The 288,358-nt window shown below is 45.5% G+C and overlaps 2 protein-coding genes and 3 long non-coding RNA genes across 11 annotated transcripts; 2 read left to right on the top strand and 3 right to left on the bottom strand.

The window, feature by feature from the left end:
* Positions 1-7,805: 7,805 nt before the first annotated feature.
* IGSF3 (immunoglobulin superfamily member 3) lies at positions 7,806-121,842 on the top strand. 5 transcript variants are annotated; one of them, XM_081493857.1, is made up of 14 exons: positions 7,910-7,997; positions 8,647-9,275; positions 21,706-21,794; positions 72,536-72,621; positions 72,751-72,913; positions 75,361-75,771; positions 80,399-80,788; positions 82,179-82,238; positions 84,989-85,390; positions 89,145-89,549; positions 105,870-106,280; positions 109,947-110,354; positions 115,701-116,183; positions 118,716-121,842. In XM_081493857.1, exons 5-14 carry the CDS (start codon positions 72,901-72,903, stop codon positions 118,964-118,966), a joined length of 3,234 nt encoding a protein of 1,077 aa, XP_081349983.1. In that variant the 5' UTR covers positions 7,910-7,997; positions 8,647-9,275; positions 21,706-21,794; positions 72,536-72,621; positions 72,751-72,900; the 3' UTR covers positions 118,967-121,842. The 5 variants fall into 5 exon arrangements, 4 of the variants coding, with proteins under 4 accessions (XP_081349980.1, XP_081349981.1, XP_081349983.1 ...); XR_014054798.1 differs by lacking the exon at positions 21,706-21,794 and having other exon boundaries at positions 7,806-7,997; positions 72,536-72,913; positions 118,716-120,168; positions 121,347-121,842; XM_081493854.1 differs by lacking the exon at positions 21,706-21,794 and having other exon boundaries at positions 7,806-7,997; positions 72,536-72,913.
* On the bottom strand, positions 43,785-57,923 carry LOC145507375 (uncharacterized). The gene is made up of 3 exons (XR_014054802.1): positions 57,754-57,923; positions 55,872-56,055; positions 43,785-48,379 (listed from the first exon to the last, which is right to left on the bottom strand). It is a non-coding gene; the product is annotated as an uncharacterized LOC145507375 (long non-coding RNA).
* Positions 121,843-126,313: 4,471 nt separating the features above from the next.
* On the top strand, positions 126,314-168,540 carry CD58 (CD58 molecule). Of its 3 annotated transcripts, none has more exons than XM_081493858.1 (6): positions 126,314-126,429; positions 147,073-147,369; positions 151,884-152,162; positions 157,804-157,875; positions 160,247-160,287; positions 165,478-168,540. In XM_081493858.1, the coding sequence occupies exons 1-5, from the start codon at positions 126,360-126,362 to the stop codon at positions 160,285-160,287; spliced, it is 759 nt and encodes a 252-aa protein (XP_081349984.1). In that variant the 5' UTR covers positions 126,314-126,359; the 3' UTR covers positions 165,478-168,540. The 3 variants fall into 3 exon arrangements, 2 of the variants coding, with proteins under 2 accessions (XP_081349984.1, XP_081349985.1); XM_081493859.1 differs by having other exon boundaries at positions 157,804-157,819; XR_014054799.1 differs by lacking the exon at positions 157,804-157,875 and having other exon boundaries at positions 151,884-152,181.
* On the bottom strand, positions 140,925-146,326 carry LOC145507373 (uncharacterized). The gene is made up of 3 exons (XR_014054800.1): positions 146,046-146,326; positions 142,459-144,212; positions 140,925-141,463 (listed from the first exon to the last, which is right to left on the bottom strand). It is a non-coding gene; the product is annotated as an uncharacterized LOC145507373 (long non-coding RNA).
* On the bottom strand, positions 161,218-167,313 carry LOC145507374 (uncharacterized). The gene is made up of 3 exons (XR_014054801.1): positions 167,224-167,313; positions 166,668-166,801; positions 161,218-161,367 (listed from the first exon to the last, which is right to left on the bottom strand). It is a non-coding gene; the product is annotated as an uncharacterized LOC145507374 (long non-coding RNA).
* Positions 168,541-288,358: the final 119,818 nt, after the last annotated feature.

Below are 288,358 nucleotides of genomic sequence, written 5' to 3' on the forward strand. Positions count from 1 at the left end.
TGGAAACTGTCAGCTGGGCTCATATATATTTGGGTGAGATTTGCCAATGTCTTTGCACTCTTTTATAGAAACAGGCTACATGCCAGACAGATCAGGCCAAACAGCCTGGGTGATCAGTGGAATAACAGATGTCTCAGAAAGAGCACCCCCACATCCAGAAGGCTCTGTTCAACTCTAAGCTCATGGTCCGTCTCATTCATCGGATCTTAGATCTCTGGTGACACACCTTTTCCCGTAGGAGACAGAGGCTCTATGATCAAACTAACATTGTTTTTTACACCAGAGAGGCCAAGCCAAATTCTTTAGAGTCTTCCACCTGGGCAACAGCATGCTTGAAAGTGGCAGCCAGCCCTGGCAGCCGGCCTGGCTGCCCTGGGACACTGAGAGAGTGAGAGAGAGATTGGGGTCAGACAATCTAGCTCAGAGGAATCACTCCAACACGGGTGCCATGGCATTCAGCCTGAGCTCAGAATCTTTGCCTGCCCACAGGCACTGGGTTATTTCCATTCTTTAGCAAAGGGAGGGAATGCAGAGAGAGAAAAGCACAGGCGGTGAGCCAGAACTGAGTGTAAAAGGCCCATCTAAGGCTGTTGTTGGGTTAAAAAAACAATTAGGATTTGCTGAGATTTTTGGAAAGGAGGAATGAAGAACAATGAAATGCTCAAGGCTTGGGGTGAGAAGGATGCGGGGGGTGCTCTCGAAATGGTCAGGATTAGGTTTAGAACATGGGCTTTTCTGATGGCTCAAAGGGTAAAGAATCCGCCTGCAATGCTGGAGACACAGGAGACGCAGGTTCGATTCCTGTTTGGGAAGATCCCCTGAAGAAGGAAATGGTAACATTCTTGACTGAAAAATTCCATAGTCAGAGAAGCTTGGAAGTCTAAAGTCCAAAGGGTCACAAAGAGTCAGACATGACTGAGCAACTAAGCACACACCTGCAGGTTTAGAATAGAATAGTGGTAGAAATGACGAGCTCTTCTGATTTTTTTGAGCTAGCTGTCATGCTATTGTAGTGGAGAGTCCTCCCAACCAAAATCAGAAATGGACTTAGAGGAGATGGCATCATGAATTTGTGAAAATTTATCATAAAATTTTGAGCTGGAAGAGCCCTTAAAACTCATCTAGTCCAGTTTCACAGCAATACTTGGAGACAGAATTGCCTGGTTGAGGCTGGAAAATCTGCATCTTAATGCTGCTGGAGTAGTGCATGCACAGCATTTTGGGACCTTCTGACTAATCTAACCAATCTCATTTTACAGAAGAAATTTGGGTCCAGAAAGGTCAAAAGACAGCATAAGCAATAGAGTCTGGACTGAAAGCTAGAATTTCTGGCTCCTGGTTCCCGGCTCTTTGGACTGTGTGAGGTTCATGATGACAGACAAGAATAGCTAATGTGTACTGAGAACTAAGTACCAGGCATTTTGCTAAGTTCTTTCTTTAAAAAGTTTTTTTGGCCACATCGTCCATTATGTAGGATCTTAGTTCTCTGACCAGGGATCAAACCTGGGCCCCTCTGCACGGGGAGCACAGAGACTTAGCCACTGGACCACCAAGGAAGTCCCCACTAAGTTCTTTCTATATATCAGCTCGTTTAATCCTAACAAGCTCCTTGTGAAGACAGGTGCTATTGTGATCCCTTTTTACAAACCAAGAACCTAGGGTGAGCGACACGAAGTAACTTGACCAGAGTTGAGTGTCAGTAAGTGTAGATCACACAAACCCAGGCATTCTTCTCCAGACCCACTGTTCTCTGTCAGCTGGAGAATAAGCGAGCACAGCTGTGGGGGTTTGTGGAGGAAGGAGAATGTTCACTGAATAGAATCTTATTTTTTCCCTCTGAAATAAACCAGCCTTTGGAGTTCCATGATAAAAGTAACAAAGTGTTAGTCACTCAGTCTTCTCCGACTCTGCAACTCCACGGACTATAATTCCCCAGGCTCCTCTGTCCATGGAATTCTCCAGGTAAGAATACTGGAGTGGGTAGCCATTTCCTTCTCCAGGGGATCTTCCCAACCCAGGGACTGAACCCAGGTCTCTTGTATTGAAGGCAGATTTTATTTATTTTTTTTTTTACCATCTAAGCCACCAGGGAAGCCCATGGAAAGTGAAAGTCGGTCAGTTGTGTCCAACTCTTTGCGACTCCATGGACTATACGGTTCATGAAATTGCAGGCCAGTATACTGGAGTGGGTAGCCTTTCCCTTCTCCAGGGGATCTTCCCAACCCAGGGATTGAACTGAGGTCTCCCTCATTGCAGGCGGATTCTTTACCAGCTGAGCCACCAGGGAAGCCCAAGAATACTGGAGTGGGTAGCCTCTCCCTTCTCCAGCGGATCTTCCAGACCCAGGAATCGAACCAGGGTTTCCTGCGTTGCAGGAGGATTCTTTACCAGCTAAGCTATCAGGGAAGCCCATGGGACTGGGGGACAAATTCAGACTCTTCTCTATCTAGATGGCACTAGATGGCACCCCTGGGGTTCTGAGCATTTGTGCATGCTCAGTCATGACCGATGCTTTGCAACCCCATGGACTATAGCCTGCCAGGCTCCCTTGTCCATGGGATTTTCCAGACAGGAATACTAGAATGGGTTGCTATTTCCTTCTCCAGGGGATCTTCCCAACCCAGGGGTCGAACCCGCATCTCTTGTATTGGCAGGCAGATTCTTTACCACTGAGCCCCCTAGGAAGCCCCTCTGAGCACCCACCTGTGGAGAAAGTTTTAGGGGCCTACCCCTTCACCAGTCCAATCTCAAGATATTAGAGTCAACTGTATTTTTTAAGGACAGATGGTGCCCTGCATAAGCTATTCCTAGTCTTCAGCTCTGGGGATCCTCACTTGCATAAAAGGGTAATCACCGAGAAGGAAGCTTCTATCAGGAGGGCTGTTTAGTGGCACTTTGAGCCCTGAGTTGGCTGTTCAGTGAGTTGGGAGCAGTGCTGTTTCCACCCAGCATTCCTGACATATTAGGAACAATTAACATCACTGCTTGCAAGCACATAGTATCAGCTATCTTTAAGCAAAATGCCTTGCCCTCAACTTTCTTTCAGTTGACAAAAGACAACTAGGTTAATGCCTCCTTTCTTTTTTCCTTTTTTTTTTAAAGCAGAACTTTCTATCAATTATGGTTTTATATCAGTCTTTTGATTGCAGCCACAATGGGTCTGGAGATGTCAGATAGAACAGATAGAACCACTTGTTCATGTTTTATCCACAAACAAATTTGGTGCTGTTGTGTTCTCCAACGTTTGTTTTTAAACACTAGCTTCCAATGAATACAATCAGGAAGAATTCAACAAAGGTCTGGATTTCCTGCTTTTCCAGAAAAGTAGGAAAATCAGACAACACTGGACCTTTGTTCCTGAGAGCAGCCTTCTTCAGGCTCCAGCAGGGTCTGTCTCCCTGAGGGGGAAGATTACGGTCTTTGGAAACGTTCAAAATATTCACCTGATTGCAGGCCAGTCCAGGAGATGCACGCTGCTCCTGTTTAGCCCAGGAACTAGACAGATTTGCTGACTGGGGACTTCTGTTCTCGCTCCTCCTTGGGTGCTTCTCCTTCCCTTACAACTTGGGCCTTTCTCTATGTGAGGACTATCTCCTGAAAGGGCAGCTCTTCAGTGCTTACTTAACACTTGCTTGTTCCTCTGCCCAAAGGGCAAAGTCATTCTGTTAATTGTACTTTACTCTCCCCACCTTACAGTTGGCACTGTCCTTTGAAGGTCCAAGATGGTCCATTAGTGTGGAAATTGGAAACATACTAGGCTGGGAGCCGGCCAAATCCAAAGTTGACAGATCACCCAGAGGGATGTGATACCATGCAGGGCCCTGGGGGGCTCCTGGGCACAAGACCTTGTGCCCCTATTTCTTTGACTGTAGGAAACAGCCTTCATGCAGCCTCCATGATCTTTCCTGAGTTCCAATGGGCAGATTCAACATATTGTTAATTAGGGAAGGGAGGGGATGCGAGATCAGGGAGAAACAGTCAAGAGCAGCCTTGGGACAATGTCCTGTTTCCCCATCAAAGGATACACATAACAATATCTTTGAGCTATTTTGCAGATACTGAAACCTCTTCCAGGTGGGAGAAGTTATGGTACGCTGCTCTCAAGCATGTAGACCCCAGACCAGTTGGACTTGAAGGTTTATGATGTTGACTCCTACTTACCTCACCACCAACCCTTCAGAAGAATGTACACAAGCTGATCACACCCTCCTTTACTATAAAACTGTCACTATCTTCCCCAAGTTGGGATCTTTGATTTTGAAGGCGTTAGCCTGCTGTCTCCTCCTTTGCTTGGCAAAGCAATAAAGCTATCCTTTTCTACTTCACCCAAAACTCTGTCTACAGGATTTGATTTGGCATTGATCCCAGGGGTCCAGGTGGTAGGAGGTGGGCTAGGTTGAGAAGGGATAATTGAGTACAGGGTTCAAGGATGGAGGAAGTGGCCTGGGCAGAGGCCAGGGGAGAGAGTGCTTAAGAAGTATGGCCTTGGAGAAGGAGTTGGGCAGCCTGGTGGGGTCTGACATCTCCGTAGCAGACTGAGATGGATCTTCTGGAAGATTCCTCGACTCTCCTCTTTCTTGCCCCTCTCTGAAACCATGTAACTCAGATTGGGATCCACAGTCTTTTATCTGAGATCACACACCTAGTTTCAGGACTTAAAGAAGTTGCAGTTATTGATGTCTTATCTCAGAAAGAATTTAGTGAGAGACAAAGTGATAGGTAAGAAGTGGATTTATTTAGAGAGAAACACACTCCATAGATAGAGCATGGGCCTCCTCAGAAGGAGAGAGTGGTCCTGAAATATGATGGGTTTAGTTTTCATGAGCTGGGTAATTTCATAGACTAATGAGTGGGAGGATTATTCCAACTATTTCTAGGGAAGGGGCAGGGATTTCCAGGAACTGGGCCACTGCTCACTTCTTGGCCTTTAATGATTGGCCTCAGAACTGTCGTGATGTTGGTGGGTGGGTCATTTAGCTTGCTGATATGTTACAATGAGAATATGCTGAGGCTCAACGTCTAGTAGACTGACTACCATCTTGAATTAGTGGTTCTACTCAGTTTATGTCATGTCCTGGGCTATGTCATTCTTTTAAACTTTGTACCCTGCCCCTTTCCCTCCTGTTTTACTTCCATATCTAGTACTCCAGAAAATTCCATTGAATTTATTTTCAAAATGCCTTCAGACACCACCCATTCCTCACAACCTGTATCTCTACTCCTTAGTCTGAGCCATAGTCCTCTCTCACCATTTCAGTGTCCATCTTCCACTTCCACCTCCCGACACTAAATTGTCCTAAGCTTGCAAAGTTGAACAGGATTTAGCCTCTGCAACCTCCCTGCTCATATTTCTCCTTCTCCTTCTCTCCCATGCCATTTCAGGCACATGAACACACCTTTTATTATCAAAGCATGTTAAGGAGCCAGTACTTGCTATTCCCTATGCTTGGAATGCTCTTTCTCTAGAAATCTCCAGGGCTTACGCACTCCTTCTAATCAGCGTGCTTGTATGCTAAGTCACTTCAGTTGCGTCAGACTCTTTGTGACCCCATGGACTATAGCCTGCCAGGCTCCTCTGTCCATGGGGTTCTCCAGGCAAGAATACTGGAGTCGGTTTCCATGCCCTTCTCCAGGGGATGTTCCCGATACAGGGATTGAACCCATGTCTCTTACGTCTCCTGCATTGGCAGGCAGGTTCTTTACCACTAGCACCACCTGGGAAGCCATTCTAATCAGATCTCTGCACAAATGTCACTCCCCTTAAGCCCCACACATACACACATAATTCCCTTATCTCACTTTTCCTCAGAACACATATTGTGTCATATATTTGTCCCATTGTCTGTGTTTCCCAAGAGAATGTAAGCACCATGAGAGCGGAGAGTTTTCTTGGCACATAGTAGATGTACAATAAGTAAAAGAAGGTGTCTAGCAGATAAGGAGAAGTGAGAGATGCTGGAGTCACAGTTATCTTGGGGGAAAGAGGTAATATTTAACACAAGAAGAGATTGTCAATACAATACTTGGCAGATGTGATGAAAATTTAATTGAATTCAATTCAGTTGAAGTATTTATAGTGTAATTATTGTATTCAGATCACAATGCCAAGAGTTGTTTGGGATAAATGATAATTAAAGGGCAGATCCTGCCCACAAGAAATTTACAGCCTAAAGAGAAGGGTGAGGGCAAACAAGACCCCTTAGTTATTTTTGCATGTCCATAGCATGTCCTTCATTGCCTGCACCCTGGAGAGGGGAGGGGTAATTAACTTTTTTTTTTTGTATCAGTGAATTATCAGACTATTTCTTCATTAAAAACTTTTACTGTCATACTGTCCAATGAGGTGAAAAATACCTTACAAACCCATATCCGTTTCTCACTTTGGAACTCCACTCTACCATCATCCCATCCCAGTTACTTTTTGGACATCTTCATTGTATGCCTCTTGAGTATTTCTAATGCAGTACATCCACCCTGATCCTATGTATTCTCATCTCAGTTGCTGAGATTGCACTGGTTTTTCTGCCCCGTTCCTCACCCTCCACCTGGTATTCCACAGAACCTAGCTCCTGACCCACTCATTCTTCTGTTTCTATGGTCCTGGCCACCATCATCTCTTGTCTAGAGATGGTTAGCTTCCCGTAGAACTCCCCTTCCCTCCATCCTCCACACCTAGGCCAAAGTGGTCTTTCTAGAATGTACATCTGAGGTCGATACTACCGGACTCAAAATTTTCAGGGGATTTGCTATGGCTCTGGGCTAAAGTCCAAACTTTGTTGAGTCAGCGGCCTGTCAGCCCTCCTCTCCCCACTTTCTTAGCCCCGAGTGCCTCCTTCTGCTCCTTTAGATTCTACTTGGTGTTCATTTCCTCTGAGAAGCCTTCCCTGCACCTGACCTGATCAACCCCCCATCCTCCTCATGCCCTGACCCCCCAACACAAGTTCAGGGACCTTGCATGGGCTTCTTCAACACTCTACTTTTCTTGCCGTACCTGTTCTATGATCTCCTTACTAGACTGCAAGCTCCAGGAGGGCAAGACTGTCCTATTCCACGTTGGTCACCTTTAGTCTATGCTCACCCAGTACCTGAGTATGTATGTTGGACAAGTTTTGAATGAACGAAAATGTATTTGCTTGGAGTGTTCCTCATAAAATAATTATAGCTTACATTTTACTGAGTGCTTAAGATGTAGCAGGCACCATCCTAAGTGTTTTACAAGTGTGCCATCTCATATAACCCTATTAAGCACAGGCCATTTCCTCATATAACAGGTGGGGAAACTGAGGCACAAGGCTGTTAGATAATTCGGCGGAGACCCGCAGCAGGGAAGTGGAGGAGCCGGGGTTAGAATCCAGACTGCTTCCAGAGTCCAATTCGATCGCAACGTGTAGGAAATTCTGTCTCAGCGTGAAGTGCAGTGTAGGGATCCACTACATGAGCAGATTCAAGTCTCCTGTAAAGGGCTTTGTTTATGTTTCCCAGAGAGGGGACGCGCCCCCGGCCGCTCTCCTGCAGGCTCCGGGGTCCTTTGCTGGGCTTTGGGAAGGGCCTGTGCATCCTGTCGGTGGCCGGGTAGTGTGTGCGTGAGCCCCCTGATTAACTTTCAGAGCTGCCCGGCCCCCACGCCAGCTGCGCCCAGGTTCTCGGGTGGCCTTTGCCACCCGCAGGTGCGGGTGAGGCGCCACCAGCGGCGCGCGGAGCCCCCAGGCCGGCCCCCAGAGCGGTAGCCCTTCTCCGGGGGTCGGGGGGGAGGTGGGGAAGGGGCGGTGGGAAGGGGCGGGTCCGGGGGCGGTGCCTCTCGCCGAGGCCACCGCCTTCGCCCCGCGCTCGGCTGGCCCGGGTGCAGCGGGCCGGGTGGAGGGGGCGGGGCCTTGGGAGGGGCCGGAGCGCGGCTGCCGGTGCGGGAGCGGAGGAAGGAGGCGGTGCGTCCCCAGAGGCGTGCGCCGGGACGGAAGGACCGACGGACCCACGAGCTCAGGGAGAGGGCCGGCAGCGAGGTTGGTATCCGGTGGGCGCGCGGGCGGCTCGGGGAGGGGCGGCAGCGAGGGGAGCCGGAGCCCGGGGGAGGGCGGCGGGACGGGCGGCGGCGGGCCCGGCGCCGGCTGCGCTCGGGGGTCGGCGCGAGACCCCTCCCCGGGCCGGTGGGGCGCGCGGCGGCCCCGGCAGCGAAAGCGGAGCCCCGGTATCTCTTCTCCTTCCTCTTTTCTTTCCAGTCAGCGAAAAATAAACACCCGGGAAGGTAAAACAATAGCGGGGCCACCTGGGACGCGGCGCGAGCCGAGCTCCCACGTTTGGGGCGGGTGCTGGGGGTGGAACCGGGAGTGGCGGCCCCACCTCGGAGCCCCTTCCAGATTTGCCCCCGCGGAGGGTGGGGCTACCCGCAGCGCCGGGGCTCGGTGGGAGGCGGAGGGAATTCCCTGGAGTGAAGCATTTGGTGAAAGTATTGCAGGAACAATCGGGCTTCCCACGATTGCTCTACTCTGGGCAGGGAAACTGAGGCGGAGGCGAAGGTAGCGACTTAGCCAAGGTCAGACCGCAAAGGTGGACCGTCCTGATCCCGGATCGGGACCCAGGTGTCGCTCAGTCCCTCTCGGTTGTGCAGCGGCCGTACTTGCCTCGGATGAATCTCTGTTGTGTTTGTTTTAGAAATCTGCTGGCATTGTGGGACCGCTTCAGGGCTGCCGAACGAACGCCAACTTGCTTCGTGTGTTTCGGGCAGGTCTGGGGCAGGTGGCAGCCCCGTCATGGATGGAGATGGACTTTTTTGATGAAGAAACCCAAAGCAGGCGATGTCAGCCAGGGCGATTTGGCTGTCAAAGGTTTTGACAAAACCTGCCCTGTTCCCTTTCGGGGAATCCGAATGAGGGAGATTACAGACACCTTCACCGGGAAGCCAAGGACATTTCTGTATAATCAGTGGATGAAAGGATTTTCTCAGACTCTCTTTTTCCTTTTCCTTGAGGATTAATCCACCGCAATCTACAATTCCAGTGGAAGCCACAAGGCACAGGATGTGGCAGGAGCCTCGAGCGCCTTCCGAATTGTTCTGGACCTTTCCTTTAGCATAGAGGAGTTTAACACTTGCCACCTGCCGCCCCGCCGCCCCTCCCCCACACTCCCTCCTGACCTCCCACCCTGTCCTCTGGAGCTGTAAGTGGGTTGCCAGAAATGAGAGATTAAGAGCTGGGAGAAGAGTAAGCACCCTGTGTTGTGTCTCCTCTTGGCTGCCGACATGAAGTGCTTTTTCCCAGTGCTGAGCTGTCTGGCTGTGCTGGGTAAGTGGTGCTGCTTGTCAGCGCGATCGATGGAAAGTTTAACCTGCTTCTGGTTCCTGTAATTCCTTGTGGTTCTTTCCCATCAACACTCAGCTTTGGGGGACCCCAGGAGACGGCGGTGTGTGTCACAGGTTGGAATGGAGTACACAGAGCCCCGTTTCTGACCGGGAGGCATATTGTTTGTTGTTTTTAAGAAGGACGTTTGCTGTCCTTAGTGTCTGTCCTGGGCCTTGCTGTGGGGTCCACCCCTTCCTGACCCACCTCCCCCGTCTCGGTCAATGTTTAGGGACTTCCATGTGGATTATGGATTGGTTTCTTGTATTTTCTAAACTTGGTTCTTCAGCATCTTACTCTTCACATCTATGTTGCTCCACATCAATTCCTAATCTGAAGTGGCGACGTTATTCCCACTCTTGGGAAGGTTGGTTTGGAAAGTTGACAATGATGGTGGGTTTTTTGAGGGGGGATGTAGGAATGGGTGGAATAAGGGTTGAAGCTTTGCCTCATGTAAGTGATCTGCAGACAAAATGTTTGAGGGTCTAGTTATATGTCCCCTCCCCAAGGAAGTTAAGATCATAGTTCTGGGAGGAAGAGAGACTAGAGGAATGGTGCCTGGTAGGGGCTGTGCTTGGATTGGGTTTTGTGCCCCCGTGGAAGGTCAGGATGCTTAGATTGGATGGAGAAACTCTGGCTTGAGAGGTGAACCCTTGACACCTTTCTGAAGGATTCTCTCCCATTGAAGAGCCCTCCCCACCCCACAACCCTTTGCCCAACATTCTCAGATTCAACAGTGCTTTCCATGCCCTTGAATGCTGTCTTAATCTTGAATATGGTATCTTGGATTGAGGATAAGCTCCCTGGCCAGAATGTGGTACATCCTCTCCCTCCATCTCCTTAGACTTCACAGGTGAGTACACCCTCTCCTCTCTGGGTACAGCTCAGTCCCCTGTATTCAGAAGAGGGCGTCACTGCTGCTTGTGGTGCTTCTATCTCCACATCTTGGTGTCTTGCATTTATGGGACTTGTGACCTGCTACCAGTGGAGATTGCTTTCATGCATTGTCTACACCCTTACAAGAGTTCACAGAAGGGCAGAAAGAGAGTGGACTTTGGAGATGGGAGAACCCGAGGTCAGATCTCAGCCTGACAGTGATTGATGTCTGAATCTCAGTAAAATCGAGTGATACCTCCAAGGACTGTCCTGACAGTTAAAGGTTATAAGGTATTGTAAATGTCTTGACTGCTTTGAAAAATGTCTAGGGCACATAATGTGTGCCTGTGTGTGCTCAATCGTGTTCAACTCTTTGGGGCCCCATGGACTGGAGCCCACAAGGTTACTTTGTCCATGGGATTTCCCAGGCAAGGATACTGGAGTGGGGTGCCATTTCCTCCTCCAGGGGATCATCCCAACTCAGGGATCAAACCCAGATCTCCTGCACTGCAGGCGGATTCTTTACCATCTGAGCCACCTGGGAAGCCCAGAATCGCTGGGAGAACTTTAAAGAAATCTCAGTGTCCAGACAGCAACTCCAGACCAGTTAAACCAGGTTCTTTGGGAGGGCGACCCAGGCATGTATCTTTTAGCTGTCCTAGGTAATTCCAATGTGTAGCCAAGTTAGGGAACCAGCGAGTGAGAGTGAGTCCACCACAGCCAGCTCTGCACTCCCCTCCCCAGCACTCACACAGACACCCAGTCTGGAGGCAAGTTTAGCCAGTCTTCGGCTCAGGGTTGGGTCAGCGTCTCCCTGTCTCTTGTGTGCTCAGGCAGAATTAAGAAGACGGGTAGCTCTCCATTCACGAGTACTAAATATTGTATGGGTATTTGCCATTCACTTAGTGTCTGGGTTTAAAATCAGTAATTAGTGACTCAGGTGGATTCAAGAGACAAGCAGGGAAAGCCCTCCAGGAGGCTGGGGTGTGGGGTGGATGGTGTGGCTAAGGCTGGAAAGAGGGCTGAGTGGGAGGGTGGGGCCCAGGGCAGGAGATGGAACCACCGATGGGAAGACAAGGAAATGTGACATTTGTGCCTTTTGTTTCTCCTGGCTGCTCCAGAAATGTAAGGCTGCCAGCTGGTCCCCCTGCTGTTCCCCTCTGGGCTACTCTGTGGAGTGGAGCTTGGGCCACTTTTGTCTTCTACTCCCAGCCTCAAGTGTGAACAGGTGCCATGAGGAAAATGAGTGTCATGGTGGTGCGGAAGGGGAGTGGTGGCAGAAGACCACACCTGGGTGAGAGTGGCGAGGTTTAGAGCTGTGGAGGGCCCTGGTTTTTTTGATCCCTACTGGTGAAATCTCACCTTGTCTCATCACTTGATGACTGGCAGCATGGCGGGGAAGGGGAGTGACTCCTACTTTTTAACCTTGGAGACCAGCAGGTCTTTGTGGAGGGAACAAAACCCAGGTTGGAGTCTTATATCCCGCTTGCAGCCTGGTGTGGTCTGATTCATGCGTCAGCATTCTTGCTGTGTAATGAAAATTAATATGTAATATGAATTGAAAATAGCAAAGATGCTCAAGGTTTTGTGTCCAGGTGGGTCACATGCTTGGAATAAAATTCTGTTTGTAAAAAGTAGGATTAGGTTAAGTGTTCTGCAAAATGAGACTGATGCAGGTGCTGCCAGCCTCCAGAAGTGGCAGTTTGAGTTAGAAAACCCTGTGACAGTGTGTAAGGGGTAAACAGGGTAAATCCGAGATGCTTGTCTCTCCCTTGCCGTCATCAGACCCATGTTTTCTGCTCCCTTCCTTTGCCACTGTCTAGGATTTAGGTCAAGTTTCTCCTTTTCTGCCTGCCTGGGTACCAATTCCTGCCCTCTTGACCACTGTGTCCTGTTTCTTCCTTTTGCACCTCCGAGTGCCCACCTAACTAGGGAACCATCAGCTGCTATGGCTACCCTTGTCCCAATTCTAAAGCCGTCTTAAGCATGGGCCTGATTGAACCACGAGGATAGTAAAGTTTCCACTACTGAGAATGGGTGGAGCCAGAGGGGAGAAGAGGAGAGAGAGTAGGGGCTGGTGTGGATGTGGTTTGAGTGTGAAAGAGGGAATGAGGAGAGGCTGATTGCAGCTGTGCCCTTGCCTGGGAGCAGCCTGTATGAGTGACAGAGACATGGAAAGGTGACCACAGTGTGGGGGAGACAGACTAGGATTTGTGGCTGTGAGAGCAGGAAGGGAATAATCAGGAAAGATGAATGTAAGCTTTAGGCACACAAAGCACATTTCGATTTTGCATAACCATAAGAGTTATGCCTTCTAGACTAGTGCTGATGTTGCAAACAAGATGAAATAGCTTTGAAAGTGTTCGCAGTGAAAAATGTAGGTGACTGGGACATCCCCGGATGGACACAGAGAACTCGTCGATGGCTCATGGTCATTCTTGCTCTTCTCCAGTGGGAGAAAATTTTCATTTGTATAGTTTGAAAAGCCTCTTGTTTGAATACTATGGGACTGAAGAAGCGATCACTTCTTTCCCAGTTAGGGAAGGCTTCTTAGGGGAGAGGTCAGAGAGTGCTTCCAAAAGAGATTGAAAGGAACTTTGATGTTCTGTTGGGAGTGAGCTCAGAGGCAGGACTGGGGTGATCAAAGGCTGAGGAGAGGGAGGAGGCAGAGGAAAGCAGCAAGGTGGCTGGGGGTAGTTGGGGAAAGGGTTCTGAAGGAAGAAGACGAGGATTGTAATTTATGGATGAGCCAACACCACTGTCCCAACAATTTTCCCAGAGGCAATGCCTTTCCCTTTCCTAGGGACCATTTGACAAGGGTGCCAGAGAAGGGAATTCTTGTCAGAACTAGGCTAGCTAAGATGCCTTTCAACTATATGAGTCATTGAGCCACCCTAGGTACCCAGGGTTGTTAAGATATCCCAATCTCCTACATCTGTCATTGCAGCAAGAGAATAGTAGTATTACCACTGTGAAGCAAGTCCTTTCTCTTTGAGTCCTCAGTCTTGCCAGATAGAGATCTTATATTATCATCTTTTTGTAGTTGGGGATATTGAGGTCCAGGGGGTTAAGGAACTCACCTGGAGGTAGATGACTGTTGATGTTTAGTTGCTAAGTTGTGTCCGACTCTTTGCGACCCCATGAACTGCAGTGAAGGACAACCCCCTTCCTTCAGTGTCTCCCAGAGTTTACTCAAACTCATGTCCATTGAGTCGGTGATGCCATCCAACTATCTCATCCCCTGTTGCCCCCTTCTCTTGCCCTCAATCTTTCCCAGCATCAGAGTCTTTTCCAGTGAGTCAGTTCTTTGCATCAGGTGGCCAAAGTATTGGAACTTCAGCTTCAGTATCAGTCCTTCCAATGAATATTCAGGGTTGATTTCCTTCAGGATTGACTGGTTTGATCTCCTTGTTGTTCAAGGGACTCGCAAGAGCCTTCTCCAGCACACAGTTTGAAAGCATCAATTCTTTAGATGACTGTACCAGCTTGAAATGGTGCTCCACAAGGATAGGGACCCAGGCTCTTTCTGTCTTGTTTCAAGTGCTTGCCTTTATTCCCAAGATCATCTCATGGTCCAAGATGGCTGTGCTAACCCCAGCCATCAAGAAGGAGGAAAAGAATTGGTAAAGGGCATGCCCTCTTAATTTAAGGACATTTCCCAGAAGTGTACCCCTCAATTCTGCTTACATCCCCATTGATTAGAACTTGGTCACGTGACCATACTTTGCTGCAAGGGAGGCTTGGAAATATCCTTAATTCTCAGTGTCCAGCCAAAAACTGGGGTTCTCTTTATTATAGGGGAAGGAGAGAACAGATTTAGCGAGGACAGGTGCTGGTCTCTGGCACAATTACAGAGCTAGGAAGTGGTAGAACAGAGTTTTGAAACCAGGACCACTAGGTTCAAATCCCATGTTCTTTCATCCTACAAGTTGCCTGAGTATGAGGCCCCTCCCCTGGCCTCTTAGAATCCTTATTGGGAAGACAAGAGCTAGATAAACCAGCTGTTACATGAAGCAGCACAAATCAGCATGTAATTGGACACTCAGAGTTGTGGTTTTTGTGGTAGTATCATAGTGTTTATAGAATGCTTAGGTGCCGGTCACTGGTAAACACTTCTATAGCATGACCTTCTGTGTAAAGTACTTAGGGACCATCTCTGTCATGTTCATTACTGTAGCCCCAGAACTCAGCCTTGTGCCTGGAGCAAAGTAGCTGTTCATTTAATTTTTTGATGAATGAATGATTTCACAATGTAGGTGTTGAGGAAATTCAAAACTCAGGGAGTTTGTGACAGAGTCACAAGTCTTGAATATATTACCACGATACTTACCTACATTCATAATCAAAGGAACAGCTATTTACTTTGTTGTTGTTTCGTCGCTAACATGTGTCCGACTCTAACCCACTCCAGTATTCTTGCCTGGAAAATCCCATGGATGGAGGAGCCTGGCGGGCTGCGGTCCATGGGGTTGCACAGAGTCGGACACGACTGAAGCGACTTAGCAGTAGCAGTAGCAGCGTCCTTATGGACTGTAGCCCGCCAGTCTCCTCTGTCCATGGGATTTTTCAGGCAAGAATACTGGAGTGGGTTGCCATTTCCTTCTCCAGGGGATCATCCCGACTCAGGGATCGAACCCGTAATCTCCTGCATTGCAGGCGGATTCTTTACCTCTGAGCCACCAGGGAAGCCCCAACATTCACTTAAGAGATTAGTGAAAATAAGGATGCAGTTTTTTTCTCATTCAAATTCATATATCTCCTGAATTCTGTCCACAGACCCCTGTGAAGTTCAAAGTAAAGTTCAATGTAATCAGTAGTTGTCAGCAAAAACCCTGTGGAAGAAGTCTTGGGCTGGGCTTTCAGAAATGGGTGGGCTTTGAATGGGGAGGATATTCTCTGCCCAGGAGAGTCCTGCTAATGCAGAGGCGTCAGCAGTCATAATGATGGCAGAGTGGCCCTTTAGGGATTGGATAAATGACTGTCAGTGGTTTTAGGGACCAGTTCATGTGGGATGATGCCGGACACAGAGATTTGGTTTGGATTGTAATTGACTTTGGGATTTGGGCTTAGACTGGGTCCCCGGAGCCCAGGCAGACCACTTCTACTGAGCCCTGGCCTAGGAACTGGATGACATGGCTCTACTTAGTGGCCTGTCATGATCCCTGGCCTTGTGCAGTCTGAGCGATGGCACCTTGATTAGTATCTGTAGGTTCCTTTGGGAGTTCCTTGTTCGCCGTGATTGGACACCTGTTTCTTTGCTGCTTCGACGTGAGCACAGCTATTCCTTGTAAAGGCTTGGATTTTAATTTAAGGAAATTTAGGACACCTGTGTGTGAATGCCCCTAATTTTCAGAGAAATGAGTGGTTGCATCAAAATCAAGCTTGTTATTTGTGGAAAATCACATTTTGCCAAATTCCCTTATCAAGACCCCTTTATTAAGTGACTAATCATGGAACCCAGTGGCAGACACTTAACAAAGACCATGGCAGTGGGCCTCCCTTAACTGGAACCCCAATTAAGTGGGATTTTGTTTTTATTTTTGAACTCCACTTTCAGGAAGGTGAAAATCACAAGATGGCAGCAGCAGGGATTGATTCTAAAAACTGACTTCCAGGCCACTGTCAGCCCAGTCTCTCCATCTTCCACAACTATAATTATAGTAGCAGAAGAGAAGGATGAGCCTAGGGGCCCTGCAAGATTCTGAATCAAAGATTAAATTATATTAACTCCACTCAGGCTGGGAAGTGGTCAGATGGATCTTAAAAAGCTTTATAATAGGCTTTATGATAATGAGAGTTGAAGCAAAGTTTCTGCCCAACCCTCTAATGAAATTCATCTGAATACTGTACTTCCCTTCGTCCAGGTGATCCAGGTTTTGCACAACCATGTTCCTGCCCTCGAGGAGGTGGTAATCTAAAGCTGGGGGTAAAAAAAAAAAGGTGGTAAATCACTTTGCAAGTGGACAAGAAGACAGTGATATATACCACAGGCTCTCCGAGGATGGTTATCTTATTGGGGAAGGAGAGGCCAGGCAAGTTTGTTCTTGCTTTCAGCTAAGCAGGAGGAGTGAAGGGAATTCCTTGTCCAGGGAAGGATGCGACTGGAGTAGCCCTCAAATGCTCAATCTGGAAAGGTTTTCTGGATGGGCTGGAATTTTAGGCGCTTTTTTTTTTTAAATAATAAGAGAGTGAGGTCCTGGCAGAATTGTTGGGTGGAGGACACCAGGACACAAGGGGATGCTTTGAGAAGACTTCTTATTTGTTTATTTATTTAGCTACACTGAGTCTTAGGTGTGGCATGTGAACTCTTAGTTGTGTCATATGGGATCTAGTTCCCTGACCAGGGATTGAACCCGGGCCCCCTGCATTGGGAGCATGGAATCTTAGCTTTTGGACCACCAGGAAGTCCCGAGAAGACTTCTGAAGGGGTGGGGAAGCCCTAGTGTCAGTGGACCTGGGTCCTAAAGGTGTTGGTTGGAAGAACTAGAGTTGTCGGTTGGTGTAGGTATTTGGGCCAGAGACAGATGGCAGATACCAGAGAGCTGTAGATGTGTGTAGATGGGAGAAGTGACAGAGAGGGTAGGGGACATTACTGGAGGTGGGGGGTCCTGAGTGGAAATAAAGGGGACCTGTTTCTGTACCAAAGGAAGAGCTTTTGTTCATCAGAACATTATCAGAGCAAAGACATCTTAACAAAACTGAGCTCAAAGAGATCAGTGTCTAGTCTTCCCATCAATTTACAGGTCCCCAGACCTTTCCTTTATTAAAGCAAGGAGGAAATCTGATACCAGCTATGTGTTCTTTCCTGTTATAATTCTTTGACGTAGTGGGATCTGTTCAGGATTGCCTTAAGCTGGTGTTATTTTCATGTATTTGATTGTTTTTGTTTGTAACACCCATTTCCCCTTACTCTGGGGTATGGTCTGCTCTTCCTTTTCCACGGTGACCTCTGCAAACACCTCCTCTGCTCTCAGCTGGGCCTTGGATCCTGCTTGTGTTGTTGATTATGGAGCCATGTCATGAGATGGGCTGCCTATCTTCTCAGGGATCCTTTTTATTAACTCCCCTTACCCTAAGAGCCCCATAAATTTGAAATCTTCTGTCTCCTAGACAGGCAGCATTTATTAAGTAGTATTAATCTGTTTTTTCTACATGATAACCAGTGTGATCCCTCACATTTGGTATAGTAGTCCAGTTTTAAAGCAAAATTAGCTTGGTGCTCACACATAGCCTGGATCCATTAGATACCTTAGACCTGTGTCTGTACCTTAGGGAAGTGGTATCATGGTTAGGTGTTTTTAAAACCTGTAAGGTGGCCAGCTTCTCCACCCTCAAGTGTTACTTTGAGAGCTGTAAGGAGCTTGGGTAACTTAACCAGGATGTGTTTGCTCCTAGGTAAAATTAACTGATTGCATTGGCGACCTTGATTTGACTTTGGTAGGAAGGGCTTTGAGGAGGAGGAGGAATGGGAGACCTTTGTGTGAGTAACTATTTGTTGCTGCAGGGCAAACCACGCCCACCTGTCCTGGCTAGGTACCCTCCCCCCCACCTTTTCTAAAGACCTCCAGAGAAGGAAACTTCGCAACCTCTTAGAGGCAACGCACACATTGGGAAGAAAGTCTTGATTTTCACTGATTTAAGTCATAATTTAAAACAACAAATAAAGTGCTTCACGGTAAAATGTTATATAAAAGAAAGGTGATGCGCTATTGGTTGCAGTTTCACAAGATAGCTTATATTTGCTTGCTTTACTTCTTTAACTTTTCATTTTTGGATGGAGTGCCATATGAATATAGTTCTGTTGTAAAAATCTAAAGAGTACAGACAGAAAGCTTTCCTGGTGGCTCTGATGGTAAAGAATCTGCCTACAAGGTGGAAGACCCAGGTTCCTGGGTTGGGAAGATTGCCTGGAGAAGGAAAGGGAGAACAAACCACTCCAGTATTCTTGCCTGCAGAATCCCCTGGACAGAGGACCCTGGCGGGCTACAATCCATGGGATCGCAAAGAGTCGGACATGACTCAGCGACTAACACTTAGGGGCACAGACAGAAAGTAAAATGTGGAAGTTCCCCTCCCTGCCCCATGTCCCTTGTTGAGTCTGAAATACATTCTTTATAGTTTAATACACTATATTCTCCCAGGCTTTTCCCTACCATTTCTATTCATATACTCTCACAAATATAGATTTTTTTGACATAAATGGACGCACAAGAACGTATTGTTCAACAACTTGATTCTCAAGGGGTGATTTATTCCACTCTTTTTTCAGTCTTAATTTTATACCCATATCAGAACTGATTTTGTTATTTTATAGCTAGTAGAAGCTGTAATTGGTGAAGTCATTAGGGAGCAGCAAGTCTTACTCAATAGCCATATAACAGAATAATTTTGTCTTGTGGTATCAAGAGCAACAGTCATAATGAAAACACTGCCCTTAAGTTTTAACGTACTTAAGAGAAATAATTGACTTGTTTATTCTGAATATTTTCTCTAGAAACACATACATTTAACAAATTAAGCACACACATATTTTATTGACTGTCTTAGTTATAATCTTGAATTAAATAAAGCCCATTTAAAACTTGTTGAGAGGACAATTGTAAATACTGGATTTTGTGTCCAGCTCAATCAACTGCTCTTATTTGTTCATAGACTAGGAAAAAAATAGGAGAAGGCAATGGCATCCCACTCCAGTACTCTTGCCTGGAAAATCCCATGGATAGAGGAGCCTGGTAGGCTGCAGTCCATGGGGTCGCGAGAGTCAGACATGACTGAGCGACTTCACTTTCACTTTTCAGTTTCATGCAGTGGAGAAGGAAATGGCAACCCACTCCAGTGTTCTTGCCTGGAGAATCCCAGGGACGGCGGAGCCTGGGGGGCTGCTGTCTGTGGGGTCGCACAGAGTCGGACACGACTGAAGCGACTTAGCAGCAGCAGCAGCAGGAAAAAAATGAGAAGTTTTCCTGCATTTTCAGCTCCCAAATGATTCTTCCATTTAGAGTGAACTGGACTGGAGTAACCTTTAAGGTTGCTGGCTACCAGACATTCAAGACCTTAACCCAAAGGAAGATAACTTTTTTTCCTTTAGTCCTGCTGGAGCAGCTATTGCTGTAAAAAGATTATCATTTCAAAGTGTTGGGTTACTTCTCAAGTTCACTAGTATGAACTTTCTTTAAAACCTTGGGAGCAAAAGCAGATTTCTTGGATGGTTCACCTTTAGATCTGATTTTTAAAATAGTTGCTATTTGGGGGGATGGTTGTTGGATTCACATATCACAGCCAACCCTTCTTAAACATCAGGGTTTGACCTGCTGCCACCCATCCAGAGAGCTCTGTTGTGTTAGAGTCTCCTTACAGTCCTTTCCTGAAAAGACTTTCATCTATTCCTTCAACAAATACTTGAGTGCCTTCTACAAGCACTCATTGTTCTGTTATCTCAAATACCAAGAACTAAAAGCTAACATCATAATGACCATTTTAAGTAGTCACTTGGTATGTATTTTAATCTTTGATAAATAGAAACATTAACTAAAAACACCTCTGACATTAGGGAACTCTTTTCTGTCCCTAAGGTAAAGTCTTTTTCTTGCTGTTTCTTAAATCTTCTTGTTTTGTTTTCAACTCTTAATAGCAGCCATGAATTACACATACCCTGGGCAGTCCTGGTGAAGAGCCCTTTAGGAGTAAGAGAATACCAATGCTGGTGGGAGACTGGGGCTGGGGAGAGGTAAGGGCAGATTCTTTGTTTTGAAAACATGCAAATATCCAGAGTGCTGGATATATGGAATGTCTTTATTAACTGATGGGAATTTTGTATTGAAATTGGGATTTTCATACTTGGCTCTGAATTCCTGTTGTTGCTGTGCTTGGTCGCTTAGTTGTGTCCGACTCTTTGCCACTCTGTGGATTGTAGGCCCCCCAGGCGCCTGTGTCCATGGAATTTCCCAGGCAAGAATACCAGCGTGGGTAGCCATTCTCTTCTCCAGGGGATCTTCCCGACCCAGGGGTCGAACTGTGTCTCCTGTATTGGCAGGTGGATTCTTAACCACTAGTGCTACCCGGGAAGCCCACCAGAACAGAACACAAGAGAACTAGAATGATCACATACTTTGCCATCAGATAGGAGATAGCATCCATACCAAACTTCCTTCTGAGGACTTTTTGTGTTGAGGGTGTGGTGACGCTAAGATTGGGCCTATCCCTGGTGGCTCAGATGTACAGAATCTGTCTGCCAATGCCAGAGATCTGCATTCTTTCCATCCCTGGGTCACGAAGATCCCCTGGAGAAGGGAGTGTGCCAACCCACTCCACTATTCTTGCCTGGAGAATCCCATGGACAGAGGAGCCTGGCGGGCTACAGTGCACGGGGTCGCAAAAAGTTGGACACGACTGAGCGACTAAGACACACACACCTGGTACTCAGTCCCAGAACCTGGGGCTCTCACCACTGTTGTTTTCTGGAAGCTGCTGGGTCAGCTCAATGGGAGGTGGGTGGGGCAGACTCTTCCAGGTCTGCTCCTTCTCAGAGGCCCTCCTTTGAGCTGGGATGATCCCTGAGCAGCACTGGTCTGCACTTCTTTCTCCTGTCCCTGGTGTTTCTCCCCACTTCATCCCCTAAGTCTGCAGGTCCCAGGCAGGTTGGAAGCTGTGCCTGGTGGCCTTGGCCTGAGCCCCATAGCAGGCAGTACTGCTACTGGGACCCTGGGACCCGGTGTGCTGGGCCAGCCTTCTCTCCACCAGCAGCTCTCCTCAGAATGCTTTCTGGTTTTCCTCAGTGGTTTTGTTCTGCGTTGATTCTGTGTTGGTCTGGATTTGGATGGTCTGTTGGGGGTTCTGCCTCACAGATGGAATATATGTTTATTAGAGGAGTGATTGTGCAGATAGATTTGTTCTCAGCTCATCCCCAAGCTAGACAACCCTCCGTGACACTGTTTAGAGATGATTTGCTGAGCAGTTTCTTAATGTCTTCTGATGTTCCAGTACAGTAAGATAGCTTGCTGACGAGTTTTGCAATCTGTCTGCTGGTATTGCATTACAAGAAAGCCAGATTGCGTTCGGAGCACCGGCCGAGGTTGTTCTCCTTCCCTTCATCAGGATGGGGGATGGCTTTTAGCTGGGTGTCCCTGTACCTCTCAACTGGGAGGAGCGGCAGTCCTTTTCTTTCTCACACTCGAATCTGAATCCTGGTCCGTCCACCCCCCCACCCCAAAAGGGTGGATTTCTAAGAAGGTTGAAACTAGGTAAGAAAATGATAGTGCCTCTAGACTTGGATTCACTTTAGAAAAATCTTAGCAGATCTTATGCATAACCCCCTTATTTTAAAGGGGAATTATTTTGGAGGTGAGCAAGAAACTGATGACCTGTGTGGGGAGAGGGTGGAAGGAGGCCTGGAAAAACTCTCCCAGCAGAAGAGAGAGAGGCTCTGGGGTACGTCACCTTTGTTTTAATTAAAACACTATGCAATACAAACATTTGCCTTCCCCTTCTTACCCTACCACAGAAGAGCTGTAATTTCCCATATTTGGAATCTCTGGAGGGCCAGGCCACGTCTGAGGACAAAGCCAGACTCACTGTATGCTTTGAGGAAAAGTAAGTAACTATAAGCACCAAGAGGGCTGTGGTATTTACGGCACATCTATGGTTAATGTATGTGCTTCCTTGTCATCATTTATTCAGCAGCCCCTGATGTCCTGGAGCTAATGCTGTGCCCATCAGTAATCTGACTCTTGTTTTCTTCTGCATATTTTCCTGTTTTCAAATGTGTAGGCATTCAGCTTTAATCAAGTAGGCTTTGCCTCTGTCATCTGTAACGGGGGATGACTGAAGTCATGTGGAGGATTTTAAGTAACTAATCTCTTAAGACAGTCAGAGCATAATCTCCGCTGGTCCCTGATCATCCTGCCTGCATCCGAGAGATTGGCGGGGTTCTGCAGAGGAGAACGGATAGGGGCCTTGGCATCTTTCGGAGAGACTGGGCTTCCTTCTTGCTGGCAACAGGTTTTGTTTGCCTTTGGCATGGAAACAGGGCCTGCTGATCATTTGCTATGTCAAGAGAGTTCAAGATGTTCCATGAATGTGACTAGTGTTTTACTGAATCTCTGTGCTGGTACAGTGAACAATGACAGGCTGAACTCGTGTGAAGATGCCGTCCAAGCTCACTGATGTCTGTACAGCATGTGCAGGGCTGGCTCTCACGGAAATGCAACAGAATAGACAGGAGGCCTGCTGGTTAGTGTTGTTCACTGACATTTTTTAGTAAATTATATCAGATCAATCAAAAGATCAGGGGTGCAGGGTCTAAAGTTCTCATGTGCTTTGCTTGGAATTTCAGTGTAACTTTATATAGGTGTCGTGTATTAGACTGAATTGGATTACAGCTGCTCTCCCAATTGTCATTTCTTTTTTTCCCCCACCCACTTTCTTTCTTTCTTATTTATTTATGGGTTTATTTAAATTTTTTTTACTTTTTATTCATGTATTTACTTGGCTGTACCAGGTCTTAGTTGCGGCACATGGGATCTTTAAGTTGAGGCATATGAACTCTTAGTTGCAGCATGTGGGATCTAGTTTCCTGACCAGGTATGGAACCTGGGCCCTCTGCATTGGGAGCACGGAGTCTTAGCTTCTGGACCACCTGGGAAGTCCCTCCACCCACTTTCTGAGGTTAGCTCTGGTTCTCACTACCAGAAGTGTCCTGTAGAAGAATTTGGTGAATATTACACCAAGTGCAGTCTTTGCTACTTTCTCTTAATAGGATGGTAAAATCCCTAACAATGTAGACTAATGAGAGAAGATTAATTTGAATTAGGAAAGTGTCTGAGTTACCAAATATTTGTCAAGAACTTCACTGTTGGTACTTTTAAGTAAATACCATAACTCAAACTAGGCTAACAGAACACCTAATAAAGATCCTTGGGGGATGCTGCTTTAGGAGAGAAACAAGAATGATTTGCAATTAACATACCAATTGTTTATGTAAATGGTGTTTCTGAGATACTGGGATTGTGTTTGAAAACAGTTTGTTCTCTTAAGTATTTTAAATAGGCCCATGAAACCCCATGTGTGTATGCTGCTGGCAGTTTACATGTGGTGTAAGGACCTGTTTTTCGAGGACCTAATTCAGAATTATCAGCAATATCAGAAATCCCAAGTTGGTGTAGTCGCTGACCTTTAACTTGCCAAGATTAGTTAGATCACTTAGCCAAATGTTTCCACAGCTCCAGCACTTGTCTCCTGTAACACAAACTAATAAGTTTAACAATGTGTTTGTGTGTTCTATGGAGGAGATGCAGCCATCCTTGGGTGGTTCGTGCGTGTGTGCATGCTAAGTCGCCTCAGTCCTGTCCAACTCTTTGCCACCCCATGGACTGTAGCCTGCCAGGCTCCTCTGTCATGGGATTTCTCAGGCAAGAATACTGGAGTGGATTGCCATGCCCTCCTCCAGGGTGTCTTCCCAACCCAGGGATGGAACCTGGGTCTCCTGCATTGCAGGCAGATTCTTTACTGTCTGAGACACCAGGGATGCACATTACAGCATATAATGTGCGGGAAAATGTATGGCATTCATAATTTGGACAGTGTCAGACTGAACACACATATTGAAACACTTCCTGTAGACAGTATTGAAGAAAGGTGAGCAGATTTACTATAGGAACAGTTTTGTTTTTATTTTATTAATTTTTATTAGAGTATAGTTGATTTACAATGTTGTGGTAGTTTCAAGTGCACAGTAAAGTGAATCAGTTAGACATATACATGTATCCACTCTTTTTTTAGATTCTTTTCCCAGATAGGCCCTAACAGAGTATTAAGTAGAGTTCTCTGTGCTATACAGTAAGTCCTTATTAGTTATCTAAGTTATCTATTATATATATATGGGCTTCCCTGGTGGCTCAGAGGGTAAAGAATCCGCCTGCAATGTGGGAGACCTGGGTTTAGTTCCTGGGTCAGGAAGATCGCCTGGAGAAGGAAATGGCAGCCCACTCCAGTATTCTTGTTTGGAGAATTCCCTGGACAGAGGAGCCTCAAGGGCTACAGCCAATGGTGTTGCAAAGAGTCAGACACGACTGAGCGACTAAGCACACGCATTTTATATATAATAGTATGTGTGTGTGTCAATCTCAATCTTCCAATTTATTGCTTCCCTGCTCTTCACCCCAGGGTAACCATAGTTTGTTTTCTACATCTGAGTCTAGTTCTATCTTGTAAAGAAGTTCATTTGTACCCATTTTTTTAGATTCCACATATCAGTGATATCATTTGATATTTGTCTTTCTGTGTCCGACTTACTTCACTCATTGTGACAGTGTCCGAGATGACTTTTTAATTAATGATTTAGTGCACTAGACTGTAAGTTCCATCAGGACAGGAATTATGGCTCTGTAGTTGGTCCTGGGGTCCCAAGCCCGTCCTTAGCCTATTGCCTGGCATAGTGTAAATATTAGGTTGAACTGTGTAACATTGCCATGTTTAGAGGTCAAAAACAGTCGGATATCGGCAATTAGGTCACTCAGTTCAACCTAATATTGTGCCATCTTTGTGTGTTGAATGTTAAATACGTGTCACAGTTGATGAGTTCTTAGATGCCTGTATTTAACACAGTTTTCTTTCTTTTTAAAAAAAAATTATTTATTTACTTGGCTGTGCCAGATCATAGCTGCAGCATGTGACCTCTTAGTGTTGCAGCGTGAGGGATCTAGTTCCCTGACTAGGGATCAAACCCAGGCCCCCTGCATTGGGAGCACGGAGTCTTAGCCACTGGACCACCAGGGAAGTCCTCAACACAGTTTTCTGTAGCCAATGAAATCCCAGCTATGGTATTTGAGAAGGATCTCTAAAACTTCCAACAGCTAAAAACTTGTGGACTTATGATGCAGAGGTAGGGCATCCATGAGACTTCAGAGCCTTGGATTCGGTAGATTTTCTCTGCAGTTTTTGGTGCATTTTCCAGCCAAAGATGGAGGCATGTGCCTTGGGGTCTGGAGTGCTGTCCATAGCCTGAAGAATCTACGAGAGCATGCTGGAATGCTGGGCTGGAAGGCAAAGATAGAAATAAAGTGGCCCAAAGAAGGCAGAGAGACCCATGAGCCCTGCTGAAGGAGCCGCGTCTGATCCTGAGTGAAGGGTACTCTTGTTTTCACAGCCCAGACTGCCTATGCTCAGGTGTTCCTGGTCCACAGATTTGTGGCGCCCACAGTGTGCTCAGGGACTGGCTAGACACTACAGACCTCATTGGGAGCCTCCTTTGTGCCTGAGCCGCTGCAGGCTGGATGTAGACCCTGGCCCAGTGGAGGTAAGGGCTGAAATGAGGAAAACGCCCAGCTGGGTCCTGCTGGGAGAGGCCCAGCACTCTGGCCTGGGGCCTGCTCCCTGGCTGTGGAACTGGGAGTCAGGCCCAGCCTAGGGTTTGGACTAGGGCTTCCCAACCTCCTCTTCTAAGTAATTTTTTTTTTGCATCTGTTTGGATTTCATGGCTCTCTTTCCAGTTTCTATGCACAAATGTCCAATTGTGCCACACTATTATAATGCTCACTGTTTTCTCACACCCACAGGATAATTCCTCGTTCAGCTCAATTCCACCACTATTTGTTGAGCAGCCATATGGGCCAGCACAGGACGGGGGTGACAGGGGAGGGAAAGCACAGAGATGCATGATGCTGGGTCCTGCCTGTGGCAGACACTGTTGGTTACCTACACGGCAGCCATGTTTTTTTCCTTCTCTCTCTTCTTGTTGGCAGAGCCCTGATTTAGTTTGAATGTCACGCCTCCCTTCTCCACCACCCCCCTCCCCCCACTCAAGGAAAAGTGGCTCTGCTTCCAGCTCTAGGATAAAAGGTGATTGATTCAAGCCAGTCACGGAGGCCCATGGTCTAGATATGGGCATGTGACATCGTTTTAGCCAATGAGATATGAGAAGTCCTCTGGGGAGGGAAGGGAGTGGATTCTGGGAAAGATGTCTTCTCTCTTAAAAGGAAACACAGAAGGGACAACTTCTTCCACTAGATTCTTGGAAATGAGCAGCCATTTTGTCACCATGAGGAAAGCAAATCAGTTGAGGCTGTCAGAGGGATAAAGATGGGAAGAAACAGCGTCCTTAGTGACAGAGCCACTGAAGGCTGAGTTGGCTGATCTTTGCACTTTCTGTTGTCGTTGGTTCAGCCAGAGGAATTATAAGCAGATAGAGTAGGGGCTCCCCAGAGAAAGAGAACCAGGTATGGCTTTCTTGACATAAGAGAAGTCATTTTTGGCCTGAGTTATTTTTGGATTTAAGCCTGGCCACAAAGCTTGTCCTGGAACAGATCTCAGGAGTTAATGATCGTAAGAGAACAAAAGAATGCAAGAACTGTTATCAGGCAAGAGAAGTAAGGATAGCAAAGATAGTATATCAGTTAAAAAGACTCCCAGTTCTCTTTCAGTAGTAAAGATTAGCCTGAAATGCTTAACCTGCAGATCAACTGGAATAATGTTGTTCAATCACCAAGTCATGTCTGACTCTTTGCGACCCCATGGACTACAGCTTGCCAGACTTCCTTATCCTTCACTATCTCCTAGATTTTGCTTAAACTCATGTCCATTGAGTCAGTGACGCCACCCAACCATCTCATCCTCTGTCACCCCCTTCTCCTTCTGCCCTCAATCTTTCCCAACATCAGGGTCTTTTCCAATGAGTCAGTGCAAAGGTAGGCAAAGTATTGGAGCTTCAGCTTCAGCATTAGTCCTATCAATGAATATTCAGGGTTGATTTCCTTTAGGATTGACTATTTTGATCTCCTTGCAGTCCAAGGGACTCTTTAAGAGTCTTCCCCAGCACTGCAATTTGAAAGCATCGATTCTTTGGCACTCAGACTTCTTTATGGTCCAAATTTCATAGAAAAGCTATGACAAACCTAGACAGTGTATTAAAAAGTGGAGACATCACTTTCCCAACAAAAGTCTGTATGGTCAAAGCTATGGTTTTTCCAGTGGTCACGTATAGATGTGAGAGTTGAACCAAAAAGGGATGATGGTGTTGACCTTTTCTAATCCTTGTGATTTCAGTCCACTAAAACTTGGGCTGTCAAGCCTCCATGAATATGTATGTAGTCTTAGCTTAAAACTAGCCTAACTTTGCTGTTCAAGGTGACACTGCCTTGGGAAAGACCCCTGGTGTTCTCCTTACTTGCGGCAATAATAAACTCTTTCTTCTTCTAATCTTTGGTGTGGTTATGTTTTTCTTGGCTCAGCACCCACCAGAAGGTAAACCCAGTTTTTCAGGTAACAGAATTGATGTTTCCCACTGCTTACAGTTGAAGGCAACCTGTATTAGATACTCCCTCAAAGGAGCAGGAAATAGGATTTACTCTTATAAAACAATAAAAGGTTCTTTCTCTCTTATAAAACAAGGTAGGTTCTCATCACAAGGCACAGTGTTCAGAGCCAGTGCTTACCCCTGTGGTAAAGCAGAGGAGAAAGAGGTTGAGTGTGTTAGTAGGAAGGACTTGAGTGGGGAGATTGTATTTGAATGGACCCTGAGGGAGGATTAGGGTTTGTATAGAACGAGTGAGGAGCGGGTGGCTTGACCAGACCTGTGGAAACAGGAGTGGATGAGGCTCTGGCAGAGAACAGGGAGCTTATGTCCTAATTCCACAGGCAGATTCTAGAACACTGCAAATTGCAAGCTTAGAAGGTGACCCTTGATTTATGCAGTGTGGGCACTGTAGGCTTTTGAGCAGAGGAGAAACTAAGAAAGCGGCCGTTGGAAGGAAGGATTTGGCAAGTCGATCAGAGGGAAGAAAATAAAAGCTGAATGACCGGTTTAAGCTCCTGGAATGATTCAGTTGTTTGTGATAAGATGTGAGTTGAAAGCAGGAGGACATGGCAGAAGATGTCAAAGGAAAGTTGTGAAAGAAAGTAACTGTTAAAAGAAGGGAGGATTGGATGAAGGGGTGATGGACTCTTGCATCTAGAAGATGACTGTAAGAGTTTGAGTGAGATGACTTGACATAAAATTGAAGTTTGGAAGAGGGGACCGAATTTAGGAAGATGCTGTGTGGGGTTTGAGGTAATGATGGAAGCTCTAAGTGCCCTCCAGACACAGTGCCCTTCTGTGAGTCTTTGAATTCATATGAAAATAGGGGCTTGGCCTTGGGAATGAGAGGTCAGGACTTCAGATGAGGTGGCGGAGGCAACAGCTCATCAGGTATGCACACCTTCCTTCGCATTTTGGCAGATTTTTTGAGGCCGTATGACTAATGTGAGCCAATAAAATGGGTGAGGCGGTGAGAGGTGTCATCTTCTGGCCAAGGCAGCTAAAAGCGTATATTCCTTCACTTCTTCCTCCTGTGCCACAGCACTCTTGGGGCCAGGGGCCAGGGGCTGGGGATGTGGCCACAAGGGGAAGAGGGCCATCCTTCCATACTTGCATTGCTTCACCTTTAGTCAGGGAATCCTTGTGGAATCCTTCTAGAGCTGTGACACGGTGGCACTCTAACTGCTATTTGTGTGATCTGGGTGATAAGTGATCTTCAGGTTATACTTTTTCCACCTACTGCTGACTTGATTTGCTCAGAGATCTGTGTTGGAGGGGCTAGAGCATGCTGGCTGCCTTTCCTTCTCTCTTTGGGGCTCTTGGTATTTCTGGAGGGTGAGTTTACTTCCCCCCACCCCCTGCCCCAAGGCCCTTTAGCTTTCCAGGGAGGGGGATCCCTGTCCCTGAGCCATGCCAGCGAGATGACTGCTCCGCCCGCCGGTCACCAGGATGTCAGTGGCTTTCAGAGGGGAATGTTTTGGTGACTGGTGTCTAACTGGTGACCAGCTTGAGCATCTCAATCACCTGGCTAAAGGTGATGTTTTGGGAAAAAGTTCCAGACTTCCAGACTAGACTAAGAATGAGGTCTGAAGTCCTTTTCACCTTTGCTAGTCTGAAAAGATTCCAAATGTGTTTTGCTTAAAGGCTCAGGAGTGCCGAGCTGGCCCTGGGAGCACAGGCGCACTTTGTTCGGGGCTGTGTGCACTGGCCTGACTGACACAAGTTGTTTTCCTAAGGGCAGAGGCCCTGGTGCAGAGCTGGGAGGCATTTGGCATCTGGTTTTCGTCAGGCAGTGAGTAAAAGTGCAGATGCTGAATCTGATCTTGCTTTAAACAAAGCACAGTTAGACACAAAGGAAGGGCCTTTGTGCAGGGCCTCTTCTGCTTCGATGTGATCTCTGCTGTGTCCTGTTTCTCCTTTCACTGGAGACTGACTCTACGGATGCTTAGAAGTAAACCCTTCAGACCTGGGGACAGCTGGCCTGGGCCACTGGGGTGTTTCTTTATGACTTGAAAATTTAAAGACAGCGAGGGACTCTTTCTCTGTTTCATGGAGAATTGGTGTTTTTATTTTTCCTCCGCTTTCAGCAGACTAGGGCTGTCATATATGTTTGTGAATGATGCCTTGTTCATGGCTCAGTTTACTCACGGCTCTCCTTGCTCCCTCTGACAGGCCCTGAAGGGCCATGTCTAGTCCCAGGAGGAGCTGTCTGTCAGCCTGGCCTTTCCTTCATCCATTGGTCCATCCAGCCATCCATCCCTCCATCCACCCGACCACCGTTCGATAAGCACTGGTTGTTGAGCCAGCACTGTGGTTTGGAGCAAATTGCTTAACTCTTCTAAATGCCTGTTTCCTTACCTGGGAATAAGGGGAGCCACTTGTTCGGGTTGTTGGGTGAATTTAGTGGAACCATCGGAAGAGAGTCTTTGTGTAGGAAATGCTCTATAAGTTGTAGCGATTGTTCATCATTGTTCAGGACCAGGGTGCCACCCTCATCAGCTGACGGCCGCAGATTGCCTTAGTTAGACATATATGTCATTTGGAGATTGGATTTAGGCCACAGTATATAGTGCCGAGCCACAAAGGCACAGCAACCTTTGGACCACTTTGTTACCTCCCTCAGCATATCTTGCTTTTCTTGTTTCAGCCTTGGCGAGGCCTTTGTAGCTGAAATCTCCAGACCTTTGACCAGATGGCCCCTGGGCGTTCCCCAGCTTTGAGGTTCTTTCATGCTGCAGTGGTTCCAAGGGGTCCTCCCCACATCATCTTGGAGCTACTGCCTGGATCTCTCCTGCCCTGCAGCTTCACCTCTTTTGCTACCTACCACATCCCTGCTTCTGATGTCGCTACAGTGTCTGCCACTGTTCCCTCTTCCCTTCTCCATCTCCTCAGCACCTGTTCCTGTTGGCACTGCTGTCTCTTGCCTGTTCTTCAGGGTCTCCATTTGCGTGCTCTCCTGGTACTTTACTCGGGATTCCCAGGTGGCGCTGTGGTAAACAATCTGCCTTCCCATGCAGGAGACATGGGGTTCAATCCCTGTGTTGGGAAAATCCCCTGGAGTAGGAAGTGGCAACCCACTCCAGTATTCTTGCCTGGGAACTCCAGCGCACAGAGGAACCTGTCTGCTACGGTTCATGGGGTGGAAAAGAGTCAGACATGGCTGAGCAACTGAGCACAAGCACACCTGGTACTTCAGGGAGCAGTGTTGACGTCCTCTGTGTACCGTGCTGGGCTTTGCTCTAGAGCAGGGTTCCCCAGCCTCCAGGATCTAATGCCTGATGATCAGAGGTGGAGCTGATGTAATAATAACAGAAATAAAGTGCGCAATAAATGCAATGCACTTGAATCATCCCAAAACCATTCCCCACCGCCCCCATGGAAAAATCATCTCCCGCAAAACTGGTCCCTGGTGCCAGAAAGTTTAGGGACTGCTGCTCTAGAGAGCCTGCACTGGCCCTGTGAGTGCCAGGCGGAGAGGATGTAATTTGATTGGCCTGGGGAAAGGGCGTTGTTTATCACTGGGTGGCGGGGACGGTTTGGGGAGAGAGGGGCCTTGCCTAACTTGGTGACACCTGAAACGAGGGCATGTAACAGGCAAGAAGACTTGCCAGGCTTTCCTGGGGAGCTGTGGTTTTGTCCCAGTTTCCTTTGGTGCCCAGCTTAGCCGTCTACCCTCTCTGCGTTTCACCTCTGACAGCTCGCTTGATTCTGCCTCTGGCAATCCTAGTTTCCTGTGGATGCTTTTCTACGGCCACTTTCTGCCTCATTCTAGCTGTCTTCAGAGAATTGAGGAAGCTCCCGCCTTCATTACTTAGGAGCCCAAACTAGCCCTGTCTTGGCTGGAAAGTGTATTATGCTTAGAGGAACTTTCTAAGTAAAATTAGACCTGGTAGAGAACCCACACCTTGAATTTCCAAGCTTTTAAAGTTCCTGGAAAGTCCTTTGGATCCATTCTTTTTTTTGACCCCTCCCCTGCCCCAAGCCCCACCCCGCCTTCTAAAGATTCTGACGATGGCATTTAACCAGAAGCCAGGCAGAGGAATGCTCTGTCCTGGCGCCTGTGGGAAGTGACGGGGAGCGGCCAGAGCTTGTGCCCAAGGGTTCAATGGGTGGAAATGAACCGCAGTGTGTCATAAAGGAGACTTTGTCCTGCCCCGGCTTGGCTCTGTGTTTAAGCTGACGGCTGTATAGGGAGGTGATGCAGTTGTGGGAAGGCACTTCTGTGGCCCCTCGTTAAAGCAGAGGAAATGAGAGGCCTGCAGGCCACAGCCAGGCTGGCCTTGAGCAAAATGGTCAAGTGCTGGGCTCCGCCACCAGCCTATGTGCTGTCTTTGGTCTCAGCCCTGCCCCCAGCAGCCACGTCCATGACCTCCCCCTACCCTCCTCCACCCCACCAGACTGTGGCCTTTGTCCCTCACCCTCCTCAGTGTTTCAGTTCCTCACAGGGGCTCCAGTTCATCCCTCTCCGGGGTTGGTTGAAGGCCTATGGATCATCGAGTCGCTCACTCACACTGATGAGGGAAGCAGAAGCTAACCTTATGGAGCCCCACTTCCTGCCAGCTCTGTGCATTGACTCCCATCCTCCAACTTCACCCTTGTAGTTTTCAGCCAGGGGACCGTGATGCACCCCTTGTACAGATGGCACAGTTGAGGCACAGCAAGGCTTTGTGATTTCTCCAAGTCACAACCAGCCCAGGCCACTTCTTTGAACTCTAAAAGGAACCTAGTATTGTTTTAATTCACTTGATGGTGGTATAATTTACATACAACAGAATTCACCAGCTTTACATGTGTACCTCACTAAGTGTTGACAAATGTAAACAGTCATGGAAACCACCATCACAATCACATATAGAGTGTTCCCATCACCTCCAAAAATTCCCTCCCTACACCTCCAGGTCCGCCAACCACTGATCTGATTTCTGTAACTATAGCTCTGCCCTGTCTAGAATGTGGTCCACATGGAATCATGTAGTATGAAGCTTTTAAAAAAATTTTAATAATTTTTTTACTATGAAGCTTTTGGAATCTGGCTTCTCTCATCAAAATGCTTCTGAGGTTCATTCATGTGATTGTGTGTGTCTGGTTCATTCCTATTTATTGCTGAGTAGTATTCCATTATATGGCTGTATCACCATTTGTTTCTCCACTCCCCAGCTGAAGGACATTTGATCTGTTTGCAGTTTGGGGCTATTATGAATAAAGCTGCTTTTCTGTGTGTTATGTCTTTGTGTGGACATAGGTTTTCAGTTCTCTCTAGTAAACACCAGGAGCGGGATTGCTGGGCCATATGGTGAGTATGTGTTTAACTTTATAAGAAGCTGCCAGATTGTCTCCCAAAGTGATGCGCATCTCACATTCCCAGGAGAAGAGTGTGAAGGGGACCTGGTACATTTGATTTTGTACATTGGTATATCTCGGGCCTTTCTGGTTATCCCGTAGGGTCACTTGCTGCTGAGGTATTAGTGCCCCATAGTCACATTAATGAGTCCTGAGCCTGCCCTTGTAAGAGGGGATGTCTGGAGAGGTTTCCAGTTGATGCTGCAGAGGTTTTCCCAAGGTGCCATCCAGCCAGTCAGGGAAGCCTTCTCCTCTGACAGCCCCATGCCTCATGGACATCCTCTGCTCATTTTCCCCTTGGACCTCACCTGGTTAACAACTAAGAGTCACCTGTGGATTCCCCCTACTGTAACTGGGACCCCCTGGCAGTGTGGACACTGGAACATTCCACACCTGAGCTGCTCACTTCCCTGGCCATCATGGCCCGAGGAAGATGGCTCCAGGCCGGTGCTGGAGCAGAAGCCATTGGGAGCTGTGGGCAGGCTCAGCTCTGGTGGGCGGTCTGCTGAGGCCCGGGTGGCTGTGTGGGGGCTGCAACTTCATAGGCATCTCAGGACTGGAACTTGATTAGGACACTCCTGAACAGGTGTCCAATGACTGCAGGGTCCTGGATTGTTTTCTTGTTATGTGCTGAGGTTTTGACCAAGCTGGTAAATAGTAGAGGCGGGTGCAGTTTGTGCTGATGTGACCTCCAGGGGAAATGGAGAGGAGGATTTTGAGGACCTGTGGTTGGGTGTTAGTTTTTTCTTTTATTTGTGGCAACATTTCCTGAACGGTGTTCTTGGTAGGGGTCCATGGAAGGAAGCATGGGTCATCCTTTCTAAAGCAGTGATATCCGGAGTGAGAACGTGTGGCTGTTTGTCCTGTAGCACATGCACTTGTGAATTGGGGTCACAAGTCTGGGGAGATCAGAGCCCACTGGTGAACCTGCCTGCAGGGCCAGAAAGAGCCCTGCCCTCGGAGTGGGAAGCCCTGGCTGTTGCCCTTTCCCTGACTCCTGCTGACTTGATGACCTTGGGTGAATCCTTGACCCCTTAGCCCTCAGCTTCCTCAGGAGTAGGAATAGCATCCCTGTTGCTTGGGGATTTCGATGCCCATGGGGAAGCCTCCTGAGTGTGTGAAGGCCCTTCTTACATCCATGATCTGGCCTCAGCCCCCTCCCCTTCCCCTTTCTTAGATCTGATTGTTTCCTGGCACCTTCAGGAGGAACAGGCATGGATAGGTGCCCCTGGGGCAGGCTGCCACCAGGCAATGTCTGCCGAGAATGGTCAGGGTCCGAGCACCAGGCCTGGGAATTTCCTGCTTGCTCCCTTAGACTGGCAGGAATAGGTGCACAAAAGAGAAGAGAGCTATTGACACTCAGCCTGGAGTTGAGGACACAAAGAACTGCAGGGGAGTGAATCAAGGCCTCTGAAGGTCCTGCCACGAGGGTCCCTCCAGGTGAGAACTCAGTGACCCTGGGTGTGAATAGAACCAACACCAGGATTCCAGCACCAGGAGAATGCTTTTAAAGGGGGAGATGCAGAACTTCCCTGGTGGTCCAGTGGTTAAGACTCCTTGCTTCCATTTCAGGGGGCACCGTTTTGATCCCTGATTAGTAGTGTTAGTCGCTCAGTTGTGTCTAACTCTGTAGCCTACCACGCTGCTTTGTCCGTGGGATTCTCCAGGCAAGAGTACTGGAGTGGGTTGCTATTCCTTTCTCCAGAGGATCTTCCCAACTCAGGGATCGAACTCAGGTCTCCTAGGTTGCAGGCAGATTCTTTACCGTCTGAGCTACAGGGAAGTCCTGGTTGGGGAATTAGATCCCCATGCCACGTGGCCAAAAAAAAAAGAAAGGTGAAGGAGGCGCTGTGGGAGGGATGAGAGCACTGATCTGGGAATCTGGCTTCCCTAAGCCCTGTTGTTGGGAACTGGTCAAGGACCTTGGACAGGTTGACCTCAGCTGCTGCTTCTGTAAAGGAGGGCATGGGACCGGACGGTGGGCTCTGGAGCGCGATGCCTCCGAAGAGGAGCTGGCGCCACAACCTCGGCCCCTCTCACTGTTCACACTGTACTTTCTGGACCCCCAGCCTTGGCTACTGGCTGGCAGATCCCTGTGGTTAGTGAATAATTGCTTCAGGGGCAGAAGTGGGGGAGTGAGGACTGTGAGTGGAGACATGTGGGGGACACAAGTTCCACCAAGGTGAGATGATTTCAGGCAGCAACTTGCAGAGGAGCTTGGAAACGACTTGGCTAAGTGGGTTTTGCCCTGGGCTTGCTGGCAGGTGGCCCTGGGGGCTCCCTGCTGACACCTGCCAACCTGAGCTCCCGAGGCCTGGTTGGTGCTGTGATTGATGACACTACGGTGGAGCCTCTGCCCCCTGCCTGCCGCAGCCACTTCCTGCCATTCAAGATGCTTCAGATACCCTGAGTCCCGGTTCTGAACCACTGGCTGTACCTCTGGTTGAGGCTTTTCCTTTTCCACATTTTCTTAACCCAGTTGAACTAATCTGCCTCTTCCTGTGTGACAAGAATTTTTAGTTCTCTGGTCAAATTTTGCTTTGTCTAGAATCCCACTCTGTGTTTCTTTGGGATTTATCTTTTACATCCTAGGCATCCTGACCAGTTCTCTTAGCTGGATCCCTGGCCCCTTAAGCGTGGGTACTCAGGTCTACCTGCTTGGAGGCATCCAGAGCTCTCATATGATTCATCATGATTGCAGTTTCACTCAAATATATGTAGTATGACCTCTTATCCTTATTGAAGTCATTCTAGACTTAAAAGCCAATTTTTTTTCATCAAACAAATTTTTTTAAAATGATGTAACAGGTCACACCATTTAACTCATTACATCATTTACCCTTTCACATATTAAACAACAAATTTGGGAGTATGAAAACAAATGTTCTGTAGTTCAGAGTAAAATTTCATGAAACAAAAACTTCAGTGATTTTTGAATGGTCCTCATTGTATCAATCGTACATGTAAAATCAGAACATTTTATAGGTATTTCTGACTCCAAAGTCCATACCCTCAATTGTCCTGCCACTTAACCTCTGAGTATCAGAGGGAGGAAATGACATTTCCATGTACCTGAAATAAAGGTTGTTTCCTTCAAAATAAAAAGATGATAACATTTTATTAGGTAATAACATTTTATTATTTGTGAAGGGTCATCAAAAACATTTCATAAATAATGTTCCTGATTTGAGTCACAACACAATTGAAAGCCCCTCTCCAGCTTCCCTTTGTCCTCTGCTCCCTGCAGCTCCAGGCTCTGCCCTTTCTGAAGGCTGCGTATTCCTTCCACTGGCACAGAGGTGCCTCTTCTTCACATTTTCTTTGCTCTGGATGCTGTAACTGCTTTTCTGTATTTTAATTTTTTATTGTGGAAAATTTCAAATATAGACTAAAGTGGAAGAAATAGGATAATGAACCCCTACACACCCATCACTCAGTTCTAACAATTACCAGCTTATGGCTAATCTTGTTTTATTTGTACCCTCTCTCACTTCCCTATGCTTCCTGTATTATTTTCCAGAAAATCCAAGGATCACACATTCTATTCCCACAGGTTGTGGAAAATTCTTGCCTACTAAGCTGCATTTATTAATAATGTTGTTGTTCTTGTTCAGTCTCTGTCATGTCCAACTCTTTGTGACCCCATGAACTGCAGCACGCCAGGCTTCCCTGTCCTTCACTATCTCCTGGAGTTAGCTCAGACTTACATCTGTTGAGTCGGTGATGGCATCTAGCCATCTCATCCCCCTGTTGCCCCCTTTTCCTCTTGCCCTCAATCTTTCCCAGCATCAGAGTCTTTTCCAATGAGTTGGCTCTTTGTATCAGATAGCCAAAGTATTGGAGCTTCAGCTTCAGCATCAATCCTATTATTTTCTCATTTAAAGTTAATTTGCAGAATAGCAAGGAGATAATATTTCATCCCTATCAGATTGGTGATAGTGTAATAGATGAACAATACCAGGAGTTGAGGAAGATATAGAAAGAATACTTAAACACTGACCTTGAGAATATGAAATTGGTGCACCAGTGTTGCAGAGCCATTTGGGCCAAGTCTCCTGTGACTGATGATACCTCCAGACAAACATTTACAAGAACATTTACTGCTGTGAAATGTTGGAAAGCTCTGAAAAGTTCATCAGCAGAAAAATGAATTTAAAATTTGTGATACATATGATGAATATTCTTACAGTGATCTATGATCTGCTGCAATCAGAATGAATTCACTAGAGTGACATATGTCAACAAGGATTACTCTCAAAAATGTTTTGCCGAGTAAGAAAGATGCAAAAGAGTGCTTACAGTGTGATGCTATTTTAAAAAGTTTTAAATCATGCCAAAACTATGTTTTTGGATACATGCATATATAGTAAGAGCATAAAAATGCATGAGAGTAATAAATACCAAGTTCAGGATGTTATTTCTGGAGTTGGTGGGGTCATAGAATTGGGAAGGGAGTGAAATAAGGGACTTGATCAGTGTCTCTAATGCCTTCTTTCTTGAAAGAAAATTCTAAAGCCAGTGAGGCAGAATATGAGGATTTGACAGTCTTGGATGTGTACAGGTATTTATTATTCTCTATATTTTCTATACGTTTTAAATACTTCCTCATTCAAAAATTGAATTTAATTGTTTTTCATTTGATGAGCCTGAGATGGTCATTGTGTCACCTGATGTTGTCAGCATCTAAACTGAAGCTAAACACACTTGTCCAGTCCTGAGAAAATGCTTATTTCCTTTGTCATTTAGTGATACTAGATCACAAATTGCCCCCTAAATTTAATGTATTTCTAGAAGTCCATGACTCCATGTATTTTCCAGATGCTTCTATTGATAGTTAGAAAAAGCCAAGCAATGAAGCCCTAAGGATTTGACTTAACAAGCTTACAGAAGAAGCAGTTGCATTGTATTTTCTTTTTCCTGTTGGAGAAGGTGAGGAGGGCATCCTGCCTTGCCTGTATGTGGACTGGTCCTACAAAACCTGAACTTGGTTAACACCTGTCTCTACACCTGGTTTGCACTGGAGTAGGGCTCACAGGCCTTGGGAGAGGGAGGGTTTAGATAATGAGAAGAGAAGTGGTTGATCTGATGTGTCACAGGATTAAGGGCCCATCTGTACCGAGACAAGGGGCTTCCTGGGTGGCTCAGTGGTAAAGAATATGCCTGCCATGCAGGAGCAGGGTTTGATCCCTGGGTCAGGAAGATCCCCTGGAGAAGGAAATGGCAACCCACTGTAGTATTCTTGCCTGGGAAATGCCGTGAACAGAGGAGCCTGGCGGGCTACAGTCCATGAGGTTGCAAAAGAGTCGGATGTGACTGAGCATGCACCCACTATAGCTAGACAGACCTCTTAAGATCTAGTCCCTTCACCTCATCTTCATCTCTGCTCACTAGCCACCTCCGTTCAGCCCTGCTTCCAGCCAGAGTCCTCACCAGCCCTCTCGGTGAACTCACCCTTTGTTCTCTGGCTTTGCACGTGCCCTGGCTTCTCACATGGCATAAGTACCTCCCCGTATCTGTTCCTGGGCTGCCTGCCCGACTCCTGCTTCCCAAGACTCAGATCAAGGTGACCTCCGTGTGACACCCTCCCTGACTCTCTAGACTGACCCCGCCTCCCCCAGTACCTTCACAGTTGGCTCCTTGTCTGGGTGGTGCTTAATCCCACGCTTATCTCCCACACTTATCATGCATGTGGAGTGGTTCCAAATACAGACTCCATGTCTGCCCTGGGCAGATTACTTAACCTCTCAGTGCCACTCTCATCTGCAGATGAGGATGAGGATGGCAGCTGGCCTCCTGTTGTTGTCAAGGCTCAGTGTTGTCCTGTGTGCTAGGCATTTATAGCAGGGCCTGGCAGGGAGATGCTGTCATCGTTTTTCTGCTTTCTTCTTTTCTTCTCTTTCTTTTCACTCTTCCTCTTCTCTCTTCCCTTCTTCCTCTTTCTCTTTTCCTTATTCTTTAGCTCTTCAACACTGGAGGATGGAAAACACTGGAAGCAAGACCAAATGACTAATAGCAGACAGATGTAAATGACTAATAGCAGACTTGGGGTAAAAAGGCAAATTTTGGAAGGGCTGGTGGGAGTCAGATTAGATAGGTGGGGGAGAGGGGCTAGAATTTGGAAGCCTTGAGGACCAAAAGGAGGAGTTTGGGCTTGAAGGGATGGGCCAAGTGGTGGGCCATTATGCGTATGGCGGAAAACTGCTGCCGGGGACTTAAGTGGCAGTGAGTTACTGGGTGGACTGACTGGGGCAGAGGGGGAGAGTGGCAGTAAGGAGACAAGTTTTAAAATTTGCTAAACAGCTTTAAGATTGCAGAGAAGACAGGTGGATCAGGTTGGTAATGGTGGCAGAGGAACTGGAGAGGTTCTGGCGAGGAAGGGACAGGGCTCCGGTGAAGGGGTGGAGGAGGGCAGGGCGAGCTGCAGCCTATCGCTGAGATTTCTCACCAGTTGCTCTGCAGGAAGCCACAAAAAGAGGGAAGATAGCAATGAGAACATTTTTTAAACTTTTTACTTTTAATATGTGTAGAAGTGTGAGAGCGTTAGTCGCTCAGTCGTGTCTGACTCTTTGCAACCTCATTGACTGTAGCCCGCCAGGCTCCTCTGTCCATGGAATTCTCCAGGCAAGAATACTAGAGTGGGTTGCCATTTCTCTTTCCAGGGGATCTTCCTGACCAAGGGATCAAACCCGGATCTCCTGCATTGCAGCCAGATTCTTTACTGTCTGAGCCACCAGGTGTGAAATGGCTTAGAATTTGGCATCAAATTGGTGTATTTATTAATAATACCTACTGTGGATGCCAGCAAGAGGCACTGTGATCTCACATACTTACAGGCAAGACAAAAGCGGGGAAATAATATTCCCAAGCATCATCGTCAGAGTTCTCTGGCTGAGTTAGGTGTTGTAGGATTCCGTCCTCTACCTTTCTGCATTGTTCTAGTCTGTTTTGATGAAGGTAGAGGTCATACTCTTCCAAATGACTTAAAGTTATGTACATGACTTTAAAACAAGAAAGGACAGCAAGTATGTGTCTTGATCATGAAGGAGTAGACGGGCTGATGGGCTGGATCCCAGTAGGATGGACAAAAATACTTGCAAGGTTTTGAATCCAGCAGCCCAAATGTGGGAATGAGAGGCTGTGGGAAGGATGGAGGGTTGATGCTTTCAGGCATCAACCAGGTGATGTGGCCACCAAACAAAGCTGTCTTGTCTGCAACTAAAGGAAATGTGGTGTCTGGAACTGGGGTATGGTAGTCTACATACTCTGTGCTGGCCAGACCACGTGTCAGAAATGGCATGAAGTTCTGCGCTACACCCTTGGTGGGACAGAGGTGAACTGGAGCCTGTTTGTAAGAAACAGTGAAAGAGACCGAATCCATGTCATGCACAGCTACAAAGGATCTCCAGCTAGTCAGCCTGGGATTCAAGAAGCTTGAGTTTCTAGGTGGCAAGCTCCTTGAGGGTCAGGATTATTCTGTGTGTCTCTTTGTAGCCTCAGTGCCTGCTTCAGTGTCCGGTGCCTAGAATGTGCTCAGTTATTACCCATTGAATGGATGAGTGATAGACTGGGCTTGTCCAGCATCCCGGAGCCCACTTTCAGTTCAAAGTAAAGAACTTTCCAGTAGAACTTTCCCACCTGGGCTGCTATCAGTGGTGACGTGTCTCTGCCAGGAGAGGGTCGGCAGACACAAGGAATCAAGTTTAGGTGGGTGGTTAGACCAGTGGACCCCAAAAATCTATCATTGTTTACATGAGTCAGGACTTTTTGGTGGAGGAGAGTAAGGGGGAGTGGGGAAAAAATCTGTGATCACTGAGGGTGGCCAGGAGCAACTAGATTTGTAAACGAATCTGCTGGCAAATTTATTTACAAGTACATCCCCCTCTCAAAGTGCTTTTTATAATTTCTAGATAAAATGCCCTAATTTGAAATTAGCATCAAGTGGAATTTAAGTTAATAGTGTGAATTGCAGTCCCATCTGCTTGGCTTCATGGCCCAGTAGATCTGTAGAGCCATTTGTCACAATTTGTTTTAAAGCCAGGAAGAAAAATATTCCTGGATACCATCCAGAACTTCTTGTGGAGACGCTGTCTTTGGAATGTGGAAGGGGTAGGTGGTGAGGACGCTACCCACTTGGGCAGAAAGGAGGGCCATGTACTGGGAGCCAAGAGATGGGGGTTCCCGTTTCCCTCAGTGGCTTGCTCGTTACCTTAGGGGAGCTGTACAGCCTCTCAGGTTTCAGTGCCTGGTGTGGAGGGGCCTGGCAGACCAGAGCTTCTTCATGTCAGGGCTGAGCCGGTTGACTGGTCATTTCTTTCGTTCATTCAGCTAATAATGTTGAGCTCCTGTTAAGTGTCAGGCATCATTCTCGAAGGGCTTCCCAGGTAGCTCAGATGGTAAAGAATCTGCCTGCAACGCTGGAGACCTGGGTTCAATCCCTGGGTCAGGGAGATCCCCTGGAGAAGAGAATGGCAACCGACTCCAGTATTCTTGCCTGCGAAATCCCATGGACAGAGGAGCGTGGCAGGCTATAGTCCATGGGGACGCAGAGAGTCAAACATGACTGAGCAACTAACACACATCATTCTCGAACTGGGGATTCAGCAGTATTAATGCTTTTTCTAGTGTAAGACCTAGGATGCTAAGAACATCACCATCCATTTCACTAATGTTACTGGAGAGCAGCGTTTCCTCCAGGCATAAGAACCATATTCGGGGAAAACTGTTCTGAGCTGGGGAAAGTTGTGACCAGCCCTCCCGCTAATGTGCTTGATGCCTAAAGAGGAACTAGGGCTGACTGAGAAGTGTGTGAAGATCAAGCTGCGAAGGCTTGGCCAGCTGAACAGATGCTTCTAGAGGCGCCTTTGAGCATGGGAGGAATCGTAAACCTGGGATGGGGCATTCTTCCCAGGGCAGGTGGCTATGGAGTGGGGCTTTCAGCTGCACGAGGGGTCCTGCTTTGTTCAAGGAGAGGCTGAGGGAGGCCTCAGAGTGGGTGTGGGGTGATGTCAGCTCCTGTGAGGAGGGGAGCTGCACAGAGAGAATGTTCCTGGAGAAGAACCAATAGATTTATCCCACAAGCAGTAACCGGGGGATGGGTTCAGGTGAGGCCCTGATTTAAGGTGCTCTGAGTCTGCGAGGTGGGTGAGTGCAGAGATAAACGTTGGTGCTGGGCAGGCACCACACGGGGAGAAGGTGACTGACAGACCAAGGGGGTGAGGAGGGATTCCCAGCAGAGGTGACAAATGAGCTGGGCCTCCAAATGTGACCAGGAGTTGGTAGGGTGTGGGGGAGAGAAAAGGTCATTCCAGAGGAAGAGCCTTGGTATCTTTCCGAGTTCAGCTCCGTGTGGTGGGTGGAGGCCAGGGACCCATAACCAGAGGGTGTTCATTTGATTCTTGGAACGCTGGGGGTAGACTACTTCAGTTCCCCGCATAGGGAATGGTTATCCCTGTGTTTGAGGATGAGAATTCTTGGTGCTCAAGCTGCCTGGAGTCTTTTCTGGAAGATCATGGGTGTAAAACAAACAAAATAGTCCTTCCTGCCCTGTGTGTGGGGAGGTGGGAAGGATGAGGGGTCGGGAGGTGGCTGATGCAGCCCCGGGTAAGGGCCTGGGAAAGTGGACTTAGACGTGGGTGCAGAGAGGCGAGGAAGGATTGGGTCTAAGAGCTCCTGTGGATACAGAGTTTAGGGACAGTTCCATGAGTGGGGGTGAAAATAAACAAGGAGAGGAGGAGAGCCTGGACTCCTCAATGCCAGGAAGAGAACTTAGGAAGGAAGACATCAGTGGGACAGTTTTGGAGGAATAGATGTTATGGGCAGACACAATGAATTTATTTAAACAAATTTCGGGAACTGGAAGCTCAAGGGCTCAGTCAAGCTCAGTACCTTAGAATCAGTGAGAAGTGGGAACCTAAAGTGAGTTTGAGATGGGTCTTTGGGATTCTGCTGTTAGAGGTAGGTTATCAGTTATCTAGTGCTTTGTAATCAGTCATCCCAAATCTCACTCTCTTATAAGTTATTTTTTTCTCTTTCAGGAATTGTCTGTAGCTCAGGACTCCAGGAAGGGCTTGGCTGGTGGGGTGGCGGTTCTTTCATGGGGTGGCGGTCAGCCAGTAGCTGGGACTGGGCCAGTATTGACCTGGAATGGCAGGGCTACCATCTAATTGTTTTTATGGAGTCACTCCTGGGCGCTAGCTTGGGATCCTCAAGACAGAGTGCTCAGCAGTCAGGCTGCTTATGTGGCTCTCAGAGCTCCAGATGAAGTCACAGAGGGTCACTACTGCCACAGACATGCGTGCGTGTGTACATGCTCAGTCGTGTCTGACTCTTTGGGACCCCTTGGACTGGAGCCTGTCAGGCCCCCCTGTCCATGAAATTTTCTAGGCAAGAATACGGGAGTGGGTAGCCATTTCCTTCTCCAGGGGGTGCAGTCATAAGGCACAGTCATAAGCACAGCCAGATTCAAGGGGAAGAAACACAGATCCCATCTCTTTATGGGATCGAAGCCACGACGAACGGTGTCGAAGTCACGTAAGCAGAGCTGGTGGGATGGGAGATCGTGTTGCAGACAACTTTGGGAAATAGCACCTGAGCTCAAGCACTTCCAGAACAGATGAACTCACTAATACTGTCATCACAAGCAGAGGGGAGTGGGGGGCACAACCCGGATGGGCAGCCTGAGTCTCTGGGCAGGGGGCAGGAGGGGATGTAGCCAATGACAGAGGAGAGTTGGGAAGGGGTGGAGGAGAACCAGATGTTCTGGGCGCACAGCTGGGCTTGCTGTGGGGACTCCGAGGCAGATATGAACAGTGAGGACAGGAGAGTGGTGGTTTGGCCAGGACATATGGCTCTTGCTTATCAGTTGTTTTCTTCACTAGCTCCAGCCCTCTGCATCCCCCTCCCCTTGCCCCATTTCCCCCTTAGCTTTCGAAATGACATTTCATTAGGACAAGTTTTAAATTATCGTTGTCTTTTTTTAAAAATGGTTTTCCTATTTTATTTTGGTATGGCGTGCATTTTTGTTCATTTATTTTTGAATAGGTAACACAACCACCCAATTAATTAAAAAGGATGGCTTAGGAGGTAGACTGTGAAAATAGTCTGCTTCTCATCCCATCCCTGCTGAGGTCACTGATGTTAGGTTTCACATTGTTGTTCAGTCGCTCAGTCGTGTCTGACTCTTTGCAACCCCATGGACTGCAGCATGCCAGGCTTCCCTGTCCTTCACCACCTCCCTGAGTTTGCTCAAACTCATGTGCATTAAGTTGTTGGTGCCATCCAACCGCCTCGTCCTCTGTCGTCCCCTTCTCCTCCTGCCTTCAATCGTTCCCAGCATCAGGGTCTTTTCCAATGAGTTGGCTCTTCGCATCAGGTGGCCGAAGTATTGGAGCTTCAGCTTCAGCATCAGTCCTTCCAATGAATATTCAGGACTGATTTCCTTTAGGATAGACTGGTTTGATCTCCTTGCAGTCCAAGGGACTCTCAAGAATCTTCTACAGCACCACAATTCAAAAACATAAATTCTTCGACACTCAGCCTTCTTTGTGGTCCAGCTCTCACATCTGTACATGACTAGTGGAAAAACCATAGCTGTGACTGGTTTCATAGGTATTCTTCAGAAACTATTGTCTCTGAGTTGCTGCTGTGATGCTGACTGCAGACTTCTGCTCCCTGGCGTCCATTTCAGCCTCCATAGCAAGGGATGGGGTAGAGAGGGCGGCGCTTCACGAGCTGGCACCTCCTCTCCAGACCAATCCCCCCACCTTTACAAGAAGTCAGTGCCTGCAGACTCAGGGCTGACCTCAGCCCTGAATTTTGTTCAGGCTTTTCTAAACCTATAATTTTAAATGTTGCTTCTAATTTAAGTCAGATTCCTTTCATGGTGGCTTCATTTCTGCTTTGTGTGGTTTCTAAGTGTTCTTTTACTCCTAAGATAGTGATTCAGATATTTCTTTCTGTTCTATCATCTACATGTAAAATTTCTTGAAAGGGGGAAAATATATAATTAGGGGAGGGGTCCTGGGGCTTTGGATTTTTGTATCACAAAATTATACGGTCTGAAAAGGGACTTTTGGGATTGGCTAGGTGTTTTCCCATTTGTGTTTGTTTCGGCTTAAAATAAAAAAAAATTTTTTTCCTGCATATAGGGAATTTAGCACTAGAGAGGAAACTAAAATATTATCTAAAGTTGCTCCCCTTGCCCCACAAAACAAACGAAAAAACCCAGACCAACTCTGCTGTACTTCCTGGTGGGGGTGGTCACTTACTGAGACCTCTCAGTTCCTTGGAGCAGGCAGTGGGGAGTTCCTGGCCCAGCTCTGGACAAAAATGCTTGAACCTGGGATATTCCAGATGATTCAAGTGTGGAGATGTTTGGTGCTGTGTGCAGGCCTAGGGCTGACTTCTCCTTAGTCTAGTTTCAAAGGAACAGATTGCCACTGAACTCTGCACAGGGCCGAGATGCAGCTGATAGAAGCCCAAGGCTGTCTCTCTGCAGTGCGCAGCATCGATCCGGAGTGTTTGAGGCTATTTTTTCTCTCTGAGTGTCCACAGAATTCATTACTTTACAATGAGCCTGTCAAGGAGAGCTACAGTGAAGAAACGCTCCCCTCTGCTCCCAGGGCCTCATACTTCTGGAATTTTGCCTTAACAAGTGAATCAAATATTCTGTAAACACACTAATGGCACAGTCCCTACCCACCAGGAGTTAGAACTTTCTCAAAGCCCCTTTCTATCTGTTGCCTCACCTGTTACTCACTGTAACCCTTTATTTTTTCTGGATTTGCTTGGAGGTTCTATGAAAACAGGATTTATGTAGGTCCTTTGCTCTCCAAATGTACCCCCCACCCCCGCCGCCCTCATGCATTGGGGCCTGTTCTCTGGGCTTTGCAGGTCTGGTGAGTTAATCGTGTCAGACAAGGATGGCTCTGCATTAATGAGTACCATCTCTCTTCCCTCCCTGGAGGATGGATTTTCTTTAAAGTCCTTCCTAACTTTGGGAAAACAGAAATATATGGCTGTAAAAGGATTGCTGGGCAGGATTAAAAACTAATCCTTCAGCATCCACATGCCCATTTGTTGCCTTCTGGGTTTGTTCTCCTCTCCACCTGCAAGAGTTTCTCACTTGTCACATTGTGTGGTTAGTTATTCCACAGTGATCTTGAAAGTGGTTTCTGAGACCCTGTTTCAGTCCTGGGGGATATGTCACTGTGCAATGGCAGTCTGCTGTGCTAAGAGATGCTGACAGCCCCTGCCCACCACCACACCAGATCTTTGTCTCATCTGGCCACCGCAAAAAAGCAACTGCTTACTCCAGTTATCAGCACCAGGTGGGCTGGAGACCTTTGGGGATGATCAACATTTTCTGATTTTCTCCATGTGCAGCTCTAGCCAAGTGGTAACCTTCACAGCTGTATCATCAGAGCCTATGTTACTGGGATTCCTTTCTATTTTGAATGTTGGTTGTCTTTCCTCTCCTCGTCAATCATTCCTTCCTTGATTAGGTTGTGTGAGTCTAGAGTCCTTGACTGCTTTCCAGAAACAGGCTCTGCCTTTGTTGACTTCTGATACATCTTGACCTTTGTGGTGATGATGCCCCCTTTGGGAGCTGTGGGGTCTGCAGCCGATGGAGACGTTGAGGATGGAATGCCAAGTATTTGGGAGCAGCCCGGAATTCACTGTCTTCTGGCAACTTTCTCCAATTGATCGTTGGTTTATTATGGCATAATAGGCCCCTCCCGTCTGAGTGCTCGCCATCCATCAGCTATGTGACTGGTCTCCGCTCCCTCTGTCCTGCCAGGGGCTGGCTGGAGGAGATGATTTCTAGCTGTACATGATGGGGTGGTCTGGAGAGCTGGATGGGCCCAGGGATAAATTGTCTGTCCAACGATGACATCATCCACTTCCCTCCTAAGCCTACCCCTCCTCTGTCCCCATTCTGCATGCCCACCCAGTTGCCTAAGATTACAGGGGTTGTTCTGGACGGCTCCCTAGACATCCTCATGCACTCTTGACTCCTGACGTCATTTCCTTAGAATTTTTCCTGCCAGACCACCCTCCTCCACTCCCTGTGCTTTGCTCTAGCTGGGACCTCAGCAGCTCTCATCTGGATCACTGCTGGAATCTTCACCAGGACCATCTTCCTGAGATATGATTCAGAAGATAGATTGATTGATTTTCTCTTATTTACACCCCTCCCCATTGCCTATGATCCATGGGCCAAAGTCTCTTTAGCATGGCATCCAGCCCTACCCTGATCCACCCCTTTCTGCTGCTTCCTCTTGGGCTTCCTTTGCCCCTCAGTTTCCTCCTCACCTGTCAGCGACCAACTGCTACATCACTCTGGCCCCTCCGGCACTCTCCTGAAGGTCTGCGCACTACGTGGGCTGGTCTGTGCTGAGGTCCTGCGATATGTCCTCCTGCCCTCCAACCCAGCAGGGATGCCCACTCCTCTTAATTAAAACCTGGCTCAAGGAAACTCCTTCTCTGAAGCCTTTCCTGACTTCCCCTGGTTAGAAGGGACTCTTACCCCTTGTCCTCCAAGCGTCCTTGACAGCTCCTCGAGCATACTGCAGCCTGTGTGTTACGCATCTGTCTCCCCCTCCTAGACTGAGGGTTTGGGTCTGCACAGTTCCTGGCAAAAACGAGCACCATCCACATTTGTGAAATGAATAAGAAAGCTGGCTCTGCATCCACTGACACCAAATTTCTCTGAGCCTCAGTTTGCTCGTCTCATCTATGAAATGAGGACAGTACACTTCTCTCATGAGATGGCTGTGAAGTTGAAATGAGCTGATACCTGGAAAAAAGTTGGTGTGGTGCACATTGGTTAGTGCCTGGAGCTGAGCAGGAACTCAATCCTTCTTGTCCACTTCTGTTGACAGCGGGGAAGAAGCCTCAGTTTCAGAATGAGTCTCATCCTTACCTTGTGTTTCTGTTTGCTCTCAGAGCAGGCTTCTCATCTTGTCCCTATTTGGAGAGTGTGCCCAGGGCTCCTTATAGAAAGAGGGCTGGGTTTGCCACCATAGGGCAAAGGTGTGTGAGCCCTCCTCGCTTTGTGGGGGCCTCAGCAAGTGTTTGGGCTTCCCTCGTGGCTCAGACAGTAAAGAAATCTGTCTGCAGTGCTGGAGACTCAGGTTCAGTCCCTGGGTCGGGAATATCCCCTGGAGGAGGAAATGGCTACCCACTCCAGTATTCTTGCCTGGAGAATTCCATGGACAGAGAAGTCTGGCAGGCTACAGTCCACAGGGTTGCAAAGAGTCAGAAACGACTGAGTGACTAACATGTTCACTTCACTTTCAGCAAATCTTGAGAACCCAGATCTTGTTCCTCCCAAGGTTCTCCAGGGCCTTGGATGGTGCACCTGCCGCGTTCAGTAGGGATTAAGAAACAGTCCTGTGTAACAGTGGCTGCCTGCATGTTAATGCCTGAACTTCTTTCTCAGGATTTCTCCAACTACCCGTCACTCAGGTACCTTCTTTGTACCCTGAAAGGATAAATTTGTCATCAAGGCTCAAGGTATCTGTTATTGCTGCACAGAGGCGTCTAGCTGGAAGAAGCAGAAGAGATAACGTTAGAGAGATCAACCTGAAATGGAAAGTTTAATAACTTGGAAAATAAGGAGTTTTAGGGAAGTGACTAAACAGCTTTAGAAAAAAAGAGATGAGGTAAAACCTGTTCAACCAGGCCCTTGAGCAGAATGTAGCTCAAATAGAAGGCAACTGATTAACCACGTGACACATCACACACCTGCCAGGCCACTTGGCCAGTCTGGCCCCAGCTGATTTTGACATTAGTTTCTGTCTCAACCCTTTCTCTATTGTACAGCAACCCCAAGCCCTACCCACCGCCCCCCACCCCAACTTACACAATTTCTGGCCCATCTGCATTAAAATGTTCACCCCTCTTGACTGCTTTCTTGGACAATGAGGAGGAAGGTGATATGAGAAATGACTTAGGACCATTTGTCCTCATTATAAGCGTAATCCATGCAGAACACAGAATGGTTAGAAAACCCCACTAAGTGCAGAGAAAACAGTCATTTGTTACCCTCTTGCCTTCTAGCATTTTCCTGTGTGTCAGCTCAGAACTTTCCCCGCCCATGTGTGTGGGAGTGTGGGGGTGTTTTTCTTTACAAAAATACTTTCAAACCTTTTTAGAGCCTTTTCCTCCTGTAAGTTAGTAATGAGCCTTCAACAGTGTTGACATCCATTATTATTTTTCTCTGTGATTTTTAATGGGTGCATAATATTTTACCACATGGGGAAGTGCTGTAATTAACCCAGTCTCTAGGTGGGCCTGTCCCAGCTTCTGGGAATGCCCCAGCGTGTGTTGCTCCGTTCATCTACCTCCTTCTGGAAGGGTCTTGCACTCTGCCTGCACAGCCCTCCGCATTCCAGTACTGTATCTAGGTTCCTTCTTCTCAGTTCTCTGTACAGGGCTGTTACAGAATTAATCTCCACTGTCATGGTTCTGTCTAATGCATCTGTGCCCCCATTAAGAACAAGTAGGGCTCACTGCCCACCACCTGTTCACAGTTTTGCTCAAATCATGTTCCTCTAATTGAATTGGGAACAATATGCAACCCCACGGCTGCCCACAGAGGAGGGCAAAGAGCTAGTGACTGAACCACCAACAAGGAAAGTTAAAGCTGAGATAGGAGGCGGGGCCACAAATTGATATTCTATGTAACAGGTGCGGGGGGTGGGCGGGTGGAGAGGGAATCCCCAGAAGCCATGTCAGTGCACTTAACTATGAATTTTTAGTTGAGTGTAGATTTCAATGCTTTATTAGTGTGCTAGATGCATTTCAGGGTGCCTGGCTATCCACACTTAAAGCAGAGGGCGTTTCCTTCCCTGCATGGACCTTGCTGCTCTGAGCAGTTATATGCCAGGTTATGGAGTGCAGATTGTATCTGGTCAAGCCTAGTGGACCTGGGTGGGATGAAAGTGTGTGTCATGCGCACGTGTATGTGTGCAAAGTTGCTTCAGTTGTGTCCAGCTCTTTACGACTCCGTGGACCATAGCCTGCCAAGCTCTTCTGTCCATGGGATTCTCCAGGCAAGAATACTGGAATGGGTTGTCATGCCCTCTTCCAGGGGATCTTCCTGACCCAGGGATCAAACCCGCATCTCTTGCATCTCCTGTATTGGCAGGCGGGTTCTTTACCACTGGTGCCACCTGGGAAGCCTGTGTGTGTCATGATTAATGCTCAAATCTACAGTTTGGGAGGGCTGGTTAAGAGTGCATCAGCTATTGAGGTTGCTGCTGGGGAATTTGCATCAAGAGGCATAGTGGGGAGCTGCCGGTGAGTGCAGCAGCAACAGTAGGTACCTGTAGGCTGTGTTTTTGGAGCCCAGAAACCGAGGCCAAGGATAGGAAGCACCTCCTTGAAGCGTGGAGTGGAGCTGTCCTGAGGACGGGGCCTGGGTCTCACAAGTTTTTCAGTCCTGGGCCCTCCAAGGCTTAGCTGTGCTGTGATCATACTCTCGGGGTGCTCTGAACCTCCACTCTGTGTGGTACACCCGCTCCACTTTCCTCCCCTGATACACTTGAGCTAGTTGAATGGGCTCAGTTTCCTGTGATTATCCTAACAGGGCGGCCCACATGTATTGGAGGTGTTTGTGGTCCAGGAGGATGGTCATCTCTGCTGCCCATCCAGCCGCTGCCCTTCCTATCCTGTGCAGAGAGCCCAGCTCCCAAAGCTGCCCACCCTTTTTCATGGGACGCTGCCTGGGAATCTCTGGAACCAACTGTTCAGGGCTTTTCCTAATCTTGGAGAAGTGGATATTGGGAACCAGTGCCCTGCTGGAGTCATTGACTCACACATCCATAATGTTTACAGAAATCTCTCATGGCTGAGTGCCATCCAGCACAGATAGTGACGCAGTCACTCACTGTTTAGGGACTCCAGCCTGGAGAGGCCAGGGGACCTGGAGGAGGAGAAGGCTTGGGGCAGGGGCCTTGGGTGGACTTGAGAAGAGTGTTCATATATCGCATGAGGAGGGTTACAGGGGCAGATTGCTCCAGGAGTGGGAAACTGGTGTGAGGTCCCCTGCAGACCACCGGTTCACACCTGGGTGCCCCTTGGCAGTGAGACAGCCCCTACTTTCTAGTCCGGGGCACTGGGAGGCAGAAGGCGGGGCATGTGTCAAGGAACATGGCAGACTGACCCCCTTGTAAGCTTACTGGCGGTGTGGCCATCCCTTCACATCACGTCTTATTTCTGATGCCAACAGGGAAGCCCTCTGGGAAGGTCCTCTGCTTCCCTCTGCTGCCCCGGCAAGCAGGCATCCTGATGCTACCCAAAGAAGCCCATCGAGATGGTTCAGGAAGGACCTGGGCTCAGTGCTCCTCTTCCTGATGGGACCTGCCGGCTTCAAGGAGGAAGGGCAGGAAGACTGAATGTGAGGGCAGCTGAGGAGAAATTGTTCTGCTCTGTGTGAGGGGAGGGTGTGGTGAAGAGTAACGAGACTGTTGTGAAGCCTAGCAGACACCTCTTGATCAGACTCAGAATCTAGAGCAGCTGAAACACCTTTGGTCCAGAAATGCAGCCTAAAATAGCAGCAGTGGCAACAGTTCTGAGATGTAGGCTTGTGAGAAGGACCAAGGCATTCACTGATTCTGAATGATGCTCCTTTACTAGCACTCATGGTAAGCTTATGGCTTCTGGGCCCCTGGACTTGGCAGGGGCTGTTGTGCCATGAGGCCACCTTGTTATTAAAAAGAATCAGCCTGACACTCAGCCCACTTATGTTATCTTTGAGACCGGATGGAGGGAAACAGTGGTCAGTAGATCTAGGGTAATTACAGGGAGAGCATTTACAGGCAAGTAATATGATTCCATTTTTTTCCCCTCTGGAAAGCAGAAGGCAAATGCTGGTACTCAATTATATATATTTATGCTGGTACTCAATTATATATATATGCTGATACTCAATTATATATATATATATATGTATATATATATATATATGCTGGTACTCAATTTTATATATATATATTTATGCTGGTATTCAATTATAACCATTTTCCATTGGGTTTGAACCTGCTTTGAACCCTGATGGAACTGGGAGAGGATCTGTCTCATAGCCATGGGCATGGTTGGCAGGGTTACAGGGCTACCCCTTGGCTGCCTGTCCTTCCAGATGTTGTTTCCATGCCATCCTTAGGTTGGGGTGAGGGGTGATACAGGTGAAGAATATTATGGGGTGGGTAAGACTCTGGAGCATTATCCTTGCTTTTTAGGGAAAGGAGTGGAGGGTATTGACAAGAGGTGAGTGACGGGAGAGGAGAGGCCCAGGTGGAAGAGCAGGGAGGTGTGGTCTTTTGGGGTTGTCCTCATGCCAACCACCTGGTGGGATGAAAGAGCCATCCTGGAAGTACCCATGTCTTCCCTGTTGTTTAAACAGTCAAGGATAGAGGAGCTGGAGGATGTCATAAATTCAGGTGAGGAAAGGACAAGAAATTGAAGGCATGTGAAAAAAAGAAGGGTTTGCTGGTTATAGCCAAAACAAAAAAACACAAAAGAACCCCCCCCAAAAAAGCACCCTAAATATCCACCAATATGAGGATAAATAAAATCTGGTGTAGGCCTGTGATGGAATACTATATACAGCTATATAAAAGAAGACCCGGAATTACATTCAATCTCAAAAATGCTGAAGCAAACTAAGGAACATTTCTGTATGGAGTGATGAGGTTTATGTAAAACACTGAACAATAGTGCATATTTTCAATGGTTTTATGTATATTTTTAGTAAGTATGTTTTAAAAAGTTAGAAGTGATCCATTTCTAATTCTTAGCAATACCAACCTCTGGGAAAAGGAGGGGAAAACAGGGTTAGATCTGGGAATCAGAAGAAATTAAAGGCTTGTTATATTGTAACTAAAATTTTTTAAAGTTTTGTCTAAATCAAGTAAGTATTAGAATGTTTAAAAAACTTCTGAAGTCATAGTTTAGCAGTCCTGTAAGGTGGCAGCTTCAACATTTAGCAATGAGTGAATTAGGCAACAGTTCAAACTACCAGGGGCTTGTTAGCTAAATGTCCTGGGATGTGAGGCAGCCTAGTGGCTCAGCCGTGCAGATGTCACGGAGATCAAAGTTGGTTTGGGATGAAGTGATTCATTGCATTTGCAGCCCTCTTTGTTCTGGAGCTGGTAGTCATACTTTAGAAGTGGCATCAATAATTTAACATGTATTCATCATTGTCTCTAGAACATCTCTTTTAGGTACCACTGGGGATTTCAATTAAAAAAGGAACTAAGAAATAAATGAGTGATATTTTTGTCCTTGAACTTAACACCAGGTCAGGCCCTCATCTTGTCTCACCTGATTCTTAATTTGGTCTCCCTGCTTCCACTCTTGCCCTCTGCTCTGTCCTCTACCTGCCACTTGGCTGATGATTCAGAAACACAAATCTGATCTGTGTCCTACTTCCCTCTTCTCAGCTTCCACTGTCCCAGAGGAGGGGTTTGACTTTATGACTGTGCCTTTAGTGTCTTTTCCTGCCTGGCTCTGATGTGCCCCCCAGTCACATGACACAAGAGACCTTGGCATACCTCTTGCTGATTCTGGGACATATTGCAATGTTTTCACATAACGTGTACCTCTCCTTGCTCCCTTCAAGACCCATGTTACTACTTCTGTAAAACCTTTTTGGCCTTACTTTCTCTCCTTTTGAGAGGTCTTAACCTTGTACTTTGCACCTCACTGTCATCACAGCCTGTTGAAGTATTAACTAGTTATGTGTATTTCTTGGAGGAGTTCTGTTTTTTGTTTGTTTTTAAAGTGTTTATTTATTTTCTTTTGGGATTGTCATAAAACTATGTCTTATTCATCTCTCCTTCACAGTCTCCATGCTAGTCCCCTTCTGGTAATAGGTATTCAGAAAGTGTCAGCTGAAAGTGTAGCAGAGTTCTAGTTATCTTTGCCATGTAACACATTGTTCCAAAACTCAGTGACTTAAAATAATCATTTTATCATGCTCACAGAGTCTGTGGGTTGAAAATTTGGGCAGACACAGCAGGAGTGGCTTTTCTCTGCTCTACAGAGTCTAGGGCCTCAGCTGAGAGGATCTCAAGGATGGGATCACAGTGGCTCACAGCTCAGGCCTGCACCTTGAGGTGATGTTCCTGCACTTGCCTGGCTGGTGGTGCTGGCTGTTGATTGTGAGCTCTGCTGGGACTCTGGACTGGAGTACCCTCCCCATGGCCTCTTCATGGGCCTTGGACTCCCTCACAGCATGGCAGCCACAGGACTTCTTCCATGATGGCCTCAGGTTACAGAGTGGAAGCCACATCGCTTTTTATGACCTAGCCTTGAAAGTCACACCATGTCACAAACCTGCCCAGATTCAAAGGGAAAGGGATAAACTTCATCTGTCGGTCTTGTTGCAGAAGAGCATGTGGGACAGGAGATATTGTTACTGCTGTGTTTGGATAGGGCTTCCCAGGTGGTGCTAGTGGTAAAGAATCTGCCTGCCAATGCAGGAGAAATAAGAGAAGTGGATTCCATCTCTGGGTTGGGAAGATCCCCTGGAAGAGGCACGGCAACCCACTCCAGTATTCTTGCCTGGAGAATCCCATGGACAGAGGAGCCTGGCAGGCTATGGTCCATGGGGCCGCAAAGAGTCGGAGACTACTGAAGCGACTTTGCACGCATGCACGTGTTTGGATAATATAACCTGTGGTGGTGATGTGGGAGAGATTAGTTCACAGCAAGAGCTAATATCACTGACTGCTGTTGCTACTGGGGCTTCCCAGGTGGCGCTAGTGGTAAAGAACCAGCCTGCCAATGCAGGAGATGTAAGAGACACTGTTTTGATCTCTGGGTTGGGATGTTCCCCTGGAAGAGGGCATGGCAACCCATTCCAGGATTCTTGCCTGGAGAATCCCCACGGACAGAGGAGCCTGGCGGGCTACAGTCCATAGCATCGCACAGAGTCTGACACGACTGAAGTGACTTAACGCACACTACTGCTACTACTACAGTTGCAGGTTGAATGCATATTGAGCATTTACAATGGGGCAGGCACTAAGGGTCTTAAATGGACTAAATAATTTATTCCTTCAGCAACATTATGAAGAATATATTACTTTAGAGGTGAGGGTGCTGAGGCACAGAGAGGTTAAGTAACCAGCCGGGGTCTCACAGCTCCTGCCTGGGCTGGAGAGGTCAGGGACAGAGAAGAGTCCAGAAGTAGCTCCATTCTTCAGGTCTGCTGCTGGATTGTGCCACTGCACATATCATGTGGGTGTTGATGGCTGCTTCAAGGGATGTTTTGGTGAAAGTAAGGACCCGTATGCAGGTCTTTATGTTGGTGGATTAGGGAAGCTCAACTGTGAGCCATCCAGGCTCTGTGGCTCCGCTATGTTTGGACCTTGGTCAGGCCGCCCTTGGAGGGCAGTGACATTGACCATCCTTGTTAAGGTGTTTTCCATAGTGTGGGTGTCTGCAGCCTGGCTTCATTAACCCCTTACCCACCGCAACTCCTGCCTCAGGTTCTGATTCTATATGGTGAGTCCCTAAGAGGATGTACCTATAGGGTTGCTGTGAGCATTAAAATTAATACATACAGCTCACTGTCCATAATAAGGGCCCAGCAAGTGCTGGCTCTTGTTGGTAAGGGCCAGGCTCTGTGTCTATCTGTGCCCTGTCCAGAAAGGGATCAAATGAAGATTCTCTTTAGCTCGTGCCCCTTCTTATCCTTGCTTGGCTGAAGGCCGGAAAGTGGGAATCCCGAGCCTTGTCATTGGAGTGGCCTTCCTCACTGCTGTCTTGGGAGCCTTTCTGTTCTGTGAGGCCCTTGGGAGGCTTGGTCTCCACTCCTTGGTCTGTTTGACAGTTTTAACCTGAGACCCTGCAGATACCCCATCATAGTCTTCAGGACCGAGTTGGCAAGGAAGCTCAGTGGGTGGTTTGTCATCACTTATCACTGATATTCACTAGGCATGTTCAGTATGAACCACAGACTCAGAAAACCATTAATCATGTTCTTTGTCATGGAGAAAGTGATTTAACCTGGAAGACCATTTCCTCACCTGGTAAATGTGGCTGTAATGAAATCCCCCTTGGAGGACTTCACTGATAGTCTAGTGGTTAAGAATCTGCCTTCCAATACAGGGGATGCAGATTCGATCCCTGGTCGGGGAACTAATATCCCACATTGCTGCTGGGTGAGTGAGCCCGCCTGCTCTGAAGCCCATACTCTGCGGTAAGAGAAGCCTATTGAAAAAGATAAAAAATAAAAAATAGATAAATAAGGCCAAGAGACATTGAGTAGATTAGCAAAGTTAAATGAAATCATTTATTTGTTGTAAGGATCAAATAAGATGATGTATGCAGAGAAGTTAGGATACTGCCTGACACACGAGAGTGCTTATCATCTTTGTTATTAACCTTCATTTTAAAACACTTACTTGCTTATTTTTAAAAAATGGTAAAATTGAAGAAAGGAAAAGAGAGGGGGAAAAATCATTCACCACTCAGATTCAGTCCAGTATCAATGTGTTGCTTGGTCATTTTTCTAAGTACACTATTTTTTTTTTTAACATAAATTTACTGCCTGTGCAGTTTTGCGTTTTTAACTGAAATTCAAACATTAATGTTCTCTTGAATGGTTTTGTACTTAGAAAAACTTTTCCTGTTTTTGGATTGGTACCTATCCCATGTTGATAGCTGCTGCTGCTGCTGCTAAGTCGCTTCAGTCGTGTCCGACTCTGTGCGACCCCATAGACAGCAGCCTACCAGGCTCCCCCGTCCTGGGATTCTCCAGGCAAGAACACTGGAGTGGGTTGCCATTTCCTTCTCCAGTGCATGAAAGTGAAAAGCGAAAGTGAAGTCGCTCAGTTGTGTCTGACTCTTAGCGACCCCATGGACTGCAGCCCCCCAGGCTCCTCCGTCCATGGGATTTTCCAGGCAAGAGTACTGGAGTGGGGTGCCATTGCCTTCTCCGTCATGTTGATAGAACCAAGAAGAAATTTTTAAATATTCATTTGGTGACTTTCACAGTAGTATTTGATCTCTAGGATTACCTCTGAGATGGATATATGTTGTATTACATTATTCCCATTTTACAGATATAGAAATATACTTATGTGGCCGAATCACATGTAGAGTTTGTAAAAGCTGTGTGCTGATTGAGCTCTGAGGATTATAGAGGTCACAACTGGAATAGATGTGGGATGGTGAGCTAGATCTTTCTGACACTTTGACACGCTCACTTACGTGTCTTGAACTTAGACATTAGATCCTGTGCTTAAAGATGCGAGTCTCTCAGCCCAGGCATGTTCCAGAAATGCATGAGAAGCTGACTTTCACAGGCACAGCAGCTGCCCCTCCCTGCTCACTAACTCCTGAATCATACTGCCCTTATCCAGGTTGTCTAGGACTCAGCACAAAGGAAAAAGTGGGAGCAAACATGAATGAGCAGTATCTTGAAAAACTAGTTAAGCTATATCATGTGTTTATGTGACTAGAAACTGTCCAAACTAATCTGAAAGGACATAGCCTTTCCAACTGACTTTTTATTGTCTAAAGCAATGATTCTTAATCTTTTTCTTTTTTTCTGGATCTTGAATCCTTTCGAGAATCTCTTGAAGTTTATGGAACTCTTTTCTAGAAGAACAGACATAAGTTCATGTAATATAATTTTTCATTTCATTTTAAGACCCATTGGTGTCTTTATCATTCATATGTTGGTACAAAAAAAATTACCTCAAAACTTAAAGGAACAGTAAATTTTTCTCACTTTTATTGTAAATGTAAAACTGCTCTAAAAAATTGTCCTAAAATAAAAATCTTGATTGGAGAAACTGTGTTCTGCTGAACCAGTAGTTACTGCAATTGTGAATATAATTCTTAAAGCAAAAACAAACAGAAAACCCAAAGTATAAAACAATAGTAAGCATTATTCTCTCATACAGTTTCTGTGGATCAGGAATTCAGGAGCATCTTAGCTTTAGCTCTGGTGCTGGGGCTCCCAGGGAGGGTGTAGTCAAGATGTCTTCTGAAGCTGCAGTCATTGAAATCTTGCCTGGGGCTGGAGGAGGCGGTTCCGAGGTGGCTTCCTTACATGGCTGGTTGTTGGCACTAGGCTTCATGTGGACCTGGTCATAGGCCTGCTTTGGTGTCTTTGTGACATGGCTTTCCTCGGGATATGTGAGCCCATAGAGCGAGGCAGAAACCCCAATGTCTTTTTATGACCTAGCTTTGGAAGTCACACTCCATTGTTTCTGCATTTCCTGTTGGTCACATGTGTCAGCTCTGTTAAGTGCAAAGGGCAGGTCTTAGGGAGTAGCTCTCCAGGTGTGCCACCTCCCAGCACTTTGACCTGGAAGTTCTCCTAGTCCTGTCATTTAGGATTTTTATGCAGAACAGTGGGGGCAGTGTGTGGTGTTACTACATAGGCATGATTGATTAAATCTTTGGCCACTGGTGATTCAACTCTACTTCCAACCCCTTTGTCCTCCTTTGACTTCAGAGGGTGGGGCTGAAAAGTCCACCCCTCTAAGCATGACCAGTCCCTCTGAAACTAAGGACTCACCTTGAATTACCTCATTAGCATAAACTTCTGTTTGTTCCAAGAGGCTCCTTGTGAATGACAAAAGACACTACAACTCAGGAAATTCCAAGAGTTTTAGGAGTTCTGGGTCAGGAACCAGTGACAAAAACCAAATACCTAGTTTTTATTGTTACTGAACTTGAGTTTGGCTGCTTGCTGCTTGAAAGCCGCGTAAGAGATGAGTGTGGTTGGAAAGGAAAGTTTACTCTATTCAGGAGGATAGACATTCATGCCCAACTCCCAACTCTGAAGATTCTGCTTGACCATGAAAGGGAAAGTCATTTGGGGAGGGGGTCAGAGTCTTCTTTATCTTCTGCTATGTGCAGACTTTCTTCTCATTGATTAGAAAGAAAAAAGAAAGTGAATTCACTCAGTCGTGTCCGACTCTGATTGGTTGGTGGTGAGGTAATAGGGTGGTGCTCCAGGAATCTCCAGCATAACCTGAAGTTACCATCCTCTACCTGGGTGGGGGCCTTAGTACCTGTGCTGTGTGCTGTGCTTAGTCGCTCAGTCATGTCCGATTCTTTGAGGACCCCAGGGACTGCAGCCCTCCAGGCTGCTCTGTCCATGGGATTCTCCAGGCAAGAATACTGGAGTGGGTTGCTATGCCTTCCTCCAGGGGATCTTCTCAACCCAGGGGTCGAACCCAGTTCTCCCACATTGCAGACGGATTCTTTACCATCTGAGCCACCAGGGAAGCAGGATGGGGGCTTAGTACCTGCAGAATTCAAAAGTATTGATGGTTTTTTGGGTGTGTTTGAGTTTGTTTGGTTTTGCCACGTGGCATGGGCTTCCCTGGTGTCTCAGATGGTAAAGAATCTGCCTGCAATGCAGGAGACAGAGGAGATGCAGGTTTGATCCCTAGGTCGGGAAGATCCCCTGGAGAATGGACTGGCTACCCACTCCAGTATTCTTGCTTGGAGAATTTGCTGGACAGAGGAGCCTGGTGGGCTATAGTCCATGGGGTTGCAAAGAGTCAGACACAACTGAGGGACTAACAAACAAAAGACAACAACAGAAGTATGGGGGAATCTCAGTTCCCTGACCAGGGACCGAACCTGTGCCCCGTGCCCCCTGTAGTGGGAGTGTAGAGTCTTAACCACTGGACCTTCAGGGGAAGGCCCTCAAAGATATTGTTTTTGCGTAATCCTTAAGGAAGAATCCAGACCCTGTCCCATGGTGGTACTATTGTTTCTTGACTGTTCCTTCTCAATTTCTACATTTCTCTCCCTTCTCTGATTGTTGTTTAGTCTTTGCAACCCCATGGACTATATAGCTCGCCAGGATCCTCTTATCCTCCACTGTCTCCTGGAGTTTGCTCAAATTGGTCATTAAATTTTCTGATTAGCAACTCTTTGCATCTGCCCTTGGGAATTCAGAGAAGGTCAAGGAGGCTGGATAAAACCTATTTCCTATGAATGAGAAACAGGGGACCTGAAAAGGATTTGTATCCAGGAGGGCCCCACAGAATCCTGCTCTGTTTCATTATTATTCATATATCACATAAGTCAAAACAGAATAAATTTTGTAATCATGCATTGTTTTTATTTTGGTTAAATGTTTTTTCCTAATTATACTGTTTGCAGAGGTCTGAGGGAAGAAGTGAAAAAAGAAGAAAATAAAAATCATTTACCACTTTTTTCACCCAATATTTTCTTTCTAGTCCTTTTATTTGTTTGTGAGTTTCTTTTCTCTATAAAAATTTGTTTCTTCAGATATAATTAACATATAACATTGTATTAGTTTCAAGTGTACAACATAATGATTCAATATTGTATATGTGGTGAAAGTGTTACCAAACCAAACTCTGGTCTCCTGCCCAGATACGTGCTACAAAGCCAGTCTACTGACTGGTTGTGGTCAGGAAAGCACAGTGTTTATTGCAGGCACCAAGCAAGGCCACTAATGCTCAAAAGATCCAAACGCCCCAGTGGCTTTCAGAGAAGAGTTTTCAAAGGCAACATTAGAGGTGAGGGTTGCAGAATGTGAGATCAGCTCGCAACATTTCTTCTCAATGGTTGGTGGTGAGGTAATGGGGTATTGTTTTGGGAGCCTTAACCATCAGCCTTCTGGTTCTGACCAGTTTGGGGTCTAGTGCTTGTCAGCGTGTAGTCTCCACCCTCCACCTTAGGTGGGAAGGGTCTTAGTTCCTGCAGAACAACTCAAAGATATGCATCAGATTGTTTCTGTGTCTCTCTTGAGGAGAAAGTAGGAGTCCAGTGTCTCTGTTTTGTCTCTCCACTGTTGTTTAAGCTATCATTACTCTTCTTGCTAGACTGCTTTTCCTTTGTTTCCACATTTCCTCACTTCTCTAACTAGTTACTGCTTGAGTCTGCTCTTTGGAACTTGGGGAAGGCCTAGGGAGACTTATAAGCCTCTTTCTATAGTCAAGAAATGGGGGACAGAGAGGGGCTTTTGTACCCAGGAAGGCCTGGCAGGATCCTGCTTGGTTTCAGAGTGATTACCTCCACAAATCTCGTTAATTAATGTTAATTAGTTAACTATATTGCCATACGTAGTTACAGAACTTTTAAGATTTATTCTCCTAGAAATGTCAAATATACAGTACAGTACTATTAACTGTAGTCACCATGCTATAGATTATATCCCTAGGACTTGTTCATTTTGTAACTGAAAGTTTGTACCCTTTGACCACCTTCACCCACTTCCCACCTCTCCACCCCTTAGCATAACAGCCCCCAAGGTCTATCATATTGTTGAAAATGGTAGGATTTCCTCCCTTTTTGTGATTGAATGATATTCCATTGTATTTATATACCATATGCTGTTTATTCATTCATCAGTTGATGGGCACTTAGGTTACTTCCATGTCTTGCCTGTTATAAATAACGCTGCAGTGAACATAGATGTTCACGTATGTTTTTGAGTTAGTATTTTTGTTTCCTTCAAGTAAATACCCAAAAGTGGAATTGCTGAGTCATATAGTAGTACTGTTTTTAGTTTTTTTGCACAACCTCTATATTATTTTCCATAGTTCAGTTCAGTTGCTCAGTCATGTCTGACTCTTTGTGACCCCATGGACTGCAGCACGCCAGGCTTCCCTGTCCATCACCAACTCCTGGAGCTTTCTCGAACTCACGTCCATTGAGTCAGTGATGCCATCCAACCATCTCATCTTCTCTCGTCCCCTTCTCCTCCCACATTTCAATCTTTCCCAGCATCAGGGCCTTTTTCAATGAGTCAATTCTTTGCATCAGGTGGCCAAAGTATTGGAGCTTCAGCTTTAGCATCAGTCCTTCCAATGAATATTCAGGACAGATTTCCTTTAGGATGGACTGGTTGGATCTCCTTGCAGTCCAAGGGACTCTCAAGAGTCTTCTCCAACACCACAGTTCAAAAGCATCAATTCTTTGGCACTCAGCTTTCTTTATAGTCCAACTCTCACATCCATACGTGACTACTGGAGAAACCAAAGCTTTGACTAGACAGACCTTTGTTGGCAAAATAATGTGTCTGCTTTTTAATATGCTGTCTAGGTTGGTCATAGCTTTTTTTGAGCAAACGTCTGAATTTCATGGCTGCTGTCACCTTCTGCAGTGATTTTGGAGCCCCCCAAAATAAAGTCTATCACTGTTTCCATTGTTTCCCCCTCTATTTGCCATGGAGAGAATGAGACCAGATGCCATGAACTTAGTTTTCTGAATATTGAGTTTTAAGCCAACTTTTTCGCTCTCCTCTCTCTCCTTTTTCATTTTCATCAAGAAGCTCTTTAGTTCTTCTTCGCTTTCTGCCATAAGGGTGGTGTCATCTGTGTATCTGAAGTTATTGATATTTCTCCCAGCAATCTTGATTCCAGCTTGTTCTTCATCCAGCCCGGCATTTCACATCTAAGTTAAATAAGCAGGGTGACAGTATACAGCCTTGACATACTCTTTTCCCGATTTGGAACCACGCTATTGTTCCATGGCCAGTTCTAACTGTTGCTTCTTTGACCTGTATACAGATTTTTTAGGAGGCAGGTAAGGTTGTCTGGTTTTCTCATCTCTTTAAGAATTTTCCACAATTTGTTGTGATCTAAATGGCAACCCACTCCAGTACTCTTGCCTGGAAACTCCCATGGACAGAGGAGCCTGGTAGGCTGCAGTCCATGGGGTCGCTAAGGGTCAGATGTGACTGGCGACTTCACTTTCACTTTTCACTTTCATGCATTGGAGAAGGAAATGGCAACCCACTCCAGTGTTCTTGCCTGGAGAATCCCGGGGACGGGGGAGCCTGGTGGGCTGCCGTCTATGGGGTCGCACAGAGTCGGACATGACTGAATTGACTTAGCAGCAGCAGCAGCATACAGTCAAAGGCTTTGGCATAATCAATAAAGCAGAAGTAGATATTTTTCTGGAACTCTCTTGCTTTTTTATGATCCATCAGATGTTGGCAATGTGATCTCTGGTTCCTCTGCCTTTTCTAAATCCAGCTTGAACATCTGGAAGTTCATGGTTCACGTACTGTTGAAGCGTGGCTTGGAGAATTTTGAGCATTACTTTGCTAGTGTGTGAGATGAGTGCAATTGTGTGGTAGTTTGTACGTTCTTTGGTATTGCTCTTCTTTGGGATTGGAATGAAAACTGACCTTTTCTAGTCCTGTGGCCACTCCTGAGTTTTCCACATTTGCTGGCATATTGAGTGCAGCACTTTAACAGTATCATCTTTTTGGGTTTGAAATAGCCCAACTGGAATTCCATCACCTCCACTAACTTTGTTCATAGTGATGCTTCCTAAGGCCTGCTTAACTTTGGACTCCAGGATGTCTGGCTCTACATGAGTGATCACACCATCATGGTTATCTGGGTCATGAGGATTTTTTTGGTATAGTTCTTCTGTGTATTCTTGCCACCTCTTAATATATTCTACTTCTGTTAGGTTCATACCATTTATGTCCTTTATTGTGCCCATATTTGCATGAAATCTTCCCTTGGTATTTCTAAATTTCTTTAAGAGATCTCTAATGTATCCCATTCTATTGTTTTCCTCTATTTTTTTGCATTGATGATTTATCCCTCCTTGCTGTTCTTTGAAACTCCAAATTCAAATGGGTATATCTTTCCTTTTCTCCTTTGCCTTTAGCTTCTCTTCTTTTTTTTTTCTTCTTTCATTTTTTCCATAGTGTCTGCACCAATTAAATTACCACCAACAGGACACAAAGATTCCCTTTTTCCACATCCTTGTCAGCACTTGTTATTTCTTGTCTTTTTGATAGTAGCCATTCTAATAGGTGTGAGATGATTCCTCATTGTGATTTTAATTTGTATTTCCCTGATGATTAGTGATGTTGAGCATCTTTTCAGGTATCTGATGGCCGTTTATGTGTCCTCTTTAAAAAACATAATCTGTTCAGATCCTCTGCCCATTTTCTCATCAGTGTTTCTTTGCTGCTGAGTTGTATGAGTTCTTTATAAGGACTTTGTTTTCTTTAGACAAGTTTTGGGTTTATAGTAAGATTAAGAGGCTGAGGCAGAGATTGTCTATATACCCCTAGTCCCCATGCGTGCAGAACTTGCCCCATTGTCACCATCACTCATCAGAGTGGTAAATTTTTAAACCAGGAACATGTTAACATACCATAATCATCCAAAGTCCATAGTTTATCTCAGGGTTCACTACTGGTGTTATACATTCTGTGGGTTTGGACAAATGCATAATGATATGTGTCCATCATTGTAGTATCATACAGAATATTTTCACTGCCCTAAAAATATCTGTGCTCTGCCTGTTCATATGCCTGCCCTCCATTGTCAGTGATCTTTATGAAGACTGATCTGTCTCCATGGTTTTGCTTTTTGCAGAATGTCATTTACTTGGAATCATACAATGTGTAGCACTTTCTGATTGGCTTCTTTCCCTTAATAATATGTATTTTCAAGTTCCTCCATATCTTTTCATGGCTTGATTGCCCATTTCTTTTTACTGTTGAACAATACTTGGTTGTCTGCATGTATCAGTTTATCCTTTCACCTACTGCAGGACATCTCATTTACTTCCAAGTTTCAGCAAATATGAAGAGACCTGCTGTAAATATCCATGTGTAGGTTTTTGTGTAGATAGAAGCTTTCAGTTTCATTGTGTAAATGCCAAGGGGCACAAGTGCTGAATTGTATGGTAAGAATATGGTTGGTTTTACAAGATACCACGAAACTGTCTTCCAAAGTGTCAGTACCATTTTGCATTTCTACCAACAATGAATGAGTGTTCCTCTTGCTGTACATCGTCACCAGCATTTGGTGTTGTCAGTGTTCCGAATTTTGGCCATTCTAATAGGTGTTTGGTAGTATCTTGTTTGTTGTTTTAATTTGCATTTCCTTGATGATGTATGGTGTGGAGCATCCTTTCATATGCTCACTTTCAATCTGTGTATCTATTTTGGTGGGGTGTCCGTTAAAGATCTTTGGCTCATTTTTTAATCGGGTTTTTTTTTCTTATTGTTTTAAGAGTTGGTTTTATATTTTGCATAACAGTTCTTTATCAAATATGTCTTTTACAAATACTTTCTCCCAGTCTTTGACTTGTCTTTTAATTCTCTTGATAATGGCGTTCACAGAGGAGAAATTTTAAATGTTAGTGAAAGCCAATTCATCAATTATTTCTTTCATGGATCATGCCTTTGGTGTTGTGGCTGAAAAGACATCACCATAGCCAAGGTTATCTGGACTTCCTCCTGTGTTATCTTCTAGGGGTTTTATAGTTTTCCATCTTACACTTAGGTCTGTAATCTGTTTTGAGTTAATTTTTGTCAAGTGTGTAAAGTCTGTGTCTAGATTCTTTTTTTTTTTGCATGTACCTAGTTGTTTGAACACTGTTTGTTGAAGAGACTATCTTTACTCCATTGTTTTGCCTTTGCCTTGTGTCAGATCAGTTGACTAAATTTATGATGCCAACATAAGTGATTTTTATGCTTTTAACTTTAAATTCTCATTTGTTAATTATTGGTTTATAGAAAAGCAGTTGACTTCTGTATTAACCTTTTGTATCCCGCAATCTTGCTATAATTACTTATTAGTTCAGTAGTATTTTGGCAATAAAATTTTTTTTTAAATTTTTACACAAGCAATCATGGCACCTGCAAGCAGAGAGTTTTATGTCTTCCTTCCCAATATGTATACCTTTTAATTCTTTTTTCTTGCCTTATTGTAAAGGAATGGCAAGAAGGGACATTTTGCATTGTTCTTGATCTTAGTGGGAAGGCTTTGAGCTTCTCACTGTTCAATGTGATGTTAGCTAAAGGTTTTTTGTAGGTAGTCTTTGTCAAGTTGAGAAAGTCTCTATTCCTAGTTTACTGCGAGTTTGTAGTGAATGAGTGTTGAATTTTGTCAAATGCTTTTTCTGCATCTGTTAATATGACCATGTGATTTTTCTTTTTAAAGTTTGATATGATGTATTACATTAGTTGATTTTCCAATGTTGAATAAGTATACCTGGGATGAATCTCACTGGTTCTAGTATATGTCTTTTTATACTTTTTGGATTTGATTTGCTACTCTTTTCTTGGGAATTTTTGCACCTGTGTTCTTGAGAAATATTGGTCTGTAGTTTTCTTTTCTTATAATGCCATTGTTGATTTTGGTATTAGGGTAATGCTGGCCTGATATTAATAGAATGAGTTAGGAAGAGGTATTCCCTTTGTTTCTGCCCAAAAAAGAGACTGTAGAGAATTGGTATAATTTCTTCCTTAAACGTTGGGTAGAATTCACCAGTGACCCCATCCGGACCTGGCGCTTTCTGTTTTGGAAGCTTTTAATTATTGATGCAATGTCTTTAATAGGTATAGTGAAAGTCGCTCAGTCATGTCTGACTCTTTGCGACCCAATAGACTGCAGCCTGCCAGGCTCCTCTGTCCATAGAATTCTCCAAGCCGGAATACTGGAGTGGATAGCCTTTCCCTTCTCCAAGGGATCTTCCCAACCCAAGGATCAAACCCGGGTCTCCCTCGTTGCACGTGAGGGTGCTAAGCCAGCTTTACCAGCTGAGCCACCAGGGAAGCCCATACTATTAAGCCTATCCTTAATAGGTATAGACCTATTCAGATCATCTTTGCTTCTTATGTGAGTTTTACAGATTGTTTATTTCAAGGAGTTGGTCTGTTTCATCTAGGTTATCAAATTTGTGGTCACAGAGTTGTTCATGCTGCTGTTGCTAAGTCACTTCAGACGTGTCCGACTCTTTGCGACCCTGTGGATCGTAGCCCACCAGGTTCCTCTGTCCATGGGATTCGCCAGGCAAGAATACTGGAGTGGATTGCCATGCCCTCCTCTAGGGGATCTTCCCAATCCAGGGACTGAACCTGCATTGCTTATGTCTCCTACATTGGCGAGCAGGTTCTTTTACCACTAGCACCGCCTGGGAAGCCCAGAGTTGTTCATAGGTTTCCTTTACTATTCTTTTAATCTCCATGGAATCTTATAAGTCCTTCTCTTTCATTTTGGATACTAATAACTTATATTTTCTTTTCCTTTGTTAACCTAGCTAGAGGGTTATTGATTTTATTGATCTTTTAAAAACACCAGCCTTTGGTTTCATTGACTTTCTCTATTGATTTTCTGTTTTTAATTTCATTGATTTTGGCCCTAATTCTTTTTTTTTTTTTTCTGCTCTAATTCTGCTTACTTTGGATTTACTTTACTCTTCCTTTCCTAGGTTCCTAAGGTGGAAACTTACTGATTTATTGTTTTTCTTCTTTTCTAATTTAATGCTATAAATTTTCCTCTAAGCACTGCTTTCCCTGAATATCATAGCTTTTGATAAGTTGTATTTTAATTTTTATTTAGTTAAAAAATTTATTTCTCTTGAGATTGTGTGTGTGTGTGTTATTTAGAAGTGTGTTGTTTAATCTCTGTATATTTTGCTGTTTTCCAGTTATCTGTTATTGATTTCCAGGTTAATTCCATTTTGGTTTGCCAGCAGATATTATGTCATTCTATTTTTTTAAATTTGTTAAGGATGGACTTCCCTGGTGGTTAAGAATCTGCCTTACAATGCAGGGAACATGGGTTCCATCCCTGGTTAGGGAACTAAGATCTCGCATGCCTCGGGACAACTAAGCCCTTGCACCACATCTAGAGAGCCTACATACCACAACTCCTGAGGCCAGGCAGCACAACTACAGAGTCTGTGTGCTGCAGTGAAAGATCCCACGTGCCACAGCTAAGACCCAATGCAGCCAAATAAATAAATAAACAAATGAAAAGAAGTTATTAAACAATTTTTGTTAAGGGGTGTTTTATGGCCCAGAATGTGGTCTGTGTTGGTGAATGTTCTATGTGAGCATGAGAAGAATGTGTATTCTGCTGTTGTTGGATGAATTCTGTAGATGTCTGTTGTATCCAGTTGATTGAAGGTATTGTTGAGTTCAGCTTTGTTCCTTATGGATTTTCTGCTTGCTGATTCTGTCCATTTCTGAGAGAAGGGTGTTGAAGTCATCAACTATGATAGTGGATTTGTCTATTTTCCTTACAGTTGTCTCACTTTTTGCCTCATGTAGTTTGAGGCTCTGTTGTTACATGCATACACAGTAAGAACTGTTATATCTTCTTGGAAAATGAACTCTTTTAATCACTATGTAATGTCCTTCTTCATTCCTGATAATTTTCCTTACTTTGAAGTCTGTCTAAAATTAATATAGCCACTCCGGCTCTTTTGATTAGTATTAACATGGTATATTTTTCTCCACTCATTGACATTTCTTATTTTTGGTTGCACTGGGTTTCATTGCTGAGTGCAGCCTTTCTCGAGTTGCGGTGAGTGGGGCTTCTCATTACAGTGGTTTTTTTTTGTTGCAGGGCACAGGCTTTAGGTGCAGATTTAGTAGTTGTGGTGCACAGGTTTAGTTGCCCTGAGGCACATGGACCAGGGATTGAACCTGTGTCCCCTGAATTGGCAGGCGGATTCTTACCCACTGTACCACCAGGGGAGTCCCACCCATTTATTGTTAATCTTTGTGTCTGTATGTTTAAAGTGGTTTCTTGTAGGCAAGATATTGTTGGGTCGTGTTTTTAATCCACGCTGACAATCTCAGCCTTTTAATTGGTACATTTATATTGTTGACCTTTAAAGTGATTATTGATATAGTTGAATTAATATCTACCATTTTCATTAATATTTTTTGTTGCCCTTGTTTTTCGTTCCTATTTTTGTTTCCCACTCTACTGTCTTTTGTGTCTGTCTAGTCCTTTTTATACAGTTATATATAATACTTGGATTGTTTTAATTTAGAAAGTGATACTTGCTTATTGCAAAATAATTCAGAGAATACAGAAATGTCTAAAGAAGAAATATTACTTAAAAAAAAGGTGATCCCAGCCCGGAGGAACCTTCTGTTTTGGGCTGAGGGAAGATGAAAGGTGCAGTGGAGTCAGGGGATGCCTTGGCCAGGGTTGGGGACCTTGGTCTTTTTGAAGGTAGCAGCGTTTAGGAAGGGCTTCCCAGGTGGTGCTAGTGGTAAAGAACCTGCCTAGCAATGCAGGGGACATAACAGACACAGGTTCAATCCCTGTGTTGGGAAGATCCCCTGGTGGAGGGCAGCATGGCAACCCGCTCTAGTATTCTTGCCTAGAGAATCTCATGGACAGAGGAGGCTGGTGGGCTACAGGCCATAGGGTTGCAAAGAGTCAAACATGACTGAAGTGATTTAGCCCAGCACAGCTTTAGGGAAATGAGATTTGGATAGCAGGGGCAGTGCCCAGAGAAGGAAATGGGGAAGGTGGGGAGTATGGAAGGGGAATTAGACCGCTGAGAAGAAAAAGTTCATTTCTATTTCTATGCTAAGGTCCACTTCCTAAGAATAGCATTGTTTTCAGGGTTCAAAGGCCCTTTGTGCGGTGGGAAGGAAATTAAGGAGATATTTAATAAGCAGGTGCAGCTGAATGTGTGTGGTTAAAGTACAGTCTACTATCTGTTTATTTATTTGTCAGGACTGTTTATAACCACCTTCCGACAGGAGACAAGTTGTTTTGACCCTGGTGCCCTGGCTCATTCAGGCCACTTAACACTGTTTACCTTTCTGGGGAATATTGTGTATGATCCCCTGATCTAGTGCTTCTGTAAGGTCTGTAACTAGAATGCATGCTGGATGAGCTCAGCATTGCATCACCACAGCCAGTATCTGATGGGCCTCAGCTGCTTTCTCTTGCCCATTCACTGGAGGAGAATAAAACTTTCTTGACCCAGATCAGCGAAGGCAGGAGTTCAAAGCTATTGAGAGCCTTAAATCAGGATCTGGTCTTTCGTTTGAGCCCCTGGCTGACACTCTTTCGATAGAGACATCTTGACACTGCTCTGTGTTGAGTTTTTTAAAAATAAAAAAAACAAAACCCTAATGCCCAGGTTTCTGCATACCAGATCAGTTACATGGGGTGGGGTCCAGGCCCTGTTATTTTTTTAAAGCTCTCTGGGTGATTCCAGTGCAGGTCTAAGGTTAAGTCCTGTCTTAAAGAAAGATGCTGGCTCATCCTGACCTGCCTCCAGTCCTCTTTGTAGCAGGTGGGGACTGGTTGTGGCTATTTTGTCGTAGAACACTAAAATGCAGGGAGACCTAAATGTTATGAATGTAGTTATATTGTTTTAAAAGTTCTGCATTTCCAGAGTACTTCAAACATTTGGCTCAAGTGTCACTATATATATATATATATATATATATATATATGTATATATATATATATAGTGCTTAGTCACGCAGTCATGTCCGACTCTTTGCAACCCCATGGACTGTAGCCCGCCAGGCTCCTCTGTCCATGGGGATTCTCCAGGCAAGAATACTGGAGTGGGTTGCCATGCCCTTCTCCTGGGGATCTTCCCAAGCAGGCCTCAAACCCAGGTCTCCTGCCTCACAGGTGGATTCTTTACCGTCTGAGTCACCAGGGAAGCCTATATATATATATATATACACACACACACACATATATATAGTTTGTTTGTTTTTTAAATTGTCAGAGAAAGAGTACACATAGTAAAAATGCAACACACTACATGTTAACATACTGAAAATAACTAATGAGCTGTTTGTCAACGATCTTGAATGTAGTCGTAAATGCTGTCAACCAGAATATATCAAGTGAATCCACAGACCACTTTGATTTGATTTGCCACCCTCATACCCCCTTTTTCATTTTCCTTGCTTCTATTGCTTAAGCCAAGATGGGATTCCGTGTAAGATTTTGTTTGGGAGAAAAGGTTCTGCACAAATAAAAGTTTATAAAGCCACAGGCCTTTCATTGTAAAGTCTGTTTTAGATTAGATCAGTTTGCTTTAAGGCCCAAGCATCCCCCAGGCTGGGCTTAGAGCTGCTTCCCACTAGGATTTGAGCCGTCCCAGCTGTTCCCCAGCTGGATCCACTTCAGATACATTTACACTGGGGCAGCCATGATTGCCTTTCAGAGGGGGAGTGGGGGAAGTTTTCATGGAAGTGGGAATGGGCTGCAGCTGTGGGTGGAAGTGGGTGGCCCAGAGACGGTGTCACTGTCAAGAGGCCATTGGCCTGACCTTGAGGGATCACTGACCAAAATCCCGTTCCCTGTGGATCCAGAGCCATAGAACGTTCCAGCCAGGAGTGGACCGCGTTAGCAGCTCTTCCTTTGTTGTTGTTGAGTTGCTATGTCATGTCTGACTCTTTGCAGCCCCATGGACTGCAGCACACCGGGCTTCCCTGTCCATCACCAACTCCCGGAGCTTGCTCAAACTCATGTCCATCAAGTCAGTGATGCCATTCAACTATCTCATCCTCTGTCGTCCCCTTCACCTCCTGCCTTCAGTCTTTCCCAGCATCAGGGTCTTTTCTGATAAGTTGGCTCTTCACATCAGGTGGCCCTAGTATTGGAGTTTTAGCTTCAGCATCAGTCCTTCCAATGAATATTCAGGGTTGATTTCCTTTAGGATGGACTGATTTGATCAAGCAGCTCTTCTTTAAGGACTAATTATGGGCTAGGCCTTATGCTAGGGGTGTTATAGATCTTGTCTTATTCAGTCTTTTTGATAACTCTGTGAGGCACACATGATTATCCCCATTTTATGGATGAGGAAACAGGCTTCAAGAGATTAAGTCACTTATCCAAGGTTACAGGTAATAAGTGACAAAGCTAATCACACATGCTAGTCCCCTCCAAAGCCTTCCTAGAAATCATCTTGTGAATGAAGAGATCAAGGTCCAGAGAGGAAAAGCCGCTTGTCCAAGATGGCACCACCAGCTCCAGTTCCTGGCAAAGCTGCAACTAGCCCTTACCTGCCACAGGGCCATGTCCCCTACCGCCTTCTCAGTGGTTCAGGCAGAGTCAGTTGTGCTGGCATGGAATGAGAGAGCAAACTCACTCTCTTTCTTGCCCCCAAGTCTGCGAGAGGAGACCATGTTAAGAGCATAGAGAAGGCAGGCAGAGGCCACTAGGAGAAGCAGATCCCAGCTAGGAGGTGGGGCAGCCAGTGGTGAATCAGAGTCCAGTTTCCAGGGCAGCCTGGAAACTTCTTTGACTTGGGACGGCACTGACAGTTGCCCCCATTGGCGGTGTGTGGGCATCTGGGCGGCAGGGTTCTGCGTCAGCCCTTCCCATTCCTATTCATGTGAACAGCAGCCTTTATGAGCTCAGTTCCACCTCCACGTGTGTGGAGGGAAGAGGGTGTAAGGAATGTGTTCATGGTGGCCTGGGAGTAGCTACCTTTGCAAATAAGGGTGTGGAACCAAAGAAAGGACCCAGGACTCCCTCCTTCCAGCTCTCTAATCAAGAAAGGAGCATTTAATTTCAGCCAGATTGCAAGGTGGTTACTTTTGTTTTCCTCTGAATTTATGCCGAGGATGCAACTTTCCCTGCTCATTTTATTAAAAACTTTATAAAGAACATTAATAAATAGATACAAAACTGCCGCCTAAATGACAGAAAGACTAAATGAAATTCCCAAGGGTCAGCCATTGAATAAATAACAGGATCATGTCCTTGCACGATCACATTCCCATATATGCAAATTAGGGACAGTGCCTTACCACGGAATGTTTTAATTAATATTTATAAATCACAGAGTGCCTCAGAAGGGGCCGCTGAGTTATTTATATTATTATCATATCACTTGAATAACAGATCCTTTTTAGGTTGCTGCCTGCTTTGCATTTTGGTCTGAGAAGTGAGAGAGCCCATTGTGTGTGTCTCCCCCACAGGTGTCGTGTCAGCACAGCGCCAAGTCACCATCCAGGAAGGACCCTTGTACCGCACGGAGGGCTCTCACATCACCATCTGGTGCAACGTGAGCGGCTACCAGGGGCCCTTTGAGCAGAATTTCCAGTGGTCCATTTATATGCCCACGAACCCTGAACGCGAGATGCAGATTGTCAGCACCATAGACCCCTCCTTCACTTATGCCATCTTCACACAGCGTGTCCGCAGCAGGCAGATCTACGTGGAGAGGGTCTGGGGGAACTCGTCCTTATTACACATCACTGATCTCCAGCCCCGGGATGTCGGGGAGTATGAGTGCCACACGCCCAGCACCGATGAGCGGTACTTCGGGAGTTACAGCGCCAAGATGAACCTTGTGGGTAAGGAGATAACTATGTTCATGTGGCTGGTGTTCTGCCTGAGTGTCATAGTGAGTTTGAGCTGTTAAAATAAATTATCATAGACTGGACTGGGTGCCTAAACAACAAGCAGTTATTTCTCACTGTTCTGGAGGCTGGAAGTCTGGGTAATCAGGGTGCCAGTGTGGTCAGTTCTGGGGAGGGCCCTCATGGGGATTGCTGAGTACTAACTTTCTCTTGTCTCCTTATGTGGCAGAAGGGGAAAGAGAGAGCTGTCTGGGGTCCCTTTATAAGGGCACTGATCCCTGAATCTTTTTCCCTGGCAGTCTGTGCTTTCAATGCAGGGTATGCAGGTTAGATCCTTGGTTGGGGAACTAGGAATCTAGTTGGGGAACTGCCACATGCCAGGCAGTGCAGCCAAAAATTTTTTTTAAGGAGCCCTAATCCCGTTTATGAGAACTTCATCCTCATGACCTAATCACCTCCCAAAGACCTCATTTCCAGATACCAACACAGTGGGGATTGGGTTTTAACACAGGAATTTAGGGGACAGGGGAGAGCATAAACATTCACTCCATAACACTAAGTCACTTCTTTTATAGTACAGTTTTATTTGACTCTTTAGGGCTTCCCAGGTGGCGCTAGTGGTAAAGAATCCACCTAACAATGCAGGAGACACAAGAGACGTAGGTTCAATCCCTGGGTTGGGAAGATCCCCTGGAGTAGGAAATGGCAACATGCTCCAGTACTCAGGCCTGGAAAAATGCATTGGCAGAGGAGCCTGCAGGCTACAGTCCGCAGGGCTGCAAAGAGTCAGGTACGACTGAGCAGCTGAGCACATAACATAGCATTTGACTTTAAAGGAAGAATCCAAAGCTCCCCAAATATTTTAGAGGTCACCAAGTAGCATAGGTGAAGCAAGTTTCGTGTGTTCACTTGTAAATAGAAGGTTGAAGCTGCAACTTAAAGAAGATCTAATGCAGATGTTAAGAATTTAAGAGGAGGTTAACTGACCCTCTCTAACTGATGAAAGGGGATATGAAAATATAAGGCAAGGACATTTGTGGTTGATAAGCTGAAGAACTGATGAGGAAGATGAAGCATGTGTCATCTGCAGGAAGAGGCCGAACCTCCAGGAAATGATGGGCCTTTAGATGGCGCCTCTGAGCCACCCGGGGTGCTGCTGTGTCAGAAAGCAAGTGTGGTTACAGGACTCTGCTCAGACCTGGAGTGGGTCTCTGTGTCCTTTGGCGTCAGAGTAAGGAATTGTGCACCAGTCTCCTTTTACCCCTGTACCCCTCAGATGATGGAGGGAGCTGGAGGAGGGAGGGAGAGGAGAGGGAGATTTCCATGTGGATGGCTCTGGGCTACAATGTTTCCCAGTGTGAAGGGTCAAAAATATCAAGGCCATTCTGTTTTTCTGTCCAAGTCATAACTTCCAGGCTTAATTAAGATAATAAAAACTGGAAATCAAAATTTCCACCCTTCAAATCAGAGAAGGGGATGGTGTTTAGTCTCCAGAGTAAAATGCTGACCAAGTGACCACAGAGGTAATCTGATCGCTTGCCTGACTCATCCCCATTCCATGGCTTCCTTCTAGCCCATGAACACATGTTGACACATGAGTTTTATGAAAATTAAACCTAATAAAAAATTGAGGACCCTGCTGTTGCTCTCTACCACAACCCCCTTTTTTAAAAAAAAAAAAAAAAGAAGAAATAGCTTTTCTAGAGCACTGCATTGCTGACGTGAGTTGGGGGAACATGGGCGTAGAGTGGCTAGAAAGGAGAAAATGAGCAAGTTGTATAGAAAATGTGACACTCCAGCTTCCAGGAACTCCTTTTGTTTGAAGATGAGTCAGTAGCCAAGTTAAAGTTTCTGAAAGCAACTTCACCTTGAACAACAAAATCTTATTTCACCTGACATAAGATTTCTTTGATGTGTTATTTTCAGTGAGTTCATTTATTGTGTAAAATGAAATGCAATGTCTACAAACATTATTTTATCAATTTTTTAATTGAAGTGTAGCTGATTTACAACATTTCAGGTGTACAGTAGAGTGATTCAGTTACACAGACACACACATAAATATATGTATACTTTTTCAGATTGCTTTCTGTTATAGGTTATTATAAGATATTGAATATAGTTCCCTGTGCTATACAGTAAGCCCTTGTTGTTTTCTATTTTATATATAGTGGTGTGTCTTTGTTAATCCAAAATTCCCAGTTTATCCCTCTGCTCCCAACCCACTTTTTATCCGAGTGTTATTGAAATACCAAACAGGAAGCATAAGTGCCAAACAGTTGCAGTCCAAATCCAGACAGAAGTCTCGTTCCGTTTCTCTGCTGCCCAGGGTCCTCTGTGGCCCCACAGAACTGTGGAAGCCCGGGTGGGTTGGCACTCAGCCCCGCGAGTGTAAGATCTGTAGCCTAGTGACCGTGCTTGGGGCGGTTCCTGTGTTGCAGTGATCCCGGACTCCCTGCAGGCCACCGCTGTGCCCCAGACTTTGCACAAAGTGGAGCAGGACCTGCTGGAGCTCACATGTGACGTAGCCACGGAGACGCTGCAGCACACCCACCTGTCGGTGGCCTGGCTCCGGCAGCGGGGTGGCGAGAAGCCGGTGGAGGTCATCACCCTGAGCCGGGACTTTGTGCTGCAGTCGAGCAGCGACTACGCGCAGAGGCGGAGCCTGGGGGAGGTGCACCTGGACAAGCTGGGGAGCACCACCTTCCGCCTCACCATCTTCCACCTGCAGCCCTCCGACCAGGGCGAGTTCTACTGCGAGGCCACTGAGTGGATCCAGGACCCGGATGGCTCGTGGTTCCCCATGACCCGAAAGCGTTCCGAGGGGACCGTGGTCAACGTCCAGCCCACCGGTGAGTCCGTCTGCTGGGATGGAGGATCAGACACCGGGAGGTGGTGCAGACTCCTTTGACGACTCTGCAAGATCTCTGGCTCCCTAGGGGCCAGGTATCCCAAGCCCTGACCCTCTCTGACTACACTCTCCCAGCCCCTGAGTCCAGCTGGGCTCCAGATTAGAGCTGACAGCTGTTGGTGGCTGCTTCAGCTGGGCTGGGGGCAGGCGTACTGTGGGCGCTCGGTCCACTGGTTGGAGGGTATGGTTGTGCCGGCACGGAGATGCAGGAAGTGCCCAAGGGTCCTTGCGTTGCTGCTCACCTCTAATGAGGGCCTGCCACTGTTCTGACAGTCAGAGGTGTGGTTTGTGGGAGATGAGCTGGGGTGCCTGAAGTACAAGCTGTTGGGGGGACTTCTCTTCAGGACCTGTCTCTTGACTCTCCTGCCCCACTTGCTCCAGTTAAATGGTGGTGGTCTTGGTCTCTGCATAGCTCTCTTGCATAGCTCTCTCTCATTCTGGGGCTGTGCTTCTGATTTACCTAATAGCATGGATGCCCAGGCTTGGGCAATACAGATTACTGAGTCAGGCTTCCGGGGTGGAATCTGGGAAGCTGAGTTTTCAGTACACTCCACTATAGACAGTCTATGCTTTGTCAAGCATAGCTCTAGAGCCAACAGGGCAGAAGCGATTCTCTAGGTGCCTAATGGATGTGAGAACTTTACAAGGAGGGTTAGGCTCCTGGACTGGGAGCATTTTATCTGTTCTGTAGGATCCAGAGTATTTAGCGGCTTCTGAAACTTCCGGTACTAAGAAACCCACAGAAGGCGCTTTATTTCATATTTATCCCTTCCCTTCCTGGCTGGTTTTAAGAGCAGCTTCAAAAGTCTGGGCCACATTTTGAGTCTTAATGCTTTTAAATTAGGTTGCATCAGTTAATCTTCTTTATTTTAGTCTTGCCAATTTGGAATGAGGATTTTTTTTTAATTTGCCCAGCAAATGTATCCAGACTAAGCAAAAGGAAAACTAGGTGGAAAAAAAATAGTCGATGACTTCACTCCCTGTCCCAGTGATGTTCTGGTTCAGTGGTTGTAGCCCCAGTGTTGCCCTTCTCTTACTTCATTTCAGTCAACATTTAGTAAGCCTCTGCAGCATTGCAGGTGTGGTGATAGGCACTGGGGACTCAGAGATGAAGAACGCTTGGTCCCTGCCTTAGGGAACTGCAGATATGAAAGCCAGTGGCTGAGTGGAGGACGCTGACTGTGATGATGGTGTGGTGGATGGGGTGCTCTGGGGACACAGCGAATATAACTCTTCTGACAACAGTGTTTTCCCTGGATGGGGTCGTTAAAGCAGATTCAGGAAAACCAACACATTTGGTGACTTTGAGTTGAGGCTTGAAGCTTGAGCAGGCATCAGGAGGAGAAGCATAAAGGTACAGAATTGTTTATCATGTTTGGCAAGCACAGAGAAATCAAGGGTAGGCAGATGTTGAGTTCCAGATATGAGTGGGTAGAGATAAGAGATAGGAGATAGGAAAGATGGCCTGAAGCCCCATCTGCTGGAATGTGAGCTTGGCTTTGACTCTGTGGTCCAAGCAGCTCTCAAGCTGTTCTCCTTGGACTCTTAGGAGCCCCATAGAGGTGCCTGAGCAGTCGCTTTGTGGGTGGACGTGTGTGCATGGGTGGATGTCGTGGTGGGAGATGCTGGAGGAAGGCATGTGAGGCCTACAGAGTTCCCTCCTTGCCTCAACCAAATGTTTTCTATATCGGGCAATAAAAGACTTTGCATGCGGAAAGGAAGACACCCTCTCCTCTGCCCGAGCAAAGTCTGAAAACCACTGCTGTAAACACTAGGAGCAGGGAATAGAGATTTGTAAACAAATCAGTGACACAATCAGACTGGGTTTTAGAAAGGAAAAACCATGGAGGCCACCTAGGGTTGACCTGACAGGTTGGATCTGAAGTCAGGAGATCAGGGAGGGAAGGGCTGATGAGGCCATAGCTGGGTCAGTGGCACTGACCTGGGAAGTGAGCAGTGGGTGCTAAGGGCAACAGAATGGAGAGCACTAGGGAAGGAGGAACCCAAACATTGGGAGCCCTGAGGCTGGGGCGCAGGGTGATTCCTTGAACTGTGATAAGGAGGGATGAGGTAATGTGCCAAGTCATACTTGAAAGCCTCTGCTTCCCCTTTAGTGGCAGCACTGGTTGGCTTTTCTTTTTGTTCTTGTCAGTTTTGGTCAAGGAGTCCATTCTGCAAACAGACTCTCATGGAGATGCTCCGTGTGTGAAGCAGCCAGCATGTCATCAGACATGGAGCTCAGTTTGAGGTTGAACTTGGGACTAATGAGGCCCCAGGAAAAGTCCATGGGATGAAATTGGGAAAGGACCCAGGAGAACTGTAGCAGTGAGAGGTGGTCAAGGGAGCAAGTCCCAGTGACAAAGAAACAGAGTGGTCAGGCCAATAGGCAAGAAGCAGGAAGGAAGGTGTTATGGACACAAGCTAGGAGAGCTGGTCCAGAGGCTAAAACCTATGTGACAAAAGCCTTCAGTTGTGATGGGTGGGGGTGGGGTGGGGAGGTGCCACTGGAGACATTTGCTCAGTCAGTGAAGTGTGGGAGAAAGTCAGAAGCAAAATTTCAGTGAGCTGAGGAGGGAGAGGGGATTGGAAAAAGCATAAATCAGTGTATGGAGGTTTAATTGACTAGGGAAGAACAAGGGCAAATTGCTGGGCAGAAAGGAGGAATCTCGTCTTAACCTGGCAATGTGAAGGCGTCATCATGCCAGGAGGGGGAATCCCATGAGATCAGAAGAATCTAAGGAAGACTGCCACAGTTGCAACCAGCCTCACTCTGAGGAAGTGGTAAGTCTGAGGTCTGGGGCACCTGTTTGTAAGTCTTTGGTGGCATTTATGTGGAAGGGGTGCTTTTTTTTGTTTAAATCACTGACGTTGAGTTATAAGTTACTGCAGTGTGGTTGACCAGAAAGCCAGTGCTGGCAGCTGACGTGGGTTCAGTCCCATGTGGGTGTGTGTGTCTAGACAGAGGCTGGCAGAGTGAAACCCACATCTCTCAGGTTGGTCTTTTGGGAGGGGAAGTGGAGGCAACAGGTGTCACTTTGGAAGTGAGACCCTACAGTCACTGAGTCTAGTTCACTTTGTCAGGAAGTTTGGGTAATAAAAGGAAGAGGCTGATTCGCTGGAGAAAATAGGTATTTGGGGCAAGAGACTGGCTCCAGTGGGAAGGGAGGAGATGGAGAGCCTGAGGAATGGGTGGGTATAAAACGAGAAGGGGAATGTGGGAGCAAGTACTCTTGTGATTCCTGTGTTTTTAGGGAAATGGGATTCTCATCTGCTTGAATAGTGCATGGGATGGGGGATAAGAACAAGGCAAGGTGGGATTTCCCTGGTAGTCCAGTGATTAAGACTCTGTGCTTCCAACACAGGAGGCGAGGGTTTGATCCCTGGTCATGGTAACTAAGATCCCCCATGCAACACAGGGTGGCCAAAAAAAAAAAAAAAAAAGGATGAGGCAAAGGCCCTAACAATAGAGGTAAAGACTTACGAATGCCAGTGTAAGGAAGACAGTTGAGATTGGAGCTTATGATTCTACAAGGGATCCAAACATCCCTGTGATGAGATTCTCCCTTCCTTGTTCTCTGTAGAGGAACAGAGATGGAACTAGGAAGAGAAGGACTTGGGCAGTGGTTGAAGCTACAGCCTCCCCTACCTAAGGCTCTGTGACTCTGTTTCCAGAAGCTTCTCCAGCCCTTCACTCCTTTGTGCCCTGCCACCACTGCCCATGAGACACGATAATTGTCTTATGGCATTGACAGACACACCATTGTGCAGGGCAGGCAGTGAGCCCTTCTTTGATCATTGCCCTGCCCCCTCCCCCCATTCCTGATTAAGCTTCTGGTTCTTTGAAGGGTGCTTGGGTTCACTGACTGTTTTAGAGGTCATGTGGCTGTCAGCGGAACTAGGTACTTGCCCCCTCCATCTTTCTAGAGGTGGACTAGTGAGAAGACATTCGTTTTCACTTTTCCTATGCTATTTTGTTAGGGATTGTCTTTTTATTTCCAGTATTCACAGGGTGGAAGACATTTTTCTCTCTCTCCATAAATAGACTGAGAAAAATAGACATTTTTTCTCTCTCCAAATAGATAAATAGACTGAGAGAAAGAATATTTATTAGGATTGGGGTCAGCACCTGGGCCACTGGGTAATTTTGTCTCACAAGTCTAGCAGGGTAATGTCTATAATATCTACTGAAAATATTTGTACTGCTGACGCTTTGACGGAGTTCTGGGCATATAGATCAAGGTTGGACCTTTGTCATCTGCCGTGCAAGTGAAATTAGGAGTGATATTGCTTGCTGATCTCTGGGAGTGTAATCTAAGGCATTATAAGCTGCAGACAGAGCTTCGTCATCTTGATTGGGATAACAAGACCCTTAAACTTTCTGGGTCTGGCTACCTTGGAGTTTCCTCTGAGATATTCGAGAGTTTTTCTCTTAAGACAGGTGTGGCAGTGCCTTCCCAGTAGTCAGCTTGACGAGAAGGTGGCGACGGTGGGGAATTTGCTGATGCAGCTTGGAGCGCTGGGGCCCTTGGTCACCCAGAATGCATCCACCTTGTTATTTGTTTTCTCAGACAAAGAGTTCACCGTTCGGCTGGAGACGGAGAAGCGGCTGTACACGGTGGGAGAGCCAGTGGAGTTCAGATGCATCCTGGAGGCGCAGAACATTCCCGACCGTTACTTCGCTGTCTCCTGGGCCTTCAACAGCTCCCTCATCGCCAGCATGGGGCCGAACGCCGTGCCAGTCCTCAACAGTGAGTTCGCCCATCGGGAGGCCAGGGGCCAGCTCAAAGTGGCCAAGGAGAGCGACAGTGTCTTCGTGCTGAAGATCTACCACCTCCGCCAGGAGGACAGTGGCAAATACAACTGTCGTGTGACGGAGAGGGAGAAAACGGTAACTGGGGAATTCATCGACAAGGAGAGCAAGCGTCCCAAGAACATCCCCATCATCGTCCTCCCCATCAGTAAGTGCAGGGAGGGGCCGCTTCCTTTCCCTCCTCCCACTGGTCTGGTCCAGGAGCTAGCATCATCTCAGGGAAGTCTGGGGAGAAGAGAAGAGCTGTGGAGAGGGCCCGGCAGGTTCAATCAGCTGGCAGAGAAAACCAGTTACCCCTCTCCTTTCTCCAGCTCACCTGCCCACACTTAGCACCCTGCCCCCTCCCCCCTCCAGTAGGCAGAGCATGAGGTGTGTGTTTGCAGGCTGCTGAGAGGCCTGGCAGATCCAAATGCTAGCAGCTCTGTATAAATGCCAACAGTGCCAGCTCAGCTTGGAGACCAACCAGGACTCCAGCACAGCTGTTCGCTCCCATGTGGGAATAAAATCCCAGAAGAAATGGGTAGGTGCCTGTCTTGAAACCTCACTTAAGAGGGTTGGTCTTTTATGGGAGGATTTTAAATCCTAAAGCACATTATTAGGAAAGATTTGCTCTCTGGGTTTGAGGGTGTAGGGATTGGCATTTCCCTAATTGTCTCTTCCCTTCTGGAAGTGGGTTTTTAAAAGTCAGTGGATGGCACCTCTCACATCATCCTGGAGCATAGGCTTTTAAAGCTTAGCTCATTTCCAGGGTTGCTTAGGTGGGCTCCCAGCCTGCTTGTAACTGGCATTGTCTGAGTGGGTATCTGTCAGGACTGGGGGATTAGGGGACTGCCTATGTTTGCTTATCTTGGATTTAATCATTCATAGTATCAGCATGTCCTTATTAATATCTCATTTCTCTCATTATTTTTAGTAAAAAGAGAAAGCTTAAAATGCTCTGATTTTAAACAAGCTGGTGAAGTTTTTAAACTAACCTTTAACCTTTTTCTCCACTGCTCAAACTGTTCTTTCTCTTAGGCTTGTAATGATTCCCTTTATATTTTTATTTACACTTTGACATTTTTAATACAGTTTCAAGTGTGAAGAAAAAAAATAGACAGCAGGGGTCTTGCAGCTCTTTTCTTTTCTCACCAAAAAGATGGCTTTCTTTTGTGCTTTTTTTTTTTTTTTTAATTGCTCTCTGACACACATCTCATTGTCTTGAAATTCTTTTCTTTCTTATTCCCCCCTGCAATGCCTAGCATGGTGCTTTGCATAGGGTAGATGCTTGCTGAATATTTGTAGAATGGAATTTGTTGAATTGGATGGGATTTGTTGAATTGGATGCCCCTTCTTTACTATTTTCCTGTCGGTCTGTGCTTGCCTTAACCACGGACTCTCTACTTTTAAATCTGCAACTAATTCCTCATTGTTCTGTAAGGATCCAGTGAAGGGCAGCCACACTGTGTCCTTCCTCTGTGTTTTGTACTAAGCGATTTCCCCCACCCTCTTCCAAGAACTTGTTTGATGATCTGTGGCCTGCTATATTGCTTTTCCAGCAGATAACTGGGTAGTTAAAGTCCCCCAGCACCACCAGATCCTGCCCCAAGGCCACTTGGGTAAGTCTACCAAAGAACACAGTGAATCACATCGGTAATGGTGATAATAAAAACTTGGATTTTAATGGTGCTTTTCCTCCCAAGAGCCCAAAGTGCTTCTGCGTATATCATCTCCTTCTCCGCTCCCAGCCCTCCAATCCAGTAGTATTCTGTTCATCCTCTGAATGAAGAGACCAGAGCACCATACAGGAAAATGGCTAAGCCGGTTCCATTTAGTGGTCAAGCTTGCATCGCATTAGAAATATCTGCTTCTAACTCCAGATCCACTGCTCTGTGCTTAGCCTGTGCTCCACCACCAGTCTCCTGATTTGGAATTTTGTTGTGACCATGCACTTAGATTCTCATTAGTTCTGTCCTGGTTTTCATTTAATCCAGAGAGTTTTAAATTGCTGGCTGCCTTTTTCTCAAGCCTGGAAACACTTGTAAATAGTCTTAATGGGCAGTTAGCTTTGTGTCTGTATTTGCTTTTGCCTGGGCTGCAGAATGTTTTTTGTTTTTTTTTTCCTTGTAGTTTCACATCTAACTGCATGGTTTTTTCAGGCTTGCTCAAACAGCAGATCACCAAACAGCAGCCCTCGTAACAAATGAGCCAGGGCTTATAGAAGAGCCCATTAGGGTGATAGTAGAGGGTGGGAGTGATGCCCTGTAAGTCATTCTTCTGCTTAAGGCAAAAGGAGACTTTTTTTTCCACTGATGCCAAAGTTGCCCTTCTTTAATTTCTCACTTTGAATTGATGGTACTGGAAGTGAGTCATTAATGAGTCTTTAATCTAAAGAGGAATATTGTTGCTGTTAACAATAATGAAAAATAATTACCCAATCTGATACCTCAGTGTCATGACCTTTAGAAGTAGGACTGTTAGTACCTCCATTTTGCACATGAGAAATGAAAGCTTGTGTAGATTAAGTAAGAGCCCCAAGGCTGCAGGGTTAGGAAGCAGTAGAGTTGGGCCTGGAACCTGGTCTGTCTGCCTCCAAACCCTAGTTTTTAACCATGAGTGCTGTAGATGTAGCTATTCAGGAGCTGTCATCACCATGAATCGTCTTGGTGTGGCTCCTGGGAAAATTCCTATTCCCCACTCTGTCCATCTAGACCTTTTTTCATGTGAAACAAGCTTACCTGGAATGGTTGGCCCACACGTTCACTATAGCAAGAGCTCCATGCCTGGCTCAGTGCTCCTCTTTGCCTCCTCCTGCCTGTGGGGAAAACACAGGGCTCAGACTGATTGCAAATGCATGATCGTGGGCATGCTTTTCCCCTCGGTAATTGGGTGTGCCCCTTGATCTGGGATTGGATTTATTGATTGATTCAAAATTATTGTATGTGTTTCATGTGGATGGTGCCCAGAAAATTGGAGCCAAATCAATCTGGTACTTGCTGTTTTTTTTTTTTATACCTTACTTTTTGAGTTCTGTAGATAATTATACAAAATAATATATGCATAATCAAGATAGATTAAAATACCCAAAGCCTTTATGAAAAACAAATAGTGGGAATAGTTAAATTAATGATCATGATTACCAGTTTTTGAAAACGTGTGTATTAGGTGATTTATAGACATTGGCTTATTTACTTTATAATCTTTAAAAAACTGCACAACATAAATAACACTCTCCCCACCCATCCCATTGAAGAAGGCATGTAGAGCTTAAATAATTTCATTGGAGGAGGTCAGATAGCTAAGTGAGTAGCAAAGGAACAAAGGGAGTTGGAATCCTTACCCTGGAGTTTGATTGGCAGAAAGTCAAGGTCGAGAGCAGCAGAACCCCTGGGCTGAAGGTGGATGGCAATGGGAAGGCAAGCCATTGCCTTAGGTCTGTTCCTTTATGTTGATGAAAGCCTGAAAGGTTGCTCACCACTCGCTCTGTGAAACGAGGCCATAGCTGCTGCATTATTGCTCACAACCAAGGAAGAAAGCACATGTTATCCTCCAAATACTTCCTGTCATTTTTTTTTCTATTTCCTAATATTGCCCTGAAAGACTCAAATGACATATATGAATGTTCAGCTTTTATTTGACTGCTATAGCCCTAAATGATGGGAAGATTAGGCGAAGCAGAATTTTCAAGCTATTTAACTCACTGAAAATCCAAGTCAAAAATTCTTAACCCTGCTGAACACATTCCAGTCATCATCCATCAGACTCTGAGGGGGATTGGTTCCAAGACCGCCCCAAATCTGAGGATGCTCAAGTCCTTATATAAAGTGGCATTTTGGATTTACATATAACCCACGCTCATCATCTTTAGACTACTTATACCTAATACAATGTAAATGCTATGTAAAGAGTTCCCAGTTTGCCAAAATTCAAGTTTTGCTTTTTGGAACTTTCTGGAATTTTTTTTTTTTTTTTGGAATCTTTTCTATCCACAGTTGGTTGAATCCACTTGTGTGGAACCTATGGATATGGAGGGCTGACTGTACCTGACGAATTGTTTTATGCCCTAAGGGTAATGTTTTATGACGTATTTCTTAGGTTCTGATCCAGTCTCAGGTCTTAGGCCCTCATTGTACCACACGTTATCTTTGCACCCATCAAAGGCCCTCCTAGGTTATCAGATCTAAAATCACAGGCAGCAAAGCCCAGAGCCAGCCAGGGCTCATGGCAACAAGCATCAGAGGGCTTGCATCCTCCCAGGTCCCCTGTACCTGAATAGAGTGACACTCGTACCCCTTCTCCTGTGATGTCTGTGGGGAGGGCACAGTGGAGCCCAGAAAGCCCCAGCGTGGCACTCTCTCCCTCTCCCCAGAGAGCAGCATCTTGGTGGAGGTGGCCAGCAACACCAGCGTCGTCCTGGAGGGCGACAACCTGCACCTTTCCTGCAGCATCCGGACGGCGGGCCGGCCACTCGGCCGCTTCTCCGTCATCTGGCAGCTGGTGGACCGGCAGAACCGCCGCAGCAACATCATGTGGCTGGACCGAGATGGCACCGTGCAGCCCGGCGCGTCCTACTGGGAGCGCAGCAGCTTTGGGGGTGTCCAGATGGAGCAGGTGCAGCCCAACTTGTTCAGCCTGGGCATCTTCAACAGCAGGAAGGAAGACGAGGGCCAGTATGAATGCCACGTGACCGAATGGGTGCGGACCGTGGACGGCGAGTGGCAGGTCGTAGGGGAGCGCCGGGCCAGCACTCCCGTCTCCATCACCGCTCTCGGTAAGTAAGCTCTGCTGTCTTTTGGTGGGACCATTGGGGAGATGCTCCCGTATCAAGACCCTTATGGGAAAAAGTCACTCAGTTGTGTCCGACTCTTTGAGACCCCGTGGACTACAGCCAGCCAGGCTCCTCTGTCCGTGGGATACTAGAATGGGTTGCCATTTCCTTCTCCAGGGGATCTTCTCAACCCAGGGATTGAACCCGGGTCTCCTGCACTGCAGGCGGACTCTATCATCTGAGCCACCAGGGAAGTACATGGGAAATAGATGGCACCTTCCAAAGGTTTTGATTGAAGAAAGCATTGACGAAGTATGGATGGGGTTCAGGGAACCAACAGTGGTTCAGCATGGTGGGGCCAGGGGACAGGTGACAGCTGGGCACTGTTACTACTCCTGGGCCTGGGTGGTAGGAATGAAGTTGTAAGGATTCTGGCCTGGGTGGTCCCAGGTAGAGGATCAAAGGTCACTGCTAAAACTAACCTGGAAGAATGAAAGCAGATTCTCTCCCTCCTGCACCCAGGCCCTCCTGTCCAGGGGCTCAGCCCTCCTGGCAGTTTAGAGCCTGGCAGAGAAGGATAGGACAAAACCTTTCACCATTTATTTAGCATTTACTACCCTTCCTGCCTGAGTGTAAATGCTTAAGCATTTAGAATCCTCACCTAGCCTACAAGTAAACACTGTCATTTTACAAGGAGACTCCTGAGACGGGATAACTCATTTGCCCAGGGCTATAGCTTTTAAATGACAGACCCACAGTCTTGAACCCAGGAAACCAGCAATCTACCTTAAAATTTTTTTCAAAGCCTGTGTTTTTATCTTTTCCTCCATATGGCTTTTCCTAAAGAAAGCCATTTCCTGATTAGCATGAAATTAAGATACCTCGATATTTGCTAAAACCAGGGTATATTAGATTTCCTTGTCACGGGGTAGTTAAAGAGGCTTCCATCAACATTTATCTGCCAAATAGAATCTGTATATTACATTTTACAAGACCAGTCAGCTACTTTGCTGGGAAGGTACCTTGTCATATTAGGTGTTCCTGTTTGCCAAGAGACTGTGACATCAGTTGTCCTCAGCAATTTCGCATCCCTCACCTGGACCATGCTCACCTTCCTGGTTGGTAGGGATGCTGTTGTTTCTGGGCACACCCCACCGGAAGTGGCAGCTCCAAGTGGTTTTGCCCTCACCAAAGTTCTGTGTCACCACTCGCCCCAGATCAGAACTACTTTTCCTTTCTAAAGCCTAATCCCAAAGTTTGACCTGCTTTCTGCACTCACCATGCAGCTCTGATTTCTGTCTCTGGAAACCTCATCTAGTGGTTGAGTTTCCTGTTCAGCTCAATCCCTGAGCCTTGCTCAGCATCCTCTGTGGACATGTGGGAAAGGAACCTGTGAGGAGAGTCCTGGGTGTCCCAACAGGGGGAGTCTCTCCTGTCCTGTGAGGCTAGGAATGTCTGAGGGGTGGTTAGAGTTAGAAGTAATTTTATAGCATCAGATTGTCCTCTGATTTTTTTTTTAAACCACATATATATATATTTTTAACTTTTTGGCTTTTCTGGGTCTTTGTTGTGGCACAGGCTTAGTTGCACCATGGCATGTGGGATCTTAGTTCCCTGACCAGGGATCAAACCCAGTCCTCTGCGTTAGAAGGCTGATTCTCAACCACTGGACCACCAGGGAAGTCCCTGTCCTCTGAATTTTTTCATATTCATTGTATGTCTGTGGTTCCCACGGCTAGGACTTACCAAGGGATTCTGACCTAACTCTGCAAAAAGATTTCATTCCATACCTTGTCTTTTACCAATGGAGTTTAAAATACTTTCCTTTTAAGTAAACTATATATGTAGCAATATAGTATTACTATGTATTACTATATATGTAACAAAATATAGTAATACTGTAACAGTACCTTGAAGGTGCTGTTCCAAGTATTTTACAAATACTAACTCATTTAATTTTCACAAAGACCCATTTTACAGGTGGCGAAATAGAGGCAGAAGATTAAGTAACTCATTCAACGTCACACAAGTAGAACGTGTTGAAATTGGGCATCTGGCTCCAGGGTCTGTGCCTTTACGCTAACCACTGCCTTATGCTTCCCAGGAGTAAAGCCACCTAATAAGGCCCCTTATGTCACTGGAATCAGTGACATACATGTTTGTAGTCTGACTGCCTTCCACTGGCAGCTTGATAGTGGGCAATTTATTTACCCTCTCTGGGCCTCCTCTATTTCCTCATCTGTAAGAAAAGAGTGATAAGCCCACCTGTCCTGCAAGGTTGTGTTGAGGATTCAGTGAAGTGAGGTGAAAGCGAAGCAGTTGGCACCATGCCTGGCACATAGATAGTGCTCACGAAATTCTGGCTGCTGTCAGTTTTAGGATCATAACCAGTGTGTTAATGGTCCGTCATACTCTCAGGGCTGTCGGGACTCTAATCACCCACCCTGAGGAGTCAGTATTTTGGGTTAGGGATGCTGGAATAGGAGAGACTCAGCCTAGCACACCTGCAGGGCCCCACTTCACCCAAGGTCCCCCCTTCTGAAGATCAGCCCTTCCTGCTGTGGGTCCTTTGCTGCCTTTTTTCCCTGGATTCCATGAGGAGATGGAACTCAGACTAGGGAGCCAGCCCGAGCTGCCCTGCCTGGGGAGCATGGGCACCTGCCCCCCCAACCTTCCTCCCCCTTCTCCACCACAAGTGCGCTGATGGGCCGGGCATGAAGGAAATTGGCACTGGGCTCCTTTCTCTTGTTTCAGCGTGGAATCCAAGCTATCTAGGGACAGTCCCACTCCATTTCCTCAACCTCTGCTGTTCAGGGGTAGGGTGGGGTGGGGTGGACATTGACGCACCACAAATCCATGTGAAGGTTTCACTGGGAAGGGTTTGCTAGTGCTACGTAAGGAGAATCACCACCAGCTTCTTTCTGTGAGGTCCTGTGTATTGTTGGGTTTGTGTGTCCAACATGCTAGCAGAAGTAATACTGGCCTGGGCATCAAAAGTGCCCCATGTTCTTTATGTCGGTGTCTGTTTTGCTCTCTCATATATAGGGTCATTGTTACCATCTTTCTAAATTGCATATATATGCATTAATATACTGTATTGGTGTTTTTCTTTCTGACTTAATTCACTCTGTATAATAGGCTCCAGTTTCATCCACCTCATTAGAACTGATTCAAATGCATTCTTTTTAATAGCCAAGTAATATTCCATCCGGAGAAGGCAATGGCACCCCACTCCAGTATTCTTGCCTGGAAAATCCCATGGACAGAGGAGCCTCGTAGGCTACAGTCCATGGGGTCGCTAAGAGTCGGACACAACTGAGCAACTTCACTTTCACTTTTCCCTTTCATGTTCTGGAGAAGGAAATGGCAGCCCACTCCAGTATTCTTGCCTGGAGAATCCCAGGGACGGCGGAGCCTGGTGGGCTGCCATCTGTGGGGTCGCACAGTCAGGCACAACTGAAGCGACTTAGCAGCAGCAGCAATATTCCATTGTATATATATATATATATACCACAACTTTCTTATCCATTCGCCTGCCGATGGACACCTAGGGTAAGAACCACTACAATATTGTTGTAAAGTAATTAGCCCCCAATTAAAATTAAAAAAAAAAAAAAAAAGAGCCCCGTGTGTGAGCCTTTTTTCTGTTAGCTTTTGCCAGGAGCCCTGTCACTACGTCCCACTGCCCTGAGGAAGCCAAGGGTCTGTCTCCATGCATATAGATATGTCTATCTACCTCTCTCTGCTCTCTCTCCAGAAACAGGCTTCGCGGTCACTGCTATCTCCCGCACGCCGGGGGTGACCTACGGCGACTCCTTCGACCTGCAGTGCATCATCAAACCCCATTACCCCTCCCGGGTCCCGGTGTCGGTGACATGGCGGTTCCAGCCGGTGGGCACCGTTGAGTTCCATGATCTGGTGACCTTCACCAGGGATGGAGGAGTCCAGTGGGGGGACAGGTCTTCCAGCTTCCGGACCCGGACGGCCATCGAGAAGGCGGAATCCAGCAACAACGTCCGGCTGAGCATCAGCCGAGCCAGCGACACGGAGGCGGGCAAGTACCAGTGTGTGGCGGAGCTGTGGCGGAGAAACTACAACAACAGCTGGATGCGGCTGGCCGAGAGGACCTCCAACCTGCTAGAGATCCGGGTGCTGCAGCCAGGTGAGGGTCCCGGAGGGGTCCCACGTGCCTCTTCCGGCTGATGAGATGCAGGGAGGCAGGACGGGTCTAGTGCTGAGCCCTTGGCCGGGCTGCTCTTACTTCCCAGCTTTCTAGTTTGAGAAATTTCAAATGTGCAGGAAGCTACAAGACGCGTATTCCCTTTCTGTGATGACCAGTTGTTCACATCTTACCATGTTTGTTTCTCCCTCTGTGTGTCAGTTTTTGTTGTTCTTGAGCCATTAAGAGTAAGTTGCCAACATCAGGACACTTCCTCCTAAAAACTTCAGTGTGGGTCTCTGAAGATCAGGACTGGGTCCCACCCAACCACAATAGCGGGCTTCCCAGGTGGTTCAGTAGTAAAGAATCTGCCTGCTAATGTAGGAGATGTGGGTTCGATCCCTGAGTCAGGAAGATCCCTTGGAGTAGGAAATGGCAACCCACTCCAGTGTTCTTGCCCAGAGAATTCCATGGACTGGAGCCTGGCGGGGTCACGAAGAGCCCGACACAACTGAGCACATAACACATACACACTCTAGAACCACAACAGCGTTGTCAGACTCTGGGAATTTAACACGATTATAGGACGGTACTAGCATTTTTCCAGTTGTCCTGAAAATGCCCCTTAGAGTTTTTTCTCCTTCCAAACCCGCTTCAAGTCATGGGTCACAATCGTATTTGGTTGTCATGTCTCTTTAGACTCCTTTAATCCAGAACACTTCCCCAGTTGCTTGTATGAGTATGTGTTTGTGTGTATGTGTGAAGATGTTGATATCCGTGAGGTATGCAGGCCAACTTGACTGTTTTGTGGAAAGCTCTGTGTCTTAATGTCATCTCCTATGATCCTTGCAACAGTGATGTGAACAAGGTACCCATTGTCCCCTGTTTGCAGACGGGAACCTCAGAGGCGAAAGGGAGAATAACAGGCTCTTACTGAATGTTTGCTTTGCACCGGGTGCTTGGGATTATTTTATGAAAATTTCACAACAACCCCGGGAAAGGTTAAGTGATCAGCCCAGGGTCATGTAGCTGGTGAATAGAGCCATGTTTGAATCCTTTCCCCCACGCTGTTTCCCTGACCCAGGCCCTGCCCTCCTGCCCTGGATTTGAGCACTTGAGAGCTCCCCTCTTCTGGGCAGGTGGAATCTCTCTTGCATCAGGTTGTAAGGACATACTCATTTGGGGAACCTTAGTCAGGGGGCAGTGTGAAAACACTCTCACCTCACCTTAATCAGACCCTTCCTCTAATGAGAGGGTAAGTTTGTGCTGCTGTTACGGTTTTCTCTGTGTCTGTACCTGTCTCCATTTAGGTTGGTGGCAGGCAGAGTGTGGAGCCTGGCCCTGAGCAGGAGAGCACCAGCAACCATGCAGTGAAGGGTGGGATCTTTGCAAAGACTTTGCAGAGATACCTCACCGATTTTGCAAAGATGGTTTGAACACCTTGCAAAAGAGGTGTTTCTGATTGCTCACAGCCATGGCGTGCGCCCAAACCCAGTCTGCTCCACCAATGCAAATGATCACGGTGTTTGTTATTTTCAGCAACATGAGGTTACAAAATGGCAACATCTGGGCTTATCCTTCACCTCTTCTAGCCCCATAGCAGGGACCTGTTAGGAGCAAATGACTTGCGTACGTGATGGGATGGTTCTCTGGCCAATTAAAGCCAAAACTTGGACAAGATGCCGGGGAAGAGGCTGTTCTGCTGAAGTGGATTTGCAGGTTAATGGGGGGTTAAGCAGAGACCCTGTTTTGTGTGAACCCTTGTTGTAGAAAATGCTGAGGGACCTGCTTGTCTGCCTCTCTGAGTAATTGCATCCTTTGTGGTCTCCTCTGTCCTCATGGTCAGATTGTGAACCCCCTCAGTGCCCGTCACGTGGTTCCAGAGGGAGAGGAAATACTGACCCTAGGACCTTGACTGCCTTTTCAAATAAATTCCTAATATTTGCTGTTTGTCTTATTACTTAGAAGCTAAGACGGAAGTACTTAAGGAAAGAAAAAGGAATTCGTTCATTGAAGATTCTAGTTATTTGGATTTGATTAACTCTGGTGCTTCTAAAGGGGAAGTAGGGCTTCTCAGTGATAAGAATCCACCTGGGATGCAGGAGACGTGGGTTTGATCCCTGGGTCGGGATGATGCCCTTGAGAAGAAAATGACAACCCATTCCGATATTCTTGCCTGGGAAATCCCATGGACAGAGGAGCCTGGTGGGCTACGGTCCCTGGGGTCGCAAAGAGTCGGACATGGCTGAGCAACTGAAACAACAACAGCTAAAGGGGAAAGGGGACAGAAATGTACTAAATACCTCTTGGGTACCAGGCTCTGTGCTTAGTACCTCTGTTTTCTTTTCAAATTCATCCAGCAATGAAATAATACAGATGTCTTTATGACCATTTTGCTAATAAGGAAACCCAGGCTCCCAGTGTTTAGGAGCCTTGATAGGGACAGTTTGCTTGTCAGATGGAAAACAGATTGGAACAAGGAGCCTAGGTTGCTCAGATATCCACGTATCTCCATTTTCCATTACATCATTTTGTTGCCCTATGGAGAGTTAGGGGACCCAGGATCTGCTCTGAGGGCTATATGTTCAACTCTCACATGGCTTACACTGGGTCAGTTTGTTTGTGATTTCACCATGAAGTGAGAACAAGCAGTGACTGGCATGGGAGACTTGGGAGCAAGTGCCCAGGTGCTTGGCCTCTGCTCAGAGGTGCATGGTAATGCACTTGGCTGGCCCTCTGGAGGCCGCAGAGAGCAAGGTGGGAGCTGAGGCTGAGTGTACGCAGCTCCCGGGAGGGACTACAGCACCAGAGAGAGTGCATCCCCCTTAAGTGTTCTGATCGCTCCTTATCAAATATTTATGCACTTAGCACTTAATATTTTCCAAAGGGCTTTGTGTTCATTTTTACTCTTTTCCTCACACACCCTGGTTTTTACTAGAGCTTTTATTTGGGGAAAGTAGAAGTGGAGAAATACCAGAGGGCTGACCACGTGTCGGAGCGTGTATTGGACACTTGGTGTAGATGGCCCTCAGTCACCTTTCCTGCAGCCTTGGGAAGAAAGTACTGCTTGCCCATTTTATAAGTGGAATATCTGAGGTTCCGAGAGGTCAGGACTTGCCAGAGTCCAAAAACAGTGGGAAATAGGGATGGGAATCTAGGTATGAACTTCATTAAAAAGCAATTGGGGTGGATGAAAGGGAGACTTTGGCCTGTTTTAGGCCATATATCAGAAATTTTTTCTTGGACTTCCCTGGTGGTCCAGTGGTTAAAATTCTGTGCTTCTACTGCAGGTTCCATCCCTGATTGGGGAACTAAGATCCTACATGCTGCATAGTACACCCCCTCCCAACCCTACCTCCTCAAAATATCCTTTCTGCATTCAGTTAATCTCATTTACAGAAGCAGTTTCTCTTTGTAGAGTGCTGTGTGGAGGTATTTCAGCACTGGTGGCGGAAGAAGTAACGGCAGTAGTGATATCAGCTGGTCTCTATTGAGCATTTCTGGCGTGCCCATCACCACCCTGAATGCTTTATATACAATGATGCTCTTCATTCTTAGTCCATGCAGTTCCATGAGGGGGTGCTGGTTTCACCCATTTTATAGGTGAGGACACTGACACAGAGGATAAATAAATTACCCAGTGATCCATAATAAGTGGCAGAGGCAAGATTCAAATCCAGACAGGCAGTCTGGCTCCAGAGTCCAGGCTCTTAATTTTATTTTATTATGGTATTTTTTTCCCCTCCTCTCAGGAATCTTCTTTGGTAACATATACTTTGATTTAATCCACCCTGTCTCTGGTATACCATGCCTGAGCCCCTTTAGCAGATTCTTAAATTTGTTTTCTTAAATTGGAATCACAAAGTCCCTATAGAGGTTCCTCCAGACACAGTTTGCTAATGGTGAAGGAGTTTAAATTGTGCCTCCTTGAACATCTCTCGGAGAAGGCAATGGCACCCCACTCCAGTACTCTTGCCTGGAAAATCCCATGGATGGAGGAGCCTGGTAGGCTACCGTCCATGGGGTCGCTAAGAGTCGGACACGACTGAGCAACTTCACTTTCACTTTTCCCTTTCATGCACTGGAGAAGGAAATGGCAACCCACTCCAGTATTCTTGCCTGGAGAATCCCAGGGATGGCGGAGCCTGGTAGGCTGCCGTCTATGGGGTCGCACAGAGTCGGACACGACTGAAGCGACTTAGCAGCAGCAGCAGCAGAACATCTCTATTTCTCACTTCTGCCACCAGATGGCTGTAAGGCTTGGGGACACCAGCGCTCAAGCCAGTGCTGGCTTCTCTTCTCTTTGCTCTCCTTCCACACCTTGCCTCTCAAACCATGGATTCTTAACCCTGCTCTGGTGTTTTCCACAGGAACATCATCGCCCCACCCCGCACCCTTTTAGAAGATGCTTTTGTTGAATATGCTTGTTCCAACAGTAGAAACCCAGGGACTGCTGGCTCACTCTTGGCGGTCCTTTTATCAGCCCTCTACAGCTGGTGTCATCTGCTCTCAAGAAGACTCTGTGTGCTTTGTCTAGACCAGTCCTTGTCAGAGCCACCGACTGACCTGGCCACACCACGGCTCTTTGTTTCTTTGAAATCCCTGGCTGGATGGCGTGATAAACATGTTGTGGATCCAATTATTGACCATTCTAGATGCATGCTTCATGTTCCAAATGCATATCCATAGGAAATCTTCAAGGAACACCATCACCCCTCCTGTCTTGTTGATTTAGCTTAGCCTTTACTACCATTGAAGGCAGAGTGTAACACCACAAGGGGCATTTAAGCAGGACTTTTAAGCCAGTTCAGCATATTTGATTCTTAGCTCTTAGTCAGTTCCTTTTTCTTTTAATTTTGAAGCATTGCTTTGCTTCCTTCTGATTTTCTTTAGCACCCGAAACACCCTCCAATTACATATCTCTAAATACAGAAGCAATAAGGGAAATGTCAGCACTCATTTTCCAAATATTTACAACTGTATCTTGGTCTGGCTATTAAATATTGCGCATTAAAATTGACAAAGCAATAAACAAGCTTCTAGGAGGACAGCCTCCGGTGTAGAAAGCCGACTTGTCAGTGGGTGTATTCTGCAGGGATTTTGCTGATGGGCAGTTGGGATGAATATTTAATACCCTCTGGATGCTGCCAAATCCGTTTTCTCCAATTTCTTTTTGCTGAGCTGGCAGGTTGGGCGAGCTGAGGGCTTTTTTCTTTGACTTCCGTGAGTCCGAGGCCTGTGACAGTGGCTCTCCCTGTCACAATCCAGTAGGTGACAGGCTGTCCTGTCCTTCAGAGGGGTTGGCCCCTCCTTTCTGTCAGGAGAACCTGAGGTTCCCTTTCCATCTTGTGTGCCTGTGGCTTCTGCCCAATGGGTGTTAAGAGAGAGAGAGTGAGCATGAGAGCAAGAGCCCTGGAGGAGCCCCCGGTCCCCCACCCTGCGCCTCAGGCCTTGTTGTCATGGTGACACCAGGTGCACCTGTTTGGAGTCAGTGAGCAAGGGTCAGTGCTCTGTCTGCAGACAGGGCATGTCTGGGTTACCCTAATTAGCTGTTTCTGCCTCCTGCCTTTTGCTGGTTTCTCCTCGCTCCTCCCTCCCAGTGCCTTCAAGAGCATGTTTGAGCACCTGCTGTGTTCCAGCTTCTGTGCTAGGTGCTGTGGCTGCAGTGATGGGGGTGTCACAGGGCTTGCCTCTCAGGCTGGCCAGAGGCTAGTCCAGGGGATAGGCCATAGGGTTGAGCGGAAAATCAGTTTGCATGGCGGTGGGTGGCAGGAAGGAGCAGCAGGGCTTTCAGGCTCAGAGTTGTGAATAAAGAACATCACAAGAGAGGCAGCAGCGTGCTTGTGACTGAAGCCTAGGGTTGGGGAGAGATTGGGTTGGCAGAGGCCAGGGGGGCCCCACTTCTACAAGACAGCATGGAGCGTCAGAGTTCATGAAGGTTAGAAGCAAGGACAGACCAGACAGCCTGGGTTTGAATCTTGGCTCTACCGCTTATCAGAAGTGTGACTTTGAGTAAGTATCTTTATAGAACTGGGGATGATAATATTTATTGCATAGGTCTGGTGAGGACCAGATAGTTAATATTTATAAAGGCTTAGAGCAGTGCTCAGCACATAGAAAGGATTGCATAAGTGTGTGAAGTCAGAATACTCTAAACTGGGCAGATAAGACTTGGGGCCACACTCATTATGTTCTCCTTTTTTTAAATAACAGTTTGTAGTAGTCCCTTTCCTACCCTAAAATAAAATTCATATTGTCACAGGCAATATGACTTTCCTACTCACGTAATCTTTAAGAATTGTTGCTGTTGTTGTTCATTGTTGTTCAGTTGCTCAGTCGTGTCCGACTCTTTGCTACTCCATGAACTGCAGCACTTGTCCTTCACCATCTCCCGGAGTTTGGTCAAACTCATGTCCATTGAGTCAGTGATGTTACAATGCCCTTATGGTGGCAGAATGGAGAAATTTTTTTAGAAGTAGTTTGTAATAAAGCAATAGATTCTAACACATCAGTGCTCAGGGGTGGCTACTGTAGGAGGATCGGTCCCCAGTTCATGCTGCTGCTGGGCAGAGGCCCTGCTACCCACCGAATTGCTCCGCCTGATAGTGTCAGTGGTGCCACCTCTGGGCAGCACTGCTGTCTGGGCCGGTTTCCAAGATCCTGAGCAACTCGTGAGATATGCTGAACAAAGCAAAGGAAACCCCTCCCTTGATTTGCCTAGCATATGTTAAAGCTATGAAAAAAAACAAAAAGTATTGTGTTGATAGCAAAATGGAAAGTGCTAGGTACCAGGCACAGAGTCTTCACTTCGATGAATGTCATTTGAAAGTCACGCGGGACACGAGGCAGAGACCTCTCGCACAGAGTCAACCCAGGTTGGTTTACAGAATCTACCTGAAGGAGTTTTTTGGGCCTAGAAAAGAAAACAACAGTCTCAAAGGCCCTTGCTGAATCATCTAACTTCAAAGAAAACAAAACTGAACTTTAGGTCCTGCCCTGATGCTCCAGGCCGGTTGCATCTATCTGAGATTTATCACCCCCTGTCTGAAAACCTTCCACCCCCCACACCTGCCCAGAAGACTTATCACCCCCTGCCCAGCTACATATGCCATCTCAACTAAAAAATACCCAAAACATCCTGCCTGATTAACGTTTCCCTTATCGCTTCCGCAAATCCCCTGTAAGTATGGAGCCTCCCTGATCCCTGTCAGTGCTCAGCCTGGTCGTTAGACTGTCGCCCCTCCTTGCCTGAATAAAGGTAACCTACTTCCGTTGAGGTCGTCTTTCCTTTTCTGCCTCGGCCAGAAGTATACCCTACATTCTTGGTGCCAAAACGGGAGGGGGCGAGGCACTTGTCTCATTCTCTCTCACGCTCTCACTCTCCCTCCCTCACTCTCCCTCCCTCTTATTGTTTTCCCTTTTTCCGGAGTCTGGGAGCACGAACAACATCCGCCCATCCTCCAGCTCACTTTTCTGCCGTGGGGACGCCTAGTGCCTTCATGAGTGGTGCAAGCCTTGTGCAAAGAACTTATTGGTGTTTTGCATACCCCCAGGCCTCGGCTCTACCCCCTTTCCCTCTCTCTCTGTCTCTGACGACCTCCGGAATAGGGAACTCTTGCCATTCGACTGCTCTACACGCAACACTCCACTCAAGCCTGCCCTCAGATTAAGGTAAGATCCAGATGGTGTTCTAGAGGCGCCCTAGAACCCAGTCCTCTCCGAGTCCTGGAGACCCCTGGCCCAGGGCCACTCTGTAGGCAATGGTGGGGGACGCTCCACCTCGACACAGAGCTCTCTTCTCATAACTCCTATTGCAACTACGAGTGACAACTCGAGCTCCCAATAGGAGCCTCTGCTTGCCTTTCAATTATGAGGTCTGGCCAATCTGTCCCAAGAGATTCCCCTCTGACCTGTGTTCTCAAAAATCTCAAACCACTCTCAACTCACTGAACTCAAAGCTAACCGCTTAAAACAACTCTGTACACAGATTTGGCCTCAATACCAATTAGACAATCAAGACCACTGGCCTGAAGCCGGCACATTTGACTTTGACATTCTTCAAAATCTCACCGACTTCCTTAAATGGAATGGCAAGTGGTCGGAGATCCCATATGCCCAAGCTTTTTGGGCCCTACGGAAGAGGCCCTTCCTATGCCAGGCCTGCTCCACCCACGAGGTCCTTCTATGCACCTTGCCTCCCAAGCAAAAGGGCTCTTTTTCCTCAACTAACCGCAGACCGAGACCTTTCGTACCCCCGCAGTTCGGTCCCGCAGACAAGCCTCCTCCCTACCCGCAACCCCGCCAACCCTCTCCTTCCCCTTCATCCAACTCACCTACTGACTCCCATACCAAGCTTCCTACACTCCCCTCTGCTGGCGGAACTCCACAGTGCCCTCTGGAAATATGTCAACCACAACTTGCCTGCCCCTGACCCCCAAGCCTCCCTGCCCCCTTTACAAATTGGGGACATGGTCTATCTGTCTGATAATCCCCAGAGTGACCTAACCCCAAAGTGGCAGGGACCATTCAAAATCATCCTCCTTACCCCAACTGCAGCTAAACTCGAGAAGGTCACCTCCTGGATACACCTCTCTCGCCTAAAACGGGTCCTTAAATGACACCTATCAGGTCTCCCTCACAGGACCTACCTCCGTAAAATTCACCTGGTGACAACCTCTGTCAGTGATCCAAGAAGACACTGAATGACTTGGACTCTCTTCAACCTACAACTGTTCCTGACCCAACTACTACAAGACCTCTGGACCAGCACCCCTCAGGAACTGCCTTCAAAGACCTGACTACACTGGTGTCTCAACTGCGGCTCCAGGGAACCTTCTACAACCTGACTCCAGACGAAATTGATTTCTTTACTCTCATTCTCTACATCATTCTACATCCTAATGAACACTGTTCCTCCTCAGATTCAAACCACCACCAACTTGGGGCCTTTGGCCCCTCGCCCTGACTGGCCACTCCCCGTCTCTGTAACTATAATTGCACTCTTAGTGTTTAATCCTTGCTATAGGCCTAGTAACTGTCTCCCCTCAAGACTGACCACCTATCCTTCATCTTTCCGTGGGTATCGCCTACGTCGCTAGCTGTAGGGTGCTATTTCCTCTGCACTGCCTAACTAACAGCCCCATGACTCCTCTGTTCCTTATCCTTGCTGCACTCCCCAGCCTTCTGGCTACTCCCTGCCCCTGCTCAGAAATTTATTCCTATGTACATTCCTCATGTTATAATACAGCTCCAAAACCGTGCACCATGAACCTCGGGGGCGGGAAGTCCAAATCCCTACTCACTGTCAAAGTACAAAAGAGAGGGAGTTTTGTGAGTACCTACCATAAGCCAAATGGAAGAAACATATGTTTCTTTCTATCCCATTACCCACTGGGGGTACTAGATCAAAATTAGGAAAAGAAACAAGAACAAGTCATAACATAATTTCCCGGTTACAGGCAACCCTTGAACCTTATAAATGCCTAGACCTCCTTTCCCAATTCAGTTCAGTTCAGTTCAGTCGCTCAGTCGTGTCCGACTCTCTGCGACCCCATGAATCACAGCACGCCAGGCCTCTCTGTCCATCACCAACTCCCGGAGTTTACCCAAAGCCATGTCCACTGAGTCGGTGATGCCATCCAACCATCTCATCCTCTGTTGTCCCCTTCTCCTCCCGCCCCCAATCCTACCCAGCATTAGGGTCTTTTCCAATGAGTCAACCCCTCGCATGAGGTGGCCAAAGTATTGGAGTTTCAGCTTCAACATCAGACCTTCCAATGAACACCCAGGATTGATCTCTTTTAGGATGGATTGATTGGATCTCCTTGCAGTCCAAGGGACTCTCAAAAGTCTTCTCCAACACCACTGTTCAAAAGCATCAATTCTTCGGCGCTCAGCTTTCTTCACCGTCCAACTCTCACATCCATACATGACCACTGGAAAAACCATAGCCTTAACTAGACGGACTTTTGTTGGCAAAGTAATGTCTCTGCTTTTAAATATGCTATCTAGGTTGGCCATAACCTTCCTTCCAAGGAGTAAGCGCTTTTAATTTCATGGCTGCAGTCACCATCAGCAGTGATTCTGGAGCCCAAAAAAATCAAGTCTGACACTGTTTCCACTGTTTCCCCATCTATTTCCCATGAAGTGATGGGCCCAGATGCCATGATCTTAGTTTTCTGAACGTTGAGCTTTAAGCCAACTTTTTCACTCTCCTCTTTCACCTTCATCAAGAGGCTCTTTAGTTCTTCTTCACTTTCTGCCATAAGGGTGGTGTCATCCGCATATCTGAGGTTATTGATATTTCTCCCGGCAATCTTGATTCCAGCTTGTGTTTCTTCCAGCCCAGCGTTTCTCATGATGTACTCTGCATATAAGTTAAATAAGCAGGGTGACAATATACAGCCTTGACGTACTCCTTTTCCTATTTGGAACCAGTCTGTTGTTCCATGTCCAGTTCTAACTGTTGCTTCCTGACCTGCATACAGGTTTCTCAAGAGATAGGTCAGATGGTCTGGTATTCCCATCTCTTTCAGAATTTTCCACAATTACCTTTCCCAATTACCGCTCTCCTAAAACCTCCCACTGACAACCAACACCTTACCCGCCTTCTCAACTCTTCCTTCCAATTCTTCCAGTACACACAACACACATTCCAGTGCTGGATATGCATGTCGCTGTCTCCCTCACCGCACATAGCAATTCCTTTACCTTCAACCTGGCTGTTACAGGGCAACTATACCTCTCCTTCCCAATAAAAAACTACACAACTCATTGGGCCAGTCTCTGACAATGTCCTACTCTCAGCCTCTTCAAACCTAACGTGTATTAACTACTCTAGTCCCAACTACACTGGCCTTACAAACTCCGCTCCCTCCTTCTGTTCCACTTGGGTTCTCTAGAACAGCACAAATAATTACACCAATCTGGGAATCTTCATTCTCTGCAGGACCTATGCATATTCATGTCTCCCCTTGGACCCCCCTGGACCCTGCATCTTGGTCTTCCTGATCCCGGGCCTAACATTCTTCAAATAAGAAGAGGTAGAACAAATAGTCTACCCCCAAGGAGAACTTTCCCACAGAAAAAGATGAGCTGTCATAGCCCCCCTCCTGATTGGGACTGGCATAGCAGCAGCCCTAGGCACCAGGATTGGAGGCATCTCGACCTCTGCCCATTTCTACTACAAGCTGTCCCAAGAACTTAATGAAGACATGGAGCAGGTAATGGAGTCCTTCGTTTCAATCCAAAGACAAATTAACTCATTAGCTTCTGTGGCCCAACAAAATAGGCAAGCCCTGGACTTTCTCACTGCAGAAAAGGGAGGGACCTGCTGTTTTCTAGGAGAGGACTGCTGCTATTTTGTTAATGAAACGGGCATAGTCCAGAGCAGAGTCAAAGAACTTAGGGACAGAACTGAACGCCGGAGAAAAGAGTTACAAAGCCTTTACAGTCCCCAAAACCTATTCCAACAGATCCACCCTTGATTGCTCCCTTTCCTGGGACCATTGGTACTTATCATTCTATTCCTCTTATTTGGACCTTGTCTCTTCAAATCTCTTTCAAAGGTTTCTCCAAGAATGGATTCAGGCCATCTCTTGAGATCAAGTCAAGGCCATCCTTCTCAAGAGCCTCACCCCAAGCTCAGAAAAAGGAGGCCCTGGGCCCTAGGATGATCCTCCATCCCAGACCCAAAACCGTCACCCCTATCCAGCAGGAAGTAGCCAGAGAGAGAATTTCAGGGTCTGGAATGAAGGAGTCTTTTGGGCCTAGAAAAGAAAACAACAGTCTCAAAGGCTCTTGCTGAATCATCTAACTTCGGAGAAAGCAAAACAGAACTTTAGGTCCCGCCGTGATGCTCCAGGCCGGTTGCATCTATCTGAGACTTATCACCCCCTGTCTGAAAACCTTCCACCTCCTACACCTGCCGAGAAGACTTATCACCCCCTGTCCAGAAACCTTCCACCCCCCACACCTGTCCAGAAGACTTATCACCCTCTGCCCAACTACAAATGCCATCTCAACTAAAAAAATACCTGATTTTTTACCGCCTGATTAATGTTTCCCTTATCGCTTCCACAAACCCCCTGTAAATATGGAGCCTCCCTGATCCCTCTCGTCGTTCAGCCTGGTCATTAGGCTGACTGTCGTCCCTCCTTGCCTGAATAAAGGTAACCTACTTCCGTTGAGGTCGTCGTTCCTTTTCTGCCTCGGCCCGAACTATACCCTACACTACTGGCTTTAGTTCATCTCATATTCTGTACCCCACCTGCGCCCCCCCCCACACAATTTCCCTGGTGTCCCTTTAGGGCATTGTTGTCCTGTTGAGAACTACTGTGTGGGGAGCCGCAGGCAGGACCTAAGCTGGGAGCAGCAAGGTCCTGTCTGCAGCCTAGGAGGCTCTCCTTGGTGAGACTGAGGCTGGAGTATAAGGTCTGAGAAGGAGATAGTTAGGGGCTCAACTAGGGTATGAGCACGGGGAGGGAAAGGAGGGGGGCTAAGGTGGTGTTAAGGCTATAGGGACTCTAAGGTGTGGTAACTGCTAACTGGCAGGTGCCTTTGCCCCCTCCTTTCTTTTTTTGGGGGTGGGGGGAAGTTAGTTGCAGAAGTCTCTAGCCTTAGTTTTTTGTTTTAATTTAGTTATTTTTGTCTGAGCTGGGTCTTCGTTGCTTTGCGAGGGCTTTCTCAGGTTGTGGTGGGCAGGCTTCTCATTTTGGTGGTTTTTGTTGCAGAGCACAGGCTCTAGGTGCATAGGCCTCAGTAGTTGCAAGCTTCTGGCCCAGTAGTTGTGGCACAGGAGGCCTAGTTACTCTGCGGCATGTGGAATCTTCCCAGACGAGGGATTGAACCCGTGTCCCCTGCATTGGCAGGCAGATTCTTATCTACTGCACCACCAGGGAAGTCCCCCTCCTTCTTTGAAGATGGATGGGACTTGCACATGCATGCACACACACACAACACACACACACACTTCTCCTGCAGCCCTTCCTTCATTCTCTCCCAGTCTCCTGGCTGACTTATGTCCCTCAATTTGAAAAATCCCTGCCGTCCAGCTACTGCCCCCTGTCGTCCTAACATGACTGATGACTGTCACAGATCTCTAACAAAGACACAGCCATCCCTCTCTTCTTCGGCTCCTCACTGCCTGTTTGCTACCCTCTGGCTGCTGCTCACACCACTTAGCAGAAACTGCTATCTCCAGAGTTACCTGCAGCCACCTCGGTGCCACACCTGTGATTTCTCAAATTTAGTGCATCAGAATCACCTGGAGGGCTCCTGAAACTGCAGGTCGCTGGGCCCTGGGCACAGTGTTTGTGAGTCAGTGTCTTCACCCCACGTGATGCTGATGCTGCAGCTCCACAGGTGATCAGAGGCCTCAGATGGAGACTCTCCAGGTACAGAAAGAACCCTTCTCTCCAACAGGGTACAGTCCAGCTCCGGGAGCTGGGAAGTGCCTGCTATCTGTGCAGGCATGTGGGGTGTGGGAAGGACCTGGCCTGCAGCCTCTCACCCATCTTCCTACCATTTCCTCCTGCTGACTCACGGTTGGGGATTAACCAAGTCCTCAGTGTCTTTTCTTTCTCCTTTGGGTTTATTGCCTAATTCCATTCCATTCACTCAGGCATCTGACTCCAAGGTTTCTCAGGCTTTCAGGTGCATTGGAACCACCTGGGGATCTTGTTTAAAAAAAGGCAGAGTCTGGTTCGGGAGGCCCGAGGTGGGCCCTGCGCATCTGCATTTCTAACAAGCTCTCAGGTGACACGGGTGCTGCCAGTCCACAGACAGTACTTTTCCTAGGAAGTGTGCAACTTATGATTGGCAGTTCTTGACTTAATAGGGAGCTTTGACTGTAGAATTGAGCCCAGACACCAAAAAGAAAGGGGAATGGTGAAAACATCCTGCATGTTTATTGTATACCAGGCTCTGTGCTAATCTCTTTCTATAGAATATTGCTTTTTAATCTGCATGACATTTCTCGGAGGTGAATGCTGTGATGGTTCTCATCTTGCAAATGAAAATGCCTCCAATTCTTAAGGGGGCTAGGCTCTCCCCACCCCATGGAGGAAGGTGGTGCTGGCTGGCCGCTCACCGCCCAGGGCAGTGCCAGGTAGGACGCGAGACTGTTTCCTAATTACTGGTGCAGGCTGCCATCTCCCCTGGGCTTCGGGAAAGGTCCTTCCTGTCCTTGAGACGCGAGAGGAAATTCAGAACGCAGATGAGGAGCTGACCCCTTGCCTACCTGTCAGACATGCACCAGATTTCAAAAATGCCTCTCTTTCAAGCTTTTCGACACTTCACAATATTTTGACGTGGAATGGAGAAAAAAAAAACAGAAATGCTTTGAAACATTTCTCTTCCTTGGATTCTTGTTCTCAGACCATGTGACTAGTTGAAGTTTAGTCATAGGAATACAGTTTAACATATGCAGTTACTATAGCAATGGAGGTTTCCTTAGTAACAGTTGCAAAAATAATCTGGCCCCAATTAATAATACATTTTAAATCTCTTTCTATTCTACACTGAACAACCCAGTTTTTTTGGCCAAGCACCAGATAATTCAGGTGGTGTCATTTGCTCTGATACAGATATCATTTGCATGCAGTGAATCGGGTTGGAAAGGAATGAAAAGGGAGTTGGTTGTTTCAAGTATTAGAGGCATCAGATCTGAAAAGTCGACTGGCAGGCTAACGTGAATCTAGTTTCCAGAGCTTGGGTGCTTGTTGGTGAAGCCTGCCCTGGGTTCCAGCGCCCTGGAGGACTTTGTGCGTTTGAAGAAGGGAGAAGGCAGGAGACTGGGCTTGTTGCCCAAAAAAGATGAAACCAGAAGGGTGGGGTCGTGGCCCAGGGAATTTCTCCCAGGTTATTTCAACCACGTGTGTTGATGCCTTGAGAAGGTCTGTAGGTATGTGAATTGGGCTTCCTTTGTGAAGAGTGTCACCTGATTTAGCACCGGAAGACACAACCTGAGAGTTGCTTTTGTAGTCATGGTATTGTGTATTGGACTCTGCTGTACTTAGCTTACTGAATCCTTTCAGTCACTCAGAACCTTTGTCTATGGCTTAGCCAGGTATCCAGGTGACAGTCTGGAGCTTTCAAAAGTTTCAGTTGCCTTGGGGCATGGGACTTGGACCTTGATCCTGCCTTTCCACTCTTAAGCTCTAAGAGAGCCAGCCGGCTGGAGCTGACAGAAGAGACCCAGGCATGACCAGTGGACTCAGTCCTGTGTCTGGATCAAGAGACTGATTGGCAGGGATGCTGGAGACAGGCCCAGGCCAACCTGCCCTGGCCTTCCCTCTGGGCAGGCTCATTGGAGGAAGCCCAGCTTGCTCTCCCTATCAGGGTCTGTGCCTTCTCCTGAATTTCTTTCTTAGCTGGTTTGATCCTCAACACACAAACTATAACGAGAAGGGTGAGGGTAAAATGATGCTTTTACTTTTAGCTTCCTAAGGGAAACTCGGAATTGTGATTTTTTTTTTTTTTCCTCTTTTTCAGTAAGGGGAGGATGATGAGTAGGAGAAGCAGAGCCAAGTATAATAATGATGAAGTGGGTGAAATCTCCAGTTACCTTCATAAGCTATATTTCATTAGACCGTGGCTTCTTGCCACTTTAAAGGAGAGCACGGTAATTAATTAGGTAGGGTAGATCAGGAGAGAGGGGAAGGGGAGGCTGGAGTTGGCTCTCTTCTGTCCCATTGTTCATCATTTTCTTCTCCACCTTCTCCTTCCCCCTCCCCTGGAAGAGCACCCCAGCATCCTCCCACCAACTGCTAACATATTTCTCCAGCTCACTCTCATTCAGTCACCCACTCATTCACTCATGTATCCCAGAAAACATTGAGTGAGTGAGTGCTCTCTGAAGCCCAAATCTGGGGGTGCAGTGATGAGACCGTCTCCAGGCAAGACCATCTTATTCTTCAGAGCACCCCTACCTTTAGCCTCATGAGGGACATGGAGTAGGTATACTCTAAACAATATGAGCAGTTGGAAGCTGTTAAACTTCTTCAGCAGGAAAATGCTATGGGCAGGTATGTTTTTGCCGAATCTCCCTGGAGGCTCTGTGATGGGGTTAGCAGCCAGGAGACCAGGAGAGACAGTGAGGACCTGAGCTGGGGGCGAGGCAAGGCAGAGGCAGGCAGAGGCTGTTTGGGATGAGATGGGGTCGTGCTGCTATTCTTATGGTGAGCCATGCTTTGAGGGAAGCCCATCAGTGGTGGGTCCTTGAGGAGCTGTGCTGGACAGGGAACCTGGAGGCGGGACCTGGGACAGGCCACATTTCCAGGAGTATGTGGTGATTCTGCTAAAGCACCCCCTTTTGCTTTGCAGTGACAAAGTTGCAGGTGAGCAAATCAAAGCGGACCCTCACCCTGGTGGAAAACAGGCCCATCCAGCTGAACTGCTCAGTCAAGTCCCAGACCAGCCAGAACTCCCACTTCGCGGTGCTCTGGTATGTCCACAAACCCTCGGACGCCGATGGCAAGCTCATCCTTAAAACCACCTACAACTCCGCCTTTGAGTACGGCACCTATGCCGAGGAGGAGGGCCTGAGAGCCAGGCTGCAGTTTGAGAGGCACGTGTCCGGGGGTCTGTTCAGCCTCACTGTCCAGAGAGCCGAGGTCAGCGACAGCGGCAGCTACTACTGCCATGTGGAGGAGTGGCTGCTGGACCCCAACTATGCCTGGTACAAGCTGGCAGAGGAGGTTTCAGGGCGCACAGAGGTCACTGTGAAGCAGCCAGGTAAGAGCAGAGGTGCAGACAGCCCGGGCAGTGGGCTGAGCGCAGAGAGACTGCCTGGGGGTGGCAGGGCTCTGCAGGATTCATGCTGGATATAAGTGTGGCACAGAGTGTCATCCTGGTGCACCGAGGGCCCGCCCACTTTACCTCATGGGTCCTGGTACTGATGGCAAACTCAGAGAAGCATTCTCAACTCTGCTGTTGTAGACAGCATCTTCACCAGGGAAAAGCCCAAGGGACAGCTAGGGTCACAAGATGCAGCAAAGCAGGGTCCCTGGTGCACCTGGATCTCGGGCTGGTGCCAGCTCCATACCCAGGATTCCTCCCTGGAAGGCATTTTCTGGTTTCCTTCATCTGCTTTGCCCTTCTTCCTTTTCACCCAACCCTAGCCCAGGAATGAGCCCTTCCTGTCTGAACCGAATCACCTCTTGGCCCCTCTCAGATCCTGTAAGTGTAGCCTCCTTTATCCTGTTTATATACTCTGTTTATACTCTGGAAGCCGTGTCTGACCTCTGCTGGCGCACTTCCAGGGAGGGAGCGCTGACTGCCTCCACCCCACTTGCTTCCACTTTTGGGTGGCCCTTGTCCTTAGAAAGTCCCCTTCCCTGTAATTTCTCTCTCAGGTGTTAGGTCTGCCCCAGAACAACCAAAGGTTAGTCTGAGTCATACCCTTTCAAATATGTGAAAGGAGTCCCTTCTCCTTGTTGAAAAGTTCTAGGTCTCTGAGCTTCTCGCATAATGTGGCCTTAAGCTCCCTCTCCATCCCTCATTCCTGTGTACCCTGTAGTTCATTGTTACCACTACCTGTGCTTCCCGATGGGCTGTGGGATGCTGTGTTGCCACCCTATGCCTTTGCTTATGCTGCTCTCTCCTGGAGTGCACCTCCCCTGACGCTTCTCCTCTGTCTTTACCCCATTCCTAAGACTTCACCCAGCACCTCTTCCAGGAAGCCTTCCCTGGTTTCTCCTATGTCACCAGGGGTTCCATAGAAAATGCATTGTATAATAATTGTTTTCATTTCTTCTCCACTATACTATAAGCACTTAGAGGACAGGTGCTGTGCCTTTGGATCTCTAGCCACTAGCGTGACACCCTTAGTAAATATTGGTTGAATAAGGAATGAATGGTTGCTTTCCCTGACACCCCAGGGCCTTTGTACTTGTTATTCTCTTACCCTAGAACATGTTAACCATAGATGTCTATCTATCTCATTCTTCCTCAGAGAGGCATTCCTAGCTCATTTTAACTAAAATGGCTCCCTAATCACTCATTGGAAAAGACCCTGATGCTGGGAAAGATTGAGGGCAGGGGGAGAAGGGGATGACAAAGGATGAGATGGTTGGATGGCATCATTGACACAGTGGACATGAGTTTGAGCAAACTTCTGTTTGCACATGAAACGTGAGACAGTGAAGGACAGGGAATCCTGGTGTCCTGCAGTCCATGGGATCACAAAGAGTCGGACACGACTTAGCCACTGAACAACAACAACAATCTCTCCATGTCTCCTTTCTCCAGCCTCTTCACAGCATGTCACCACCTGAAACAGCTCTTTGTATATAAGTCATTATGAATTACCTGTTCGTATTTATACTTATGAACATTCGTTTATCATCAGTTATTATGTGTTACTTGTTCACTATTTATATATTCAGAATCACTAGGCAGGAAGCCCCATGAGTGAGCACAGGTCCTGTTTTCCTCACCATGCTATTCTCATGGCTTGTCTCCCAGGAGACCTCCATAAAAGTTTGTTCTGGAAGCAAATGCAGAAGTCCAGATGTGGCCTGGCCCAGGCTGAATGCAATGGGGCTGGTCCCCTCCTTTCCTCAGGATACTGTATTTCTCATGCCACCCTGATCCTGGGATTCTCATCTATGTCGTGGTCCACCCCTTCTGAGGCATAAAACAGGAAGCTCCGGTCTAAATGATTCCTGTTGGTATTTCCAATGACCTACGCCCTGCCTTCAGGCCAGTCCCTGGGGCTTTTGAGAACTGAAGATTGCCATTAGGCCCACAGATGTTCTCTTGGGTTTCTGTTCTTCGAGTCTGTTTTCAGTTCTGACCATTTTCCCCATTGGGAGGTCATTTCACCCCTCCCCCACCATGTGTTTCCTCTTAGTCATCATTCTGCCTTTCCCTTTTCTCATTTGTGCTGAAACTGAGAAGTTCTTGGTAGGTCCTAAATTTATCAAGGGAATTTCCCTGTTGGGGATTACAGACTCTCAGCAGCACGCTAACTGGGGCACAAGGGCTGTAAGGATCCTTGTCAAAACACAGCTAGTGAAATCTCTGTTTATGGGGAATATTAACACTGTAAACAGAAAACTCACAGGACACAGATTAAAACAACACATTCCCCCTTTTCAGTTGAGATTAAAAAAAATTTTTTTTTGATGTGGACCATTTTTAAAGTCTTTATTGAATTTGTTACAGTATTGTTTTGTGGTTTGCATTCTTGTTGTTCAGTCGTGAGACATGTGGAATCTTAGCTCCCCAACCAGGCATTGAACCCACACCCCCTGCATTGGAAGGCGAAATCTTTACCACTGGACCACCAGGGAGGTCCCCAGTTGAGATTTTTAGTTTGTATGTTTTTCTTTTTTTCCCCTCCCCTACTTCCAGTACCCCCTACCCCCTTTAATAAGAAAGCATACACTTATAGAACTTTTGGAAAATACTAAAAAAAGCACAAAGGAGAAAATAATCTTTCAACCCTGAGATAACCAGAGTATGTATATATTTTCAGAGATTGGTTATTTAAAATATAATTTCAGTTGTTTTTTTAATTTTTTGACCTTCTATTACAAAAGTGGAATAAACGTGCATTATAAAATACTGTGACAATGTTGAAGTGGAAAAGTGAAAAGTGAAAGCTCCTCCCCCTCCCTGACTCAGGAGGTGTTCTTTCCAGGGGCTTCTGTGCATTTACAGTTTCATAGCTGTTTAACACCTCTAGTCCAGAGAGGCTCTTTGGGCCCTTTTGAAATTGCAAGGATGCCATCAAAGCATACCATGTTTAATGATCTTTTTCTTTGGAGAACAGTCTGATTGGCTGAGGTTTCAAGCCACCATCGGTATCAGTCTTTTCTTTACTGATGTTAGATCAGTTCTGCTCCCATCTTGAGAGGAAACCCTTATGGTTTTTTGTTTTTGTTTTTTTTTTGGTAGAGAAAGTAAGAACTGCAGTTCTTAGGACCGACTGGTGTACATATTAAACTGGCTTTCCTCTGCTGTTCTTCTGAGGTTGATGGCTCAGCATATTCTAGCCACAATGTGGTCAGTTTTAAAAATTTGCTGTTACTTCCAACAGGGTTCTCACCATGCCCTTTCCATCTCTGCCCTGCCACCCCCTCCAGTTGGCCATGCTCCTCATGCTCTGCTGTCACTTGGACGAGGAGTCATCTACCGTGCATGCTTGTCCTCTCCTAAGCATCTGAACCTATGAGGGTTATAAATTAGGGGGCAGCTGCTACTGTAACACCAAACTCCTTGAAACTCAGGAACTCAGACCCATGATCAAGAACTCTAGAGTGTTTAGGGTGCACGCTTGAGCATGCTGCTGTCCTCTTGTCTTTGGAAGGCATGCAGTCACGTCCGCTGGGAAAGGTTGCGTGCAAGTGGCTCGTTGTTTTCCTGTTGGCGACATCTCTTTCCTCACCTTTGCAGACAGCCGCCTGAAGCTCAGCCAAGCACAGGGCAACCTGTCAGTTCTGGAGACACAGCAGGTACAGCTGGAGTGCGTGGTCCTGAACCGCACGAGTGCAGCCTCACAGCTGCTGGTTGAATGGTTTGTGTGGAAGCCCAACCAGCCAGAGCGGGAGACGGTGGCCCGCCTGAGTCGCGATGCCACCTTCCACTATGGAGAGCAGGCGGCCAAGAACAACCTGAAGGGCCGGCTGCACTTGGAGAGCCCTTCCCTGGGCGCGTACCGGCTCTTCATCCAGAATGTGGCCGTGCAGGACAGCGGCACCTACAGCTGCCGTGTGGAGGAGTGGCTGCCCAGCCCCAGTGGCATGTGGTACAAACGGGCCGAGGACACCGCCGGCCAGACGGCTGTTCGCGTCACTCGACCAGGTGAGAGTTAACCTCCCCAAGCCTGCCTTCTGGTGGTTCCCCTCTAACTGTGATAGTTTATGCGATGCATAAAATTAATTTCAAAATGAACCCATTGTTAATTAAATTAATACAATTAATTAGTTACTTGCAGTTAAATGTATGAGCATTTACGTTTTACATTTGCATTCACAAGTGTCTGAGATCTTTTTTCCCCTAGTGAGTGAAAAACTGCACATCTGGCTTTGGCCTAAGGTGATTCCATTTCTTAAGTAGAATAACATTTGTCACTTATTCCAGAGCCTGGAATATTTTTTTAAAATTATTTTTAACTGGAGGATAATTGCTTTACAATATTGTGTTGGCTTCTGCCATACCACAGCATGTATCAGCCATAGGTATACATATGTTCCCTCCCTCTTGAACCTCCCTCCTACCCACCACCCATCCCTCCCCTCTAGGTTGTCACAAAGCACTGGGTTGAGCTGGTGTTACATAGCAATTTCCCATTACCTTATGTGTTTTACATATGGTAATGTATGTTCAGTGTTACTCTTTCAATTCGTCCCACCCTCTTCTTTCCCTGCTGTGTCCAAAGTCTGTTCTCTAGGTCTCCATCTCTATTTCTGCCCTGCAAATAGGTTCATCAGTACCATTTTTCTGGATTCCATATATATGTGTTAATATATGATATTTGTTTTTCTCTTTCTGACTTACTTCCTTTGAGTCAGTTCTGCTGAAGTGGATGAATCTAGAGCCTGTTATACAGAGTAGTGCTCAACCGCTTCAGCTGTGTCCGACTCTTGTGACCCCACGGACTGTAGTCCACCAGGCTCCTCTGTCCATGGGATTCTCCAGGCAAGAGTACTGGAGTGGGGTGCCATTTTCTTTTCCAGGGGATCTTCCCGACCCAGGGATCGAACCCTCATTGTAGGCAGTCTCTTGCATTGCAAGTGGATTCTTGACTTACTGAGCCACAGGGAAGCCCATGTACAGAGCAGAATATTTTCTTTTCAAAGAATACATTCAGATTCAGACAAGTAGCAAAAATCTTGAAACAATATAATCATGTGGTTCTGAAAATTCAGTTTGTGGATTTTCAGTGGAAAAGAATTGATTCACATAATTTAAATAGAAAATGAACTAGCTGCAGCCTTTACACTCTCACTTCCTAATAATTTTATTGGTGCTAATGAGTATTCTGTGCAGCCTCATGCTTTTCTTTATTGTTGGTTCTAAAGTACCCAAATGCGCATAATTACTGGGTAGAATTATTGTTCCATATTCAAACACATAATTAAAGCAAAGATGTGCAGGATTCCTGTGTCCTCTGAAACACCATGTCATCACTCATCCCTATCAGACCACAGATCAGTTAAGGACAGTCCCCTGAAGGACATGGGACAGAAATGCACTGGGACCTGTATCCACAGGAATGTTTTGTCTTATGTTCTGAGCATCCCAGGGTTCTGTTTGTGGTCACTGGTGCCGATGGAAGCTTTCATAATGGTTTTACATCTAAGTAGAGCAGCTCTTTTTGTTGGTGGAATCCTGGAGCCTCACGGTTATGCCCGCCCCACACATCACAGCACACACTTCAGCGAGCAGATACAGCCTTTGTTACAGGAGAGGGACATTATCTCTGTCCTCCTGTCTTGCCTAAGCTGGAGAAGGAATTGCCTCGGCTTTGAGATGTATTTCCCATGAGCTTTCTTCCCCTTTCCCCCTTGCCTTAAATGTGGTGCATGTCTTTCCTCAAAGACAAATGGTAGATACTGCAGCTGAACACCGTCTTCCTCCTCCTCCCACCCATTTTGTAGATCCCCACATGAGGCTGAGGCCCCCGGCAGCATGGGAGGAGGCAGCCAGCTGCATCCCTCCCAGCCACAGGGGGGCGGTTCATGTTCAGTCCTCACAAGGGCCCTGAGTGTACGTTTTACTCTCGAGAGAACCGAAGCCTAAAGAGAAGTGTCACGCTGCCAGTGTGTCGAGCAGACCGAGTGGTTGTCCAGGTTTCCCTCCTGCCACCCCGTGTGCTCACAGTGTGGCCCCTAAATCTGCAGCCTCGAGTCTGCCTCCTGTTTAGCCAGTTGAGTAGCCTGGATCAACCAGCTGTCTGTCTGCCTGCCTGCCTGCCTTCCTTCTCTGATTATATAAGGTGATTATACTAATAACAAAGCATTTGGAAAACAGAAAAATACAGTTTTGAAATAAAAAATTATCTGTAGGGACTTTCTTGGCAGTCCAGTGGTTAAGTCTCCGAGCTCCTACTGCAGGGGGCGCTGGTTCGTGGGAGAACTGAGATCCTGCCGCGTGGTGTGGCCAAAAAAAAGAAAAAAGTCTGTGATCTCACTGTGTGTATATCTTTATGGACTTCCCTGGTGGCTCAGTGGTAAGGAACCTGCCTGCTAAGGCAGAAGATGCAGTTTCAATCCCTGGGTCGGGAAGATCCTCTGGAGAAAGAAATGGCAACCCACTCCAATATTGTTGCCTGGAGAATTCCATGGACAGAGGAGCCTGGTAGGCTACAGACCATGGGGTTGCAAAGAGTCAGACACAACTTAGCAAGTAAACAACAACATATCTTCATATTCCCTCTGTGTGTGTCTCTCTCTCTAAATGAAGTCAGCATCTTACTGTTCTATGTGATTCCCCACCCCGCCCCTCAGCATTCTTTTGTGAGCCTTTCCCCATGTCATTGAAAGCATTTCATGACCACCACTTTTACTGCTTGCCTAAGATTCTTTATGTAGATGTACCTCAGAGCTTTTTTTTCTGATGTAAGTTGAACATATAGAAGACTGGAAATAAAAGAGCTCTAAGAGTTGAGTTAAGAATCACCTTGCATTGCTTATGAAATATGGAAACTGAAGGAACTCAGGGTGGGACTATCGCTGAATAGATTAGTAGTTGTGTTTGGTTCACCAGGGGAGAGGGGAAACCACATTCCTTCCCCGTAGGGGGCGCCACAGACCAGAGTCACTGGTCTAGATCACTGCCTGGAAGTATCAGCATGACCTCTGGGAGGGGCAGGGACAAACTTTTTTCTTGTAGTTTAAACATGGGTAAGGAAGGAAGGAGTGTTAAAGGCTGACCAGGGAGATGGTTTCGCCTCTTCTAGAAGGGGACAGATGCAGAAAACCAAATTGGTAGAGAGGCATGTAAAGGGGAGTGGGCTTGTGGGAAGGTGAAAATTAATTTTATTCAAAAAACTTGTGTTGAGTGATTAACGTAGACAAGGCACTTGCGTGTTAGTACCCTCCGCCACCCCAGGCTCTTCTGTCCATGGGATTCTCCAGGCAAAATACTAGAGTGGGTAGCCATTCTCTTCTCCAGGGGATCTTCCCAACCCAGGGATCAAACCTGGGTCTCCTGCATTGCACGTAGATTCTTTACCTTCTGAGCTATCAGGGAAGCCCCTTGAAGGGGCTCTGAAAAATTGTGAGCCTTAGACTAGAAGACAGAAAGGGAGACTAGATGGAAGAGGCCCTTCTGGGGAACTGAATGTTCACAGCCCCTGACCACCTTGCCATGATGGGTCCAATGCCTCACTCAGGCCAGCGCAGCCTTTTTCTGTTGGCACATCAGCTGTGCTCCCTGGAGGGATAAGCTGATGATCGAGACAGTTTGAGTCGCCTGCAAACCGATTTCCTATCCTGCCACTTTCTGCCCTCTGGCCCCTCCAGCGTCTCCTGACACCACCATCATCACCTTCCCCACCCCCCGCCCCCCAACGCATCCCTAGTGATAGCTGGGTTGATGCACCATGCCCACCACCTATAGCTGGTTCTTAAGCTTTCTGTCCAGCGGTGCCCACGAGATTCCAGATGTGCGGAGGGGAATGTGGAGGGGCTTAGCAGAGCCCCAAGGAAGTGGTGGTAACCAGCTTTGTATTCACCTGCAAGCCAATTCAGCCAATTCATTGAAAGCCCAGGACAGTACTTGGGAAAGGCTCCTATTTGGTCGTCATCCAAGTAGAATCCGATTCGGTCTATTTCTGTTGATGCTACATTGGCGTCTTGCATGAGCATTTCATAAACAGAGCCAAAGGGAGGAGGTAGGGAGTGAATTACTTGTTTAGAGCCTACCCCAGAGAGTCCAAACCTACAAAAAAAAAAACTGATAGAGCTGTCTGGTGGCATCTGTGGGATACGACTTACTTGTTCAGTTATCTCACAGTGGTTGGACTGCATCTCCCACCTTCATCGAGAGGACACTGTCCATGTTATCCTCCTGGGGATTCCATACTCAGGGTGAGGAGCCCTTTCAGGTTTATTGTCGTTGCTTGGCTTCAATCCTTGGAGAATGTTTACCTCCTTGGGTTTCCTGTGTTGTAGCCAACAACCGACGTGCACACAGTTTAAATTCAAAAGCTGCTAAGGGGGTGAATTCATTTCCAAGGGCCACCATAACAGATTAGCCCAAACTTCGTAACTTCAAACAACAGAAATTTGTTCTCTCATAGTTGTAGAGGCTGGAAGGGTGAAATCAAGGTGTTATCAGGGCCCTGCTCCCCTGAAGTTCCCAGGGAGGAGTCCTTCCATGTCTCTTTCAGCTTCTCATGGTCCCATGTTCGCTGGCCTGTGGCTACATCATTCCAGTCTGTCTCTGCCTTTCTATGTCCTTCTCCATGTGTCTCTGTGTGCCCTCTTCTCTCCTGATATGTAGGCCTGCCCCAAATCAGTATGAGCACATCTTAACTAAGTAGATCTGCAAAGACCCTATTTCCAATTAAGGAAATTCAGAGAGTCCAGGTGGACATGACTTTGGGCCGAACACTATTCAACCACTACAAGGGGTCACAGTGAAAAATGTGCCCCTCTCCCTCTGGATTCTTATAAGCATCCATGTTACCAGCTCCTTGTGAATTCTTCCAGAGACATTCCAAGCAAATAGAATAAAACGTATTTTCTGTTTTCTTCCGTGGGGCTTTCCAGGTAGTGCTAGTGGTAAAGAAACCACCTGCCAGTGCAGGAGATTCAGGAGATGTGCGGGTGTGATCCCTGGGTCAGGAAGATCCCCCTGGAGTAGGAAATGGCAACTCACTGCAGTATTCTTGCTTGGGAAATCCCACGGACAGAGGAGCCTGGCAGGCTACAGTCTGTGGGGTCGCAAAGAGTCAGACACAACTGAGCGTCTGAGCACGCACACACATTTTCTTCTGCAGAGTGATATGTGGAGGACACATTGTGCTGTACTCTAACAATTTTTCTTGAATTTCCTTCCTCCTGTCTGTACACAATGCTCCCTCATTCCTTTCAATAGATGCATGGAACTCTCTTGTATGTTACTGTATTCCTAGAACATATTTAATGGTGGACATTTAGTTGTTTTGAGCAGAAATTAAAACAGCCTCATCTCCCCCAGATGCTGCCCTGCAGGTGGACACAGTGGTCCCCAATGCCACGGTGTTCGAGAAGGCAGCTTTCCAGCTGGACTGTAGCATTGTGTCTCGCTCCAGCCAGGACTCCCGCTTCGCCGTGGCCTGGTATTCCCTGAGGACTAAAGCTGGAGGAAAAAGGGGTAGCCCTGGCCCAGAAGATGGGGAGGAGGAGGAGGAGGAAGTGGAGGTGGATGAAGAGGAGGAAGAGGACCCCACAGAGCGGACAGCCCTGCTGAGCGTGGGCGCAGATGCCGTCTTTGGCCCAGAGGGCAGCCCCTGGGAGGGCAGGCTTCGCTTCCAGATGCTTTCCCCGCTCCTCTACCGGCTCACCGTGCTGCAGGCCAGCCCCCAGGACACGGGTAACTACTCCTGCCACGTGGAGGAGTGGCTGCCAAGCCCTCAAAAGGAATGGTACCGGCTGACAGAGGAGGAATCAGCTCCCATCGGCATCCGTGTTCTGGACACAAGTAAGTTTTTTCAGTTTTCAGGGGAGGGTGTCACTGTTGATTCTAGCTGTCTGGAAGAAAAATCAGAGCTTGATGGTGGACTGTTAAGCAGTTTTCTTGCCTGTTACGGGCATTTAGGATTTGACATACCAGTTTAAGTAACTGACTCTTGATTGCCCTAGCAAAAAAAATAAAAAAATGGGGATAGGAATTAAAGTGATCATATACCCTCTAATCTTTATAATAAAGTTGATGCTCCACCAGATTAAATTTTAGTTAGATTTCGTTATACATGTATATATATTTGATGAGGGTGAAAGAGGAGAATGAAAAAGTTGGCTTAAAACTCAACATTCAAAAAATGTATCATGGTATCTGTTCCCATCACTTCATGGTAAATAGATGGGGAAAAAGGGGAAACAGTGACAGATTTTATCTTTTTGGGCTCCAAAATCACTGCGGACAGTGACTGCAGCCACGAAATTAAAAGACGCTTGTTCCTTGGAAGAAAAGCTGACAAACCTAGACAGTGTGTTAAAAAGCAGAGACATCACTTTGCTGAGAATAGTCTGTATAGTCAGAACTACGGTTTTTCCGGTAGTCGTGTACAGATGAGAGAGTTGGACCATAAAGAAGGCTGAGCGCTGAAGAATTGATGCTTTTGAACTGTGGTGCTGGGGAAGACTCAAATTGAGAGTCCCTTTGACAGCAAGGAGATCAAACCAGTCAATCCTAAAGGAAGTCAACCCTGAATATTCATTGGAATGACTGATGCTGAAGCTGAAGCTCCAATATTTTGGCCACCTGATGCCAAGAACTGACTCATTAGAAAAGACCCTGATGTTGGGAAAGACTGAAGACAGGAGGAGAGGGGGGCAGCAGAGGATGAAATGGTTAGATAGCATCACTGACTCAATAGACATGAGTTTACACAAACTCCAGGAGATAGTGAAGGACAGGGAAGCCTGTGTGCTGCAGTTAATGGAGTTGCAAAGAGTCAGACATGACTTAGCAACTGAACAACAACAACCATGTACAGGTATATTGTTAGATGTTACCTTGTGACTCATTAGAATATCCAACTTAGTCTCTTTTTAGCAAATCAGCAACATAAGAGGAAGAAGAAAAGAAAATGAAGTCTAAGTACCTCACTGCCTTCTTGCTTTTTCTCAAGTTCCTGGGTCATTTTTATTTTGGAGGGTAACGTGGAGGATTAAGTGGATTTTGCATGATTAGTTGGGAAGACCAGCCTAGAAGGGCAGTGATGTTGTAGGACATCTGGTAAGAGCTTAGCTAACCAGCAGCTGTTGCTGCAGAATGGTCCAGAACTCAATGTTTTCATCATACTGACCTGAATTATTAATTCTAATGAGGAACTCTTTTGAGTGATCTTCTGTCAAAATATGGAACTGATCAACCTAAAATGGTGTTTGTTACAGTAGAATTAGCCTATGATGTAGAAGTTAAAAAACAGGCTAGAAATTTCAGCTTTTTTTCCCCAGCATGACATTGTATCAGATAATTTTGAGTTTCATCAGCTTTTTCTTTTCTTTGATAACTTCCTGTTTATTAGATAGAACTTTGAGGTTTCATTGGTCAAAAGTGGTTGATATCACCAGTCTGATATATTTTTGAAATCTGATACATGTAAGTGTGTGTTAAATTTTTTTAATGATGAACAACAGCTATTCAGTAGAAAGCAAAAAACAAACAAACAAACAAACAAAACCACCCAACCTCCTGAATCGTACTTTAGACCCTCTGAAGATCTGCTGAATAACCCACTGTCCAAAAGTACAAGGGAAAGTGTTTAGACCATATTTTATCTGCCCACTGTGGCTATCCAAATTTAGTAAGCTTTATAGAACACAGAGATCATCCAGCAGGCTTATTTTACAGAGAAAATGCAGTCTCCTAGAGCCCAGGCTCTAGTCCAGAGCAGTCCTTGATGGGGTGGGAGGTGTGAGGTTTCATTCTCTGTGTCCACGAAGAACTAACACTGCATTCTGTGCAGCCACAGATACACTGCAGACATGTCTAAGTGGGCCATAATGACTTTTTAATTGGTAACGTTAATCAAATAATCATCATTTCTGGTAAAACTGCTCTCAGAAGCTGGTAGGTAGAGAATGTGTTCTATCCCAAAGAAGGACATTGGCAGCAGAACCAAATGCAAAGGGACGTGTAAAATAGAACCAACAAGGAGGTTCAAGCTGAAGTGGAGCTAGCATCTTCACCATCTCAGATAACAGTTGAGTTCACAATCAGTAAATTACACTTTCTTATGTGGCTTTCCAAGGGGTAATACTGATTCACAGTGGGAAATGGAGGCCTGGCTTTGTTTGAACTTCCAACTATGAATTCGAAGAGACACGAGTGTGAGAACAAGAATACATGGGTAGTCTGCCCTCCGTTAGTGGCAAGAGGGGAAAGATAGCATGGGTATGGGAGTTCTGCCAAGTGACTTCTGTGGATCTGGGTGGGGTCTTCAGGAGTGAGCAACCGTCCAGGTTCTCAGCCCTCACGTCTTGTCTCCCTGTCTGTCCTTTTCAGGTTCCACCCTGCAGTCCATCATCTGCTCCAATGATGCACTCTTCTACTTCGTCTTCTTCTACCCTTTCCCCATCTTTGGCATCCTTATCATCACCATCCTGCTGGTGCGCTTCAAGAGCCGGAACTCCAGCAAGAACTCCGAGGGGAAGAATGGGGTACCCCTGTTGTGGATCAAGGAACCACACCTCAACTACTCCCCCACTTGCCTGGAGCCCCCTGTGCTCAGTATCCACCCAGGAGCCATAGACTAAGGGGACTTCAGGTGATCATAAACCACGGAGGAGCGGAGGCTCTCCTCGCTGCATCTTGCTCTACCACCAGACAGCGGACAGCACCCGACCTCTGGGGCGCTCTCGCAGAACACAGACAGACTTCAGAAGTGTTCAGTCGCCCATCTGTCAGAGGCAGACTGCCTCTAGGTGGCAGTCTTGGTCGGTTAGCTATTTTTGAGCAGATGGTGCCATCCTGCCAGTTAGGTTTCTTGTTTTTGTTTTTGGTAATGTGGTGAGTAGCTCCCGGTACCGCGTCTACTCGCTGGTTTATATAGTATTCTCAGATATAGATGTTACAGGGGTTCTTATTCTTTGTAAGGGACTCTTTTTCAATCCCTTTGGTTTACCCTTTTTGGATTCCATGATGTTGTGGATGAATTACTCTGAAAGACAACTGATGGCAAAAGGAAGGACAGACTTTATAGTGCAAAGGACTCTCTTCCAAGGCTTTTTTCATTTTTGCACACTTGAAAATGCCACCCATGGATCAAAATATACTCCAACATTTTTTACTTCCTTAACGAGACTTGAAAATTATGTGTAGTATGGGCCCAATTTGTATCTTATCTTTTCCCTCAGCTGGAGTTGTTGGAACCACTTTGTAGTCAAGATGAAAGCATTGAATTTAGCTTCAAAGAACTGTGTATGTACAAGATAAATCCTGCATATAAACCCCACTAGGAGTAGACAGTGCCCAGCCCAGCCTATCTGTCTGGGGGGGCAATAGCCTTCATCCTAACCTTGCCAAAAAATAAGCAGACTTGGTTGGAGAACAAGTCAGAAGCTCTGAACAGTACACACTTTGCAAGTTACAGTGGGCAGAAGGTTACATTTAGCAGCTACTGACTTTCAGATTGATCCAAGTCAGCAATTAGTGAAAGAAGGAAATAAGGCTGGTGGTTGGCTTGGTCTCTTCTGCAAGGGCAGTCTCTGATAACTGTTAGCAGGTGGGCTTCTGTTTCCAGGTGCTTTATCAAACTCTTATGGGCAAGTGGCCAGTGAGCCTGGAAAGGGGCCAGCCACTGAGCTGAACACACGGGACCCAAGCAGCCACCACATACACCATCGGAAGGCACAGGGGCCGGCTGACAGCTTAGGTTCCTGAACACTGGGACGGTAGCCAGCAGTGGTTTCCAGAGCCTGGCATTGGAGAACAGGGAGGAATAACTACCTCCCTGGAGGTATGAAGACTACATTTTCCTTCTTCCTTCTGACTACATCTTTCTCAAAGATATTGATGGCTTTCTTCTTCACCATTTGACCTGCATCTCACTGCCATAAGAATATCTGCCCAGGGGAAGCCCAGATGCAGCCCTTTGTAATTCTTATGGATTACCCCATCTCAGCAGAACGTGATCACATGCGTGGACTTTTTACCCTTCCCTGTCTTAGATCTTATTTGTGGCCTTAGGTGATTTGGTTGTTTATTGTTGACTTTTTATTTGGATGTCCCTTAAAGCCTGGTGAAGCCAGCGTCACCTGTTATTTTTCACTTGTTGGGCAAGATCCTGGGCTCCGGAGCATCCTCAGTTGCAAGTGCTTCCTTTTGCTTGCTCCATGAAGATGTTTTTTTGTTTTTTTTTTCACTGGCTTCCTCATACTTTGCTGGCCACAAGTGCCGTCTCCCTTCCTTATGAACTTGCAGCTTGAATCCCAAGGGAGAACCCACTTTGGAAAAAGTGTCCAGGAGTTCTGGAACTAAGTCTAACCCGAGAGATTAGTGTGGAACCCAATCCTGAGGCTGAACAGATGCCAGAGGAGGCTGTGGGATTCCAGGCCATGTGGACGCCAATCCTTACCTGGGTGCTTGGCAGGTGCTTTGATGTGTCATAGCCAAGGGGAAGCAACACCGTTGCCTGGCTGCTTTCTGAAGGGCTTACATAGGCTGCGTTCTCTCCCTCCCAGATATACCAGTCCTCTCCCGTGACTCTGTGTAGGCACCACCACCTTAATCCCACTGATGCCTCACATGCTCATCCCCGTTTCTTGTGCTGCATCAATGCTGTAGAGGTACAGAACAGGCGCAGTGGTGAGGAACTAAGATGGCCTTTGGCCCCATTTCTTCATGTCAGGGTGTGGGCTTTCAGAGGGAAATTGCTGGCCCCTCATTTATAGACTGAATCAACATGAGAAGATGATGTACTTTCCATCCGTCTGAATGGAAAGATGCTGGAGGGCTGGCTGGAACTGGGACATGTAATGAAGATTTGAGTTTGAATAGGTTCACGGAAAAAAGAAAAGCCAGTGCTGCACATAAGTAAGTGAAGCACTTGCAGGAGATTTGAAAGGAAAAAAGAAACCGAAGCCAGTATTTTAGTAATTGTCTTTTTTTTTCCCTGTGCATTTTATGTTGGGCCAGGGGTTGCCATCAAAGGGTGAGCTTTTCTGCTTTCTATGAAAATCCCAAGGACCTTCTTTCTTTGGCATTTCTGTGGATATGTGACATCTGCTGAGCGGTAATGCTGGCCTCCAGTGGCTGGGAGACCTCATTGCAAGTTGCCTACAGGAGAGACCCAGAGAGAAAAACGGCTAACAGCTCTGTTGACTTATCTGCATCTACAATATCGCATTAATAAAAAACAACACTGTGCTAGGCCCATTCCAGGACAAGGCTATGACCACACCCTCTTTCCCTAGGGGGTTTCTGTAGCAAGTTTTCATGTTTTTTTCAAACAATGGTTTCTCTGCGTTTACTGTTGAAGAAAAAAAAAAAGGGTAGCCAGACTACCCATGCATGATGTAGAGAGCTGTTGATTTGTTTTTTGTTTGTTTTTTAAAAAGAAAACTATTTGTAAGATGTTGCACTAAAATGTTTTATATACACTTCAGAGACCTGTAGTAAATTATGTTGAAAATATGGCTGTTTACATTGACTGAGTCCACTGTCCTTCTTTCTTTCTTGTCACTTAATCAGCCACTCTTGGCTATGAAACTGTGCCCTGGGGGCCTGGAGTTCTGTCCCTGACATTCGCTTGCTAAACTCAGGGTTTGTGAATTGTGGCCTTTATTATCACACCCCATGCCCAGCCCAAGTGGCACCTTTGTATACAGGATAAAAAGCAACCCTTTCTCAAGACACTTTACTGTCAGCTGCTAAAAAATGTATGTTTATATATATATACACACACACACATATGCATATGTATATTTGACAGAGTAAATGTATGTGTATATATGTATGTATGTGTGTGTATACACACACACACACACACATAGGGCTTCCCAGGTGGCATTGGTGGTAAAGAACCGCCTGCCAATGCAGGAGATGCAGGAGATGCAGGTTCAATCCCTTGGTTGGGAAGATCCCCTGGAGGAGAAAATGGCAATCCACTCCAGTATTCTTGCTGGGATAATCCTATGGACAGAGGAGCCTGATGGGCTATAGTCCATGGGGTTGCAAAGAGTCCAACATGACTGAGTGTGCACAAGCATACGTATGTACACATCTACCCTGACTGTCAAGACCAGAGTCGTCTCAACACATAGACCCAGAGCCCAGATAGGCCAGTTCAGAATCTAGCTTTCTTTTGGGTGGGGGTGGGTGGGGGTGGGTGGGGTAAAGGTGGGGAGACAGGACGTGGCAAGAGGAAACTGATAAAAGAAAGCAGGAACTTGGGACAAACTTCTGTTTGGTCCTGGCTGTAGGACGTCACCACCTTCCTCCAACTCTCATACTGTCCTGACCACAAAATGCTCAGCACACCTTTTCCAGGATGGAGGAAAAACCCAAGAGCTGTGGGTTCCTGTGCAGTGAGCCCACACGGCACACCCGTCTCTGTTCCCTGCACAACTCAAAGGCTGGGAGGTTTGGGGGTGGGGGGAGTTCACCACATCTGCAAATTGGGAAGAATGACAGCATGATTAAAGCTGTAGCAGCGACACGTGGTTAGTCAGAACCCAACTGTAATTCTTCAAAATTCACAGAATGTGCAGAAGGAACTAGATGGAGGTAAAAAGCAAAAGGAGGTACTTCCTTTTTTTCTTTTTTCTTCTTTTTAAAACTCAGGCCTTACAAAGGCTTTTAATGTGAGCTTTCCTCTGCTCCCCAGCCCCTTTTGCTGCATGCTTATCAACTTCTTGCAGCTGCTGGCTTGGCCAGGAGTTGAAATGTGACTGTTTATCTCTTGGGTACCCAGAATGGTTCCATGTGAAGTCTTATGTATTATTTTCGCCTAATTTTCTCCTCATACTGTCTTTTCTGCTGGGGAACATTTGAAAAAGGGAAGAAGAATATTACAGAATAAAAATTACCCCGACACACACACATACCCTCTTGGTGCTAATCTGCCCAGTGTTTATTTAAATAAAGTGAAGGTACACTTCCACATGGGGCAAGGACCATTTTCATGTATGCAGGATTAGGAGCAGTATTTTGCTCTGTCCATCTAGGACTCCTAAGCTTCCTGGGTGTGGTTCCAAGTTTGGCAGGAACTAGAGCCAGAGAACCAGAGGGTAACATGCTGGGAAGGGTGAGCAGCAGCCCATCCATGCCACACAGGCAGACTGAACAAGCCCTCCTTTCTTCTAGTCCATGATTCTTTACAGTGACAAGAAGATAAAACTGGACCTCTCCACACTGGTCACAGGATGTAAAATACATCCAGCCCTTCTTCTGGTGCCCAGTCCTCAGTAGATGGATAGGGCCTTTTTGGCCATCTGCCTGATGCATTGCAGGTCCAGCCTTTCTGAGCCACGTTTGATTCATGAAGTCTGCTACCAGGCATATATAGGTATATCTAAAAATGTTTGTTGGAAACAGCAGTATGTCTCTTAATGAAAGAGCTGGCATCATTCATTTGGCCAGAGACATGGCCAACCATGGATAATGAACCATTCCTTACCTGGTACCTGGAGACCATGACCTGGGGATGCTTCCTGGCCCCAGGTGACTTGGCAGTCCTTTACTTGGCCCTGCTCAGAGGGGATTGACACCTTTTGCTGGCCCAGTCCAAACAGCAGTATAGTTACCCATCCTATATGAAAGGGTAAGAGTGGTGCTTTGGACTTAAGCTTGGTTGGACGCCCAGTTCTGTGCCTTGCTGTATGTCCTTGGGCAGGTCATTTACCTTCTCTGAGCCCGTTTCCTAGTCTGTAAAAACAGGGACATCAATAAGGTTAAATTAATGCAGGTAATGCACTCAACACAGGGCTTGGCCCATAGTAAGTACTCAATGGATGTTTGATGTTATATCATTTCCCAGCTCAAAACCTTTGAGGGGTTTTGAGGGGCTCCCCAGAGTTTAAAGGTCTGACTCCATCTTACCTTTCCAAGTTAAACTGAATTCTCACCAGCCCAGAATAGAGGAGAAACTTGACCTCACTTTCTGTGCTACACACTGTACCTGCCTTATGTTCCCAGTATCTTCAGATGATAGGGAATGCCTAAGGGTAGCTTAGGTATGGTACATTGGTCCCAGAAATTGCACAGATATAGACACCTTTTACAATCTCATGGCTAATTTAAGAAATAATGTATGAATTCTTATAGTGTAGTTCAAGTATCTTGAGTGGTTTTGGGGTCCCCACCTGAGGATGATGGCAATCACAGCAAGAATAAAGCGCATTTCCACTCTTTCACAACTGGCAAACAGGTTGGTGTTTGTTAGAACAACAGAGGATCCAGTCCATGAGTCCAGTTCATGGGAGGAGTTTCCTGCTCACATGGTAAGGAAGAGTTCCCAGAGCCACAGTGGCTGAGCAGAAGTCACTCTGGTGCTTCTATCTGAAAGCAAGGGAGCTCTCAGGGAGGCCCATGCCAGGAGCTGGTTCTGGGAATACAGTAGTAACTGAGTCTGGGACCAGGTGGATTTGAGGTGAGACGGCTAGCCAATAAGATTGGAGGGTGTACGTGCTCACTTCAGCTTGAGGGATAGAGATCTGGGGAGGCCGAACACTGAGGGAGTGAACAGCTCTGACTCCTCAGCCTGAGGGCAAGTCCACCGTTGAGAAGGAGGAAGAGTGAAACAGAGCCAATGGAGAAGGGAGAAGCCCGAGGCTGGAAATCCCAGCTCCGAGTAAGGGAGTGCTGGGGTGGGAGTCAGTCTCAAGGAAAAGGTGACTGCACTCGAATGAGGAGAGATAGGCACTTGAGAGGGTTGGGGAGGTTGGGGCTGCACCAGGGAACTCTACACACTCTAGCAGTTGTCTAACATGTCCCGTTTCCTTTCATTTTAATATTTGAGGAAAGTGGTTCAAAGAGGCTGTTTTATCTAGAGTCATAAAAGGGGAGTATGTGTGCTACTTGCTCAGTCGTGCTCGACTCTTTGCCACCTCATGGACTGTAGCCTGCCAGGTTCCTCTGTCCATGGGATTCTCCAGGCAAGAATACTGGAGCGGGTTGCCGTTCCCTTCTCCGGGGGAATCTTCCCGACCCAGAGATTGAACCCGGTCTCCTGCTTTGTAGGCAGGTTCTTCACCGTCTTAGTCGCTCAGTCGTGTCCGACTCTTTGCGACCCTATGAATCGCAGCACGCCAGGCCTCCCTGTCCATCACCAACTCCCGGAGGTTACCCAAACTTATGTCCATCGAGTCGGTGATGCCATCCAGCCATCTCATCCTCTGTCGTCCCCTTCTCCTCCTGCCCCCAATCTTCTCAGCATCAGGGTCTTTTCCAATGAGTCAACTCCTTGCATGAGGTGACCAAAGTATTGGAGTTTCAGCTTCAACATCAGTCCTTCCAATGAACACCCAGGACTGATTTCGTTTAGGATGGACTAGTTGGATCTCCCTGCAGTCCAAGGGACTCTCAAGAGTCTTCTCCAACACCACAGTTCAAAAGCATCAATTCTTCGGCGCTCAGCTTTCTTCACAGTCCAACTTTCACATCCATACATGACTACTGGAAAAACCATAGCCTTGACTAGACAGACCTTTCTGAAAACTTCTGCGCTGCTGCACCTGCTGGAAAGCGCTGAAAGAATAAAACGCTTCGGAACCTCCGTGTCCCACCAGAGTTCTGCTGTCACCTCCCGCCCAGTGAGGCGCAGCTTTCGGGGAGCGACAGTCCGATACCCCCAGCTACGGGGGCGCCTTCATCGCGTTCCAAATGCCAAGGAAAAGTGCGGGAGGAACGATGATAAACCTGGTTGTAAAAACGCACGCCACTTTTCCTAAAGAGCTCCACAGAGCAAAGCGGGTGGCTGTGGAATGGCAGGAACGACTGGGACCCGAACCGAGTCCGCGAGAAGAGGAAAGGACGGGCGCCCAGACTGCATCCGGTGCCAGCCCCGCCGCGCGGGAGGCGGGGCGCGCGAGGCGGGGCGCGGGAGGCGGGGCGCGCGAGGCGGGGCGCGCGAGGCGCACAGTGGGGCGGGCTCTCCGGCAGGCAGAGTTAGGCGGCTGCGGCCCATTAGCAGAAGCTCCCCAGACCGCCATGGCCGCAGAGAGCGCCGCTAGGTGGGCCGTGGGGGCCCTTGGAGTGGTCTGCCTGATCCTCAAATTGGGTGAGTGGAGGCCTCCTCCGGGAGCCCACGGGGACCGGTAGCGCGAGGCGTCAGTGGCCCCCGGGCTCCGGGCCCGGTGGACGGGCGCGGCCCAAGGCGGCTGCAAGTTCGGGTGGTGAAGGTGGCGGGGGGCACGTGCGCGGGACCTGGTCGTGTCATCCACAAATCACCGTAGGGTGCTCAGTCAGAAACTTGCTCCTCAGGCTCTGAGGTCTGGGAAAAAGAAACCAGACTCCGGCTCGTTCACCTCCCCTGCGCTCTTTCCTCCCTTTGGGAATCCTTCTTAACTCCCACGACCCTCGATCCCGGTTTGTCTTCCACCCCGTGTTCTTCTGGAAGGGGTGCCTTTTCTGCGCGACCCCCGTGACTAAGTTACTACTTCCCGAGGCGCCATCGTCCAGAAATAGCAGATCTTGTTTTGACTGCTTCCGCAGCCCGCGAGCTTGTCCGGGGCGGGCCTCCACGGGCAGTGGATCGCGCTATGTGCGCGCGCGCCGGCTTCTGCGCTGGGATGGGCGCGCCGCGGCCAAAGCCAAGTGCAACCGCGCCTGTCCGGCGGCCGCGCCCTGGCTGATGGCGGTGGTTCAGAATCAGCTCGCAGCAGGAAGAAGAGGGCCTCGATTCGGAGATTCTAAGTAGTGTGGCTGGTGCTGCTTTCCCTTCCCTTCCGAACAGAAAAGGACAAATGTGTGAGTGTCTAGGACTGTGTTCCTCCCTTTCACACTTAAGTTAAATCGTCACGACAGCCCCATGAGATAGGTATCTTTGTCTCCATTTTTTTTACCTCCTCACCCACATCATCAACCTCTCCCCACACAGGCCCCTAGTTAAGTCATAGCCAAACCCCTGGAGCATAGTAAGAGCCCCCTTAACTAGTACTTGGAATCCCCCTGCTGGCCCTTTAGCACACACACCTGATCAGCCTTTCCTCTCCACTCTGCGTTCAGAGTGTGTTGAGTGCCTGTGGGATGCATGCCTCTGTGGAATACAGCCTGGGTGTGGGTGGTAGAGGGGGATGTCAACATATGCTCAAAAGTACCTGCAGTGTAAGGCACAGAAGTAAATGTTGTAAGAGAGGTAAAGTGCTGCGGGTGTGCAGAGGGAAGACAGCCACATCTTTGGTGAAATCAAATATCTTTTGTGAAGCAAAAACGTCCTGGAAGGGAGGGTGTTTGAACCGGCCTCCGAGGACAGGTGGTATTATGCGTTGATATGGGAAAAGATGCCAGGAGGAGGAGATCAAGAAGGAAAGAGGAGGAGAGTGTAGAGGGTAAACTTTGGCAGTAGGGAGCCATCAGTGTCACTGGAGAGTCAGTGTGCCTGTGGGATCTTGAGGCCCCATGGGGGACCCCGAAAGTCCCCTTTGGGAGCTGGGATTCTCTCCTGCAGGCAAAGGAGACCTGCTCCTCCTGACAGGAGCCGACCCATCCACTTAGAATAATCTGGCAGCAATGAAGAGAAAAGGTTGTAGTTGAGAGGGACTGGAGGCAGAGGGGGCCAGGTACCATCACAGGCCCGAAAGGCTGTGAGGGTTTCATAGGCCAGAGCTGTCAGCAAGAGGAAGAAGCACATAACCGAGGTTGAATGGATGAGGTAATTCCTTCAGATGTGTGAGTCTCTCCCTGGTGTCGAAACGCACCTTTGGCCACCACTGCCTGTTACTATGCTCTTTTCCACTGAAAACTCAGTCTACCCATCTAGCCACACCTCTTCTAGGAAGACTCTGTAAACAATCCCCTCATGGTGGTCTCTCCCATCTAATCCATTTATTTATTCAGAGGTCATTTGGTTCTGCAAGCATGAATATTACCTTCTCTGAATAGGCTTTGCACTAAGGGAAACTCTATAGCTCTGCAGATAGTGAGCCCTTTGGGTACCAAGATGGTCTCAGTGGGGAAAGCTGCCTAACAGTGATTAACAGTCGGATCTCAGACCCCGGCCCCGCCCCTCACAGTTAAAATGTCTGTAAGTTACCTCACTTCTATGTGACTCGGTATCTTTGCCTTTGAAGAGAGAGCACCACACACTGAAAGGATACTAACATCTGCCTCATAGAATGATTGTGAGCATCAGCCATTCAACATGTACTTACTGACTGTCAGCTCTGTATCAGCACAGGGAAGCTTACAATTATTAGAGTAGGGGAGAGACAGTGAAGAAAGCAAGCTGCTGCTGCTGCTGCTAAGTTGCTTCAGTCGTGTCCGACTTGGGTGGTGGTGAACATTTACTAATACAGAGATTAGTAGTGCAGAGCAAGGGAAATGGAAATGGTTAATAGTTCTTACTAATTTTCTTAAATTTTGGAACACTTAAAATCTTTAGAATAGTTGCAAAAACAGTACAGTGAACACTTAACACGCCTTTCTCCTTGAATCACCAGTTATTAACATTTTATCACATTTGGTTTACTTCTCTCTCTTTATAGAGACAAACACCCACACCCACCCAGTTACCTTTTTTTGTTGTTTTTTCCTAAACCGTTTGAGAATTGCAGCTCTTACAACACCTTAACCCAAAATATTTCAACATAGGTCTTGTAAGAATATGTCTCCAGTAAGCCCTGGCACTATTTTCAGAGTCAAGAAGTATAGCATTGATAAAAGACTGTTTTCAGATGGGATCCAGAAGCCAGTCCTGGATCATACATCAAGTTTGTACTCATGCCTGTTTGTGCTGTGTTATACTTAGTCGCCCAGTTGTGTCCGACTCTTTGCGACCCCATGGACTGTAGCGCACCAGGCTCCTCTGTCCATGGCGATTCACCAGGCAAGAATACTGGAGTGTGTTGCCATGCCCTCCTCCGGGGGATCTTCCTGACCTAGGAATCGAACCAGGGTCTCCTGCATTGCAGGCAGATTCTCTACCAGCTGAGCTACCAGGGAAGCCCCCATGCTTTTTTAATCCCCTTGAATCTAAAAATCTAAACTGTTGCCAACATTTTTCTTTTTTTAAACTTTATGACATTGCTCTTTTTGAAAGGTCTGGACAAGTTGTTTTATAAAAACGTCCCTCAGTGTTGGAGTGCACGCTTAAATTCTGATGTGAACTTTCCTGAGCACAGGTGTGCATCTCATCAGGGTGCAGATGCAGTCCATTTGCTGATTATTGGAGATGTTAATGTCGATTGTTTGGTTAAGGTGGGGTCCATCCGATTTCTCTATTGTAGAGGCGAGTAAATTTAGGATATAGGTGGGCTCAGTTCCTAACCACTTCAATAAGGCAAATATAGCAATAAAGCAAGTCATATGAGTTTTTTGATTTCCTAATGCATTTAAAAATGACATTTACATTATACTGTAGTGTAAGTGTGCCATAGCATTGTGTCTGAGAAAATGTACATACCTTAATTAAAAAAATATTTTATTGCTAAAAAATGCTGACTACTATCTGACAATGCAGAGTTGCCACAAAACTTCAGTTTGTGAAAAAAGCACAGTATCTACGAAGTGCAATAAAATGCAATATGTCTGTAATATGTGATTCATTAAGTAGCACTTTGAGATTGTGTGAACATCCTGTTCTCCAACGATCTTTCACCCAATGTTTTAGCGCTTAGTGACAATTCTTCAGTTAGTCCATTATCACTAAATTGTTGTAGATGGCAATTTTCTATCCCTATTTGTCTATATACTTTATTGAGAATCTTCAGTAACAAAGAGCTTTTACACCTCCCTTTTTATTTTATTTTATTTTTTAGTACTATTATCATTTAAGATAGCATTCCTGTCATTATCGATTCTGATGCTTGGTGATTCTGAATTTGGTCACTGGGAACCCCAGTTTTGAGCACTTCCTTCCTTGCTGGCATAGAAAGATGTTCTGGACTCATTTTGTACCTTCCGTGCCTCAGCCTTGGACTCATTGGATTCCCTTTTTCTTTTAGTGGGGAATGGTATTTAGAATTTAAGATCTGGGTGCTAGATGTGCTTAGGGCTTCCCAGGTGGCTCAGTGGTAAAGAATCCGCCTGCTAATGAGGAGACATAAGAGACACGGGTTTGATCACTGGGTTGGGAAGACCCCCTGGAGAAGGAAACGGCAACCCACTCTAGTATTCTTGCCTGGGAAACCCCATGGACTAAAGGAGCCTGATGAGCTACAGTCCATGGGGTCTCGAAGAGTAAGACACGACTGAGTGATTGAGCACACACACGCTAGGTGTGCTCAAGGCTCCTGAAGTCACAGCTTCTAGGCCCTGTCAGTTCTCAGAGCTAGGAAATAGCTTTCACAAAGTCATGCGTTTATCTTGTTGCCACAAAGTAATCCAACAATTCAGTTCTTCTGTTTCCTCTCTGTTCCTTGTTAGTATCTTCCTTCACTACAGTGAGAATTCTATTCTTAGTAGCTTTAGTATATTTGCCTTATCTACATTAAACACAAACTAGTTCCATAATTCCTGTGCCAATACTACTCCCAAGCACAAGTTTTACTAAATACAGTTCAAATTTTTTTTCTTCCATATATTCCACTAAATATGTACAGAACACTGTATTTTCAAGTTACTTGAATTCTTAATTTTTCTTCTGTGTGGTTATGTTATCAAATGGATACATAGTTACATCAATGTGTTTCTGTCTATTCAATTTTAGGGTTTCCCCCACCTTAATTTAATTTTAAAATATGGAAGCTATTAACATGGTTCAAATCAGAACCAAACACAGCTGACCTTCCATATTTGCAGGTTCTGCCTCTACGGATTCAATCAAAAACAGATCAAGAATATTCAGGAAAAAAATTCCATAAAATCTCAAAAAGCGAAACTTGAATTTTCTGTATTCTGACAACTATTTAAATAGCATTTATGTTGTATTTACAATTATTTAAGTAGCATTTACATTGTATTAGATATTACAAGTAATCTAGAGATGATTTAAAATATATGAGAAGATGTAACCGTTTTTATATAAGGGACATCAGCATCCTCAGAGTTTGGTACCCACTGGGATCCTGAAACCAATACCCTGTGTATACTGAGGGATGACCATTTAAAAAATGCTCAGAAATTCTATTCCATCCCTATCTCTCCCTCCACAACATATCGTTTGTTTGTTTTTGTCTCTCCTGTTTCTTTTTGTAGATATAAACAGATACATATGTTTGTTTCTAACTCCCTCTTTCAAACAATAGGTAACATACTCAATGTACTCTCTTATAGGTTGTTTTTGTCACTTAACCATATGTCTGGAAAATCATTCCATATCAGTTCATAGAAATCATCCTCATTTTTTTTTTTAACAGCTGCATAGTGCTCTGTGGGGTGGAGGTATGATATTTCATTCAGTCGCTCTCTGGTTGTTAGTATTTTATATAGTGTAGTCAGGGGAGGTCTCTTTACAAGGGAAAACAGTTGAGTGTAGACTTAAAAGGAAGTGATGGAGCAGGCCAGGTGACTGGGAGAGTAGTATTCCAGACAGAGAGGATGGCAGCAAAAACCTTGAAATAGGTTTCAGACATTTCAGGAACTTCGAGGAGACCACCGTGCTGGAGAGTAAATAAGAAATTAAATTGTACAGGTAGTCAGGGCTGGATTCTAGAGATAAAGTTTTGTGGGCCGTTAAAGACTAACTTTTTTAATTCGCAGTGAAGTAGGAAGTCTCAGAGAGTTTTGAACAGGAGTGAAATTGTGATGACTTGAGTGTTTAAATGAATTATTCTGGATGCTGGGTGGAGAATAGTCCTTGCTGATGAAAAAGGAGAAGCAGGGAGACCAGCTAGGAGGCTGTGGGAACAATGACTAGCTGGGGGTGGGTAAGAAATGATGGGGTGGGGTGAGGAGTAGGAACTATCAGGGTGTGTTTTGAAGGCTGGGCTGGCAGGATTCAGCAGTGGAGTGCATCAGTTGGGGAACATGTGGACAGGACCTAGGTAGTGCTGGGCAAGTAGCAAGCTCAAAAGTAGAAACTGTTGTTAGTTTGCTGTTATTAGCAGAGCTTGCCTTATTCTGCCCTTGTTGACCTTTTATGGATCCTTTGTCTTGCCAGTTGTCTCTCCAACTAGATTTTAGATCCTTGTACACAGGAACCAAGTCATATAATACTTAATAAAATGTCTCTTTCATTGATTTATTTTGATATTTTTAACAGTACAGATTGTTAAATCTGAACATTAGATGCTAAAGTATTGGTCAAACATTCTCCATTTTAAATTCTTATGTTATCTCACATTGTTATGTGCGTGTGTGCTAAGTCGCTTCAGTCGTCTCCGACTCTTTGCGATCCTATGGACTGTAGCCCGCCAGGCTCCTCTGTCCATGGGATTTTTCAGGTAAGAGTACTAGAGTGGGTTGCCATGCCTTTCCCCAGGGGATCTTCCTGACCCAGGGATTGAACCTGCGGCTCCTTTGGCTCCTACATTGGCAGGTGAGTTCTTTTACTGCTGAGCCACCAGGGAAGCTCATTGTTAAGTGAGACTTATTCATATACTTTGTTTGACTTAAGGTTTGGAGAGTCTGTGTGTTTTTATTTAAGAAAGATAATCCAAGTCAAAATAATATTGTGTATTCCTATTAAAAAAAATAGATCCAGTATGATAATGGAGTAGATATAATAGTTGCCATGAATTAAGCACATGCTCTGTGCCAAGTGTTGTGCTTAGAGTTTTAAGTTGTTTTCATTTAATTGTTGTACTAGTTTTATAAGGTAGAGACTGTTAAAGAGGAGAAAAATAGTTGAGGTATGTTGAGTACCATGTCCAAGTTCACACAGCAGAGAAGTGATAGAACCTGCTAGCACTTAGTCCATGACTCAAAGTCCATATATTCCTATCCCAAGAATAGATTACCAATTTTCCCCAGTGCACCATGTGGCTTGCGGGATCTTTCCCCAACCAGGGACTGAATCTGGGTCGAGGCAGTGAAAGCCTAAAATCCTAACTGCTAGGCCACCGGGAAGTCCAGATAAGCAACTTTTTGATGATTGGTATAACCATAGTTGATCTCTTAGAACGTGTATATATTGCCCAATGTAGTGTTGTCAAAGCATGTAAAATGAAATAAAACAGCAAATTACCAATCACATAGATTATATTCAATATTGTAATCTACAATGCAGGGGTGGAGGAACTTTCTTTGGGCCGTGGAATTAAGAATGGGGGTTTAGGGATTCCCTGGTGGTCCACTGGTTAAGACTCTGAGCTCCCAATGGAGGGAGCATGGGTTCAATCCCTGGTTGGGGAACTAAGATCCCACATGCTGTGTGTCCAATAAATAAAATAAAACAATTAAAAAAAAAAAAAAGAATGGGGGTTTATTTATGTATTCATTTATTACTATTTTGCCATAATTATATTGTTTTATACATCCATACTTTACTCCTAAATGCTTTGGCATAAACCCAATAACATAATATTTGTAAATTAACAATATTTTGTTAATATTGAATTTTGTTAATATTGAAATTAACAATAATTTCATAATATCACTTAACTTCTACTCTTATTCAGATTCCTCCGCTTGTCACAAGAATGTCTTTTAAAATACCAAGATCTAATCAAATTTCACATTTTTGCATTTGCTGCTTTTTTTTAATCTTTGACAGGTATCTTTTAGGAATTTTGAAAACGACTTACAACTGCTTTTAAAGAACTGGATCTGGGAATTTGTTTTGTTGCCCTCTTTTTACTATAATTTTTAAAAATTGAATTGTTTAATTGTACATTTTATTACTATTAGTTGTTTTTTCCTTTTTTAATTGACTTGTAATATTACATTAGTTTCAGGTGTAAACATAGTGAGTCAATATTTTTATACATGACAAAATGATCACAATAAGTCTAGGTACTATGCAATACCATATTACCTGTCACCATAGAAAGTCATTACAGTATTATTGGCTGTATTCCCGATGCTGTATATTACATCTCCATAACTTATTTATTTTATAACTGGTAGTTTGTACTTCTTAATATCTCACTCACCCCTCTACCCACCTTCCCTCTGGTAACTACCAGTTTGTTCTCTGTATCTATGAGTCAGTTTCTCTTTTGAATGTCTGTTTGTTTGTTTTTAGATTTCACATATAAGTAAAATCATATGGTATTGGTCTTTCCCTGTCTCACTAATTTTACTTAGCACAATACCTTCTATATCTATCCATGTTATTGTAAAAGCCAAGGTTTCATTTTTTATGGGTGAGTAATATTCCATTGTTTGTAAATACCACATCTTCTTTATTCATTCATCTATCAATAGACACATAGGTTGCTTCCATATCTTGGCTATTGTAAATAATGTTGCAAAGAATATTGGTGTGCATCTTTTTTCTAATAAGTGCTTTTTTCTTCTTTGGGTAAATTCACAGGAGTGAAATTGTTGGGTCATACAGCAGTTTCTATTAATTTTTTGAGGAACTGCCATACTGTTTTCCATAGTGGCTGCACCAGTTTACCTTCCCACCAACAGTGCATGACTTTTCTTTTCACTGCATTCTTGCAAACTCTTGTTATTTGTTGTCCTTCTGCTGATAGCCATTCTGACAGGTGTGAGGTGGCATCTCATTGTGATTTTGATTTGTGTTTCCCTGATTATTAATGATGCTGAGCATCTTCTCGTATGCATGTTGGCCATCCCTGCCTTCTTTGGGCAATGTGTATTCAGGTCCCCTGCCTATTTTCTAATCAAGTTTTTGTTGTTAATTCCTTCTAGTGTAGTTTTTAAATTTCAGTTATTGTATTCTTCCGCTCTGTTTGAATCATAATATTTTCTAACTCTTTAGTGAACTTCTCACACTGTTTGTTTATTCTTCTCTTGAGTTCATTGAATTACCCTAAAGTCTTTATCAGATTTATGGATTGTTTATCTCCCCTCAGTTCTTCTTTTGGGGGTTGTCTTTTTCCTTTGTTTGTTTTATATTTCTGTCTCCTCATCTTGCCTGATTCTCTGGGAGTTTTCTATGTAGTGGGTAGTCTGGTTATGGTTCCTGGTCTTGGAGCAGTGGCCTTGTGTAGGAGATGTCCTGTTTTCTTATTTTCAATCTCTTTCCCTTGTGCTTGTTGGTCTTCTTCTCAATGTTTCTTATGCCTGTGCTGATGAGCTCTTAACCCATCAGCACTCTTTCCTTCCCTTTTGGTAACTAGAACTATATGTTCTAGAGGTGCCCCCATATGGGCTGCATGCACCCTTCTGTTGCAGCACAGTCAAATACTGTGGGCAGCTGATTCCACTGACTCCCCTGACTCCACTGGCTGCCAGGCCCTACCTGGTGTGGAAGCTGCTGGCCTGCTGTAGGGGGAGGCTGGGTCCCAGCATGACTTACGCTAATGTTTTTAAATTAATACAAGCTTTGAGGGTAGGCATTGCTTTCTCTGCTTAAAAGCAGAATGTTTGCCTGCACGCATCAGCCCTTGTTTGCACAAGTTTTCTGTCTTTTGATTTCTTCTCATGTTGTTTTCTCTCGAGCACAGAAGGCTTTTTGAAGTTTTTACTGAAGGGCACAGCAGCAGCACCTTAGATTCTGCAGTTACAGATAAAAGTGTCCATCTCAGGATTGAAGGTGAAACCAGGATACAACCTTTTCCATTTGTTCAGACAAGTTCAAATATGAAATGTGACTAAAATAACGATCCCGTCCCCAGAATAGTGCTAGAAGACATTTGAGCAGTTCTTCTTCGGAGATAGCCTTTGGTACCCGTCCACCAGCCTCAAAGGAGAATGTCTTTTAGCTACTTTATGGGCATGGGATTCTCTCCTTTGGCCTCTTTGTTTCCAATCTCTATCTCTTGCATTTGTTGGCCTTCTCCTTCTCAGTGCTGCTTGTGCCTGTGCTGATGAGCTCTTAGCCTAAGGACTGTGGGGCTCAAAATGAAACCAGTGACAGTGAGGGCACCTCTTGCCCAGAAACAGTGTAAGAAATTCATGTCTGCTCTCTGCCTGCAGTTGGAAACTGTCAGGTCAAAGGTCTGTCCTTTGTAACCTTGATCTATTTTATCAAGCAAGTATCCATTTCAGGAAACCAAATTATTTTGATAGACTTGTTCTGAGGAAATGAACCCATTTTGGTTCCTAGTGACCTTCACTTTTTAAAAAAATATTTGTTTATTTGGCCGTGTCAGGCCTTAGTTGTGGCATGCAAGGTCTTTGTCCTTTGTTGTGTCCCGTGGGATCTTTAGTTGAGGCATGTAAACTCTTAATTGCGGCACGTGGGATCTAGTTCCCTGACCAGGGATCGAACCCAGGCCCCCTGTGTTGGGAGCACAGAGTTTTAGCCACTGGCCCACCAGGGAAGGCCCCCTAGTGACCTTCACTTTCCCTAATGTTCCCTGAATGTCTGTCAGGATCAGTGTCTAAATTTCCATCAGGCTCTCTGGTCTGTAGTTTCTGAATGTTTTTCCCATGTAACAGTTAAAAAGTAGAAAAAGAAGTTTAATGTGCACATTCAGATTATAATAAGAAATTCATATTAATAAGAAACTAATAAGGCTGTCATCATAAATAAGTTATAATTGGAGTTTCTCAACTATGAACTGAGTACTTGGGAAAAAAATAGGGATTATAAAGAAATTTTTAATGAAATAATCTATAGTATATTGAAATACCTTTAATCAGGCTTTGGTGAGTAGATTTAAAAAGACTTTCAGAATCTTAAATAGCTCTAGTAAGAACCTTATTCTCCAAAGCATGCTGTAGGTACTATCCAAGACAAGAACAGTCAAAGGCAAATGTGATTTTTGAGCATGATATGATGTGGGTATCTTGAAAGAGCAGGCCAGAGTAATGCTGTTAAATAGAAATATAATATGAAACAGGTAAAATTAATTTTAGTATATTTTATTTAACCGTACATACCCACAGTATTTTCATTTCAACATGTAGTTGATATAAAAAATACTAATGAAAGATTTTACATTTCCCTTTTCGTACTTAATCTTCAAAGTCTGGTATGTGTCTTATACTCACAATACATCTCAATTTGGACTAACCACATGTCATGGGCTCATGAGCCACATGTTGCTAGTGGCTGCTGAATTGGACTGCACAGATTGAGAGGGAAACATCCTGGGGAGAGAAGCATTCTCAAGTGCAAGAATAAGGAATAAAAAGAAGAGTATTTTAGCATGACAGGAGACAGGAAAGCTCAAAAGGAAGTTGGTTTAAAGAACAAACATCTTAATTCTGGATGAACTCATCTAGGAGACGAGAAATAGCTTGACAGCTGAGAGCACATGTGAAGCGAGTTCTGTGGAGTTTCTGGGACTGGGGAGCCTGGGGGGTTATTGTCTGTTGGCAGTCAGGGGGCTGCAGTTTAAGTCTGAAATAGATGAAGACAGGGAAGCTGTGGTGGTATAGCTAAGACCAGTAGATTTCTGCCTTTGGAAATCATGGAAACAGAGAAATCGCTGACTGGGACTGGATGTAGGTGGAACTGACAAGGAAAGATCTAAGCATCTCACATTGTAGCTAACAGTATGGGCTCTGGAGCTGACCGCCTGTGTCTGGACACTAGCTCTGTCATGGACCAGCTGGGTGACTGTGGTCAGCTTCTGAACCTCTCTGAGCTCCAGTTACCTTTGAATGCACTTCCCCATATGCTGAAACTCATTCCTTTACTTTTTCTGGGCCCTGCTTACATGCCAGCTATAACCACCTCACATATAACAGTAACTTCCCTTCTCATTATTAATCATCCTCCCCCATACGCTGCTTCATTTTTCTCAATAGCACTTAATACCACCTAATATACTTTTTCATTTAATGTTTTCCTCCCCTTCCCCCACCCCCAAACCCCACCAACAATGTAAACTCCAGGAGGGCAGGATTCTGTCTGATTTGTTCAGTGTTGTATCCTAACTGCTTAGTACAGTACCTAGGACATAGGAGGAACTCAATAAATATTTGGTGAGTGAATAAATAAAGAGTAAGGCCTACCTTGCAGAGTTAAGTTGAGGATTTAATGAACCTATCCATCTACCTGTCTATTCACACATCTATCTATGTCTTGGAACAAGTACCTGGCACATAGTGAGCCTTCAGTAAAAGTGCTGATGTTGCCATTGTTGAATGTTATTACTGAGGCTGAACTGGTCTAGGGCTCATTCGGATGATCTGTTGTTAAATATTGATATCTAGGGCTCATTCAGTTTGAATTTATTAAGAGCTAGGTTAGAGAAATGAGCTGCACTAAACTTCTTTGAGTGAAGAGATTATGCTCTTCTTTTGATTATCTTTGTATCTCAAACTGTGGTGCTGGAGAAGACTCTTGAGAGTCCCTTGGACTGCAAGGAGATCCAACCTAAAGGTTCCTTTAGTCCATCCTAAAGGAACTCAGTCCTGAATATTCATTGGAAGGACTGATGCTGAAGCTGAAGCTCCAATACTTTGGCCACCTGATGTGAAGAGCCAACTCATTGGAAAAGACCATGATGCTGGGAAAGGTTGAGGGCAGGAGGAGAAGGGGGTGATAGAGAAGGAGATGGTTGGATGGCATCACTGACTCAATGGATGTAAGTTTGAGCAAACTCCAGAAGATAGTGAAGGACAGGGAAGTCTGGCATGTGCAGTCCATGGGGTCCCAGAGTTGGACACAACTTAGTGACTGAGCAACAACAGCATTGTATCCAGTGAGCATATTTCCTATGCCAGAACTGGGGCGTGGGGCTGATGAATAGAATTTTTGTGGACTTCATAGAGCAGATTACTTGATATCACAGTGACCAAGACATTTGAGGAGGGTGGCAACTCTCTGTACAGTGAGCATGTGTGCTCATGTCTCCAGAGACTTAGTTTCCCAGCTGCCACTGTTCCACTACCCCAAGTGGGTGTCAATTAAAAGTGTGCTGTGATGCTGAAATGAGAGGAGCAAGGTTACAGTCACAAGCTCTTGTCTGCCAGAGAAGTCCAGCTGCTCACTTGGGTACAAAAATGCCCAGTCCCCTCTTATCTCCTGGCTTGAATGAATCTTTAACTGAATTGTCGTTATGATGTCCTACACACAGGGGGAAATACCAAGATTTAAGTGTTTGGGTACTGAAACTTTCAGGGGATTTTTTTTTTTCTACTCATCAAATGAATTTTTGATTCAACTGCTAAAATCTGCAGCTGTGTGGAACCTTGAGAAAATTTTAGGAAGAGAAGGAAGTATTTTAAAATCAAATTGTTCGTTTCTAAGAAAAAAACTCCAGAAAAAACCTTTCTTCAAAATCCAGAAGACTCATTAGCTTGTGTTTAAATAATGGAAGTGAAAAAACTGCATGTCCTCAAACCTTAGACAAGGTGTTAACATTGATTAAGGGCTGATGTCCTGAGTGGGTATGCTTATCTGGAGCAGTGCCCTGAAGCCCACAACACGTGGTAGGTGAAACCTAGCTAAACTTGAAGAGGATGGGGAGTGGGGAGCTGACAGATCCTCCAGTCTTGCTTTGGTGCTGGAGGCAGACAGTGAGGAGGAAAGAGGTCTCTTCTGACTGCGTGTGAGGGGTCCCAGGCCATTTATTCTGCAGCTTCAGTTAACCATCTCCACCTCTCCTTGCTGAGTCTTGGTTCTTCAGCCAGTTTCCACCATGATATCAGTTCAGTTGCTCAGTTGTGTCTGAATCTTTGTGACCCCATGGACTGCAGCACGCCAGGCTTCCCTGTCCATCACCAACTCCCAGAGCTTGCTCAAACTCATGTCCATTGAGTCGGTGATGCGATCCAACCATCTCATCCTCTGTTGTCCCCCTCTCCTCCCACCTTCAATCTTTCCCAGCATCAGGGTCTTGATATCCACAATGATATGCGGTCTTGCAAAAGCTCAGGATTTGGGATGACTATTAAATTTTGTGATTCTGTCAGGAAACCCTACGTTTTGTATTACATTAAAGTTATATTTAAATCGGTTTAGTTAATTCACTCAAAAAATATTCATTTGTTTAATGTCCTTCATGTGCCGGGCAATGGGGATGCAGCAGAGATAGAGAATGACCCTGTCTTTGGGGCTGACCTGACTGGAGGCTAGCCCTCCACATTCAGATTGGAATTAGTTGCCAACTAATTCCATAAAATTTGACGTTCCATAAAATTTGACTTTTATGTTCACATAAAATTTGAACATCCAACATTTCTTGGAAACTGAGGAGATCTGGCAGTTTCCACATGCTACATGGGGAGTAGCTGAGGAGCCCCTCTCTAGATGAGCCAGACTTGCTGGGACTGTAGTCTCCACCTCTCCCTTTTGTATCACACCTGGCTCATCATGGCTTCTCTGTTGGCTGAATTGCTGGTCTCTATTTCAGGGTTTCATTTGCCAGTTTTCAAGGGCTTCTCAGTGGCTCCTATGATTTTGTGTCCTTATGACTTCTTTGTTTGCTCCTTGTTTTCTCCCTGCATGCCCCCTCTACCTTTTCTTCCTTCCTGCATTTGACTCTCTCTCTCTTGTCCCCTTTCCTTCCTTACTTTTTCACATGTCACATACTCCTTGCCATCAGATGTGAGAAGTGCAGACTCTTAGACCTTCCTTTCAACTTAGTTTTCCTTGGTCTTTAATTATGAAGCCCTGTCTTATTTCCCATTGAATATCTAAAACTATTTTTTTTTTTAAGAAAGCAACAGCATTATGAAACTTGGGTTTGAATTTGGGTTCCCATGTAACATTTTGAAGATCTGGGCTCATTGATATCTTGCTCAAGCAAACCTTCTCAATTTCCTCATGTATACGAGGATGAGTGTGGAACAGGGCATGGTTCTCTGAGGATCTGTCCAGCCCTGACATTCAGTGATTTGGGGACCCCTGAGTTTGTGCCATACCTGTAGACTTTAGAGATGTGCTTGACTCCCAACTAGAATGGTTTGACTTTCTCATTCCCAACAACTGCTGTTCCAATATATTCTAGAAATTGTATCCTGAGATACCCTATATCATGTCACTGTCTTTAATAACCTTATACCATATAGCAAGCCAAATATGAAGGAGTTTCCTAGATGGCTCAGTGATAAAGAATGTGCCTGCCAAAGCAGGAGACTCAAGAGATGGCAGGTTCAATCCCTGGGTTGGGAAGATACCCTGGAAAAGAAAATGGCAACCCACTCCAGCATTCTTGCCTGGGAAATCCCATGGACAGAGGAACCTGGCGACCTACAGTTCATGGGGTCGCAAAGAGCTGGACATGACTGAGTAACTGAGCACACACATACAAGCCAAGTAAGAAGCAGTGTTGAAGAGTCAGACTGAGTTCAAATCCAGTGTTACTACCTAATTAGTCAGTTAACCTTTTTGTGCCTATCTGCAAAACAGGGTTAAAACAATATCCAGCTTTGCTTCATCCAGCCCGGCATTTCACATGATGTACTCTGCATAGAAGTTAAATAAGCAGGGTGACAATATACAGCCCTGACATACTTCTTTCCCAATTTGGAACCAGTCTGTTGTTCTATGTCCTATTCTGACTGTTGCTTCTTGACCTACATACACGTTTCTCAGGAGGCAGGTAAACTGGTCTGGTATTCTCATCTCTTTAAGAATTTCCCACAGTTTGTTGTGATCCACGCAGTCAACAGCTTTTAAAAACAATACCTGCTTAATATTGTTTTTAAGAGGATTCTCTGAATACATATTTGTAGAGCTCTTCCAACTGCCCAGCAGATAGTAAGTGCTATAGAAGTGTTTGATTAAATAAACTAAAAATTGCAGTCAACCTGAATCTCAGGACTCAAATAAAAATGAGCAGAGGATTTTGTGGCTGGGAGTTGAGGGGGGTGGAGGTGGGGCCCATTTCATTAACCCAATAGTTAATGGTGACCATATTTTCTAAATAAAAAATCAGGTCATGTCTGAAAATATTTGAGTTCCACTTTGGACTTCTAGCCCTATGCTGCTGCTGCTGCTGCTAAGTTGGTTCAGTCGTGTCCGACTCTGTGCGACCCCATAGATGGCAGCCCACCAGACTCCGCCGTCCCTAGGATTTTCTAGGCAAGAATACTGGAGTGGGTTGCCATTTCCTTCTCCAGTGCATGAAAGGGAAAAGTGAAAGTGAAGTCGCTCAGTCGTGTCCGACTCTTAGCGACCCCATGGACTGTAGCCTACCAGGCTCCTCCGTCCATGGGATTTTCCAGGCAAGAGTACTGGAGTGGGGTGCCATTGCCTTCTCCATCTAGCCCTATGAGAACTACTAAAACTGAGTGTAATGATGATACTTTGTAAGACTACAAGAGTCTTTGCAATTGGAAATTACCGCTGTACATATTGGTACTAGGTACTTTCATATCTTACAAAGAAAAAATCATTCAATATTCTTGAAAACAAATAAATCTCCATAGTTAAAAAAAAATCTGCCGAGTGTAGAATAACTGTTTAAGCAATCACTGATACATTTTTCCCCTCCCTCTATCTCTCTCTACTTTGCAACAGTGAAAAGGCCCTCTATGCCCAGTTCTTACATAGTCTCACAGTGAATCATTGAAAGAAAAAGAGGGAAAACTCTGTTGAAAGCCTACTTCATTTCAGCCATTGTGTAGACTCTCAGTCTTACTTATTTTATTATTATTATTTTTTCTCTCAGTCTTATTCAGACCTCAAAGCAATCTTTTCTGGGAGCCATTATGATTTTCATTTTAGGCTGAGGAAACCTAGCGTGGCAGGAACTTTTAAGTATTTATCCTGGGTCCCTCTGGCTTGAAAGTTGTGGAGATTCCTTAAAAAACTGGAAATAGAACTGCCATATGACCCAGCAGTCGCACTGCTGGGCATACACACTGAGGAAACCAGGATTGAAAGAGACACGTGTACCCCAATGTTCATTGCAGCACTGTTTATAATAGCCAGGACATGGAAGCAGCCTAGATGCCCATCAGCAGATGAATGGATGAGGAAGCTGTGGTACATGCACACAATGGAATATTACTCAGCCATTAAAAAAACACATTCGAATCAGTTCTAATGAGGTGGATGAAACTGGAGCCTATTATACAGAGTGAAGTAAGCCAGAAAGAAAAACACCAATACAGTATATTAACAGATATATATGAAATTTAGTAAATTGGTAAAGATAACCCTGTGTGCGAGACAGCAAAAGAGACACATATATAGAACAGTATTATGGACTCTATGGGAGAGGGCGAGGGCAGGATGATATGGGAGAATGGCATCGAAGCATGTAAATTATCATATGTGAAACGAATCACCAGTCCAGGTTCGATGCATGATACAGGGTGCTCGGGGCTGGTGCACCAGGATGACCCGGAGGGATGGGATGGGGAGGGAGGTGGGAGGGGGGTTCTGGAAGGGGAACACATGTACACCCATGGTGGACTCATGTCAATGTATAGCAAAACCAATACAATATTCTAAAGTTAAAAAATAGATAAATAAACTAATTAAAAAAAAAAAAGTTGGGGCCCTTTTCATTCTGCCCTCTGGCATAGTACGATAAGCATCCCAGTGGTCCCTTTTCTAACCACTCACTGTTATCAGCAGAGTAACCAACTCACTGCTGATTCCTTTCCTTTGCTGATGTTTGCTCATTCATTCATTCGTTCAAGTGTGTAACCTTGAGGAAGAAACTCACTCTCCTTTCTCCTGTTCTTTTTCATTGGAAATGATTGTATTAGTAATTTACTTTAGGATCAGTCTTGGAGGGGCAACAGAAAAGACTTTACTATAGGAAGGAAAGGGTAGACTAGCCTCTGCAAATGTGATGATTCCCAAATCTGTACCATCCCCTGTGAGCCCCAGACCTGTGGACCCAGGACAGCTCCATGTGGATGTCTTATCAGCTGCTTATGCTTAGCATCCATCAGTCAGTTGATGGCTGGGTGAGGACGGGAGAAGAGCGATGAGGAAGCAGTGCCTCCAAGAAGGCAGTCAGGAAGGTGCTTGGCCTGTGGGAGCAAATAAAAGCAGTTCTGAACGGCTGGAAGGAAGAGAGCAAGAGGGGAACAGGTGGAGAGTCTGGAGAGGCAGGCAGGGATCAGATCACAGTGTCTGACCCCTTTGAGTGACTGAGGGGCTAGGCCAGGTCAGGTCTGTTCTGGTCCCTCAGCCACCATAAACTTGCTGAGTGATTACTGAGCAGTTGGTATGCCTCCTGGGGCCTGTTTCATCTGTGATACAGAACTAGCAACAGGACCGCACAGGAATGTAGAGAGGATTAAAAAGGAACACAAGAGTACGTGAACATGTAATGGCAGATGGTAAGCACTCAATAGCATTTTCTTTCATTTTTCTTAGTTCCCTGTCATTTCACCTGTGAAATGGGGGTAATTTAATCGTTGGGATTTCTTTCAGCTCAAAATGACTGTGATTTTTTTTCTCAATTGGTCTCCCCATTTTCCACCATTAGCTCCATTTCTGACTTTTCTTTTTCCTGGCTCAAGCCCAGGAAACACCCCGCTGCCACGCGCAAACCCCCCCCCGCCCCCGCCGCCCTCAAAAAGACAGAAGCCAGCATTATGCGGCCAGGAAGAGGCAATTGAACTCAGACCTCTTCTCTTCCTCCACCACACTGCCTACTCTCATCCATTTATTCATTTACAAGACATTTCCAGCCTCTGCTGTTGTGTGTGGATAGACTCTCACACCTCAAATCTTACTCCTGTTCATGCCTTTTCACGGGCTCTGGTTGGGTGGGAGAAATAGTACTTGACCAGGAAACCCAAGGAAGGATGCTCGTGTATTGGTGGACAATCTCCCTTAATTAAGGGAGATGGGTCCTAAAAATCCTTGCACATAAACAAGGGGGTGTATTTGCTTCTTATTTGAAATTATTGGGCACAGTTGCCCACAATTGGTCTATTTAATATATTTTATTATTCTTGTACTCTTTCAGTTATCCTGATTGCTCCTCCAAAAATTTCAGTCAGTCAAGTTTTAATTTGTCTTGAATGTCTTGCCCTTAACAGCTGCTCTTCTCTCTTAAGAAAGTCAAGTCTGGAGCAAGATGTTTTTAAGCCCATTTTGGGGTATCAGGAATATCCCAATCTAGTAGTGATAGTCAATGTTTGCCAACTGGATTGATGTGGAGGAGGCGGGAGGCTCTGATTTGAAGCGTGAGTCAGTTTCTTTGCAGTAAATACTCCCACTGTGGTGGATTTCAAGCTATTAACCAGATTTCACTGAATGGAGTCCAGCAGAGATGCTAACAGTTGGCTCTGACGTGCCATTGCACTCAATCCTTGCGACCTTAAACTTCATCACATCCCCCAACTTTCTTCTTAGTCATTCTGATTTCATTTAGTGGTCAGCCAAGAAAGAGGCCTGCCAGTCACAATTAACTCCTCTCATCCAATCACTAAATCCTGTTCATTTCTCGCTCAAATGTCAAGTCTGTCCACTTGTCCATTCCCACTGCCAGCAGCCTGGTCTGGTCTCCCAATCCACCATTCTTTCATTGTTACCACACTGACCTATTTTCTGGCTTCTCTGCTTCCACACTTGCTCATCAACCAGGGTCCACCCTGCAGACAAAGTCAGCTTGCTGAAATTTAAATTACATCATGCCAGTCTTCTGTTTAAAACCTTTCCGTGACTTTCCCTTGCAGTTACAATAAATTCCAAATCCTTAACTTATCTTACCTGACTCCGCCCAGCCCCTCACTCCCAGACTGTGATCTGGCCCCTGGCTGCCTCTGCAGCCTCATTCCCCACCCATTCCCCTGCCTTGCTCTCTTCCAGCCATTTGGAACTGTTTTTATTTCCTCCAACATGCCAAGCACTTTCCTGACTCATGCCATGACTCCTGTCTGCTGGATCATCTCTCCTACCCCTCCTCTTATCTCGCTGATTCCTCTTATCTTCCAGTGCTTTGTTATCCTGTGTCAGGTCAGCATGATCTCCTAGGAAAGGCCCTTGACTGGGTGGTTCTCCTTGCCTACTCAGTGTCTTCTCCCTTGAGAGCCTGGAGTGATAGCTGTCTTGTTTGCCACCCTCTTCCCAGCATGGCCCACAGTACCGGGCATGTAGTTGGTGTGAAAGTGAAAGTTGCTCAGTCGTGTCTGACTCTTTGTGACCCTGTGGGCTACACATTCCATGGAATTCTCCAGGCCAGAATACTGGAGTGGGTAGCCTTTCCCTTCTCTGGGGATCTTCCCAACCCAGGAATCGAACCCAGGTCTCCTGCATTGCAGGTAGATTATTTACCAGCTGAGCCGCCTATGGTGCTCCATAAATATTGAATCCATTTCTTGGATTTAGGCAGACCCCAGTTCCCTATTTTTTTTTTTTTTCAAATTTATTTAATTTATTTATTTTACTTTTGCTTATGCTGGGTTTTCATGGCTGGGCGCCAGCTTTCTCTAGTGTGGTGTGCAGGAGTTATTCTTCATTGCAATGTGCAGGCTCATTGTGGTGACTTCTCTTTGGATGGAGCACAGGCTCTAGGCAAATGGGCTTGGTAGTTGCCTTGCATGGGCTTAGCTGCCCTGCACCATGTAGGAATCTTCTCGGACCAGAGATCAAACCTGTGTCCCCTTGAATTGCTGGGTGGATTTTCACCCACTGGACCACCAAGGAAGGGCCCCCCACCCCATTTCCTATTAAAGAATAAACTCTACAGGGTTAAGCATGTTCTACTTCCTGTACTTTTTATCAGCAGTTTATCAGCTTAGTACAAAAAGTACCTAATGAATAATTTTTACCACTAAACTTAATCATTTTTCCCTCAAAAAGGCATCTTGGAAGATAGTTTCCTATTTTTGATCAAGTCATATCATTTTTCCTAATCAATTTTTTTTTTCTTTCTAGATTTCATGAACTGTCATATCCAAGAAATTTATGGAGCTGTGAATGGGAATGTAACTTTTTATGTTTCGAAGTTTCAACCATTTACAGAGATTATATGGAAGAAGGAGAACGATAAAGTTATAGAATGGGACGGACCATTTGAACCCGAAGCTTTTCAGTCTTTTAAAGGTAGAGTTTATTTAGACACTGTGTCAGGTAACCTCACCATCACGAGATTAACAAAAGCAGATGAAGGTCTGTATGGAATTGAATCCCCAAGTGTTAAAAATGACTCCACGTTCTTCCTCACAGTGATTGGTGAGTATCCATAAATTTGTTTGTTCAAATAGCAAATTTCCAAGTATTTTAAGAGACTAATACTAACCAATGGTTTATGGGAAATAAAACAATGAGTTATATCACCTGTTGTCAGGGTTTTTCTCTCTGGTACCCAGGAGCCACTTTCAGCTCCCTGTCATCCTCTCAGTGAAGAGAGGATGTGACTGAGGTTGAGAGAACAGCACAAGTTGGCCACAGCTGCTGGCGGCAGCATCACTTGTCTTGCTGGGAATGTTCTGAAAAAGGGTGTCGTGGCAACATGAACTCAGAACTCTTTGAACACCTGTGAATTGGGAGTCCCTGCTTCCTCCTGCATCCCACACAGGTGGTGGGATTTTATTTTCCCTCCTCTTGTCACTTTAAACTGGAACTGGGGATAGGATTCAGGTTCCTCTGTGCTTCTCACTAATGCTTCCTGGTTACTCTCTTTCCCTCATCTCTAAAGCACTTGCCTTGTTACAGGATTCCAGAGGCTGACGGCTACACCTACATGTTTGTTTTTTTCCTCCAGTTTTATTGAGAAATAATTGACATTCATCACCATACAAGTTTAAGGTATACAGCATGGTGGTTTGATTTACATGTATTGTGAAATGATTATCACAGTAGGTTCAACTAACGTTCATCTTCCCTTGCTGTTCTCAAATGTCCTAGTAATGCTTTTGTCTCCTAGCTGCCTTTTCTGTGCTGCAGCATAGCACAGCTCAACCCATTCCCATCTCTGCCCTCTGATGCATCACAGTTTCATTCATTTTATCTGAGGTGTAAGTATAGTTCTAGGCCTACTTCCTCTAGGTTAAAGGCCGTCTTAGAAAGATCCAGCTGGTGACAAAGTGTATAAGATGGTTTCCAGGGGGTGAAGAAGAGACAGAGTGCAATATAGCAGTTCAAGTCTGAGCTCCCCACCTCCTGTTTGTGGTGGTCTCGGTGGAACAGGATATGATGACTAACTAGATGAACAGCCGTCACTCACCAGTTCAACTACTGAGTGTTGGAGACATTGGGAGGAAGAGAGAATTTCTCTCTTGGTCACCATTGTAACTTCAGAGCCTAGCAAAGGACTTGAATAGGTAATAGGCACTCAACAGATATGGAAGCGATTGATCTGGATTGTGGGATGTACAACTGATAGAAATGGGTGCCCTCAGACTGGGTGACTGGTTTGTCCAGGAGATTATGAACTCCTTTTAGATAAGTGAAGCTTGTTAAGGTACGCAGGCATCCCATTAGAAGAACCAGTTGATGCCATTGAAGAAACAGAATCTTTAAAACCTGCAAGTTGGGGATCTGGCAGTTGAGAGGGCAAACAAATGAAAAGATTGGCTCAGGATTTAAATTAGAATTGAATGCATCTTAAGAGCCCCTTTATAGAGTTTATAAAACTTGAGTTCAAAACAATTTGTTTCTCTTTTTAAAACTTCATGAAATGTTTAAAAATATAATTTAAAAATAATTAAAATTTAAAAATTGCCTGCTAACTCAACAATGGTACTCGATCCTGATAATTAAGCCAAGTGGACAGTTCTTAGGAAGCTCAGCAAAGGCCTGGGGAGGTGCAAGGTGCAGGGCATGTGAGTTTCAATCAGGAAGCCATGAGTAATATTGGCCATATTAAATGTGTTGACTTCAAGTTCTGGTTTGGGAATCTGGGTTTTAGCCTATGGCAGTCAAGAGCCATTGTATCTCATACTGCAGCAGAGAAGTGCCTTAATGAAATGTATTTTTGGAAGGTTAATCAGATGGTAGCAACTTGTGATGGATTAGGAAGAGGAGACTCCGGGTTGGAAGCTATCATGATTGTCCTGGTAGACAGAGGTGTTGGTAGCAGATGTTTGGAAAGGAAAGAACCAGAAGGTATTTCCAAGTTAGAGTTAATAAAATTTAGATTTTGGTTATAAAAATATATATCTGAATGTCAAAATGATTAGTCACACTTAATTTTTTTTTTAGAAATGAGGAAGTCATACTTCCATGAGGGTTTGTTACGACTGAAATAATAAGACTCAGTAGCCTTCCAGAGACACCAGACCCTTTCAGAAAAGATATTTTAGACAGGGGGATTTCCTGGTACCTCCTGAGTTCAGGGCATCTTTGTGCTTTTCTAAAGGTGAACATCTGGCTTTCCTCCTTCCTTCAAAGTCCCCTTAAAATTGCCACCATCAACGTTTCATAGTTCTTCCCCATCCTCTTAGAACCTTTATTGCATGGGGGCTGGTAATGTTCATACAGATAGGATTAACTGCTCTGTCCTTAACAAGTCTGACTTTTTATTAAGGGGTATGTATGAAAATATAATACAATAGAAGTGTCATCAGATATGTGTAAGAAATTCTCATTTCTTACAGAATAGTGAGCTCTTAATTCATTAACTATATCAATTAACTGAGTTGCCCTAGGGATGAAGTAGGCACATTTCTTGCTGGTTGCTTAAGGGACAGATGTAACTAATGTTTGTTAGATTATAGCTTCGCTAAGTCCTGTGGGCAGCGAGACATTGGCTGAGTGTAGTCAGTCACTCAGTCATGTCCGACTCTTTGTGACCCCATGGACTATAGCCCACCAGGCTTCTCTGACCTTGGGATTCTCCAGGCAAGAATACTGGAATGGGTTGCCATTTTCTCCACCAGAGGATCTTCCCAACCCAGGGATTGAACCCACATCTCACATCTCCTGCATTGGCAGGAGGGTTCTTTACCACTAGTGCCACCTGGAAAGATCCAACATTGGCTGAACTAGATGGATAAACTAGAATCTGTAACAGAACATGGTGAACTTTTCATCTTCCAAAGTGAAACTCTGTACCCATTAAACACCAATCCCCCCTTCCCTCCTGTCTCCCTGTTCCCTGGTAACCATCATTCCATTTTCTGTCTCTTGAAGTATTTGGCTCCTCTAAAAACCTCCTATAAGTGGAATTGTACAAGATTTGTTCTTTCATGACTGGCATATTTCACTTAGCATAATGCCTTCAGGATTCATCCCTGTGGTAGCACGTGTCTGAATTTCGTTTCTTTTAAGGCTGACTGCAAATGTGATTTTGAATGATCATGGTTAGGATGGTCTGTGGTTTTCCAGTAGACCATGGGATTCTGAAGTGATTATTAGAAGAGGCCCCAGGTTGCTCCTTGAGCGCTGGGTTCAGCTGTCATTTCTGCTCAGGACCTACCTGTTCTTAGCCAAATTGCGAAGCATGGCTTCTGGGCCTTCCCAATGTCCCCTCACCGCCCTCATCCCTTTTCCCTTGAATGCACGCTGTACTGATGCCTGTTTCTGCCACAGCTCACCATGTGTCACCCTGCTTACTGACAGCAGGGACTCTGCAGTGAATACACACTTGTGTGTGGTGTGTGTGCGTACGAGTTCTTTTAACTAAAGAACAAATCTTAAGACAGCATGTAATTAATAATATGAGCTAGATTAAACCTAAAACTTGAAGAAGCCCCAAGCAGAAAAGGAAGTCATGTATGACTCGGATCTAACGAGACAGGCTGGGTGTTTTATTTAACTGAGCCAGAAATAACTCAGAAGGAGAAGACGAAGGCAAGGTGAGTTGTACATATTTATTTTTTAGATTATTAGTTGGAGCTTGGGTTCCTTTGTCCTAGAAGATATTTTAAGTGACAGTATAGTATCGCATCATCTTGATGAGCTTTAGTTTGCTTTTTAGTATTTACAAGGTATTGAAATTTTATTTTCCACATGCAACTTATAAAGTGTTGAGATTTTATTATCCAAATGTGTCCATGACCAATTTTTGTATATTCGATATATTTTTACATTTTTTCTCAAATCTCTTATGATTGGTTTTAGGTGGAAAGGAGAGGTGCAAGAAGGTATATGAATTAATAAATAAACCAGTGATTGATATGGTCAGCTGATTAGCTTTGAGGCTTTAGAGAGAAATGATGGTGCATCATGACTTGTGTCTTACTCATCCTCAAAGGCCCACCTGCCTTAGCCAGTAGCAAGTGTTTCTAGAAAAAACCCGGGGGTGATGCCTCTAGACTGACAGGCGTGTGACATGTGCCACACCCTCCTCTACCTCTGAGTGGGACCAGCCCACAATACAGCTCCTCAGAACCTTTAGCAAACTCATTTGAGTCAGATGTCTTGGAATTCAGCCTTTTTCAGATTTTAGAAAGGTGATATAAATGATCTCCTGTGTGTGTGTGAAGAAGCACTTCACCTTTATACTTAAGCAGGTAAGTATTTTTAGTAAAACATGATAACAAATATTTGTGAACAATCATTTGGCTTTCATACATCTTTGGATTTCAGAATTGAGGATAAGGAATTCGGGGCCCGTATCTGCACTGAATTTGAGCAGGTAGATCTGATCCAGAAGAAAAGAGAATTTTCTGCCCTTGGTGCTCAAGGAGTGGTCTGCTTATCTGCTCAAGCTCATAAGGAAGTTGGGAGCTCTTTGTGAATTTGTGGATGAGGAGTTTAAATATTACTCTTTTCTGTACTAAACATCCCTTTTTTCCCCCCAGAACCTCTTCCATCGCCGTCAACGTCTTGCTTTTCGGTTGATGATGAAAACATTACTCTCGTCTGCGAGATCATGGGACACAGCGATGTGAACTCTGATGATAACCTCATACAGTATTTGTGGGAATGTCCTTCAGCAATACAGTGTCACAGTAGCTCGAGATCATCTGAAGTGTATGTCTCAAGCAAAAGTGATCTTTCACAGACTGTTCAATGTGTCGTTAGCAATCCATTATTCAAAGCATCAGCTTCCCTCTCTTTGTCAACCTGTGTGCCACAGGGTGAGTAAATGACTGCATGGTTTATGGTAGAGGTCCTGTGTACAAATGGGACTCACGGATCACTGGTGATTCATGAATTTCACACCACAGATTAGCGGCTAACATTCACTTCACAAATTTGAAACATAAAATGAGTTATAGTTTTCACAGATACTTTTAAAAAATTTTTTTGTTTGTTTGTCTACACAGAGTCTTAGTTGCAGAATGTGGAATCTTTAGTTTCGGCACATGGAATCTTTAATTGCAGTATTCAAACTCTTACTTGCAGCACATGGGATCTAGTTCCCTGAACAGGGCTTGAACCCAGACCCCCTGCATTGGAAGCACAGAGTCCTAGCCATTGAACTACCAGGGAAATGCCAGGTTTTTTTTTTAGATATAAATCTAGTATTTTTTAGTACTTTGTGTCAAGCACCATTCTAATACATATGTTAATTCTGTTCCCACACAATCTAATAATTATCCTTATTTTATAGGGGCAACCAAGATGTAATTGGAAGTTTAAGGTGCTTGTCCAAAGCCACAAGCCTGTAAGTGATAGAAGCTGATTTTGAAATCAGGCCATCTGGCTTCAGAGCCCATTCTCTTAATTACTCACACTTATTCACTGCTTCCTAATATTCTTCATAACCATTATGTTCTTCAAGTTTGCACATGTGCCACAAGAAAGTGCATCCAGTATGCTTGTCTAGGCTAATACTTGATTAATAGGGTGACAATCTTGTCTCAGCTATGGTCTTTTTATGTTGCCTAAGTATCATGTATATTTGTAATTTACAGTTCTCCTTATCTATTTTTTTATATCGTACCTTCAGTTTACAAACAGAAGGATCAGTAATTTGAAAGTGGCTTATTAAAGCCTAAGAGAGGAAATGTATAGTAAATACTGTATTTCAGGATAATACCACAATTGTAAAATGTGAGCGGGATTCTAGGGCAGAGAATGTGAGTCTCCTTAGGCTGGGGCAGGGTGATTCTGTGAATAATGTTTTTTCTAAACAAATGAAACAGAAAAAGGCAAAGATGAATATAATGATGTTGGTTTGTAAATTGGCCCACTAGAAGGGCAAGGAGAGACTGAAGAAGGAGGCAGCCACTCCAGATTAGTGCTGGCAGGTTTAATAAGCAAGGAAGCTTGCTTAGGAGGCTTGTCTTGGGTGACCTCAAGAGGAATACACCTCTGTGTCTGCCTGCCAAATCTTAGAATTCATATAGAGATCACGATTCAGTCACATAGACCATCCTGATGGTCTCACAACTCGTGAAGTTCTCTCTCTCTGTATCCTTAAAAACAGTTTGCATGGTGGGACTGGCTCGGAGCATGTACATTTCAAGCACTGGAGTGGTTGTACTGGGCCTCTGATGGCCTGGGTCCAGTTCTCCAGTCAACTTACAATCACATCCTTATAATGATATCTTCCAACAAATGAATATGAACAAATTTGAATTTTATTTGGCTCCTGAGGCATTCTCCCTAAGTCTCCCACATACTGAACTTTTAAAAAACTTTTCAAATAATAACATAAAGCCATTAAGGTTATGATATCATTTTCAGACAAAGCAGTGTGACTTCTCCAGTAAAACAAACAAATGCTTCCAGAAAAAGTATGAAATGGCTTCCAATTCGTAACTGATAGATTGGATCCCTAAAAACAGAGGAAAGACCAAGCCCACAGAGGTGTCTTTCGAAGCATTTATACAAGTAACACAATTGCCAAGAATATTAAAAAACCGTTTGCAGAGTTAATGACAGTTATTATACTTGGAGCAAACATTCCTTCATTATTTCCACTTGTCGGGTTTTGCATAATACTCAGGGCGTACAGCGTGGAAATGCAGTTTGTGTGCATTACAGTGAGAAGAAGAAACAAAACCAATGTGCTTTTGGCTTTGACGTGTGCAGTGCCAACAACCAACAAGGAGAAAGAAGTTGACTGTCTACGGAATGAACAAGCAAGTTGAAATCTTGAAAAGCTTCAGGTGTTCAAAGAGTCAATATACTTGAAGGAAATCAGTTCAGTTCAGTCTCTCAGTCGTGTCCGACTCTTTGCAACCCCATGAACTGCAGCACGCCAGGCCTCCCTGTCCACCACCAACTCCCTGAGCTCACCCAAACTCATGTCCATTGAGTTGCTGATGCCATCCAACCATCTCATCCTCTGTCGTCCCCTTTTCTTCCTGCCCTCAATCTTTCCCAGCATCAGGGTGTTTTCAAGAGTCAGCTCTTCGCATCAGGTGGCCAAAGGAAATAATTCTATTTCCTTTGAAATATTGAAGGAAATATTATTATTACTATTATTGAAGGAAATAATTTCTAAATAAAATACTTTATAGAATTATGTGGGATATTTTAAGATTTTCAAGCATTTTGCCTTTCACAGTTTTCATTTAACGTTTGCCCTTAGAACTGAATACTCAAGTAAGATGCTTTTTCCCTGTTTATACCTTGAGAAAAGATTGTCACAATAGCATCCCTTTCATTGATACAAAATTTGTTGTTGTTGTTCAATCGCTACGTCGTGTCCAACTCTTTGTGACCCCATGGACTGTAGCACACCAGGTTCCTCTGTCCTCTACTATCTCCCAGAGTTTGCTCAAATTCATGCCCATTGAGTCAGTGATGCCATCTAACCATCTCATCCTCATTTGCCCCCTTCTCTTTTTGCCTTCAATCTTTCCCAGCATCAGTCTTTTCCAGTGAGTTGGCTCTCCGCATCAGGTGGCCAAAGTGTTGGAGCTTGTTTCAGCAACAGTTATTGCAGTGAACATTCAGGGTTGATTTCCTTTAGGATGGACTGGTGTGATCTCCTTGCAGTCCAAGGGACGCTCAAGTGTCTTCTTCAGCACCACAATTCAAAAGTATCAATTCTTTGGCACTCAGCCTTTATATTTGTATCTAATTCACTGTGCTGTATCCGTGACACTAACACAATGTTTGTAAGTTAACTATACTTTAATTGAAAACAAGGATAAATGATTAACTTTTCTCGACTAAAAAAAGTAATAATAATAATTGAAGGTAGGCAGCCTTGGGCTCATTGCTGCTGCATGCAGTTGTCAGAAACCCAAGAGTGGTCTAGCTCCTGCCACCTTCCCTGCTATCTCAGGAGTGGGGCCCAGGGAGGGAAAAATAGTGTGTCTTACCCTTCCAGGGAGACTTTTGAGAAAATACCACACAACCCATCTCGTGTCTTACTGCCCAAAACGTGTCACATGGTTAAACCTCACTACAAGAAAGGCTGAGAAATCAATTTTTTAGGTGAGTGGCAGTATGCCCAGCTGCAAATCTGAATTCTGTTACTAAAGAGGAGAGAATAGGTACGTGGGACAACTTAACAGTTCCTAACCATGGACCTCTCAAATCAAACCAATGCCTATTCATTCTAACCCACTTGTGCTCCAACTAGGAGGAAAGGGTGTGTGTTCCTATTCTCATTCATTCATTCATTTTCTATCTCCTCTTCCCTTTCCTCCCCTCCCCTCCCCTGTCTCTTATCTATGTTGTGTTTGCTGTTAGTGACCCTACCCTCTCCGTTAGCAATGGGTGGTGATTATTTTGCCATATCCTCTGTGTTCTGCCCTTAGATTTTTGGTAGGTGGATAGAGTCCACCTGATGAACCATCATTATTTTCTGTTGTGGACACTTTGGTTGTTTTATCTTTTTGATATTGTAAGACTGTAGTAAATATCTGTGCCTTTTTTGGAGGGAGAAGAGAGGCACATCACTGATTCTGTCTGTAGGTTAGTGTCTTAGAGATGGAATTGCAGAATCAAAGGATTTTAGTAGAGATTCCAGTAGGTTAATGGTAATAGCTAACAGGCTTCCCAGGTGATGCACTGTTAAAGAATCTGCCTGCCAATGCAGGAGACTCAGGTTCAGTTCCTGGTTGGGAAGATCCCCTGGAGAAGGAAATGGCAACCCACTCCAGTACTCTTGCCTGGGAAATCCCATGGACTGAGGAACCTGGTGGACTGCAGTCTATATGATCACAAAGAGTTGGACATGACTGAGCAACTGAGCACACAATAACTAATCACTGTTCTTACATGTATTGATTCAATTAATGCTCACAATTGCCCAAGGAGGCATATTTATCAGGTCAAGAGAAGCCTGAGTCTCTGAAACATTAGATCACTCACTAATCCAGCGTTGTGGCAGTGATTCAGTGAGACTGTAGGCACAGCATTTAGCACAGTGTCGGCTGCCCTATGGTAAACATTTCTAAGGCTTGCTGTGCACGGCTGCCACATTGCCCTGCCAAGCACTTGATGCCAAGTTGTGCTGCCAGTGGCGGGATGGGATGGCCAAATAGTGAATTATTTGCTGCTTTCAGTAAAAAGCACTGGACCTGATATGTATCAACCTTATGCATATAAATTTATTTAGAAACACGGTCAATTCTCTTTATTCACAGTGAAAGTGAAGTGAAAGTCCCTCAGTCATATCCGACACTTTGCGACCCCATGGACTGTCCATGGAATTCTCCAGGCCAGAGTACTGGAGTGGGTAGCCTTTCCCTTCTCCAGAGGATCTTCACAACCCAGGGATTGAACCCAGGTCTCCCATGTTGCCGGAGAAGGCAATGGCACCCCACTCCAGTACTCTTGCCTGGAAAATCCCATGGACGGAGAAGCCTGGTAGGCTACAGTCCACGGGGTCGCTAAGAGTCGGACACGACTGAGTGACTTCACTTTCACTTTTCCCTTTCATGCACTGGAGAAGGAAATGGCAACCCACTCCAGTGTTCTTGCTTGGAGAATCCCAGGAACGGCAGAGCCTGATGGGCTGCCATCTATGGGGTCGCACAGAGTCGGACACAACTGAAGAGACTTAGCAGCAGCAGCAGCAGCAGCAGCAGCAGCTCCCATGTTGCAGGCGGATTCTTTACCAGCTGAGCTATCAGGGAAGCCACTTATTCACGTAGTTATGTTTTATTAAGTCACTGTGAACACAGAATTAGTGAATATTGAATCATTACTCCCAGAGGAGATATAGGGTTAGGTTCCTGCAAGTCTCTGGTCACATGTTTGAAAAGGAGCCAATATAGAACCTTGTTTTATGTGTGTTTCTGTTTAAAGACACATTATTTAATATATATGATTAATGCATGAACGGTGAAATTCACAGCCAGCAGGACCGTAACTGATGCCTAAACAAAGTTTATCTAACGTGTATTCTCTCTATGACACACACAGCCTGCTTGTGCTTGGGAAATGCTGTGTGTCTTATAGAGAGAATACACATGGTAAATAAGCTTCATTTAAGCATCAATTATGGTCCTTCTGACATTTCAGCACAGTTTTTGAGGGCCAGTTTAGAGAGTGAAATAAGCAACAAAAAAGCACAAAATGTGGAAAACGTGGCACTAAAGAGATCACAAATAGGATCATGTCTACAGTACAAGTGCCAAAACATGAGGGCAGAGTTTTGCCTTGAACCTCAGTTGAGAACAAGAGTTTTCAACATTTCGTTGCCTGTGTCAACGTATGACTATGAAAGTACTGCAGATATTGGTTTGAGGAATACAAATAAATTTTAACGAATAGGTAAATCGCAAATGTGAAATCTGCATATAAGGAGGATCAGCTGTATCTGTTTTGGTCAGTTCAGCTAATTGTATTTCTTTTTTTTTTTTCCAGATACTACAAGGCACAGGTACGTGCTTTTTGCCATACTGCCAGCAGTAATATGTGGCTTGCTGTTTTTAAAATGTATGTATACTTTTTTTTTTCCTTTAAAAAAAAGTTTTCAAATGGGAATTGGTTTTTCAAAGGCCAGAAAATGATTACTTTGAAGATGAAAGCAAAGTTTGACATTTTAGTTGTTTCGCAAAACCTTTTTTGTTGTACTTGTTGGCTGGGGTTGCTGAATGTGTTGGGTTCCCTGAGCTTCTGTATTATCTTGAGGTGGTAGGAATCCTTGGGCCATAGAGAGCATTATAGAAGTGGGAACACAGCCAATAATACTTGGGACCATTCCACAACCTCTTGTCTGTGGTCTGCCTCAACATACGTTACACTTCTGGTTTCCAAGCCAGACTTTGCACACACACAAAAAACTCTTACTCTTGGCTGCTGTGGTAATAATTCCCATGACTTACAGCCCAGAAGCAAGTCCGAGGTAAGAAGGAGCTTTTGTTGAGTCACGTGATGTGGAGACGGTAAAGCTGACGAGGGTAAAGCTGTATTGCATTCCTCAGTTTCCTGAGATCTTGGGCCAATCCAGAAGGCAACCTATATGCCCTGGAGAACTGGTGACCCCATCCTAGCCTTTTTTTTCCTGGTGATAAGAAACCCCTCCTTAAGTCCCAGAGGATGCTGACCAGTCTGTAAATTTCAGACTAGGGGTTCTTGAAGCCCTAACAGTTTCCCTATCAGCCTTCCCCAAGAGGAAATTTACAATTTGTCGCTCCCATGGGGAATGTTGAAGAGTAAGCTTTCCGCAAGGTGAAGGCATCCTGGATCCATTTCATTTCATATTCGTGTCTTGAATTAAGCTCGCAAACTAGATTTCAGTTTCCCTAGACCTGCACTATTCAGAACAGTGGGTACTAGCCACATGTAGTAATCTAAATATAAAATTTAATCAAAGAAGATTAAATAAAATTTAAAATTTAGTTCCTCAATCATACTAGCCACATTTCAAGTGCTCACAGATGGCTAGTGGCTACCATGTGAGACCAAATAAAGAACAATTCCATCACTTCAGACAGTTCTGTTATAGACCAGTACTGACCTAGTCTATTTTGGGGTATTGGCCCTAGAATGTGATTTCCCAAAGATACCATTTTTATATTATAGGTTTCAAATACCATGAAGATCTCAAAGTAATAGACTGTCAGTCAACTGAATCTGCTCTAAACAAGTTATAAAAAAATCAGCTGAAGAAGGTTTTAAGGCATCATTACCAATGAGTAAAACATCAGGGAACCCAAGTGTTCTTTTAAAAAGTTATTTTTAATCCCAAATAGCAGTAATATAGTTAATAATCTCTTTAACAGATTGGTACCCAGAAACAAAAATAATTTTCCACTCATATGTTTTTTTTTTTTGGTGGGGGGGTGGTGAGATGTCTGCGATCACAACTCCTGAGCCTAAAAAAGGAGCCCTGTGTACCCATGTAACTCCAAAACAACTGACTGACTTAACTTACTAAAACAAACCTTTATTCAGTGGAGGGAAACTTACCCCAGTGGTCAGTACTGATAGCACCATATATTCCCCCTCCAAAAAAGTAACAAATAATTACTTCAGCAAGCATCTCAATCCTAAAGCCATTAATTGGAAAGAGGAGGTATTTGGCATGGAACCATCAAAATGGGAGAGAGTTGAATATAAACAGCTCCATCAGCTAGTTGTAGTTGACACTTTTACAAGCTCATTCAACCTTGTGGACTCAGCTGCTGGATCATTAGCATGGCTCCAGGCTAACTGGTGCCTTTGATGCGGAGGAAACTGAAGGATACCTGTAAGACCATATCTTAACATCCAAACTGGTGCTGTCCAAAACGGTAGCCACATGTGACTGTGGAAACTGTGAAATACGAGAGTCCAAACTGAGATGTGCCATCAGTATAAAATAAACACTAGATTTGTAGGACTTCTTATTTAAAAAGGAATGTAAAGTATCTCATTAATAATGTTTATACTGGTTATATGTTACAGTAATATTTTTGATATGTTGGGCTAGTTAATAAAATTAATTTCATCCATTTCTTTTTACTGTATCATGTGGCTAGTAAGCATGTATAATTACTTATGTGGCTCACATTATATCCCCAGTGGGCAGCGCTGGTCCAGAATATTCTAGCCTTCCCTCCATGTTTAGCTTCATGCAAAGTTGCTATAGAAAAAAACACTCATCAACAATTTTTGTTTTTCTATCATCTGATGACCAATTTTTGAACAACTCTTTGGCTCAACTCAGTAGCCAATTTGATGTGAGCATTTAGGAGAGTAGGGAAGACCAGCTCGACAGGGCTATGTTCTCGAGTTTTCCCAGTTCAGGCCTCTAGCCAGCAACCCCACATTTCAGCTTTTCTTTTCAGCTCTTTAATTGAGACAAAAATGTCTTCATTTGTAGGTTTTCTGGGACGTCGTAGCCAACGAAACCCAGGGCCGTAGGTAAGTAACCCATAGACTGCTCAGTGGGCACATTATGTATCATGTATTAAAAGCAGAACAACCCCCATGTAGAGGGCCTGTTCCTTGGGGAACCAGGTTCTACTTATCTGTCAGTTAGTTGCCTTGAACAGTAATAAGTAACATCAGCAGATTACTCACCACAGTTCATTAAGCACCAACCAGTCACTTTCCATGTAACATCTTGTTCAGCCCTCTCATCGAGCCTTGCATGGGGGTATCTTTACAGCTTGTTTAGAGACATCAAATGGAAGACTTGGAGAAGTCAAGTCACGTGACTCATAAATGGTAAAGCTGGGATTCAAATCTAGGTCTTCAGACTCCATGGGTTATCCTGTTAACCACCAAAAATACTCCCTCCTTCTCCCATCCCAGGAAAATGGAGCCAAGGATAAGGTTCACTTCGGGAGCCAGGGTCAGAGCTGGGCCTGCATCATGAACAAAAGATAGGATCCAAACACAATGAATGGTGGCCATGGGTGAAGGAAGTTGCTTTAAGGAGATCCAGAAGTCCCTGTCCTGGCAGAACCCCCGTGGTCAGGAGGCAGAGGTCGACGAGCTGGACTTTTAGGAATTTGGGGAAGAATAAAGCTCAGGGCTGGAAAGGGCAGGGTTGGGGGTGGTGAGTCACCCCTTTTGGGGCAGCATATGTTGATGGGATAGAGGTTGAGCCAGGCCACGATATTGAGAGAGAGTTGCCAAGAGGTTCGGTAATTTCTTTCTGGGAAACCACTGAGGATTTTTGAGCAGAGCTGTGCTTTGGGAAGATGTCTGTACTGGTAAAGCATACAGTGAATAAATAGACAAGAGGGAAAACATGGGGACGCTGGTTAGTGGATAAATGAAATAATCTAGCCAAGCAGAAAAGAAGCTGTATCGGTGTGATTGTGGCACAAATGAAAGAGGGATAGATTTCAGAGAAAGTATGGATATTGTATTGTAATAAACAGAGTCTCAGCAGAGAGTGCAGTCTGGCACCTGGCTCCCTGGGGTTCAGTGGCAGCTCCCATCTCTCATAGGACTCGGACAAGTCAGTGAACCCCTCTGCACCTCAAGTTTCTTCTGTGGAAAATGGGCATAACAATAGTATAGAAATAATGATAGTCTAGGTCATAATAGCATAGAAGTAACAATATGTACAAGCAAGGTGAAAGTGAAAGTGAAGTCGCTGAGTCGTGTCCGACTCTTTGCAACCCAATGGACTGTAGCCTACCAGGCTCCGTCTATGGGATTTTCCAGGCACGAGTACTGGAGTGGGGTGCCACTTCTTTCTCTAGGGGATCTTCCCAACCCAGAGATCGAACCCAGGTCTCTTGCATTGCAGACAGATGCTTTACCATCTGAGCCACCAGGGAAGGCACCAAGCAAGTTAGTGTAATCAAAATACTTCAGAGTGACTGGCTCATGTTGTGCTATGCTTAGTCGCTCAATCGTGTCTAACTCTTCATGACCCCATGGACTGTAGTCCACCAGGCTCCTCTGTCCATAGGATTCTCCAGGCGAGAATACTAGAGTGGGTTACCATGCCCTCTCCTCCAGGGGATCTTCCCAACCCAGGGATTGAACCCAGGTCTCCCACATTGGAGGAGGACTGGCTCATAATGGTGCCCAATAAATGTTAGCTATTTTGGTTATGACTCTTCTTAAAGAAAGGAGCCGAAAGCAACAGGAATTTCAACTGTTGGCAGCACTCCCAGACATAGGAGGAGTCAGATGGAGCCCTTGTTTGGGAAGGTGGATTTGTACTCGGTCAGGCTGAGTTTGGGGTGCAGGCACATTACGTGGGTAGAGATATCCAGCACCTAATTGGAGAAGTGGCTGTAGGGGCTGGGGCTAAGGTTACAAGTTGGGGAGCATCTTTGTCAGGACAGTAATGGATTCCCAGAACATCTGAGGTCACCAAGAAATAGAAGGTGGAGGGCGAGGTGGAGGAGTCCAGGAGGAGAGCCAGGTGGCACCCTGTTATGGATCCGAGGGAAGAGGCCATGCATTAGAGCTTCAGGGAGGCAAAGGAGAAGGGCGATGGTCAAGAGCTTTGGCTTGGCTGAGCGAGTTGGCTGGCTTTCATGAAAGCCACTGGGTGAGTGGTTGGACTAGGGTGATGGAGCCATCACCACATGGCAGTGAGGACCTGAGAGCAATGGTACCATTGGGACCAGTGGATGGGCTGGGAGGTTTCTTTATCTACAGCTGCTGGCCAGGACAGTGACCAAGTCACCTGGCAAGTCAGCTACTGCAGAAGGCCTGGGGCAAGGGATTCTAGAAGACAGCTCAGTCAGCTGCAGGGTGCAGGCTGGGCAGGGGTACTGAGGCCACCAGGGCTTGGTGGGCTAGGAGGCCCCATGGAGAGAGGGTGGAAAGGGATCGAGCGGCCGTGGATGAGGTGAGAGGCAGGTGTGCTAGCAGTGTTGGGGCAGCAGCAGAAGACCCGGAGGTTATGGTCAGAGGTGGGGCGTTCAGATTTGAAGCAATGCTCGTGAGGGCAGGTGAGAGTGAGATTCAAGCAGGTCCTCTGCTGAGATCCTGATGGTAACAGTTGAGGTGTGGCCTTCATGAACAATGACAGGGGATGTTGTTCATGGGAGGGCTGTCATCCAGGGCCACTGAGAAAGGTGATGGGATAGTCCAGGCCTCGTTCCTTTACCTGCTCCTTTATTCTTTCAACGAGCACTCTTATGGAGGTGACTAGATGGCAGGCACTGTGTGAGCCGATGGCTTGAGATCAGTGTACCCAGTCAGGCTAGACATTATATGAGATTCAGAGAAAGTGTATATTAGGGCTCCTACCTCTGAGAAACATAAGGTCACACTGGGAAGAATGGATGGGCATGTAAGAAACAGAAAGACTTAGGGAAGAAGCCCATGGTGATGGGCCAGAATGGATTGTCAGGGCTGGAAACCAGCAAAGGGGAGGGGAAGAAGAATAATCATGAAGACTTTGAAAGGAGTATGATGTGAGCTATATCTTTGAAGCAAGAACAGAGAGGGAAAGGCATTCCAGGGGGAAAAGCAGCAGAGGCGGAGACATAGCAGGGAACCAAACATATTGTTGTTATTGATAAAGAGATCAGCCTGCTTAGCATCAAATTGAAGAGGTGGCAAAAGAGACCATATATGCAAGAAAATCTTTGTAAGTCAAGAGCATTAAAATGAGTGATATGTGAGTAGGGAGGCACTTGTAGGTTCTGTGGCAGGAGAATTTTGCATGAAAAATGATGCCTTGGGATGATGAGCTAGGAAGAGAAACTGACATCTCAGGGTAACATCAGGAGGAATAAATAGGTAGCTTAGGGCTGGGTGTGGGAGAGGAGCTTACTTTTCTTGGTATATTTTTGTTGGCTGTTCAGATTTTGTATTTTGTGTGTTTCTTACCTATTTAAGAATGCTTTTTAGATTTAAAGAGCCCACTGTGGCTGCAGAGGAGAGTTCCCTAAACTCAATTATTAAAGGGTTAACAGATGTGGTGGAGGGGCGGGGCTGGGGGAGGAATGGGGCAGTGGGGGACGAGCATAACCAGGAAGAAATGCAAAATTGTCACATCTCTGTGCGTAGTCATGTACGGATGTGAGAGTTGGACCATAAAGAAGGCAGAACACTGAAGAATTGATGCTTTCAAATTATGGTGCTAGAGAAGACTCTTGAGAGTCCCTTAGACAGCAAGGAGATCAAACCAGTCAATCCTAAAGGAAATCACCCTGAATATTCATTGGAAGGACTGATGCTAAAGCTCCAATACTTTGACCACCTGATTCGAAGAGCTGACTCATTGGAAAAGACCCTGATGCTGGGAAAGATTGGGGGCAGGAGGAGAAGAGGGTGACAGAGAATGAGATGGTTGGATGGCATCACCAAATCAATGGACGTGAGTTTGAGCAAGCTCCGGGAGATAGTGAAAGACAGGGAAGCCTGGTGTGCTGCAGTCCGTGGGTCACAAAAGAGTCAGACATGACTCAGAAACTAAACAACAACAACAGTAGGGTTCTTAGTAAGGAAAATGCCTATTTCCTTTACCTAACCCCTCTGATCCCAGCACTAGTTTTTTTTATTGTCACATTTCTTTATTTTAACTTTCCCCAAACTAGAAGATATAAAACAAGAATTTGTTGTGGTTTTAATTTGTATTTTCCTAATGACTAATGATCCTGAACATCTCTTCATGTCCAGCACTAATTTTTTATGAACTCCTGTTACCAAAGTCATGCAGATCTTTTGGAACTCTGGTCTGATCTAGTCTATGGAAATACAGACTGTGGGGATGACAAAAAAAAAAAAAAGCCATGAAATGATCTTTTCTCAGTTCTAAGGAACTTTCTCAGGCAGGGCTGTAGCTGAGTTGATTTCCTCTGAATTACGCAAGGGTGTTCCATCATCACCATAGAGACGAACAGTCAGAAAGAGAAGCTGAAAGAAGAAAAGCCACACCCAGGATATTGTGGCAAAGGAGATGGCTGTTAGAAGGGGTGACAGTTTACCTATGGGTCTTACGAGCTCAGGTCTGTTATTTGGAGATACCAGGATTTAATTCAGCATGAAGAAAGTGAGCCCTAATTCTTCATAAAAGAAATAGTTCATGTCTTAGGCTCAGTAATTACACTAAAGTCATTATTCCACTCACGTTATCAGCAAGTCTACTGTCTCAAGCCATCCAGCACATGGCAAGATGTCGAATAAGTTCTCTCCCTTCCTACACTTGGCAAACATCATAATGAAAATAATAATCAAGTAATACTTAGTACAGGAATTACACATCTGATAAAAAAAACCTCCATCTTAAAGTAGTGAAGTTAGTTTTAAAATGATAGCATAATTAGAAAATATTTGAAGAAACAAAGAGAAAGTTAAAATCCTTGTATGGGTCACATAGAAGAGTAAATATCAGATGAAAAACAAAATGCAAAAAGCACAAGTGTAAAAAGATCAAGACTGAGTTGGTTTGAGAAGCTGGGACTCTGAATTTGTGCTGTGCACCAGGATAGCACTCCTGGTAGATCTCCAGCTATCATCCCATAAGGACCCAAGACCAATCTCCCTCCATCTCTGCTCCCTAGAACCCTTGCTTTTGATGGGTTTATTACAAAAGGAATACCTGCAATAGAAATAAGAGGGTCATTTAGACTCATACACTGCAGCACAGATTGTGTTTTATTCTAATATGAGATATTTCTTTTGTAGTGCCTGTTTGGTAACAGAAGATGAAATGAAAGACGTGGTAATTAAGTTATTTCAATCACTTCGGGAAGGCATCTGATTTACCATTCATGTATTACCTTCTCCTTGAGGAAACTTTGAAAGTCTGCCTGAAATTGACCGTTTATAAGAAGCAATATTTCCTGGAAGAAACAAGGACTAACATACAACAGGCATTAGTTTCTACTCCATCACTCACACTGACTGTAACTAGATACTATCTTTGTTCCTTAATTGTTTATTATAAATTGTATTTTTCTAGAGATATAAATCTTTGTAAATAATATAAGTTGTATATATATGATGAAGCAACTCCTAGAATTTCCTTTATCTTCCAGACTTTGGTCCCCATAGGGTCTCCCTGGCCTTTTCTGACCCCATCTATCACCAGTAAAATCCCTTGTATCCTCTTTAATGAATGTTCACATCCCCTTTCTGTTCTCATAAACCCTGGCAGCCATCTCCAGGGCAAGCTCTCCTCTCCTGCGTGCCTTGTGCAGTGGGCTCAGAGGGACGAGGGGCATCCTCCTGGCTCAGCTCTGCTTCCAGACCGTTGCTCCTTCCCCAGCTCTGATGCTCATGCCAGCAGATCCATACCACCCAATTAGCCCTTTTCCGAGTTATCTTTGTTATTCCTCATGCCATGAAGATTTTAACACCAGGTGGAAACCACTTTCAACACTGCCGCTTTCAGAATCGGAGTGTTTTCAAAACCTGCAACTTCCAATACCCTGGCATGGTCTCCCCAGGGATCTCAGCTTTCTTTCCCAGCACTGCCTGGGCCCCGCTCCTGGCCTTTTCATCAGCAATATCACAGCCCCTCACTAACTTAGCACCCCTCAGTTAGCAGCCCCTCACTAGCGATAGCATGCCCTCTCTGCTCGCTGTCTTCCACACCACGCCCCCAAGGGGCCCTAATCCAAAACTGTTGCAAGCTGGCCACCCTGCCTCTTCCTTGGCCCTCATCCCCTCTGAGTCCTCCTTCTCCTCACTCTTTGGGGTCTCCAGTGTTCATCAGTGCAACTCCACCCTCACTCTTTACCCCTATACTTGGCTAAACCCCAGTTGTGGTTATAGTCACTTGTACTAGTTCCTTTCCCTCTGTTCAAACTGCTGAACATCCTGGAGAAAAACATGCCACCTGGCTGATGAGTTTCACTTCAATGACCACACACCTCACAGGGATTCCAAGTGTTTCTCAGATGTCCTTGTTGGATCACGCCGGTCCATTTGCTGCTTCCTCGTTGCTCTTCTTACACCCATAACACTGTGTCCTTATTCTCAACTTCTCATTGTGCTTCCTGTATCACTGAAAAAAAGCACTTAGGAGACCCCTTTTCCCGCTCCCCACCCTCCCACACCTCACACCTAGCTGCGTCAGCACCCATGTGCCTTGCCTCCCTTCCTGTTACTGTGGGTGAACTCTTCTCACTCCTCCTAAAACCAATCTCTCCGCTTGTCTTGGTCTGCTTGGGCTGCCATAACAAAAGACCATAGACTGGGTGGCTTAAAAAACAGAAATGTATTTGTCCTAGTTTTAGAGGCTAAGCCCCAGATCAGATGCTGGCCAGTGTGGTTCCTGGTGAGGTCTCTTCCTGTCTGGCTATGTCCCCACATGGCAGGGAGAAGAGCTCTAGTATCTGTTCCTTTAAGAAGGGCACCAGCTCTGTTGGATTGGGGGCCTCCCATTATGACCTCATTTAACCTGTATCCCCTCCTCCCAGGCCTTACCTCCAAATACAGTCACAGCAGGAGTTAGGGTTTCAGCGTGACTTCAGGGGATGGGTCATTCACACTGCTTCTGTACGGGGTCCCATCTCCCCTCATCTACATAAGGACATCACTCTTGTCTTTGTCCACCTCTCTCTCCCATCATCAGCTCTTAGCTTTCTATGACATACATACTGTCATTTCTCATATCTTTAAGAAAAAGCAAAATACTCTTGACTACACTTTCCCATCCAGCTCTTGTCTCACTTTTCTGCCCTCTTTTATGAAAAGTTCCTCATAAGAATGATCTATACTTTCTTTTTCTGACTCTTCTCTCCCCATTCTTCCTTAAACACAGGTCAGTCAGGCTTTCTCCCCCACTACTTGCCAAGCTTACCAAGATCTTGCCGAGATCAAGCTTGCCAGGCCCTGTTGTAAGATCGGATGGTCAGTTCACAGACCTCTTCTTATTCTGCCTGTAAGCATCATCTGAAGCAGTGGAGGGCCCCTTACATATTTTAGAGCTTTCTAGGTGCTAGGTTGGTCTTCCCTAGTGACTCAGTGGTAAAGAATCTGCCTGCACTACAGGAGACGCGGAGACGCGGAGATGCAGGTTCGATCTTTGAGTCAGGAAGATCCCCTGCAGGAGGGCATGGCAACCCACTTCAGTATTCTTGCCTGGAGAATCCCATGGACAGAGGAGCCTGGTGAGCTGCAGTCCCTGAGGTTGCAAAGAGTCAGACATGACTGTGTAACTTTGCACACACACATACACACACAGGTACTAGGTTCAGTGGGTTTTCAAGATGAAGGAAGCTCATAGTGTGACAGGGCAGGCAAACCTGTGATCACTTGTGGGACGTATACCATGTCCTAAAATGGAAGTGTATGCAAAGGAAGAAGGAGGTAACCATAATCCCAGCAATCCCATCCATTGGTATATACTCAAGAGAAACAAACACATACTTCCAGACAAAAACTTGCACGTGAATGTTCATAGGTCATTATTCACAGCAGCCAAACAATGGAAATTCTCCAAATACATATACATGGATGAACAGATCAATAAAATGTGCTCTATCCATACAATGGAATAATGCTCAATATAAAAAGTAACAAAGGTCTTTAGTAATGCAAATGTTTGATGATATATGGTAAAGAAAAGATCATTCTTACTCTTAAGTGGTTGACAGGGTGGGGAGGGAATACTGACTGTGAAGGGGTATGAGGTCTTTAGGGGGGTTAACATTGTTATTTCTTGACCCACATAATATTTACAACAGAGTGTACCTATGATGTGTTTGTATCATATTAAACAACGTTTTTCAAAACTCAAAATACTGAAGTTCTGATTCATGCTACAAAGTGGATGAACCTTAAAAACACACGAAGTGAAAGAAGCCAATGTGCACTGCCGTGTGTGAAATAGCTAGTGGGAACCTGTGGTACAGTGAGTTGAGAGCTCAGCTCAGTGGTCTGTGATGACCTAGAGGGGTGGGGTTGAGGGGGTGGGAGGGAGGCCCAAGAGGGAGGGGGATATATGTATACATACAGCTGACTCACTTCTTTGTACAGGAGAAACTAACAACATTATAACGCAAATATACTGGACAGGGAAATGGCAACCCACTCCAGTATTCTTGCCTGGAAAATTCCATGGACAGAGGAGCCTGGCAGGCTATAGGCCATGGGGTCGCAGAGTCAGACATGACTGAGCATGCAGGTACCCCAAGTTTTAAAAAGAGAGCACATGTTATACAATTATATTTATACAAAATTTCCAAACAGGGCTGGGAGGAGGATGTTGGGTGTGGGGAAGGAGTGAACGCTCATGCGTACAAGGTTTCTTTGGGGGGATGATGAAAACCTTCTAGAACTGATGGCCTAACTGACAAAACTAAAATTATTGAACTGTACACTTTAAATAGGTGGATTATGTCCTAATAAAACTGTTATTACTAAAAATACTAAGGAACTGGGAGTTCCCTGATGGGAAGACTCTGAGTTTTAATCAGACGCTGAGCAGTTAAGACTCTGAGCTTCCACTTCATGGGGCACAGGTTTGATCCCTAGTCGGGGAAATAAGATCCCTCAAGCCTAATGGCTTGCCAGGTAAAAAAAGAATAGGAGGGGATTGGCCTCCTGTCCTGAAGCAGGACTTCCCCATCAGCTTCTCAGCCTGGGCTCAGCTGTTTGGAGGCTGGAAGGCTATGTATGCAGCTTCTTCCTCTCAGGACTCGGACTGTTTCTCTACCCAGAACCCAAAGTTACCAGGTCAAAAGACAACTTCCTCTTTGGAAGTTGGAGCAAAGAACTAGCTTCAGACACTAGCTGAAGTGGATCTATGAAAGCCCCTTAAACCAGAGTTTTATTTGGAATCTTGAGACAGGTTGTCCCATTGTGTCTCTCCCTTCTCCCTCTTCAGCCAGGCTCTGCCCCTTGTACACGCCCCCCCCGGTCATCTGCCTTCTTCCACACTCCCATTTCCACACTGCCTCGTACTTCCCACCCCTGTCCTCCTCCTGGGGGTGTCCTCTTGCAAAGCCACTGGAACCTCCTTTCCACCATCAACAGTCTACCCCACAGCCTCAGCCTTCAGCCTTAGGTTTTAGTCACATCCATCTCTGCATCTTGGCCTGTCTTCCCAAAAACTCGGTCTCCACTGGTAGCCCTCTCCAAGGGACAAGCAGGTCCTAGAACTTTCCCTGTTTCAGAAATGAGACAACTGACATGCACTTGGCTGAGATTAGTCAGACCAGGATTCAAACCCAGGCAGAGTGGCCCCTGAGGCCTCTTGACCACCAACCACACTGAAAAGACAGGTGCCTATGGTCTATTTTCCACATATAATTGGGAGTTCTTGGAAATGCTTTTCCAAGTTTTATGTTCACTCAAAGGAAAAATTCATCCATAATTTATGTATTCTCCAGAGAGAGGGCTTGCTTTTAACCACTTGTGTTGACCTCCTATCAAAGGCACCAAATATGCTGAGTTCTACCTTCTAGACTCAAAGCTGTAGGGATCCTCAGAGGTCTCATTGGTGGTTTAGTCACTGAGTCATGTCCGACTCTTGCGGCCCCGTGGCAGGCTCCTCTGTCCATGGAATTCTCCAGGCAAGAATACTGGAGTGGGTTGCCATTTCCTTCTCCAGGGGATCTTCCCGACCCAGGAATTGAACCCAGGTCTCATTAGACAGATGAAAACCCTGGGGCTCAGAGAGGGAAGGGAACTGGACCAGCCACTCAACAGCTAGTCCAGTGAAGGGGCCAGAAGCAGGGGCCCAAAAATCTCAGCCTCGGCTCCAGTGTTTTTCTGTGATACCAGGGTTGTCTCCTAACATCCACCCTCAGTTTTAACCCCTCACCAAGTGTCATGTTTGCACACCAGCCTCAGGAAGCATGGCACCGGCCACTGGGGCTATGTAGTCAGAAGCCTGGCTCAGCTCAGCACCCCGTGAGGGGTTGCGGCACGTGTCATCTTGGGAGGGACCCATTCCTCTGGGTCAGAATGGAAGGAGTGGACGATGGCGGAAGTGAGAGCAAAGTGAGCAAGTGTGTGGGTTGCCCAGGCTGCCTGTGTTAATGTCTGACGCCTGCAGGATAAGAAAGCCCTTCCTCTTTTGCCAGGCTCTTCCTCTTCTTGATCTGTTTCTCTCAAGATTTCTTTTTCAAGATTCCTCCCTGGGGACTTCCCTGGTGGTCCAGTGGCTAAGACTCCATGCTCCCAATGAAGGGGGCCCAGGTCTGGTCTCTGCTCCAGGAACTAGATCCCACATGCCACAGCTAAGAGTTTGCGTGCTGCGACAAAGACCCGAGACAGCCACATAAATAAATAAATATTAGGGAAAAAAAAATCCCTTCCTGAAAATGGAAAACTAATGATCAAAGTAGTAGGCCTATGTGTCTTGATTTGGGAATCATTGAAAAGTGTCCCAATCAAGACCACCTCCCTCACCAGGCTCCTGCGATCCTCTCAGGTCTTACATCTTTATCTTTTTAGAAAAATTTATTTATCTTATTTATTTTTGGCTGTGCTGGGTCTTGTTTGCCTCACAGGCTTCTCTCTATTTGCAGCAAGCAGGGGACACTCTCTAGTTGCGATGCATGGGCTTCTCACTGCTGTGGCTTCTCGTGTTGTGGAGCACAGACTCTAGGCCTGTGGGCTTCAGTAGTTGCCACACATGGGCTCGGTAGTTGTGGTTCGTGGGCTCTAGAGCACAGATTCAACAGTTGTAGCACATAGGCTTAGTTGCTCTGTGGCATAAGGAATTTTCCTGACCCAAGGACTGAACCCATGTCTCTTGCTTTAATAGCTGGATTCTTTACCATTGAACACCAGGGAAGCCCTCCTTTCCCTTTTTAATATTTATTTTTAAATGTGTTTTTTATTGAGGTGACATTGGTTTATAACATTATATAAATTCATGAGTACAACATATTTCTGCTTCTACAAACACTGCAGCATGCTCAACACCAAACATTTCATTTCCATCTGTCACCACACAGTTGATCCCCTTTACCTATTTTGTCCTCCCCTTCCCCCAACCCTTTACCCTCTGCTAGCCTAGTGTTAGTCACTCAGTCGTGTTCATGCGACCCCATGAACTGTAGCCCACCAGGCTCCTGTCTCCTTGGGATTTCTAGGCAAGAACACTGGAGTGGGAAATACTGCCATTTCCTTCTCCAGGGGAACTTCCTGACCCAGGGATTGAACCCAGGTCTTCTGCATTGCAGGCAGGTTCTTTACCATCTGAGCCACCAGGGAATCCATTCTCTATATCTTTGTGTTTGGTTTGGTTTGTTTATTTATTTTGTTTGTTTGTTTTTATATTCCAAATAGAAGTGAAACCATAGGTTATTTTCTTTCTCTGACTTATTTCACATAACATAATAACCTCAAGGACACTCATGTTATTGCAAATGGCAAGATTTCATCTTTTTCCACTGTGTGTGTGTGTGTGTATGTATATATCTATATCTATATCTATATCTATATATACCATATCTTCTTTATCCATTCATCCATTGATGGGAACTTAGGTTGTTTTTAATCTCTTGCCTATTATAAATAATGCTGTGATGAACATAGGGATACATATATCTTTTTGAATTAGTGTTTTCAGATTCTTTGGATAAATATGCAGAAGTGGGAGAGCTGGATCATAAACAAATGGAACTATGTCAATCTAAAAAGCTTCTACACAACAAAGGAAACCATCAACAGAATGAAAAGACAACTTATCAGATAGGAGAAGATATTTGCAAATCATGTATCCAGTATGGGGCTAATATCCAAAATTCATAAAGAAATCATACAACTCAACAGTAACAACAGCAAAAACACACACCCAATTTTAAAATGGGCAGAGGAGCTGGAAAGACATTTTTCCCAAGAAGACATACAGATGGCCAACAGACACGTGAAAGGATGCTCAGCATCACTAATCATAGGGTGATGCGAATCAAAACCACTGTGAGATACCACTTCATGCCTGTTAGAATGGCTGTTATCAAAAAGGCAAGAAATAGCAGGTGTTGGTGAGAATGTGGAGAAAAGAGAATCCTCATACATTGTTGGGGGGAATGTAAATTGGTGTAGCCACCACGGGAAGAGTATGGAGGTTCCTCTTACTCATTTAGATGAAAGTAGTTCAGGTTGTGAAAATTCTGGAGGCCTGTTGGGAAGGGATGACTCATAAAGCTGCTTAGCTGACATGCATCTACTGAGAACATGCATCTACTGAGAAACAACCCATATGAGATCCTACAGCAAAAGAAAAATGTGTGTTCCTATATGTGCGTGTATTTTCTTAACAAGTCATGTTTTTCCAGAACATTAAAACAGCTTTTAAAAAATGAAAAATAGGAATTCCCTGGCAGTCAGTCCAGTGGTCAGGATTCTGTGCTTTCACTGCTGTGGGCCTGGGTTCAATCCCTGGTCAGGGAACTAATATCTCACAAGCTGCACAGTGTGATAAAAAAAAAAAAAGAAAAATGGAAAAGTTTAATTAATATTAAAACCTAACATTATTTTACATTTAAATATTTTAATTATACCAACCCCAGAATTAATGAGGCTGTTACTTTCCTGGCTTTAATGAAAGAAACTCATAAAACTTTCAAATCCTGCTTCTTTGCTTACCTTATTTTCAATTCAGAACATTGCCATGTTTGAGAATTCCTCTTGATCAAGTGACAATCTTAAATAATTTGCAGTTTAGCTCATGGCAGTTTCTTTCACATCATGTCTTCATTTAAAAATTTGAGATTTTGCTCATCACAGAGTTTTTGGCATGAATTTTGATTTTTCAAATGATTGCATTAGATATCCTTATTTAAGTGCTGAGCTTTTTTGGTTCTCCCTTAAGTTTTGTACCCAAAGTGAGTGCCTCACTGACCTCACCCTTGTTGCAGCCCAGATGAGAACCTTCTGAAAGCACAAGTATCATAGGAAGGGGAGAAAGGAAACCAATTCGACCATTCAACAGTGAATTCACTCAATCATCCATACATCCATCCATTCAAAAATCCATCCATTTTATTTCATTCAACACATTTATTGAGTGCCTACTATGTGCCAGGTACTGTTCTGGGCACTTGGGATATAACAATAAACAAAAGAGATGAAAACCTGCCTTCATGGGCCTGCATTCTAATGGAGGGAAATAGACACTAAACAGGATAAATAGGAAAGTATAGCACTAAGGGCTATAGAGAAAAATAAAACAAGGAAGGGATAGGGAACACCAGAAATGGGGAGGAAAGGCCTTGCTTGTAGAGCTTGGAAAAGATGAAAAACTGATCCCTGGGAATGAGTATTCCCAGCTGAGGCCGAGGTGAGGGAAGGCCCATTGTGACTACAGAGGAGTAGAGAGGCCCATTTGTTTTGTTTGGCCCTCACAGTGTTAACCATTTGTTTAGGATTTGGATGTTTTTAGATGGGCATGGTTTTATGCACAGGCCCTACTCTTCCCTATTGTCTTGCACTCATTTGGTTCCTGGCTCTGTGTACCAAGCCACAAAGATAATTGCACACTCTGTGTCCTGTAAGCAATAGAGAGCCACAGGTCAGATGGACAGGGCAAAGGAGATCCAGCCCAACCTGTGTGGGTAAAAGATCAAGGTCAAGCACCCTCAACCCTCAGGTCATTCAACATAAAGTTACAGTCCACAGAACCAGAGTGGGGGTGCTCCCCAGGAAGGGTTGGGGTTGAAGTTTTCTACCAACAAAATGAGAACTCAAGAGTCAGAAATGACTTGAGTTATAGAAACTAAAAGACACGAAGTTTCTTTTAGATCTTAGCTTGTGGACTAAGTCATGTCCACAAGAATGACATCGATCTGACCTCTCCTCTGTTCCAGACATCTTTGGACCCTAATCTCTAATTCTCACCATAGGCGGTTTCTCTTCAATGCTGGGCTTCCCTCGCAGCTCAGTTAGTAAAGAATCTGCCTGCAATACAGGAGACCCAGGTTCGATCCCTGGGTCAGGAAGAAACCCTGGAGAAGGAAATGGCAACCCACTCCAGTATTCTTGCCTGGAGAATCCTATGGACAGAGGAGCCTGGCAGGCTACAGTCTATGGGGTCACAAGAGTTGGACATGACTTAGTGACTAAACCACCACCACCACCATTACTGCTCAAGCTAGATGTGATTTTCCAATTCTTGTTCTCCATTTCTCAGATGACAACGCTGATGCTCAGAGAGATAAAGTGACTTTCACCAGGAGGTACAGTGAAATTCTGGTGAAAGTACATCCAGATCCCCTCTATCTGCCTCCAAAGGGTAGGCTCCTTGTTGTAAACCTTGCTGCTTGTTGTAGGGATGGAGTCCCTCATGCCATCCTGTTGTTACAAACATCATACAGGGTGTTCAGTTCAGTTCATTGAGTTCACTGAACTCAGTTCAGTTCATTCATGTCCATTGAGTCAGTGATGCCATCTAACCATCTCATCCTCTGTCATTCCATTCTCCTCCCGTCTTAAATCATTCCCAGCATCAGGGTCTTTTCCAATGAGTCAGTGCTTCACATCAGGTGGCCAAAGTATTGGAGTTTCAGCTTCAGCATCAGTCCTTCCAATGAATATTCAGGACTACTGCTGGGCATACATACCAAGGAAACCAGAATTGAAAGAGACACGCGTACCCCAATGTTCATCGCAGCACTGTTTACAATAGCCAGGACATGGAAGCAACCTAGATGTTCATCGGCAGACGAATGGATAAGAAAGCTGTGGTACATATACACAATGAAATATTACTCAGCTATTAAAAAGAATGCATTTGAATCAGTTCTAATGAGGTGGATGAAACTGGAGCCTATTACACAGAGTGAAGTAAGTCAGAAAGAAAAACAACAGTACAGTATATTAACACATATATATGGAATTTAGAAAGATGGTAACGATGACCCTATATGCGAGACAACAAAAGAGACACAGATGTAGAGAACAGACTTTTGGACTCTGTGGGAGAAGGCAAGGGTGGGATGATTTGAGAGATTAGCATTGAAACATGTATATTATCATATGTGAAATAGATCTCCAGTCCAGGTTCGATGCATGAGGCAGGGTGCTCAGGGCTGGTGCACTGGGATGATACTGAGGGATGGGATGGGGAGGGAGGTGAGGGGAGGGTCAGGATGGGGAACACATGTACACCATGGCTGATTCATGTGACTGTATGGCAAAACCCACCACAATACTGTAAAGTAATTAGCCTCCAATTAATATAAAAAAATTAAAAAAAAGAATAATGAACATCAAAGAACAGAAGTTAAAAAAAAAATTCAGGACTGATTTCCTTTAGGATGGACTGGTTGGATCTCCTTGCAGTCCAAGGGACTCTCAAGAGTCTTATCCAACATCACAGTTCAAAAGCATCAATTCTTCGGTGCTCAGCCTTCTTTATAGTCCAACTCTCACATCCATACATGACTACTGGAAAACCCAAAGCTTTGACTAGATGGACTTTTGTTTGCAAAGTAATGTCTCTGCTTTTTAATATGCTATCTAGGTTGGTCATGGCTTTTCTTCCAAGGAGCAACATCTTTTAATTCATGGCTGCAGTCACCATCTGCAGTGATTTTGGAGCCCCCAAAAATAAAGTCTGTAAGTGTGTCCATTGTTTCCCCACCTATTTGCCATGAAGTGATGGGACCAGATGCCATGATCTTAGTTTTCTGAATGTTGAGTTTTAAGCCAACTTTTTCACTCTCCTCTTCCACTTTCATCAATAGGCTCTTTGGTTCTTCTCTGTTTTCTGCCATACAGGTGGTGTCATCTGCATATCTGAGGTTACTGATATTTCTCCTGGCAATCTTGATTCCAGCTTGTGCTTCATCCAGCCCAGTGTTTCTCATGATGTACTCTGCATATAAGTTAAATAAGTAAGGTGACAATATACAGCCTCGACGTACTCCTTTCCCGATTTGGAACCAGTCTGTTGTTTCATGTCCAGTTCTAACTGTTGCTTCTTGATATGCATACAGATGTCTCAGGAGGCAGGTTAGGTGGTCTGGTATTCCCATTTCTCGAAGAATTTTCCAGAGTTTGTTGTGATCCACATAGTCAAAGGCTTTGGCATAGTCAATAAAGCAGAAGTAGATGTTTTTCTGGAACTCTCTAGCTTTTTCGATGATCCAATGGATATTGGCAATTTGATCTCTGGTTCCTCTGCCTTTTCTAAAACCAGCTTGAACATCTGGAAGTTCACGGTTCACGTACTGTTGAAGCCTGGCTTGGAGAATTTTGAGCATTACTTTGCTAGCATGTGAGATGAGTGCAATTGTGTGGTAGTTTGCGCATTCTCTGGCATTGCCTTTCTTTGGGATTGGAATGAAAACTGACCTTTTCCAGTCCTTTGGCCACTGTTGAGTTTTCCAAATTTGCTGGCATACTGAGTGCAGCACTTTCACAGCATCATCTTTTAGGATTTGAAATAGCTCAGCTGGAATTCCATCACCTCCACTAGCTTTGTTCGTAGTGATGCTTACTAAGGCCCACTTGACTTCGCATTCCAGGATGTCTGGCTCTAGGTGAGTGATCACACCATATAGGGTGTACACAGATGAAAATAATCCAGATGATCCTATCCTTCTGCAAATACTTTTAAAAACATTCATCTCATATGAGCCTCTGTGAATTAAATAGTATCACCTCATTTTACAAACATGGGAACAGGTGCAGTAATGTAAGATGACATTCCCAAAGTTACACAGGCAGTTAGGGAATTTGAAGGTGGGCCAGAGTCCTGTCCCAGCCCTGCATCACCTGTCCCAAGACAAGATTGTAAGCATGAGGTCTGACCACCCCAGACAGGCCACTTGACCCAGATGTTTTGCCATATTAACAAAAATGTTCCAGGATGTATTGTAGGAAGAAGGCTGCAAACCTCCATGACTCCCACACCCACATGCAACCTTAGACGTTTCAATCGTAGAATAATCGACAGAGTCATGATCAGAGAGCTGGATGTGATCCAGCAGGGATTACCAATTCACAGCACAGAAGGGTTTTCAATGAAGTTCTACCTCTGGTAACTTACTGGCCAGGATCCATGGCCCTGTGCCTTCTCTCAGTGAAACATACTGAGTGCTGCTCCTACGTGGGGGCACACATTGAATATGCCAACAGCGGGTTTCCACACCTTCCAGGAGCCCACATACAATGACGTCTACCTGCTGACGTGAATGTCACCTACAGAGAGATGTATTTATTCGCAAGTCTGTTTTATAGCAGTTGTACCTTAACAAATGTCACATAAACTGAGGAAATGTGAATATAAGAGAAAGAGAATCATTGTTTCTGTAAGAACCCAGGTGACAGTTTTGGAAAAACAGTTAAGGTTAGATCCTAAAATAAGTTTATTGTTGAATTGCGTGTAGGCAAGACAACTGAATAGATTGAGGGGAAGCATAATATCTAAAAGACTCCTGTACAAACTTATTTTCCAAGTGTCTAGGTTCTCACTGCACTCTACAGAAACAGAAATTAGAAACTATAGGACAAAGCACTAAATGTGTGATTTTTGTACATAAGGCAGAATAGGCCCGAACCCCCTGCAAAACAGACTTATTCTCAGTGAAAAGATCTTGGCTGTCTGTGAAACCATTGGTGAAGGAATGTACATTTGGTCGCTTTAGGTTAACAAAAATATACAAGATTTGTATATATAATTTAAAATTTTCTTCTTACATCTACTTACACAGATATTTTTACATTAATACATATATACTCTACATATGTGCTGTGCTGTGCTGTGCTTAGTCACTCAGTTGTGTCCAACTGCTTGTGACCCCATGTACTGTGGCCTGCCAGGCTCTTCTGTCCAGGGAATTCTGTAGGCAGTAATACTGGAGTGGGTAGCCATCCCTTCTCCAGGGTATCTTCCCAAGCCAGGGATCAAATCCAGGTCTCTTGCATTGCAGGCAGATTCTTTGCCATCTGAGCCACCAGGGAAGCCCCTATTAAATACACACACACACACACACACACATTTCAATGCAGTCTTTTTTTCTTTCCCTTTTTCTTCTGATTGGGTTCTCCCTTCCCTTCTCCCATCTCTCTCCTGCCACACACACATTTCAATGCAGTCTTTTTTTCTTTCCCTTTTTCCTCTGACTGGGTTCTCCCTTCCTTTCTCCCATCTCTCTCCTGCCACACCATTGTCCTCCCCTCCAAAACCATAGTGACCACTGGGTCAAGATGCTGCCATGTTCTGCTCCACGCTCATGTGTATTGGCTCATTTGCACAGTGGGGACCTGGGATAGGGAGGGTGGGGGGAGGGAGAGTAGCGTTATCTCATCTTTAAAATGAAACGATTTAAAATTTTATAACCAATTTCCTGCGCTTTGCTTTTTCTCATCAATTATTCATGCCAATCCCTGTGAGTCACGGGACATAGCTCCAATTTATTCTTTTTAATGGCTGCAGAATATTCCCTGGCATGTTGTAATATATTCAACAATACCCCTTTCAAAGGGCATTTTCTCTGTTTCTAGGTTTTGCTTGTTTTCCACGATAAAAAGTTCATTCTATATCCTTATGCACATAGCCATACATTCTGATATTTTTATTTCTATGGGGTAGATTTTCAGGAACTGCTAGGCAAAAGGTATATGTTATGTATTTTTAATTTTAATGGATGGTGCCAGGGTGATTTGCAAAAGCTGTGGAATCCAAGAGCAATGATTAAAGTAACCTTTATCCCTGCATTCCTACCAGCAATAGGTATTGGGTGGGCCAAAAATTTCATACGGGTGTTTTTTCTGTAAGACGGTATGGAAAAACCCAAACAAACTTTTTGGCCAACCCAGTATTATCAGTCTTTTAAAACTGTAATCATTCTGCTAGAAGTAAAGAAACAGCTCAATGCTATTTACATTTACATTTCCCTGATGACTAGAGTCTGACATTTTTTCATATTTTTTTGAGCATCTACACTTGCTCTTCTGTGAATTGCCTATTTTTATTCTTTTGCAAATTTTTATTTTTTTTTAAAGAAAATAATTCATTGCTTCAATTAATTTTTTGCAGCTAGTCCATCAGTTTCTACTCCCTGTCCTGTTGGATAAGACTGAAAAATGTTATATTGCTATGGTATGTTGTTATTATAAACCTTTAAAAATGGACAAAGGACATGAAAGTTGCAAAAGGCTATGAAAAATAAAATGGTATAGAAGAGGTTAGAACCAAAGAAAAAAGGAGGGGTGAAATAAATTATCAGGATGCTTGAGAAGATACAAATGATGAGCCCTGTGGTACTCCAATCGATATGTGGTAAAAAAACAAAAACAAAACAGAACCACAGTAGGGGAGAGTTGGGTGCTCAGGAGATACACACAGTCACACACACACACATACACAGAGAAATTCATTGATCCTCTGCTATGAGCCAGTCACCGTGCTAAGTACATTGCTTGCTGCATCTCACCCCTCACTTGGAGATAAAGTAGTGTTGTAGCCATGCGTTCTGGGAAACAAACTCACTCAGAAGGACAATGCAGGTAGTGGAGTGCAGTTTATTACACTGGCTGGCCGAAGGCAGTCTTCTCTTAGCCAAGGACCCCGACCAGCATTTGTGAAAATCTTTTATACCTCATGTGTACGTGTCTGAACCCACCACCTCAAATTCCTTGAGACTTACATAAACAAAGGAAGGGTAAATACAATCACAATAACCCCATCATTCATGTGTTATAAAACTAGATAAACAGTGGACATTTATCAATAGGTCTGTGGTCATATCCTGATAAACATAATGGAATTTATGACTTTGGTCTGTTACAGAGATAATTAGCATATTCTTTTAGGCAATGGAGAGTCCAAGCACAAGTCCTAAGGCTGTTTTATCTGGGGGGGGGTCTGGTTTTCCATTGGTATGCCATTTCTATAGACACCGGGCAAAAAGTTCAGAGTCCCTTGGGAGGGTGACTGTGCGTGTAGCCTAATGTTTGCAGCCTGGCTTAAGATGGAGTCCAGCTCTGTCTGTTTCCTCCTTCAGTAGTACTATTATTCCCATTACACAGATGGGAAAGCGGAGATTTGTAGAAGCGTAGCAACATGGTTGAGTTTGCATTGCCAGGAAGTGGTAGAACCAAGATTTGAGCCCAGGTGTGCCTGACCCCAAGACCTTAGCTGATAGATGATGGGGCCTGAGAATTATCTAAGAGCAAATGGTGTGGACAAGGCCAGAATCTCGGAGCTTGGGCCTACACTTGGGTTCCAAGCTGGGCCAGGAAGGGGTTACAAGTGGGGCAAAGTCAGAAAGCCACAGCCTGGGGGGATAATTTCCTGAGGAACTGCTGTAGTCAGAGGGAGAGGTTTCAGCCCTTTGGCTGACTGGGGCAGGCAGGTGGGGCTGGTGAGCCCCACAGAACACTGTCCCGGATGAGAGCGCCTCTGGGTGAAATGACTCACCCACCCTCTCATGCCACACCCACGGCAGCAGTAATCACTGGCAGACTGAAGATCACTCTAAGTTGAAGGATGGGCATATTTAAGGAACTATTAATGACTCAATCCCTGGAAAGAAAGAGCAGTCTTGTTGCCACTGAGCTCACAAGTGCTCTGACTATAGGTCCTCCCCTCAACTCTACCTTTGGGTGACAAGAACCTCTTAGGCCTTAGGGCAAAAGAATGAAGGGGCAGAGGAGCCATGCTGGCAAGATGCAGAGAAGGATTCTCAGAGGTGGATGAGGGGCCATGGCCTCCAGCAAGTCAGGGAACGTCCTGAGCCTAGTCCTACCTGAAAAATAATGATAATATTACTACTACTCTCCCCCCACCTCACAGTGGGTAAGAGAAATCACTGTAAACATCAAGACCCTATGTAAATAGTAGTGTTTATGAGGAGCTGGAGTGACAATACTAAAAAAGCCTTGACTAACCATAGGAAGAAAAGCTATGACCAACCTAGATAGCATATTAAAAAGTAGAGACATTACTTTGCCGGCAAAGGTCTGTCTAGTCAAAGCTATGGTTTTTCCAGTAGTCATGTATGGATGTGAGAGTTGGACTATAAAGAAAGCTGAGCACCGAAGAATTGATGCTTTTGAACTGTAGTGTTGGAGAAGACTCTTGAGAGTCCCTTGGACTGCAAGGATATCCAACTACTCCATCCTAAAGGAAATCAGTCCTGAGTATTCATTGGAAGGACTGATGCTGAAGAACTGACTCATTGGAAAAGACCCTGGGAAAGATTGAAGACCTTGATGCTGGGAAAGATTGAAGGAGGGAGGAAAAGGGGACGACAGAGGATAAGATGGTTGGATGGCATCACTGACTCGATGGACATGAGTTTGAGCAAGCTCCGGGAGTTGGTGATGGACAGGGACGCCTTGCATGCTGCAGTCCATGGGGTTGCAAAGAGTCGGACATGACTGAGTGACGGAACTGAACGTAGGAAGCAGTTTAGAGATCCCCTTGCCCAAGGTGGACGTGAGGCTGGTTGTTCCAGCCAGAACCAAGGGGGAGGGCGCCCTTGCTCCAGCCCCTCGTCACAATGCCAAGAATGTGAGGATGTTAAATACAACTATATAACAGGGGTCTTCCCAGAGCAACCCCTAAGCTAAATTCCCTCCCAGTGGACCTGGCCCCCAGAGCATCTGCCCTGGAGGTATTTCTGGGAATCTGTGAAAAGACTCTGGGGTTGAATCCAGCAGATGAACATTTGGATTTCAATTCTTTTTATGTGCTGAAGCCCTTCCTGACCATCAAAGTCTTCTGTATAGTAGTGGAGTGTGCGTGCGTGCTAAGTCGATCCAGTTGTGTCTGACTCTGCAACTCCATGGACCCCACCAGGTTCCTCTGCCCATGGGATTCTCCAGGTAAGAATACTGCAGTGGGTTGCCATTTCCTACTCCAGGGGAGCTTTCTAACCCAGGGATCGACCCTGTGTCTCCTGTGTCTCCTGCACTGGCAGGCGGGTTCTTTACCACGAGCGCCACCTGGGAAGCCCCTCAATAGTGGAGCAGCAGTAGCTATTCAGTTGGTTGTGAATACATCAATGTGCGGAAGAGGAGGGCAGAACACAACTGGGGCTTCATAAACACTTGATGAGTTTGAATTCATAGTTTAGCTCCATTCTTCACTTTGGTTTTTTCCGTCTCCAGTGGGAGGAAGGGGAGGGGAAGGAAGACAGATGATTCGTAGGAATTCTACCAGGTCCTGTGCTAGGTGCTCCCTCTATGGAAACTCATCTAACCCCTTCACCACCCTGTGAGATGTGCATCTTCCAAAAACAAGGCATCTGGGGCTCAAAGAGGGTCAGCCGTCTACCCAAGACTTGATCTTTTGAACCTGGGCCTGACACTCAGACCTTTGCCATTAAGATAACACAGCACCCACAGACTATTCACATCTACAATCGTTTTTCTCATGGACAATGAGAAACTCTCAAGGTTCAGAGCAGATGGTGGTGAGACAAGTTTTAAACACCATCTTCACACCATCTTCGGCTGTTCAATGGCTTTGGGGTTGTCAGTTAAACAATCTCTGACTCTTGATCACCATTGTGTTTGTTCTTATCTCACTTGCCTGCACCCCAGGCCTGGGCTTGAGAAGCATAAAACCACAGAGTGGGGAAAAAAAAAAAAAAGAGGCCATCCCACCTAGACCCTCCCTCTAGAGGGAGGAAACTGAATTCCAGAACCAGAGCCCAAGGTCACCCAGTGGGAAGCCTGAGCTCCTGAGCCTCGCCTCCCTGGGACACACAGGGCTTCTCCTCCCTTCTCGCCCTGAGCCCCTTTCTCTGAAGCAGGGGTCAGAGACTCAACACAGGACAGGAGCACATCCCTGCATTTTCCTTTGAACTGGACAGCCAAGCCAGTGGACCGCCACTTTCTTCTTCCAGATCTAGGACATCTGATTGCTGAGAAATTATGTATCCATAGAGAGTGGAGATAAAAAATATTTTTGCTCAGAAGTCTGAGGTGTAAGGGGCTTCCTTGGTGGCTCAGCGGTAAAGAATCCACCTGCAACACAGGAGCTGCAAGAAACAGGAGTTTGATCCCTGGGTTGGGAAGATCCCCTGGAGGAAGGCATGGCAACCCACTCCAGTATTCTTGCCTGCAGAATCCCATGGACAGAGGAACCTGGTGGGCCCAGTCCCTGGGTTCGCAAAGAGTCAAACACAACTAAAGTGACTGAGCACGCATGCACTGAGGGGCAAAGTCAGGACACAGCTGGGAGAAAGAGGACAGTGCATTGAACTCCAGGCTCATCATCACTGTCCTCCTCTGCCCAGCCCCAACTCCCCCCTCACTCCTGCCGTCTCTGCTTCCCGACCTCCAGCTGGCCCTTCCTCCTTGGGTCCCAGGTCCTGCTCTCTCCTTACTCTTTTGATGTCAATTTCTTATATTCTGGACATGAATAAGGTCTGTCCTTTTTCAAGGCTGTAGTGTATCATAGTGTAACAATTTGCTCAGGAATTTCACACATCAAGTCTAAAAACCCATTCTTGCACTGACTAACTGTGTGACTTTTGGAAACTCAGTCTCTGGACCTGTTTCTTCATCTGTAAATGGAGAATAACATGTTTTTGACAGGTCTTATGTCAAAATCAACCTAATACTGTGTGTACTCAGTCATGTCCTACTCTTTGCAACCCCACAGACAGTAGTCCGCCAGGCTCCCCTGTCCATGGGAGTCTCCAGGTAAGAATACTGAAGTGGGTTGCCATTTCCTTCTCCAGGGTATCTTCCTGACCCAGGGATCGAACCCAGGTCTCCTAAACTGCAGGCAGATTCTTTACCACTGAGTCACCTGGGAATCCCAAGAACATGGCAGACGGTCACATTTCTTCTTGCAACAGATTGATTATCCCGGGTCTTACATGTCCACTAAATGTGGCCATGGTGCCCCAGGAGCCCACCTGGAGGGGGCCCAGAGGGCTGCTCTGCCCCTGCATGTGACAGAGGGACCAAGCTGCGGCCCAATTCCACTGCACCAGCTCTGTGGGGAGCCAGGCCGGGCATGCCTCCAAAGCCATAACAATTTTCAGGGTGTAATTTTTCATCATATTCCAAAGAGGCCCGCAGAGGCCCCAGAGCAGAGAATGGTAAAGTGGAGTAGAAACATGCCTTCGAAATTTGGGTCCAACTTTCTGCCGTGTCACTAGCTAGCTCTGTGAATCTGAGCAAGTCATTTATTTAAGTTCTGTTTCAACTGCAGAAAGTCATCAGTAATTCTTCCCTTCCCTTTTCCTCTGGCCGCCACTTTCCTTCAGCAAATATGAATTAGGCACTTAGGCACTAGGGATTTGAAAATGAATAGAAAAATAAAATATCTCCATGATGGCATCATTGAACTCATCATCTGAGGAGTATGTTAAATCAATACATGTGGAATTCCATCCCTGAGGAATGAGTGCTCTGCAGGAGGGGGTCATGGTACTCACATGAGTCTAAGAGGTAATAAATAGGGAGCAGTGAGGACTGTGGCAAACTGGAGAATCCTTCCAGGGGGCACCAGTTCCCTAGTTTCCACCACTGGCTTCAACACTTAGAACCAGTGTTGTCTGACTTTTCTAGAAATACTGGGGATCCTAATTTATAATTGTGGTGTTTAATTCCAACTTAAAAAAAAAAAAAACCTCACGAACAATGGCAACAGACAAAACTAACAACTTCATGAGACACACTAAACAGGTCCTGGAGCAAAGCTGGACTGAAGGAAATGCAAACAAAGCTTCACAAAGGCCAACTGTTCTCAGGAGTCAGACACACCCCATGGATAAGACTCCAAAGGCGCAGGAAAGTCACAGAGGCTTGAAGGAAGCACTCCTAACTCGTTCTATGAAATGGCAGCATTGTGACAGCATGCACACACCAGCCTTCCTCAGGGAGGGTTTGGAGTAGGACAACAATCATTTAGTTTCAAGTGAGTGTGTGTACTGGGACGATTACTCCAAGATGACACCAGCCCTTCACACTCCCAGCTCAGGAAGAGAGCTCCTGGGAACCTGAGGGTGTTTCTGAAATGATTCTTAGGGGGAGCAATACTACCAGTGTCCACTGGGGGTCTCTCTCACACCAGTGATGGCGTTGCCGTCTTTAGTTTTGCAGGAAATGGCAGTCCTGGGAGCCTGTGGGATGCAAGGCCCTCTCCAGAACTCCCTGGGAGGATTGCTGTGGCTCCCTGCTCTTCACAGTGATGTGACTATCGGTTAACTATTTACAGAAGCCAAATGTGGATTTGAAAGGACTGCTTTCCTGCCAGCCAGTCAGCCAGTAGCCTTCTCTGTGCACAGACGGCCCTTGAAGATACTCTCTGCACTTTTTGTGCAGAGGACTTGCACAAAAAAGACTTGCAATGAGGACTTTTTCTTTTCTTTAATTGTGGTGGCACTCAGGGTCTTTCCTTGCAGTGCACGGGCTCTCTAGTTGTGCACAGGGCCTCCGGAGCGCAGAGGTTCAGTAGTCACAGCATTTGCAGGCTTAGTTGCTCCATGGCAAGTGGGATCTTCGTTCCCAGAGGAGGGATCAAACCTGTGTTCCCTGCATTGCAAGGCAGACTCTTAACCACTGAACCACCAGGAAGTCCCTGCTCATTTCACGAGACTCTTAGAAGTGCCTGTGCGGGTCAGCCCGGCTGCTTTCCATGCCCGGTATCTCTCTCTGAGGCTGCACTGGGGACCTGCTTACTGCCTCCTTCCCTGATGGAGCTGATCAAGAGGTAGACTCCAGGCTTCAGAGATTGCTCTTTCCAGAGCAGTTTTGTCTGGTCCAAAACCCCATTAGCAGTGTGACCTTGGGTAAGCCTTAACATTTCCAGTCCTCAGTTTCCTCATCTGTAAAATGGAAAAATTACTAATCTCAAAAATGTTTCCAGTAAGAAGTAGGGATGTGTGTGAAGTACTTTAAAAGCTGGAATACCTGTGAGTCATTTATATTAACACTTTGAAGCAGGTCTTGGCAAATGTCTTCTATAAAAGGCCAGATAGTAACTATTTCAGGCTTCATCAGCCTTTTGGTCTCATTGTATGCATGCGTGCTCAGTTGTGTGCAACTCTTTGTGACCCTATGGACTGTAGCCTGCCAGGCTCCTATGTCCATGGGATTCTCCAGGCAAGAATACTGGAGTGGGTTGCCATTCTCTTCTCCAGAGGATCTTCCCAATCCAGAGACTGAACCCATATCTCCTGCATTGGCAGGAGGGTTCTTTACCACTGAGTCACCAGGAAAGTTATAATCTGTTGCAACTGCCCGATTCTGCTATTACAATCTGAAAGCAGCCACATAGACCAGTGTGGCTATGTTCCCATACAACCTCATTCTACAAAAACAGGTGGGGGGCTGCATTTGGCTCAAGGGCTGTACCTTACCCAGCTTTACAGTCTGATTTTTGTAAAGCCTGTGAACAAAGAATGGTTTTTATATTTCTAAAGGGTTTTAGGGAAAAAAGCAGAAGCAACAGAGACTAGACTGTAGGTGTCTCAGAAAGACTAAAGTATTTGCCACCTGGCTCTTTGTAGAAGTTGACAGAGCCGGGCTCTTTAGTGTCCTGGGCTTGTCTTAGCCCAGGAGACAGCAGCTCCATCCCTGGAGGTGGTAGGACCTGGCTGGTGCATCACAAGAAGACAGGCAGGAGCCAGGTTCTGGGGCTTTGAGTTACCCTCATGAGGCAAGCTCTGGGGCTAGAGGCGGGAGAGGAAATGAGGCCTCCTAGTTCCCTTTTCTGACGTCTATTTCAGATGGGCTTTACGAAAGCAGATCAGAAAAGATTCCACAAGAAAATGACCAAGTAAAGGGGCTTTCATTTCCTGAGTCGTTTCTAGTGTGTGAGGCTGTGCTGTTGTCCGGAACTGCTGAGTTCCTGTGAACAGGAACTCTGAGTCATGGGACGACCTGGGATTGCCATCCACATTGGGCAGGCAGGGCCCCTGACACAGAGACCAGATGAGGGGCTCCCTCAGGCCTGAGACCTGCCCCCAGAGCCTCAGTGCTGCTCCTTTGTTTTAGATTCAGTCACTCAAAGGAGCGGAGGCACCAGGCACCAGGCCCAGAGAGGGCCCCTAAAGAGAGAGGCAGGGGAGGAAAGGAGATGGTGCCAGTGGAACCTCAGCCCAGGGCAGCAGGGCCTTCTCTGGGGCAGGCCTGGGAGGCTGGGGCCTTGGAAGTGTTTGTGTCTGTGTGTGTCCTGGGCAGAGCAGAGAGGGGCGTGTGTCACAGCTGTTGTTGGTTCTCTTTTCACTCCTCTCTCCCCTCCTCAGCTCTCCCCCTAACTCCGAGACAAGATGCTATTACCTGGCACCACTAAGTTCCCAGTTCACCAGCAGGAACCAGTGGTTCCTCCTAGTCTCCTTATGGCTCCAAGGACAGACCTGGTGCCAATCAGACCCCAGAGGGTCCCCTAAAGAATGGTCCTGGAGAAGACTTCATTTATTGCTTATTTTGTGACTAAAAGTGATATAGACTGACTGCAGAAAATTCAGGAAATATAGACATGCATAAAGGAGAAAATGTACAGAATGATTTTAGACTGAAAACCAACCTGATTATTTCAGGAAACAGCCTTTATTTAATGGGGCACCTGGACCGTAAAGAAGACTGAGCGCCAAAGAATTGATGCTTTGAAACTGTGGTGCTGGAGAAGATTCTTGAGAGTCCCTTGAACAGTAATGAGATCAAACCAGTCAATCCTAAAGAAATCAGTCCTGAATATTCGTTGGAAGGACTGATGCTGAAGCTCCAGCACTTTGGCCACCTGATGCAAAGAACCAACTCATTAGAAAAGACCCTGATGCTGGGAAAGATTGGAGGTGGGAGGAGAAGGGGACAACAGAGGATGAGATGGCTGGATGGCACCATCACCTCAATGGATATGAGTTTGAGCGAACTCTGGGAGATGGTGAAGGACAGGGAAGCCTAACATGCTGCAGTCCATGGGGTTGCAAAGAGTTGGACATGACTGAGAGACTGAACAACAACGAACTATGTGCCAGGCACTGTTGTCAGTGCTGGGGATACAGTTTGAATAAAACAAAGTCCCTTTCCTCCTGGAGCTTATGTTCTGGTAAAGGAGACACTCAGCAGAGCAAAGGAAGGGACTGGAGGTTGATGGAATGGGGCACCATTTATGGTATGTGGTGGTCAGGAAAAGAGGAAGCAGTGAGGCAGACATCTGGGGTGGGGGGGAGAGTGTTTCAGGCAGAAAGAACAGAGTGTGGTTAGAGCCTGCCTGTGTGTTCAGCATACGAAGGTGACAGTGTGGCTGGAGCAGATGAGCAAGGGGGCAGCCAGGCAAGGATGTGTGGGGACCTGTGGGCCATGGTGAGGACCTCAGATTGTGGATGAGTGAAATGGAAATCCAACGTAGGCTCTTGAATGAAAGAGCAACCTGACCAGCATTATGTTTAGAAAGAATTATTCTGGACACTGGATGGAAAATAGATAGGGACTGGGACTGGGGGTTGCTGAGAGTGGGAGCTGGAAAGCCAGATAGGTGCTTGCAATAGCATAGGGAGGACTTCCCTGGTGGTCCATGTGGATAAGAATCCTGCTAATGCAAGGGACACGGGTTTGATTCCTGGTCTGGGAAGATTGCACATGCCGTAGAGCAACTAAGCCTGTGTGCCACAACTGCTGAGCCTGAGTGCTGCAACTCCTGAAGCCTGTGCGCCTAGAGCTCTAGCCCTGCAACAAGAGAAGCCATCACAATGAGAAGCCTGTGCACTGCAACTAGTGAGTAGCCTCCACTTATTGCAACTAGAAAAAGCCCATTCATAGCAACAACCATAAATAAAGAAATAAATTTTTAAAAAATAAATAAAATGTACCCACCCATTCAGAGGTGTTTGGATTGTTTCCATTCTGGGTCATTACTTAAAAAAAAAAATAGCACCGAGAGGGGAAAGTTTTCCTTTACCATCTTAGGGAATCTGGCTGGGTCTGAAAATTAAACTGACAGAAAGATCAATGAAAGAAAAGCATATGCATTTTATCAGTTTTTTACATGTACAGGAATGTCTTCACAGGAGAATGAAGACCTGAAGGGACCAGAACAAGAAGCTTCTAGGCCTTTTAGATAAGAAACAATACATTTGTGAAGAGTTGACAAGCTAAGGGGATAAATGGTGAAGAGCTAACAGAGTTTGTTTATACTGCCTTCTGGGCCCTAAATTTCCTGTCTCTGGTGATACAGACGCCTTCCTTCCTCCTGGTACAAGGAGGGTCCTTTCAATAGGAGATTTCTCTCCTGCTTTCAGGAGGACAAAGGAGGGTCAGGGTGTCTTTTTGCATGGCTGTTTCTTAAATCCTAATTCAAAATGACCTATAGGTCACGATGGCATATTTTGGGTGACATATTCTGCTCCTCTTTAGGGGTACACAAAGGGACACAAAGCTGTACAAGGGGAGGAGGCTGAAGAGGGGGAGGTGGAGGGGAGCCTGAAGCCCCTCCCCATGGGGCTTCTTTCCTCTTGGTGGTCTCTGAGGTTCCACGAGGGCACAGTTTGCAAACCACTGCACTGGAGGGTCTCTAAGGGCTCTGCCATCTCAGGGATCCTGTGGTCTTGTGCAGGTTGGGTCTCTACCGTCCAGGCTTCTGAAAATGTGAACTTGAAAACTGGATGTGGTCAGCCCTGTGCAGGGACTATAAAGATGAGTAAAACAAAGGGTCTGACCCAAGAAACCTACCAGCTGGGATGGGAGCTAGGAAGTCACACAAATGACCAAGGACACTGTAAAGGGCCAGTGGCCCCAGCCCTTGCCTTTCTTCCTTGTGCCCCTGGGCCAGTGGTTCCCAAACTGGCTGGTCTTGAGGTTGCCTGGGGAACTTTATACAGACTCCCAAGGGCTCCTACAGAGGTTCTAATTCACTTGGTCCAGGTGGGGCTGGGAGTCTGTTATGTTAAAAGCTCCCTGGGGGAAACCAAGTTGCTGCTGGGTTTCAGAAGCTTGGGAACCCCCTGCCCCAGTCTCCTCAGCTGGCTCCCCATACTTGAGTTAACTCTTTGACATTTTACCTCAGAACATCTCTGGGGCTTCCCAGGTGGCGGAGTGGTAGAGAATCTGCCCGCCAATGCAGGAGATGCAGGAGACACGGATTCAATATCTGGGTTGGGAAGATCCCCTGGAGGAGGAAATGGCAACCCACTCCAATATTCTTGCCTGGAAAATTCCATGGATAGAGGAAGCTGGTGGGCTACAGTCCATGGGGTCGCAAAGAGTCAGACTCGACTTAGGAACTGCGCACACATGCAGAACATCTTTCCTGGGCTGAGCTATTGATCTGTGCAACCACTTACTGGCCTGAAATACCCCCATAACACAACCAGCACTGAAGAGAATATTCTTACTGAGCATCACAAGTCTTACTGGGGGGAAATGGTACAGGTGGGGTACAGCATGCTGAACAGGTGGGACCCTAAAACTCATTCCAGAACCTGAAGATAATTAGACATTGCCAAACAGAAAGAGAGAAGAAGGGGAGGGTGGGGGAGAGAAGGAGAGAATGAATCACACCTGAATGAATGGTCATTTTCTCTAAATTATTCAGAAGAAAAAAATATATCAGCAAAACTTGACCAAGAACCATCAATGAAAACTATTTCTCTGAGTCAGACTTCTTTCCTGGAAGCTGTAAACTTTATCCTCCAGCAGCCATTAATCTGATATGAAGCCCCTTAACCTTCCTAATTGTTCTCTTTCAGCATCAGCTGGTTTCATATTAACATTTCAGTCTTTCCCATAATGCAGTAACTCCAACTCCAGCCAGACCTGGTCCAGGCACTCTGGTTGCCCAGTCCTCTTCTCCTGGCTGGGCGCCCCACCTTTCCACTTCTCTGTGCTCTCTTCTTTCTTTCCTTCTTCCTTTCTTTCTTTCTCTCTCTCCCTCACTCCCTCCCCTCCTGTGAAGCAGCATCTGAAGAAGTGTCTGACTCCTGGATCTGGGCTGACAGAGCTTAAGGTACCTATTTTGCAAACAGGGCCTGGTGCAGCTGGCTCCTCTATTATTTCAGACAAGGCTGTCAGTGGGAGACCATAGCCACTGGCTTGTCAGGGCTGATCAGCCTCAGGCTATTTCTGTGGCTCTGGTATTTGAGCTTTGTTTTCCCTCTCTCCCAGAAAGAAATTATTTCTTTGGAAAAAGACCAAGCACCTCACCCAGATGCTCAAGGAACATTTGGAAACTGGCTGTCTTGGGTTCCCCCTTGTGCACCTTGAGGGGTGGAAGCCACTCCTCAAGGCTCTAAAGCCAGCCTGTGATCCGTTTCCGGAGCGGCCAACTCAGAAGTAGCCCTCCATGGCCTCCACACCATCTGAGCTCCGGCCACACAGCCTGAGCTGGAGTTCTGGCCTCTCCTTCGAGCAGTGAGTGAGTTTTGGAGAGTGCCCTAGACTCCTTCAGTAACTGTAATAAACGTGAGCAGTGAGGCTGGGCAAGGTCTTTTGTCCCATGGGCAATGCCACTGGGGCACTTCCCCTTCTCTTACAGTCAGGGCAGAGCGATAGGGAACCTCAATGTCACTACCCACACCCTCATCCCATGCGGAACAGAGGTCTTCTCTCAAGCTGGGGCTGCAGAGGGGCTGAGACTTGTACGAGGGTTTCTCCGCACCCACTGGGAAGGGCAAGGGCAAGCTTCCCCATGGGCCCTGGGGTGACAAGCCTGGGGTCAAAAGGGTATCCCCGACTGAGGCCCTTCTCCCAGCCGCCATGGGCCAAAGCCAGCTCTTCTACAGCCCCACTGCCAGAGGGATCCAGGTTTGGTGTTTGTTCTGGGCTTTCACCTGGTGAGGACTCCGTGCAAGCACCTCCTCAGGCCTCAGGGGACCTGCCCCGGCAACAAGGGAAACAGCCCTGAGGGTGGGGAAAAGGCAGGCCCCTCCCACGTCCGGGTCTTCTCTCCCGTGTGCAAACGTACCCACGCAGAGCCCACCCCCTGCACCCATGCTCTCCGGAACCCTTCTCTGGTGTGCTGGGGCCTTCAAGGGGCAGCACTTCTTTTCATGAGCGGACTCAGCCATGGTATGAGTGCTAGGGGAGCCACACTCAATGCTGGGCGCAGGGTGCCCTCCCTAGCAGCTGCAGCCTGCATGCCTGGCATTCTTCCAGAGAGTTTCTGGGAAGTGGCGTCCGTCCAGCTCCAAGGTTGATTCACACCTGGAGGCCCCCTGACTTCTGCCCCTTTCTTAGCTGAGGGGGACTTGTCTACCAGTTTACTCCCAACACAGGGGACTGGAGGGCAGGTTCTGGAAAAAGGTTGGACCCCCAAATCCAGCGTTGCCTACTTCGCCCTGTGATCCAGCACAGCTCTGTTACCTACAACCACACCCAGTAAGAGGGGCCTTCACTGGCCCTGCGCTCCCAGGCGCTGGATAAAGGGATGTTGCCCGTTTGACAAAGGGATAACCCCAAATCCACACTCAGGTTTGTAAGCTTAACTACATCTAAAGAGTGCTCTGGAAGGGTTCCAGGCTCTCCAAGACACGAGGAGCTGCCATTAGGCTGGGTGGTCATGAGTAGCCCTTCACATGAAAAATGCAAAGAGGGTCTCTGGCCACGTTCCACCTAAGCAGGTCCGGGGCCTCACGGGTGAACGTTTCCCTGCGTTTGTTCCAGGTGACAGGCAAATGAAACAAAAGAAAAACAGGAAACTGATTTAATACCCACAAAAATAAAACACTTCTAAATAACAAAGCACTGCTTTTTCATTCTTTATCAGCTGAGGGTATTTCAGGCAACTGAAGCTTTAGAATTTTTCCCTTTCATTCGTTTGTCAAAAGTTCAAAATGATATTCAGAGCTATACAATTTGTCTATCGCTCCAGGCTTATCGATCCTCAAGAAGTAAGACAGAGTAGGTTTAATTGGACACACTTGGGGGCTGAGTCTGTTTTCTTTCTGGGAGTCAGGGAGTAGCATCTGTCAAGGACTTGTGGTCAGCATAGCTTCCCTGGTGGCTCAGACAGTAAAGAATCTGCCTGCAATGCAAGAGACCTGGGTTCAATCCCTGAGTTAGGAAGATCCCCTGGAGACGGGAAGGGCTACCCACTCCAGTATTCTTGCCTGGAGAATTCCATGGCTAGAGGAGCCACTTGGGCTACAGTCCATGGGATCACAAAGAGTCGGACACAACTTAGTGACTAACGCTTGCACTTGTGTGTGTGTGGTCAGCAGAGCCTGGCCTGGGGTCTGCGGGACGGTGCACACAACTGGCCCAGGTGTGCTTTGATGGGGCCAATCTACCATTGGGAAGAGAAAGTATAGGAGCTCGATAAGAAGAAGGGAAAAAAAATAGCACAATGAGAAAGAAAACAAGTGATTCCATTCAAATAAATTAAATGCAAACTCACTACAATTGGGAGGTTTAGGTTGAAGAAGGGCTTTTCAGGTGTGGTTAACCACAGAGTGAGGAAGCGAGCTCTAAGCTGGACTTGGAGGCAGAAGAAAGAAGGTAGGGGAAGATTTTCAAATTTGGGTGGAGTGGTTAGTGGTGGGGTCTGTGGGGGGTGCGGGTGTTGGGGGCAGGGTATGGATAAGTGAAGTCACACAGACAGTATTTTGGGAGGAAAAGGAGCAGAAGGACAAGAGTGACCTAGAAAAGTCAATCACTAGTCTAACAGGTCATGCCTGGAATTCTGTTACACCTTATCCCTCCCTCACCCCCTGTGTGCAGCAGCTCTGCTTCTCTGCAGGCAAGCCTGTGCCCGGGGTGGTACAATAGTCTCCATAGCAACCAATTGTTCTGTCACAGAGATGGGATTCTGACTCCAGGTGGGTTCTGAACAGAAGTAACAGATGAAACCACTAAGTGACAGAGATCTAGTTTTCCAGTAAGTGCCCCTGCTAATAAAGAAGAGAAAATGTACCAACTACAAGATAAATGGAACAGAGAGGAGCAAATGCTACATTTTACAGAGGCATCAGCTGTTTGCTGCAAACAACAATAACACCCTAATAGGTTCAACCAGAATGATGCTGGCAGGGGTGGGGGAAGCCAGAACAGCCTCCAACGGGCTGCGGATGAAGGGTGTGGCAGGGTGGGAGATGCACAATGCCAGGTCTGGGAGGCAGAGAGCAACGCCTCAAGTGCGTCATCTCAACCTTGCACACGTTGCTATTGTGAATCCTGCAGGACGAACAGGATGCCAGTATCCCTGCCTGCCTGTGTGCATTCCTGCTCAGACGATTCATCAGTGCTAGCTAGAGTTAGCAGTCCAAGAACAGCCCTCACTGTTTAGAAATCACGGGGAGAAGAGTTAGGTCTGAATTACAAGGTCTTTTAGAAGCAAAGCAAGCATATCACTACTCTGAAGGCATGATTGAGGCAGTGCCTTTGTGGTGGAATCAGAGAGTCGGGTCCAGTCTGATCTGTGACTCACACCAGATGACCCTGGGCAAGTCACTGCCCTGTCTGGGTCCTTGTAGACATAGGGCCTTCCAGATACAGCACCTTTGCTAGTCCATACTTCCAAGTACTTCAGGGACCTCCAGGCAGGGGCTGAACTGTGAATGTCATTTATTTATTTATTTTTGGCTGTGCTGGGTCTTCAGTGGTGTTTGGGCTTTTCTCTAGTTGCAGAGAGCGGGGGCTGTTCATTGAGGTTGCCTCTCCTGTTGAGCACAAGCTCTAGGGTGTGCAGCTTCAGTAGTTGTGGCACATAGGCTCAATAGTTGTGTTTCCTGGGTTCTAGAGTACAAGCTCAATAGTTGTGGCACACAGACGCCTAGGTGCTCTGTGGTTTGTGGGATCTTCCCAGACCAGGGATTGAACCCATGTCTCCTGCACTGGCAGGGGGATTCTTTAACACTGAGCCACCAGGGAAGGCCCTAAACTGTAAATGTAGATTGATCTCCTGCCTTGAGAACAGAACCAACACTATTAATTCAACTGCCATTCATTTCCACCTTCAGTTAACAGCAATTGACCACTGTCTATACAGTGATCACAGGGCCAGTTATCAGGGACCAAGGTAACAGGTGGTGGCATCTTTGGGGTCCTCCCAGCTGAGTGAGGGAGACAGGCAGGTGCATGCTCAGAGCCAGGGGTAGGTCTGGCCCCCGGGTGTGGGTGGGCAGTCCGGGGGCTAGGATAGGGCATGCAGTGGGCCACAGTGCTCTCCGAGCCTGGAGCCTGGCTGGGAGGAGAGGCAGGAGGAAACAAGGAGGGGAGGAAGCAAACTGTATGAAGGGGTGGTGCTGACTCTGAAGACCCAGGGACCTGGGGGTGGGAGGAGGGGTGAGAGATGGGAGCAGACATGCCACGTGGGTGTTGGTGCTGGAGATAAACAGGTGCTCAGAGAGGAAGGATGGTAAGTTAAGGGGAAAGGAATCAGGCAGGATCCCAGGAAGAAAGAAATGAGATCTGGGGTTTGTACTGACACCTATGTCCCTAGAGGAGATTTGAGGCGTTGGTGGTGACCAGTGTGATTAGGCCCTCATCACGGAGTCCTGGGAAGGTGCTTTGTGTGAGCACCAAGACTAGGGAAATGACCAAAGGAAAAGGCAAGGCTGCCAGAAAGCCTGGTGACCACTCTGCCGAGCCCCAGGGCCCAGTGGGTAGGGTTCCCACCACCAGCCCGTGTCCCCTGCCCAGGACTGGCAGGTGGTTGAAGGCATGGATTTACTGCAGGGCAAAGGCAGTCTCCTCTGAGACCTCCAGAATGTTGGGGAGAGGATTACAGACTGTGTTGCAAGGGTGCGTCTTGGCAAAAGAGCCAGAGATAGCAGCCACTTGTCTGAGTTTTCTGTACTTCTTTACCTAAGAGAATCACAAAGACTCCCAAGTTGTTGTTCAGTTGCTCAGATGTGTCCTACTCTTGGCAACCCCATGGACTGCAGCACACCAGGCCTCCCTGTCCCTCACCATCTCCCAGAGTTTGCCCAAGTTTGTATCCATTGAATCGGTGATGCCATCCAACCATCTTGACGCCTTCTCCTCCAATACTTTGGCCACTTGATGCGAACAGCTGACTCATTGGAAAAGACCCTGATTGGGAAAGATTGAAGGCAAAAAGGAGGAGACTCCCATAGCCTCTCTTAAAAATTAACCAGGTAATCATTCAGTGCCTGTTATTATTTGTTACGCTAAGCCTTCTCAGGGCTCTACAAGGCTGTTCCCCACACCCTTGAGGAGTTTGGAGCACAGCTGGGAGCTTACGAATGCACTTGCAAGCTTCAGTGAGCTGAACTACAGTCCCTGTGAAGGCTGAGCTTGGAGTACAGGCTGAGAGGATCAGAGGGCAAGAGACAATAGGGGAGAAATCTCTTGAAACTATGTGCTCAGGAACCATTCATGGGGAAAGTGCATTTGCAAGGGTCTTTAAGGGTGAAGATATGGAGCGAAAGAGGTCAGAGTAAAACTGAGTTTGGAAGCAAGTGGAGAGACAAAGCTTCCAGAAGCATCCGGTCAGTGACCAGTACCACTTGCCTTGCCTTAGAGGAGGGGTCAACAAAAACAATCAATAGACAATCAATAATGAGAACAGAGAAGAGTTTTATTTGAGCCAAACCAAGGACTAGCCCAGAGCCTGTTTGATTATTTGGAGAAACTGCTCTGGAGAAGCAGGGTTTTCAGCACAGTTTTATATCTTGTCAGAACAAAGAACATTAAACAAATTGGGGACACATGCCTTCAAGTTTTCAGAAAAACAGACTAGCATGTACGCATGCAGCACATACAATATGATCTTGGCACCTGGGAAAGGAATCTTATCATCAAAGGAAGAGGCATATTTAATCTTTATTCCTAACATTGACATTGCTTACTTCTGGCCAGGGTGCCCTTTTCTTTAATGATTAAAGTGGAATTACCACGTATGTTTGATAGGCCACAAACAAGCTATTGTAGTCAGCATAAAGTTCAAGTTAACTCATGCATAAGCCAGAATGACTTCCCTGTATCTCAGTGTGTGAACATTTCTTTTATCAAAAGGCTGGGCAACAGTGTGGAAAGGACCCTCATTTCTGGCACTGGAAATACCCTTTAATGTCAACCTAGACCCAGGTTTGATTCCTCAATCTGCCAGTTAATAGCGGGCTGGGCCTGGCCAAACTCAAATTCCATGCGCCTAAATTTCCTCATCTGTAAAAAGTGAAAGGCAAAAATGTTTCTCTCAATGTGGGAATGGAACTAAATGTGACCACAGGTAACGCACCCAAGTTTTTAGCAGGCCTCCAGGATCACCAATCCCTTCCTTTCCTGGCCCGCTGAGAGGCCTCATTTGAGACCAAAGAGAATAAACATTGCAGAAGTCCTCTGAATGCCCTTGTGGAAGTAAATACACAGACTGATCAGTGGGGGAAAATATGTTCTTTTGCAGCCTGTGGGGTGAGTTGACCATGCACACTTGTCTCCGGATATTTGACTTCCTGAGGCTTCCCTGAACAATGTCATCTCTGTCTTGGCACCGCTGACAAGCAGTCCCATGAGAGCCAGGTTCTCATCACATGTCCTTTTCCTGGAGTGAGTCACTAGAGAATTGGGCTGTAGTCATAACCTTCACCTGCTAAGGGAGGTTAAGTGGGTTGGAGGGAACAAAAACACAGACGAGTTTGGTGCTTACTGTTCCCTTCCATCAACATTTTGCCCCAGGCCTTAACCTTGCAATTCAAAAAAGTTGCGGGGTGTAATGAATGAGAAACTGAGTGGCCCCTTGTAATCCACACACAAAGGGCTTTTCAACAGCCTATGGTCACAAGTCTTATTTATTTCTCTAAAATCTAGCCGGTTAGAAGCTGGAGTCAGGATGGGTGCTCCTAGTAAGACATCTCAGAAAATTGGAAAAGCCATTAAAAGTTTTTAAATTGGAGTATAGTTGATTTACAATGTTGTATTAGTTTCTCCTGTACAGCAAAATGACCTAGTTACATCTATATATTTTTTCATATTCTTTTCCGTTATGGTTTATTACAAGATATTGAATATAGTTCCTTGTGCTATACAGTAGGACCTTGTTGTTTATCTATTTTATATATAGTAGTTCGTAAGGAAAAGCCATTTTGATACCTTTCTAAGGAAAAAAGGTGACATTGAACAGAGGAGGAAAATCTAAATAGTAGATGGAACATGTAAAATTTAAACTTTGAAAACTGACTGCATGTCTTTCTTGGGTTGTATAGCATAAAATAATTTTTAAAGGCCAGCATAAAAATAAACACATAATCTACATGTAACCCCTATGACCTCATATTTCCCAAAACTTGATGTTTCCTTGGGAATTAATGGTGCCTTTAACCTAGACAGCTTGTGCAGTGGAGCAGATAATAGTAGCCAGGAAACTGGGACAGTCTAAGTACTGCCTGACACTATGACCATGTGATCTTGGGCAAGCCACCTTGCTGCTCGGGAATGGGGTTTCTCACTGAGAAATGACAGGTTTATCTAGATAATTTAAAGTTTCCTGTCAATGCCTCATGCCCCACCCCCCCACCCAGCCCACCACTCCACGCAAAAAGCTTTGATGTTCATGGCTACTCACACTTGATCCTTAAAAAAAAAAAATGGGAGAGATGACAGGCATCCTTACCAGTCCCCCTCCATTACCTCAGGCAACCCCTCAAACACAAGCCCAGAAGGTGCTCCCCTTTTGTGGAAGGTCTGTACCTACATGACTACTGGAAAAACCATAGCCTTGACTAGACGGACCTTTGTTGGCAAAGTAATGTCTCTGCTTTCAAATATGCTATCTAGGTTGGTCATAACCTTCCTTCCAAGGAGTAAGCATCTTTTAATTTCATGGCTGCAATCACCATCAGCCGTGATTTTGGAGCCCCCAAAAATAAAGTCTGACACTGTTTCCACTGTTCCCCCATCTATCTGCCATGAAGTGATGGGACCAGATGCCATGATCTTAGTTTTCTGAACGTTGAGCTTTAAGCCAACTTTTGCACTCTCCTCTTTCACTTTCATCAGGAGGCTCTTTAGTTCTTCTTCGCTTTCTGCCATAAGGTGGTGTCATCTGCATATCTGAGGTTATTGATATTTCTCCTGGCAATCTTGATTCCAGCTTGTGTTTCTTCCAGCCCAGCGTTTCTCATGATGTACTCTGCATATAAGTTAAATAAGCAGGGTGACAATATACAGCCTTGACATACTCCTTTTCCTATTTGGAACCAGTCTGTTGTTTGGTGAAGAAAGCTGAGCGCCGAAGAATTGATGCTTTTGAACTGTGGTGTTGGAGAAGACTCTTGAGGGTCCCTTGGACTGCAAGGAGATCCAACCAGTCCATCCTAAAGCAGATCAGTCCTGGGTGTTCATTGGAAGGACTGATGTTGAAGCTGAAACTCCAATACTTTGGCCACCTCATGCAAAGAGTTGACTCATTGGAAAAGACCCTGATGCTGGGAAGGATTAGGGGCAGGAGGAGAACGGGATGACAGAGGATGAGATGGCTGGATGGCATCACCGACTTGATGGACATGGGTTTGGGTGGACTCTGGGAGTTGGTGATGGACAGGGAGACTTGGCGTGCTGCAGTTCATGGGGTCGCAAAGAGTTGGACACAACTGAGCGACTGAACTGAACTGAACTGTACCTACATTTGTAAATTCCAATGGAGTCTGAATGTTTGCTCCCCGAGTGGTGTAAATGGTCACCCTGGCTTTCTGACTTCCAGCAGGTTCATAGGTCATTGTGTGAGCTGTCCAAGTTTACACCCAGTCCCCATGTGCCCTGCTTCCATGGAGCACTAGTCCTCTGCAAATCCCATCTACAGACATTTATTGTGACTCACTGACACGGCAGGTACTAGAGCCAGATGCCAGTAAGCATGGCCCTCAGCCCTGTGGAGGCTCACACTAGTAGGGAATGCAGAAATGCTTTCAGTCCAAGCCTGATAGAAGTGTGAAATCCTGTGACAATGCTCGGGAGGGTGGGAGTAGCTCTAGCTTGGGTAAGGCTGCCTGGAAGAAGCAGGCTTTGACCTGAGTTTTGCGAGACAGGTAAGATCTAGACAGGCTGAGTGAGAAGGGAAAAGATGCCAACAGAGGGAATAGCAGAGCCAAGACAGGGAGGCAGGAGGCACAATCATAGCCTAGGAGGGGTGAGCAGCCCTTTCCTGTGAATCTTCACATGTGTGAAGGAGAATGGTTTAAAAATTCAGGCAAAGGCCTAGTCATAGGAAACCTTCAAGATTCTAAGAAATTTGGGGCAGGATCTGGGAAATCATGGATATTCTTGAGCAGGGATGTGTCATGTTGGGACCTGTGCTTTATAGGAAGAGTGATGTGCTGGCTGCAGGGTTTGGAGGAGAGCAAGAGTGCTGGCAGAAAGAACGATGAGGGATTATTACAGTCACCCAGATTGGTGAACATGGAGACCTCATGTGCAGTGGGGAGACCAGGACAGGCAAGAAAGGAAACTTTGGAAAAGAGCTGTAGAGGTAATAGAGTGGGGATCCATGCCTGATGGGATGTGGGGTTTGTGCTTCATGCTGAAGCAGAGAGAACATTCAGGAGGGAATATAGCCACCTGCCCAGCCTGGATTTAGGGTAGCTTATCCTGGGAGTTGTTGTCTAGAGGTACCCTGAGGTTAAGAAGTGAGCAAGCCTGGAGAAACTGATCTACAGTGGTAGAGTCTGTGGGTCACTCCTGCCCAAATATCTGTTCTTTCTTTCCTAAAAATGTTATTGTTGTTTATTTTGATTATTTTGTTTGTGTTGTTTATATTGATTATTGTTTAATCACTAAGCCATACCTTTTGTGACCCCATGGACTGTAGCCCACTGGGATTTTCATGCAAGAATACTGGAGTGGGCTGCCTTTTCTGTCTCCAGGGGATCTTGGTGATCCAGGGATTGAACCTGCGTATCCTGAAGTGGCAGGTGGAGTCTTCACCACTGAGCCATCAAAGAAGCCCTTTCCTAAAAATGAAACCCCTACTTTTTAGTCACACACATGTCTCCTATCCCTGCTTTGAGTCAAGACCCTTTCTACCTTTATTCCACCTAGGTGTGGTCACATGACTACATTTGACCAGTTGATTTGTAATCAGAAATGTCAGACTTCTGGTTTCCTGCTGGCTAGAAGGCAATCGGGGAAGGCAATGGCACCCCACTCCAGTACTCTTGCCTCGAAAATCCCATGGACGGAGGAGCCTGGTAGGCTGCAGTCCATGGGGTCGCTAAGAGTCAGACACGACTGAATGACTTCACTTTCACTTTTCCCTTTCATGCTCTGGAGAAGGAAATGGCAACCCACTCCAGTATTCTTGCCTGGAGAATCCCAGGGATGGCGGAGCCTGGTGGGCTGCCATCTATGGGGTCGCACAGAGTCGGACACTACTAAAGTGACTTAGCAGCAGCAGCAGCAGAAGGCAATACGATTTAAGAGGATTCAGGTCATATAGGTTAAAATTATATTTGAACCCTGCCCTTTCTGAACTCACGTACTGGATGGCCAGGAACCCATTTACAGAAAATCTGCACTTTGCTAGTGTCTGTTGTTTGCATCTTAAATGTTTTTACATTCAGGATGTTACCTTATCACCTTATTTTTACATTCTAGGGGATACCTTGTCCTCTGTTCTAACTACAGGGACAAGTGCAGATAGATAGCCCCAAGTGAAGCTGATGTCAAAATTCAGCTGCTGAGGAGGATGGAGGATCCCAAGCCTGTGAAGGACGCCTAGAAGTGAAACTGGTTTTAGTAAGGAGATGGCAAGATCAGTTCCAAGCCTGCTGAGTTGTGATTCTAATCAATGACTGATAATATTTAATATGTTTTGAGTGCTTACTCTGTGCCTGGCAACGTTCTAAGCATTTTAACTGCATCACCTCACAGCTACCATGCGAGGAAGCTGCTAATATTACCCTCATTCAAGATAGACTGGGAGCTAAGGGGTGAAGCCATTTGCTCTGTGTCTTCCAGTTCCCAAGTAGCAGCGCTGTCACTCAACTCCAGGTGTTTCTGATGCCAGGGCTGTTAATCGTTAAGTAGTTGTTCTTGCGTGCATGCTAAGTTGCTTCAGCTGTGTCTGACTATTTGCGACCTTGTGGACCATAGCCTGCCGTACTCCTCTGTCCATGGGATTCTCCAGACAAGAATAATGGAGTGGGTTGCCATGCCCTCCTCCAGGGGATCTTCCGAACCCAGGGATCAAACTTGCTTCTCTTATTTCTCCTGCATTGGCAGGTGAGTTCTTTACCACTAGCTCCACCTGGGAAGTCCCATAGTTCTTAGGGAGTTTTTTTTTTTTGTAAATGTCTTCCCCACAACCTCCTTCTTAGAATATATCTCTTTTCTCTGATACTGATTCCATACTTGGTATGGAATTTTATCTGAGAAAATTCCTGCTAGCAGGCTGATATATTCCCTCTTCCAGCTGACAGTATTTGAAGCTTGACAGGGGCTTTGCAGTGGCATGTTGACAAATCCACTAGAGTGGGGTGGGGGTGGGAGATTTGTAGCATTTGCCAATTTTCATGGTGTAAATGTTCCTACCAGGACTGATTTCAAACTGCTATGGCAGCTTGTACAATTTCTGGATATTTAATTGTGGATTCTGGTGCAGCCTGCTCCAGCACAGCTTTGGGGCCCAGAGGACTGTGCTCTGTAGCTAAAAGAGCATCCATCCTAGCTGGGAATTCTCGGAATCCACAGCCAGGCCGAGAGTGCAGACACTGGGGGGGTTCCAGGGCTCTTCCAGGTGTACTTTGAGGGGGTTGTTGGCTGCTTCTCCCTAGATGTCTGACCCTGGGCTCTCTGGGAGGTCTCACTGTGGCCTGTGGGCTCAGCAGTCCCTGGGCTCATCTGTCACTCTTCCTCCGGAGGCGTCTGCTCACCTCCTGAAAAACAGCCCATGTGACCAGCAGGTGGCAGCATTCTCACATTCAACACTCCATGCCCAAGCAAAATGAGGAGCCTTTGTTCTGAATTCAAAGGTGGTGTCACCAAGAGAAAGGCCCAAAGGGGCAAGCTAATTGCCTGTCCTTAGCTGACCTTTGGCTACAGAGCCAGTGGACAGGCGTCCACAGCTTGATATAATGAAAGTGATCTTAGAAAACGACAGAGACTGCCCAGTCTCGACACCACTGCCTGCCCGTCCTAGGGGCTTAGGTTTGGCATCGTGGAAACAGTCACTGGGGTCCTTTCAGGAAGGGAGCTAAGGGCCAAGAAAAGGTTTCCAGTTCTAAGGGGGAAGCTCTTTATTCCATCTGCTGCTGCCCACAAGCCACACTGTGCTATGACTTGTCTACTTGACTCAACTAGATGGTCAGCTCCTGCTAAGGTGACCAGCTATCCCAATTTGCCTGGGACTGTCCCAGGTTTAGTACTGGAAGTCTCGTGTCCTGGGAAGCCCTTGTCCTGGCAAACATGACAGTTGGCCACCTAAACTCCTGGGCCCTGTCCTTGCCTGACACACAGTAGGTACTTCCTGTAGTGGTTGCCGCTGCAGATGAGGGTCCTGAAAGAGAGGGGCAATGTGGAAGTTGAGTAGGATCGTGGAAAGGGAAGGGTTAGTAGCTCAGTCGTGTCCGACTCTTTGTGACCCCATGAACTATAGCCCACCAATCTCCTCTGTCCATGGGATTCTCCAGGCAAGAATACTGGAGTGGGTTGCCATGCCCTCCTCCGGGGAATCTTCCTGGCCTAGAGATCGAACCTGGGTCTCCCCAGGTTTTGTAGAGTCTCCCCTGGTATGCAGGCAGATTCTTTACTGTCTGAGCCACTAAGGAAGCTGACCAAATCCAACAAACAAAATTTGATTTCATTTTATTAAAAAAAAAAAGCTTAACTCCCTTTGCTTTTTATCAAAGGAAAGGGCTGGAATGCATGAGGGGGAAACTCCAGAACAGTCCCTTTCTTCTCCTCTCTCCCTCCCTCCCTCCCAGTTACCTCCTTCCTTCTCCTCGCTGCAGCACATCTTGCATCTGGCAGCTGGTACAGGGCCCTCCCAGAGTCCACAGCAGAGAACTCTGTGTTCCAGGGGAGGGTGGGGTGGCTGCAGGGGAGGGCTGCAGGGGCAGTGAAGCGGGCAGGCCAGAGCAGGAGTGAGGCAGTCAGAGGCTTTTACACCCTAGAAGTGGAGGAGCAATGAAAGTGGCCCAGAAGAGCCTCAGGTTCCCTGGAGCCCTCAGCTGATCTCCTCAGCTCCAGGCAGGTCCTCCTGTGGCTCAAGCCCCACTGTGATGTGGCTTATCTCCTTTGTCTCTGCTGAACCCTCTAGACAGTTCACTTCTACTCCAAGGGGCTAACTCAGGGGAGTCAGTCTCTGCAAACACTAACCTGCACTATGGCTTGAATCAATGCAATCACTATGGCTGAATCACTTTGCTTAAACCACTTAAAAGATGTGCAGATTCTTGGGTCCATTTGCAAACAACTTCTTTCAAAAATCCAACCAGCCACAGCACTTAGCCCAGGACCAAAAATGAGATCAAACCAGTCAATCCAAAAGGAAATCAACCCTGAATGTTCTTTGGAAGGACTGATGCTGAAGCTCCAATACTTTGGCCACTGGGTCCATTCGCAAACAACTTCTTTCAAAAATCCAACCAGCCACAGCACTTAGCCCAGGACCAAAAACGAGATCAAACCAGTCAATCCAAAAGGAAATCAACCCTGAATGTTCTTTGGAAGGACTGATGCTGAAGCTCCAATACTTTGGCCACTTGATACAAAGAGCTGATTCATTGGAAAAGACTCTGATGAAGAGAAAAACTGAAGGCAAAAGGAGAAGGGGGCGGCAGGGGATGAGATGGTTTGATAGCATCACCAACTCAATGAACATGAATTTGAGCAAACTCTGGGAGAGAGCGAAGGACAGGGGAGCCTGGAATACTGCAGTCCATGTATGGGGTCACAAAGAGTCGGATATAACTTAGCAACTGAACAACAACATCAACAACAAACAAAGTACCCACCACATATTTCCAGATTGACTGATTGATGACAAACATCAAGAAGACTGCTGTTGTCCACATCAAGGAATCTGATTATGCTTGAACATATTCATTGGCCACTGGTACAAATAACATTATAACATAAAGAAATTTAAAATATCTCAATGTTTTTAATCTTTGTCAATCTGATAGGTAGAAACTTTACAAACATATACTCCTTCTGAGAGCATAATTCATAATAACCACAAGATAGAAACAAGCCAAATGTCCATTAACAGATAAATGGATAAACAAATTGTGATATAGAAATTCAATGTAATGCTATTCAGCCATGAAAAGAAATACAGTACTGAAACATGCTAAAAAATGTTTGCAAATCCTTCTTCCCTGGTCTGGACATTGGGATAAAGGAGAAATCTCTCACAGTGGCCTTCCAGTTCTGCACAGATCGTTCCTTGTCAGTTGTCCAACCTTATCTTGTACTGCTTTCCCCAGCACTCACAGTGGGGTCATCCTGGCCATCCACCAGTCCCTAGAAACACCACACTCTGTCCTGAGTTATAGTCTTCATTCAAGCTGTTCCCATTGCCTGGATAAGAATAGCAGGTAGAGGCTTCCCTGGTGGCTCAGTGGTAAAGCATCCGCCTGCCAATGCAGGAGACATGCATTTGATCCCTGGTCTCGGAAGATCTACATGCCATGGAGCAACTAAGCCCATGCACCACAACTACTAAGCCTGGGCCCTAGAGCCCAGGAGCTGCAACTACTGAAGCTCCCCCTAGAGCCCGTGCTTCACAAGAGAAGCTGCCACAATGAGATGCCCTCACACTGCAACTGGAGAGTAGCCCCTGCTTGCAATAACTTGAGAAAAGCCCACACAGCAATAAAGACCCAGAAGAGCCAAAAAAAAGTAAATAATTAAAAAAAAAAAAAAGAATAGCAGATGGGATCTGGCTTAGAAGGAGTGGTCCTAGAAGCCACCGTGAAAGGGTGAAATTGAAGCTTTAATGGGAAGGATGAGAAAGGAACCTGTCATCGAACTGGGGAGCAGGGAGAGACATAAGGACACTTTCAACATGACAGGTATTAGCTCTTCTGTCACCTTGGTGCTAAGAAATATAAATTTCTCATAGGCTTTTTGTTTTAAAATTTCTGAATAGCCCACCACTCCTCATGACAAAATCTGTCATTCTTAGTGGGTTGATATTTATATTCCACTGGTGACAAATTAATGCAGCATAACCCTGTTCTAGATAAAAATTGACCTTGCAGGTGAAATCCTGCTACCTCCTATCTCCCAGCCAGACTTTGGATTTACTGGATCCTGAATTAACCCTAGGAGCTCAATAGGGACTCTAAGGACTTGATGAGTATTATTAATAGACATAATCTTTCACCTTTAAAGAACAAAGATCAGGAGTTTGAGTTATTTTCAGCCGCAAGATAAAGGTAAATGGATATGGGCTTTATTGAAGAAATGCTGGGTTTATGATATGGAGTTGGCCAGGTAAACTAAATCCTAGATAGAGTGTACAGCAACTCAGGTTATTAAGGCATGGATATCTCCAGGTCTCCAAAGCTTTGGGGGGATGGTGAGAGCCTTCACTGGTGTCAAAGAAGGGCCTTCACTTCATCTCCAGGCTAGAGGAGTCTTAACTGTTCCACAGAGGCCATAACAGCTGAACCCAATGTAAGGCACGTGACGAATGCCTGAAAGGGATGTAGGCACAGAGGAGATGCTCATGCCAACTCCTCATTGATGCTTTATCGAGCCATGAAATGATCCCCATGGAAATGGGAGTGCCTTGTCTATCTACGAAGCAGTCACCTTTGGGGTCCTGGGGATAAACTGATCCCTTGGATTTCTCTGGCCTTTGTTCCTTTCAAAGAGCTGGTGTCTGTAACTGCTTCCTTTCCAGCCTAGCTCTAGTCACGTTCCCCTTATCCTCCTTGGAGGAAGAAGCTGAGCATTTGGGAAGAGGTCCAGGGTCTGGGGTCTCAAGGCAGCTTCAAGGATGTAGGGTCATGGCTGCTCTCTGCTTTCATCTGTTATCTGAAACTGTCGAGTTTCCATGTTGCCCTGGGTGAGGAGGCAAATGTTTGGAAGTGAAGGTATGGCTGCAGGGAGGGGAAGATGGAAGGAAAGGCCCCTCCACCTCATTTTGATTCCCCTACACACTCCCACCTCCCGCCCTGGGCAGTCATATCCTGCTCCTTCCTGTCTGTGCCTGAAGAGTCCCTCGGATGGCCTCAGCCCCACCAGCACCCCACCCAGACTGCCCTTTTCACCTCCCCTGCCACTTGCTTTCCTGTAAGAAACTCCACCCTGCCCAGAACACGGAGTTCAGTTCCGAGTTTGGGAGGCAGACGCTGGGCGTGAGAGTGGAGGGCAGTCAGAGCTGGAAGCGAGGAGGAAAAAGAAGGGACTGTTTGATTTCTCCCTTGGGAGCCCTCGCTCCCACCTGTTGTCAAAGAGCCAAGGGGATAGGGTTTTTAATGAAATGACATCTTGCTGGCCACGTTTGGGTGATCCTTTGTAACCACCTCCCCTTCACCTGACCTGGCCCCTGTGCTTTGATACCACCACCACCTACAGTGCATTAACTGAGTGCCAGTGGGTGCCAGGCACAGGGGCTAGGGGCTTATGCTATTCTGGACTTGGCCATCAAGGAAATAGCTAACAGTTATCGTGGGTAACAGGTGGTAGAAATATGAAAGCTCCCGTCTGAGAATTGGAAACAAGGTAGTTTTAGATAATGGGTCCCTTCCTCCTTAGAGGAGCCCCAGATGCCTCTTCCCATGATGCCACCCAGGCATGTAGAGTGGGGAAGGGATGTTGAGACCATGACTTCTTTGTTGATTGATGGGGTTCTCATCATGTAATCCTGCCTGTCCCCACAGGTGAAGGTCAGGAGGCCAGACAGCTTGCCCTGCAAGACTTTTTCTTTCTTTCTTTCTAAAAACATTTGTTTATTTATTTAGCTGCACCGAGTCTTAGTTGCAGCACTTGGAATCTTCCATCTTCATTGTGGCACACAGAATTTTTAGTTGTGGCATGTGGGATCTATTCATAGTTCCCTGACCAGGGATAGAACCTGAGCCCCCTGCATTGGGAGCACAAAGTCTTAGCCACTGGAACCCCAGGGAAGTCCCTGGACCTCTTTCCTTAAGGAAACATGGTCTGGGGTCCACGTGAAGCCCTGGGTGGGTAGGTAGGGGCTCAGTACACACTGGTGAGCCCCTGGGCCAGCTGCTCTGTAAGTGGTTGTGTTGGAGTCAAGTCCACTTACCAATGGTTTTAATGTGGACAAAGAACTGAATAGATAAATCAATATTAGGTGTAAAAATATATTCCAAAATGCAATTGTAAAATGCGACTGTGAATTAGGTAATTCTTTCCTCTGCTAGAAATGTTAGCCAGGTTTCCTCTGGTATGTAAGTCAGGGTTTGTAGTGGAGCTTTGTACTGTTTTCCGATCACAGAGGTACTTTAAACCATTACAGGGCATCCAGAACCTGATTCTCTCCCCTCTGCTTTTAGGAAAGCTACCACAGGATAGTACGTGGGATTCTGTAAACTTGAACCACCTGGCCCGTGATGTGATTGGTAAGAGTAGATGCAAGGATAGGAGAGAATTCAGAGACCTGTTGTAACTGACAGGTGATTTCAATAAAGACGAGGGTGTTTACACAGAGCCAGCTCATGATTATACAGAATATGAAATTATTATAATACATCCTGATAAAAATAATGAGCAGGAGAGGAAAAAGCCTGGCTCAGCAGGACTGATTTACATTGCAAATATCTTTCCCTTTGGCAGTTTAGCCACTGTCCCTCAGCCTATCTGTGAGGTGGCCTCAAGGACTTGGGGCATAAGCATGCACAGGATGGACACCAGTTCTTGTGGGAGCATCTGGATGGCCTGGAGTGGGGGAGGGGACCAGTGAGTGTAGTCTCCTGGGGTTTGCCTCAGCTGTGGGCTTGAGAGTCGGAGGAGCTGGGTCATATCTTTGCAGAGCAAGGTGAAGGCTTGGTAGAAAGGAAGCACATGACTGATGCCACTGTCCCCTTCTCAAACCTGTTTCCAGAAGGCCCCCCATTGCAGAGGGGTGCTGAAACATATGACACACTTCCAGCTGCTGAAACCATCAGTTAGATGCAGGGCTGGGATTTTTAAAAATTTTTTTTAGTTAGTTTTTGAATTTATTTTTAATTGAAGGATAATTGCTTTACAATAGTGTGTTTGTTTCTGCCATACATCAACATGAGTCAGCCATTGGTATACATTTGTCCCCTCCATCTTGAACCTCCCTCCCACCTCCCACCCCATCCCACCCTTTTAGGTTGTTACAGCGCCCCTGGTTTGAGTTCCCTGAGTCATACAGCAAATTACCACTGGCTGTCTATTTTTACATATGGTAGTGTATGTTTCCATACTACTCTCTTAATTTATCCTGTTTATTTTGGCCATGCGGGGTCATTATTGCTATATGTGGGCTTTCTCTAATTGAGGCGAGTAGAAGCAGCTCTCTAGTTGTGGTTTGTGTGGGCTTCTCATTGCAGTGTCTTCTCTTGTGGCTCACGGGCTCTGGAGCACAGGTTCAGTAGTTGTGGCACACAGGCTTAGTTGCCCTGTGGCATGTGGGGCCTTAGTTCCCCAAGCAAAATTATTAGTCACTCAGTCATGTTGGATTCTTTGCGACCCCATGGACTATAGCCTGCCAGGCTCCACTGTCCATGGGATTCTCCAGGCAAGAATACTGGAGTGGGTTGCCATTCCCTTCTTCAAGGAATCTTCCCAACAGGGATCAAACCCAGGTCTCCTGCATTGCAGGCAGATTCTTTACTGTCTGACCCACCAGGGAAGCCCTTAGTTCCCCAAACAGGGATCAACCCACATCCCCCACATTGACAGGTGGAATCTATATCACTGGACCATCAGGGAAGTCCAGGGCTGTTTTGTTTTGCTCTTTTATGAAGGTTAGGTGTTTGGTGAGCCCCTGGACACTAGTTGCACAGTTTGTCTTTCTGCATATTTTACTTGGGAGAAAACACATCCCCTAGTTGTCAAGCGCCCATGACTTCCCATGACACAATGTAAGCAGAACATTCTGTTCACAATCACTCCCAGGAGATCACTCGTTTTGAACTGACTCAACCCAGCTTTCTACCAGTACAGCCCAGGGCAGGAGGACTGCCACCACCGCCCCCAAAGTTCTTAGGCCTGTTTGATCTAATGTAACTCATGAAATAAAACCCCATCAGCCCCCTTCCCCCTTTCTCCCAACCCTCCCCTTTTCTTTTCTTTCTTCCCTTTCCCTTCTCCAGTTTTGCCTTGTCTCTTCCCTTCTCACTTTCCCCCTCCCTAGCCACCCCTACCCAGCGCTCACTCCTGCATCCCTTTCCTGTTCACCTCTCTTGTGATATTGCCTTGACATATTAATCATTACAAAAGTGGCTAAGAATTCCATTATGCTTCATTAATCCCGAGGAAAATACCATGTTAGCTGATGAGCCCTCTAGGGTACACTTATACATTCTTCCCTGGGTCCAGAACACTGGAAATTTCTCACTTTCTACTTGTCACTGAACAGGAGGCCACCATGGAAGGTCACAGTGAGCCAAGGTGGGGGATTGGCAAGGGAAGGGTGGGAATGGGGGTGGGCTGCAGTCCATGAAGGCATTGGTCACTCATCATGGACTCTGGCAGGCCTCGGGCTATTCAAGGACTCCTGTTGTGGAAGGTGAGTTGTAAAATCCCATCAGGGTGGCCAAGGCCAGAACAGTGTGACTTTAATAAGGTTAAAGTTTGGTATTTTTACAGCTTTTTTATGATAAGGTTCTTAGTCACATAAAGGGGAAAGAACTAGAGTGGATCTGTCCAAACTTAGCTGGTCAGACCTTAGGTGTGGTCATGCATGGCCTCCTGCCAGGTACCCCAGGGTGTCCTTGGTCATGCTGTGGGTCCTGCTTTCCAGCTAAAAGTTCTGCCCTGCACATCATACAGCCCGTTCACCCAGCTCTCACCATTCACCCAACTCTTCTTTAGGAAAAGTGGATCCAGGCAGCGATTTCAGACTGGGAAGTATCCTCAAGATAAGCAGACTTATTCAAGAGAAGCAAAGGACTCATCCCCTAGCCATAGGTGTCGCCTGATCTTGTGCTGTCATCCAGCCATCACCCATAGTAGCCGCAGGGGAGATAATTCCATTCCCAAAGCACAGTTGGGTTTGGATGCCTTGGTTAATATCCTCCGGCTTCCCTGGTGGCTCAGACGATAAAGAATCAGCCTGCAAGGCGGGATATGCAGGTTTGATCTCCAGGGAAGGTCCCCTGGAGAAGGGAATGGCAACCCACCCCATTATTCTTGCCTGGACAATTCCATGGGCAGAGGAGCTTGGCAGGTTGTAGTCCATGGGGTCACAGAGAGTCAGACACAACTGGGCAACTAACATTTTCACTTTCCAGCCTAGAATGTGCTATGGTCCATCTGGATCTGTTCATCATTCAAATGGCCCCTCCTTTGGGAGACCTTCTCAAACTCTATCCTCGTTTTCTGACCTCAGGAAGAATTCATCTCTCTCCCCGACCTCCAAAGATCTTAGGCTGTACTTCTCAGCAGCGCCTGCCCCAGTGTAAGGCATTCCTTGAATCACACCTTTGGCCCCACTGGTCTGTGAGTTATCTATGCAGGACTCACCTGTGCCTTGTTTAATTTGAGTAAGCAACCTGGTACCAAGTAGATGCCCATAAACATTGAATGAAGGTATGATTTAGCAGGAGACCCTGCCCTTTTTCTATGTAAACAGCCTAAACGCCATGTCGTCTATGTATGGATCATCTTTGCTCACAAAGAATATTAAAAAGTATAATTTCTTTTTTTTAACTTTAAAAACTGAAGTGTAGTTGATTTACAATGTTACGTTATTTCTGGTGTACAGCAAAGTGATTCAGTTGATATATATATGTCTTTGATTCTTTTACATTGTAATTTATTATAAGATATTGAATATAGTTCCCTATGCTATACAGTAAGTCCTTTTTGATTATCTATTTTATATATAGCAGTTTGTGTCCGCTAATCCCAAACTCCTCATTTATTCCTCCTCCACCTTCCCCTTTGGTAACTATAAGTTTGTTTTCTATGTCTAAGAGTCTGTTTCTGTTTTGTAAATAAGTTCATTTGTATCATTATTTTTAGATTCCACATATGAATGATATCATATGATATTTATCTTTCTCTGTCTGACTTCACTTAGTATGATAATCTCTAGGTCCATCCATGTTGCTGCAAATGGCATTATTTCATTCTTCTTTATGGCTGAGTGGTATTTCACTGTATATATGTGCCACATCTTCTTTATCCATTCATCTGTTGACAGACACTTAGATTGCTTCCATGTCTTAGCTATTGTAAATAGTGCTGCTATAAACATTGGAGGACATGTTTCTTTTCAAATTAGAGTTTCCTCCAGGTATATGCCCAGGAGTAGGATTGCTGGAAAAGTATAATTTCTAAATAGGTTACTAGTTTGTTGAAGGTGGAATTTGCATCAGTCCTTGAATCCATAGCATCTGCCATAATATGTTCATTAGCGTAAATTTGCATCAGATGGTCCTGTCTGTGTCTGTTATGCCATAATGTTGAATCACTTGCAAACATATTTCCTCAGGGTAGACAAGTCAGATTAACCATGGTGAGTATGTACCTACTCTGTGTCTGAGCTGACAGTAGGCCCTACAGAAATGCACAGTGAGAGTTTCCTTCTATTGGGAACAACGTCTAGGTGCTGCGGAGATGTGGTCAGGTGTTAAACGCATGTGAGTTTCTTGCGTGCATGCCAGCTGTGAGCTTCTGTGTGGGGCTACTGAGAGGATGTCACAGCACCTTCCCTGGAGAAGCTCCTGGCTCAGCTGGGGAGCCAAGCCATCCACAGCTGGATGAGCTCCAAACACACCTAAGTCTTGACTAGGTGTGCACAGGCCCCCAGCTGCAGCTAGTGCCATAGTGTGCAGAACCCTTGGGGACTTCCAGTCTGTGAGAGCAGGAGAGGGGCAAACAGTGTAGGGAAGTGGGGACCAACAGGAAGGAGGACCTGGCCCATTCCTGATGCTCGGAGTCGATGGACTTAAATGCCACTTTGTTTTTGGTGTACAGCTAGAATTTTTCTTTTGGACCTGAGATGGGTATGAACCATTAAGTCTGCTATGAGTGGAGCTGATTCTGTAGGGAGGCCCTGGGAGCCCTCTTTCAGGGCTCCTTAGATGAGGGGTACCCAGGCCTAGGGTGGACCTCTTGGGGTGACTTTGGACCAGAGTGGACCCTCCTTAAGGCATATTCTTGCCTCAGGACCAGCCAGAACTATGCTTAACTGCACAACTGGGAGAAGGAGCAGTGGGTGACATCTCCAGAGTGGCTGGTGCTAAGGATGGGAAAGAATCACCCATATGTCAGTTCACACTCATCAGCACCCCAGCCTCAGCACTTTAGTCCCCAGCACGCAAGCTTGTTATACGGTGGCCAGGGAGCAGGTGGCGTGGGGGCTCAGTGCAACATCTGGGAACTGCCTTTCCACAGTTGTTCCACTTGGCTTTCTCATGCAAGAAGCCTGAGATATTGGAGCATGGCCTGGTGAGGGGTCTTGGCCTCCCTGGGGGCCTTGGATGGGCTGTAGATGGTCTCCTGTGTTTGCCTTGGAGCCTGGACAAAGGTGGGGCTTCCCTGGTGGCTCAGACGATAAAGAATCTGCCTGCAATGCAGGAGACCTGGGTTCAATCCCTGAATCGGGAAGATCCCCTGGAGAAGAGCTTGGCAACCCATTGCAGTATTCTTGCCTAGAGAATTCCATAGACAGAGGAGCCTGGCGGGCTACAGTCCATGGGATTGCAAAGAGTTGGATACCACTGAACGACTAACACACACTCAACATGCTGAACAAAGATGGTGATCAGGAAGGGTCCAAGAAGACACGGCACCCACGTGGAGAGGGACCAGGCTGATATTCCTACAAAACACGCTAGGGATCAGGCTGACATTCCTATAAAATGCGCCCTCTGGATCCCAAGCCCTCCAGAGGGGGCAGGAGGTATCCCTGGACACACCCCTCCTGGCCCTGTGTGCCCTTGGCTGCACTGGAGAGGCAGGTCACCTTTGCCCCTGCCACTCCCCACTCGTGAATGAGGCTCGTGACTCACATCTGCTCGGCCAGGCAGCCGCAGTTAGGGGAGCCTCATTCAAATGCCAGGCAGACGCAAATAGCACGCTCCGCTCGCCTATGAATAGCCTGCCCAGCTGTTCTGCAGGAGGCCAAGCCACGTTCTCATCCAAAGTACATTTGTTCTTATTTATGAGCTGCATCCGCCACCATCGGCAGCCTACCTTTGGCCCTTCGAGGCCAGCTTTGTGCTTGTTCTTTGTTCCCTCAGGTCTCGCCAAGTGAAATATTAACTGTTGGTGGGACAGAGGGCCCGGGAGCCTCTGAAGGCAGGGTTGATGCAGAAGGATACCTGGAGGGAGGGTTGTTCACTGACCTGGAATTTTCCATTCCTCTGAAGCTCACATGACCCGGGCAGTGTTTTCTGCAAGCCACATAGCGAAGGTGGGTGCCAAGTGGCGGGTGCTTAGGCACTGAGTGGTGGGTAACCACAGCTGTTTATAGCATCACGGTCACTGGTCAGACTGATCTTGCCCATGCAGGGGGTCATGGAAAGGATCAGACCCAAGAGCCGGGAGACCCAGGGTTCAGCCTTGGCTCTGACTCTGGACGGCTTGGGGAGTCTTGTGGGACAGGCTAGTCGTCTCAGGGCTTCTTTTCCCACGGATGTATAAAGAGAGATCGGAAGAGAAGCACAAAATCTCCTTTCTGACTCAGATATTTTCTGCCCTGGATTCTGAGACCCATGAACTCCACTTAGAGCTAACTGTGGTAACATATTCCATATGTGATTTTCATAACATCTTATGGACAAACTCGAACGTACTTTTTGGCCAACTCAGTATTTCTTTCTCATCTGTGAGAATTTTCTAGGTCAGCCCTCTACTCCCTTTGCTTCTCTCTCCTTTCCCTTCTCTCCATCTGCCTCACTGCTATACCTTCCCTTTATCTCACTTCCCTTATCCTTACCTTAGAGCTGAGGACATCACCTTGGAAGCAATCACGTGTTTTCTGTGGACCCAAGTCAAGTGGACCCAGGTTTCACTTTTCAGCTTTACTTCTGGGCTTCCCTGGTGGTTCAGACAGTAAAGAATCTGCCTGCAATGAAGGAGACCTGGGTTCCTAGCTATGTGACCTTGGCCAAATGGTTTGTCTGGGTGTTAATTCCTCACCTATCAAAAGGGAATCATATTAGGGTTTGTGGAAGAATTATATACAATGTCTCATGCACGAAGTCTCCTTAAATACAAGCCCTTATATGACTGGAACTTAAAAGCTGGCATACGCAAATAACTCATTCTTTAGTCTCTATTTCTGCTAATAGGGATACTCTCCTCCTATTTCTGGGCTTTGAACTTGATGTCAGCTTGACCTTTCTTCTGGCTTGTTCCCTACAATTAGTATCTCTGGAAGCCTTCCTTACAGCATCCCTGGGCCTTGCAGCTATGAGAAGAAGACCTGCAGATCCAGGGCTAAGCAAGAGGCTCAGCCTTCTGTGGAGATGGTGCTATCTTTGGGAATCATTGGAAGATTTCCTCATGCAAGTGCTATTCTGGGGGAAATTAGTTCAAGTCCTGGTTGATTAGTCAGGATTCCCTGGAAGTGGGTGTGGGCTTCACCAGTGGAGGTCAAATGGACCAGACTACATTCTCTTTGGATTTGCTATTGACCTCCTTACTGTCCAGAATCTGGCCTGGTGCACATTTACATTCCCTGGGCCCTGAAGGTTGTCACGGGCCCTGTCACACCATGTCAAAGACTTGGGTCCACAGAAAACACGTGATTGCTTCCAAGGTGATGTCCTCAGTTCTAAGGTAAGGATAAGGGAAGTGAGATAAAGGGAAGGTACAGCAGTGAGGCAGATGGAGAGAAGGGAAAGGAGAGAGAAGCAAGGGGAGTAGAGGGCTGACCTAGAAAATTCTCACAGATGAGAAAGAAATACTGAGTTGGCCAAAAAGTACGTTCGAGTTTGTCCATAAGATGTTATGAAAATCACATATGGAATATGTTACCACAGTTAGCTGTAAGTGGAGTTCATGGGTCTCAGAATCCAGGGCAGAAAATATCTGAGTCTTTTAGAGTGACATGAACTTGAAGCCTGTAGGGAAGGTGGGCACTTCCAGATAGCTCACGTAATGCTATGGGAAAATATTTAAAAATTGCTTTTTTGAAAGATGCAGCTCTGTGGGCAGGTAGAAGAATGCAAACTGGGTTTCAGCATCCACTTACCTCCCACCCCCCAGCCCCGGCCCTGGCCAAAAGCCTTTGTGGAGGGCCCAACCTACTCAACTATAACGGCAGACCTGACATTCATTGATTAGATTTCAAGTTCCAGGAAGGTAGGGTCCCTTATCTCTTTCATCAGCTAAGCCTGAATACTTAGCCAAAGCCTGGGCACAGTGAAGATGCTCACTAAATATTGTTGAGTGTTGAATGAATGAAGGTAAGGTGACCTCTTACTAGGAATGCTTGGTGCAACTGATGCCAACAGAGTGGGGTAGTTAAATGCATGTGCTTTGGAATCAAATAAAACTGAGTTTGGATTTTGCTCTACCTCTTAATAGACGCATGGTTAAAACCTCTGTGAGTTTCAGTTTCCCCATCTTTGAAATAAGCGTGTCACATCTGTCCAAGTAGTGCTGGACATAGTGGTGAGGGTTGGCCAAGATGACATATGTAAAGCACCTACATCAGTGTCTGACAAGCGGTTACGTTTTAACTGAGGTTGCCTGGAGAGCACTGAGGATGGGCATTCCCCAGGGCCTCCCAAATCTGAATGACTTTATGGCTGCCAAAGCTTGGAGCCTTTCCAGTCATTCTCAGTGGGGATCTCAGATATGGATTGAGGTGGCTTGCGGTCACAATAATTGTTCACTCCTGGCACCTATCCCCACACACTTACTGAGGCTTCAAAACCCATTAGGCTCTCAAACATTCAGTACTTCAGTTTTCCAGAAAAGGCATGACTTATGTCGGCTAGATTACAAATATCTTCTACAATTTACTGTTTCCCATTACGGTACCCCTAATTGCTGTTGCTCTTGGTCTTGGAGATCGGCCACCATCATTTAGTTGACCTCATGCTATCTGCAAAGGCAAGGAAAACAATGGCCCCTCTACAGGACTTTGCCCTCCCACAAACTCACGGACCACAAACCTTGCCTGCTGGTGTGGAAAAGCAACCGCCCTGGCTTCTGAGGATGTTCAGCTGAGAAATACAATACAGGCACATATTCACTGGTGCAGTGTTTGTGCTTTTAGAGTCCACAGCACCGTCTGAAAGAATGCATCAATACATTTCATCCTTTAGCAGTGTTGCAAGTGGTAATTTGTAAAAGGCTCTGCAGAGATACTGGAGAAAAGTTGGTGAATAAATTCAGATTAGAGGGAAAATGCAGGAGAGACTTTTTTTTCTTTTACTGGTGACTGCATTTGTCTATGGAGACCTGAAGAGTGTCTTGAATTTATTAAGCCAAAAGTCTGCAATTTAAAAATGTCACTGTTGGCCCATTCACACCAGTTGATCTGGGACTGAAGTGACTTTTCGAGGGGTGGGGTGTGATGAGGTCGAGGGCTGTAAATGGGGGAGTCCATGGAATAATGGAATGAACACAGGCATGCTCAGTCTCTTCAGTCATGTCCTACTCTTTACGACCCCATGGACTGTAGCCCACCAGGCTCCTCTGTCCATGGGATTTCTCAGGCAAGAATACTGGAGTGGGTTGCCATTTCTTTATCCAGGGGATTTTCTTGACACAGGGATAGAACTCGCATCTCCTGCAGCTCCTGCATTTGGGAGGTGAATTCTTTGCCACTGAGTCACCTGGGCTTCTCACTGAACACAGGACTGCGTGTCAAAAAACAGGTTTAAACCTCTATCTTGTCCCTGATTGGTCATACCTTTGATTGATGTGACATCACCTGCCAGTGCCTCCGTTTGTCTGTTCTTTGCGAGCAACACAGGGATGTGTGACCATTGTCAGAGTTTATGGTTTGAGTGTATGCCCAGCCATGGTGGATGGGAAGCCGCAAGAGATGGGACAATTTGAGCCCTGCAGTCAGCCAGGGCAGGCAGTCCATATTCTTGTTCTACAACCTGTTTTCAGGGTTCAGGGTCCTTTTGAGGGAGGAAAACAGAAGAGAGAACTGTAGGGGAATTGGGGCCTACTCCAACACATGGTGGAGTTGTGTTGATGATTCAGCCAATGAGCATGGCTTTCAGCGCCCAGACAGGATTTCACAGGTGTTCAAGAGCTTCTTCCCTCATCACAAGGCAGTTGTGAATGAAGGGGAGGGAGGAGGGAGATAGAGCAGACTGCAGAGAGCACACAGCCCAAGTGTGGATGTTGGGGTGAGAGGGTGTTGAGGAGAGAAAGAGAGAGAGAGACTGGGGGCGAAGCAGAGGTGAGAGCTCACGCTACTGGAGGGGAAGGGAAGGAAAAGTGGAAGGGGAGGAGGACCACGGAAACAGAGTGAGCCTTAAGGATCAGCAATTACTCAGCCCAGGTCATAGCTGATGTCAAGCTCCTGCAGAGGAACTCTGAGTATCCCCTGCAACACAGGTCTCGGAAGACAGATCCCTGGGGCCTCTGGCAATAGGATTAGTTACAGAATTTATGGGGGTAGCAAAAAAAAAAAAAAAGGCTCAGTAAACAAAATAAATGGCATCCCAATGAAATTTTTAAATAGACTATTTTTTTAGAGCAATTTTAGGTTCACAGCACAACTGAACAGAAGGTATGGAGGTTTCTCCTATATGTCATGACCCTACCCATGCATAGCTTCCCCCATAATTAACACCCCCACCAGAGTGGTATGCTTGCAATAACTGATGAACCTACACTGAAACATCATCATCATCTAAAGTCTATAGTTTCCATTAGGGTTTGCTCTTGGTATTGTACGCTCTATGGGTTTTGACTAATACATAATGACGTGTATCCACCATTATAGTATCATAATGAGTCGTTTCATTGCCCTAGAAATCCTCTGTGCTCCACCTGTTCATCCTTCCCTCTTCTCTAAGGCTTGGCAACCTCTATCTTTTTATTGTCTCCATGGTTTTGCCTTGGCCAGATGTCATAGAGTTGAAATCATGTACTACGTAGCCTTTTCAGATTGGCTTCTTTCATTTAATTATATGCATTTAAAGTCTCTGTATCCCTTATATTCTTTTAATACTATCTAATGACTTTGGATATAGCCAGTTCAGTTCAGGCTCTCAGTCATGTCCGACTCTTTGCAACCCCATGGACTGCAGCATGCCAGACCTCTCTGTCTATCACCAACTCCCGGAATTTACTCAAATTCATGTCCATTGAGTCGGTGATGCCATCCAACCATCTCATCTTCTGTGGTCCCCTTCTCCTCCTGCCTTCAATCTTTCCCAGCACCAGAGTCTTTTCAAATGAGTCTGTTCTTCGCGTCAGGTGGCCAAAGTATTGGAGTTTCAGCTTCAGCATCAGTCCTTCCAGTGAACATTCAGGACTGATTTCCTTTAGGATGGACTGTTGGATCTCCTTGCAGTCCAAGGGATTCTCAAGAGTCTTCTCCAACACCACAGTTCAAAAGCATCAGTTCTTCAGTGCTCATCTTTCCTTATAGTAAAACTCTCACATCCATACATGACTACTGGAAAAACCAAAGCTTTGACTAGATGGACCTTTGTCAGTAACGTCTCTGCTTTTTAATATGCTGTCTAGTTTTGTCATAGCTTTTCTTCCAAGGAGCAAGGGTCTTTTAATTTCATGGCTTCAGTTACCATCTGCAGTGATTTTGGAGCACAAAAAAATAAAGTCTGTCACTGTTTCCACTGTTTCCCCATCTATTTGCCATGAAGTGATGGGACCAGATGCCATGATCTTAGTTTTCTGAATGTTGAGCTTTAAGCCAGCTTTTTCACTTTCCTCTTTCACACTCATCAAGAGGCTCTTTAGTTCCTCTTCGCTTTCTGCCATAAGGGTGGTGTCATCTGTGTATCTGAGGTTATTGATATTTCTCCTGGCAATCTTGATTCCAGCTTGTGCTTCATCCAGCCCAGAGTTTCTCATGATGTACTCTGCATATAAGTTAAATAAGCAGGGTGACAATATACAGCCTTGACATACTCCTTTTCCTATTTGGAACCAGTCTGTTGTTCCATGTCTGGTTCTTACTATTGCTTCCTGACTTGCATACAGATTTCTCAAGAGGCAGGTCAGGTGGTCTGGTATTCTCATCTTGTTAAGAATTTTTCACAGTTTGTCATGATCCACACAGTCAAAGGCTTTGGCATAATCAATAAAATAGAAGTAGATGTTTTTCTGGAACTCTCTAGCTTTTTCAATGATCCAACGGATGTTGGCAATTTGATCTCTGTCTTTTCTAAATCCAACTTGAACATCTGGAAGTTCACAGTTCATGTACTGTTGAAGCCTGGCTTGGAGAACTTTGAGCATTACTGGGCGGTAGTTTGAGCATTCTTTGGCATTGCCTTTCTTTGGGATTGGAATAAAAGCTGATCTTTTCCAGTCCTGTGGCCACTGCTGAATTTTCCAAATTTGCTGGCATATTGAGTTCAGCACTTTTCATAGCGTCATATTTTAGGATTTGAAATAGCTCAACTGGAATTCCATCACCTCCACTAGCTTTATTCGTAGTGATGCTTACTAAGGCCCACTTGACGTCGCATTCCAGGATGTCTGGCTCTAGGTGAGGGATCACACCATTGTGATTATCTGGGTCGTGAAGATCTTTTTTGTGTAGTTCTTCTGTGTATTCTTGCCACCTCTTCTTAATATCTTCTGCTTCTGTTAGGTCCATACCATTCTGTCCTTTATTGTACCGATCTTTGATTGGATATAACCAGTGTCCAATAAATACTTTTCAGTTACTATGGCCTATTGACTGACAGTAGCCTGAGACAACTAGACACATGGCCTAGGCTTTATTCAAGAACTGAGATCTCCCTCCTATCTTCTCTCTCTGGCCAGTGGAGTCCATGTGGGCTGAACCGTTGAGGTATAATAGGTGTATTTTTCACAATGTGCTGAATTGCCACTGCCTTTTATTTTAACTTTCAAAATACAACTTTGAGGAATTAAGAACTGTTACATAATTGTGGGGGCTTCCCAGGTGGCTTAGAGGTAAAGAATTCACCTGCAGACTCAGGAGATGCAGGTTCAATCCCTGGGAGGGAAGATCCCCTGGAAGAGGAAATGGCCACCCACTCCAATATTCTTGCCTGGAGAATCCCATGGACAGAGGAGCCTGGCAGGCTACAGTCCATGGGGTCGCAGAGAATCGGACACGACTGAGTGACTGAGCATGCATATAATTGTGGACAATATCAATACGATAATTAAGCTGCTTAAAAATATGCTACTTGAATATATCCTTCCCTTTTCAAACAGTTATACTGAGTAACAGATACCTTAGTGCAGCAGTCATATTATTATTCATTAATCAGCAAAGTTTCAAGAGTATAGATCTGATAACATAAAAATTGTGGCCTTAAGGTGGAGGGTCATGAAAGAGTAGATTCATCATTTTAAGTCCTGGGTCCTCTGTTCACCTGTTATAAATCCCTGACCAATTTTCTTATTCTCTTTGGGCATTTTCTCATCTGTAAAACGGAAACAGTGTGATGCCTGACCTGCTTACCACACCAGAGCTATTGTGAAGATCAAATGAAATCATAGAAGTAAAATATTTTGCAAGTCATATAGTGCTGCACAAATATAATTACTATTATTAACTGGAGTTACAGTCATATAAGAAATGAGATATGAATAGTAATTACATAGGATGCAGAATTGCTAGATTTCTAGGATTATGGGGGTAGCAGTGAAAGCCCCCCTTCATTATCCTATGCCCTTCAACCCAGAAACTGAAGAGCATAGAAATGGGAGAAACTTCTAGAATTTAAATGGGTAAAAGCTCTCTCTAATGGATATGCTTAGCCATATGCAGTTGTAAACCAAAATGATATACGTGACTGAATAATCTGAGAGTACTCAAACAGAAATCAAGGTGATCTTGCTATAATTTAAGGAAGATAGGCCTGAATGAGATTGCAAATCAGAAAGTGGGAAACTAATGGCTTATACGTCATGTTACTGTATCAACTATGATGTGACACTGCTTCCAAGAGGGTGGTGTCTACAGGGAACCCACATCAGAATTACCTGGAGACTGTGTAAGGGTAGATGTGGGTTGTTAAAATGCACTTTCCAGGATCCTACATCCCAGAACCGTGAATCAGAATCACTGGCAGTGAGGTCAGGAAATCTACCTTTCAGATATACCCCAGGTTCCAGAACAGCTATTTTGTAGAGTCTGTTTGATAACAATTCACTTAGAGGCATCTCCTCATCTTAAGGCAAAAGCAACTTTGGAAAGATTTCAAAAGAGGAAACAAATGATATAGGGAAACTAGAACTTGTTTATAAAGGAAAATTAAATATGTATAGCATTGGACTAGATGAAGTCTTGACTATGGTTTATAAATATTTTAAAGGAACAAATTCAAGTGGTGAAATCTAAATGTTTTATTCAGGTACTAGGCGGCGTAAGTAGGAGTAATGGAATGACATAGACAAAAGCACTTGGGCCAGACATCAAGGAAAACATCCGATAGTGTAAAAAAACTGTTATAGAATCATTTCAAATGGTTAAGTCAACCACAGTATCAGTCCATTCAGTGGAAAAAAACAGTTGGGCAGCATTTGAAAAAACAATCAAGTGAATGCTTACATTCTCTCTCTCTTCTTTTTAAATGGTTGTTTTGATGTCTGAAGCTTTGTTATTCCTAAGTCACAGGAATCAAGATGATTCTTAATAAATGAAAATATGACTTGTCAAAAATGTTTGGGACAGGAAGTGCCTACTGGTCCTGGCTGAGACTAGAAGGAGAAGCAGAAAGTTAGAATAAAACTGCCTTGAACGAGCATCTTCATCTTGTCTTAGACCCCCTGCTGGAAATGGTATGAGCTTCAAATAAACTGATTTTATGCCAGGCCCTGTCTCACTTAATCTGCATAACTTGGTCAGGCAGGTGTTGTTATTCTCATTTCATGGATAAGGTAAGTCAGGCTTAAAGAGTGTGATTAACTAGGAAATCAAAGCCTGGAATTTGAACTCTCATCTATATGACAAAGTCCATGCCTTTTCTCCTCCAGCAGTTTTTGGGTACAAAACACTATAATCCTCCCTAGTATTTCTTTCCAGAGAAGGCAATGGCACCCCACTCCAGTACTCTTGCCTGGAAAGTCCCATGGACGGAGGAGCCTGGTGGGCTGCAGTCCATGGGGTCGCTAAGAGTCGGACACAACTGAGCGACTTCACTTTCACTTTTCATTTTCATGCATTGGAGAAGGAAATGGCAACCCACTCCAGTGTTCTTGCCTGGAGAATCCCAGGGACGGGGGTGCCTGGTGGGTGGCCATCTATGGGGTCGCACAGAGTCGGACACGACTGAAGCGACTTTTCAGCAGCAGCAGCAGTATTTCTTTCTGTACCTAAGGGTGACAAAATGAGCTAAAGAAGAATGACACCTACAGATGATCAAACTCTCTTCAAGCAACCTTGATATTGGTAAGCTCTGTGAGAAATTACTGTACTTGTCTCATTTCAGATTCAGCCATTATCCATAAAACTTGATGATTTTGAATACTGGTAAAATCAGAGTTGGGCTTCCCTGGTGGCTCAGTGGTAAAGAATCTGCCTGCTGGTGCAGCAGAGGTGGCTTCGATCCTTGGGTAAGGAAGATCCCCTGGAGAAGGAAACGGCAACCCACTCCAGTATTCTTGCCTGGGAAATCCCATAGACAGAGGAGCCTGGCGGGCTGCAGTCCATGAGGTCGGAAAAGAGTCGGACACAACTTAGCGACTAAACAGCAGCAAAACTCAGAGTTAATGGGGCAGCTAGTGGAAGGGAATGCCATTTGGGCTATCATTCAAGCCAAGATCTCAGAAACAGAGCAATAATGAGAGAGATGTGTCCTTCCCTTGACCATCCCCCTCTTTCCTCATCTTCCTCTTCTAATTCCACCTTCAACACCAGCACCAGAACCACTACCACCACCATCACTTGTTTATGAAGAAAATTTAATATCACCTATTTAATGTTCATGAACATTACTCCCCACCACTCAACCCAAGGAAACCAAATCAAAGTTCTTTACTGGATATTTCTCCCTTTCACATCAGCCACACTTTGGGAGCATGAAGCAGATCCACTACACCAACAGAAAAATGAGAACAACCACAGTTCCTTACTCCCACCTCTGCAAAAGAACAAGGCGTGTACCAAATTGCTATGGCTTCAGAATCCCTGTAAACAGATATAAAGAGAGCTCAGCTTTCTTCATGTACACTTAGGCAGCCCCGAAGCTACAGAATCACTGGGTTAAAGAGAGTGTCTGATAAGCCACAGACATTATGGAGCTGACCTGCCTCCACACATCTGGCCCTGAGTGGGAGCTCAGAGATGTGGGCTAAGAGGGCGCCTCAGAACCTACCTTGCACGTAAACACATGATAAATATAGTTCTGCAGCAAAGGCTTTAGCCCCACTGGGAGATCTCCAACTTGAGAACCTGCCGACATAAACAAGGGGAGAAGCTTGGTAGCAAGTCAGAAAGCTTGTTGGAAGCTGCAGCCTGACTTGGGCAACCATGATTCTCTACAGCTCCCTAATTGCGCCCTTGTCGAGATGGCCTAGGAAGCCCTTGAGGGGCCCCTGGGGCTTGTAACCAGCTCTGCTTAGGTCAGAGCTCCAGGTAAATAAGCCCCCTTGGGCCTGCAGATGTGTAAACAGCTCTGCACTGTCATTCAAACATAAACTCAGTATTCAAGCGCCACCAGATCTCAGATCCAGGGGTGCAGAAGAGGGGCTGGGCCTCCATCTGTGTCCAAGGAGAGGGCCTAGAGATAGGTTGCAAAATGTTGGGTGATTTATTAGCGAGCCAAAGATGAATGATATGAAAGAGGGAGTCCAGTGGGGAGACGGGCGTGGGTAAGGTTCAGAGGTAGCCAGCTCTGACACGGGGACATGGCTTAGAAAGGGAATGCATCGTCTACTGGGGTTGCTCCAGTGAAGACAAGTTTTGCTGACAAAGTAGAAAGAGCGTGAAAGAGAAAGAGATTGGAGAGGGAGAGAGAAGACCAAGGGGAAAGGGTAAGCTTCAGTAAAGAGCCAAGTGAGCCCGTCAAAGTGCCTTTCAAGGAACTTACTATTGTAAGGGACGAGGGGAAAAGGTTGTTCTTTGCCTGAGTCAAATTACAATATGAAACTAAGTAGAACTAGGGTGTAATCCCAAAATACTGGGGTGTTCTGATCAATAAAACAATAAAAGGTTGAAGGTGAAATCTGATGAGGAAGGCACATACTGAAAAAAACTCAGCTGTCACTGAGTCTATGTCTCCACATCTTGACATTTTAGGTAACTAACCAAGTCAGCAGAGGGAGAAGTAGTTTAAATATGACTGATGGTAGTTTCTCTACACACTGTGTCGGCTTTGTGTCTTGACTTCGCATTCTGGCGTGGTTGGTGTGACACTTGCTCCTTCGTCTTCCCCCAAGTCTCTCTGATGCCTTCAGTCCTGCAAGAAATAACACTAAGTCCTGTTCTTCCCACATTGTGGTTTCCCTCAAAGGGAAAGATTCTTCCTTCCTAAGTGAGATCCCCAGCTAGGATCCCTCACGTTGCTCAAAGAGATAATGACTTCTGAATGCTACCCTGCAAAAAATCTCTTTTTCCAGCTCAGCAGCCTTCCTGCCCATCATTTTATTTTCTGTTCTCACTAGTCAAGCTCCTAAGCAGAAAGGAGCAACAAGCCTTCCTGGTTTCATTCAAAAACATGGAGGAGTGTGTATAAGGACAGAATGGGACATAAGAGAAGCATGTAAAGAGTTCATAGTTCTTTAATTTCCCACCAGCCACCGAAGAAGATTATGTATTTTCTGATTTTAACAGTTTCTATTTATCTGTCATTGTGCATAGGAGGCACATTAGTGAGGTTGACAGTAAAGTGAGTTTCAAAATTTCCAAAACTATTTTTCACTGACTTCACATGAGATTGTAGCTGGGTTCCCACAGGAAAAGGAAATCCTCCAATAATCAGAGGTGAAAACTCTTCAGGTGAAGAGGTTAAGAAAGTGCCACTTCTGTGACAAACAGATTAATGTGTTATTCTAGCAGGATTGTGCCTGCCTGAAATCTGGTGATGTAGGACAGAATGATACAAAGAAAAGAGTGCAGGATGCGGAGTTAAGCAGGTTTGGACCTCAGCTCTGTCTCTTATGTAACACTACCTGTAACATTAATTTTAAAGTAATAAAGTCAAATTTGGACTTCCCTGGTAGCCCAGTGGAAAAGAATCCATCTGCCAGTGCAGGGGACATGTGTTCAATCCCTGGTCCAGGAAGATTCCACATGCTGTGGGGCAACTAAGCTGATGGACCATAACTACTGAGCCCGTACTCTGGAGCCCTCGAGCCGCAACCACTGAGCCTATGTGCTGCAACTACTGAAGCCAGCACCCCAGAGCCTGTTTTCTGTAACAAGAGAAGCCACTGCAATGAAAAGCCTGCACACTGCAATGAAGAGTAGCCCCAGCTCACCGCAACTAGAGAAAGCCCACGTGTACCAACAAAGACCCAGTGCGACCAAAAATAAATTTTTAATTAAATTAAATTCTCTGTGCTTCAGTTTTCATACCCATGAAAAGGGGATCATCATACCTATTATATAGGGTTATTATGAGGCTGAAATGAGATAGTGTCGCAAAGTACTTTGTATATAGTAGGTATGCATACATGATGCTTAGTCTTACCTAACAACTCTGTTCCCTTTGGAGACAAGAACTAACTTGTTTTGTGCAGTACTGTGCTGTGTGCTGCTTCCTGACTCCAGACTGTCTACATATCATGACAGCTACTATTGACTAAACACATAAAATGCGACAGTCAGGTGCCTTATAACTCCACCCATGATACTTAACAACAACTCTGCACAGTAAGTGTACATCTCCCAATTGTATAGATGAAGATACAAGGGCCCAAATATTGAGATGACACCCTCATGGCACTCGAGCCATTCTAGGATGTCCGTTTGTCTCTCAGCTACTCTTCTGGGTCATGGGGGTTACTTGCATAACTTAGATTTACAGTGGCCAAATTGAGCAAAAAATACAGGATGCCCAGTTAAATTTGAATTTCAGATAAACAAATACAATTTTAGTATAGATATGTCCCATGCAATATTGGAGACATATTTACACCGGAAAGAGAATCTGTTGCCCTCTGGCCACCCTGCTGAAATTCCACGTTCTGTCTCCTGTTAGGAACAGCCCCACCTGGAAACACTGGTTGGTGCCAGCCCGCTTCGGAACAATGGTACCTCCCCTACAATCGACACTGTCAGCATGTTCTCTTCCTCCAAGTCATCAAGTATTCACCAAGGTGGATTTAAAATGACCATTTGTGTACTTTCCTTAGAAATGAGGCTTTCTGCATTTCTTTCTGCTAAGACCTGTAGCTATTTTATTTGCTGCTGCTACTCAGAACCTCCAATTCCACCATGCTCGGATTGGCAAATATTAAATATGTTCAATTTTAAAACAGTTCCAATTCTCTTAATTAGATATTTAACTTAATTGGCTGCTAGCCAGTGATCTCAGAATATTTGTTTTCAGCTTGGTGAGAATGCCAGAGGGACCATTTGTACGTATGATACCTGGCTGGTTGTCCTCATTTTCGGTGATGCCTTTGCTCTTTCTGGTCCTTCTTAATGCCACGAATATTGCCTCCTCAGCAAGTTAAATATCAGGCCTAATTAGAAGCTGTTCTGATGAATCCCCTTCCATAGTGAAAATACCCAGAGAAACACTGAAGATAGGAGAACAGAGGGTAACGCAGCGCAGGGAATTCAGGAAATCGGATGCCCATTATAGAACAATCAAACTTGAATTTGACAGTCGGAAAGCAGGTTCCTGAACTGCCTTGGGAGGCTGGGGAGGAGGGTCGCGCTGGCCCTTTGGCTGTGTCAGGGGAAGGGAATATGAAGTGCTTGAGACCAGTGCCCATGAACTCATTTCCAAATAGTATCTGTGATTCAGATTTGTGCCTCAGCAAGGTTAGAAATTATTATCTGGTATGGCTTTTGCACAAACCAGCTCTTATGAAATATGAATGCCAAAGGTCAGGCACTCAGAATCACGTTGTGTAGTTTTGTATCCCTGACTTGACTAGAACTGGCCCTTTACCAAGTGACCTCTCTGTCATAGTCCAGTGTTACATAGTAAAAAATTAGAAGAGCTGAGGCTATGCTGAGGTAATATATTAATCCTACTGCCTTTTGCCAAGCACGTATTATATGCCAGGCGCTCTCCATTTGACTCTGCATAGTGGATAGGGCTGAACTTCCTGGGTTTGAATCTTGATTCTGCAACTTACCAGTTGGATGACCTTGGAAGAGCTACTTTATCTCTCTGTGACTCAATGTCCTCATCTATAAAATAAAGGTGGCACATAGGAAGCACTAAGTGAATGGAATACATATTCTTTGGCATCTGTGGGACCAGGAGGTAAATGGAAGCCTCATTTCTCTGAGAAGAGCCTGGAAGGGAAGGAGTATGTCAACCAAAGAAAAACACACGACCTAAAAGGTGCAAATTAAGTTTTATTGGGAACCTTCCTTAGGACTATAGCCCAGGAGGCAGCCTCTTGGATGGCTCTGAGGCACTGCTCTGAAGAGGTAAGGAAGGGGCCAGGATATACAGCAGTTTTTGCTGAAAACAAAACCATGTGGTCTAACATGAAAAGATTATTGCTAATCACAGAAAATGACATCTCAAGGTAATGATTTTAGCACTTTGAGTGAGGAGATGCCAGAGTCTGAATTCATTGAAATTATTCCTTAGATGTACATCTTAACTATCTAGGGCTGGTATCCAGAGCACAGAATATTTCCTGTCTTTCTCCATCCTGAACTCCCCTCATGCTATACTATAAGGGAGGGTAGCTGCAGTGGCTGATGGCTTGATGGTAGAGCAGCATTTGTTGTCTACTGGAATGGCAGGCCACATTCCCTTTCCACAAGTGTGACAGAGGCAGGGAGTGGAACAGAGGGGTTGACGTCACTGACATCATGAACATTTCACTGCAGAGCTGAGAATCCAGATTAGCTCTGATCCGAGAGCCTCTTGGATCTGCAGGTCCAGGACTCTCCTTTGAGGATGGGTCAGGAAGCCCATCCCTCCAGAACTGGCTTCTGCAGGCTCTGATGCTCCCCCTCTACCCTGTCGGGTAGGGACCTATTACTGAACCAAACTTGGATTCACTTCACAGTGTGCAGCAAAGCCAATTTACTGATACCAGGTTGTGGCAAAGCGAAGTACAGTTTTTTATACTGCAGTTGCCAAGCAAGAAGAACAGGCAGTTCGTGCTCAAGAGACCTAAACTTGCTGATGGCTTTCAGGGAAGGGCTTTTAAAGGCAGCATTTGCTGTGAGAGTTGCAGGGGGCGTGACTTTCTTCTGATTGGTTAGTAGTAAGATAACAGAATGATAGTTCAGGAATCTTAACCACTAACCTTCTGCTTCCAAGGAGTCTGATATCTCCATGCTTGTGGTCAGCATGCAGTCAGCATCCTCTATCTGGATGAAGTGGAGGTCTTAGCTCCTGATGAGCAACCCAAAGACCTGTGTCAGATTATTACGTATATCCCTTGAGGATGAACTAGAACTCTGTTTTGTTGCTGAACTATTTTCTTGATTGCTTTCCCTGTGTTTCTACATCCCCTCACTTTCCTAATTAGTAACTGCTTGAATCTACTCTTTGGAACTCAGGGAAGGTCTAGGAGACTAAAGCCCTTTTCTACAAACAAGAAATGGGGAAGATTGAGGGGCTTTCATACCCGGGAAGGCCCTGTAGGGTCCTGCTTGGTTTCAATCTCCCCCTTTTCTTTGATACTCCTTAATCTTGAGGGGAACTGGGAGCAGAACAAGAAAGAGAATAAACTTTGGGATGGGTTAATCATAAATTCAGCAGGGGAATTCAGCTTTACGGGGATTCAGTTTCAGACCCAGTGTTCTAACGTCTCAGCACACAGGTCTTATGAGAGTGGACCCCTCATCTGCCTTATATGGGGAGGGACATCAGGGGAGTTTGGCTATCAGGATGGGATGCTGTCCTTCATTGCTGGGGGCCGGAGTGCGGACTGCTATGGGCTGAACTGAGAAATTTTAAGTCCAAAAGACTAGGATTGGGCAACTAGCCAAATCAAAGGGACCAGGAACAGATAAAAGATCCTGGGTACAAAATCAAGAATTTGAGAACCAGGAGATGAGAACAAACACCAAGGGGGCTGAGAGTTAAGAGAGGGTGTCTTTCTTGGCTGGTGTGGTTCGTGGATGGTTCAGCTGAGCTCTCAGCAAAGAGTTGAAAGCCAGGGGTCTCCTGAGGCCAGTCCCCTAGTTCCCACACTGCACCCTGCCATCCATGGAGCCCAGTCTGGGAAGAAAGAGATATTACTACCTAGCCTTTCCAGACTTCCCTTGTGGCTTAGTGGTAAAGAATACACCTGCGATCCCTGGGTTGGAAAGATCCCCTGAGAGAGGGCATGGCAACCCACTCCAGTATTCTTGCCTGGAGAATTCCATGGACAGAAGAGCCTGACCAGCTACAGTTCATAAAATTGCAAACAGTCAGACACGACTGAAGTGACTGAGCATCCATCTAGGCATTTAACATCCTGACAGTAACTACTTGAATCCTCAAGTCAGTTGTCAGCCATGTTCCAGATGTAGCGATGGTGGTTTCTTTTTAGTGATGCACTGAAAGTTGTAATTAATCAATTCCTCTTGAGTGATGGGGAAATACCCCATGCAACGGTGTGATGGGCTGGAGTCAGGAGGAAGAGTAGGACCAGTGGAAGGTAGGGTCCATTGGCCACCTTTTTTTCAGCTCCAGACTGATTGCAAGTGCCTGGGAGAGACTCCTGGCTGGCTGAATTAAGACGGGCAGATCTGAACAAGGGTCTTGACTGCTTCTAACAGTTTGTTTTGTTTTGTTTTTACAATGAAGCATGGCCCTCACAATTTAAAAATAACATAGACCTGATTCAATCGTTGAATCAGTGACAAAATGTGGACATAAAAGCAGTCTTTTGAGTTTTCTAAGCAGGAGGCGTAGTTTGGAGTGTACTTGCCCCATTTCTGATGAATCTCACCCACCTGCTTCTGTGCTGCATTGGGAATTTGCCACTTCCTTCTATGCCCCTGGGCTCTCCAAGCCTTAAAAAAAATCTCAATTTGCTGCAGACTGGGGCAGAGGTGGAGGTACCTGCCAAGGATGTCTCAGGGCTGTCTGTGTACCCCTCCTCTACCACCCCCACCACCATGGGCTGCAAACAGTTTTTTGTCTTGTTTTCTTTGTTTGTTTGATTTTGGCCAAGCCATGGGGCATTCAGGATCTTAGTTCCCCAACTAGGGATCGAACCCCTGCCCCTTGCAGTGGAGGTGGGGGCTCTTAACCACTGGACCTCCAGGGAAGTCTCAGCACTGTTCTTTCTTCACTCCGGAGCACAGAGGGTGACCTCCAGGGCCATCTGGGTGTCAGGCTGTTCCTGGGAAGGGATGAGGTGACAGAGGGTTGGAATTCCACTGGCCCTGCCCCAGCTGAATGCCATCAGCTCAAGTGCCCAAGCAGAACAGACGGGAGCCCAGCAGATGACTTGCAGCTGCGAGGCATTTGTTGTGGAAACAGAATCGCAGATGGCCATACGGCCCTTCCTGCTGAGTTGTTCTCTTCACACGGTTTTCACAGGGGTGAGGGTAAGAGTAGCCTGTGCTATAAATAAGCTAATAAGTTCCCGGCAGCTGCTGTCCAGCTTACTGCCTTTGTCTGGGAGTGTGGACATACTGGCTGAGACGAATGAGGAATGGCAGGGTCTCCCTGGAGGGAAGGATTGAGGTCCTTTTCTTCCCGCCCTGGGGTCTGGAGGCCCTCTCCCCTCCTCCCTTGATTCATGGAGGCACATCTGGCCTTACCCATTTTACTGGCCTTACCCATTCTCCCTAGTCACTTATTATCATTCAAATTATTAATATTGATATTGTCATGAATCATCTCCCAACTCAGAGGTAGATCACAAAGATTTACTGACTCCTGGCAGCCCTGGACAGTTCCGGGTTTAGAAACACTCTTGCCAGCTAAATGTCTCCACTCAGGGCCCTTCCCAACCTGCCATCATGTCACCCTGAGATGCTCTGTCTTCTTTGACTTGTCTGGATTCAGGCAACTCTGGAGGGAGACAGTGGGCCACACTGCTGGGTAGTGCATGAAGAAACAGCAGATCAGGGGAGAGGCTAGTATTAAGAGAGACCTCAACTACAAGCCCCATGGAAGAGAACTCAGCAGTGTCCAACAAAATTCTAGATGCACTGACCCTTCAGCCCAGCAATCCCACTTCTAGGATGCTATCCCAAAGATACGTTGGCAAAAAATTTGAGATGATACTCAAGGCCATTCACTGACTCACTATTAAGAGAGTAAAAGACTGAAAATGAATCAAATGTCTGTTGATAGAGAATAGACCATGGTGTATCCTCTAAATGGAGCATTATGCAGCTGTGAAAATGAATGAAGATGATTCAGTGTACTGCTGTGCAGTCCATCTCCAGGATACAATGTTAATTTAAGGTAGAAAAAAAAATGCAGCATTTTCTCTTTCATCTAAGGAAAAGAGGTTATGGATATTTACACATATTTGCTTGTTTTTTTTTAACCAATGGAGGAGAGAATGGACAGGGAAGAGGGAACTGAATCAGGAGTGGATTGATAGAAAACATAATAATGCTTTAACTTCAGAATTCCTTGCAAGTACAGACATTTTTCAAGACCCTAAGAGAAGCACTAGCTTACTCCTTCTCTTGAAGAGGCATAAAAATGTGCATACAATTCCTTCTTCAGACAAGCTTCTATTATGCCTCAGATACAGGAAATGACCAAAAGTGCTTGTTGAATGTATGCACAGAACAGAGTATGCTGATGGTAAATCAACCCCACCATAGTATCACTTTTGATCCTAGTTCTAATGGCTTGGAGAAACAAACAACCCACATCCTCTTCCACATATCCTCTACACAACTTTCAAACATTTGAACACAGAACATTCTCTTCTCTGATAGTCTCAATGAGTCTTCCTCATGATAAGTCAGTGGGATCTCCTTTCAATCCTGATATTTTCCTCTGAACAAGTTTCAGTTTTTCTCCGACTGGTAAGAAAGTCACACACCAAAATGGCGCCATAAATTCAGAACTGTCTTCAGAATCCAAACACATAAAGATGTTGTCTGAGAAGGCTAACCTTTGAGTTTATGGCCATAAAAGTTCATTTCAATGAACCTATTGCTCTCACTCATCCATTCACTTGTTCATCCATCTATTCATTTATTCAATAACATTTATTTGGCACCTGTTACTTGTAGGCACTAAGTCAGATCGGGGGACATATAAAAGTGAATAAAGTCTATCCCCCTGTAACTTTGGGAAACTAAAAGTTAGAACAGCCAAATGACCGTCCTCTTGCACCCTTTTCCTGCGACAACACCATTATACATATTCCAACGGCCAAACTGTGAGTCCTACAGAAGGGAAAGAATATTAACTACCTGAGCAACTACATCCCAGTCACTATAATAAATATTTTACAAAGGGCATATTATCCACCTTACAACAACCCTCTAGAATAATTGTTGATACCACTATTTCATAAATAAGAACCTGAAGCTCAAAGGTTAACTGACAGGCCCAAGGTTACACAGCAAGAGGAGGGTCATGTCCCAGGTTTTCAGTGAGTCCTTGGGATGGACCGACGAGGGAGGATCCTTGGCTTTGTGGAGGAAATAATTCAAGAGTGAGCCATAGTAAAGTATTAATAGTTTATTGAGAGATACACATTCCATAGACAGAATGTGGTCCATCTCAGAGGGTGAGAGCAGCCCAAAATAGGGGATAGTTTTTATGGGCTGGGTAATTTTATAAGCTAATGAGTGGTAATTTTATAAGTTAATTATTCCAACTATTTTGGGGAAGGGGAGGGCATTTCAAGGAATTGAGCTACTGCCCACTTTCTGGCCTTTTATTGTTGTCCTGGGAAGTGTCCTGCACCTGTGGGTATGCTGTTTAGCATACGCTAATGTATTACAGTGAGCATATAGTGAGTTTCGGGATCTACTGGAAATTGAATCTTCTGCCATCTTGGGTCTGATCAGTTCTAACCAGTTTATGTCGTATTCTCAAGGGCTACATCATTTTTTTAATGGTTGTGCCCTGACCCCTTCCCTATTGTCTCATAGGAGTGGGGAGGGGAGGTATGGGTTAATTTTGGAGAGAGTGGATAGGGGTTTAGAAAATCTGGAACGTGGGGCTCTGTGCAGGGTGGAGGTAACTTAGACAACCAGAGTAGCGTGTGGGTTTGGGGCACTTGCCAGCATGAGGGTCACATGTGGGGACCACCATGGGTGTGTCTGTTTATTGAGGTTGAGTGGGAGGGAAAGAGGCTGAAGACAACCTTAACCACTTCGCTCAAAAGCAGGCTGTATTTTGTGAGCTGTCAACAAGGATTGTTTGTTTTGACCTAAATAACTAGTCTCTGGAACTCCAAGACTCTGTTTTTGTTTTTGTGTTTTTATATCATTTAAGAACCTGTTTTATTTGTTTGATTGAGCAGGAGTATGAAATAAAATACTAGATCTAAAATACTGCGCTCTTACTAGTGGAGTAGCCACAGAAGCATGGCTCTTGATGACCCTTGGGGCAGCCTTACTGAAACCGTTTACCACAAACTGGGACTCGAACCCATGTGCTGGGACTCGAACCCAGCCAAAACCCTGCTTGGGACTTGAACCCATGTGGCTGGGACTCAAACCCAGCTGTTTGGGACTTGAACCCCTGTGGCTGACTCAAATCCAGCCAAAACCCATGGTACCTGGTTTCAGGATCTAATGAAGCTCAGGTTCTTGATGTCTCATCGCAGAAAGAATACGATGAGAGACAAAGTGATAGGTAAGAAGTGGAGTTATACAGATACAGAGAGAAGCACACTCCACAGAGAGTGCGGGCCATCGCAGAAGGCGAGTGCAGCCATGAAATTTGGTGTGGTTAGTTTTTATATGCTGAGTAATTTCATATGCTAATGAGTGGGAGGATTATTCCAACTGTTTTTGGGAAGGGATGGAGATTTCCAGGATTTGGGCCACCACCCACTCCTTGGTCTTTTAACAGTGCCTTGGAACTGTCATGGCACCTCTGGGTGTGTCATTTTACTTGCTGAGGATCAAGGTCTGGTATTATCTGTCATCTTGGTCCCATTTGATCCTAACTGGTTTTATGTTGTGTCCTTGGGCTGTGTCATTCTTTCAAAAGTTGTGCCTTGCCCCTTTCCCTCCTGTTACATTACAGGCAAGCTCTGGGTCCAGAGGAGAAACCTTTTTGGGGCATTCCTGCAGACAATGGATGAAGGGGGCTGCGGGGTGGGGAGGAAGATGGAGACTGCTTTGGTGCTGGCCTCAGGCAGGTCCACCCTAAGGAGGGAGGGGCCAGAGCAGAAGGGGGACAGTGAGAGAAAAGGCTGGCTCCCCACTCAGGGCACATCCCTGCCCAGCCTCCTAGGAGGAGTTCCTGGGGAAGGTCTCTGTCTTGGCCTGGCTTCCTAACCACCCTGCTAACCTCCTCCTGCCCCTCCACACCTCCCCACAGAGAACGCTCAGTCTGGACCCTCCCAACTTCGGAGCTTGGCTGGAGCCTCTTCTGCTTTGTTTGGGCCTGGTGTTTGGTCCAGGCCTTCCAATTTCATTTCTGGCGATAGTAAAGACTTCCTCTGTGGAACTGGCTCTAGTTTCCATCCTCACCTGGGCCCACTTATTCTCCTGCCCAGCCTGGGTCTCAGAGACACATGGCAGGCACACTGAACATCTGTCTTACTTGCTGTCTTTTGTGCTGCCTGCACCCTTCCCATCTCACCCCTCTGAAGCCCTCTCCCATCTTCTCCTCTTCCTCCTGCTCTCTCGGTCCCTCCCCCTGCCCCCTCAGTATCTCCTCCCTGATTTGCCCACTCTGAGGGCTGGACCCAAGCAAGCTGCCAAGAGAGTGAGTTTGGTGGTCTTGGCTGAGGCTGAGACAGTGAGAGACAGGTGAGGTGTCCCCTTGGTCAGTCTTTGCCTCACAATAAAGCCCCAGTGGAATCTCAGGAATTTGCTGCTGAGTCAGTCTGTCCTGACAGAAAAGATACTTCTCTAGCCTGAAAGCAGGTTGTGGGGCCTCCAGGACTACACAACCACAAGTTATTCCTCCCTGCTCCCAGGTGGTGGAAAACCATGTCTCTCTCCTCCTCTTCCATTCTTGAGCCATCCACCGCTGTAACCATACCAGAGGGAGGGATCTAAATTCAGTTCATCTCAAGCAACTGATGTTTTTGAATTGTGGTGCTGGAGAGGACTATTGAGAGTCCCTTTCACTGAAAGGAGATCAAACCAATCAAGTCAAAAGAAAATCAACCCTGAATATTCTTTGGAAGGACTGATGCTGAAGCTCCAATATTCTGGCTACCTGATGAAAAGACCCTGATTGAAGGTCTTTTCAATCACAAGAAAGATTGAAGGCAAAAGGAGAAGTAGGCGGCAGAGGATAAGATGATTAAATAGCATCACCAACTCAATGGACATGAATCTGAGCAAATTTTGGGAGATAGTGAAGGACAGGAGAGCCTGTCATGCTGCAGTTCTTGGGATCACAAAGTGTCGGACAAAATCTAGTGGCTGAACAACAACAAGCAAGCAATTGCAAAGATCTATGCAGGTCCAAAGTACTCTGCAGGCTGAGTTTCCAGAAACCAGCTCTCTACCAAGGTTATTAGCCTTGGCAGTGGGTGGGCTGCACAAGCAACACTGACGTTATCCGTGGGTTCAAGTCTCAAGAGAAAGCAGCAGAAACAAGAGCAGTCTTATGGCATCGCAGTATAAGACTTGGACAGTGGAATTTCCATCTCCACCAACCTGTTTACCCACTTGTAAAGTGAGGAAGTTTTACAGGTTAAAATGAGATGAGGGTGAGTATTGAGCCTAGATAGTAACTGCTCCATGAATGTGGCTGCTAGAATCATAATTACTCTTCTTTAGATTACTGTCCACGCAGCAATGGGCTATTTCATCCATAAAGCTTAGTTTTTCTCCACTCCCCTCCAGCAAGGCTTCTAAGGAGAGAGAGAAGGGAGATGCTGCAGGGTTCATCCTTTATGGCCTAGGGAAGTATAACACTGATTCAGAATTAGCCATCCTCCTGCCCTTATCTTCAGAACCAACCTTCAAAGAAGATCTAGCTCCAGATCTGAAACCTGTCTCTGCCCCTAGCTTTGTGACCAGTAATCTCTTTGGACAGATTTACTCCCCTCTCTGACTCTTTCCTTCTTTATCTGTGCAGTTCCTATCTGATAGGAATGTTTTGAGGATTACATGAGATAATACCTATCTGGCCAGAAAGCTCAGTTGTGTCCGACTCTTTGTGACCCCATGGACTTAGTTCATGGAATTCTCCAGGCCAGAATACTGGAGTGGGTAACCTTTCCCTTCTCCAGGGGATCTTCCCAACCCAGGGATAGAACCCAGGTCTCCCACATTGCAGGTGGATTCTTTACCAACTGAGCCACAAGGGAAGCCCAAGAATACTGGAGTGGGTAGTGTATCCCTTCTCCTGTGGATCTTCCTGACCAAGGAATCGAACCGGGGTCTCCTGCATTGCAGGCAGATTCTTTACCAACTGAGTTATGCTGCTGCTGCTAAGTCGCTTCAGTTGTGTCCTACTCTGTGCGACCCCATAGACGGCAGCCCACCAGGCTCCACCATCCCTGGGATTCTCCAGGTGAGAACACTAGAGTGGGTTGCCATTTCCTTCTCCAGTGCATGAAAGTGAAAAGTGAAAATGAAGCCGCTCAGTCGTGTCCGACTCTTCGCGACCCCATGGACTGTAGCCTATCAGGCTCCTCCATCCATGGGATTTTCCAGGCAAGAGTACTGGAGTGGGGTGCCATTGCCTTCTCCCAACTGAGTTATGAGGGAAGCCCAATCTGGCCAGAGCAAGTGCTGAATAAGCAGTATTAGTAATTAGCAGCATAATTAGAATTAATGCTCATTTTAGGGAGCTAGAAATCTTAAGAGGTAAGGAATATTCAACACTCAAAAGAAGAAAGAAAAGCAGATTTCTTAATGTGTGCTAACCCTATTCTAGATCTGCAGTCTTTGGCCTGCAAATTCACTGAATCTAAGTCTTCCTTAGACTGATTTCTATCTTCTAGAAAAGAATTTCATGGTGTTCGAGTCTCTGGCTCATCTTATCAGAGAAGATATAAATACCCCCATTTTTAAAAACTTTTTATTGGAATATGGTTGATTAACAAGGTTGTGATAGTTTCAGGTGAACAGCAAAAGGGCCAAGCAACATATATAAATGTATCCATTACCCCCCAAACTTCCCCCACCCCCCCAATCCAGGCCACCACACAAGGTTGAAAACAGTTTCATGCACTATAAACAGGTCCTTGTTGGTTCTCCATTCCAAACACAGTAATGTGTGCACGTCATTCCCGAACTCTCTATCATTATCCCTTACCCTGGCAACCACAAGTCTGTTCTCTAAGTCGCTGAGTCTCTCTCTGCCTTGTAATTAACTTTTTGTTTTGTATTGAGGTATAGCTGATTCAGGACTTCCCTGGTGGTGCAGACAGTAAAGAACCTGCCTGTAACACGGGAGACGCAGTTTCAATCCCTGGATCGGAAAGATCCCCTGGAGAAGGGAACGGCTACCCACTCCAGTATTCTTGCCTGGAGAATTCCATGGATAGAGGAGACCGGCTACAGTCCATGCGATTGCAAACAGTCTGACACAACTGAGTGACTAACACACACACATAGCTGATTTAACAATATTATGATAGTTTAGGTGAACAGAGAATGAACTCAGCCATACATATACATGTAATACCCCCATTTTAAAGACTGAGAAAACTGAGATTCATGAAGGTGAAGTGATTTTTGTAAGGCCTTATGTCCAGTTATCTAGAGAGTCATGACCTCGATCCAAGTCCTGCATTGCAAACCCCAGTCGTTGCTCGGTCACTCACAGCTCTCTACTCACGCTGTCTCCTGGACCACTCCAGCGCTCCCTGACCCAACGCATCCCCCAGCCATTGAGATCACATCTTCCAAAGGATCCTCTTTGGTTCCACTCTGCCCTCAGACTAACACTTTGGAAACCTCGAAGCTGACAAGTCCCAAACCTTGTGATTATGAAAAATTAGAATCCTGCTAGGATTTTCTCGTATTAAGTCCTCAAGTTATTCTATTCATACAAGAGGGAAATTGTCCACTCCTGGGCACTATCTCTTGACAAAACCCCTGATGCCAATACACATCTCCTTCCTTTAACTTTTGCCCTGTGGTCTCTCTCTCTATTCTATTTTATAGGCAGAGGCAGACGATCTCCCAAATTGACAAAATCACTATATAATAAAAGGGGGGAATGATTCGTCACAAGAGGGTTCAGAAGTGAACTGATTTTTCTGCAAGCTGAGACTCCTAAGATCCACTTAGGGAGTTATTAACTGAGCCTGTAAGATGCTGGCTTTGTAAAGTGGTGTGACATGTTGGCAATGCTGGAGAATGCTGGCCTGAATTCAGTGGAGAAATGCAGAGCCAAGAGTGCTGGGAGGGGCTGGCCACCTGATTTCCTGGGCCCTTTGCAGAGCCTCAAGTGAGGGTCTGCAGCAGGCATGCAGCGCAGATGTGAAGTGAGGCATAGGACACCGCCTTTCAGACCGCTGGGAGCCCAGCAGTGCACCTCTGTTCATTGTTCGTCACATGTATCGGACTTCACGTACCCACATATTATTGATTGTCTCCTTTGTGCTGGGCAACTGCTCTCCCTCTGAGCTCCTACAGCACTTTACTTGCAGCTCATCTAGAGCACCTATTTCATTCTTCCTGGTATTATGGTCAGCTTTTTATAATCTTCCACTGAGTTTTAAGTTTTTTGAGATCAGGAACTATGTCTTACTCATCTCTGGCCTTCAAGTCTTGGGGCAGTGAGTGTTTCGTATGCATTTGCTGAATCAATGAATTAAGGAATCGATGAACCAGTCAGTTGCTTAGTAAATATTTATGGACCATATACTATAATAGGGTTTTGGCAGAATAATCCCTTTTCTGGACTGGAAGCTCCTTAGCAGAGTCCACTTTGTAAAGAGACTGTCCTTTGTTACTTGAGTATTCCTTGAAGTAGTTGAAGCTTGTAGGCATAACTAGAAAATTGGCTGATGCAAAGTGACTATAATCTGGTAGGTGGGATTAAGTGCCTATGGTGTGGTTGAAATGATAAGAGCCTACTTTTCTTTTAGCTAAATGTTTTTGAAGGTTTGGGGAGTCATTTGTGCATGGGAAGTCCCATCTTGTTCATTCTCATTTAGAAACCAGATGATCCCCAGCTGGCCCCATGAGAGATGGCCAGTGTGTGATAGGCTGAAGCTTGCAACAACTCTCTATCTGGAATGGGCTGCCTAGGTTGAATCAATCTTTGGTAAAGAATCCACCTGCAATGCAGGAGATGCTAGAGATGCAGGTTCAATCACTGAACTGGGAAGATTCCCTGGAGGAGGAAATGGCCACCCACTCCAGTATTCTTGCCTAGAGAATCCCATGGACAGAGGAGCCTGGTGGGTTACAATCCATGGGGTCGCAAAGAGTCGGACATGACTGAGCATGCAAGCAATAGATCAACAGCCAAAGTAGCTTGTTAAGGGCTGAAGTCCACTGCACAAATGAGTCTTTTTAAAGAATTGTGATAAATATATAGAACATAAAGTTTACCCTATTAACCATTTTTAGGTGCACAGCTCAGTGGCATTAAGCACATTTATATCATCATGCAACATCCCCACCATCATCTCCAGAACTTTCTCAGCCTCCCAAACTCAACTCTGTCCCCATGAAACACTGACTCCCATTCCCTCCCCCAGCCTCTGGTTTCCTTGGGTGGGACTTTTAGGCTATTGGAATGAACCCCCATATACACTTTTCACCTTCAGCTTGTACCACACCCTGGATGGAGTGATAGAAAACCATATCCCTTAATTCACCCTTTCTCTGCACATCCTCCTTCTCTTTCCTGACAAATCTTGGGAGAATAAAAATAGAATTTAACTATACTTGTGTTTTACCGAAGTCTGAGTCTTCATGTATAGGACAATTTGCTAGAAAATTAGTTCTGAAGCAGAATTTTAAAACAACTATCATTACCATAAAACTCATGGAAGAGAACATAGACAAAATATTCTCAGACAATAAGTTGTAGCAATAGTTTCTTAGACCTCCCAAGACAGAAGAAAGTCTGCCAAGACAGATGAAATAAAAGCAAAAAAAGGAACCTAATGAAACTGAAAAGCTTTTTTAAAAAAAATTATTTAGTTATTTGGCTGTGCCAGGTCTTAATTGTGACATGTGGGATCTAGTTCCCTGACAAGTAATTGAACCTAGGCCCTCTGCATTGGGAGTGTGAGGTCTTAGCTGCTGGACCACCAGGGAAATCACAAAATAGTCCCCTGTTTTGTTTTGTTATTAAACCATACCAAGCAGCATGCAGGATCTTAGTTCCCCAACCAGGGTTCACCCACTGTAGTGCAAGTCCCAAGTCTTAACCACTGGACCACCAGGAAAATTCCTAAAAGCTTTTCACAGCAAAGGAAGTCATCAGAAAAACAATGACAACCTGCAGAATGGGAGAATGTATTTGCAAACGATTTGACTGACAAGGGCTTAATTTTCAAAATATATAAACACCTCATACAACTTAATATAAAAAAAACCCCAAAGAACAAAAAACCCAATCAAAAAAATGAGAAAAAGACCTAAATAGACATTTCTTCAAAGAAGACACACAGGTGGCCAACAGGCACATGAGGAGAAGCTCAGTACCACTAATTACTAAAGAAATGCAAATCAAGCCACAATGAGGTTTCACCTCACATCAATCAATTTAGTTCAAACCAGTCACTCAGTCGTGTTGGACTCTTTGCAACCCCATGGACTGCAGTACGCCAGGTCTCCCTATCCATCACCAACTCCCGGAATTTACTCTAACTCATGTCCATTGAGTCAGTGATGGCATCCAACCATCTCATCCTCTATCATCCCCTTCTCCTCCCGCCTTCAATCTTTCCCAGCATCAGGGTCTTTTCCAATGAGTCAGTTCTTTGCATCAGGTGGCCAAAGTATTGGAGTTTCAGCTTCAGCATCAGTCCTTCCATCAGGACTGATTTCCTTTAGGATTGGTTGGATCTCCTTGCAGTCCAAGGGACTCTCAAGAGTTTCCTCCAACACCACAGTTCAAAAGCATCAATTCTCCAGTGCTCAGCTTTCTTCATAGTCCAACTCTCACACCCATACATGACTACTGGAAAAACCATAGCTTTGACTAGATGGATCTTTGTTGGCAAAGTAATGTCTCTGCTTTTTAATATGCTGTCTGTGTTGGTCATAACTTTCTTTCACTTTCATCAAGAGGCTCTTTAGTTCTTCTTTGCTTTCTGCCATAAGGGTGGTGCCATCTGTGTATCTGAGGTTATTGATATTTCTCCCGGAAATCTTGATTCCACCTTGTGCTTCATCCAGCCCAGCATTTCTCATGATGCACTCTGCATATAAGTTAAATAAGCAGGGTGACAATAAACAGCCTTGACATACTCTTTTCCCAATTTGGAACGAGTCTCTTGTTCCATGTCTGGTTCTAACTGTTGCTTCCTGACCTGCATACAGATTTCTCAAGAGGCAGGTCAGGTGGTCTGGTATTCCCTTCTCTTGAAGAATTTTCCACAGTTTGTTGTGGTCCACACAGTCAAAGGCTTTGGCATAGTCAATAAAGCAGAAGTAGATATTTTTCTGGAACTCTCTTGCTTTTTCGAGGATCCAGTGGATGTTGACAATTTGATCTCTGGTTCCTCTGCCTTTTCTAAATCCAACTTGAACATCTGGAAGTTCATAGTTCACTTACTGTTGAAGCCTGGCTTGAAGAATTTTGACCATTACTTTGCTAGCTTGTGAGATGAGTGCAATTGTGCAGTAGTTGGAGCATTCTTTGGCATTGCCTTTCTTTGGGATTGGGATGAAAACTGACCTTTTGCAGTCCTGTGGCCACCAGTCAGAATGGCCATCATTAAAAAGCCTACAAATAAAAAAAAGTCTACAAATAATAAATGCTGAGGAGAGTGTGGAGAAAAGGGAACCCTCTTACACTGTTGGTGGGAATGTAAATTGCTGCAATTATTACAGATAACAGTATGGGGTTTCCTTAAAAAACTAAAAATAGAGCTACATTCCCATGTACATATATCCAGAAAAGATGAGAACTCTGATTTAAAAAGATATATGTATCCCCAATGTTCATTGTTGTTGTTCAGTCACTAAATCACGTCCAACTTAGTGAGCCCACCACGATCCTCTGTCCATGGCATTTCCTGAGAAGAATACTGGAGTGGGTTGTCATTTCCTTCTCCAGGGGATCTTCCTGACCCAGGGATTGAACCCAGGTCTCCTGCATTGGTGATTAAATGGTAGAACCAAGACTCCATCCTAAGCCTATCAGACCAAAAGCCTCTCATTACAACCACTGTGTTACCGGGTGCCGTATCAATGGCCTTGAACTTCCAAGGATGAGCTCTTCTGCTTCCCTGGATGCTTAAGAGACAAACAGGCCAACTTCACAGAAATGTACTTTAGCCTTCACGCCATCAGATATTCTTACTTGATGGCACTACGAGTTCACCTGGAGTTCCTTGGACACCCCCCATAAATACCCTGTAATGGTTAACTCTGAGGGAGGCTCAGAGCATCCTTTGTTGAGACTGTTTTAAAAATTAGGTGCTGGGTGTTATTTTTTTCTTTTCCTCTCCTTGATGAACTGAAGACCCTTAGCTACAAATGGCCTTTCAAAACTCACTTTATCCATTCACTACCAGTGACATTATGTGCTGACAGAGGTGTGTGTTTTCCTGCCCATCTGGCCTTGCCTGAGCACCTGTGTTATAGATGTTGGCAGAGAACTACACAAATTCTGCCCGAAGGGACATCAGGCAGGTGTGGGCCCTCAGGGATGTCCACTTAATGAGACCGGAGCTTCAATTAAGCTTTAGGGACTAGGTCTTCCTGTACAGGAAAGGGGTCCTGCAACCTCAGGTTTGAGTCTGTTTAAAACCAGTGAGGCAGGATGCTCCAGATGTGGAAACACAGTCCCCTGAAGGAGGTGAGCGGTCTTGGAGTGCTCTTACTAGAAAGTCCTCTGACCTCCACCTGCGCACACTCCCACTAGCTTGGTCAGTGGGGGTTGACATTCCTTTAAGATACAAGGTTTAAAATGCAATGGCTCCTTGAAAAGGTGGACTCCTCTTCACACCATGACTACTCCTCACATGTGTGTGGAACTCCACAGTGTGTAAATCATTTGCATTAGCCTATGTCATTGTGAGAAGGCAATGGCAACTCACTCCAGTACTCTTGCTTGGAGAATCCCGGGGATGGGGGAGCCTGGTGGGCTGCCATCTATGGGGTCGCACAGAGTCGGACACGACTGAAGTGACTTAGCAGCAGCAGCAGCAGCAGCAGCAGCAGCAGCATGTCATTGTGAATGCTCACAGCAATCTGTGCTCATGTCTCAGTTCTTATGAAAAGAGCAAGAGAGGGGCTTCCCTGGTGGCTCAGTGGTAAAGAATCTGCCTGCCAGTGCGGGAAATGTAAGTTCAATCCCTGATCTGGGAAGATCCCACATGTCTTGGAGCAGCTAAGTCCATGTGCCACAACTACTGAAGCCCACACGCTCTAGAGCCCGTGCTCCACAACACGTGAAGCCATTGCAATGAGAAGCCTGCACATTGCAAGTAGAGAGTAACCCTCACTCGCCACAACTAGGGAAAATCCTGCACAGCAATGAGGATCCAGCACATCTAAACATAAATAAATAAAATTATTTTTAAGAAAAAGAGAGAGAGCAAGAGAATTAGAGTAACTTGTCCAAAGACAGTAGGTGACCGCAAGAGAAGTGAGACCCAGATTTGATGGTTCTAAGTCCAGAACTCTTTCACTGTAGCAAAACTGCTTCTGACTATACACTGAGATATAAGTGGCTATTATCCCCAAAGCTGGAACTGCTAGTTGGAAGAGATATTCCCAGCCTTAGAACCTAGGTACCTGCAGGTAGCGGGTCTCCTGAAAGGATGCAGGGGAGGTGTAGGGGTAGAGAGGATGCATGAATGATAGGAGTATCCTTGGAGAGCCCTGCCAGCTTTACATCCCTGCCAAGGAATGAGTCTGCTGTTAGCTCAGAAGTGGCCACAGACCTCCCCCTGGTCCTAAAAGCCTTTTTAAAAATGTTATTGCTGTTTTATGACTTGCCTGGAGTGTTTTCTCCAGCTAAGCAATAATGGAAGACAATGACCAAATGCCAGTTGGGTGATCCCATGGGAACTCTTCTGGGTGGTGATGTTTACAGGGGACGGGGTCAGAAGAGCTGCCACTGGCTGGGGGGCACTGGGAGTGCAGAGTGAGCCTCAGGGGCTGTGGAGTCTGGAGCCCCTGCTATGGGATGTAGTCAGTTTTTCTCAGGCAACAGAGGCATGTGAGAGTCATTTACGTCTCTTGCTCTGGTTGCTTAAAAGATTAATAGCAAAACACTATGTATTAGAAAGAGTAACTCTCACTGCACTGACTCTCACTTTCTCTTCATTCATCCGTGGACCTTTCTCCATATAGCTCTGAGCTGGATGAGAGCACTGGGAAGGTGTGGGGGATTCTCCCATCTTGTCCTCAAGTAGCTCACAGTCTAGGTAGGGAGACAGATACAGCAATAAAGCAATGATATCAGAGGGCTAAACACCAAAAAAGCAGGTTGAACCAGGCAGAGTGGCAACAGGAAAGTATGTTTTGACTCTAAGGGAGGGTATCCACAAGGGCTTCCTGGAGGAAGTGTCATGTGAGTGGAGTTCTCATGTGAGTTTCAGCATAAAAAAGCTGCAGTCACTACTGTGCAATTTGATGTGTTTTCAGAAATTGGAATAAACCTGTGGAAGTAGCACCCAGATCAAGAAACACACAGCATCCCAGAAGGCCCACTCTAGTCCCCTCCCAGTTGCTACCCACTGCCCCCAGCCCCCAAGAAGTAGCCACTGTCCTGGCCCTAAAGCATAGGTGTGTTTTGCCTATTTTAAGCTTTATATAAATGGAGCCATTCTGTATGAACTCCTTGATGGCTGAGATGAAGCTGAAAGGATAAATAGGAATTATCAGGGGGTAGGGTGGAGAAATGCATTGTGAGAAGGGGTAGGATGCTCAAAGCAGAGATGGAATAACATCATATATGAGAACTGTCAGCTTTCAGCTGTGCTGGAGCATAACATTCAAGAGGGGGAGGAGACCTGAAAGGATGCTACAGAGGAAGGTGGGGAGAGAATGTTGTCATGGAAAACCTTCCACATCACGCAAAGGCATTGGGTTTGTTTGTTTTTTTAATAAGAAAGATTTCAAACATGGCGTTGTTATTTATTCTGAGCAGTGTGTGATTTCAGAGTTTATTTTTCTTTTAATATGTATTTATTTATTTGGCTGCACTGGGTCTTAGTTGCGGCATGTGGGGTCTTTAGTTACAGCATGGGAACACTTAAGTTGCAACATGTGGGACTAGTTCCCTGACCAGGGAACGAACCTGGGTCCTCTGCGCTGGGAGTGAGGAGTCTTAGCCATTGGACCACCACAGAAGTCCAGACATTGGGTTTTTAGCCTGGAAACCTATGGTTCCCAAATCTGACTGATCATCAAGGTCACTTGGGCAACTTTCAATGCACACAGATCCTAGGACCCACCATCAGATATTTGATTTTTTTTAACGTTCTTCCCAAAGTGTTTTCATAATTAGCTGAGTTTGGAAATCACTTTAGAGAGATTGGGGAGCCACTGAAGGATTTTAGGCAAGAGAGTGGGAGGATCCAACAGGAGTTTGAAAGATGATGTATGTTATTTAATGAGGAGGCTGTGGCAGTAGACAAAAGATGTCCCAGTCCAACCTGGGATGCAGTGCAGGGTTTGGAGTTGAGAGGACAATCTTGAGAGATAATTGTTGTCGTTTAGTTGCTAAGTTGGTTTTGACTCTCTTGTGACCCCATGGACTATAGCCCACCAGGCTCCTCTGTCCATGGGATTTCCCAGACAAGAATACTGGAGTGGGTTGCCATTTTCTTCTCCAGGGGATCCTCCTGACCCTGGGATCAAACCCACATCTCTTGCATTGGCTGGAGGATTTTTTGCCTCTGAGCCACCAGGGAAACCCTGAGAGATAATGAGGAGGTAGAATGAACCAAATGTGTTGATCAACTGGCCATGGAAGGTGGTGGGAGGACCCAAGAAAGATACCCAGATTTCTGGCTTGTGCCTATTCCGAGGACATGAGCAAACTTGGGGAGCAGAAAAAGTAACATCATATTTTTGTTTAATTCACTTATCCATAATAACTGCACCCCAATTTCTCTACATATCTTTGTTAAATTTGTTTATTTGGCAAATGTTTTCTAAATGTTAAATATATGTATGACACTGTTCTAAGCACTGAGTCATATGTAAGAGACAGAACCAAAAAGATCCAAAATATTGAGAACAGTTAGTGTTTGAGAAAAATATTGGCCTTTTTTTCCCTTTCAATTTACTAAATATACTCCAGGCAACAGTCATATGTCAAATTAGATCTGAGAGGAGCACATATAAATTAGTGATGAGGTGTGGAGAGGGGAGAGGACTAGAACCTTCCAGAGGTGGGTGATAGTGGTTATTTCAACCTTGTTTTAAAGCTTTCAATACTATTCTACTCCTTACAACAACTATGTCTACTGGATTTATTTTATACATTTGTACAGATGAGAAAATTAATAATTCACCCTCAGTTTCACAGTGAATAAGTAATATTGCTAAGATTTAAACAGGAACACGTGTCTCACTGCAAATCAAACTGTAGGGAGAAGAATTTCCCTTGTTTTCATATGAGGAAACTGAGGCTGTGATTGGTTTGGTTTTTGGCCCAAGTTGAATAGCAAACTAATGGCAAAGCCCAGCTGAGCAGACATAGGTCTTGATCTGCAGCCCTGGGCTGTGACCACACGCAGTTCAACCACTGCAGGAAGCTCAGCCCCTCCTGAACATGACCCAGGGTTCTGTAATCCGCCTCTGAACATTGTATGGTGGGGAGCAGGCTGGAGGTCACGTTTAGGATTTGGCTGAGTCTGAGATGGTGCTTTGCTGGAGAGTCTTCCGTAAGCCAGGGAGAGGACAGAGTGGGTCCTGCCTATCCTTTCTAGAAGGTTTGCCATGATATACCTGGGGGCACAGCCTTGACCCCAGGTTTGGGGTATCTCTCTCATGTGCTGAGTTAGACTGGGGCCAGTCTAGAAATGGGGTCCACAATTAGCACACATTTCTTTAGCCACTTCTTTAGGAAAGCAAGCGAGCTTTGCTTAGAGTTGGGAGGAAGGGAAAATCAAAGAACAACTCAGAACCCGTGTTACACTCAGAGGAAACTGCAGCCTGTTCTTCCCTCAGTTTGTTCCTTCCTACAGCCCTCAGAGCCCTTCCTCAGAAAGATGTATTATATGTGGAGCTCTAGGACACCAAGTTTCCTGAGGAACTTATTACAGGGGTTGTTGGAACAAGTGCTAAGGAGGAGACAAGAGACTGGATTATCCAAAACTCAGGGATTGAGGTCAGGCAGGATGGCAGGCACACAGGGCAATTTTTAATAGTCAGGGATGACATCCTGTTTTCAAAAGGGCTAGGACTCTTTATCCAAACATACAGGCTAGGGGCACCCTTACAGAAGAGCAGGAGGGCATGATGGCCTCACACGCCCCCTCCCAGGGTGCGCTTTCATGCCTCTGCCCACTTCCAAGCAAGGTCTCCTGCTGGTCACCATCACAGCAGGTCACTGAGGACACACTTCCCCCCTCCATCCTCCACTCCCAACTGGCTCCTGGAAAAATGGCTTCTCTCAGAGTACTCTGAACACACAGGATGCTTCAAGGGGACTTATCCTAAAGAAAATCCTATGAAATGATAATAAGATGAATGGATGTCAGGACAAACATCTACATCATCTGAACTGGACAAACATGACATCAAGTCATGGGAGTGGAGCAGCAATAACTTCCACTTTAAGATGGCTTTTGCCAAGCTCAGGGCTATGTGATGACTTAGAGGGCTGAAATGGGAGTGAGGGATTAGAGGGAATCTCAAGAGGGAAGGTATGTATGAATGCATATAGCTGATTCACATTGTTGTACAGCAGAAACTAACACAGCATTGTAAAGAAATTATATTCCAATTTTTTAAAGTTCAAAATAAAAAAAATGGTTATTGGTCAAAAATGACACAGGAAAGCAAAGAGAATGGAGGGAGAGAGAGGTAAATCCAACTAGGATCTGGCTTGTTGGCATGTTGCCTCCCTTCCCTGTATAAATCCAGGTATATATTATATAAAAGTGTCCAACAGCAGGCTAATAGGAGTTTCTGAAAGAGAGAAAATTAAATCAGGGGAGAGGAGATTAAAAAAAAAGGTACAAGAACATTTCTGCAAGCTAAAGCATATGTCTTCAGAATGAAAGAGGCCTTGGAATGTCTGCTACAATGAATGCATAAAATCCCAGACCAATGCACTATATTGTTAAATTTCAGAACACAGTAGACAAAGAGAAGTTCCTGTATTCTTCTAGAGAGAAAAAGAGGCCCATGCAAAAGATCAAGAATCAGAAAGTTATCAGACATCTCAACAGCTAGAATAAAGAAATGCATTAAAACATTGGAGGGAAAATTATTTTTGATCTAGGCTTCTATAGCCAGCTTAACTACTAATTAAATATGAGAATAGAATAATTCATTTTGGAACATGAATGGATTTAAAAATAACTTCACACATAATTTTTTTAAAGGTACTGGAGCATGCACTCCAGAAAAACAAAGAGTAAATTAAAAAGAAAAAAACTTGGTATCTAAGAACCTAGGTTATAAAGGAAGACTTAGAAAAATAGCCATGTTTCAGTCCTGGAGAGCATTTAGTCCAGTTGGAAAATAATACAGAGGACTTTCCTTAAGAAATATCCAGGAAAAAAATGGAAATAGATGTGTTTGAGCATAAGAAAACTATTGATAGGAATTTGGTATAATTGTCAGAGGATTTAATTAAATGAAACAATATGGAAATAGACAGACCAACTATTTTTTTAAAGGCAGTTAACTCCAGGGGGAAATTTTTCAACAAGAAATGTAAAAATAACCACAGCATAGGCATCTACTATAGTCCAGACTTAATTCTGAAAGGACATGAGTCCATGAACAATTTCTGTTTTATTCATCATTGTATTTTCAGTAGAAAGTGCCTGGCACACAATGGAAACTAAATAAATATTATTTCAATGAATGCAGAAAAAAGCTAGGTTCTAGGAAAAAGCAAAACGAAGCAGACATAGTCCCTGTTATCTAGGAGATCACAGTGTGAAAACAAGTACTCATCAAATGGCTAAGCCCAGTGCTCTACTTGATTGGATTTTGTGAGTTATGAAGAGAATGGGGCATGGGAAGAGACTCCAATTACTTGGAACGTGAATTTTAAGTAGGCTGTGACTTCTCTTGGTGGTAGAAAATAATCCTAATGTGGCCAGGGCTACATGTTTGAGCCTCAGGAGAAGTACTTTGCATGCAGAAAGCTTTGGTGTGACGGCTGATTGTATTAGATTGCCTTATTCCCCTCTTCTTTCTCTCTCTTTGATTTAGTTTTATAATATTAAAAAGTTATTATTGTATTCAGGATATGTAAAGAATACTCATATTCAACAGGAAAAAAAGAAAAACAAACAGGCCAGTGGAAAAAAATGGGCAAAATACTTGAATAGACAATTCACTGGAGCAAATACGTTGATAGCAATTAAGTGCATGAAAAAGTGTCAAGTGTCATTAGCTATCAGGGAAATGTAAAGTGAACCACATGAGATACCATCATTAGAATGGCTAAAATAAACATAAGAAAAACACCAAGTGTGAGTACGGATATGGAGTAACAGGAACTGTCATATACTACTGGTGAGAATGCAAAATGGTACAGCTGTTCTGGAAAACAGATTAGCAATTTCCTATAAAGTTCAACATAGAATTCAGCAATTCTATTTCTGGGTATTCACCATAGAAAAATGAAAGCTTGCGTTCATGCAGAAATCTGTGCATGAATATTTATAGCAACTCTATAAGCCCCCGAACTAGAAAAAAACAAAATGCCTTTCAAAAGATTGATGTATAGACAAAATGGTACATATAATAGAAAACTCAGCAGTTTAAGAGAGAGAGAGAGAACAAGTTATTGAGAGACGCACAGCAGGTATCAATAGATGAATCCCAAAAGCTTCTGCTGAGTTAAGAAGCCAGTCTCAGAGGCTACATAGCAAAGTCTGTTTCTGGGAAGATGGAGTACTTTTCCTTATTCCTCTGAGAAGTAGCCTGGAAATTATATATAAAAGAAACATGAAAAGATTCTCTGAAAGTTGAGAGAAGGGATTTTTTCCCATGTTAGATCTAAGCATGAGTGCTGGAGAAGCTGCACCCTGGACATGCCAGTGGGTACAAACCAAAAAAAAGCCCTAAGAAAAGTCTGCTCTCTCTAGCCAAATGATCATGGAAAGGGCAACCTTGAAAGAGAGAAAACTTTTAGGAATTAACTGCTCTACTTCAGACACCATGGCAAAAACTATAGCTTCCACAATAGCAAATATCAGATGTGCAGCCTAAACTCTGATATCCAAGGGTTTGTAACAAGGTGCCCCTCCTGCTTCCCAGTGGGCTAGTGTTAGGACTCTTGGAGAGACAGGACTTCCATCACTGTTCAGTGGTAAAAGGCCACCCACCCCCAAGGGACTCGTGGCCATGTGGAGAGCAGTAATGAAGCAATCTAATTTCTTCCAGCCAAGAAGGCATCAGTGGAGGCATAGTGAGGTGCTGGAGCTCCCACCTCTGCCCAGCATTAATGAGGAACCCCTGCCCTCAAGTGTCAGCAGAGACCAAGCAGGGAATCTGGTCTTCTATACCCACTTAGCTATAAACAAGTGGTCCTCTTACCCCCTCTTTCCATGCTGGAGCAGTGTCAGAGAAAGCCAGTTAAAACAGAAAGCTTCAATAAGACCCAGAATTTCACAGCTCTACACTCCAAATGTCCATGTTTCAATAGAAAAATCATTCATTATACCAAGATCCATGGGGATTTCACACTGAATGAAGAGAGACAATAAATGCCAACACCAAGGTGACAGAAATTTTGAATTATATATCAAAGATTTTAAACCAGCTCTCATAAAAATTTGTTAACATGCTTGAAACAAAGGAAAACATAAAGAGTCTCAGTAAGGAAACAGAAGGTATAAAGAAGAGACAAATGAAAATTTTAGGACTGAAAACTACAATAACTAAAACAAAAAGCTCAACAAGAAAATGGAAGAGAAAAGGAAAGGATCAGTGAGCTTGAAGATAGAACAATAGAAATTACACAAATTTGTTGTTGTTCAGATGCTCTGTCATGTCTGACTCTGTGACCCCATGGACCGCAGCACATCAGGCTTTCCTGTCCTTCAGCATCTCCCAGTGTTTGCTTAAACTCATGTCCATTGAGTCAGTGATGCCATCCAACCATCTCACCCTCTGTCATTCCTTTCTCCTCCCGCCTTCAATCTTTTCCAGCATCAGGGTCTTTTCCAGAGTCTGTTTTTCACATCAAGTGGCCAAAGTATTGGAGCTGCAGCTTCAGCATCAGTCCTTCCAAAGAATATTCAGTATTGATTTCCTTTAGGATGGACTGTTTGGATCTCCTTGCAGTCCAAGGGACTCTCAAGAGTCTTCTCCAACACATAGTTCAAAAGCATCAATTCTTCTGCACTCAGCCTTCTTTATGGTCCAACTCTCACATCCATACATGACTACTGGAAAAACCATAGCTTTGACTATACAGACCTTTGCCAACAAAGTAATGTTTCTGCTTTTTAATACCCAAATTAGCATCATTCCCGGAGAAGGCAATGGCAACCCACTCCAGTACTTTTGCCTGGAGAATCCCATGGACGGAGGAGCCTGGTGGGCTACAGTCCATGGGGTCGCGAGGAGTCAGACACGACTGAGCAACTTCACTTTCACTTTTCACTTTCATGCGTTGGAGAAGGAAATGGCAACTCACTCTAGTGTTCTTGCCTGGAGAATCCCAGGGATGGCGGAGCCTGGTGGGCTGCTGTCTATGGGGTCGCACAGAGTCAGACACGACTGACGCGACTTAGCAGCAGCAGCAGCATCATTCCAAATAACAAAGGTAAAATACACTGAGAAAAAAATAAACAGAATCTTGACACTAGTGGGACTATAATAAAGGATTGAACATTTGTACTACAAGAGTCCCAATGGGAGAGGAAAAAAAGAGTAAGTCTGAGAAAATACCGGACATGGAACAACAGATTGGTTCCAAATTGGGGAAGGAGTACGTCAAGGCTGTATATTGTCACCCTGATTATTTAACTTATATGCAGAGTACATCATGCAAAATGTTGGGCTGGATGAAGAACAAGCTGGAATCAAGATCGCTGGGAGAAATATCAATAAACTCATATATGTAGATGACACCACACTTATGGCAGAAAGCAAAGAGAAACTGAAGAGCCTCTTCATGAAAGTGAAAGAGGAGAGTGAAAAAGGTGCTTAAAACTCCACATTCAAAAAACTAAGATCATGGCATCTGGCCCCATTGCTTCATTTCAAATAGATGGGGAAACAATGAGAACAATGACAGACTTTCCTTTCTTGGGCTCTAAAATCACTGCAGATGGTGACTGAAGCCAGGAAATTAAAAGATGCTTGTTCCTTGGAAGAAAGGCTATGACAAACCTGGAGAGCATATTAAAAAGCTGAGACATTACTTTGCCAGCAAAGGTCTATCAAAGCTATGGTTTTTCCAGTAGTCTTGTGTGGAAGTGTGAGTTGGACCATAAAGAAGGCTGAGTCCCGAAGAATTGATGCTTTTGAACTGTGGTGTTGGAAAAGACTCTTGAGAGTCCCTTGGACTGCAAGAAGATCCAACCAGTCCATCCTGAAGGAGATCAGTCCTGTGTGTTCATTGGAAGGACTGATGCTGAAGCTGAAACTCCAATACTTTGGCCACCTGATGCGAAGAGCTGACTCATTGGAAAAGACCCTGATGCTGGGAAAGATTGATGGCAGAAGGAAAAGGGGATGACAGAGGATGAGATGGTTGGATGGCATCACAGACTCGATGGACATGAGTTTGAGCAAGCTCCAGGAGTTGATGATGGACAGGGAAGTCTGGCATGCTGCAGTCCATAGGGTTGCAAAGAGTCGGGCACGACTGAGCGACTGAACTGAACTGAACTGAACTGAGCAAGTACTCAAATATCTGACTGAAAATCCCCCATATTTGGCAAAATATAAAACCCCACAGATTCAAGAAAGTAAGTAAATACTAAACAGGATAAAACCAAAATCATACTAGGACATATCTTAGTAAAACTTCAGAAAGCTAAAAATGGGAAAAAAAAAAATGTTAAAAGCACAGAGAGAAACAATCTTTTACCTCTAGGGGGAGAAGAGTTCAAATGAGAGTGTATTTCTTATTAGAAACCATGGAGGTCAGAACAAAGTGCCACAGTTTCTCAAGTGCTGAAAGACGTTAACCCAGAACATTCCTTGAATATTGTATCCAAGGAAAATATCCTTCAGGAATGGAGGGAACATGAAGATATTCTCATATGAAGTAAAACTAAGGTAATCTGTCACCAGCAGGCCTATGCCTAAAAGAATGGCTAAAGGATGTTCTTTAACAGAAGGAAACAATAAACAAAGGAATCTTGGAATATCAGGAAGAGGAAAAAAGCATGGTAAGCAATAATATGAGGGCAAAGACTCCTCTTTAGTCTTCTAAGTTGGGTTACATGATTGAAGTACAAATTATAAAACTTCCAGTGTGGTTCTAAGTATGTAGAGAAAATATCTAAGAAAAGTGTAATTAAAGAAGGGAGGGTAAACAGATATAAAAGAGAGTAAGGTTTTTACACTTACTTGAATTGGTAAAATTATGGCACCAGTAGACTGTGGTGTCACATATATATAGCGTCTCTTATGTCTCCTGCATGGGCAGGAGGGTTCTTTACCACTAGCACCACCTGGGAAGCCCCCAAGCATGAGAAGATACACTTGAAGACAAGACAGGTAAATAAAAATGGAAACTTAAAAAATGGTTTAGTAACCCATAGGAAAGCAGGAAAAATAAAACATAGAAATGAAACTCAGAGAGAAGAAACAGGCAACAAAAAATAAAATGGAAGACTTAAGTCCTAACATTAGTATTTACATTAAATGTAAATAGATTGACTACATCAATTAAAAGGCAGATTAGCAGAGTGAAGTAAAAAAAAAAAATCAGCTACATAATGTCCATAAGACACTCACTTCAAATATAATGTAAACAGGTTGAAAGCAAAATGATGTGAAAATATTTATCATGCAAACATTAAGTAAAATGTAGGAGTGACTGTATCAATTTAGGATAAAGTAGACTTCAGAGCAAATAAAATTACCAGAATCAGAGGTGGACATTACGTTATAATAAGAGGCTTAGTCTACCGAGGAGACGTGGAAATCCTAAATGTGTGTGCACCAAACAATGTAGATGCAAATTATGTAAAGCAAGAACTAATAGCACTGAAAGGAGAAATGGGCAAACCCATAATTATAGTTGGAGATTTCAGCACCCTTCCCTCTTAACAATTGACAGAACAACTAGATATGAAATCAGAAAGGATGTAGAACACAGCAACACCATCAAAAACCAGGACCTAATCACTGTTTGTATAATACTCCACCCAATAATAGCAAAATATGTATGCTTTTCAAGTGTCCATGAAACAAAGGTATCAGTAGATCTTGTCCTGGTCCATAAAATAAATTTCAACAGACTAAAAAAAATTGAAAAAAATACAGAATGTATTCCCACAAGGAACTCAAACTGGTAATCAGTGACAGAGAGAAAACAGGAAAATGCCCCAAAGTTGGAAACTAATTAACACAGTTCTAAATAATCCATAAATCAAAGAGGAACTCTCAAGGGAGATTTTTTAAACTATTTGAAACTAAATGTAATTAAAATGTAGCACAGTAGAACAGAAACAGACTCACAGATACAGAGAACGGACTGGTGGTTACCAGTGGGGAGAGGTGAAGTGGGATTAGGGATTGAGAGGTACAAACTACTGTCATAAAATGAATGGAGAAGGTGAGACGAATTGAGAGAGTAGCATCAGAACATATACCTATACATTACCATAAGTAAAATAGATATCGAGGGGGAATTTGCTGTACGATGCAGGGAGTTCAATCCGTGCTCTATAACAACCTAAAGGGGTGCGGGGAGGTTCAAGAGGGAGGGGACATATATACTTATGGCTAATTCACCCTGATATATGGCAGTAGCCAATACAATATTGTAAAGCAATTATCCTCCAATTAAAAATAAGTTAAAAAAATAAATTAGAAGGACCACTAAAAAAATGAATAGGCTACAGGGAGGTATTGTACAGCACAATGTAACCACTATTTTGTGGTGATGTTAAATGGAGTATAATCTATAAAAATGTTGCTGCTGTTGCTAAGTCGCTTCAGTCGTGTCCGACTCTGTGCGACCCCATAGATGGCAGCCCACCAGGCTCCGCCGTCCCTGGGATTCTCCAGGCAAGAATACTGGAGTGGGTTGCCATTTCCTTCTCCAGTGCATGAAAGGGAAAAGTGAAAGTGAAGTCGCTCAGTCGTGTCTGACTCTTAGAGACCCCATGGACTGTAGCCTACCAGGCTCCTCCGTCCATGGGATTTTCCAGGCAAGAGTACTGGAGTGGGGTGCCATTGCCTTGAGTCGCTGTTATATACCTGAAACAAAGATGATGTTGTAAATCAACTATAGTTTAGTTTTTAAAAAGCAGTGTTTACAGGGAAATTTATAACACTAATACATACATTAGAAAAGAGCTGCTGCTGCTGCTGCTAAGTCACTTCAGTTGTGTCCGACTCTGCGTGACCCCATAGACAGCAGCCCACCAGGCTCCCCTGTCCCTGGGATTCTCCAGGCAAGAATACTGAGGAAAGTCTCAAATCAATCATCTAAGCTTCGTGCATGTGTGCTAAGTCACTTCAGTCGTGTCCAACTCTTTTTGACGCTATGGACTATAGCCCACCAGGCTCCTCTGTCCATGGGATTCTCCAGGCAAGAATACTGGAGTGGGTTGTCATGTCCTTCTCCAGGGGATCTTCCCAACCCAGGGATTGAACCTGTGTCTCTTATGTCTCCTGCATTGGCAAGCATGTTCTTTACCACTAGTGCCACCTGGGAAGGCCCCATCTAAGCTGAAGATGTAATTAACTTATTCTAGGTTTGGAAGATGTTCGCTGTAGTGCAGTGGAAAGGGCACAAAATTTGGAGTCAATCTGTTATTGGATCTTGGCTCCACCATTTCCTAAGTGTGTGGTATTGCTGATCCTCATTATTTTCATCTGTAAAATGGGGAAACTACCCACATCATAGGGTTATTTAGAGGATTTAGTTGAATGAGAGAAACTATAGTTGTTGCAGAAGGGCTGTAAATCCAGAAGGATGCCAAGGGTTGTTCTTTTTTTTTTTTTTTCATATATACCCAAGCATTTTTTGATGGGAAATAAATTGTACATGGAACATTTTAAAATGCATTTAAACATTATTGTAACCAACACAAACATATAATTTAAAATTAGTTTTATGCTTTCACATATTTTCAAGTACAAAGAGTCTTTATATTGGAAGTCAGTGAGACAGTGTCTGGCACCTGAAGCAGCTGCTCAGGTCTTGGCCACTGTTGCTGGCAGTAGCAGGAGTAATAGTACGTAGTGATAACAGTAGTAGTTGCAGTCATTGTCGATCTCCTAATAGTATTTCACTTGCATTGTTTTATTTGATTCTTCACAGTGGTCTGAGAGGTAACCAGGGCAGAGATCGTAAGCCTCATTTTACATGAAGGGTTAGAGAGGGTGCCTTCTTTTCCAAGATCTTGCAGTTTGAAGTTGCCATACTCAGGAAAAGAACCCAGGTCTTTCAACTCTGAAAGCATGACCTAGAGAAACAGGGAAGGCAGCTGTCTTAGTCTGCAAGAGTTGCTATAACAAAACATGACAGATATTTATTTCTCACAGTTCTGGACACTCTAAGTCCAAGAACAAGGTGCTTGCAGATTTATTGCCTGGGATGTTGTTTAGTCTGAACCCATAAGGATCCTCTGTCCATGGGATTTCCCAGGCAAGAATACTGCAGAGCGTTGCCATTTCCTTCTTCAGGGGATCTTTTCAACCCAGGAATTGAACCCGAATCTCCTGTATTGTAGGCAAATTCTTTACTGCTGAGTCACCAGGGAAGGCCTAAGTGTCTGTAAAGGGGCTCCTGCCTGCCTACTTTCTTACTGTGTCCCCATATAGTAGAGAGAGGGAGAGCTCTGGTCTCCATGTCTTCTTACAAGGGCACTAATTCCCTAATGGGGGACTCACCCTATGACCTCATTTAAATCTAATCACTTCCCAAAGGTCCCATCTCAAATACCATCACAGTGGAAAATTTAGGACTTTAACATAAAAATTCAGGGGAGATACAAACATTCAGTCCATAGCAGTAGCCATATTGGTATTTCTGGGATGTATTCTACATCCAGAGAGCAAGCACTTTACAGGTAACTGCTCCCTCAGTAGACTCACAGTGTAGTTAAGCAGGGCAAGCAACATCCTGGGGTGCTTGCTGTTTCCTGCATTTGGCTTGGGTAAGTAAAGCCACTGGCTTTGGAAAGCAGTCAGGCAGGACTGGGAGTCAATCTGCTAAGAGTTAAGTACAGTCTCAAGAAGAGCCCCTCCCCCTCAGGCATCTCTGGTAGGTGGTCCAGACCCTGAGGCAGGGCTGCTGTAACCACCAGGTTCCTGGGACAACATTGCCTTATTACCAAAAAGGACACTGCTCTGGGGGGGAGGGGCTCTGGGTCTGAGTGTGGCTGCATCTCTGACTCCATCATGCTTACTCAGTCCAACTTTGTGACTCCCAGGTACTGTATTAATAGCCCTCCAGGCTCCTCTGTCCATGAGATTCTCCAGACAAGAGGATTGGAGTCGGTTGCCATTTCTTCCTCCAGGAGATCTTCCTGACCCAGAGATTAAGCCCGAGTCTCCTGAATCTCCTGTGTTGCAGGTGGATTCTTTACCACTGAGCCACCTGGGAAGCCCTGACTCCATCACCTCTCCTTTAACACCTGGGGCTGGACTTGCTCTGGGGCCCATCCAGCTCCTGTATTCTGAGATTCCCAGGCCTGAGGTCAGAGGCCTGCAGCTGTGCAGGGAGCCCTGTAAGCAGACCCAGGGCAGGGCTGGGGTCGGCCACCCACTCTGTGCCCGAGACAACAAAGAGAAGGTGCAGCCTGAGCAAAGGGGGTAGTGGAGGGAATGCCATGTCATTTGATCCACAGCTGATTAAGCCTTTGAAAACTTGCTCCGGGGACATGTCTGTGAAGGACGTCACTGAGGTGGGGGAAGAATGTGGCCTGTTGTCTGGGCCCAGGATACAAAGGCCTATCTGTGTGCACGTGGGCACCCCCGATCCAGGCTGGATCAGCTGCTCTTGTTTCCTCCTTCGCCATCACAATACAACTACAGAGCTACAGTCTGTCCTTCTACCCCCCACCCCAGGAGGGCCAGGCAATGGGATTTCTGCCCACTGGGTGCCTGCTGAGCACAGCCAGGGACACGAGCCTCCCGGCCCAGTTGGCTCCTGGCAAGTCTAGAATTTCAACAGCCTGCTTCACCCTGCCCTCATTTACTGCCCTCTCTCATCTTCTTTTTCTCTCACCCTCCCCAGCACATGTGTGAGTGGCAGATCCAGAGCGCTCTGGACCCAACTGATCGCCAGAGAGCCAAGCATGGACGCTTGAGAGAAAACCAGCTGGGCAGCGGCCAGCCATAGCACTGGGGAATGCTTTCCTCAGGCAACAGGGGGGCAGCTGCCCTGGTCCCCAACCCTGAGCCCTAGCAAACTAGACTGGGAGCATTCTCTCTCAGACAGAGCCTCTGGCAATGCCCAGTGAAGAGCTGGTGTAGCTTCAGAGTCAAAAGCCTGGAATGTGAACATGGGTTCCAATATTCTGGTTTGCACCAGCATAGACAAGGCCCATAACCCCTATGAGTCTTAATTTCCTCATTAATGTAGAATGAGGACCATAGTTCTTACCCCATGGGCTGTCGAGAACATTCCATGGGTATCAAGCAGTGCTTAGCATGGAGTAGACATATTCACGAGCACTGAAACACATACATACACTCACACACCCCAGCCAGTCAACATCATACATTCACTCAGTATGTATCAAGTATCTAATATCAGCGGTAAAGAATCCATCTGCCAACACAAGAGACTCGGGTTTGATCCCTGTGTCGGGAAGATCCCCTGGAGAAGGAAATGGCAACCCACTCCAGTATTTTTACCTGGGAAATCCTATGGACAGGGGAACCTGGTGGGCTACAGTTCATGGGATCACAAAAGAGTTGGACACAGCTTGGTGACCAAACAACAAGAAAATGTGCCAGACACTGTGCTAGGCAATTAGGGAACTAAACAGACAAAAATCTCTGTCCTGGTAAGAACACAATTTCTTATGGGAAGAGAACAGAGAAGAAACTATCAGGATAATAATTAAGGAAAGTCTACAGTTTCCTAGGTGATAAGGGAGATGGGAAACAAACAGAGGGAAGTAAGGAATCAGAAGGTATGGGTGGAGACAAGGTTTCTGTTTTTAGCAAGGTGGTGAGGAAAAGCCACACTGAGAAGGATGTTTATGTAAAGACTTGAAGGATGTGAGGAAGCCAGGCAGATTTCTGGAGGAAGAACTTTCCAGGCAGAGAGGACAGCTTTGCAAGGCCCCTGAGGTAGAGGGGCACCTGTGAATCTGCAGAGCAGAAGGAGGCTGGTTGTGCTAGGGAGAGAGTAAGGAGAGGTGAGCGTTCAGGGGAACAGTTGTGTGAGCCTTTTTGTTAGTTTTCAGGGATTGTCTTGACAAAGTACCACAAGCTGAGTGACTTAATCAATAGAAATGTATTGAGTTCTGGAAGCCAGAAGCCTGAGAGGTAGGGTTCAGCAGGGCCAAGCTCCCTCTGAAGGAGCCAGAGAAGGATGCTCCAGGCCTCCCTCCTGGCTTCTGGTGGTTCCCTGGCTTGTGGTAGCATCACTCCCATCTTCTCGTAGCTTTCTCCTTGTTCACGCATGTGTGTCCGGATGCCCTCTTTTCATAATGACTTCATTTTAACTTGATAACCTCTAGAAAGACCCTGTCTCCAAATCAGGCCACATTCTGAGGTCCTGGGGGCTAGGACTTCAACATATCTTTAAAAAAAATTATACTTATTTGTTTCACTGCATCAGGTCTTAGTTGCGGCTCACAGGATCTTTGATCTTTACCGCAGCATGGGGTATTGTCAAATTGCAGCACGTCAGATCTAGTTTCCTGACCAGGGATCAAACCCAGTCCCCCTGCAGTGGAAGCATGGAGTCTTATCCACTGGACTACCAAAAAGTTCCAACATATCCTTTTTGAGAGACACATATTACCAGTACCAGCCTTTCAGCCCACTGTAAAGACCTTACCTGTTTCCTCAGAGTGATTTGAAGGCCATTTGAGGGTCTTAAGTCAAGAAGGCAGGACATGCTGTGACTCACATGTTACAGGGATGATCAGTTTCTCCAGGGGTTTCTTCTCTCTCTCTCTCTCATGTATAGCCGGCTGACTGCCCCATGTCCCTCCTGCCTTGTACTCCTGGCTGCTTCTTCCACCCCCATCACAGGTCAAAGCCCTCCCAGCCCAAGTTCACTGGGTGCATATCTAGGAAGCAGCACCCAGGAGGCATCTGGCCCCTCCTGTGGGGCATCCTCCTTGCCCCTTTGCCACCTGGTCATTCCCCACCACAGGGTTTCCTGAAGCTCAGTTAGTCTGTCAGCCGAGGAAAACCCCCAAGGGGGCTACAGTGCGGTGCGGAAATGTCTGAACTATTCACTAAGTACAATTTCTCCCCCAGAGCAGAGAACAATCCCCAAGAAGGGGATTGGGCTGGTCTGCACCCCTTCTGCTCACCTCATCGTGCTGGGGTCCCCTCTCTCCTCCTGGGCTGAGGCCTTGAGTCCACCGCTCTCCTAAGCACTGAGTGACTGACCTCACACGGAATCCTGCTAAGGGGTTAAACACAACATTCATCTTCACAGGGTGGAGCCTGCAGTTGGGGAGCTTGAACACACACACACACACACACACAGACACACACACACACACACACACACACACACACACACTGACACACACACACACACACACACACACACACACACACACACACACACACACACACACACACACACACACACACACACACACACACACACACACACACACACACACACACACTGATTTCCTCAGAAGGAACAAGAACCCTCAGGGAAAATACACCCACAGAAGGAAAAGGTGTCTTTCCCTTACTGCCATACAATCAGCGAGTCCTTTATTGTCCACAGTGGAGCTGGCACTTCACACAAGCCAGCCCATCCCTGTCAGGGAGAATCACAGGCATTTGCATAGAAGACACACAGAGTGCACTTCACACCTACTTCTGTGAGAGGAACAGAGTTTCCTAGGCAGTATTGTTGGCAACAGAGGAGAGCCAATGGCCCTTGTGTTGGGGGCACCAGCCTGCACCTCTACCTGGAGTTGTTTTGGTTGTTTTTATTTACTTTCCTTCTTCCTGCCTCACCTTTCAAGTTATACTCTTTGGCCTATTAATGAGTCCTTTCTTGTTCTTCTGAGTGAGTTTCTGGAGGCAACCCTGTCTTTTTTCCTCTGAGGTTGACATGTCCTGTCAGGCTGCCATTTCCTGAGGATGGAGCCTATGAGAGCAAGGCAGGAAAGCAGAGCCCAGCCCCAGCCTGGAGGCACCCCCAGGCCCACTCATTGCCCCTGGGGCTTCAGTCACCTGGAACTTGAGGGTGGGCAAGGAAGGTGTGGGACCAGTCAAGGTTCTTGCTTTATTTTCCCAGATCTCATTTAGTGGTTTTGGGAAAGGGGTATCTTTCAAGATTCTGAGTTCATCCATTCAGGTGATACGATTCTTCTCATCATTCTGAAGACTGGTCCTAGGACTCTGAAATACCCCTTTACTGTCTCCCCAGGGATCTGTTGCCAATGCTCTCCTACCACTAGGTACCCCTCCCAGCTCGAGTGCTCAGGGCCATATCAGAAAACAACACCATCTAATATGGGCCTCCCTTGTGTGGGTCAAGCCTCACAGGCCTTCTGAAATCATGGTCTGTTTTTCTGACTTGGCAGTATCCATCGAGTGGCTGTTTCAGGGGTGTGCGGGGCCACTGTATTAGTCAGGTCCTCTGAGAAGCAGATGGCAAGATGGGATTAAGTTGCAAGGATTATAGAAGGGATTGTAGTAAGGGATTGTACAAGGATTGTAGTAGCCTTTGTGAAATAAATAGATAGGAAGTCAGATAAGGCTGGAGGGTCATCAGACTCTGCATGCCTGACCCCCAGTGAAGGAGAGAGAGAAAGAAGATAGAGTGGGAAAGTCCTAGACAACCCTACAGTATAAGGACATTTCAGCAAAGCCATCATTGAGTCCTCGGACCAGGGTCGGCTTTCAGAGGAGTCTGGGTGCCCCAGGATTGGGTCTCCCTTGTAGGTACCCAATGTGCTCAGTCACTGCAGGGAATAGCCCATGGGATCTGGTGCAGATGTAGCTGTGTTTTTTTGTTTTTTTTTTTAATTTGACTGCACCAGGTCTTAGTTACAGCACACAGGATCTTTAGTTGCACCCCATGGGATCTGATTCCCTGACCAGGGATTGAACCTGGGATCCCTGCATTGGGAGTGTGGAGTCTTAGCTAATGGGCCACCAGGGAAGTCCAGCTGGTGATTTCAAATGTAGAACTGGGACCCTTGGCTAATTATGCTCTTGTAGTTGGAAGTCTGCCAGCTACATTCTCAGGGCCATAGACACAGACTCTTCAGATCACTGCATGCCCCTGACTCTTTGGAAGTGGCCAGGTCCCTTTCAGGAGCTTCACCTGAGGTGTGTGTGAGTACCAAACTCAGGTTTCACAGAGACCAAACACACAGCATAGATGACTTTCAAAGGGCAGCCCACTGACAATTTATAGCAAGAGTCACCAGGAATGTTTAAGGCACAGATCTCTGGATTCCACTTGGACCTACCCAAATGCACCTCTGAAGGGTGGCTTAGGAGTTGGCATTTAACCAACAACACATGCCAACACATACATGTGATTCTTGTGTCTTCTGAATTTTGAAAATCACTTCTGATGCGAAAAACTCAAACTTTGTGTACCAGTGCTGAATTGAATGTGGAGATAGAGTTTGGGGTGTGGTAGAAAAGAATAGCTTTGTTACTTTGCTAGGTAAAGGGGGACACAGCAGGTTCCTGCCCTTGAAAACTCTGTGTCCCACCCAGGAGGATTTGGTGAGGAGTTTTACAGCAATGGTTCAAGGGCTAGGTTGCTGATAAGATTAGGGTGTGTGCAAGGCCTGTACTTCTTTAATCTGATTTCAGGTAATCTCTTGATGAGCTGCTCTTCAGTTCAGTTCATTTCAGTTGCTCAGTCGTATCCGACTCTTTGCGACCCCATGAACTGCAGACGCCAGGCCTCCCTGTCCATCACCAACTCCCAGAGTCCATAGAGTTGGTGATGCCATCCAACCATCTCATCCTCTGTCATCCCCTTCTCCTCCTGCCCTCAATCTTTCCCAGCATCAGGGTCTTTTCAAATTAGTCAGCTCTTCGTATCAGGTGGCCAAAGTATTGGAGTTTCAGCTTCAACATCAGTCCTTCCAATGAACACCCAGGGCTGATCTCCTTTAGGATGGACTGGTTGGATTGCCTTGCAGTCCAAGGGACTCTCAAGAGTCTTCTCTAACACCATAGTTCAAAAGCATCAGTTCTTCGGTGCTCAGCTTTCTTCACAGTCCAACTCTCACATCCATACATGACTACTGGAAAAACCATAGCCTTGACTAGATGGACCTTTGTTGGCAAAGTAATGTCTCTGCTTCTTAATATGCTGTCTAGGTTGGTCATAACTTTCCTTCCAAAGAGTAAGCGTCTTTTAATTTTATGGCTGCAATCACCATCTGCAGTGATTTTGGAGCACAAAAAAATAAAATCTGACACTGTTTCCACTGTTTCCCCATCTATTTCCTATGAAGAGATGGGACCAGATGCCATGATTTTAGTTTTCTGAATGTTGAGCTTTAAGCCAACTTTTTCACCCTCCTCTCTCACTTTCATCAAGAGGCTCTTTAGTTCTTCTTCACTTTCTGCCATAAGGGTGGTGTCATCTGCATATCTGAGGTTATTGATATTTCTCCTGGCAATCTTGATTCCAGCTTGTGCTTCTTCCAGACCAGTGTTTCTCATGATGTACTCTGCATATAAGTTAAATAAGTAGGGTGACAATATACAGCCTTGACGTACTCCTTTTGCTATTTGGAACCAGTCTGTTGTTCCATGTCCAGTTCTAACTGTTGCTTCCTGACCCGCATACAGGTTTCTCAAGAGGTAGGTCAGGTGGTCTGGTATTCCCATCTCTTGAAGAATTTTCCACAGTTTATTGTGATCCACGCAGTCAAAGGCTTTGGCATAGTCAATAAAGCAGAAATAGATGTTTTTCTGGAAAAATCTGGTCTCGGGCAGTTTTCTCTGACCTCTTCCATTTATTGGGGGTTTTAGTTATGCCTGCAATGCAGGAGACCTGGATTTCATCCCTGGGTCAAGAAGATCCCTTGGAGAAGGGAATGGTTTCCCACTCCAGTATTCTTGCCTGGGAAATCCAAAGGACAGAGGAGCCTGGTAGGCTACAGTCCATGGGGTCGCAAAGAATGACTAACACTTTCACTTTCACTTTACTATTATAAAGAGCTCAAAAGATATTGTTATGATATATCCCTTGAGGTAGAGTCAATACTTACCCCAAAGCTATCATTTCACGGCCACTCCTCCCTTGTCTCTACATCTCCTCCCTTCCTTGATTAACAGCTGTTTGAATCTGCCCTTTGGGACTCAAGAAAGGTCATGGAGGCTGGAGTCTGTTCCCTACAAACAAGGAACAGGGGACATGGAAAGGCTTCCATGCCCAGGAGCTCCACAGGGTCCTGCTTGATTTCACTTCCTTACACCATATGTAGGTGACTGACTCCAGGTCCCCCATTTCATGGTCAGTTCCAATTTTAAATGCTGAGCATTAATTCTCTGAGAATGCACCCATGTACCAGAACTCATGTCTCAGTGTTTGGGTTAGAAGCAATGCATGAGGACCACAGACTTCTGAGCTGATGCGAGCTCTGGGAGACCTGTGCTTTCTGGCCTAGCCAAGCACATATACCTGTACATTACCTTTCCCCAAACATCATACCAGGTATAGGATTTCTTTGGGCCTCCAATCTTAGGAATTTCAGTTTCTTGCCTTCTCTCTCTACATATTACATAGCACTACCTCTTTTCAATCCTGGGATAGTCTTCTCACTATAAGGACTTTGGGATTCCAAATCTCCCAGAAGATCTCTTCTCCTAATTTCTCTGTGGGAAGGTGTGTTTTTAGCCTTCCTTTGATCACTCTTAACATACAATGACTGCCAGGGTCCATGGGCTGGGCTTCTATGAGCTTTCCCCACCTGTCACCTGTCCTTCTTTTCTTCCATCAGCACCAGCTAGTTAATCAAGCCTCAGAGATTTCTTATCTTATCCATGCTTTATCTGCAGCACTCTTGGAGGGTCAAAGTGCATCCTGCAGCTCCATTCCTTGCTGCTGTGAGCACCTGGGAACACTCAGGCCTCTGTTATTTCCTTATCTCTGCCCTCTTCATCCTTAGACACCCTTTCTTGCCTTTGAGGTCATTTAGCCCAGTTGCTTGACCCTGCCCTGGTCCCAGCTTAACCCAACCCACTCATTCTCGGGGGATGAGTATTTGTAGAAGGATAAGGTAGTGGCTCAGTTGGGTAAAGAATTTGCCTGCAATGCAGGAGATGCAGGAGACATGGATTCGATCCCTGGGTTCGATCCCTGGGTTTGATCCCACAGGAGGAGGAAATGGCACCCCACTCCAGTATTCTTGCCTAGAGAATCCCATGAACAGAGGAGCCTGGAGGGCTATAGTCCATAGGGTCTCAAAGAGTCGGACACAGCTGAGCACTCATCACTCACAAACTCTAAAAACCAGTCCAGTAATACCCAGTGGTAGTAACAGTACTGAAAATCCGATCACGTTGTGGCTGGCTGTGGTAGATACTGTTATAATTTCTTAGGAATATACTTTGGCAATACACATGAAGTATGAAGAGATCATATCCTTTATACACTTTGCTTTTGTTTATATCCTTTGATTTGGTGATCTAAATTTTGGGAATTCAGCTAAAGAAAATAAACCTCAATAGGAAAACACTTCACATAAAGGAAAATGTACAACACAGACTTTTATAATATGGAAGAATTGAAAATAATAACTCATATTTATTAAGTACTTATTGTATACTGTCTGCCTGCTAAGTCACTTCAGACATGTCTGACTCTTTGCAACCCTATGCACTGTAGCCCTCCAGATTCCTCTTTCCATAGGATTCTCCAGGCAAGAATACTGGAGTGGGTTGCCATGCCCTCCTCCAGGGGATCTTCCCCACACAGGGATTGAACCCTGTTCTCCTGAATTGCAGGCAAATTCTTTACTGTCTGAGCTACCAGGGAAGCCCTATTTTGTACTAGGCACCATTAAATTCTTTGTATTTATTACTTTTTCAAATCTTCACCACATCTCTATAACATAGGAACAATTATGATCTGGTAAGGAGCTACCCCACGTCCGAGGTCGGGGGCAGCAGCTGAGAGGAGCAACCCCACGTCCAAGGAGCGGCGGCTGCGTGGGCGCAGGAGGGCCGAGAGGAGCTACTGCATGTTCAAGGTCAGGAGGGGCGACTGTGAGGAGATACCCTTGTCCAAGGTAAGGAGCAGTGGCTGCACTTTGCTGGAGCAGCCGTGAAGAGATACCCCATGTCCAAGGTGAGAGAAACCCAAGTAAGATGGTAGGTGTTGTGAGAGGGCATCAGAGGGCAGACACACTGAAAACATAATCATAGAAAACTAGCCAATCTGATCACACAGACCACAGCCTTGTCTAACTCAATGAAACTAAGCCAGGCCATGTGGGGCCACCCAAGATGGGTGGGTCAGGATGGAGAGGTCTGACAGAATGTGGTCCACTGGGGAAGGGCATGGCAAACCACTTCAGTATTCTTGCCTTGAGAACCCCATGAACCGTATAAAAGGGCAAAATTATAGGACACTGAAAGAGGAACTCCCCAGGTCGGTAGGTGCCCAATATGCTACTGGAGATCAGTGGAGAAATAACTCCAGAAAGAATGAAGGGATGGAGCCAAAGCAAAAACAATACCCAGTTGCGGATGTGACTGGTGATAGAAGCAAGGTCTGATGCTGTAAAGAGCAATATTGCATAGGAACCTGGAATGTTACATCCATGAATCAAGGCAAATTGGAAGTGGTCAAACAGGAGATGGCAAGAGTGAACGTCAACATTCTAGGAATCAGCAAACTAAAATGGACTGGAATGGGTGACTTTAACTCAGATGACCATTATATCTACTACTGTGGGCAGGAATCCCTTAGAAGAAATGGAGTAGCCATCATAGTCAACAAAAGAGTCTGAACTGCAGTACTTGGATGCAATCTCAGAAACGACAGAATGATCTCTGTTCGTTTCCAAGGCAAACCATTCAATATCACAGTAATCCAAGCCTATGCCCCAACCAGTAATGCTGAAGAAGCTGAAGTTGAACGGTTCTATGAAGACCTACAAGATCTTTTAGAACTAACACCCAAAAAAGATGTCCTTTTCATTATAGGGGACTGGAATGCAAAAGTAGGAAGTCAAGAAACACCTGGCGTAACAGGCAAATTTGGTCTTGGAGTACAGGATGAAGCAGGGCAAAGGCTAATAGAGTTTTGCCAAGGGAATGCACTGGTCATAGCAAACACCCTCTTCCAACAACACAAGAGAAGACTCTACACATGGACATCACCAGATGGTCAACACTGAAGTCAGATTGATTATATTCTTTGCAGCCAAAGATGGAGAAGCTCTATACGGTCAGCAAAAACAAGACCAGGAGCTGACTGTGGCTCAGATCATGAACTCCTTATTGCCAAATTCAGACTGAAATTGAAGAAAGTAGGGAAAACCACTAGACCATTCAGGTATGACCTAAATCAAATCCCTTATGATTATACAGTGGAAGTGACAAATAAATTTAAGGGACTAGATCTGATAGACAGAGTGCCTGATGAACTATGGACGGAGGTTCATGATATTGTACAGGAGACAGGGATCAAGACCATCCCCATGGAAAAGAAATACAAAAAAGCAAAATGGCTGTCTGAGGAGGCCTTACAAATAGCTGTGAAAAGAAGAGAATCGAAAAGCAAAGGAGAAAAGGAAAGATATTCCCATTTGAATGCAGAGTTCCAAAGAATAGCAAGGAGAGATAAGAAAGCCTTCCTCAGCAATCTATGCAAAGAAATAGAGGAAAACAATGGAATGGGAAAGTCTAGAGATCTCTTCAAGAAAATCAGAGATACCAAGGGAACATTTCATGCAAAGATGGGTTCGATAAAGGACAGAAATGGTATGGCCCTAAAAGAAGCAGAAGATATTAAGAAGAGGTGGCAAGAATACATAGAAGAACTGTGCAAAAAAGATCTTCACGACCCAGATAATCACGATGATGTGATCACTCACCTAGAGCCAGACATCCTGGAATGTGAAGTCAAGTGGGCCTTAGAAGCATCATTATGAACAAAGCTAGTGGAGGTGATGGAATTCCAGTTGATCTATTCAAATCCTGAAAGATGATGCTGTGAAAGTGCTGCACTCAATATGCCAGCAAATTTGGAAAACTCAGCAGTGGCCATGGGACTGGAAAAGATCAGCTTTCATCCCAATTACAAAGAAAGGCAGTGCCAAAAAATGCTCAAACTACCGCACAATTGCACTCATCTCACATGCTAGTAAAGTAATGCTCAAAATTCTCCAAGCCAGGCTTCAACAGTACATGAACCGTGAACTTCCAGATGTTCAAGCTGGTTTTAGAAAAGGCAGAGGAACCAGAGATCAAATTGCCAATATCCGCTGGATCATCGAAAAAGCAAGAGAGTTCCAGAAAAACATCTATTTCGGCTTTATTGACTATGCCAAAGCCTTTGACTGTGTGGATCACAATAAACTGTGGAAAATTCTTCAAGAGATGGGAATACCAGACCACCTGACCTACCTCTTGAGAAACCTGTATGCAGGTCAGGAAGCAACAGTTAGAACTGGACGTGGAAAAACAGACTGGTTCCAAATAGGAAAAGGAGTACGTCAAGGCTGTATATTGTCACCCTACTTATTTAACTTATATGCAGAGTACATCATGAGAAACACTGGTCTGGAAGAAGCACAAGCTGGAATCAAGATTGCCAGGAGAAATATCAATAACCTCAGATATGCAGATGACACCACCCTTATGGCAGAAAGTGAAGAAGAACTAAAGAGCCTCTTGATGAAAGTGAGAGAGGAGGGTGAAAAAGTTGGCTTAAAGCTCAACATTCAGAAAACTAAAATCATGGCATCTGGTCCCATCTCTTCATGGCAAATAGATGGGGAAACAGTGGAAACAGTGTCAGATTTTATTTTTTTGTGCTTCAAAATCACTGCAGATGGTGATTGCAGCCATGAAATTAAAAGACACTTACTGTTTGGAAGGAAAGTTATGACCAACCTAGATAGCATATTAAAAAGTAGAGACATTACTTTACCAACACAGGTCCATCTAGTCAAGTAGTCATGTATGGATGTGAGAGTTGGACTGTGAAGAAAGCTGAGCACCAAAGAATTGATGCTTTTGAACTGTGGTGTTGGAGAAGACTCTTGAGAGTTCCTTGGACTGCAAGGAGATCCAACCAGTCCATCCTAAAGGAGATCACCCCTGTGTGTTCATTGGAAGGATTGATGTTGAAGCTGAAACTCCAATACTTTGGCTACCTCATGTGAGGAGTTGACTCACTGGAAAAGGCCCTGATGCTGGGAAGGATTGGGGACAGGAGGAGAAGTGGATGACAGAGGATGAGATGGTTGGATGGCATCACCTACTTGATGGACATGAGTTTGGGTAAACTCTGGGAGTTGGTTTTGGACAGGGAGGCCTGGCGTGCTGCGATTCATGGGATTGCTAAGAGTCGAACACGAATGAGCGACTGAACTGAACTGAACTAAGAACTACAACCACCTCCATATAACTTCTGTAATTTCCTCCAGATACCTAGTAAATGAGAGGTGTTCTGTAGTTTGGACCACTGGCCAGAGGCTGCCCTGTAGCTAGGATCATTGCCTTATCTTTGGACACAGCCATTTACTGCTCCTCCGTCTTCTCAGTAATTAGAATACAAGAGAGTAAGTGTCATTGCATAGCCAATTAATTATATGAATCACTACAAAGCAAGTTCTCCGTCTCCTCCTTATAAAATTGGATTTATGAATCTGACAAGACTTAAATGAATTGGTTTAACTTCAATAAATGTGGAGGGGGAGCATCATTTTAGATCTAGCTCTTCATTTAAACTGTTAAGGTCTTCTGGATCCTGATCCAGAAGTGTAATTTAGTATAACTCTCAGATTTTGTTTTTTGTTTGTTTTTTAACTACATCCTCTGACACATGCTCTAAGTCTTCCAGATGTTAATTAGCTTAGAGTCATGAGGGCAGTGCCTAGAGACCCTCTCTAGGTTAGGATAATCATGCCAAAACTCATCTGCTGCCATCTTTTTAAAAAAACTTAAATTACTTATAAACTCCTTATACATAAAGCCACAAACTGAGTTTTATCAGCCATTGATTAGCTCCAAAACATGATCTGAGTGCTGGGTTGGTTTTTGGCAAACCTTCTATTTCCTCACCTTGAATAACAGTTGTCATTCCCACATCATAGCGTTAGAGAATAGGTGACCGTACCTCCTGCAATACTTGGCAGGTAGATGCATCTCAATACACATTCATTCAAGCCAGCTTCTTCTCTTCCTTCATTCAACCAACAGGTTGGCCTGTGTGGTGATTTCTGGCTTTGAGTTATTCAGTAACTTTTTTGTGTGTGTGTGGTAGGGATAGGAAAATTATCTTATTAGTGTATGTACTTCAAAGGCAAGGAGTGTTCAAGTTAATAGTCCTTTCAAGGGGTAATTACTGCCCATGGGGACTTAAGACATGCTAAAATCACAATCTCTTTAGTAGTTACTTTTTACAAAAAAAGGAGTTGGTCATTTCCTAAAGGAAGATGCTGTTATACTCATGTAGGTAAATTCTTTTTCCAGTGGTCCTCCTCCTTTCCTGTCTTTTTGCCACTGACACCCCTGACTTGTCATGCTTATTGTGGGTATTAAGCTGCCCTTGAAATGGTTAGAGGGACAGGGACAAAGCAGAATCCCTAGAGACGGTATCCTAAGGGAATGCCAGAATCACTCATTTATTCAACAAAGACCTTGGAAATCTAGACACTCTTCTTTGTCTTAGGGATCTATCCGTGAACAAGACCAAATATACCCCTTCACTCATTAGGAGCCTACCTTCTAGTGGGGAGAGGCTGACAACAAACACATGATAAAGAAGACAATTTCAGAGGCTCAAAAAAATGTCATGAAGAGGGGAAATGAGGCTTTGATGGACTAAACATTAATAACATGCCCAAGGTCATGCATTAGTAGGGAACAAAGCCAGGATGCAACATCATCCCTGCCCCAAAATTCATGTTTCCTGACACTCTGCTCCCCAGGCTGTCCTGCATACCTAGTCCTCCCATCACAACTGAATGAGGATTAGAGCTCACCTCTGTATAGCGTTTTATCCTCTTCCAAACTATTTCCAGCATGTCACCTCATTTCACCTTGGGACATTATTATTTCCAGCTTCTCCTCCGAGGCCTGCCACGAATGCAGAGGAAAATGGCAGCAACAGATCCTCCAGCAGTGGAGCCAATTAAGCTTCCTGCAAATGTAGAACAGTGAAATTCCCATGACGTGGAGGACCACGAAAAGCGCTGAGTTGGCCATGTGTAGAGTAAACAGTGGTGGGCTGGAATTTAAAGAGGAAAAGACCTTTCCTTTCTCCTCCTGTGACTCACAGACATGAGATCTTATGCAGTCTCCTCAATGTTGAACAAAGGTGCAAATGGGCAGCTCGGGTGTTCTCAGGTGCTGCGGGAACAGGAGGCAATGGCAGCCACACTCTGGTTTTCCCCACATCTCCAGGGAATTATCCCTTGGCCTCAATAGAACAGTGCTTATTCCTTCAAGCTCCCGGTCTTAGCGATTGAAGTCAGCACGTGACTGTTGACAAGGCACACTGACATACTTGATCTTGTTTGATGCTCCCATGCACCCCACTGAGTGGGTTCTAATATTCTTCTTAATTACAGATGAGGAAACTGAGGGCCAGAGAAAGGAGGGCTAGAGAAGACAACTGACTCCATGTGTTTCTGTGGGTTTGCAGGGGAGGTGGGCTTTAAGTCTTCTGATGTAAGGTCTCCTTGCTCCATGGTGCAGACACTTGCTTTGGTGAAGGCTTTGGAAGGAACTCTTTCTAAAATGTATTACAGGGACTTCCCTGGTGGTCCAGTGGTTAGGAATCCACATTACAATGCAGGCGACCCAGGTTTAATCCCTGCTCAGGGAACCAAGATCTCATATACCACAGAGCAACGAAGGTCCATGGGCCACAACTACTGAGCTTGTGCCCTAGAGCCTGTGCTCTGCAACAAGAGAAGCCAGAGTGGTGCCCGAAGACCCAGTATGGCCAAATAAATACATAAATAATGTGTTACATACTTGCCTGCCTTTGGAAGCAGAGGATGCTAGGAGTAGCAGTGTGTGTTGTGGTGTAACATTTTCTTGATGAACCAAGTTACTTTGGTGAACCCATGCCTTTCTGTTCTACTCAGCAATATGCCTGTTGTATCCGTTTTTCTTACTCCGCCATTCCATGTCACGGGCCAACTCATTGCCTGCCTTTGGAAGCAGAGGATGCTAGGAGTAGCAGTGTGTGTTGTGGTGTAACATTTTCTTGATGAACCAAGTTACTTTGGTGAACCCATGCCTTTCTGTTCTACTCAGCAATATGCCTGTTGTATCCGTTTTTCTTACTCCGCCATTCCATGTCACGGGCCAACTCATTGCCTGCCTTTGGAAGCAGAGGATGCTAGGAGTAGCAGTGTGTGTTGTGGTGTAACATTTTCTTGATGAACCAAGTTACTTTGGTGAACCCATGCCTTTCTGTTCTACTCAGCAATATGCCTGTTGTATCCGTTTTTCTTACTCCGCCATTCCATGTCACGGGCCAACTCATTGCAGTCCTTGTCTTCTCTTTGTTCTTTGAAGCTTCCAATCAGAAGTCAAGGTTTTTACAAATTGTTGTAAACAAATCCAATACAAGTATAAGTTGATACAACCCTCCTGAGTGGCAATTACCCAATGAATTAAAGACACTTTCAAAATGTTCATAAGTTTTGGTCCTTTCTAGGCATGTATCCAAAGAAAGTATTCAGGAATATGCAAAAATATTTCTGTACAAGATTATTTATCATTTTGCTGTTGTTCAGTCGCCAAGTTGTGTTCGACTCTTTGTGACCCCATGAACTGCATACCAGGCTTCCCTGTCCTTCACTATCTCCCAGAGTTTGCTCAAATTCATGTCCATTAAGTCAGTGATGCCATCCAATTATCCTATCCTCTGTTGCCTTGTTCTCCTCCTGCCCTCAATCTTCCCCTGCATCAGGATTTTTTCCAGTGTTCTTTGCATCATGTGGCCACAATATTGGAGCTTCAGCATCAGTCCTTTCAGTGAATATTCAGGGTTGATTTCCTTTAGGATTGACTGGTTTGATCTTCTTGCTGTCCAAGGGACTCTCAAGAGTCTTCTTTTCGGAGGCGGGGCTAAGATGGCGGAGGAATAGGACGGGGAGACCACTCTCTCCTCCACAAATTTATCGAAAGAACATCTGAACGCTGACCAAACTTCACAAAACTACTTCTGAAGGCTGGCTGAGGACGTCAGGCTTCCACAAAAACAGCGCATTATCTTCAAAATAGGTAGGAGAAATTATAAAAGATAAAAAGAGAGACAAAAGAGTTAGGGACGGAGACCCGTCCCGGGGAGGGAGTCGTAAAAGAGGAGGAATTTCCAAGCACCAGGAAACCCTCTCACCGGCGGGTGTGGGGGAGGATTTCCTATCTCGGAGGGCAACGTAACTGGGAGGAAAAAAATAAATAAAATCCACAGATTACGTGCCTAAAGCAACTCCCAGCAAAGAACCCCAGACGCTCGCATCATCCGCCACCAGCAAGTGGGGGCTGAACGGAGAGGAGCGGGCGGCACTGCCTAGGGTAAGGACCGGGCCCGAGTGCCCCGAGGGCAATCTGAGGGAGCTAACGTGAGATAGTAACCTAAACTGTGGGACAGCCAGAGAGAGAGAACTATCCCGTGAAAAGCCCAACTCTAAGGCACTGCCGGCCCGCTCACAGAACAAAGGACTGAGCGATACCAGAGGAGAGCTAGCCGGCTGCGGACCGCCCCATCCCCCGCCGGACACAGCGGGCAGGCGGGGCCCGCCAGAGCCGGAAAGGGGCAAACTCGGCTCCAGAGAGGACACCCCCTACCAAACTGCAAACAGGCTCCCAGTTTCTAAGCAAAGACTGCCTGAGATCCCGGAGGGTCGACAGCCACCGGGAGGGTCGCAGCCAGAGACCAGCTCCCCAGAACCGACACAAAGCACACCGGAGCCGGGCGCGCCCGTAAACCGAGGCGGGGACCAGGGAGGTGATAAGCCGCACCGCCCCAACGGGGCGGAGCGCGCTCGCCAAACTCCTGGCCGCCCGGGCAGCTCCGACCGGGAACGGCACAAGCCGCGGGCGAAACCGAGTCTGCGCCTTTGTGGAGTAACCGGGAGCCTGAACCTGAGCGGCTTAGACCTGGGAAGTGCACGCAGCTCGGGGTCCGCTCCCCGGCCGAGTAACCTGAAGCCTGAGCAGGGTAGACGGGGAAAGCACACACGCCGTGAGCGGGGGCGAACCCAGTGCGGCCGAGACACTGCGAGCTTACCACACACACGCCAGATTTGCAGTGTTCCTTCCTCCCCACAGCACGATTGAACAAGCGAACCTAAAGAGATCACCTCCACCGCTTTGTTGCAGGGCGGAAATTAGATACTGAAGAGATCTCCAAACAGAAGCCAAATAAACAGAGGGAAGCGCTTTGGAAGGGACAGGCCAACAGATTAAAATCCCTGTAGTTAATACCGACTGCATTGAAAAGGACCTATAGATCTTGAAAAGTATAAGCAGGAATAAGGATCTATCTGAAACTGAGCAGATCCCACACTGCTCACAACAGCTCCAGAGAAAGTCCGGGATATATATATTTTTTTACTATTATTATTTTTTTTTTAATTAAAAAAATTTTTTTTCTCTTCTTTCCTTTTTCTTCAAGTCCTCTATTACACCTTTAAATTTCATTTTCATAACCCACTATTAACTTGCAAAAAAAAAAACACCCTATTTTTGAAGCAAACTACATACATATATCTTATACCTTTTGTGTTTTCTTTTTTTAATGTTTTTTTTCCTGTTTTACTTTTTTTTACTGTTTCTTTTTTTACTGTTTTACTGTTTTTTTTTTTCTTTTTACACTGTTTCCTTTTTTCTTTTTTTTTTTATATTGTAAGTTTTATAAGAGTCTAACCTCTACTCTAGATTTTTAATCTTTGTTTTACATATTTGATATCAATTTTGTACATTTAAGAACCCAATCTTTAGGACCCATTTTTACTCAGGAGTGTGATCACTGGCCTGATCACTCTCTCCCCCTATTGATGCTCTTTCTTCTCCCCCAGGGAACCTCTATCTCCCACCCTCCTCCTTCTCTTCTCAACCCAATTCTGTGAATCTCTGAGGGTGTTCTGGGTACCGGAGAACACTTCAGGAACAGGATACTGCCCAGATCTCTCTCTCCCCTCTTGATTCCTCCCTTTCTACTCATGCTCACCTCTATTACCTTCCTCCCCCCTCTCTATGTATCTCTGTGAACCACTCTGAGGGTTCCAAACTGTGGAAAGCACAGAGGGAAGTGCTTACTGGCTAGATTGCTCTCTCCACATTTGAATTCCCCTCTTCCCCTCCTGGTCACCCCAACCCCCCCCCCCCACCTCATCTCTCCATGTAACTCAGAGAGCCTTTCTGGGTATCCCTCACTGTGGAGAATCTTTTCACCATTAACCTAAAAGTTTTATTATTGAGGCTGTATGGAAGGAGAAGTCTTGAGGCTACTGCAAGAATAAGACTGAAAGCCAGGGGAAACATTAATTAATAAGAGACCATCCAATAGCCTCCATATATACACTGAAACCAAGCTCCACCCAAGAGCCAATAAGTTCCAGAGCAAGACATACCACGCAAATTCTCCAGCAACGCAGGAACATAGACCTGAGCATCAATATACAGGCTGCCCAGAGGCACACCAAATCCATAGACATCTCAAAAATTAATACTGGTCACTCCATTGCACTCTAGAGAGCAGAAATCCAGCTCCACCCACCAGAACACCGACACAAGCTCCCCCAACCAGGAAGCCTTGACAAGCCACCTGTCCAACCCCAACCGCAGTGAGAAACCTCCACAATAAAGAGGAACTTCATACTACCAGAATACAGAAGGGCCACGCCTAACACAGCAATCTAAACAAGATGAAAAGGCAGAGATATACTCAGCAAGTAAAGGAAAATGAGAAATGCCCACAAAGCCAAACAAAAGAGGAGGAGATAGGGAATCTATCTGAAAAAGAATTTAGAATAATGATAATAAAAATGATCCAAAATCTTGAAAGCAAAATGGAGTTACAGATAAATAGCCTGGAGACAAAGATTGAGAAGATGCAAGAAATGTTTATCAAGGACTTAGAAGAAATAAAAAGGAGTCAATATAGAATGAATAATGAAATAAAGGAGATAAAAGACACTCTGGAGGGAACCAACAGTAGAATAACGGAGGCAGAAGATAGGATAAGTGAGGTAGAAGATAGAATGATGGAAATAAACGAAGCAGAGAGGAAAAAAGAAAAAAGAATCAAAAGAAATGAGGAAAACCTCCGGGACCTCTGGGACAATATGAACCACCCCAACATTCGAATCATAGGAGTCCCAGAAGAAGAAGATAAAAGGAAAGGCCATGAAAAAATACTCGAGGAGATAATAGTTGAAAATTTCCCTAAAATGAGGAAAGAAATAGTCACAGAAGTCCAAGAAACCCAGAGAGTTCCAAACAGGATAAACCCAAGGCGAAACACCCCAAGACACATATTAATCAAATTAACAAAGATCAAACACAAAGAACAAATATTAAAAGCAGCAAGGGAAAAACAACAAATAACACACAAGGGGATCCCCATAAGGATAACAGCTGATCTTTCAATAGAAACCCTTCAGGCTAGAAGGGAATGGCAGGACATACTTAAAGTAATGAAAGAGAATAATCTACAACCCAGATTACTGTACCCAGCAAGGATCTCATTCAGATATGAAGGAGAATTCAAAAGCTTTACAGACAAGCAAGAGCTGAGGGAATTCAGCACCACCAAACCAGCTCTCCAGCAAATGCTAAAGGATCTTCTCTAAACAGGAAACACAGAAAGGATGTTTCAACACGAACTCAAAACAACAAAGTAAATGGCAACGGGATCATACTTATCAATAATTACCTTAAATGTAAATGGGTTGAATGCCCCAACCAAAAGACAAAGGCTTGCTGAATGGATACAAAAACAAGACCCCTATATATGCTGTCTACAAGAGACCCACCTCAAAACTAGGGACACACACAGGCTGAAAGTGAAGGGATGGAAAAACATATTTCATGCAAACGGAGACCAAAAGAAAGCAGGAGTCGCAATACTCATTTCAGATAAAATAGACTTTAAAATAAAAGATGTGAAAAGGGACAAAGAAGGACACTACATAAAGATCAAAGGTTCAATCCAAGAAGAAGACATAACAATCGTAAATATATATGCACCCAACATAGGAGCACCACAATATATAAGGCAAATACTAACAAGTATGAAAGGGGAAATTAACAATAACACAATAATAGTGGGAGACTTTAATACTCCACTCACGCATATGGATAGATCAACTAAACAGAAAATTAATAAGGAAACACAAACTTTAAATGATACAATAGACAAATTAGATTTAATTGATATTTACAGGACTTTCCACCCCAAAACAATCAATTTTACCTTTTTCTCAAGTGCACATGGAACTTTCTCCAGGATAGATCACATCCTGGGCCATAAATCTAGCCTTGGTAAATTCAAAAAAATTGAAATCATCCCAGCCATCTTCTCTGACCACAATGCAGTAAGATTAGACCTCAATTACAGGAAAAAAACTATTAAAAATTCCAACATATGGAGGCTAAACAACACGCTTCTGAATAACCAACAAATCACAGAAGAAATCAAAAAAGAAATAAAATTATGCATAGAAATGAATGAAAATGAAAACACAACAACCCAAAACCTATGGGACACTGTAAAAGCAATACTAAGGGGAAGGTTCATAGCAATACAGGCGTACCTCAAGAAACAAGAAAAAAATCAAATAAATCAACTAACTCTACACCTAAAGCAACTAGAGAAGGAAGAAATGAAGAACCCCAGGGTCAGTAGAAGGAAAGAAATCTTAAAAATTAGGGCAGAACTAAATGCAAAAGAAACAAAAGAGACCATAGCAAAAATCAACAAAACTAAAAGCTGGTTTTTCGAGAAGATAAACAAAATTGACAAGCCATTAGCCAGACTCATCAAGAAACAAAGGGAGAAGAATCAGATCAACAAAATTAGAAATGAAAATGGAGAGATCACAACAGACTCCACAGAAATACAAAGGATCATAAGAGACTACTACCAACAGCTATATGCCAATAAAATGGACAACTTGGAAGAAATGGACAAATTCTTAGAAAAGTATAACTTTCCAAAACTGAACCAGGAAGAAATAGAAGATCTTAACAGACCCATCACAAGCACGGAAATCGAAACTGTAATCAGAAATCTTCCAGCAAACAAAAGCCCAGGACCAGACGGCTTCACAGCGGAATTCTACCAAAAATTTAGAGAAGAGCTAACACCTATCCTACTCAAACTCTTCCAGAATATTGCAGAAGATGGTAAACTTCCAAACTCATTCTATGAGGCCACCATCACCCTAATTCCAAAACCAGACAAAGATGTCACAAAAAAGGAAAACTACAGGCCAATATCACTGATGAACATAGATGCAAAAATCCTTAATAAAATTCTAGCAAACAGAATCCAACATCATATTAAAAAGATCATACATCATGACCAAGTGGGTTTTATCCCAGGAATGCAAGGTTTTTTTAACATCCGCAAATCAATCAATGTAATACACCACATTAACAAATTGAAAGAAAAAAACCATATGGTTATCTCAATAGATGCAGAAAAAGCCTTTGACAAAATTCAGCATCCATTTATGATAAAAACCCTCCAGAAAGCAGGAATAGAAGGAACATATCTCAACATAATAAAAGCTATATATGACAAACCCACAGCAAACATTATCCTCAATGGTGAAAAATTGAAAGCATTTCCCCTAAAGTCAGGAACAAGGCAAGGATGCCCACTCTCACCACTACTATTCAACATAGTTTTGGAAGTTTTGGCCACAGCAATCAGAGCCGAAAAAGAAATAAAAGGAATACAGATAGGAAAAGAAGAAGTAAAACTCTCACTGTTTGCAGATGACATGATCCTCTACATAGAAAACCCTAAAGACTCTACTAGAAAATTACTAGAGTTGATCAATGAATATAGTAAAGTTGCAGGATATAAAATTAACACACAGAAATCCCTTGCATTCCTATACTCCAAGAATGAGAAAACAGAAAGAGAAATTAAGGAAACAATACCATTCACCATTGCAACAAAAAGAATAAAATACTTAGGAATATATCTACCTAAAGAAACAAAAGACTTATATATAGAAAACTATAAAACACTGATGAAAGAAATCAAAGAGGACACAAACAGATGGAGAAATATACCGTGTTCATGGATTGGAAGAATTAATATAGTGAAAATGAGTATACTACCCAAAGCAATCTATAGATTCAATGCAATCCCTATCAAGCTACCAATGGTATTTTTCACAGAACTAGAACAAATCATCTCACAATTTGTATGGAAATATAAGAAACCTCGAATAGCCAAAGCAATCTTGAGGAAGAAGAATGGAACTGGAGGAATCAACCTGCCTGACTTCAGGCTCTACTACAAAGCCACAGTCATCAAGACAGTATGGTACTGGCACAAAGATAGAAATATAGATCAATGGAACAAAATAGAAAGCCCAGAGATAAACCCACGCACATATGGACACCTTATCTTCGACAAAGGAGGAAAGAATATACAATGGAGAAAAGACAATCTCTTTAACAAGTGGTGCTGGGAAAACTGGTCAACCACTTGTAAAAGAATGAAACTAGAACACTTCCTAACACCGTACACAAAAATAAACTCAAAATGGATTAAAGATCTAAACGTAAGACCAGAAACTATAAAACTCCTAGAGGAAAACATAGGCAAAACACTCTCCGACATAAATCACAGCAGGATCCTCCATGACCCACCTCCCAGAATATTGGAAATAAAAGCAAAAATAAACAAATGGGACCTAATTAAAATTAAAAGCTTTTGCACAACAAAGGAAACTATAAGCAAGGTGAAAAGACAGCCTTCAGAATGGGAGAAAATAATAGCAAATGAAGCAACAGACAAACAATTAATCTCAAAAATATACAAGCAACTTCTGCAGCTGAATTCCAGAAAAATAAACGACCCAATCAAAAAATGGGCCAAAGAACTAAACAGACATTTCTCCAAAGAAGACATACAGATGGCTAACAAACACATGAAAAGATGCTCAACATCACTCATTATTAGAGAAATGCAAATCAAAACCACAATGAGGTATCATTTCACACCAGTCAGAATGGCTGCTATCCAAAAGTCTACCAGCAATAAATGCTGGAGAGGGTGTGGAGAAAAGGGAACCCTCTTACACTGTTGGTGGGAATGCAAACTAGTACAGCCACTATGGAGAAGAGTGTGGAGATTCCTTAAAAAACTGGAAATAGAACTGCCATATGACCCAGCAATCCCACTGCTGGGCATATACACCGAGGAAACCAGAATTGAAAGAGACGCGTGTACCCCAATGTTCATCGCAGCACTGTTTACAATAGCCAGGACATGGAAGCAACCTAGATGTCCATCAGCAGACGAATGGATAAGGAAGCTGTGGTACATATACACAATGGAATATTACTCAGCCATTAAAAAAAATACATTTGAATCGGTTCTACTGAGATGGATGAAATTGGAGCCCATTATACAGAGTGAAGTAAGCCAGAAAGAAAAACAACAATACAGTATACTAATGCATATATATGGAATTTGAAAGATGGTAACGATAACCCTATATGCAAGACAGAATAAGAGACACAGATGCATGGAACAATTTTATGGACTCTGAGGGAGAAGGTGAGGGTGGGACGTTCTGGGAGAATAGCATTGAAACATGTATATTATCGTATGTGAAACAGAACACCATTCCATGTTCGATGCATGAGACAAGGGCTCAGGGCCGGGGCAATGGGATGACCCAGAGGGATGGGATGGGGAGGGAGGTGGGTGGGGGGTCCAGGAAGGGGAACACATGTAAACCCATGGCTGATTCATGTCAATGTATGGCAAAAACTATTACAATATTGTAAAGTAATTAGCCCCCAACTAAAATAAATAAATTTATAAAATAAAAAAAATAAAATAAAAGTCTTCTTTTCATGACATCATTTATTAATTTACAAATTGAAATTTGTCAATAGAAGGAACAATTGGGTATTGATTAAATAAAATATATTAAGTCCATGTGATAGAATATTATATATACAAGCCACTGAAATTGCAAAAAATTATCTCATGGCATTATGATGTGTTCATAATAAGTTTAGTTCAGTTTAGTCGCTCAGTCATGTCTGACTCTTTGCGACCCCGTGGACTGCAGCACACCAGGCTTCCCTGTCCATCACCAACTCCTGGAGCTTGCTCAAACTCATGTCCATTGAGTCCGTGATACCACCCAACCATCTCATCCTCTGTCATCCCCTTCTTCTCCTACCTTCAATCTTTCCCCGCATCAGGGTCTTTTCCAATGAGTCAGTTCTTCACATCAAGTGGCCAAAGTATTGGAGTTTCAGCTTCAGCATCAGTCCTTCCAATGAATATTCAGGGTTGATTTCCTTTAGGATTGACTGGCTTGATCTCCTTGCACAATGTTAAGCAGGTTATAAAACAACATGTACATTATGATGACAATCTTAAAAAAAGTAATAAACGTAAATAGAAAAATAGCCAGAGGTTACATAGCAACATTTCCCAGGAGTTACTTCTGGATATGGGCTATAGATGGTTTTTATTTCTTTCAGTATGATTTTCTTATTTTCTGCATTGAACATGTGTTGTTTTTATTCTTTACTTTGTAACTTTTTTGTTTGTTTGTTTGTTTTGGCCTTGCTGTGCAGCATGTGGGATCTTAGTTCCCCCACCAGAGATTAAACCCTTGTCCCTGCAGTGGGAGTGCAGAATCTTAGAGCAAGGGTTTTTGGTTTTTTTTTAATAAAACAATTACATACTATTTCTGCCTGGAATGTTAGCTACATGTTAAATATCCAGGGAGGCTCTGAGTTAGGGCCAGGCTTGTGGATATGATGTTAGATATGAATACGATTTCATGAGGCAGAGAAAATATTTCTGCTGATTTCTGAGTCATGGACTGTGTCCTGAAGATTTCAGGAAAGCTGTTATGGAAAAAGAAATACTCTCTTTCTTAAGTATTTTCATTTTACTGTGGAGAAGAGATCCCATCAAAGCATAAGACAAAAGGGAAAAAGGAGGGCGGGCATACATGTCTGTGTGAGTCCAGCAGTGATGAGGCAAGTTGCTGCCTGCAGGCAGCTAGGCCTTGAAGAACAGTCAAAAAGCCAAGAGGAGATGGGAAGGAGTGACCAGACTGCCTGGGTGGAAAGAGGTGAGTCCTTCAGCTTCTCTCCTAGATACCCAATCCGCCTGCTGTAACTCTGCTCAGACCAGTGCACCCCGGTATGGCTGTGTCTTGGCTCTGAGACCATCTGTGATGAGCCTGACCTGGGTGGGCGTACTATCAGGGCACCCCCCTGGAGAGCATGGCCCGGCCTAGCACCAGCTGGGAGGGCACCTGCCCACCTGCCCACTGCCCTTCATGAAGCTGGGTTTTGGCTGCCGAAGCAGTTGGCCCTGTGTTTGTGCTGTTGGCTGAGCTGCCCGGAGCCTGCCAGGGCAGGAGCGTGGGTGGTGACGGAGGTATGTGCGGAGGCAGAGGCCTCAGATGCTGAGGCATCTGACTTCAGGATGAGAGCTCCAGATCCCTGACTGGCTCCTTACTCACCATACACTCAGATTAGGAGCAACATGCTCATCGGAATAATAAGTGCATATGGAATGCATGTGCCCCAGGCCACCTCTCCGTACCTGCCCCTCAGATACACTTACATTCAGGCCTTCAGGCCTGTACTCCTTGCCAAGCATCACATAAATGGGTGAGTCAGCAGAACGCAGCTCCTCTTTCCTCCTGCCCCGCCCCCCCTGCCCTGTTCTGCGGCCCAGAGCCATCCCTGTGAAGCCCCATCTTGTCTGATGGGCTTCTGGCAGCTCCTTCTCTTGGATTGAATCAGCCAGATTGTGGGGTTTTCACTGCCCTAAGGTTCTAGAGAGTCAAGATAAAAGCCTCTGCTTTCTGAGTGAGTTGGGGAGGTGCACACTTACCCTGTCCACCCACCCCAGGTTTCTCTGTTTCCCAAGAAGGGTTAAGGCAGGTGAGCTGATGGACCTCAGGTTTACCTCAGTCTAAATAAGCCAAGAGAGAACTGTGATCAGGTTTAACTGCCAGTAGTCGTCGTTAAGGGGCTTCCCTGATAGCTCAGTTGGTAAAGAATCTGCCTGCCATGCAGGAGACTCTGGTTCGATTCCTGGGTCAGGAAGATCCCCTGGAGGAGGGAAAGGCTACCCACTCCAGTATTCTTGGGGGTTCCTTGTGGCTCAGCTGGTAAGGAACCTGCCTGCAATGCGGAGACCTGGGTTTGATACCTGGGTTGGGAAGGTCCCCTGGAGAAGGGAAAGGCTACCCACTCCAGTATTCTTGGGCATCCCTTGTGGCTCAGCTGGTAAGGAATCCGCCTGCAATGTGGGAGACCTGGGTTTGATACCTGGGTTGGGAAGATCCCCCTGGTGAAGGAAAGGCTACCCATTCCAGTATTCTGGCCTGGAGAATTCCACGGACTGTATAGTCCATGGGGTCTTAAAGAATCGGACATGACTGAGTGACTTTCACACAAGTTGTTCTGAAATTTGGTATATTTTGTAGCAACCCTGGCAATAACTTTTAAGAAAATGAGATGCTTTTATTCATTCATTTTTCAACAAATATTCATTCATTCAACAGATATTAATTCATGTTAGTTGCCAGGAGAAATTAAAATGAATAATAAAAGATTTAGCAATTTTACTCCTTGGTACATACACAAGATAATTGAAAACACATATCCATACAAAAACTTGTACGTGAGTGGTCATGGCAGCATTATTATTCATCATAGCCAAAAATTGTAACAATCCAAATGTCCTACAAGTGTTGGCTGCATAGGCAAAATGTAGTATATCCATAATGGAATATTATTGGACCATAAAAAGGAACGATATACTAATAACACAGAGAATGGATGAATCTTGAAGACATTATGCTAAGTGAAAGAATGAGACAAAATTTCTCACTTATTGCGTGATTCCATTTATATACAATGCCCAGAATAGGCAGATCTCTGTAGATTTTTATAGACAGAAGGTAGATTAGCAGTTGCCTAGGATTGAGGAGGTAATAGGAAGAGTTAGAAAGAGATGGCTAAGGGGAGGAGAACTTCTTTAGGGGGTGATAAAATGTTCTAAACTTAATTATGGTGCAGGGGCGAATGGGGTTCTGCCTCTGAGAACCCAGCTTCAGATTGTGGGGCAGGGCAGGGGGTTTGTAGGAGCATCACTCAGTTGGCTGAACTCTGTCCTCTTTGTTCCTGTTGGTGGTCCACGGGGTGGCCCAGCTTCAAGCAGGCTTGTTGCAGTGGCTGCTAGATCACAACAAACCCTTCATTCCTGAAGACGAAGGCCAATGCATTAGCTCAGACCACACTCAGGGCCATGATTCCTCTAATGGCTAGAAAACCAGGCAACCATAGGCATTTGTTCCTTCCTCTGCTATGTCTTTGAAGTATGGGACTAGAGGCAAGGGGCATCTGGATTGCCCATCACAATCCGGCCCCAGCCTCCCTTTTCCCATCATTATCAATCCAAGCAGCTCACCCTTCCTCCCAACACCCCTGTGTTTTCTGGTCTTCATCCATTTGTTCATACTGTTTCCTCTGCCCTGATGTCCTTTCCCCATCATTACCTGTTAAAATCCCACTCCTCCTTCAAGTTCTGGACCAAACATACCTCTCTCTACTTACCATATGTTCCTACACTGTTTGCTTTCCTCCTGCTGTCCAGCATCTGTGGACATCTGCTCCACAGATGTCCTCTGCTCACAGACATCCCTCCTCTGTGACTCCCACCCCAGCCTGTGACCCTCTGTGGCTGGGTGACAGCACCACTCCATCTGCCTGCTGTGGACAGTAAGGGAAGGTGATGCCAATTTGTATCCTCTCTGGTGCCCAGTGCAATGTCTTGCCTATAGTATGCCCTCAGGAAATGTCTGCTGGCGTTTTTCTAACTGGATGGGCTGTGCTCTGCAGAAACTCAGCATTTGGTAATTCACCATTAACAAGTTTGAAACTCAGGGAACTGATTTCACAGATGGAACCTGCCTGCACAATTTTCAGCTTCCTCAGCCCATTTGTTTACTTAGGGCTATGTTTAGTGGTCACTTCTGCATCTCTGTATCTCCCTGTACCTTCCCTCAGATTAGAGAGTACATTGTGAAATGCTACAGCTTCTGCAGAGTGCCCTGGGAACAGGGTTTGTGTAGCACTGAGTGTGCTGTAAGGACAGGCGAGGGAGCTAAAGCTGAGAGATGTTCGGTTCATTACGTTCTGTTCAGTTAAGCCATCGTGATATTTCTTCTTTAGACCTTTATGCTTTTCTGCCAAACATAAAAATATTCCAACCATTTGCATCCATATTGGTGAATTGCAGAGAGTAACATGATGAATCTT

The sequence above is a fragment of the Giraffa tippelskirchi genome, chromosome 5 (genome assembly GCF_054371585.1).
Source record: "Giraffa tippelskirchi isolate mGirTip1 chromosome 5, T2T-mGirTip1v1.2.pri, whole genome shotgun sequence".
In the NCBI taxonomy this organism is placed as follows: Eukaryota; Metazoa; Chordata; class Mammalia; order Artiodactyla; family Giraffidae; genus Giraffa; species Giraffa tippelskirchi.

Excerpts from the sequence above, each read along its gene's own strand:
- IGSF3 (XM_081493854.1), top strand. The coding sequence starts at position 9,233 with ATGAAGTGCTTTTTCCCAGTGCTGAGCTGTCTGGCTGTGCTGG. Across the intron at positions 72,914-75,360 it reads CGCCAAGATGAACCTTGTGG|TGATCCCGGACTCCCTGCAG; the intron begins GTAAGGAGATAA and ends CCTGTGTTGCAG. Across the intron at positions 75,772-80,398 it reads GGTCAACGTCCAGCCCACCG|ACAAAGAGTTCACCGTTCGG; the intron begins GTGAGTCCGTCT and ends TTGTTTTCTCAG.
- CD58 (XM_081493858.1), top strand. The coding sequence starts at position 126,360 with ATGGCCGCAGAGAGCGCCGCTAGGTGGGCCGTGGGGGCCCTTGGAGTG. Across the intron at positions 126,430-147,072 it reads CTGCCTGATCCTCAAATTGG|ATTTCATGAACTGTCATATC; the intron begins GTGAGTGGAGGC and ends TTTTCTTTCTAG. Across the intron at positions 152,163-157,803 it reads GTCAACCTGTGTGCCACAGG|ATACTACAAGGCACAGGTAC; the intron begins GTGAGTAAATGA and ends TTTTTTTTCCAG.